The 232,827-nt window shown below is 44.2% G+C and overlaps 10 protein-coding genes across 18 annotated transcripts; 3 read left to right on the plus strand and 7 right to left on the minus strand.

The window, feature by feature from the left end:
- Nucleotides 1–13,029: 13,029 nt before the first annotated feature.
- On the minus strand, nucleotides 13,030–18,760 carry elovl8a (ELOVL fatty acid elongase 8a). The gene is made up of 8 exons (XM_015355361.2): nucleotides 18,519–18,760; nucleotides 17,855–17,922; nucleotides 17,091–17,278; nucleotides 15,438–15,518; nucleotides 15,163–15,219; nucleotides 14,948–15,062; nucleotides 13,791–13,918; nucleotides 13,030–13,307 (listed from the first exon to the last, which is right to left on the minus strand). Exons 2-8 carry the CDS (start codon nucleotides 17,910–17,912, stop codon nucleotides 13,140–13,142), a joined length of 795 nt encoding a protein of 264 aa, XP_015210847.2. The 5' UTR covers nucleotides 17,913–17,922; nucleotides 18,519–18,760; the 3' UTR covers nucleotides 13,030–13,139.
- A 1,148-nt stretch (nucleotides 18,761–19,908) lies between these two features.
- selenop2 (selenoprotein P2) lies at nucleotides 19,909–25,335 on the minus strand. Of its 2 annotated transcripts, none has more exons than XM_069194028.1 (5): nucleotides 25,228–25,335; nucleotides 23,776–24,054; nucleotides 23,027–23,239; nucleotides 22,413–22,524; nucleotides 19,909–21,335 (listed from the first exon to the last, which is right to left on the minus strand). In XM_069194028.1, exons 2-5 carry the CDS (start codon nucleotides 23,988–23,990, stop codon nucleotides 21,039–21,041), a joined length of 837 nt encoding a protein of 278 aa, XP_069050129.1. In that variant the 5' UTR covers nucleotides 23,991–24,054; nucleotides 25,228–25,335; the 3' UTR covers nucleotides 19,909–21,038. The 2 variants fall into 2 exon arrangements, with proteins under 2 accessions (XP_069050129.1, XP_069050128.1); XM_069194027.1 differs by having other exon boundaries at nucleotides 25,168–25,279.
- A 1,581-nt stretch (nucleotides 25,336–26,916) lies between these two features.
- LOC102691489 (adenine DNA glycosylase) lies at nucleotides 26,917–40,345 on the minus strand. Of its 3 annotated transcripts, none has more exons than XM_069194031.1 (16): nucleotides 40,263–40,345; nucleotides 39,717–39,839; nucleotides 39,190–39,311; nucleotides 38,476–38,515; nucleotides 38,298–38,371; nucleotides 37,117–37,158; nucleotides 36,021–36,092; nucleotides 35,382–35,495; nucleotides 35,012–35,109; nucleotides 34,647–34,791; nucleotides 33,486–33,570; nucleotides 30,509–30,688; nucleotides 29,455–29,603; nucleotides 28,675–28,839; nucleotides 28,289–28,339; nucleotides 26,917–27,784 (listed from the first exon to the last, which is right to left on the minus strand). In XM_069194031.1, the coding sequence occupies exons 2-16, from the start codon at nucleotides 39,796–39,798 to the stop codon at nucleotides 27,623–27,625; spliced, it is 1,581 nt and encodes a 526-aa protein (XP_069050132.1). In that variant the 5' UTR covers nucleotides 39,799–39,839; nucleotides 40,263–40,345; the 3' UTR covers nucleotides 26,917–27,622. The 3 variants fall into 3 exon arrangements, with proteins under 3 accessions (XP_069050132.1, XP_069050134.1, XP_069050133.1); XM_069194033.1 differs by having other exon boundaries at nucleotides 40,267–40,327; XM_069194032.1 differs by lacking the exon at nucleotides 40,263–40,345 and adding an exon at nucleotides 40,018–40,248.
- Nucleotides 40,346–40,989: 644 nt separating this feature from the next.
- LOC107078359 (THAP domain-containing protein 2) lies at nucleotides 40,990–44,782 on the minus strand. Of its 2 annotated transcripts, none has more exons than XM_015355273.2 (4): nucleotides 44,373–44,782; nucleotides 44,054–44,204; nucleotides 43,296–43,474; nucleotides 40,990–42,130 (listed from the first exon to the last, which is right to left on the minus strand). In XM_015355273.2, the coding sequence occupies exons 1-4, from the start codon at nucleotides 44,520–44,522 to the stop codon at nucleotides 41,828–41,830; spliced, it is 783 nt and encodes a 260-aa protein (XP_015210759.1). In that variant the 5' UTR covers nucleotides 44,523–44,782; the 3' UTR covers nucleotides 40,990–41,827. The 2 variants fall into 2 exon arrangements, with proteins under 2 accessions (XP_015210759.1, XP_015210758.1); XM_015355272.2 differs by having other exon boundaries at nucleotides 43,296–43,477.
- Nucleotides 44,783–44,934: 152 nt separating this feature from the next.
- On the plus strand, nucleotides 44,935–50,914 carry toe1 (target of EGR1, exonuclease). Its single transcript, XM_015355271.2, has 8 exons — nucleotides 44,935–45,200; nucleotides 45,553–45,697; nucleotides 45,793–45,833; nucleotides 46,089–46,185; nucleotides 47,730–47,888; nucleotides 48,181–48,440; nucleotides 49,117–49,279; nucleotides 49,670–50,914. Exons 2-8 carry the CDS (start codon nucleotides 45,587–45,589, stop codon nucleotides 50,351–50,353), a joined length of 1,515 nt encoding a protein of 504 aa, XP_015210757.1. The 5' UTR covers nucleotides 44,935–45,200; nucleotides 45,553–45,586; the 3' UTR covers nucleotides 50,354–50,914.
- A 582-nt stretch (nucleotides 50,915–51,496) lies between these two features.
- On the minus strand, nucleotides 51,497–87,126 carry tesk2 (testis associated actin remodelling kinase 2). 2 transcript variants are annotated; one of them, XM_069194029.1, is made up of 11 exons: nucleotides 86,435–87,126; nucleotides 78,619–78,966; nucleotides 73,277–73,398; nucleotides 68,880–68,928; nucleotides 60,274–60,420; nucleotides 59,962–60,044; nucleotides 57,479–57,563; nucleotides 57,057–57,140; nucleotides 56,808–56,894; nucleotides 56,586–56,727; nucleotides 51,497–55,113 (listed from the first exon to the last, which is right to left on the minus strand). In XM_069194029.1, the coding sequence occupies exons 2-11, from the start codon at nucleotides 78,844–78,846 to the stop codon at nucleotides 54,143–54,145; spliced, it is 1,998 nt and encodes a 665-aa protein (XP_069050130.1). In that variant the 5' UTR covers nucleotides 78,847–78,966; nucleotides 86,435–87,126; the 3' UTR covers nucleotides 51,497–54,142. The 2 variants fall into 2 exon arrangements, with proteins under 2 accessions (XP_069050130.1, XP_069050131.1); XM_069194030.1 differs by lacking the exons at nucleotides 78,619–78,966; nucleotides 86,435–87,126 and adding an exon at nucleotides 77,231–77,453.
- A 946-nt stretch (nucleotides 87,127–88,072) lies between these two features.
- Nucleotides 88,073–95,583, minus strand: armh1 (armadillo like helical domain containing 1). Of its 3 annotated transcripts, none has more exons than XM_069194037.1 (12): nucleotides 95,359–95,583; nucleotides 94,802–95,062; nucleotides 93,839–93,907; nucleotides 93,069–93,235; nucleotides 92,075–92,271; nucleotides 91,389–91,473; nucleotides 90,921–91,037; nucleotides 89,782–89,851; nucleotides 89,303–89,432; nucleotides 88,959–89,036; nucleotides 88,402–88,483; nucleotides 88,073–88,136 (listed from the first exon to the last, which is right to left on the minus strand). In XM_069194037.1, the coding sequence occupies exons 2-12, from the start codon at nucleotides 95,005–95,007 to the stop codon at nucleotides 88,117–88,119; spliced, it is 1,221 nt and encodes a 406-aa protein (XP_069050138.1). In that variant the 5' UTR covers nucleotides 95,008–95,062; nucleotides 95,359–95,583; the 3' UTR covers nucleotides 88,073–88,116. The 3 variants fall into 3 exon arrangements, with proteins under 3 accessions (XP_069050138.1, XP_069050136.1, XP_069050135.1); XM_069194035.1 differs by having other exon boundaries at nucleotides 89,782–89,854; nucleotides 94,802–95,057; nucleotides 95,359–95,582; XM_069194034.1 differs by having other exon boundaries at nucleotides 89,782–89,854; nucleotides 95,359–95,582.
- Nucleotides 95,584–95,682: 99 nt separating this feature from the next.
- On the plus strand, nucleotides 95,683–98,229 carry tmem53 (transmembrane protein 53). The gene is made up of 3 exons (XM_006634733.3): nucleotides 95,683–95,928; nucleotides 96,480–96,583; nucleotides 97,496–98,229. Exons 1-3 carry the CDS (start codon nucleotides 95,874–95,876, stop codon nucleotides 98,207–98,209), a joined length of 873 nt encoding a protein of 290 aa, XP_006634796.2. The 5' UTR covers nucleotides 95,683–95,873; the 3' UTR covers nucleotides 98,210–98,229.
- A 1,794-nt stretch (nucleotides 98,230–100,023) lies between these two features.
- On the plus strand, nucleotides 100,024–131,223 carry dmap1 (DNA methyltransferase 1 associated protein 1). Of its 2 annotated transcripts, none has more exons than XM_069194038.1 (11): nucleotides 100,024–100,593; nucleotides 102,219–102,340; nucleotides 107,504–107,595; nucleotides 110,597–110,795; nucleotides 112,322–112,480; nucleotides 112,989–113,156; nucleotides 114,648–114,833; nucleotides 118,771–118,842; nucleotides 122,064–122,136; nucleotides 126,766–127,049; nucleotides 130,596–131,223. In XM_069194038.1, the coding sequence occupies exons 2-11, from the start codon at nucleotides 102,242–102,244 to the stop codon at nucleotides 130,653–130,655; spliced, it is 1,392 nt and encodes a 463-aa protein (XP_069050139.1). In that variant the 5' UTR covers nucleotides 100,024–100,593; nucleotides 102,219–102,241; the 3' UTR covers nucleotides 130,656–131,223. The 2 variants fall into 2 exon arrangements, with proteins under 2 accessions (XP_069050139.1, XP_069050140.1); XM_069194039.1 differs by having other exon boundaries at nucleotides 110,600–110,795.
- A 60,715-nt stretch (nucleotides 131,224–191,938) lies between these two features.
- Nucleotides 191,939–218,328, minus strand: LOC107078340 (ERI1 exoribonuclease 3). The gene is given in 5 exon segments (XM_069194425.1): nucleotides 191,939–191,974; nucleotides 204,947–205,063; nucleotides 213,355–213,413; nucleotides 217,571–217,685; nucleotides 218,272–218,328. Coding segments are annotated over 5 exon segments (384 nt in total).
- Between the last annotated feature and the right edge of the window lie 14,499 nt (nucleotides 218,329–232,827).

Genomic DNA, 232,827 nt, shown 5'->3' on the forward strand with positions numbered 1-232,827 from the left:
CTGCAAATAGAGAAGCAGTAGCAATAATCATAGTTATTAATGTTATCACATAAATTAAGGTACCAGAAGAGTGTAGAAATGGATATTCATACATAAACGTCACGTTAACTCTAAGTAAAAATGTGCAGGAGGTGATAGCTTCTGACAGGGCAGCATTTGCAAGACTGTCAGGTGCTTGTCCAATTCTGGTCAATAACCTAGGCAATACTTCTAAGGATTTTGTTTACGGTGTATATGTTCGTGTTAGATGTTAAAGGGGCTTAGATGAGGTCTTGGATTCAATGCTCTTCCTGAAGGAAGCTACTCCAGCCTGTTTCCTGTCCACGCTTTCCACAAGCCGAACGGCCCTGTCCCCACCCCCCGCCCACCCAGCAGCTGGGAGAAACACTGACACATTGCATCTCCTTCTCACTAGATTAGTTCTTCAAGGGTAGCCTAGAAAATCGGCATGCGTATGATTAACACAGCATCGCTAGAAGCAATCATCTCAGATTAGCATAGGAGAACTGCACCCAGAGTGCAAATGAGACACGGTGCTCAGTTTACAGAGGGCAGCTCTGCCAAACCTCCTTCCACGGCTTGTCTACCCAGATCTGGGGCCCCCCGTGTCTGGGCAAGGGGGCTGGAAATGCCTCTCCTGGGGCAAAGGCTGATATTAATGACACTCTCCCACCCCCCACCGCATCCCTGCTTCCCTCCAGAGCCTGAGGAAGCAAGCCTGCGCGCTGGAGATAAGGAGGGGGCGAGAGCCATGTGCTTCCTGCAGCCAGGCACGCTGGGATGGCCTGGAAAGGTCATGGATAATTCCTGATGCCGTAATGACCAGTGGGGCAAGGCAGCGGGGGCAGAGCACGCTCCAGCGGGTCGATGGAATCCGCCACAGCGTCACACGGCAGGCCCTCCGCGGGACAGGGAAACCCGCCTGCGTCCAGGTGGACACGCTGGGGAGACACGGTCTCGGCTGCGCTAATGAGGCCTAGTAATTCGCCCTAAACCGCATCGACCGCCGTGATCCGCTCCAATACAGAAAGGGATATCCTATCTCTGCGAGTGAGGTGCGACCCAAGCAAAACAAACACCGCACATCCAGAGGGTGTGCTTTTAGAGAGAACACATTCCGAGGTTTCAACACTTTACGAGGGTCTGCATTTGACATGCTTCTGGCTCACTATTGTTTGGAAAAAAAGGCACGTCGCATTGGTTTTAGGGCCTCGACCGTTGCGATGTTATTCAGACATAATTCGAATTTTAAGTAGGAATACAATGAGCAGGCTGCAAAGATGCTGATTTGAATAGGCTTTAAGAGAGAATCTGTCAAGCTCCGAGTTGTTTCTGCAGATCCTGTGGGTTTGTTTATCAGCGCCCAATGCTACAGTATATCTGGGGCCGCAGAGTGGCACACAGATCAAAGGCTGTGGCTGTGTGGCCGGCCCCTTGCCTATCAGCACGTGAGGCGGAAGATAGCTACCCAGACAGGAAGCGAAGGCCTGAGATAGAAAAGACTGAGAGGCGAGGAGTCATGTGTCCTCGTTGAGCCCCCCACTCGTCTGGGTGTGAGTGGACTGTTGCACACACGGCCCTACGCAGACTCAGGAGACCGTCGAACATGGGCTGCCCAGCAGCTATCGCCATCTGTGGCATTTTCTCGCTTTTTTGGATGACAGTCGTGTCACAGATCTAAGGGGAAAAAAAAGAGAGGAATCTTTACAAAAAGCCTTTTTGCAGGTATCCCCCCCCCAAAAAAATAAATAAAGATTATAATAAACTTGTAAGCCAAAAATAAACACAAAAATCCTGCTTTAAGGCTGGAAGGAGGAAAGGGAGCTACTTCAAGCTGAGGTTTTTTCTAGATGACTAAAAAAGGAAGAAGGAGCTTCAATTCTTTCAGATTTGGAAACAAAAGATCAAAGGTGCAAATCAGAGCAAAAAGAAATTAAATTCTCATCAGGAGTAAAGAAAACCCTCAGCTTGAAGTAGCTCCCTTTCCTCCCTCCAGCCTTAAAGCAGGATTTTTGTGTTTAATTTTGGCTTACAAACTCCAGTGTCGGAAAGGCAAAACGCAGGGCCTAACAGAGGCGAGATGAAAAAGGAAACTACAGACTCTCCACTACCATTCCCTGGGCTCTCTTTCCCACTGGTCAGGACCGGCCTTTCCTCTCCACGGCCTGCCACTCAGTCACTCACTATCACTCTCCGTGCAGCAGTAACAGGAAGCACACAAAAAGAAGATTAGGAAGACAGATTTTTTTTTTTTGCAGACACATCACAAAAAGGGATTTGCGAGAGTAAATTAACAAGAGTCCTTGATATGCAGATCTGTACCTATTAATCAAAGAAATGAGATTAGAATTTTGAATTGAGATGAAGAAAGGCTCCATTATCTTCAGTGAGTGTCATGTTTAATAACGTGGAACGGCTCCGTAATTCACTTCTATCACAGGCAAGGGACTGACGTAGCCTCTCTGCAGGCCCAGCCTGCAGGGAAAGGTTATTTTAAGCATTAGGTGACCCTAGGGGAGGAGGGGGATGGTGGTAATTCTATGCAACAGAAAAGAGGGAAAGAGAAACAGTCTGTGGCACACTCTTGTCTAAATTTAAAAAGAGCAGAGCCTGAGGTGTCCAGGTGTGAGGGTTTTGATGTTCAGGCTGAGGTTTTGTTATCCTGCAGCATGGAACAGCGACTCCACAGCTCATAGAGAATCATTGTCTATCTCTAACATTTGCCCGCATGGCACTGAGCTAAAGCAAGGACTCCTGTCTCTGCACTGTTTCATTAGGTCAAGAAGCTGGAACTTTCACACAGAGCCTACTTGTCATTACAAGAAAAGAAGAAGTTAAAGTTCACAATGGAACACTCTGCATTTCCCTAATTTCATGAAAGAAGAGAGCTTCTTTCACCACTAGATCTGTTTACCCCCTGTAAATCAAACTGCGAGGGTTCTAGATTATTTCTGTTGTACATGACTCACCCACAGCCTCAAATAAAATAGCATTTCAAAGAAAAAGGTCCCTCCAAAACCTGGATTCGGAAAGCCAGATTTAATTCTATTAACCTTTGAAAATCTTTCTTTGGCAGTTTCCCAGCTTTGAAACTGAAGACATCATTCACAGACAGCACAAGAAAACCAGAGTCACTCTTGCCCTCCGAGACCAAATATCATGCTAGCAAAGATGCTTTATTAATTTAGGGGGACCAGGCAGCCCAGCTTGTGTTAAAGTCATTGTCTCTATGTCATCTGGACTGCACTTGAATGGGGGAAATTAATCTAAATTAAAGGGATGTGAAAAACACTGTGCCAGATTATTCACAATTTCTGTTTTAGATAATGACACGAGAAATCAGTGGAATGCAGTGGTCAGAGAGATTAGTTTCCCAGGGAGAGTGAACAGTTTGGAAGGAAATGTTCAGCTTCATAACATGTCAATGGAGAGAAATTCCTTAAGCACAGTCTCCTCTATGAGAATAAAACATGTGGGAAGTGGTGGGTTTCTGGAAGTCAAGACTGAGACACGAGAAAGTATTACATTAGCGAAGCATCTATACAGTACCTAAGATTAATCTTCAGAGTACCACTGTAACTGTCACACATACAAACACAGTGATTGGATTATGTAACTGGCATATAAATGTGTTAATGCCAGATCTATCTCAACTATATTATATTTTAGTTTATCTCTTTACATCAGATGGTAATGAAACGGCTATCAGCTATAAATAAGTGGATTACCTTAATAAGCTCCTTGCCCACCAATCAGAAGATGCATTACTGACCAATGGGAACAACATGTTCTGTTGTTGTTGCTGCCATTATGAGACCATGCAATGACCTCTTCTGCACAGAAACATAGCACAGATCTCTTCTGAATATTATATCCCCCCCATCTAGCATTGGAGCTGAAACAGCTCAGAGAATCAGGAGCGAGGAGTGTAGAAACAAGAACAATGATACATTTGAAAGCCTTCACATCTCTTGATTTGTCTGTGTTTTGAGAACTCAGCTCAGCCTCCCAGTCTGGCCCCTGGATTTTGTTTCTATTACAGACAGCACCGCTCCTAACAACTGTAACAAAGTCACATTTCCACTCCTTTTCCATTCCATGCACTGGACCCCAGCAGGGAGACATAAAGCACGCTTTAAAAAAGCCTCTTCTACACTAAAAACCAACACACTGAGTCCTGCTTCTGGCTCTTGAGATATGAACTGCGCCCACAGGAAGCCTTTTCCCTCTGCGTCAACAAGGGCGATATCTTTCCTTCACTGCGTACACAACTCGAAGTGTTTATTTGAACAGCCAGAGCGAGGTGAGAGCATGGAGCCCCTCTCTTCCTCGTGCGTGTCCCTCCAACACAGGCCAGAGGGCCCTGCTGGCCTGATGCCAGAGAATCCTCTACTCAATAAAACACACGCCACGTGTTTTCTTGACCTGTGGAAACGGACGTTCCCAACGGCCTGCCAGCCGTACCCGGGTGTGGAACAGAGCCGGCTGCCTCTCCAGGTGGGAGCTGTGGTGGAGGGGAGGACTGGGCTGTAAAGGCCAAGGTGTGTGTGGGTGGGGGCTCTCTCTGGCAGGCCAGCTGCGTGCAGGCTGGAATTGGAACTGACAGGGTAGCTGCTGATGAAAATTTAATCATTTGGGAGACTGTTGCACTGCGGTATAGAGCCTCAGATAAAGGTCTAGACCCAGCATCCTCAAGGAAAAACAGGAAGAGAAGCAGGCAAAGGCTTTAAACTGCAGCAGCTCATCCAGAATACCCAAGGAGGGGGGGTCGAGTGTTTTTTTCCTGGAGTGTCCAGGGATCTGTTTTGCCACTAGGAGATCCTGCCTTTCAGGAACCATTTTGTTTCAAGGGGGGGAGAGAGATGAAAGAACAGAGCAAAATGAAAGGCAAAGGTTACTTGAACCGAGAGAAAAAAACTGTTCGTCCAGGGCTACACACCTTAAAGGAAACTACGTGAACAGCAGGGACCTCACAAAGCTCTTCATTCTGCGTGTCCTTTTCGCCAGAGGAAAAACAAACCCGCTGAAGCAGATAAATCTTATTTAACAGCTCTCAAACCAAGTAACTGTCTTGTCAATAACTTGTCAATATTTACAGACTTCTTCTAAACCAACCTGGGAAGGACAATGCTCGTGCTGATTTGTTTTCAAAAGCAGCTCTGGGTGATTAAAGCACGGTCGTCAACAGATCTTCTGTTGTAAAGACGGGTCTTCACAAACGAGGGGACTTGTCGGCCTGGGGCCGAGGTCAGCCTTCGCAAGCGGAATGATCAATAGATGAGCGACTGGACAGATTTGCGCTAATTTGTGTTGCCTGGGCTTCAGATAAGAGAAATCAGAAAGGTGAGGCCAGGATATGAGTTAGATCCTGCTGGGTCAACGTTCAGGTTACGAACATAATATGGACAGAAGCATGCTGGGTCTGGATCTCCTTTTCCTCATGTGCATATTGGTGTCTTTCTCACATATGATGGCCTGTACATAATGTCTTGTATCGATATTTAGGCATACCAGATGGAGATGTGAGGAGGCGATTCATCGGTTGAATTAAGGAGGGACTTGTGGGATTGTGCAAGGTGACCATTCCTGCAGTTTACACAGCTATGAAGGATGTCAATCCATCACCTCCAGGTCAGCCAGGGAACAGACTGTGAGCCCTGGCATTGCTCCTGCCTTGTGCAAACAATACGCTCCTCCTCAAAACCCCCCAGCACATATCACAGGGTAGCTGTTAGGACATTTGAGGGGATGCTGGGAACCTCATTCTGATTCTAAGTGCTGGTACATTTTTGAAGTTATCCTGTGGCCTGTGGTGTGTGTTATTTACATTCCTACCGTATGTATGAAATGGAGCCAAATGCCATCCCTGCCTGCCATTTTCTTTTTTTATTGCAAAGTTTTGTTGCATTTCCAGGAGAAAACATTTCCTTGTTGAGAAGATGGCGCTGTGATGTGATCGCAGTGCCTCACTGCACTTGAACCCTGTTCTATAACAGTCACTTAGGGAAAAAGTGACTGGGTATACGGATATTTATTGCCTGTAGTGTACATAAATACATGTACCGCGTTTTAACTCTCACTTTGCTGCTGCTGATGTCTTCCTCTCAGGAAGGACAACGCTTTGAATGTCATCAGAAGTCTCAGGCGCCTGGCAAGCTGTCTGCTTTCAGGAAGGGGGGGACGCTCGCTGCATTCAGGTCCTCCAAGCCCCCTCGCCAGCCCTCCCCTCAGCTTCAAAGCCTAGCGTTTCTCCTCCCTGAGGCCCGGCGGCAAGACAGCGTTTCTGAACGAGTGAGGGGAGCTGGCCTCTGGCAGAGGGCTGCTCCACTGCGGGCTGCTCCTCTGCTCCCAGTCACTTGCGTTTGGTAGCGACACAAAAGACTCGGGCAGCACAAATTCCACAGCGGGTAATCCGATTGCTCTAAACCCTGAGCCCCCTTTCACAAATTCTTACGCTCTGCCTTGCTAGGGGTGTTCAGATGTGACACTTTGGGCAGGTTGTTACATCCTATGAGGTAGTGGAGCTTAGGGGGCTCTGTGACAAAAGATCTGTGCCTGTGGCTGGAAGGTTGCTGGTTCAAATCCTACTCCGTTGGGCTCCTGAGCAAGGCCCTTAACTCCAACTGCTCCAGAGGTGCCGTAGAAATGGCTGACCCTGCGCTCTGACCCCAAGCTTCTCTCCCTGTCTGTGTGTCTCATGGAGAGCAAACTGGGGTATGTGAACAGACAAATTCCCGATACAAGAAATCGTATATGGCCAATAAAGCGATCTTATTCTTAAGGGAACACCCTGCACTGACAGGTTGAAGGAGCAGAACCCTTTTAGCCCTAAGCAGAAACGTTTATGAGGGGACCTGATACAAGTATTCAATACCCTCAGAAGCACTGACAAAGTCTGCTCAGTGGATACCTCCAGACTGAACAGTGAAGCACCTCTTTTCCCAAAGGGTAGTAGTCGGTGTCTGAAACAACCTCCCCAGCTGTATTGTTGAAGCTGATATCCTCGTTTCTTTTGAAGAAATGACTGGATGAGATCCTTGGATGAACTACTACCTACCAAATGGGTTAGATGGGCAGAGTGCCCACTTCTCCTCTGTAACCTTTCTTCTCTGTCTTTCACTGCATGCTTGGCAAACCCAATACGCCTGGACATGGGCCACTTTCTTACAGAGAAGAGGACATGGCTGACCTGTGGCTCGGTCAGCTGTGCTTCTGTTCTGTTTGCTGAGCTGACGTTCACCTTAACTGGCTGAAGGCTCAGTCAACCCTCACGTGATCTGAGAACAGTAAGGCGAACCAAACAGAACACACTGAGACTTGTCTGGGTTTCTGTAAATATTTCCTTTTAGCTTTACTTCAAGGTGCACAGGAGGCAATTTATTTTGCTTTTCTTGTGGAAGATCCCACTTCAACTTGTCACCTACTCTATCCACTCCTACACCCCAAGATTAACAGTCACCATTGGGCAAAAGCCAGTCCCCTTGGAGCCCTGACTTTCAAAGATACTTTCCAAAACTCAATCCTGGCCTCCTTGGAAGGCACAGTTCAACTAGAAGATCTCCAGTTAAAAACACTATTAACGCAGGGTTATGGCTGAAACATGTCACTCATTTCCATCGTCATCATTCCTGTAGTTTTTTTCATAAAAAAATGGATTTTTGGAAGAATAATTCCAATGTTTCGAATGCATTACAGTAAAGCTCTACCAGTCGCATTTATTTGGGGGTAATTTGTGGACCTAGAGCTTTAAGAATCTTCTAGACACTAAAATCAGTAATGAAAATAAAACACTGAGAGAATGACTGAAATGTTACACACCTCTCCAGCCACACAGAAGTAAAGGAAAACCATTACAGCCGACTGTTGGATTACGAGTCCCAGAAATTCTGATGACTGAGGGGTTGAGTCCCTCTGGATGAGCGAGGGATTAAAAGGGAGTTCAGATTTTTAACCCCGGGAAAACAAAAACAAGCTTGTTTACAAGCCCGGACTTGAAAAAAAAACAGCCAGGGGAGAGTATTCTCCAGGGGCATCGCTGGACAGCGGACACGTACCCGTGTATGTGTGAAGCCAGGAAGAAACTGAGTTGGAATGTCTCTGCTGGCGTACAAAGAGACGAGGGTATAGAGCCATCAGCCACGGCTCACACTCATCAGCAAGCCCCTTGTCGAAAAAGACCAATCTGGGTGAAGGACTATTATTACAAGCTTGCTCCACAGCAAAGTCCTTACAGACAGTGATTACAACCTTCCAGAGCCAAGATAAAGAGGTTATTCTCCTCCTAAAGGCAAAGTGATTACTAATTACACTCCAAATAAAGGCAGGCTTTCACTGTGACTGGAGGGGGATGAAGGGAGGAATCTGGACCTGGCTGAGGTCTCCTCCACAGAATTGCCATAAAAGCAGCACCTCCTTTTCTAATACTGTCAGTATGTTGGTTTTGACCTGCTCCCTGGACGTCATGCATCTAGCGCTTCATTAAAACCGTATTATACGATAAACCCAGACGCCTTGCACTGATAGTTCAGGCAAATTATCTGGACTTGCAACAGTGCTCCCGTTTGTGCTGACAACTGGGGGGGGGGACCCCGTTTTCCCTTTATTAATCGTTCATGAAAGGGGACACCCCTTGTGTGAGTTATGGAGGGAGAAGCTAAATGTAGTTTCCTCCTTACGTCAAGCGAGGTTCAAAAAGGCTGTCTAGAGTTCCATCAAAACTGCAGCTGTGCACAGACTTCCGCAGAGGAAGCATTGTACCGTGAGACAGATTTATTATTGTGTATTAAAATCAAACAGCCCGGCAGGTGTGAGGCTCGTGGATGTGTGTTGTCGCCTGTGCCTAAAAAAAAAAAGCTCATTATAGGTGATCAAGTATGAAAGTATTGCTTTTGTCTGCCCTTATTGTGGCATATTCAGGAATTGTGTAGAGAAATAATCCTGCTTTTGCAGAACCCTTCGCAACTGACTTCGTGATCTAACACGGAGGGGCTTCTATTTCCTCGTAAACAGCAACAGCTCAGAAAGCTCGAATGTGAAATTAAAGGGTGGGCTCCATCTCGCCTCTCAGAGGGAAAGCGACATTAAACCACTTTTACAAAGGCTCTCAGCCGCAGTTGGCGTTTTGTTCTGCACCAGACCCGTTCAGACGCGGGCGAGTGACGCTCCGCTGACTCGGGTACAAACCAGCCAACTGCGATTTCGTCAATTTCAGTATCCCCAGTGAAGACAACTGTGAGAGCGCACATTGACTGCACTGGATAAAATCCCCCACCCTAGATTTTATAGCACGCACCCCACGGAGATGAGTGTCTGCTTGTCTGCTTGACCTGGCAAACGTTTAAAAACTACGCATCTAGAAATCAGGCAAAACATATCTTGATTAAAATGTATTTCCCACACACAAGGTTCACGTCAGATATATATATATATTATATTGAGCCATTTAGTGACCGTGCAAAGCCTGTCTGTCCTGTACTGCTACTTTGTAGCACCATTCATTTTTCTAAAAGTCGATTGAAAAAGCTTTCCTTCCTAACACAGCAAAAAGGAGATTCGCACAGCTTTTCCGCAGCTGTATTTACCGAATGTGGTTATACAGAAGCTTAGCAGAACATGATCACCTTTCGGCCACGCTCGCAATGGGTCTGGCCACTAGTGGGCGTTTTGGGCTTTAATTATGGATGGCGGCAAATTACCGAGCTGCTGATTTGAAGACACTACTGTACGTTCTGTTCAGATCACGTCATACAGTATGCCAACAGTTTTCCCCAGTATGGTTCTGCTGAAGCTCACAGAAACAGCAGCCTGTAAAAGTTCTGCTTTTCAAATGAGAGCAACAGGAATCCCTCTTTAAGAAAAAAAAAAAATGCCCGTGAGCCTAGGAAAGCAGAGACTTTCTATCCACCGATCCAGGGTACTGTTCTCCCACTTCCACTCACACACCAGGAAGATCCATAATATCTAACAGAGGGCATGTAAAGTTCTCAGGCACTCATTGCTCCATCCCTTAAAGCAGGGGTTCCCAATGCTGGTCCTAGCAAGTATTTATTTTTACTCCAGAGTCTGGCTTTTGATTTTAATGAGGAAATGCAATAGTTAAGGGGCTGCTCCCAGTAGGTTTAAAATCTGAACACAGTCACACAGTTCAAATGAGTCCTGTTATGTCAATCACAAATTCACCTGTGTAACCACTGCCTTAAAGTATCATGAACAGATTCCGTCATTGACGAATCTCATCTTTACTAACCTGGTGCAGATTCGAAGTTGCAGGATTTATTTTAGCTTGGATGCTTTGCTGGAGCAACTGGAACTAGGTTTGGGACTCTGGAGAACTACCGAATTCATAAAAGAGCTTTTCTGGGGTTTGAATCGCAGCATGTAGGTTTCTTAAGGGGTCCCCTGAAAAAAGATTTTGGGGTCATATACCCTCTGAGAATACTGAAAAAGCTGGACAGGCTAAAAATGAAAAAGACTACCATGATAAGAAATCTCCAAGCTTAAATGTCAGTTTCTATGGTTTGTAGAAATCCAGTGTTGCTTGAGCAAAATGTTACATTGCACTTTGCAGGGTTTATACAGATACACACAAAAGATGCTCTCTTATGAATGGCAGTCTAGTGTGTCACTTCTAAAGCAAATCGCTGGAGGGCGCCACTTCCTGCTCTGGACTGCTCCCACCCTGTGACTGCCATTCCCAATTTCCCTACCTGCCTCTGGTAACCGACACCAGCTCAGAGGCCTCCCAGAATGCTCTGCAATCCTTTGGAATTTGAGCCCAGAAAGCAAAAGCTTGCAAAAGTACCAGGAGACCTAAGTTTAAATCCCTTGGTCTGCTGTTTGTCCTCTTGAAGAAATGGGGCAAATCTTACAACGGGGATGAAGAACAGAGACCAATGATTGGGAAGCTGTTAGTAGAAACACTGATGTTTCCTTTCTGACTCCAAAGGTTACCAAAGAGAAGAGCAGGTTTTAATTGTGCAAGTGGCACGACAGTTAACGTCAAAAGCACCAGCTTGCTGTGTCTGAAGCATTGAGGAGTGTGATGCTTTCAAATGAAACGCACAAAGTGGAAACCGGCACAGGCAGGATGCAAGATCTCATGCCTTGCTCCTTTCTGAGACCAGGATGTTACTGCTGCTTTTAAGTAGGCAGCTTAGCCACCAGGAAACCTCAGCCTAGTAGCAGCTCATTTGTGCAGCACAGATATTAAAGTGGATTTAAGAGGCTATTGGAATGGAGGTGAGCAAATTGTGCAGTATAATGCACCCTGATTGAGGCCGCATAGAATTCATCTGTGACTTCTCTGCAACATTCCAATATAATAAAAATGATACCAGGCAGGGAAAGTCATTTATCTGGATGGCCCGCATTTGCTAACGGTATTGCAGCTTCTATTTGTCATTCCTGAGGTCTTTGGTGTGGAGATTTCATGGGATTATAATAAGTAATCTGAAAATCAGGAAAATAGAAAATGCCTTCAGCAATTGTGGAGCAAATGCAGAACTTCTCCCTCTTGGTGACTATTTTTATCATTAGAAAGAGACTTGCCTGAGAAATTGAACTGCCGTAGCGGTGCACGCACAAATTGACCAAGCTGGACAGGCGGCTGCAATGAGAGAGGATGAGAAATCCAGGGAGACATGCGCAGCCTCCATTAATTTTCTACTGCGAGACCCAGGGCCAGAGCCCTGCAGGATCAAATTCACAAAAGGAGCACACCGGACAGCCAGCGTCTGCAATATTCTGGTCAGAGGCACAGTAAAAACAACGTGTTCACACGCTCAGCAAACAGAACAGAGGTCAGGACGCTATTCCTAAAGGGCGAACTTGCTGCAGAGGCACGGAGATGGCTTAGGAACTTGTGAAAGTAGTGTGGTAAAGTAGGGAAACACAGCAAACTACCCCAGATTGGGTGGGTAAGGACAACTAAGAGAGGGAACTACACTGTATAAGAAACCTGGTGCAGCTCTACAGTAAAAAAAAAGCCTTATGGATAGATCAAAATTTCATATCGCCTTTTTTAACTTTGGGTGCTGTGGTCACTAGCTGACGTTCCCTTCAACAGCATGTCGTTAATGCGTCTGAACCCTGTGAAGATCTACTTACCAGGCCACAGAAAACAGACCATTTCCTCTAAGAAATGCCCTGCTCAAGACTGTATCTAGAGTGCGGGTACTGAACAAAAATACAACAGATAGGTCAGGGATCGGCACGAAGATCAGAGGTGTCTCTTGATGTCTGTTCAGCAGCCCGGAGTCCGAGTCCCTATAATTCCCTCCACCACAAAGAAGGTTAAAGTGGGCGTCACCGCCCTCCACTCACCACTGATTGGCTGCAACCAAACCAATAATTTATAAGATAAATGAAGTGTCACCAAGGGAGATTAAATAAATAACTAAAGTGCAGTGTAAAAGCCCCGGCCTGGTTTATTTCAATTACTGGACCTGGCCGAGCGTGGCGGTCTCTCAGCGATTAGTGGGGGTGGGGAGGGCTGTCCTTGAGGGCTGAGAGGAACAGAGCCGTGTAGGTGATGTGGTGAATCTGCCTGCCCCCCCTCCGGGCAAGAACCCCAGGAATATGAAGACCACCCCGAAAACTCAGCCTCTTAATAACAGTTTCTTCTTTGCGTTTACGTAGCGTTTTCCCCTCCCAGAGCACCTTCTATATAGGGAGGAGACCCTCTCCATCCACCACTGTGTCACAGCCCCCACCTGGCCATTCTGCAGCTATTGTGTGCCAGAGGCTGCTCCAGACAGTGTTTGCTTCACCACTTGAATTATGGGGGAAATGTCAACATAGTGTCACGTTATCTTTTGATGACGAAATTGTCAGGACCTTGGTTAATACACCAAGAACAGCAACTCCTACAGCACACTGTCCCTTATTTTATCATTATACTGAGGCATTGGTTTGGAAGCTCTGGTCCAAAGGGAAAAGCTCCACCTACTGGTCCACCAACACCAGTTACAGCGGCAACATTGTTCCCTCTATAAGATCTCCCACCCCAGTACTGACCAAGTCCAACCTTGCTTAGTTTCGCACACCTGATTAGATCAGATACGCAATTTAATTGTACTTCATACAATTGCATTAAATTGCAGGAAGACGTAATTGGTTTCGCAGTTAGCAGCCGACAAGCATCAGGCGTGCTTGCTCTTCTGGGCGAGGTAACTGCGGTAGTAGAAGTTGCTGAAGAGCAAGACGAGGGTGACGCAGTAGACGAACACCACCAGGTTCATGGCATCGGGGAAGTCGCAGTCCGCGAAGAGGTTGTAGGCGGTGTGGGCGATGATTGCAAGGAACTGGAGCTGAAAGCACAGGCAGGCCACCATCACCAGCTGAACTCTCCTCTCCCCACACAGTAATGTGTCTCATCTTGGAAACCTCTGGGGGTCTGACCATTGTTTTTTTATCTTTGTCCTCCTATAAATACTGTAACAACCCCCTGAAGCTAAAACACTACAATAATACAGTGCTTACGCTACTTCATTTTTATAAAAGTTTCCATTATCTACCTACGTCCTACTCAGGACTCTACTTTCTCAGTGCTGGCAAAACATAGCAGCCTGCTCGCCAAGTTTCAGGCATCGGAAAATGGCTGTGAGGGAGTTCCTGCCCAAGGCTCCACAAACCCTGTTAAAAACAAGCGATTCGAAGGGCAGCACTGAGCAGAATCAGGACTAGGTTTCTGGGAAAAAGACAGCTGAGCACTGGCAAAGCAAAAAGACCCACAGACCTCAGTGGCGCGGGCCAAAACTAGGCCGAGGAGAGAGGGACTCGGGGACACTCACCAGCTGCAGGCTAGTGAGGTAGCGCTTCCACCACAGGAATCTCTGCACGCGTGGCCCACAGGCTGCTAGGCCGTAGTACGTGTACATCACAACGTGCACAAATGTGTTGGCCATGCCTATGAAAAACGCTGGGAGCAACAAAACAAGACAAAATGCCAATTACAGAGAAAAGGAAGGCACTTTGAGGCAGTCCGGCTCTAAACTATGTGAAGGTCAGTCATCTCCACGTGGCCCGTGGGGTCACCCAGTCTCACCACACCCAGTTCGGAAGGTGCTGGGGGCAGCTCATGAGTGCTCCGTTTTTCGACGTCCTTGAAAACGCGTACACTGCAATTTCACACGCATGACTCGTGAGCTTAAAGGCATCCCGACACAATATTCTATATTGCCGCTTAAAATAGACGCCTTCAGTTCGGCGTTTTGGAAAAGTAACATACAGCTGCTGACAATAAATAACTTTGAGAATTCCTGACACTATTCATACATCCTTTAACACGGCCGACACTATTATATAAATGACAAGAATGCAGTCGTAATGAACTATAAGAATAGAGGTGAATTACATCTTCATCCAATAACAATGCAATAGGAGGTGGCAAAAGTGCTAATTAATATTAAGACCCATAAGTTATGATGAAGGCTGCCCTTAAATCTCACCCTAACCTGAATGGGTGTTCATTCCTAGATAGAAAGAATTACGGAAATGAATCCTAGTTTGTTCCTGTGCATTCACGCTGCCGGGAGGCGGAACCATCTAGAGCAGAGCTCTCCTGGTCTTGAAGAGCCCCAGTCCAGTTAGTATTACAGGTCCTCTGTTTTTAAACACCTGGGAGCTTTTGATGAATTGAAGCAACTAATCCGTTCAATTAAGAGATCTCCGATCCTCAGGGAAAGAAGGGGTGATCTCTACATGATCTCCGAATTACTTGACACATCGCCTGTTTAGGTGATCAGAATGAAAGTGTTCCATATCTTTAGAAACTGGCAAGTTAACGGTAGCCTACAACACCTGCCAAACAGGGGCACTCCAGGACCAGGGATGGAGATCCTTGAGCTACAGGGACTAATTCTAAAGGGTTCCATCTAGGAGAGAGACAGACAGATACTCTAACCAAGAGCCCAGCTGAATCAGTACCCAAGAAAGCAAGAATACTTACATTGGCCACCAGCCACATACTTGACTCCTGCCCACCAGTTGAAGATCATGGTACCGTGGTGATACACATGCAGGAAGGTGAGCTGGCTGTTCTTCTTTCGCAGTATGAAGAACACCTGAAATCAGGGATTGAGTGTGTGTGTGTGTGTGTTTTTTTAAATGGCACTGAAGATGATTTTATGCAGTGGGGAGTGTCATCAGACCGAGTGACCTTACCGTGTCCAGGAGCTCTATGACTTTGGAAAAAAAGAACCACCAGCATACTCTCGCCATCTGCCAGAGAAAGAGAGTATTCCTTCTGTTTAACTGACCGGTAAGGGACAATTCGCAAAGCTTTGAATAGAAACGTACCCCTTGTGTTCTACGCACCAGAACATCAAAAACATGATGGTCCTAGCCAGCTCTTCTTTGAAGGAATATAAAAGAGGCCCTTGATTAAAGACAGATCTGAAAGTGGTCAGTGTTTCTTTGGTAAATTCAGATGCTATTACCCGCATTCCCAGCACACTGGTGCTGTAGTCCACTGGCTGGCAGAGGTAGCTGTAGCTTGCAAGATAGGAGGAGATGAAAAACTAGAAAAACAAGAACACAGTGAATTCATACAGTTAGACAAACCAAACCCTTTCAGGAACCCTTTGTAAAGTTACCGGAAATAGACGAGTTTTGGGTTTTTTTTTCTGTTACATCATAGTATTCAGTTTCTGTCTCGGGAACTTAACCGTACTCGATTTTATCCCAGCAAGACACGGGCATTCTGCTTTAAAACCTTCTGTTCTGATTGTACTACCTCATTACTCAGGCTCCTTCAGTAAAACCTAGGCATTTAAAGACAAAATATGGTTTGATAAACATCATAAAAACAATACGCGTGCCACCTATTATTATTATACAATCTACCCCAGATAACAGGTAAAACAGAAAGCACATTTCATCTGCTGAAAAAAAAAACAATCTTCTATTACAACGTTGAAGTAAATGTACACAAAGATTCTTTCTTGATAGTACTGAGGTCTCTGAAGCCAGTATACAGTGTATTAAGAAACACAATGAAGTCTGCGAACAAGCATTCAAGATCATTGATCCAGAGATCTCATTTAACAGGATCTTGAAAGAAGTGATGGTTTTGACTTTGAGAAGGTGACTGGGTATCTTGTTCCAGATTCCAGAACTCTTTGTGTAAAGAAGTCCTGAGTTATGTAGTCTTCTCTCTATCTTTATCATAATTGTACACAATCCTGAAGTTTTTCTAGTGCATTATACAGTTTTAATAACCAGCAACATTGATTTATTTAAATTATATACTCTTAACTATATATATATATCTCAACATTACTTCTACATACTCAAACACCTGTCTTTTTCATAAGTCACTTCTTTAAGTTCAGTATTTTAAATTTTAAGCACACCTGAAGAAGGCTCCACAGCCGAAACGTTGCGTTTCTCTCTTCTTTTTTTCAGCATGGAATAAACCTATTACTTGTTCCATTTTTAATTTCATATTTGTGGTTTATATTTACACTACCTGCATGTAACACACTGCACTTGCCTGCATTGAATGTCATCTGCCAGGTGTTTATCCAGTATTGAATTCAACTGTCTTTTTGAATTTCAGAAAAATAATGAATTTGCTGCATGTTAAGTGTTTGCTAATCCTTCTCATTTTATGTCATAACGAGACTAATTTACTCACTATATCACAATCTAGATCTAGGAAGAACAGTGATCCTTATACAGGTACTCACCCCTTATCAGCACACCCTCTTTTCTGTTTGCTAACCCAGTTCAAAATCCAAATACAGACATATTCTTGAGTTGTAGTTTGAGAATTAGAACCTTTAGTGTGGAATTAACTGAATTAATTTAACAAATGTCTTTTTGAGGAAAAAAGCTGTATATCATCTTCCTGCTATGTGTTCATTACCGTTGTCACGTGTTCAAAAAAAGAGCAAGAAGTTAGTTTAGCAAGACTTAACTTTTCTAAGCACTTAAAGCCTATTGTCTAGGTAGGGTATAGTGACAAGCTAAGATTTGGGGCTCAGCATGAGTAAATTGTCAAAGAAATGGTTACTGCAGAAAGCAGACAGACATGATGAGCAGAGAGAAAACTGTCTGCAGCCTGGGGGTCTCTCCATCAGGCATCTTACCTCGTAAAACATGTAAGCAGACAGACACACCATGGAGAAGTTATAGACAATGAGCACGACTCGGAGATCGACTGGCTCTCTGTGCCTCATCAGCCTGGGCCCGGCCCAGATGAGGAAGAGGTAACACAGAAAAATGACCGAGACCGGCACTGGGGAATACACCAACAGCCAGGGGTCCGTCCGCTTATCTGAAAAACACAGGCCGGCAGTTTTCCCCACTGACGCGCACATACAGTTGATTGCTTTAATACATCACCATGCCATTTTGCCCAGCACACTTTAAAAGCCAATAGTTCATCCCCCCAGGCACAGTCTGAATGCCAGACCAAGCTCATCGGGTTTAATACAAACCCAAGAGCTCAGATGCATTTCCTACTACTTACTATAGATTTTTCTAAAAAAAAAATACTACTTGTTTGAATGTGGTTTCCTTTTTTTCTAATTCAGGGTAGATGGCACCCCCTGGTGTACCTGGCATGGGATGGATGAGTGCTGTGTTGTACAGTACAGTAGTTTTTACTCAGAAAGTGAAGGGTCCAGGGAAAAAAATAAAACAGGGACATCTCAGATTTCACCCAACACGCCTCAGAACAGTTCACATTAAAAGCACCACCATGGCCGGAGTAACAACGTTTCAAACCCAGATAGCACCTGAGGGGGAGTGGGCTGGGTGTCACACCGGCAAACTCCGCAGGACTCCTTGCGATTACTGTGCACAAGAAACTCTTCGGTGCGTTTTCAACAGTTCACTATGTCCACCTTACCTCCATTCTCCAAAGCCCAGTCGTAATATCGCTGTATCCTCTGCCAGGCGGAAGCCATTCAGTCCTGTCTATAGGTGAAAAGTGAATTAATCACAGCGCAGGACGGCCAACTGCAGAGGAGATACATTGTGCAGAAAACGCCCCGCCTGCACTCCACTCCTGTGTTTGTTTTTTTGAATTGACAAAAACTTGTCAATATCTTTGTTCACGAAGTTTTACTGTTGGGAAAACACGTAATGTAACTATAGTTTGTTCATTTCGTTCACAAAATGCAAAGACTGGATTAATGACACAAGAAGTTGAAACGCGCGTTCAGATAGTTACTCGTTTTCGGCACAGAGCACGAATCGTTCTACGATTCTACGAGTAGGTATCGAAAAATTCTCCAGCAACAAATGAACTCAAATTGAGGCTACTGCACTCTTTACATGATAATCATATACTGCACGATCAAATTATTTTTTTTCTACGGATTTCCATTAAATCGCAAATATCTTAAAATACAACCAGTATGTGGATCCCCCCCTCTTACCAAGTTCTCTGCGTTATTACATAATTAAAAACACAAGTTTCATGAATGACTTCGATTCTTCTAAGGCAAAACGCTGGTTTTGCCCAAACCATACACATAGGAACTAGCTAGAACGCGAAATTTCCTTCTTACTTGGAGCGATAAAAATTCAACTGCAAGTGCTGTCGTTGACGAATTCGGCAAAGCGAGTGGAGAAAAATCTCAGATCAAGCCACCGGCGTTCTCAACCAGTCCTGTATCAGCCAAGCCTAGCGCATACATGAAGTACAGTACTGGTCTTTGACACAAACGACGCTCTAGTGCCATCTGACGACGGGAGGCGCTAACGTTTTATCATATTATCTTCTCATGTGTCAGACATATGACATTCCCCCACCCGGGCACACATGTTTGACCTGGCGACAGTTTAAAACCACGAAAAACGAACAGCAGAACAGAAAGAGATGGGATGGAACAATCGCTCAGCCCAGACCAGTTAACGCAATCAAAACGTTTATTGTTGCAATACGTTTTTCTTAGTTAAGAACATTTTTTTTCCTTTTTCTGGGAAGGTTCAGCTTCATTTGTAATGTTGTTTTCATAACGTGAAACATCCTTCTGTCAAAACTGTAGTCAGCCCAAACCGTTAGATCTTGTGCGGAGGTATATTGTGGAAAAGTGGTTTAAGTTTTTTTTTTAAAAAAAAAACAGTACATGAGGCCACTCTCTCGCATTTCTAGTGAGCAATGTTAATGATTTAAGACAGTATTCAGTGCACAAACACATATACGGTATATAATGCAAAAGTAACTGCATCCATAGGTAATCTGTGTATGTAACCATAGGAAAATTTCAGTCTAGGAAAACGTGTCCATACAAAAACACTTTATCTTGCACCAGTGACACAGATTACAATACCACTTCATGAAAAATGAAAGAGCTGACCATCCAATGGCACCAGCCAACCAAACAACTCCTTGTTTTCACAGCTGTAATATTAACACAAAGTGGCAGGGCAGCACAGCTATTCTGGGTGCGACTCCCAGCTGGAAACCTTCTGTGTGGAGTCTGCATGCTGTCCTGGCTTTATCTGCATGCTCCAGTTTCCTCCCAAAAAACATGCTGGAAGGGAAGGTAGTGTCTCTATATTGTGCTGGTGTGCCCTGGAACGGATAGGTGTCCTGCTTTGAGCTTTAAAGTTGCAGAAACAGATTGATCAAGGACACTTTTTAGAAGATAACTGCAATGTAACTTTCAGCTTCGATGACCCTAAAAAGCAAGTGTGCAAGCAATACAGAGCTGTAGTGTCAGAATCTTTGTTAGAAAGTTTCGTGTAACAAGAGTCACCCATACTAATCTATTTATCACGACACCTTGAAAAGATGTCTTACAAATAGTATTCCGCCTTTAAGCAAGAATGTGTATCTGTGTGCTTTACCAAAGAAACTTTTTAAGAAGGCACCTGAATTTAAAAATATCCATAGAACTCGAGCAGATCCGTGTACCATTCACCCGATTGAAAAAAATAACCAAAAGCACAAACTCGGGTAAGACATTTATAATGAAGTTAAGAACCAAGATCATTCCTTTTGAAATCAGCCTGACCTTTAGCCCCCAGATTGATGATAATATCAATATGAAACGTGATTTTCGTAAAGCTGTGTAGTTGATTTCCTTCCTCACTTTCTCCTCTGCACATCATCCGTCTGTAGCCACCCCTCTGTGGTTTGAGCTGAAGATTTCATTAAATGCAGTGGAGCAGATAACTGGAAGGGACCAAACAGGTGGGGACAAAAAATCACTAATATCTTGGGACTGAACGAGGGCAAGATCAGGGAGATAGGTCAGCTACAATTTAGAAGACTAACAGGCTTCGGCATCGAACCAGTCAACATGATCCAACTTTGAACTGGAAAGCACTGGCTCAGAATTAAAATCAGATATCTGCAGATCAGTAACTCAAACCCCATCAGTGCAACTTCAGACCCTGGTTTGTGATTCATGAAACATTTTACAACCATCTATTCTTATTAAGCATCATCTGTCAATCATGGAATGTATGCCTGAGAACAACACTACCCAGTTGTTTCCTATGAGACAAACAGACGTAGTAGGTGAATGCTTATGCACCATTTAGAAAAATGACCATGAAGGAAGCATCTGTAACATACAAATGAAAGTTGTGGTGCTATTTGTTGTAATCAGCCCTGGTCTTTAGTTTGCAAAAAAAACCCTTAAATGTTACCTCGATAAAGATCTGACTGATCAGTCACTTTGTGCTGGTGCAGGGCTACACTGTAATTTTGTTACCAGGGATGCATTCAAACATTTATGCAATAATAACCACTAAGCAAGATTCGTACAGCACAAAAGAAGCTTCCGAACAGGCTCTGAAAGAGATCAGCTTGGACTCAAGACAGTAATGAATGCACATGGGATATTCGCTGTTGAATACATATAGAGGCATGCTATTACCAGACTCTTAATTACATGCATTTACAGAAGAACGTGGGTAAGCACTCTTCATAGTATAATGTCAAGAATGCAAATCTCACTGAGCAACGTCTAGCAATACCCTCCACAAATGCACAGCAGGGCACAGAGAGAACAGGCAGTAGCTGTGAAGGTGCACTGCCTTTGAAGTTCCTCCCTTGGTGGGCGGTCACAGCCTGCTCAGTGCTGGTGGAGATCGTGGTGACTGTGGATGCTGTGGGGGGAGTGTGCGTGCTGGCGAGCGGAGAGGGTGCTGTTCTGCGGAGAGGGTGGTCTCTTCCGGCCTTTGTCACGGCAGGGACCGTGTACCAGGCGGTGCCCACTGTGATGGGCCTGGCTGTGGCGTGATGGCTGGGGGCCGTTGCTCTGCTCCCCTTGGTGCTGCTCGTGGTCGTCTAAGCACTCGGCGTCCGTGACGTTCTCTTTTCTCTCAGGAATCTGAGAGGCATTCAGTCCTTGGTTGTCGCTTGAATCCAGCTGCAACGAGAACCATCAAAAACAATGAAGCATGAGAACAAGAGAAAGCATTATCGGAGGGACAGGCCACTGAGCCCATCTGTGCTCATTCCCATCAAATAACACTGTTACTCAATTAGAGCATCAAGCTTTGTGTTGAAAGATCAACATATCCACCTCCACACAGGGCTTTGCAATTGATGCCATAATTCATTTTTCACTTAATAAAAAACGTTTTTTTTTAGTGTTAGCGCGGAAAATTAATTTAATAACCACTTATGGAGACTTATCTCTAACCTAATCCAGCTGAAACAGGGTACAGGGGTGAAACAGGCTACATCCTGGATTGAGAAACTTTAACAAGACAATCAGACACACTACTTAGAAATGCCAAGCAGCCCGAACAGCATGTTATTGGACTAATGGAGGAAACTATAACTCTCATAGAAAACCCATATGAAAATAGGGAGAGTATGCAAACTTGGAACAAATGCATGCAAGGCCTTAGTCAAATTCTCTCTCACATATTGCTGACAAAACAATAGATAAGATTTATGTGTCTTCAGTTCATGCTTGAACCCTGAGCTTTTTGCTCTTTCATGCATCTCAAGTCAGAGCCCCTGTCTAGCTAAAGGGATAAGATTTCTTACTACTACTGCAAAAACAAGCATTAGAAAACATTTTTACAGCAGTTATTGAAAATGTAGGGCAGTGCTTTGAAAGTCCCTTGGTATTTCAAATAACTTGACATAATAAGTAGATCATTTGCAATCAAATATATGTACTACACACTAAAGCAAGCAAGAACTCAATTTAGCAGATTACTGTTTCTTCATCTGTTATTATTGGGTGCTTTCTGAATTTCTAAGTTCAGAGGAGATTTTACATAATATGCTGTAGTGCAATGATAAAACACGCAAAAGGCCTTTTTAGAGAGGGCAGGACACAAATGTTGCACACATTTAATAAGTTACCTATTTTATTTCGAACTCTAGATCAGTCTGCTGATCTGTGCACTTGCCACTTGAACTGTGTGAATCCTGCAGTCATGGCAGTAAAACCACTATCGGTATCCCTGGGCTGCAGCACTGTACTCACTGTGCAGTTCCCACAGATGTCCCTGAGGTAGGTGGCTCTGATTGCAGCCTCAACGTAGGGGTAATGAAGGAAGCTGTACGGCAGGACAATGTGGAAGGTCAAGAGCCCACATCTGTTTAAAAAAAAACAGTAACCACTGTATACAGTCTTTGCATTTTATTTCAGGGAAAAAAAAAAGTCTCATGGTTTCAGATAGCCTGCTGCACCCATGCAGTGTTATACATAAACCAAAGCATTCTTGCAGCACACATTATAGCATGATTACATTTCCTTTAGAAGTCTAGGCTTCTTGTAACATGCTGCATTGTTAGTTTGCAATGATACCAATAGCAAACGTGAGTTACAAAACGACTTATTTGAATAAGCCAGGCTGACACAGCAGCTGCTTTGGGCAGCAGTGGAACAGTGGTTAGAGCTCTGAACCTCTAAATGAAAGGTTGTGGGTTTGAAGCCCAGGTGATGACATTGCTGTTGTGCCTTAGAGCAAAGTTATTTAATAAAGCACCCGTCTGTAAAGATGAGTGTAAATAAATGAATAATCGCCACGTGATGTACACTGACCTAACACCCACTATGGTATCACTGCCCATGACTCCGAGCCCTGAGGGATGTACCTGTCGTATATCAGAAAGTCATCCTTTTCCCCCTCCAGGATCTCCCAGACATCGCTCTGGAAGAGGCCTTGCTGGTAGACGGGGATCCCCTCTGGTGCTCTCCTCTTCAGCTCCCAAAACATGGCTCTGGACACGGGCTCCCTCTCATTCACTATGAGGAACCCAACGTCCGTCATCCCACTGCGGGATAGCCGGGTCCGCAGGTCTCCCAAGCTGGACAGACACAGGACACACAGTGCGTTAGCAGGTATAGCCAACTGGTGTCGGACATGCGCTCACTGCCTAACTCTGGGCTAACTCCACAGGCAAGCCCTTCCAAACAGATTCCATTCCATTCCATTCCATACACCCTGCTCCACAATTGCCATATCGATCCTGCTCGTTAGCAGTTAATCCGGGGGCTGGTCGCAGCAAAATTCTGGAAGAGTGAATTGGAAAGGCTGCACTCAGGAAGGTTGAGTAGCCCTGGTCCTTACCAGTCACGCATCCTGCAGTCTGGAGTACAACCGTGAATAGATTGTGTAACAGCCCTAATTTTGAGAACTCCCCAAAGCAAGACAAACCGAGAGTTGACTTGTGTGGTCTCTTTTCTTAGAGAGGGCTAGTAAACAGCCAACAGAAGGTCACCGAAAATCCCAAAAAGGCCTACATACAAATCCAATCACTTCAGAATTCCTCTAACGTCAAGTTTGCAGACAAGTTCAAAAACGGCTACGCTGTGCACACAGGAGGCCCGCCTTCACTCTTACCGGGAGGCCTGCGTCAGACAGAACTGTCAGCTGGCTTTCAGCAGCGCCACCACCGCCACCCGGCCCTGCAGCTCCTCCATGGGGGCCTGACCGCTGACCTCCCAGCGCGGCGGGGGCTGGCAGAGCCGCGAAGAATTGCGCTCCTGGGCCGCCGCCGCTGCCGCCCCCTGCAGGGCTGGCAGAGCGGTGAGCAGCAGGGCCCAGAGACCCCGCATGTCCCTGCGAGCCGGCTCCGGGACAAGGGTTCGACGTGGCCTGCCGATGGGTGCCCCAGACGCGCTGGAGGGGGACAGAGCCGACGTTGAACAAAGGTTCTCACTTTCACGGCGTTGCGATCACGTGTGCACCGTCATTTCCGCTAAGATATTGAAATACAATGAATCACATTTATATTTATACACAGCTTCCCATCTTAAACGATCCCAAAATATTTTATGGACATAGGATGGCTGCATCGCTGAAGCTCAGCATCCTTTATGAGCCAAGAAGCCTGCCTACAAATCTGGCGGAGAAGTGCTCAAGCCCAGAGTGGAGTCTGACCAACACATGAGGGTTAAAAACCTTCCCTTTTCAAACACTAAGCTGGGATCTTCAAAGACGAAGAAGCCAGGACCTTGGTTTGACTTCTCTACTGAAGGATCACACCACCCACAGCAGCACAGTGTCTGTCCTCCTTTTCCCTGCTTGGGCATTGGCCTGGGAAGTCTGGTCCAGAAGGGCAGAGAGCCACCCAAGCCCCCTTACAGCAGACCGGATTTTCCTTGGAAGTTCTGTACTGGGATGGGAGGCCTCCAAGGAAAACCAGGTTGCGCCTGGAGGTGGTGTTGGTGGACCAGAAGCTGGAGCTGAAGTCCCAAACCGACGTCCCAGTACGGTGATCGGGAACACCGGGCTGTGAGAGGCGCCGACCACAGGGAGAAGTTAAACCAAGTCCCCTGCTGTTCACCCCCTTACAGATCACACTGCACTGATTGGAAATAAAATACAGTTTGTTAAAAGCACTTTTCCCACGTCTGCTTCTGTGCATTAGGTTGCCCCGTGTCACTAGTAGAGTAAAGGCGCCACACAAATTCACACTATAATAAGAATAAGGCAAAAGAGTGTCGTGTCATCTCCTTGAAAGAAACACGACTGGATGGAAACGTTAAAAAACACCACCCCTTAAATGACCTAAACATAACATTTTAAAATGTCACTTTTCGGCTAACTTATCAGCAGTTTCTGAAGCGCTCTCAAGAAAGGTTTAAAACGAACTGAAGTTTTCCATCCGTTAAACAGCAGACGTGCGTAAACTGTTCATCACTGCCAGACATTGTTTCTGAGTAATTTTGACACAAATTGGCAACACCGCGTTTTGACCGACAACGGTAAATTCGTATTTCCATTACATACCAAAAGTAGTTTTAAATCATTTCAACCCGTCTCAGATATAAATATCAAAAACAGCATTACTTGTCGGATTGTGGTCACTCCCACAGATCGGGTGTTTCCTCTGAAGAGGTTTCTGACTTCGATGCTGTTTTTAAACACGAGGGGTCCCCCCCCCGGCCCCACGAATCAGACAGGAGGAGCCGAACCGGACCGCCCCAGGTCAAATAAAATGTTTCTTCACTGCTGGTCAAACAGCACGCACACTTAACTGAAGATAAAGCTCATTCCTTTCCCTCTTTTATGGCACTATTTCTTTGGGGTTTTTTTTGTGGGTTTGTAGGTAGGGTGTTTTTCAGCTAAATCACGAAATGAAAAGGGGTTTCGAAAATGTAAACAAGAAGAACCTCAGGCACAAACTCTAGGCTACATACTATTAGTGAACGACCAGAGAAGCACCCGTGAGGACCTGAACTCCACGTAGTATTATTCCTTGTGGAAGAAGGCGTTTCGTAACGTTAAAAAAGGGTTCAGTTATTAAAAACCACGGCGATAAGCGTTACGTAGCTTACTGGTGGCCCAGATTTAAAAAAAAGTTACATCGTTAACAAATGTGACAACTGCACTTTTATGCAGCAACACGTTTTTTTTTAACTGAAACTTTTTTCAACCCTAACCGGTTTATTTAAAAAGTTATGGTTAGGTTTTCTAGTACATAAAGCCGTGGTTTTCTTAGCAGGTGGGATGACTTGCACGACAGTTGTTAAATTGTGGTCTTTCCTCTGAATAAACAGCGTATGGTTGGATTCTCTTTATATGTCCAACTACAACAATTATTTAATAATGTGCATTATATAATAAGTATTTATCTCCCGTGAACAGGCTTCAAGGCTACTTGCTAGGAAATCTCGATTGCGCAATCAGCACAGGAGTTTAAATACAGGGTTGCATTAATGTACCACTGCAGAACTTATCAAGTTTAATTTTTTCTCGTTGTAGATAAGTAGACGGTTAGGGGTCAGAGAAAGTCGATATTTAGTCTACACCCGAACAATATTTTCCCTTGTTGCACAGCGATTCACTGTCAACAGACGCAGACCAAGAGTCTACATCACTTACTTTACAAGTTTTCTGTACACGATTGTCTCCACCTGTCAAAACCTTTTGACCCCAAACTGAGGTGACGAAGTTAATTGCGCTTTGGCCTTGAGAATCCGGAGCTGTCTCCCGAAAATCTCTACCTTAAGAACTACGTCTGCAAGAAACGAAAAGTAATTTGACAAACAATCTTCCCTGAAACAGCGAATCCTATCCCATAATTCCCCAAACCCGCCATTATCACAACAGCTCTCAATCCTACTGCGGGAAAGAGGAGGTAAATCAACAGCCCAGTACGTGATCTCTAGTCACATCCCGAGGACTGGAGTGGGCTTCTCAATATTTTTGTTGCAAATGTCTTGCCAACTGCTATTGGTAAGGATTGTTTTGGTCATGCCGATAAAGCTTGTTGAATTTGAATTTGCTGTCCACGTGCATTGTGGGTACAGGGAACCTCACAACACTATGGTGCCTCTCAGTCAGGAAGATGGTGTTAGAGAGCGAACCTCCCCAGACTGGCAGCAAGTCTTGAGTATTTCAAAAGTAATATAAAAGAGAAAAAGGCCTTTTAAATTGTCTACTGCCTGAAGTACACCCCTCACCCCCCCAAAAAAAATCCAACATTTCTTTAAATAGCTCTAAAGAAAAACATGTTAATGAACATCAACACCAATATAATCTATTCTTCATTATTTTTTGTTTAAAATAGTTTATAAAAATACACACTTTTAGGAAACATATAAAACATACATATTTGAATCTTACACAGTGGTAAGGTATAGCATGTTACAGTACAGGGCAGTGGGGTAAATCTAAAAGCAGCTGCGAGGAAGTCCCGGCAGGTAGTGATCACTTGCGCACATTTGTTTTAACTGGACATCTGGTCATTATCAGAAAAAAGCAAACAGGGAACCAGAGGATCCCCAAGACGAGAAAGAAAAGCTCTGTTAAAAGACACTACTACAAATAATAGTATAAAATAGTAGATATTTCCTACAGTATATCCTAATATGCTTTCAAGTATCACAATGTTTTAAGTCTAGTCAAGGGGGGTCTCCAAGGAAGAATGATTGGGGACCAATAAACAAAGAGTTTTTAAAATGATCAATAATGTTCCATGTTGCACCCCGTGTGCTGGAAATCTCCGCGCAGCTGGGGAACTGAACGGTTCGGCTCACAGCCCCAGAATTCTTACAGTAATTTTACCCACCATGAGCAAATTACACAAAGGGTGTAGTTTCTCCAGAGAGACAAGATCTCAGATGCACAGCAGGTCTGCATTCAAAAGGGTTTCTTTAGGAGTGTGTTGAGTCCCCCACTTTCCAGCACAAGGCCAGTGTCTGTGCGAGAGAGTGAACAAGGTGTGGTCCCGGAGTTTCGGTCAAGACAGTATGCCCTCAGCCTCCTGCTTAATGGCTGGCTGAAAGAACTTGTGAAGAGACAGCTGCCTGGCTCCATCAGCAGGCTCTTGCGTCCGTAGGGTCTTCTGGGACTTGTGCCTGCTATTGATTATACCATCAGAGCTTCGTTTCCGCTTCCCATCCTTGAAGGAAAGAAAGGCATTTAAGCCACAAATTAAATCATAAACTTTCATTTAAAACGAATGAATCTGATGCTGCAGGATTTTTGACTTGGGTCAAGACCTTTTATCTTATAGCTCTCTTCCAAACCGTCTGCCAAAATCATGGAGATGGGATATCTAGCACCACTTTCAAATATTCAGGTAGCTAGTTGCGTCCGCCTGTGTAGGCCGCAAAAGGAGCAAGCAAAGGTTTATTCCAGGCTGAAAAGAAGAGGCACAACATTTTGGCTGTGGTTCCTTCTTCCGGTGTGAAGGAGGCTTCTGCTTCCCATTTTCAAATATCTTTTGCCGCTTTATAACGAGAAATCTAAAGTTCAGATCAACAAGACACTTGGGGTTAAACTGAATTTAAAAATAAACTACATAAAGAGAAGCCAGCCCTCTTCTTCACAGACATAACCGAACCCCCCGAGCAGGTTAAAACAAAAAAAAAACGCGAAGACTCTGGGTGGGTGAAGATCTTACCTTACAACCCTCCGTCTTCATGCTTTTCATCTTCTCATAAAGCTTCATCACCTGGAAGGAAGAGAGAGACAGACCCAGACATTACAGCGAAACAGAACAAACTCGGACAGCTTTCAGGACAAGGCAACAGAGCCTTAGCTGGGATCATCTCCAAGATGACTGGGATGTTTAAGAAAAATGTGAGAATGCATGTTAGAAACAAGACAAAGCCAATAAAATAAGACAAAGCCAATTAGCCCTTAATCTAACTTTTGGTCCTTAGTAGCGGCTCAATGCCATGTCCTTGCCCTGAAGTGCTTTCAGGGGCACCAGAGCAGAGACTGGCAGCGCCAGCCATCAGGGGCAGGCTCGTCCCTGGCCACACTCCCAGCGAGCCAAGCGCTCACCTTTTTCATGCCAGCAGACACCGCTGCCTCCTGGAAGGCTGTCTCGGTGAGCCAGCGCGCCCGTGAGTCCTCCTGCCCCCCCGCGGGGCTGGAGCCCTGAGGGTCCGGCAGGCGGCCGCTGTACACCACGTAGGTCTGGTGGATGTGAGAGAAGACGTGCACCACCTGCCAAAACAGGAAACCCAGACCTGAGGAGTGGCACAGCCCTGTACGGGAACTGCATCCCTTTTCTTAACGGGGGAAACCAGAACAACACGTCGCGCTGCGTGCAAAAGCAAAGGGCAGGAGATGATCTCCACCCGCAGAACGTGGAGTTGGTCTGCTGGCACCTCTACGAGGGTCTAGAGTGGTTTGAGGAGTACCGGACGGTAATACAGATACGTGGCTAATTCAAAGAGCTGTATTGTAAAAATTATGCATGGATGAACAATTTGATATAAGTATGAACGGAATTCTGGATATCTTTCCTCGCAGGTGGAACTGGGCACCTACATCACCAGTGTCCACAAGGAACATGCCATCCCCACTGAACACTGATTTCAGTGCCAATCTGGTGTGCACTCTCACTCTGCAAAGCGATAGGCTTCCCAAAATCTCTAATTACAAATCCCCAGGCCATACAGTGTTTTTAGTTGGCCAACTAATTTTTTAAGCAGCTTGTACTGTAAGGTACAAGACACACCTATTATTCCACTGCAGCACGTCTTTAATGGTGCTGTACTATCAACACTCACGGGAGAGTTGAAGAAAGGCAGTAAACTCAAACTCTGGAACACCCACCTCGCCTACATGCTGCAAAGCCCCCTGTTTTAAGGAATCTCCCAGGATCTTTTGCACCTGTGCCTGCAGTGCACTCCTCTGCTTTTTTTCAGAGTCATGCGCCTCCTCAAGCAGCATGCTGGGAAATTCCCACATCCCAGCTAGCAGCCCTGTGAAAAGAGATACACAACACACACACGCTTGTCACACTCTCAGTCCACACTGCAAGACAGACTTGGTCACAGAGTGGCTTTAAAAAAAAAACACAGAAAAAATATCTGCAACATGTAACTCCCTTTAGTATTGCTAATTAAAGGTTCAGTGCAAATTAAAGTCTCCAGCCTTTATGTTTAAAGGGGAGCTACAGTCCCAATTTCTCAGACCGGTTATTAAATCTCATTCCCAACATAAATTCATTGACGTTACAGAAATATTTTTACGAATTCTGAATTAAGCACAGAATCGTGAACTTTGTGAAAGTACTGTAAGTCGCCACGCTGTTGCAAACCCCTGGTCTTGTCACGGGCGACAGCGAGAGCTTGTGAGAACCGTGACGTGAGGCAGCCCTTCCTGCTCAGTAGTCACTGTGATGACTGATTTAATGCAATACACTTTAGTGTGCACACTTTACTTTCATTGCAGTTTGAAATGCACTCATCATGAATCTAACCCCAAGATAAAAAAAACCATGTTGTAGTTCCCCTTTGAAATTCGGTTATCTCATACCCAATTTGAAACCTTTTTTGTGGGTTTGTTACAATAAAGCCATCATCTCCAGGCAGCACCAATTCCGTTGTCCTTTCATTGCTAAGGATCCACTCGGTAAAAATAATAAATCAGACAACCAATATCACACAAGCCTCACTGTCGGCAGGCGTCGGCGAGAAGAGAGGAGAGAGATCTAGAAAGCCGGGAAAGTAAAGGAGAAGGTTTTCGGGGAGAGAAGTTGGAACAGAAAAGGCCTCATTTTTCACTGAGGGCTTCAATTATCGCTGTCATACTGAAGGACGTTTTCTGCGTCACCTATCCTGCAGACGTGAGGGCGTACACAGGAGCAGCGGTCTTGGGTGCTGACCTTTGCTCGGTCTCTGTACGAGGAAATACTCTCTCCCTCCTTTGGCACCGTTCCTGTCCAGGACACAGGTGAGGGTGCGCTCCACCCTGGGGGGCTTTTTCTTGGGCTTCCGTGGGAAGTTGGTCACCCCCAGGCTGCTGTCCCAGGATTCACCGGGAGGGATACACAGGGCACAGCCGCCTACAGACGCCGAGACAGAAAAGAACGCTGGCTACAGCAGTGCATGCTGGGAATAATCAACACCAGTTCGCTCCGACCCACGGCAACTGGGAATCTGGACGTGGACAATGAAATCCAAATTGAATTGAGAAATAAATCCCAATGGAGTAGCCATCATGTGACAGTGGGTGTCAAAGAGGTAAAATGTTTTTGAAAAATCAAGTGTATGTTTAAAGGTTTCTTATAAGCTCAACAAATGGGTAACTTCCAACCTGAAAAACACATTAGGACACTAGCTGGGAATGAGGTTTGGCAAGACACTCAAACAGAGGCTGTTGAAAAAACAAACCACTGTTAGAATTAGATAGATAGATAATACTTTATTAATCCCGTAGGGAAATTAATGCGTTACAGCAGTCCAGCCCAAGACAAGCAAAAACAGACATCAGAATAGTTATAAAACAAAAGACAACAAAATAAATAAATAATAAATAAATACATAGGTGTGTGCAAAATGTGATGATCATAGTCACTGTAAAAACAATAAAATATGTGCAAAATGTGCACAGGTTTATACAGACTGATTGTCCAAAAAGTACAATGAAGCAAACATGCTGTCCATAGACGAGCAAATGAAGGGCTAACAGTCCTAGCCTAGGACAGCGTTATACACCCTGACAGCCGCCGGGAGGAAAGACCTGCGGAAACGTTCCCTTGAACACCATAGCTGGAGCAGTCTGTTGCAATATTATAGTATAATATTATACTATATTATAGGAAGATATCAGGAAAGGAAGTTTCATTTGGCTTCAGGCAGCTGTGATCTGGTTAGGTTTGAAGGTTCCCAGACATTTCACAGGGTTAAATTCACCTGGCGATTAACAATCAGGCCCGCTTGTGTTGAGCCAATCAGTTTAAGTCTCATCTTTCCAGCCCAGCCAAGTGTGTACTATGACCAGTAGGGCAAAGAATGAGTTGTTTCACTGGTACGCGGTCCTGACACAGCCAAACAACAGCCGGTACAAACAGTGCAACAACAAACCGAAGTCTGAAGTGCAGCAGAAGGATTGCGTTTCTGTCAATATTTGCGCAAGCTCTCAGATTCCTTTGGGTTTAACATTAGCCCTCCACTTTTATCTCTGCACAAACATGAGCAGGCCACCCTGTCTCCTGCAACAGGAGAGAGAATTGAGGATTAAATTACCTATCTATCCAGTTCCAACCATCAGCTGAAAATTACTGGCAGAATCATTTTTTAAAAGGATCCTTAAATGTAGCTTGGGCACTTTGTGTTTGATGGTTAGTTTCCAACTGTCCATCTCCATTTAAGTGGCAATAAATGGTATTCATTGCTCTCTGAATGTAGGGCGATTTTTCTTAACTTTTTAAACACTGTAAACCTCATACTTCTCCACTTCTGTTAAGATTATTTGTCTAGACAACTCTTTTAACAGACAATGAAAACCATAAAAAATGCACTCTAGGCTAAACTGTCAAATTGCATGACTGAAACATGAACTCATCAGGCTCTGGGGCTGCTAAGCAGAAGCGCTCAAGTCACTCAGTGAAAATGAGTGCACCTTGTTTTGGAAACAGCAGTGCTTTAGTGCATGCAGATGGGAAATAAATATTTTAGGAAGATTTAAAGAGATGCCTCGATCAAGAAAACACACCAAAAATAACGAGCCCCGGTTTTAATCTTGCCCCCTTAATTGATTAATGATCATTTTAATTAGGCATGCGAGTTAAGCTCTGTTTTTAATATATAGTTTTGTGTGGATTCAGAAACTTTATCGTAAGCATTTTAATTATGTTTTTCTTTTCAGTCTTGAACTTTTAACAAAAGCATGAATGCTTTTAAGATTTTTTAATTTTTTAATTATTTATAAATATTATACAACTATTCTTCTTTACTTGGGCTCAATTTATTCCCCATAAAACTGCTTGCAAGGTGAAAGCTCGTGTAATGGAAATTAAATTCCCATTGTTTCCATTGCTATAATCTCTGATTGGTCTAGAACTCCGAAGTATGAAAACAATAAACCAATAACATTCCTGATTCATTATTTGAGTAAAATGCTTAAACTCACTTTTTATCTAATGCTTAAACAATAGATAACATAAGGAAACAATATCACTGCTGCACAATCCCGTACTATATGACCTTAACACACACAAGGCTTTATTGTAAAGAAGTTCACATGTAATGAGAAATAAAAAGTAAATTCCTCATCACAGAAGGTGTGATAAAGAAGAAGCTGGGCAATGCATTATAAGAGCTCTGCTCATAAGAGTGAAAATCTGCTTGATTAACGAGAAAACAGGTAGGACTTAATACATCTCGTATAAATGAATACTTCCCTCGCTGTATGAGCAACTGGTAGACATTTTTGTATATAGAATAGTGCAATCCATCCATCCTCACGATCCCACTTATCTTAGGGAGTGCATGAGGCATCGGTCATAGCAGACAAGGCCCATCCTGAACTCTCGGAGCACAACACCGGACTACTGCTCTTCCCTTGGAAGGTACAGCTGCCAATCACCGTGACAGACTAGATTAGCCAATCCATATCACAAGCACCTAGTGGAAATCCACATTCATGGGAGAGAGTATGTAAACTCCACACAAACATGTCCAAGGATGAAACTGAACCCACTTCCTTGCGGCTGTGAAAACTGAATAAGTTATCCCTGCCATAAATTTAAACACACATCAGGACTGACGTACCATGCATGTTATCAATACATTTCCCCTTTGCTAAGAGAAAAACAGCTTGCTACTATAATAAATCAGTACATTAAAAAATTAACTCACAGCACTCCTCAATATCAGGAGAGCTTTGCTCCACAGCTGGTTTACCCAGAAGCCTCTGTGCGCCCTCCTCCTGTTCGACAGCCACCTACACAGAACAGAGCACACAGTCCCAGAGCTTGATTAGGAAACCTGAGGCTCTAACACAAGGACTGCGTGGGTTTTTTTCAACAATACGTGTATTGTTTTATTAAGGTACAAGATTATGCATGCATAAAACAATAAGATAATTATTATACCCCCTAAACATACTTGCCCCTCCCACCTACAGCCCCAAAGAAAGAAAAGTTATTTTTAAGACATAAAATATATTAGAAACACAGGTACATTGGCATAAGATGCCCACCAAACAAGTTCCAAAAACCTAACGTTAAAAGTTGAATGTCAATTCTATGATGTAGCAAAAACATAAATGTCTAGCAGGAGCCAGCCTGTATGTGTCCACAGTGGAAATGTCATGGTGATCTAAGGGGGACTGATGACATGACATGACAAGTACTTTCTGATCAGAACATCCCCATCGTGTTTCCAGCTGAGGGACCGAATCATCCTGGTGCAAAGCTAACGAACCCAGATGGATACAAGCAAGAATAATCTCAGCTTCTTCACTCGCCAGGTACCAAAGACCAACGTTACCAAAAGACCTTATTCCTGGACCGAGAGAACAAAGGACCCCAGCAGGGGATAAAGTAGCTCACTCTTGTTTTTTTTTACAAGGCGGAATTTTGTGGGTGTGCTGAGCCAGGACAACAGTGCTGTGTGTAGAGATTAAGGGGAGTTTAATGATACAGCACTGCCCCCTAGCAGGACACACAAGTAACACAGGAGAGCAAGCACTTGGAGCTTAATTTCGCCACCATCAGGAGGGTGGCTCCCCAGTCTCTCAGCTTGCAATTTCAAACATTTTTGCGTACACTGTGCTAAAGGAAGTTTAAGAGTAATTAATTTAAAAGGAATCAGCTTATTGACTTTGGATGCATTCCTTTTTTTCGGGCAGGACTCACAACCGAGGAATCACATCTCCCATGAGAACACAACACCCCAGATTGTCTTAGTCTTTACAAAACCGAGAGGACAGCACATTATTTCAGGCTCCTTCAATAACACTGGCAGTGCGCAGCTCTCAGTGCTGTGGAATTAAGGAGGCATGGGGCTTGCACGTACCTTTCTGTGGGCTCTGCAGTGTGATTGGACTGGGCACTGGGAGCACAGCGGGCCTTTTGGGGTACACACTCTTGCACCCAGCTCCATCAACGCCTGGTTAAAATCGCCGGGCCTGTCCGGGTCAACCAAGGTATTGGCCAGGGTCCTGAAACGGACACAGACACATGAAGACGGAACCACAGTGAGCCCCCAGAGACCTTCCTCTATAAGCACCCTGGACGATTCATCTTCAGAATTTCAGGAGCACCACCAATCCAAACGTGACAACTGAGCAGCCGAATCATGGAGATAAAAGCTCATCTATATATAAGGATTTCTCTGATAAAACATGAAAACCTCCCCAACGGTCTCCACGGTAACCTCACCACAGAGCCTCGGTGACGGCCGGGCTGGTGCTGTCTGCTCCGATGGCGCGCAGCCGACAAAACACCCGGACCACGTTCCCGTCGACGGCTCCCGTCACCTTGGAAACAGAAGCAACACCGCGTAGTTGAAGCCCCGGTCAAGATTCGGGCTCACGGTCAGGGCTGAGAGCACCAACTACGAGTGTCCACTTCTTTACTGGAACGCAGACGCCAACTGTGGGGAGCCCAGGGTCTTACTTCACACCTGGCACTAGCAGAGAGCGGGACTGATGTTGCTTCTCGGCCTGCCATCTCTGGCGTGCCCACGGTGCCCTGCGGTGTGGAGAACGCCGCGTGGGCCGAGACTGTAGTTGTGAGCGCAGTGCCGTACCTGGCCCATCGCGATGGAGGCCACAGCCCCCGCAGTGTACCGGCCCACCCCGGGCAACAGCTTCACCAGGTCTTCTGCCGTCTTTGGCATTTGTCCCCCCAGCTCCGACACCACCTGAAACAGACCACAGCTCGGACTGGGACCCTGATAGACACACTGTTCAGCACAACATTAAACATGGGACATCCAAGATCAATCCACATCCTATCTGCTCTACAATCCTAACACACAGCACACCAAGCAACGTGGTGATGAATACTGGCCTATTCCACCCTCTGGTTGCCTTCTCTTTTGCAATAGGGGGCCCCAAACTAGTGGCTGTTGTTTAGGTTTTGTAGCTGAACAAATACAGGGCCCTCTGCTCAGCAAAGGCTCCTGCAGCACAGTAAGACACATCCACTGGCTCAAAGTGAAGCTGGTGATCCCTGGTGTTGCAGTAACGCCAGGACATGCAGAATATCCAGAAGGACTTTTCTTGGAAGGTGATTGCACCTGGGTTTGCTTAATGATCTGAATGTTGTTGTAGATGCGGATGCGTCCAGTCGATTAATTTGGTGGCATGTGCCGCCATTGAACGCCTACAGAAAAAACAGTGCCAACAGTGAATGGCAGTGCACTAAGGTGCACTTCCTAACGCACCTTCTGAGCCCCTTCGTGCAGTCTCTTGCCTCGAGAGTAGTATCCAAGACCAGCCCACATTTCATTCACCTCCTGCACAGACAAAGGAAAACAACTCCCTCAGAGGCCAGAGAGATACGGGAAAAGGCAGGATTTTTTAAAGCAAAAGAAATGCTTGAAAAATGCAAATGGACACACCCATTTTATTCCCACCCCTGTGATGAAAAAAGCATGGTTTTTAAAAGTTTAACTTATTTAAACATTGAATGTTTTCAATCCAGTAAAGAACTCAAACTCCTTGTGGTACCTCTAACTGAACTTTTCTTTGACCGAATACTGGAATGAATCAACTACACATTCGCAAAAGACCAATGCAACCAAGCCTGTCCGCTTCCTCCTATCTGAACACTTTTAATCTCTGTGCTTCTACTTAATGTAATCTCACTTTGCCTCATTACTGTCTAGAACAGCACTGTTTGATATTCTAATACTGAAGATGTTCAAGTAGGTAGTTGCATCAGCCTGAGAAGGCAGCAAAGGAATGAGTGTGACGCCGGAAGAAGGCTCCACAGCCGAAACGTTGTGGGTCTTCTCTTTACAGCATGGAGCAAGCCTTTACTTGTTCCATTGTAATACTGAAGATGCTCCTTTTCTTTTGTACATGATGGAGCCTGCTAGTAGCTTTTACATGCTGAAATGTGACCATCATGCTTGCTTGAGCTCAGAGGCTTCCCCCCCTGTACTTGCCCCCCAAATGGTGAATGTTTACCCAAATTATGAGTGTTTACACTAAACTCCGATGGGAAAGGAAGGTTTGGATTTCCTAGAGTTACATCAAAGACAGGAGCGGGAGGGTGTGGAGAAAGGTATATATAAGCTGTGTAGAGGCATATCCCTTTTGAGCTATCACAGGTACTATAACTATTATGGTCCTTACTGTGGTTCCTTGTAAGCCTACAATAAAGCTTGGCTGGAGGAACCAACACTTCAGGCTCGAATTGCGTGGTTTCTACATATGCTAAGCTCCAGGTTTAAGTTATTAAACTCAACAAACGATTCCAAACTATTTTGTCGTGGAGCACCATCGGGGGGGCCCGCCGGAGTGAAATCACATCACCTCCAGAGTGGCTGCAGCGAGGTCTTGAACTGTGGGCCACCTCTGAAACAGGAAGAGAAAGGAAGTCACAGGACACGGGAAAATGGAAGATCTTCAGTTTTATTCTACGCAGCTGTTATGGGGGCAACAGGCTTTCACCCCCCTCTTCCCATGGAGAGATAACTACCCCGCTAACTACCCCAAACCGGAAAGTTTTACAACCCACTGGAGAGACAGAACACAAGCTTTCAGCACCTTAAATGCATTACTTGTTTAGATTCTGCTCAAGCTACTTTTTGTGAAGGTCCATGAGGGGGTGAGGCACATATTTGGCAATCCTTTGTCTTTCCGTGTTTTGAAAGCAGCAACAAGTGGCCTTGGGCGTCTGTCGATTCTTTCTCATGCAACGCGTAGTGCAGTTCAGTTATTTGACTAGCTTACAGCACCTCCTGCAGCCCCTCAGCTAGTAACACAGCCTAAAAAACAACCACCAAGCTCTGCTGTAGGGTTTCCCTCCCTACTTCTGTAGTGCAAATACAAGTTTGGTGGTTTGAAGCCATTAATAAATTGTGCACCACGAAACATTCCACCAAAAATGCAGGATTGTGTTCTCTTGGTCTACTGTGAAGAAGCTTAAACTGTGTTTGAATTATTATTTTATAGTATGTCTAACTCTTTCAATCCTCTCCCTGTTGCTGGAGCTGACAGAGAGACTGCTTGGGGTGTTTCTTAGCTACTATCAGGTAAATAAGGTCATTTTCTTTAAAACAACTTTTGGATCTTTCCATCTGTGCAGAGCAAAGAATTCTCTTCTGGGAAGAACGTAAATCTCTGCCTTTATAATGATGTCAGAAAGACGTGAAAGTGTTGAACAAAAAGTGAGAGAATGTGCATGTGAATGCAGTAAAGCAAGTTAAGACACCTGATTTGCAAGAAAAACTGCTTATGTTTTTCTTGCAAAGTAGATGTCTTAAATTCAATGTCTTTTTTTCCTGTTTCGTTGTCATGTATTTTGCAAGATGAAAGGATTAACATCCTTTCTGTACATTTCCTTCACTTCACTGGCTGTCCTGCAGTCCCGACACTGCATTGTAGCCCAGTCAATTGATCTTCAACCAGCTGCCTCTCGGACAGCTTTCTGCACAACAGTAAAACCGAGAAACAAGCAAACGCCCCCAAAACAGGAAAACAAACTTCTTTACCTTCATCCACTTAATGTAGTAGTCCATCACTGTTGCAACCTGGGTCTGCTGTAACATGATTTCCGACACCCACACTGGGGAAAAAAAAAGCACATTTTTAACAGGCCACGTATTCTCACGCTAGAGGTAGTTTCCTCCTATTTTCCAGAGGTAACACTCAACACTGAAGTGGACTTACCAGCGTAGGTTCTTTTATTGACATCTGATTCCGTTAGCGCCTGGAGAGGACATGACAGAAGTCAGACCTCTGGAGTGCACAGTACAGACCATTTATTTAATCGCTATCAGAGGTTTTACATTCGAGGTATCAGCTCAGGATTGGCTCCTACCTGCTGCCACTAAAAAGTCCTCAGAAAAAGAGCAGTGAGCATACAGAGTGCATTTTTTTTCCAGTTGCAAAACATGGCAAAGACAGCCATGATTTTGTGGTCACTGTGAAATTCTGGAGTGAGCACCAGCATGGGTGACCAAATTCAAGCCATTACCATTCAATGCAGAGAACGAGCGTTGTGTTTGAAGGTTTTAAGCACTGCCTAACTACACCCTAGTGTCGCAGTTCAGGTGGGGAACTGCGTCAGCATGCGTAGGCTGCAAAGGAACAAGTAAGAGGTTTATTCCATGCAGAAAAAAAAGAGACGCATTTCTTCTTTTTTTCAGCATGGAATAAACCTATTACTTGTTGTTTTACACCCTAGTGTGGCATGGTTACCTTAACGAAGCAGCGCCCACTGTTATATGGTTACTCCAAAGGGGAGTGCTGTACTTACGAGGACAAGAATGGAGAAAACAGAGATGCTATTAACTGCCTGCGTTTGTGAGAGCTTTGCATCTGCGGTGCGTGTACATGTTTAGACGCAGCACAAATACAGCAGTAAAGAGGTCCCGTCCCTACCGCTGTCCTCCAGGGCAGGTCCCTCTTGGTTTGGTCATACCAGGACAGCAGTCGCCCTCGCAGCGAGGTGACGTCACCCGGCTCTTGGAAAGAGTGGGCCGGCGAAGAGAGGAGCGCAGGCTCTGGGCGAAGAGGGGAGAAGTTAGGGAAGACAGGCGGTTAGGAGATCGCAGCAGCCTGACGCACACCGGGTATCTTCAGAAGACTAGACCACGGCTTCATGTGCACTTAACGCTGCTTGCGATTTGCAAAACGAGCTGCTGCTGGACATACGTTAAGAGGAATGTCAAACGACATGGAGGCCGGCGAACGACGTGGTTAAACCTTCCTCACGTATTACGGCTGGGAAATCAGATTACGCGCATTCAGGTCGCATATCCCGCACGAAAGCGTTATTTTGAAGGACATGTAAAATGGAAACGGCAAAAGCGAGCTCAGCCGTCTTCCACGGCCGGGCGTCTTATTAAAGGCCGTCGCCTTCCTTCGTGAGAGCTCGGCGTGGGTATCCTCATCTGCGACTGAGGCACCTTCTTTCAGCGTGGAGACTTCCTGCGTGTCCTCGGTTCTCGCCTTCATCGCACTCCTCGCTGCCGACCTCAGCCTGCGCATCGCATCTGCTGTCACGGATCCGCCTTGTGGAAGAGTGATCCCTTAAAAAAAAAACATTAACCATGTCATACTTTCTTACTTAATGGGAAATCCAGAATTGCACACCCCTGGTTTAAATATTGGGGTTGATTGATCGCAATAACGATAAGCAGAATCAGTATGATCGCTTCGCTCTTCACACTAGATTCCCTCAGATTTTAAGGTTTTGATATAGCCTACCTGATCGCAACGACCTGAGCGTATATGAAGTCTGTGAACAAGTTTTTGTTTGGAAATTTAAAATGACTATTACGTCGTCCCCGCTGCGTCTTCTTTTTCTAACAAACGCGCAGGGAAAAATGAGCAAAAGCAATTCTTGCACGTTCAAAAAAGTTACACACGGAAGACTAACATAGAAATCAATCGATACAGTCCAAGAATAGTATTATATTATTTCTCCAAGTTGCTAACTTTCCTTGGCTTACCTACTGTAGAATTACAACTTCTGTGAACACACACGCTCCCGCCTTCAGCCCTGGGAGAGGCACCGCCCCCGGCGCTGCAACGTCACTCGCTTCCAGTTGGACATTCCTGCAGAGCCACGCCCCCACCCGGACTTGTGGGAAGACTGTGGGTGTGGCTTCAGACAAGCGTCTGCTGGGATTGGGCCGAGCATGAGCAACATGGCGATTTCCAGCGATTGGAAACGCCCCCTGCTTGTTGGCACCGTGAGTGGTGGCGGGTAAATTTGAACTGTATTAGGAAGACCACAGAAGAGAAGCTAATATACACACCGGAAGATCGCTCGCCATGCTTAACTATACATCTGTTAGAAGCTACTTACAATTGTTATTTTGAATTAGTTGGAATTGCGGGGATTAATACCAGAAGTTGTCCAAAGACTAGCTTAAAAAAATACGGCAATATGCTTCTTAATTAGTAACTATTTTATACGGAGCTGGAAAATAAGCCCAGTCTTCTCCCTCGTACAGTGATCACCTTGTTCTCCGTTTTAAAAGCTCATAAAGTTAATTATTTCCATACAGATTAAAGGAATTTTAAAAGCGGGTATAAAAAGAGTTTACTGATCCTAATCTTTGAATATTAGGACAGAAGAAAAGTACACAACAGTATTTTTGATTATGCTGTAAAACGTGGTAAACAGGAAACATTAATATATGAGTCCCAGCTTCCATTAACAGACACATAAAGCACATTTTTAAGGATTTTTATTTTTCAATAAACATCCTTGACTTCCTAATGGCATGCTTACACATCAATGGGAAATCCTACAGTTATACCTTATCCAAATTAAGGTTTAAATTCCCCACTCATCCACAGTACTTCATTCACAAAAAAATAGAACTGCAACAGTTCACGCTGTACAGGTAAAGTCACTGTCCTTGGCATACAATTTGTAGTGACAAGTCATGACTCTCAGATCAAAATCAAGCTCATATGAATCATTAATAACCTAACTGTTTCTCTATGCGATCGTTCTTTGATCATAAGCCCTCCTATGAATAGAAACTGAAGCATTACTTAAAGAAAGGTCATGAAGGTAACTTGAACTCCACAATAAACACATATAAAAATAAGTTAAAAGGCCACGACTGATGATTGAGAATGGCCAATAACAGCCAAGGATACGGTTATTTAAAAGTCAGTTCAATGGAGTTTATAATTGCCCTAGGAAGAACCTATTTTCAAACATAAAAAAGTGTTTCTTTAATTTTAAATTAAGTATGGTTGAAGATAAACCACACACCGAAACAGCCTAAACAAAATGATATAACAATCATTTTAGCAGGACAAAACCCCCCTGGATTTCAGTAGTATCCTATTAATAAGCTTTATAAGCGTAGCATCTTTCTGTCAAGAAGTAATGACCTGCATGGAACATCTTTAAACCGGCGCTCTTCACAGACAATTGCAGGAACGTGTTCAATGTGAAGAGGTTTTTTTTTTTTTGCCCTCTCTCTGTGCTCCTTACGAAGGGGCCAGTCCAGCTCAAAAGTCCAGAGCCGCATGAGAAAACACAGGCGACCTCTCAGAGCCCGATGGCGGCCACTTCCTCCTCCATCGCTGGCGGCCCCATCATCTTGGGCTCTACTCGGTTACACAGAGTCCTGTAGGATGGGAGGGGGTACCCCAGTTCTCGCAGGAATTCGTAGCCCTTCACCCCCACGGCGCCTCGGATCCTCCTGGCGGTCAGCACCGTCTCCTGAGACCACACCGCCCTGCGGGAGCGCTTGGCCAGCGTCAGGGCCCGGATCTGATCGTCGAACAGGAACATCTGCAGACCCTTCTCTATTTTGTTGAGCTTATTCAGTTTTTTCTTCATTTCTTCAGCCTGCGTTACAAAGAAAATGGGTTAGTTTCATTTCTGGCGGTTATTTCCATGATCTCTTCTTGAAAATGCCAGCTGTACAGAAAGCATCACCAGAAAATAAGTGTTAATCATCATTGTTTTATTTTTTGATGTGATAACAATTTGCAGACTGCAGTGTACCAACTCTAAGGCAGTAAAAACACAAGATCAAGCAAGAGACTTTCACTCTCACGCAGGACGGAGCACCTTAGTTGGGCTGTTGACAACAGTTTGATACTGTGCAATTTATTCAACCTGTTAAATCCTAGAAAACAGCAATAAGATTGATAAGATCAGCAGCCAGCAGCCATATCACCCTGCAACTCACAACTGGAAGCCCACTGAAGCTAAGCAGGTCAGTGAGCCTGGTCAGTACCTGGATGGGAGATCTTCTGAGAAAAACAAAGGTCGCTGCTGTAAGAGGTATTAGTGGGACCAGCAGGGGGCGCTCATTCTGCAGTCTGTGTGGGTCCTAATGCCCCAGTATAGTGATAGGGACACTATACTGTAAAAAGGCGCCGTCCTACAGATGAGACGCAAAACTAAGGTCCTGACTCTCTGTGCTCATTAAAAATCCCAGGGCGTCTCTCGAAAAGAGTAGGGATGTAACCCCAGCATCCTGGCCAAAATTCCCCCTGGCCCTTACCAATCATGACCTCCTAATAATCCCCCTCTATGAATTGGCTACATTACTCTGCTCTCCTCCCCACTGAGAGCTGATGTGTGGGGAGCGTTCTGGCGCACTATGGCTGCCGTCGCATCATCCAGGTGGGGCTGCACACTGGTGGTGGTGGAGGGGAGTCCACCACCAGTGGAAAAGAGATATATAAGTGTAAGTGCACACATGCACAATGAGAAGACAAGCAGAGACAAAGCCCAAGGAACAAGCATATTAGTGGCAACAGCGAATACAAGATTGCTATGACTGTAAACTGAAAGCTCTGCCACTGGAGACAGTCACAGAGCTTTCATCATCCTGGTTGATGATGAGCGTGCCCACTCCTCTGTCCACTCTCCTAACTGAAAGCTTCCAGTCTCATCTCCCATTGTAGCACAATGGACACGCTCAGCCACACGCCCCACGGTGAATCAAACCTCATCTATCCACCCCTTTCGTTTCCGCTGGATGGTAACCCCACCTGCTCACCTCTCTCTGCAGCCGCGCCGTGTGCTGCTGCTGCTGCTCCAGCTGTGCCTTGTACTGCTGGCACAGCCTGCAGGCGATCTCCTCCTCGTTCCGCTGGCCGCCGGCCTCGGCCTCGTCTGCCTCGCCGCCTCTGGGCTGCCGCCGGGCGTAGCCGTGGTCCACCAGGGTCTGCTCCTTCTCTGCTGCAGGGACAGCAGACAGGCTCACACCCCTTCCACCCCGGGCCCAGACTGCATCCACCATGGGGTGTGAGTGACTACACGCTAATGAGAAGGAGCGCTGAGTGTGCTGTGGCTTCAAAGCTACATGTTATATACCCCTACACCACACCCACCCAAGTGGGGGACTGTATTTCAGTGGAGGACACAGTGGGTCCCCTCCTAGGCGTTCATGTCTGTGGGGTCCCTTGAGATGAAAAGCACCATATAAGTGCACTTGTTACTTGTAAGTATGAGTAGAGTAAGAGAACAGAAACAAAATCCTAACTCAAGAGGGAGACTTGGGGTATCAACAGGTTTCAGTCCCCCTAAGGCAGAAGTTCAATGTAGGTTTTCCTCGTTCTTTCAAACGAAAGTCCTTCCGCCAACGCCTGCCAAACGTGTCATAGCGCATTTTTATTTCTATACAAGAGCTAAAAGAAGGGCAGTCTCTTAGCACAGCTAAGGAGAAAATAAAAAGGCTAAATAATGGTTTGCATGTAGTGGGCGACCTGTCCAACTCAGATGGTGAATGACTCATGCTGGAGGTGTTTCAAGTACCGGGTTCTGCTTTCAGGGGTGGCAGAGCTGCAGAGATAGGCGAGGGGGGGTCGGGCACGTCAAAGAGAGTGGGGATGGCGTTGGGCTTGAGTTTCCTTCCTCCTGCGGGTGATCTGGCTATCTCTTCAAACTGGCTCTCCTCAAAGTGATCCTGTGCCGGGAGAAAGATATTGCAATAAACCCTACACCTTGAAAATCCAGACCAAACACCTTCCTCAACCTCAACGTGTTATGCAACAGCAGTAAGAGGTGGAAATGATCATCACACACAGCACTCGACAATAATCATAGTTTCGACGTGTTTTAAATTCTCACTTGCCTGACACAGCCTAGAGCACGGAGTCGGTACAAAATCACGTCGACAATTGATGACCCACTTCCTCATTCGCTCTGGATCTTTTGGAAAACGGAAAAGCTGCTTCCCAATCGTTGTAGAGTTGGAGCAGTTTGGAGCCGAGCATCCTCCCATTTTTTTACCTGTACAGAAGTTAAGTGAAGCTCCCAACTCTGGTTTACGGGATAAGTTGCAGGAAATAGAAAATTAACCAAACTGTCCTGAAACTTCTTGATATCAGAGGTGAGACTGGGACACAAATGACCCAAAATACCGTGCAAATGAAAAAGGTTAACGGTAGCAAAGCATTAAAAAAACCTTAACTTAGATTTGAGCCAAAATGGCGACTATGCCTGCAACAGCTATTTTTAGTGACGTCATTTAGCTAGGGTGCCCTTGTTACCGCCTGATTAAATAGACTGCCAAGATACTTAAAAATATGTTGCAGACATTAAAATAGTCGCAAATAATTTAATCAATATGCGTGTTTGAGAAAACCACGAATATTTTTTTTATTTGATTAAACACTACAAATACCAAAACAGTTTGAGCGTTTCTAATCACGTGGGCCAGGAAAGACCCAACCTGTAGGAAAGCGAAATCGAAAGTATTGTGTTCGGCATTGTACAGTTTTAGGAGTAGGATAGGACTGTGGGATTTATGATAGAAGCTGAAATCTTGAATTCATGGCTCTGAGGATTTAAGTGAACTCTTATGGTGTCACTGATTAATAGATCACGGCCTAGCGGACTTTACTCGTGATGCATTTAACATAAAATGGTCGTTAGTAGTCGAACCTGCACCAAAAGCTCGGTAAGTTGCTTAAAATGCACTAATTCCGAAGAGATTCAGGTATTTGTTTGCATCTATGCATCGGAGATATTGATTTATAGTTTCTCCAGAAACACCTCAGCACAGACACCTGGATGCCACCATGTGATGAATTGTCATTGATAAACGCTACATTTTCCAAATAAAAAAAGAGCCTTCTGTTTCTGACCGCATCGTGTGGTGCAGTGCAATTAATCAGGCATGCCGAGTTGTGGAAGAAGTTTCAGTAAATAAGTATTCTGTGCACATCACGTTGCAATATGACAATGTTAAGTGTTAAGGGAGAAAACTTAAATCGAAGAAAATAACCACTCTTGTGATTTCTACTTTTTAGGAGCCGCCCGGTCTGCACACGTGAAGAGGGGATAATGACTTCCTTAACCGTGCCCGTCATCGATGTTCTGAACAATAATTTTAAAGAGCTTTGGCCAGCAATATTGCTGTCTATAAAAACCTCCTCTTTCATCGCCTTGGATACCGTGAGTTCATATCTTTCTAATGCTTAAAAAGTTGGCAGTTGTTAAGATGTAGACAATAGCAAAGCAAATACATATTGAACTTTTTTTTTCTTTAGGAATTGAGCGGTCTCGGATCCAGAAAAGCCTTACTTGCACAGTGAGTTTGCTTTCAGCGTTCTTTGTATCCGTCGTCTTTTTGTTGCAAAATGATGCGCATGTTATTAGTATTTTAAATGACGCGTATTAACCTGAATTACTGAATTACACTATTGCCTGACTAATCCCAGTGCTGTTTCAGTGCGGTGTAGGGTTATACCTGTTCAATCCTTTTAATTAATATAATAATAGTTTGCAAGATGTCGTTTTGAAGTGTCTGATCTGGAAAGTTTTTTTTTTAATGTTGTTTAATAAGATGTATCGAAGACCGCTACAAAGCTATATGCCATGCCGCGCAGACTCGGTCCATTCTGTCCTTGGGGATCGCTTGTTTTAAGAAGCTCCAGGACAAAGTAAGTGTTCAAGGCTCTGTTGTTTTTTCCGGGTGGAGTTCCCGTTCTCCTTGCCTATATATAGATTTTCTCTGGGTACTGTGGTTTCCTCCTATTGATACACTTGTAGGTTAATCGGCTGTTCACAATGATCCACTCCTTAACGAAGGGAACTGCTCCACCTCCTCATTAATCTGCCTAATTTCCATAATTAGTATTAGTTTGGTTCGAGGTCAATATTCAGGGCAACTTTCAAAATCTACAATATCACATAAATGCAAAACCTGAATCAAACCGATACAGTAGGCAAACGTAAATGTACAAATGACAAGCAAGTCCGAACAGTGACTAAAAAAGTGTACTGCAGTTGAGGACTCATTGATCACAATGGAGAAGGAACGTCACCGAGCAGAGAACGGTACTGGGTGGTGGAAAGAGTTCACTACAGCGCAAGAGAGAACCCAGGCGCTGCTCAGACACATGGGGTCATGGGATCTTGTCAGGAGTGGCCACCTCTCGTTTTCTTCCGCTCAAATTCCAGTGTGGTTGCCGCAAAAAAAAAAAAACCCAACACGGCATCCACCTTGTAGAAACACCACGAGACGCGATGAGAAAAAGGCCTGTCTCTGGTTTCAGAAGCGGGGGACATGACCGAAATTCTTTTCGGTATTCGGAGGTGAAGAGCAGTATAGGAGTATCTTCCTGGCTGGCTCAGTTGCCCTCACTCGTGTGTCTGGATTAATGAGTTTTCAGAGTGTGACTGGCACGCCAGTGTCCTCAGATTGGACGAGTCTATGCAATTTAGGAAATGAAAATTGATAACAGCTGAAAGAGTAGTCAAAACACTGTCCTCTGTTCAGTACAGTAGGGACATTCTCAAGGTTTCATAAATAGCCAAATTCACATATAACCAAGTCCACCCCTATACCATTGCATAATGCACAACAGTATATTAGTATGTATGTTTAAAAGACACAAGTAACCCTATCCTTTTGTAATAATTAAATTAATGGCTTTAAATACATTTAAATAACACTGATCAACTGAAAGAAACCACAGTATTCATAAACTTATAGTAATCAGCTAAAATAAAAACCGCAAATCCCTCCCCTGCATCCAGGCTGCACTTTCGCTCTCTGCCTCTGTGATCAGCACACCCCACTGTAGTGAAACGGGCAAAAAACTGGCAGTGAGCCTGCAAAGTCGTGTCCAGCCTGTCGTTCCCCACACTGCTGACACAGAACGTGGAGTGTTCAGTAGAAAAACAAGAGCACGTTGAGATGTGGGTTCTTGGGCAGGGGGCAGGGAGGGGCTCACTCACCAGCTAGATTTGTCTCGCCTTCCTTATCTGTTGCCATGCTGTTTTGAAAGTTGCCCTTCAACAGCCCGATTCTATCCCACTCTGCTCTTCCTCCACCCAAGATGCCATTGGTCAGACCGCATCGCAGATCAGTCCGTTCGCCCACGCCGTGTTCGCAGGTGCTGAGACCCTGATGTAGTTGATTAGGATCGGAACCCGGTCGCCTGCAGGCCTGTCCGCCTCTGAACGTCCCCTGTGCTTCCAGGCCGCCGATACGTACCTGGTGCAGGTGTACAACCTGACCCTGCTGTGCATGGAGGAATACATCATCGAGCCGCAGTCCGTGCAGTTCCTGGTGCAGCACGGGTTCGATTTCAACAAGCAGTACTCCCAGGGCATCCCTTACCACAAGGGAAACGACAAGGTGAGGAATGGAGCCCAGCTCCAGTGTGTCGCCACATTATTCTTTAGACACTTAAAAGCTTTTGATACCCCAAGAGATTTTTTTTTTCCCCCACCCCCGATGGGGCAAAAACAAACAGTTGGAGTCTGAGAGAGCACACGGACACTGAGGCCGGATATTCTCTAGTCTTGATCTCACAGGTCCATGTTAATAACAGGATGGAAGGTTTCTAGTGTTATTTTTCTTTACGTACCTCCCAGATACTGTAACAGGTGAGGTTGTGATCTGTCCCTCTTCCTCCTGGCGCCGGCAGGGAGGGGACGCTCAGGTGCAGACGATCCGGGCTCTTTTCCTGGAGCTGCTCCGAGCCAGGAAGCCCCTGGTGCTGCACAACGGGCTGATCGACATGGTCTTCCTGTACCAGTGCTTCTACGCTCACCTGCCCGACCGCCTGGCCACCTTCATGGCGGACCTGTCCGAGATGTTTCCCGCCGGAGTCTTCGACACCAAGTACGCCTCCGAGTACGAGATGCGCTTCATGGCTTCATACCTGGAGTACGCCTACAAGAAGTGGTGAGTGTCCACTCCGTGTGCTGGACAGAACACACGGGCCTTTGATACACTGGATCTTCCCCAGCTGTAAAGTCCAGTTGTTCAATAGCTGAACGCTAAGCAGGGAGCTGCAGCTGTTTAAAACCCTGAACACAGAGCAGGGAGCTGCAGCTGTTTAAAACCCTGAACACTAGGCAGGGAGCTGCAGCTGTTTAAAACCCTGAACACAGAGCGGGGAGCTGCAGCTGTTTAAAACCCTGAACACAGAGCGGGGAGCTGCAGCTGTTTAAAACCCTGAACGCTAAGCAGGGAGCTGCAGCTGTTTAAAACCCTGAACGCTAAGCAGGGAGCTGCAGCTGTTTAAAACCCTGAACGCTAAGCAGGGAGGTGTAGTTGTTTAAAACCCTGAACAGTAAGCAGGAAGCTCCAGTTGTTCAAAAATGCTTGAAAACAAAACAACTTTATGGAGGAAAAAAAGCCTAGACAACTGTAAAAACAAATAAGACAGAAGCAAGTTCACAATTTAGTGGCCTGAAACCCGCCCAGATGAAATAAAAGATTTGGTGTCAATAAATAGAAAAGACATCCTTAAACCTTCCTCATGGAAAACGTGAATATGGGGAAGAAAAAGAGTTGCATACTTGTCAGCTGGCCTGGATGAAGTCAGTGTTTAAAGTCCTGTCTTTTACTTGCTTAGCAAGCGGGATAATTGCAAGTCGGTTGAAGCTGGAGGCAGTGGCCCCCATCTCTTCCTGGAGTTCTGCAGCTACTCCGGGAGGCTGTGCAGCTACATCGACTTCAGGCCCTGCTCCGAGGGCGGCAGCGAGGAGGGCCCGCTGGACATCTGCCTACGCTTCTCGGTGAGATCACCGCAGTCCTCTCCCGCTGCTGGAGAAGCACGAGGCTGCCAGAAACGGCTGTTCGAGAACATGACCTTACAAGTGAGAGGAGGGCCTTTGGCTCCTAGCCCTTTTGGTAATTAGTAGTTAATGTGAGGATCTCACCTGGCCGGTTCTTGATCGATTTCTCGATCGAACTGTTTCCACGGCGAACAGGGTGCAGAAATCTAACTGCGTGGGTGACATGCCTGAAAAATAAGGAGCGAGACTGAGCTGTTTGAGAGTCAACTCTAAGACTCAATCCTCATCTTCCTTAAGCAACTGCGCTTCAAGACGTATTTATAGTTTCATTGGGACTTTGTCCCACAAGCTTCTCAAAGAAAGGTCACCTCTGTGCCATCTCTCCTACAGGCTTATGGCTGGTGCCCTAACGGCTCGCAGTGCACCATGTCTCACAACACCGACCTGATCATCGAGCAGGACGAAAAGACCAAGGAGGACAAGAAGAGGAAAAAGAAATTCAAAAGGAAGCAGAGAGCAGCTCTGAGGGAAGCCCGAGCCTCCGAGGGAGACGCTGCCCCTCCCAATAAGCAACCTTGCTTGGAGGAACTTGCGGATGTGGCTTTCTCGGCTCCTCCGGGGGACTCGATTCCCTGCGCACCTCGGGGGGAGGAAGCCGAGGGGGAGGATTTAGAAGACGCGCAGATGATGGTGGTGGAGGAGGAGGAAGTGGCGGGACAGGCCGGGAATGGTTCCTCCGAGGCGCAGGCAGCGTCTGGAGACAAGCCTGCAGATGCCAGCGAGAGCGAGGGGAAGGCACCCCAGGGAGAAAAAGAAGAAGGGAAGGGGAAAAAGGTAGAGGGGGGGACTCACCGAGCCGGTTTCGATGCCTTCATGACCGGCTACATTTTCTCCTACATCACCACACTGAAGGGCCGCTCGGACGAGGAGAGCTCAGGAGCTGCTCTTCCCGACTGCCTGAACAAACTCTACCTCAGTGGCAAGTCCGTGCCCTTGCAGATTGTCAAGAGCGCCTTCTCCAAGTCCTCCAGAGCTCACACGCAAAAGATGGAACTTGCCTGGGGCAAGAGCTAATTTTGTAGACATTTGTTGGGGTTTTTTTTATTTTGTTGTCCCACACGGAGCAGGTCCTGATCCAGACTTGGCAAGATGTTCCTTCCTCACCGGGGAAAAAAGTAATTTTGAGTTTCAGCTGCTGTTGAGTTGGAGTGTCTTTGTTTAATAGATAATACTATGAAAGTATTTTCAAAATTCAGTTTGTAACCTCTTGTGCATTGGTTTTCTATTTCCATTAGGTTTTGGGGAGCCTGTCATAGACTGAATCTGCTCGTCATAACCAACAGAGCTGTACAGTGATGTCTAAACATTACTATATTACGGTTTAAAATGTGTAGCAAAATATTTGGTTAAACAGGCTTTATACAATGACTTCTGTTCCCTGGATAAATTACATTAGAAAATATGAAATTACATATATAAAGGAAAGAAATGAGTTTTTAACAGCAAATGAATTTTAATCCAGTGACATCAGGATAGCTTTGTTCTCATTTCTCAGCCACTTTCTGACGGGCCATGTTCATTTGTGAGAAATGTTTGTCCTGTAACACAAACATTAAAAAAAAAAACTTTGGGTTATTGGTTCTTTTTTTCATTGGTCACGTATTGTGAGTACTGTACTGCTCTTCATCCCACTAATCAGAGCAGCTTGCCGAATGAGCCATTTCTAAAGAAAAGAATCAGCATCAGGGTTAACCGTAGTATCCAGCAATATTTAATATTCTCAACAGCAGTAAACAAGCTTGATATTTGTATTCAAGCCATGATGCATGATGGAGACTAAAAATAGCCACTTCCAATTAGATGCCAATTAGTGACACAAGCCCTAGTGAAAAACACTTTCTGTAAATGCAATTAATGTCAGCTTCTGTTAAAGTGGTTGAAATTACTTCCAGATATGAGCACAAATTAAATGTTAAGTCTATTATTTTTCTGGGAAACATCAATTGCTATGAAGCTCAAATAAAATGGGCCAAATACAATACTTTAAAAGAAAGGGAACAGGAGGTAAGCAGACATTCCTCAGAAAGGCAGAAGTCCGAAAATGTCCTTAATTTAGCGTTTAACGCTAATATCATGCTCATATCAGCTTGTCAAAAGGAATGAAAATGAACTTAAGACTATAGCATTAGAAAAATAAAAATGAGAGGAAAGCAAGGGAACAATCAAAAAAAAGGTATTTATTATGACAGCAGAAAACTTTTAAATATCTTACAAAGAAGCTATATTAAGTTTCTTCACAACAGAAGTTGAAATAAGACGTAGCAAAACGTTCATAAATATCAAAATAGATTTCTTTAAAACTCTTTAGTCAAATATCCCATTGCAGTTACTTTATTGCATAGAAATGTAGTGACAAAATTGCATTAAAAAACAAATGCAGAGACAGTTATACATTTATTGTTTCAAGTGCCATTTACATGTTTAAGTATGTAGTAGAGCCTATTTTGTTTTCAGCAGACCTGCTCAGTGGCTGAAGATGTTCGAAGTGTAAGAGTGAAAGGGTCTTGCAGATTTCTGCCACCTGCTCTGCCTGCTCAGCTGGTGTGCAGAAGGGGTTCTAGTGACACATGGCTGGCTGGGGGGGGGGTAGACTTGCCCAAAGGTTAAGACTTTGCAGGCAGACTGCTCAGATGCCAGTAGCAACAGGACCCGTTTTATAAAAGGGAATTACCGAGCCTCCTCAAGGAAGGCAGAAGTTGTTACTCTAATTACATCTTTTGCTTTGTTTGCTTTCTCCTTTTACACGGGGTTGGCTGAGAAGAGTGAGCACTGCACCACACTCTTCCCTGAGACCTCACAGCTGCTCTCGAACCAAACTGCAATGTTCTGAACTGAACAGCACATGACAAGAAAAGAGTGTTTTTCAGTGTGTTCCTGAAGAGGAGGGCTTAAAGGAACCGGATAACTGATTTAAACCGTTCATTAAACACAGTAAGTAATCCGTAACCCCTAAAAACATTCGGAGTGATGGGTTTATGAAATTCTTAACACCGGTCAACAAGTGTGAGCTAATAAATAAGGGTTTCAGAGGAGTACAATATTAAAAGTGGCTTGTAGCGATAGTGTTATTACATTGAGAAGACTCAAAGCAGTGGGACTGAAGTGGATTCCGGTAAGAAAAAGCCCAGCCACATCAGCCCCACACAGCCAGTTTAAAACGCTTTTATACCTTTCATTCAGATCATTAATACTGGACTGGTAAAATGCTAACGCTGCCCACACCTGAACCCTCCTAATGTTGTCCATAGCTTTCATTCATGCCAGCATTCATTCACGATGCCAAGAAACGGAAGTCACCGTTCTGCAGATCTGAGCCTTCCTGTGATCCACCAAGCACCCTGCTGGACAGCCAGGCTGGAAGGTTTTCAGCAAACCTTTAAAAGACCACCTGAAGTAAAAGATCTCATCTGCAGCTACACATGCTTTTTCTTGGTTTATTAATGAAAAAAGAAGCTTCGACTTGGTTTTCAAAGAAAATGGGCCTTTTCTTTCTGTTGCCCCATTTGTTACTCGACATATTGTAAGAGGGTTCCATCTAAGAATATTGTACTTTTCCCTCTGAATAGCCTTTACCTCATCCATGCCTAAGAATCTGGATATATTAAAAAACAGACGCATTAAATACCAAATATACTGTACTTTCTTCCTGCCAAAACAAAGTCACTGAGGAATGTATGTTTTACTAGCTTTCCTTTTTACAAGGACATTTAAGATATAATTTGTCTTGATTTGTATTGGGTACAATAGCGGTTTAAGGTGCAGCTGTTTTATAGGGAAACACGTGAGACAATGCAAGCCTTTTAAAAAGGACAAGAAATGCAGTGTGTGCACGGAAAACAACAAATATATTCCCACGAGAGACACCAGAAAAAAAAAAAGCCAAAATGCTTTTTTTTTAAAAACAAAAGTTCAACGCCTTTTTGAAACTGCTTTTAAAATTTAACTTCAGTCACAGAATAGTTTCTGCTTCTTAAGAAGCCACATTTGCGAACAGATCATTAGATAACTGAAAGTTAGGCAGTTCTCAAAATGACTGACCATTTCAAAGTTGAGCTTCCCGCGAGCTGTATACTGAAAATATGTGATTTCGATCTGGGACGGGTATTTCCCCTCTTGGATGTTAAACCAGCCCTGGTGAGGACCAACACTCAGGGGTGTGGAGTGTAAATACACATGGCTGCTAAATATAAATACTTTGTTCGGCACTTCAAAGGCTGTGGATAGAAAACTCGGTGGTTTCTTTGGGACAACATAATATATACAAATATAATCAGGAGAACATAACCCAGTAACCACATCAAAATCAGCTGTACAAAGGTTCTCTGTAATTCATTGTTCATTGTGTAATCCCATTAAAAGTTTTCTTGTGTGGAACAATTAACGTCTTGTTCCTAAATAAAAACAATTCAATATCAATTGCAAATTCTGCGGGACAGGGAAACTCGACATTAACTGAAGAACAAATTGATTCAATGTGAGGTTTCATCCGCCATGCTAATAAAGGGGATCTACTCTATTATTCCTTAGGTTTTTTTGTACAGTTTCCCTATTCAGGTGGGAGATCATTAGGACCTACAACATCACTGCTAGCATTAAGGGAATGCCCTTTCCAACATCAATTATGAGGACATGAGATTCGTCCAATTGTTTTAGATTAAACAGCACCTAAAACAGAAAAATAATCAGTCTGCGAATCGCTGAGTTAAAAACAGCCATGTTAATCCTAATCGGGAGGGCGTTGGAGCAGTTGCTTTTAAAAGAACCGATTCTTCCACTGGCTTTGTTTGCGGTGGGCGGCGCGGTTTAAATGTCACACTTGGACTGGAGGTCCCGCGGGCCCGAGGCCACGCACGGCGCCAGGACGATGGGGCTGTAGCTCTCCTCGGAGGCGGGGTAGGGCTCCTGCGGGGCGTCGGGCTCCACGGAGATGCTGAGGCTGAAGGAGGACTTGGCCGCGGAGCTGTCCCGCTGCATTTCCTCCTCCTCCTCGGCCTCCTCCTCCTCCTCCTCCTCAGCCTCCATGTCCTCATAGGTGGTGCCGTTCTCCGTGCCCCCGCTGCTGGCCGGCAGGCTCAGCCGCTCCTCGGCCAGGTAGAAGGCCTCGTCCCCCGTGCTCCCCGGGCTGCTGGAGCAGTCCATGGCCTCGCCCCTGTCGGCGGGGGAGGGCGCCGGGCCGGCCAGCTCGTCCCCCTCGCCCTCCCCAGGCCTGGGCCGGTAGGGCGGGATGTCCAGGACGGCGTAGCGCCCCGCCACTGCCCTCTGCCGAGGCTCGGCCTCGCACCTGCAGCCGGCGCCGGTGAGCGCCCAGTCCCGGGGCGGCAGCACGGGCGACACCGGCAACGAGCGGCAGCGGCGGCTCGGCAGCAGGCAGGGATCCTGGCAGTGCTCCGCGGCCCCCGCCCCGCCGGCGACCCCGCCGGGCACGTGGCGGAACTGCGGCTGGGACATGACCAGGCCGCCCTGGGGCGAGTGCAGGTCGAACACCAGCGAGAAGACGGACTTGCTGGGCATGTCGAAGAACTTGACCTTCCCGCCCTTCAGGTCCTCCCGGGCATTGAAAGGGTTAATCTTGCGGCCTCCCGTCCCCGCCCTGCTGGGGGTGTAGTAGGGGTCCTGGACGTTGATCTTGCGGTTCGGCTTGCGCGAGAAGATGTCCGACTGGCTGCGCGACAGCCAGATGTTCCGGCGGGGGCGGGGAGACTTGGGAGGGATCTTGTCGTCCTGCAGCCCAAGCGGGTTCAGCCGTTTGATGCCCTGGCCTTTCTCACCGGGACCTTCAAGGAGGACGAGACCAAGACGTTACTCATTTACCTGCGGCCGCGCCAGACCGAAATCCTCCCCTTGCACATGACAGCACAGGTGGCAGCTGCTGCTGCAGGCCAGATACGTGAAGTCACAGGAAAATGGCTGCCTCCAAACACCAGATGGCGCTATAACCTTTCCTTTCCCAGTTCAAACAGACGGTGTGCTGCCTTCCTTCAGGATTATAACAAGGCTGATATTTACACAAAAAATACAAGTGTACAATAAATAGGTAATTTCTCATCAATTCAGGGCTTCCAGCTTCTGATGTATGTTCTTGCTCAATACTGTGCAGATAAACTGATGCTTTATAGGTTATTTTGAAATTATCTGAAACTTTGGAAAAGGTGTACGCTTACGTTCTAGAAAAGATTTGAGTTGGGGAAAAAAAAGTGACTCCAGCTGTGTGCGCACAAATACACAGGAATCTCGTGGACAGATCTTCAGAATGTTTCTGCTAGGGAGTTAAATACTATTTATGCTACAACAGACAAAAGCATCTTTATATATACCAATGTTTCCAATTCTTCTAATTTTTGTAACTATTGGCTCAAAAAGGTTACTTACACTGTAATATACAAAAAAAAGCAACCTGAAAGATAAATGTACTGAGACTTGCCAAGAGTGGAAAGCACTTCCTTGTCCCGAAACATGACCGATTCAGATTTAATGGATGTTAACTGATAGTGCAGAACATTCTGCTGTAGGGATGTAAAACCCAAGTCATTTCTAGCTCTGCTGATCGAACACAGCTGAGTTGGAGACCTCAGGGTCTTCCTTCCCACTTGGGAACTGTAAAAATCCATACGCAGCTGACAGCTTAGTGTGACAACTTGTGCGTGTAATTTGGAAATTCAGAAATCGGAGTAATTATACATTACTCCGGCAACATTCTGTTATATTTTTTTTAAGCGCATGTAACGCCCCTGGATGCTGCCTTTGACACAGTCGGTGGAAGAATCGATGACCTCGATTCCAAGAGGCAGTGTGACAGAACAGTTTTTGGCCGCATTCCATTTTAGAGGCACGGTATCCTCTCTCCCCCCAGGATGCAACATGTCAGGATTTCCATTTCAGTGCAGTGGTGCTCCAGCAGATAACACTGGGGAGCAGAGGGCTGTACCCCTCCCCAAGCTGCAAAAAGTGGATCACAGATGAAAGTCTACCACTGGACGGCCTGGTGTAGGCAGCTGGCCCAATACTAGAGTTCGAAGAGGGAACAAAATTTCAACTAATAATCAGGTGATGTTTGTTCACTCACAAATAAAAGGAACCACCTTCTTCCTCAAGAGAGGAAAGCACCACTGAGGAGCTATTTTGAGATTGCGATCAGTGTCACACATTTCAGTTGTGTAGGCTTGCATTTTTAAATGCATGAAACAGCACGCAAATGTTCGGCTTGGGTGACTTTTGTTTTTAGTTGTGTTAAGCCTGGCGACTGCACCTTTGACGACAGTCTTTCGGTCAATGCTCTCGGCACTCAAGTGAAGTCTCTCTCGTTCGCATTCCTCAGCCTTCAGGCGAGGCAGGATCTCCTCCAGGACCTTCACGATTTCTGGGAAGGAGGGACGGAGCTTGGGGTCCATCTGGAAGAGACAAGATGGTGAGCATCTTCCTAAGCACAGGAAGGATCAGAGGGGCCCAGTGAATGCCAGGTGATACTTACATTGCAGCAGTTGAAAGCCAGCTGCAGAAAATCAGGGGGGCAGTCTCCAACCATGTGCTGAAAAGCATGGTAGTCCAGCCCAAAGTTCTGCCAGTAACAAAGAAAAGCATGAGTACATCTGTAAAACCTCATATCAAACTTGCTTTCAACAAATCCACCAGCCTGCTTTTCAAGGTCATGCTGGTTCCTCCTGAACTGCTGACTGTTATATACCGTACGCATGTATCCCTGAAAACCCATCAAACTCACCTCTGTGCGTGGCAGATAATCCGGGTCAGCCTGTATCCGAGCTATGACCTCACACAGGATGATGCCATAGGAGAAGACATCCGCCTGGAAATAGTGAGGAACACCGCGTTGGTAACAGTTCAAAAATAAAATGCACTGCAAACTGCACGCCTTTCACCTGGGTAAATGTGTCAACACTAAAACACAGTGGGGAAAAGCTAAGGACAACCATCACTCGAGCCCCAGCCCTTAAATGCCATGCACAGACTGAGACAACCTTGAAACTGGGGTATATGTTATTTGAATACTAATGGGTTACAATTAAATGGTTCATATTTTCATTTGTTGTTTTTTTAAGTACTGCGGCAATCCGTCTCAAAAACCTCCTCAGAACTTTCCTTCAGTCGCGAGGGCAAGGAGACAACAAACTCGTTACAACTCACCTTTTCATCGTAGGGCTCATCTCGAAGGACCTCCGGGGCCATCCAGTATGGGGACCCCACGACGGCCAGCTTCTCCCCGTTTGAGCTACGCAGAGAAATGGAGCTGAAGGATTACACTTCACCGGCACACACAAGTCACTTTACATCCTCAAACGGAAGCAGAGAGGTCCAGGAGTGAAATCCCAGGAACTGTGCCTATACCATTCCAACAGGAATTTCCACTGGACAGTCACTTAAATTGTAATTTAGTTACAATTACAATCAGAAGACAGTGATGCAGCTGAAGGAGACACCTAAAGCTGAAGTACTCGCAGGCCCACATATGAAATATACTTCAAATACCAGATTCTTCTTTGTATTTGAACAAGAGGGTTGTTTTAAAAGAAATTCTGCCAATGGACTTCACAGACGTTTGATCCTGCAGATTCATTCCTTTACAAAATACGTTAGAAGGACCTTTCTCTAAAAAAAGCAGTCTAGGAACTCCATATTGCGCAACGTTCGTGATATTACCTGTTAGAAACATCTCATGCTCTCTACACATTCAGCACCTGCACAAAAGCAGGGAAACATCATTTCTGTTTCAAAAGGGACTTGCAAAACCCCAAAAAGGCAAGTCTTGGATTTTGAACAGTGGTCTGTTACTTCTTGGGTCTAAATACAAAACCACAATACTCTGTATTATTGTGGCTGTTTTTGATCAATCTCATGTGTCCAGAAGTCAGGGAGAGAATGGCTCTCTATTGCTGCCTTTGTATTATTTGCTCTTCCTGGGTTTACTTTTGAACACAATATTCCTCACAGCTCAGACGACCCAGCACTCTGACACAAATACATTTCGTTGTTTCCAGGACTTCCTTCCAAACTTTGCACAGGTTTATGGTTCTTCGTCTAGCGTCATTAAAAATAAATGATGGAAAGCAATTACAAATTTGACAGGATCGACTGTCTGTGGAACCTGCCCCGAGCCAAGACGTGCCAATGCTTATGATTACAGCTGTCAAAATTCAGTGGTCCACACAGTGCTTCTATGTATATATCCCTGCTTCTCCTTGCCAGAGTAAGGCTGCCAATCATTCAACATTCTGATCTGCACACTACAGCAATTTTCCTGTAAATAGACTCAACAGTGCTGTGGTTAGACATCTAAAATCTGATGTCACGGTCCACTTCAGGGCCTGTGGCGAAGATGAGGGCTAGCCTGTTGTTAGGCTTCCTCCTTCCATATGCTCACTTGCAAATATTAATGGGGACGTGAATAATAGCAGAGGAAGGCTCACCACCGCCACTTATGGTTTTGAGATCTCACCCTGGGCAAAGACTTCCCTCTACTTGAAACTTTAAACGCCAGTTAAATTTAGATCAAACGGACACCACAATCGATTGCAGGGCATTTTTATTTAACTTCAAAGCAGAAAAGCTCTAAGTGAAGTGCTTTTTCAGAAGAATGTCAGATGAGTGCCTGCTCGTGAACCCTTTCATTTCTGTTGGATACCAAGGGACCAATCAAAGATTAAAAAAAAATAAAACCTCCATTGCAATTTTGCTATTGATGGCTTTAAAAAGACTTATTGTAGTGTTTTCCATGACTGTGCACATGGATATTCTGGAGCCTGAGGAGGAGGAAAACTGGCAAAGCAAGGGAAACAAAAGGAACTGGCATTTCACAAAAGCAGCATTAACCTAGAAACACAAAGGGTTAGCCTCCATATTCCCAGTGCAAGTGTCTGTACAATCGCTATGAAAGAGTACAATGTCGTTTAGAGTCTTCAAATTTAGCATGCAAAAAAAACACAATAATAATGCAGAACAGAAACACACTGGGCTTCAGCTGAGGTCAGTCAGTCGTTTTTAATACTCTTATGTTGATGTGCTCATGCAATTTTAAGGATGCAAACTATGGGAAAATAATACAGAGTTCAGATAAGTCGATGTGCAGAACTGTAGGACTTCATCAGATGTGCAATAATTGGAATTTGACAAGCCTGCTCCGCTGGGGTGTTCTAACTTAAGTCTTGTTTACAAAAAGGCCTTCTGAAAGCCAAAACCACACTGAGGTCAACTGACTAATCCCAAAAGGGATGTTTTGAATAAAACAGCGAAGAAGGGCTTAACCGCTCATTTTCCCTTCCCCTTTTTGTTTGATGGGCCCACCATTCGTGCACTCAGCAGCTCACCTCTCACACTTGCTGGGCACAGTTTTAGCAAAGGTCAGGGCTGTATCGAGTGGCTAAGGCTCGTAACTGAACACCACCGGGGACATGTGTGCTGCCTCTCGAAGTGGTTATCAGGTTCTGGACCAGGCACGGAAGGGTTTTTACCAATACTTGCATTTTAAGGATAACTCCATGACCTCTCCCTTCCAAATGCGATTAGGCATATCCAGACAGATGCTGTGCTGTCCCGTGGCCTTACAGAAATATTGCTGCAGCGATACAGTAGGTCTAGTTTCTCTCTCCCTAAACGCGCCACATAGAACTCACTTGTGATCGGGGATTTTTTCTGCCAGACCAAAATCTCCAACTATCGCTGTGTAGCCGTTCTCCTCACATTTTATCAGGCAGTTCTGCGGAGAAACACACGAGCGCAACAGATCAGTGAAACAGATTCCGTCCGTTTTACGTCAGTATTAAAATCTTTTGGCAGGATGTTGCCATGGGAAAAAAACAACAATTTGTAGTGATACTTTAAACAATTTGAATTTAAAAAAAAAAGAGAAAGCTTTCAATAAAGGCACAAAAGTTGTCTGTGATACTGTGTGCAGGCCGGATGGCCTCTCCTGCCTTCGCACACACCTTGGAGGTGAGGTCTCTGTGGAAGATGCCCTTGGAGTGCAGGTAACTCAGGCCCATCGCGATCTCGTACGCCATCTTCACTCGCGCCGTCCAGCTCAGGTGCTTTTCGCTATCCAGCAGCTGCTCTAGGTTTCCACCGTTGATGTACTGAAAGAACATTCAGACCAATGAAAGGCCTGAGCACTGTGGTGTCACACTGCAGTGCTCAAGGAACACAAGTATAATTCTCCCAGAGCTCAAACCCAGGACATGTGACGTCCCACCATCCATGCTCAACTGTCACAAGCAGATCATGACAAGGAACAGCCAAAGAACCCTTTTACTCTTTTTACCTTCCAGTGTTGAATCAACATTTGCTTGCTCCACAAGGTCAATACTGGTTTTGCATTTAATTATATATGGGTGGGTATAGTTCTAATATACTTGATTGCTTCTGCTATTTTATTCCTTCCTAATTCCAAAACTGCACACATAAAATGCTCATCTTCAATCAAGAACCCAGCAGGTGCCTGAAATCTTTCAAGTCGCAGAACTACAGCCACCGAAAATGAATTTTTCAGATGTCGAAATGAAATGAAAAGGATTTTGACCACACCAGATTGATTTGCAAAATAACCGATTTTTAATGAACAAAGTGATTAAAAAAACAACAACAGATTAATAACTCCCTTTGTGACTTGCAGAAATCATTCTGATGGTATGTTGTACAAATCAATAAACATGTACATACTAATCCTAAAATGCAAAGCCTGGTCAGTTCAAAGACATTCAAGAACACCACACCACAGTTTGGCAAGAAGATTCCACTTGTTTCTGCCATGTTTTTCTAAACAGACGGAAAGCTATGTTAATTTAACAAACGTTAGGAAATTCCCTGGGATAACACGACAAAACTGGAAATTCTAGAAAAACGTTTAATGCCAGTTTGCCATCCTTCAGCTCTCTCTCCTCTGAGGCCTGATTTGCCCGATTCACACAGCAGTGGAAGCACGTCTGAATTAAGGCTTGTTCTGTCTGAACAGAACAGGTGACTGTGCAAATCCACCCTCTATATGTACCAGTCAGATTAAGAAATGGCTAAATAAACCTAGTGACTGATGTTGTTTTTCGTGAACAACAGGTTATATCACTGTTTTGTTTAGAAATTACTCACTGTTGCTACAGAGGGAATTAAATCAGACTCTTTGGACCTTTGAGCTATTTCCAGTTTATTAGGTGCCCAAGTTACACTTCAGTCTGGGTACTGAACCTCGAGCTGCACTAACCACAAAATACAGGCATCTCTTCCCGATACGAATTGCTGGAATTTCTCTGGCTTATTTGATTGAAGAGCGCATCTCGTCTTGTTTTGTATTCCAAATTTAATAAAGCGCAACGTAAAGCCTATGGATCAAAGCCACACTGGAACGATGAAGGACCTGGCAAAAGTTCTCTTTTAAGTCTTGCGAAATCCCGAAAATAGAAGGAAACAAAGTGTTTCCCCTGTACGTTTTTTTGCAAAGCTGTGCTTTTTGAAGGGTTTATTTTTAATTTCTTTAAAAAAATACTGCTGACGAGCTGGTTTTGTTTCAGAAATCAAATTAAATCATTGAGTTCACAAAGAAAACGGCGGTTTTGCAGAACGTCCTGCTGCTGGGCACATCCTTGCTGATGAGCAAAGTGAGAAAAAGGGAAGTAGGGCTGGAAGCCTTTCTTGGCATGGTCACAGATTCATCAGCAGGAATTCTGTTCTTTAATAATAATAAAAATAATAATAATAATAATAATTTATAATTGCTTACACTTATACAGCGCTTTTCTGGACTCTCCACTCAAAGTGCTTTACAGGTAATGGGGACTCCCTTCCACCACCACCAGTGTGCAACCCCACCAGGATGATGCAACGGCAGCCATAGTGCGCCAGAACGCTCACCGCACATCAGCTAATCTTGAACAGGTTCAAGAAAACACCTAGATGTCACCTAGGCGGAACACCCCAGTCTTCTACGGTAAGATGGCGAAGAAGCAGCCAGATCCTGTCTGTCCCATTGTTTTCTCTTCCAATGCGCGATGCACTAGAATTGTTTGAATCGTCGTTTCAAGGTTTTCAGCAGCGGAGAGGCCGAGATGTGCACGTGGCCAGCTCTCGACCAGTCGACACGCCAAGTCCACCTGATGCTTCTGAACCAGCGCATTGTGTCAAACACAATTGCAGTCAGTAGTGACAGTACCAGCACTATCCTCTTTAGCTTAAGAGTCTTTCATCCCATCTGTCTCCTTTATTCCTTGTGCCACCACAGGCCGCAGAGCACAGAATCATTCCCAGACGCTGAGGAGATTAAAACCAGGGCTGACGAATCTGCAAGACCTTCCTTCCTTCCGGATATCTGCCGACAACATTGATCAGAATATACGCGTGCCAAGAGGATGTGTACTTCTGGTACACAGGGAAATGTGCAGGTGGTGAGGGGGGCACCCAGTCTTCAGCTCGGGATAAGAGACTTCAGAGCGCACTGTGTAGGTGGCCAAGGGCATGGGCCGTCCTGAGTAAAACCAGCTCTTGAGGAACTCTCCTGCATCTGCCGTCTGAGGGAGCTTCTTGGTTAATTAAGAAAAGATTAGAGTAATCCATTGTGGTCACAAATACACAAGTGGAATGGCAATTTAAAATATCCAAACGGAGAGAAACAAGACTGCAAGATTAGAAATAATAAGTAACAGAGAGTTAAGGCAAGACGATGCCTGTAAAATATTGCAAAAACCCTATTTAAATATACAAGCTCTATTTATAACCCTCTTTTATACTTAATCCTCTAGCAAGTGAGCACAATCTCTCCTGAAGTGCTCTAGGTACATCTACCTTAAACCCAGCCAATTAAACTAATAATACAAAGACAAAAGGGAAAAGACTTCAAGCTGTAATGGTAATATATAACATTTGCAGAAAAACAGTGGACCTCAGTATTGAAATACATGGCATTCCTCTGACAATCATACTTAAAAAAAGCTTTTTTTAAAAAAAAAATCAGTCTTAGTTTAAATAGAGATCATGTGATTTCTGGTTCCAAAGAAATAGCTCTCAGCACTTGTGTACCGTGTACAGCACTTGTGTAGCAGGCGTGTACCGCAGGTTTTAGAACTTATTGCAAAATCAGGAGGGTCAGCTACCTGCTGAGAGGTCAAACTCTGACCAAGTCCTCTTTTCTCGTGTTTTAAACAGAGTGAGCACCCTGTGGAAGTCACGGATTAACCAGAAATACTCATTTTGCTAATACTTCTTGCAAAGAGAAAGGCTGACTGAAATGGTCGGGCTTCACACGACGAGCTGCACCTCAGCTGTGCTCATTTCCATAGCGCCAGTCCGCTATCTTTGTATACACAGTCACCGTCGCAGACTTCATGGAGGGAGCTGGGGAGTTGGGAGTCGTAAGATTTTTTTTTAATGACATTGTTGCATGGAAAATAGGATCCACGAGAAAAAAAAATACACATTTGACCTTCAGCGAAACACAGAAATAAAAATAAAATGGCTTCGCTGTTATTGTCATTGGCGATTTCCCCCCACCCATCAGGGCCTTATCTTTAATTCCTTCCGGCGGAGGGGAATTCCAGGAAAGGGCTGGCCCGGGTTGGAGCCAGCACCCTGTCCCATCTCTGCTCCCCCAGCAGGGCCTTCAGGGGAGCAGTGGGGGGCGCAGGGGTCCCTCCCCTACCACTGCGCAGGGACTGGGAGTAAACAGCCGCCCATGCAGACCTCAGCCGCAGGACAAAGAGAGGTAAGAAGCAGGCAAACTGTCTCGGCCTTCCCCCCGCCATCAAAAGTTACAGCTTTGCATTTGTTAATGCAAGTCGGCAATTTTTATTAAACGCTTAAAAAGAATGACCAAATGCCGTGTTTTATGCCATTCGAAATCCGGATGCGCCTGCCGTTTCTTTTGCGTATCGTTCACAAGCGGCGGCTGTGGCGAGGAAGAGGCCTGCCCACCCACTGAGGCCTTCATCCCCCGCCAGGAGTGGCCTCACAGGCCAGCAAGCCAGCAAGGACCCGGGCAGTTTGAAGAGTCACCCTTTTGCCGAGAGAGACTGGTTGATTAATAACTCTGCTTCTGGAGACTGTGCCAAGTGTGCACTCATGATTGAGGAACCCTAGTCACAGCTGGCTAATGACAGGGATTCATCTCGCTTCTTCAGGAATCTGACTGAAGAAGTCAAACACGGTGACTTATTAAAAAAAAAGACGATCTGAATGGTAAGTGGTAGTTTACCATTCTAAGTAGCCAGAAAGAACGTATGTAGAGTGTGGAGTGTACGAATCACTAGGCCTCCTAACATCTTGAGAAGACCTCTGGAAATCTGCCATTTCAAAAAGGCCACTGTAAAGTACTGGAAAAACACTGAAATCTCCATCAGGGCACATGACTGCCTCCACAAACCGTAATTAGAACACAAATAGGCTCAGTTTTAAATCTTCAAACGCAGAAGAAAGGGGATAACAGTCAAGGACTGCCCATGTTCAACAGAAGGCACTAGAACATATTCTTTTTAAGCCCTCATAAGAAAGACAAAACGCTTCACCTGGTACATTAAATTAAACTCCAGGGATTCCCAGAATCACCTCTTCCCCTTTCACTTTGTTTCCTGAAACTAACTTCAGAGTTCCAGAGAATTTTTACCTTTAGAACTCGGTTTTCAGAATCTTTCTTCACAGACCTCCCCCGACAAAGAGCTTTCCGTACCTGCCAGGCAGGGAAAGAAAACAACGACCCACTTTCGCCCCGATCACACTGCTGCACTGCTGATTAAAATGAGATAAAGACACGCTGGTGTCTGGCGACTCGCCATCACTTCACAGGCACCTGGCCCTGCTGGGTGGCCTTTTCTGGGTGCCACAGAGGGCCTAGCAACGATGGCAGACATCCTGGATTATTTAAGCGATGGGCCGAAGCTCAAGACCGAGCGCGAGCCGTTTTTCTCGAGAACGCTATCTGTTGCGCCCCCGGGTGATAACAGATCTTCTGAAGCGCCTTCCTGAGCCGTGTCTGTCTGTGCAGAGAACATTTCAGCTCCCCCACGTCCTGGCGGTCTGGTTTGAGTGGCGATTAAAAAACAAAGCAGGGCGACCTGTATTAATGCAAGCCAAGAGTGGACCCCACACTCTGTCGCGATGGTTAACCCGATTTTACCATCGCAGTCTGCCAAGCCTTCCTCAATATCGTTGACTTGTTCACTGTCGTGTGTTTATTTCAGAGTCTTTCTCAGCAACAAACGTGCTCTCTTCAGGCTCCAGAATACCCACATTTTAGCGCTGGTCTTCAGGGATGTTTCATTGTTCTTTTTCTCAGCTTCCTCTTTTTGTTTCCATTCCATATTTGAGAAGGTGTGTTCAGGGTTAGTCTGTTCCGTCTCTCCCATCACTGAACAACTGACTCATCAATGGCAATCCGTCATGAAGCCTTGCACGGTCTAGCAACACGGCAGTGACCAGGGCAACCACATCAGGAAGAGGACAACTGAAGGCCTCAAATTGCAAATCAGAGCGAATGCAAATCAGCGAACATCAATACGTCTACAGTGAGCAACGCAAAAGCTATTTTACTCTGCAATTTTGACAGTACTTTTGAACAGATCAAAACTTCATCTCAAGTATTAGGATGAAAGTTTTTGTTTTCAGCGCCATTTGGCAAGCCGTGGTTTAATTTAAAGCATTGACATCATGGACTAACTTCAAAACCTCATGTCTCATTTCAGGGCAGATCGCAGCCCCTGCAACAGCCCTGGGATATTTGGTCTGTTCTCATCAGAGCAAGAGCCACCCAAAGTTGTAAAAAAACATAATTTTGCAACACTAATATATGAATAACACAGCGCTTCAGGCTATATATATACTTCCCTTGGAGGCAGGCGGAGACGTTCTAAAATAACAAATAAAAAATAATTAATAAAATAAATCAAGGTAAACCCCCTGCCAAACACATAACAGCGACCCATTGATGTGGTCCAAGTCCTACTAAAAAGTACTTTTTTTAAAACAGCAAGCACTTTGGCAGCTGTATTACAAAACACTAACTTTTTTTGTACTGTATTCCAGCCTCCAACTGAAGATGGAAATGACACGGCAGGTTTCTGAGCAGGTTTACAATCTCAAAGGATTTCAACAGCCAGCTCATTTAACACAGAAGTACTGCTGGCAGAACCTCAGGGTCTATGTCCGTGTACATTCGCACACGTTTCAGTGAAAACTGTTTTGACGTGTTCTTAGCGGTTTTCATGACTTTTGGAACTTGAAAATAAATAATTTCTTGTTTAGAGATACAAGATTTAACCATTTGTTTTTCTGATCAGGTTAGCTCATTCAGATGAATGTGGGCAGTCCTGAAACTCACTAATTATAACTGAACAGTGTTAGAAAAATTAAAAAACAGGGGGATAACTTGACATTTTAATTACTACCTTCTTGAAGAATCAGATAATCTGGTTCAGCAATATGGTTAGGACTATAAAGATGGTGTAATGCACCTACAATAAGTATGCAAAAGGATATGGATTTAAAACAAAGAATGTATGCAAGATGCTGTAATGATAATTCCTATGCTGTTCAGCCCCAAATGAAAAACCGTAAACTATTTAGCCTGTGTTTAAGAACTGCAAAAATGAGAAGATGATCGGGGTATATCTAGCACTAGAATGGACAGCCAATGGACAAGGGCACTTTAGAAACCAAAGCCTGAGTGCTGACAAAAAAAAGCCTGAACATGAAAGCAGATCAATTACTGGCAGCAGCAATTAGCATTGCAGATTAAGGTCCCAGTTAGAACAAAAACCAGGATAACTAGTAGAGTATCATTAAGGACAGGAGGCGTTGCTCTGGCCAGACCTATTAATAGGGCTGAGAAGGATTCTATGTCTTTAGTCAGCAGGATTCCTCTGTGTTGATTTGTGTCCCTCTCCTGCTCTGCGAGAAGCCCATCTTATGTAATCATCAGGGAGGACGGGGCACCTACATGCCTTAAATTTAATACTCAACCATTTGTAACATCTTGGCCCTGTGAGGGTGCTGGGGAACCAGCTCCCGTAGGTGATGAAACGTTCCCCTCGAAAAAGGAGCTCCATTCATCAGCAGAACACAACCATGACTCAGTAGGGCTTGAGGGGTGACTGTCTCTTCCTGGCCCCTAGATCTCTTTTATGAAGCTGATGAACCTTCGAATAATTCCAGCAAAGAGCACACGTTCACAGCAAAAGGCCACCATTTTCAGCTTTTGCCCGGTGAAGAACAAATAAAAAACGTTAACGCCAGAGCTTTAGAAGGTACCCTGCGACACAAGTTTTGCACAGCTCCCGGATGTGGATGTGCCCATAATATCTCAGCAACAAAAGAATCCAGATCCCCGTTGTTGTTTTCTGTACTCTATTCACAGCAATACAGAGATACCAGGCTTAATTGAAAAATACTCCCACAGTTCTGCATGCCAGAGTTGTATTTATTTTTAGCTTGCAATACCACAGAGAATGAGAGGGCCAAAGAGAAAACAGTGTGCAGAGCTCCACTCCTGCCTGCTGAGTATTGATCTCAGATTTGGTAATGCTGTCCATTATCTTGCAGGCCACATTTAATGTAGCCTGCATCTCCTCCGAAGCCAGGCCCTTCATAGTTAATACACATAGCTTTAAGGCCATATCTGCTAAAGCCATAACATTAAAAAGTGCTGGCCCCCAAAGACTAAAAACAATGAGGAAAACTGACCTCAAAATGCCAAGTTTTGGGACAGCGGGTTCCAAAACAATTACGGTACCTTTTCTAAAGTCTAAACCGTCTGTAGAAAATCTAAGACGCAAACCACAAATTAACCATCAGAACGGGAAAGATTATTTCTTTCGGAAGAGCCCACTTTTATTTCCCTCTTCAAAAAACTGGACAGGTTAATGTCAGGATGGCCATTTGTACTCCTGCACTTTCAAACCAATTCATTACACCCTGAGCAAGCACTTCTGCCACATCCACAACCAGCAGCCATATTACCCTGCAACTCACAACTGGCAACCCACTAAAGCTAAGCAGGTGTGAGCCTGGTCAGTACCTGGATGGGAGACCTCCTGGGAAAAACTAAGGTTGCTGCTGGAAGAGGTGTAAGTGGGGCCAGCAGGGGGCGCTCACCCTGAGGTCCATGTGGGTCCTAATGCCCCAGTATAGTGACGGGGACACTATACTGTAAACATCGTAAAACCGAGGTCCTGCCTCTCTGTGGTCATTAAAAGTCCCAGGGTGCTTCTCGAAAAGAGTAGGGGAGTAACCCCGGCATCCTGGCAAAATTTCCCATTGGCCCTTACCAATCATGGCCTCCTTCATTACTCTGCTCTCCTCCCCACTGAGAGCTGGTGTGTGGTGAGCGTTCTGGAGCACTATGGCTGCCGTCGCATCATCCAGGTGGGGCTGCACACTGGTGGTGGTGGAGGGGATCCCCATTACCTGTAAAGCGCTTTGAGTGGAGTGTCCAGAAAAGCGCTATATAAGTGTCAGCAAATATTATTATTACATCCCAACACCTGTCCGCCCCACCACTGATGGGTGTCGAGCCAGCAGGACTGTGCTGCTGCTGAAGGAATGAGCGCAGCTGGGATTCTCTTACCTCAGTCAGTGCATGGAGCTGGCCTTCCTGCACACAGACGCCCATGAACCTAAACAACACAAACAAAAAAAAGACACTGCAATCAGCACAAATAATACAACCTGTCCTTCTATGCTCATTATACCCCATTTTTCACCAAGAGGGCTAAGAAACCAGTATGAGTTTTATTTACCATGGCACTCATGAGATTATTAATACAAGAAGGAAGAAAACATGAACATATTTGGGGCCTAGTCATAGGGATCACTCCTAAAAGAATACCTACAAGGCCTTGGAGAGCTCTTCTTCAAAAGCGTGGTTGTGACAGGTTAGGCTCTTTGACCACAGCAACAGAATGACTCAGGACTCCCCTGGCTACCTCATTTTACCTTCTTGCAAAGACTCTGGTAATTTAAAATAGTTTATTCATCCACTGCATCTCAACCAAATAACTTGTTAATACCTCTTCTGTCAAAGGTCTCTGCTTTTACCTTGCATCTATAAAATAATTACAGCACAGGGTCTAATTGCTATTGCTTAAGAATCTACAGTCCCTTCTATTTATATTCCTCTACTTCTTTTTAAACACTTTTCAGTCGGACTTATGCGATTGTGACTTCCACAGTGTGTAACATTTGTTAAGCAGTGAACTGTACTTCCTTTTTGAGTTGCCAAACACTATAATGGTTCTTGTCACAAAATTGGCAGGCATCTTAACTCGGCATATCACCACTCCCCCAGTGACACATGGTCCCGATCAACAATGGGCTCAAGACCATAATTAACAGACAGCTCTTACACTGCAGATTCCCAATGATAATAAAACGAACGCAGCCATCAGGCAGCCAACAAATGAACAACCTAATTAACAATCCAAATCCAGTCACACCCTGGACAGGGAAATAAGACATGGTCCTTGTTTCAAACCCAAAATACGGATTGCAGAGACAGAAACTACTCCCGTCTCTCAAGTTATGCCAAATAAAATTAGAGCCCCGTGATAGAGGAATGAGTTTATATAGAGTTGCGATCTATTAATATGAAACCATTACTCAAATCAATTTGTACTTGTGAAGCTAGAAAGGTATTGCGATTGCAATGAAAAACATTGTAAAGTTCCAGACTACATAAAAAAAACCTAGGGCATTTAACTTCTTCCAGTGAACCCTGACACAGACAGTTTGATGTGTGTGTTTTACTACGGGCCATAATTCTGGTTCAACAGGAGTACACAGACACTGAACACCAGCTCTCTGGTATACCAACAGCGCTGCACAAGATTTATGGATGGAGTCTGTGTCCATGTGTTTAAATCCAGGGGGCAACAATTTTTGGCCCAGTATACTGACCAGATATTTCCTTTTCTTGTGACACTGAACAAATTAAAGGAGGCTGCCAAGGCCATAACTTTCCCTTCTATGGTCAGAGTCTAACCCCAGGCCTGTCGTTTAGTATATTAAGGGTTAATTACTCCCTGAAGTGCAATCAAGATGTGACTGAGGGGCCCAAGTAAAATCAACACAACTCTTGAAGACAGGCAGGCCTATCCCTGATCCCTGCTCCTCCATGCACCTTCCTTGCCCTTACTCACACATCAGAGAAAAATGCGGTTTTAAAGAGGAGGACTTCAGAGAATTCAGAGTGATTTCATCGCCTCTGCCTCTTTAACCTGGCAGCCAGACACTGTGCAGATGACAGCGCATTAAGCGCAGCACAGCCATAAACCTGAAGCTGCAAGCCTTAGCACAAGGGCCCCACAGTTCTCCTCTTTTAATAACAGACTGATTGGACTATGAACACACTGCTCCTCTCTTACCTCGCCAGGGAACGGCAGTGCAGAGGTCATGCCTGCGCGGCACGAGCTCGTACAACAGAGCAGTGAGTTTACACTGAGCTGCTGCACCGGATGGAAAGAGCTGGACCAGGGCAGGTTTTGGCACTTGCCGTGAACAAAGAGCACAATGGCGTTCTTGTACACAAACTGGGAGAGAGCGAAGGCGGGTCATGAATCACTCCAGCTACAGGTAACGCAACCAGGCCAAAGCTCTCTGGTCCTCAAAAACGGGAAGCTTTATAAGATAAAAATGACTTTAAGCTTTAAAACAGCTTTTTTGGACTGTTTAACGGTACGCTGCTTTCATTTTTCAGCCATGTGTCGGACACGCAGGCCAGACTGCTGCTATGAAAGACACTGAAGAAGTTCTTAAACATCTGGTCCACATTTACTCCGAACCTACAGCACTTCCTTTTCAAGCACAGCAGAGCAGAACAGCACCGAGGGGACGAGTCTGCGGAGTTACGTCTTCCTTCTGCCAGCGCGCTTCTTGAACACAGCTCTCCAAAGAGCTGTACAGCAAAAAATAAATCTCCCAACCTTGGGGTTGTAAGCCATAAAAACATAGCTATGAACGCATTCCTCTTATTTTCAGGTCGACCTTTTAACCCGTTTTCTACAGAAGCATTAAATTAGCGTTTGGAAACGTGGAACGTTTCCTTTAACGGGTGCCTGAGTGGAATCAGTCCCTCTCCCTCTGACCTACTGCCTCCAGCTCTGCCAGGGCACTGTCCTCGTGAATCATTCACTGACAGCACGCTCTTCGCTCACTGCACTGACACTTTATACACGCAGAGACTGCTCATACGCAAGCAGCGACCATCCACTGAGCACATGACGCCTTGTCAAGAGTCATAGGGGGACAACTGAGCCAGGATTTGCACTGCTGTAAAGTTAGAACGCAACACCGGTTACACTCGGAACCATCTTGGTGGCTTTCGTAGCGTGGGTTTAAAAAAAAAAAACAACCTCCAGGTCAATATCAGATGTTGGAAGACTGCCTTCCGTGTTTTATGATATTCCTGCATAACCATTGTAAAAGCATTGAGCCACTTCGCTTCATTCTAGATTTAGAGCTTTGGCGTGTGATGTCAGTCTTATTTTTAGAGAAATGTGGCCTTGTATAAACAAAGGAAACTTACTACGCAGCCGAACAGACTCCAAAGAAAAAAAGATGAAAAAGAGGATTTCAGGCATTAGCTGAGCTTCTACACCACAGCAGGGCCCCTTATGAAACACAGTCAAGAGATTACAGCTAATCTGACACTGGCATTTCTTCACAGCAAAATCCATTGTCCTACAACATCGCAAGAACATAAAACATCACTGAACTATCCTGCACGCCTCTGTCACAAGACAAATTATCCTATAAAAACAATTAAAGTGAAACTGTGAGTGTGCTTCCTGAAAGGCAGCAAACCCCAAAGACTGCAACACAACCTCTGGAGCTCGTTTAAACTCATCTATTGTTAATAGGCCCCTGACCTGTTTTCTCTAATGGGAAAGACAAAGAGGTCAGCAAGCATTATTTCCATTGCAAAAACAGACCGACAAAAGCAATGTGCAATTTCAAATACAGAGCACAAAAAGGACCATGATCTACAAAGGGACTGAGCTGAATATTGAAAACCTGGGACACACAAGGTTCAAAAGTGCACTGATGTTGCAATGAAGCAGGGCATGTCTGCTTGTTTTGTGAACGGGTCATTCTGACAGTTTCTGACAATTTATAGAAACCCTGTAGCCTTTCTTTATTGAATGGTACAGGCAGCATATTACTCCATCTAAAAGAATTATTACCATCCCCAGAAGACTGACTTACTAGTTCACTGTCTTTGCAAAGGGACACAACATTTACGAAAAGTAAATCCCCAAATGATTTTGTGGTTTCTTTCAACGATGCAAAAGCTATTTTTCCTTGTAATCATGAAAATAAATGCAAATAACTAAACTAAACGCAACAATGACAAAAGGACATTTTGAATGCAAAAAAAAACCTCCTTCTAATAACATGAAACTGAAAGTTTTTCTCCTTCAGTAAAAAGAAAATCAACATTCCTCTTCAGCGTCACAGGCGTTTATTATTCACATTCCAAGAAACCTTGCCACAGTAGTTAGCATTGCTGCCACACAGCGCTTTCGGTTCCAGACCTGGGTGGGGTGCTATCTGCGCGAGTCTATATGTTCTCCCTGTGTTGGTGTGTGTAGGTGTTGTTCCTGTGCTGGACAGGTGTCCTGTCCAGGGTGTGTTATCCTGCCTTGCGCCCACTGCTTGCCCGGATAAGCCCCGGCTCTCCTGCGACCCTGTATTGGATAAGTCAGTTCAAAAATGGATGGATAGATGAACTTTCTAGTATTACTGGTGAAGCACTCTCTGGCTTGAGATATTTCATGACGTCTTGCACATCAAGGCGGCACAGCAAGTAGTAAGCAGTGCTGCCTCACAGCGTTGGGGCCCCTGGTTCAAATCCAGACCTGGGGTGCTATCTGTGTGGAGTTTATATGTTAACCTGGTGTTCAACACGGATGATCAACAGCACCACACACAGCAAGGTGCTCCGTTTTCGGGGGCAGTTCAGCATACCTGAGAATGTTGGGGTGCGAGAGTCTGTTCATGAGCTGAACCTCCCTCAGCATGTTCGCCCGGTTGCTGCTCAGCTTGTTCATCTTCAGGGCCATCACCTGGCCAGAGGTTCGGTGTCGCACCTGCAGCACAGACAGAAGCAGCAGCCCTCGTCAGCTCTTCGTTTTAACACGACACATCATCTTACACACTGCTACAGATACAGTCACGAACGAGAGAGGAATTTCTAGCAAGCTGCCCCCCCCACCCAGCTGCAAGTCCAGATTAAAATAGACCGATGGGAAAAAAAAATAAACCTCCTCCAAATTTCCGTGATGATTTTTACTATAGTTTATACCGCTGGGAAAAGGCATCACAACAAAAATCCATGACTGAACACCGCCAAAAGTAAGCCAAAAGGGAAGACATTTGAGTTTTTCTTTTAACAAAAGCAACCACACTGTATGAACCATGCTTGCCAATGTTCCTTGAAGTATATCAACAGTTCTCTAGTACTTAATATTTAAACTTTAATGTTGGACTGTCATGGAGTACTCTTTAATGATGTCATTATAATTTTGCACTTCAAAGAAAATAAGTCCCTTGCCTTTGAACTTCTTACTTAAAACTACAGCAATCAAAATGTTTAGTTTTAGCTGCAATGAGCCATAATAAGTAACATTTTAGAAGGGCTACCATTAGTTTGCTTTGAAAGAGCTACAATCCAACCAGAAAGTATACAAATGGCAGGTGTCTGCCTTAAGTTTAAAAATCACTTTGTGTACTGGAAACACTACTGGTCAATTTTAATTTTCTAAATGGTGGCCACTCACTGTATTTTGAACACCAAAGAACACACATAAAAAGGAATCACGAGTATTTTCATCAAATCCATTAACTGGCCCTGAAAAAGGATCCCCAAAAATTACCCTGTAATCAGGAAACTTCCCCATCTACGTAGTCTCATTACTAAAAATCCAATCTATAAGAAGCGACCAATACAGAACATCCTCCACAGATATGACACTGTGACAGCTGTATGACGGTACTTAGCATCTGAACTACCGAGCAGCATTTAAGATTGAGTGAGGGTGTCATCCTTAATCAAGCTGCTGTGTTTTGCAAAGCAGTTATGTCATTAGTTTATGGTGGGGAGGTATTTGTGAGGGAGACTGTGATTAATCTTTCCCATTTAAAGACTAGACTGATTAAGTGGTGCCTTTAACTCGGAACCTTGCAGTTCTACCTTTCTTTTCTTCATGCAGCTTCTTCTTGAAAGCTCCCCATAACAGAAACGTAGGGACAGAACACCCGAATGCCAAAGATCAATTTCAGCGTACATGCCCACTGGTACCCCCTTCACATGGGTTTTTAAACTGAGGTCAGCGAAGCATCAGCATCGACTCAATCAGACCCGTAGAAATTAAAGCAAGGCTTTTACTGCCGCATTTCGACAGCCTCTTCTCGGAGAAGGAAGGACGACCACAGGAAATACTTGTGTCAGTGTGCAAAAATAAACAGGCGCTGTTACAGTATATCTGCCAGGTTTACTTCCTTCAGCAGAGATGCGGTCCTGCAGAGAAAGGATCGCTGGCACGCTTCGGAGAGAGAGCAAAACAAAACCAGCAAAGCAAACGCGCCTGCCCAGAGCAACGCTTTCAGCCCAGACTACCATGAAGGACGCTGGGCAGGCTAGAGCTGTCTGTCGCAACGCTATCGCACCAAGGCCTCAAATAGATGTGGTTTCTCTCCAGCAATAGCGGCCAACAAGAAGAATCAGGAACCTGCTCACATGCTCATCACATGCAAAACTTAAAACATTCCATGCTATGCAACAGTGGAGATACATTCTTAATGTATCCTCCCTTATAGACCATGAGGTTATTACATTGGATTTCACAATCCTAAATTAACTATAATGTGCCAATGGCAAAAACTCATCATGATGCAGTTTTCCTTCTTATGATTTGTTCCTGTTTTGACAATATCCTCGTAGGAATTCAGCACCCCAATACCACATTGCCCCCAAATATTTTGGGAAGGTGGTTTACATCTGCATATAACTGTTGCAAAAAAGATCTCTCACCCATCTCACCTGTTTGATAGTAGCTTTGTAGCTTACTGATCTAAGAGTCCCACTCAGCTGTTTCTTGACTGAAGCCAAGGTATCTGCTTCAACCACACAGCCAGGAGGCTTGTTTTAGACTCCCTAAAACCCCACAACCCTTTGGGTAAAGAACTGCTTCCTGTTCTCAGTATTAAATACACTTCCATCCAGTTTCCACCTGTGTCCTCTGGCTGTGGTTTAGGCTGCTACCGAGAGATTTAAGGCCACTGTAGGTACTGTTACTTTAGGTAACGGCTCATAGCTGAATAAGCAAGAAGAAACTTGTGCCCCACATCAATTGATATTCACACCGCCCGGTCACAGAATTTACAAGTTAATATTTAGAAGGGATAACGTGACTCTGTAGTTAGAATTTGTCATCTCTGCAGAGGCAGAAGAGAGAGTGTGCAGAGAAACGTTTCAAATATTAACCACCAAAAAGGAGAACTAGTCTGGACCACAGCGCACATGACATGGAGACTGTAAGCAATGCAATGTGAAATGCTGCAGGTGCTTGCTTCTAGTAACTGTTGCAGGTACCTAAACAGAACGAACAAAACACAGACATCCACCTGCTATTAACGCAATTCCTTTTTTTCTCTGTCATCATTGGGCCCCCTGTAGCTAGGAGGCCTCCTGTATGCAACCTGTTACCCGTTTCTGTTGTGGACAGGAGGAAAATGAAATCCCTTAAAACTAAAAAATAAAAGAAATGCAAGGAAAAAGATGTGCAGATGTTAAATATTTGGAAGACCATAGGCTTTTTAGCAAAATGTTAATCAGACTGAAAATGCACATGACTTAAAATATTCACAATTCTACAGGCCTCTGCCAACATGGGAAGTAGCATACTTTGGTTCTCCAGCCCTCCTTCAGTGTCTACAGATACTGGCCAAGACGAAATGGCTTATAACTCTAGTTTTAAAAAGCTTTGTTTTTTCATCATTAGCAAGTGGTTACAGTTGCACTAAATCGTGGTGCTGAAGGCAGTCATTTTTAAGGGAGATAAACCTAAAGGCTGAGAGAATAAATCAAGCGCTATTCTTGCTGTGCTCCCTGGAGCTTTCAGATAAACCTGGTCCAGCTATGCTACATTTTCTGTCAAAAATAAAATAAGCTGCCTTTTCTGCATTTCTAAGGTCCCAAACAGCATCAGGTAAAGACTGAGCAAAGAGAAGGTCACAGGTCTTTCAAGGACCATTTCCTACAGGCAGTCTCTTAGGATTCTCCTGGGGACTCTTTAAATTTGCTTGAACATATGGCTGGTACTTTCTAGTATTCCACTCTAACCATTACCTCTTTCAAACTTCTGGCCACAGAAGGTATACATGTGTTCCTTTCTACACAACAAACTGCACCAATAACAGAGCACACAAAAAAGATTTCAGTGTTACACATCACTAGGCTTGTTCGATACAAACCACTCTGTATTCATACATATGGAAATCACCTATTGTTCAACATGCGCTAAAGAGGGAATTTCCCGCAACACTGTTAGCATGGCTGTTGAGCAATATTTCCTTCGTTTCAACGGCAATACTCTGTCAACTCATAACCGACCAACTCTTGTGATTAAATGATGATTTAAAAAAAAAAAAGCCAATATAAATAGTCGCTGTTTCCTGGCATCTCTTCAACTTGCACACCCGCAGGTGAGGAGTAAAAGCACCCACAGCACACATCTCTGTATTAACCCTTTTTGACCCCACTTCCTTCACAGTACGTAAGCCTTCTCAGCATTTAGCGATGGTCTGAACCCACTAAGAGGCTTCTGCTAGTATTACTGAGATTACTGGGGACCACACTTCAGTTCAAACCCTTTTGACTCAGGCCATCCCACGATGGCAGGGACCAACCCACAGATCTACCTGCCGACAACGAGCACGTTCCTTTTGCAGTGCAGCATGGGAGATCCTGTCTGATCTCTTAAGCTCCGCACGTCACGTCATCCACTGCAGCCAGGACAGAAACAGCAACAAACTGCTTTTACTTGGACCGTGCAAAATTCTGAAATTATCATCTTTGAAGTCAGAAAAGTCACCAGCTCGAGTTCGAGGGAATCCCCCCCGGCCTCCCCTACCATCTTTGCTGACTTCTCAATCTTTAAAAAAAAAAAAAGTACAAGTAGAATTTAGACATTCTGAAAAGCCACGTGACATTACACAAATGTGCCGAAAACAGGCTTTGGCTATTTGCATACGCTTGCCGGGAGCCCAGATACAGCACAAACGTTGCTTAGCAACATGGATTTGTTTATGCTGGTACAGGGGTTCCTATAAAAACTGCTCAAAGCACCCGGACTGTCACCAAAAACAACCTCCGCGCATATCTGAACTGGGCAGCCCTGACTACGTGGTTTGTAAAAACAACGCTGGAAAATGAAAAGAGAGTATGAAGCCTTTTATTATTTCACTCCCAGTCCCATTGGTTGCATAAATCTAGATGTCACCTTTTCCCCTGCAGTGCTCTTTGAAGACCCTTTGAGCCCTGTCAAACTGTAAGAAGATCTTATTTGCCTGGCAGCTAGGCCCACGAAAGAATGAGTCCACAGTTGCCACTACTCAGTCACTGAATGAGCACAAGATCACTCAGGCTTTTAAAGAAGGTATCCTACAACTTTTTTCAAGCTAGCTCCCTTTCTGTATAAAGGTTTTCTCCTTTTAGAAGAAAGGACGTGTGCTTTGAGTTTAAAGTAGGGAAAACGACATTGAACAGCTGCATCAGTCTTACACAGAAGCTCGGGGTCAAAAGCATTCTCGCTCAAAATTATGCAAACTCATCTAGCGCTCCTAAACGTCTGTCAACTGCCGCCACAAAGATATAAAAAGCTGGCATTTTTTCAAAACATTGGCTAAACCTCCCGGCCAAAAAAAAAAAACCCCACCGCAAGCAAACTGCAGGTTGAGGTATGTGGTAAACTGTTTTCCTATTCTTAACTGCTGCAAACAAGCAAAAACGCTTTATTTCATTCAAATTCTCTTCCAGTTTAAAATCATGGAGTCCTCATCAGCGGAAACTCATCGCTCAAGAGCCAAACCTTTTCGTTTTAGGTGTTCAGCTCCAACGGCAAGCTTTACATCTGCCGGGATGCCAGGATAGTGCCCTAGTTCAGTGGCAGGCCAGCCACAAGGGGCAGGCGGGGGCAGGTCAGGGTTCAGGGTTCAGGGTTCAGGGTTCAGGGTTCAGGGTTCAGGGTTCAGGGTTCAGGGTTCAGAACTCCCTCACGTTACACCTCGCTCGACGGGGGGGCGCTGACCTTGTACACCTCGGAGAAGAAGCCGGAGCCGATCTTCTCGCAGAAGAAGTCGTCGAGGCGCGTGAGGCGCGAGAAGGCGCTGATGAGGGCCCGGTACGAGGAGGAGCACACCCGCCCCGCGTGGGAGGCCGGGGGCTCCCCGCCGCCGCCGCTGCCCCCCTCCGGATCCTCGAAGCGATCCGGTCGGGGCGGGAACCCCGCGATGGAGTTCCGCTTGTTCCGATCCATCCCGACCCCTCCGACTCGCGGGACCTACGGCTTCTTCTTCAAGCAGACTTGTGGGACAGCAAGCAGGCAGCGCATCACATTTTCAAGCAAGTGGGTGGGACTCCAATCGCTGTGGCAGACCTGAAAGAGTGAATACATTATTAGCACAAAGCAGCCATCCTTTTCTGTGTGTATACCGAGACAAAAAACCCCAGTATGAACGGTCAATTGGAAAGCCAATTCATTTCATTTCTGATACGGCGCCCCCTTTTTTTCCCCCCAAAACGGTCAATCTGAAGCTTCAGGACAATACGGGAATAAAAAAAAACAACAACAATGCGAATAGGGGATAATGAGTTCTTGAAGCGAAACAGGTTATTTTTTCTTCTTTAAACATACAACATAAATAAAGCTTTCAACGGCTGGCCAGATCTTGTCCTTGTGCATTCTGGTCATGGAAGACCGGTTTTGTTAATACATCACTACCTATCGGCTGTCGGTTTCAGAAATGGGCTTCATTTGGCACAGGACGCGCAATTATAAAAAATGAATGGAGGTTTAGGCGTGAAACGGTTCATAATGGACTCGGCCCACAGTTGCAATCTTAAGAATATTTGCCAAGAACAAAGCAAGCCTGCTGTATTCTGTTACCGCAAAGCTAAACCAATAACTCGGCAAACTCTATCCCTTTTTAGAATGATCTGCATTATAAATGAGCACTCTGGGCTTTTTCAAACCAATCAACCACCGTGACCCCAGTCTGTTCAGCTTCCCATTGAAGCATCTCTGCTTGTTACCTTGCATGAACCTCTCAGTTTACCCCCACAGTAAACTATGGACAATGAAAAGGACAACCATGGGCAATGAAAAGGTCACAGCCAAGCAGTCATCAGCTAGGCTCTGGACAGCTTACCTACAAAGTTTTTTATAGAAATATTATTACATCCTTCCTTTCCTTGTTCATTCTCAATACTACCTTTTTTTCCCCAAAAAAATTTTTCATCTCTTGTTGGTTCCTGAACAATTATCTGGCTGCCTGAAAAGCACAGACCTGAGAAATTAAGTCCTGGTTAATTCATAACTGTTCCTAAAAACCCAACCCTGAAAATATTCTCTAAATGTTTTTGGACCGTCCGGGCTGAATGAAACTTTGTGGTTCGTGTTCTGCTTAGTATGCAGCCCAAGAAGCTGAAGAAGCCATAGCTTAAGGCAAACGACATATCCATAATGGAACCAATTAGTTTCATTTGTATACTATTAACGATATCAGTAACAACAGTAGAGCAGAAAGTGGGCTAACATTTATAATGCACAACATGTATCATCAGCAGCCTGCTTATCCTAGTGAAGGCTGTCGTGGAAGGCACAGGGTGCAAAGCTGTAGACCCCCCTGGTCAAAAAGCTATTGCATGAGTTGCCAGAGCCAGACAGAAACGGACATTTAAGAACAGACAACGCAACAGTCTGCAGGAAACCAGACAGCCTGGTGAAATACAATGTGCATGCACACTCCACAAAGACAGATGCCTGGGCTCAGAATCAAACTCTGCGTGATAACAGTACTGACTGTGAGCTGAAGTACATTCAAATTATTTAAAAAACCTCACATTATCTGAATGTTTGCGAGGTCTCTCTGTACCTCAGAAGCTACACTCCATTATCCGATCAGGAAGTTTCAGATCTGGAGCTGAATCCTTAAATGGATATCTTGCATAGGACTGTTTTTAATGTTGCAGTTGTGCAAAGAACACCTACTTCTCCCAACAATAAAAATCTTTGCTATAGCTGAGATTTTCAGAAACAACAGGAAAAAACAGCCAGGGGGATGTGTGTCCTTAAGAAGTTCTGAATAGGTCCTGCCTAGAAGCTGTAAACATTTTTTTTTAATTGCACCTATCCTGAATAGGCAAGCCCTTTAAACAAAAGACTGGAGGAAACCACAATGTTAATCTTTAATAATTAAGTAAATAGTCCACAATAGTTTTAAAGTCAAACACGGATATCTGCAACAACCGCAGAAGATTCCAGAGACTGTAGAGAAAATGCAAGAGACTGAAAAAAATAACAGATTCTACTACTAGAAATCTACTAACTTTTTAAAATTCTTCTTCATCTTTGGGCCTTGTGAATAAACTTCCCCCAAAAAATTATTCCAAGTGTCCAACGCTTTTCCTAACTATACACAACTTTCCAAAACAGTGACTAAACTACCACACCGCCTTACAGAATTGAACCCAGACATGAATCTGTTACAATAATAATCAGCAATACTGCTGATCCAGTTAAGATTGGAAGCACAGCAACTAACTTACAAAGGGGGGAAAAGTCATCAAGCTTAGTTAACCAGTACTATTATTCATACCCAGCATTCTAATCATACAAAAAAAGACTGGCACCACTAAATATGCAATGCTCGCAAAATTCTTTGAAATAGCATTCACAACAAAGCAATTTCAAAATCACAAGAAAGAATGCTGCATGCATAAAGATGGATGATATTAAAACTATGCTGAGCTTCTAAACTTTAGACCATGTTAAATCATTTCTTCAGAAGTGGTATATTTAATAATTAAGCTAATGTGTACATAATGGAGTATCAATAAGTTCCCACCTTGGAGACAGCATTCACCATACTGTTAATTATCACACATAAGGGCCACTCCATGCTTGAGCTGTATGCTGAATAATTGCAGCAGAGCAAAGAAAACACAGCCATCTTAAAACCGGTTACCAAAAACAAAGCATTTTAATCCCAAACCCAAAGTAAAATAAAATGAGAACAAAAATTAAGCAGAATGATTGCCCCCAAGGACAATTCTTAATTATTTTCAGTATAAATAGGCTGGTATTAAAACTCAAGTGTTTATCCAATAGCTGGGATTTTATACTAAACAAAAGGGTAAATCAAAAATGAAAGAGGTTCAGATTAAAAAATCCTCACAATGCATGAACTCTGTGTAGGGAAAAAAGCCCATTCTCCCCTCATTAAAACCTTCTCTTTTATTCCAAGTGATAATTTGGCCACTATGTCCGAGATGACTGTGTCTAGGACCTCAACCACCAAGGCAGACACAAAAAGATGTGGACAGAATGTGGTTAATGCCCATAGCAGCCATCCTAAGACTTACTGGTGGACATCAGTGGTGAGAGAAACTCAAGTGGAAGATGAGAGGCCTTCTGAGCAATGCTCATATATTGGTCTCACAAAGCGCAATCTCAGGAGGACTTTGGATAAGGAATAGAATTGACTACTGCAATGTCTCAAAGATGCTCTAAAAAATCTTAGGAGTTGTTGGCAAGACATTGTCAGGGCTGTTCTTGGCAAGGGTGGTGATATGCCAACCTCAATGGAGGAAATCACCAATCACGATCTGGAAAGAGCACGGAGGAACTCCTTAAGCCAGTGGAAACTCTCTCCTTACCGGAGGCAATGGGGTGTTGTGGATAACGCATGTCTTCAATGCTGAGTGGAGACAGGGACACCACCCCTAGTTCAGCATCCTGGGGAAGGGGTGAAGAGGCTCCCATTTTTAAGAAAGGGAAGCAAATGGTGAAGATCAACTACAGCGGTACCACGCTTCTCAGCCTCCCCAGCACAGCCTATGCCAGAGAGATGAAGAGGAAACATCTGTCATTGGTAGCTGGCTGCAGGATTGGGGTGCCACTAGCAGTGTTGCAGGCGCTGTGTCAGTTATGGTGGTGCAGTAGGAGCAGAGCCGATTTAGAGGGCGATTTATGTCCCCACCCTCATTGATGGCCATGAACTCTAGGCAATGACTAAACGGACAAGACAGGAAGCGTAAGTTGAGGAAATGAAGTATCTCGACACAGCTGTCGGGCCGGCCCTACACGGCACGCCGAGGAGCTCGGCTATCCCAAGACAGCCTCAAAAGAGAGAGGAAACACCGCCAGATCGAGAGAAGCCAGCGGAGATTGTTCGGGCACCTGATGCCCCATGGGAGGCTTCTTTAAAGAACTACTGGATGGAGACCTTGAGGTCAATCCAGGGCACACTGGAGGGACCTTTTGGCTAGTCTGGGAAAGCTCAGGAATCCAGGATAGGGGGGTTAGGAATCTGATGGGGAGGTTAAAAAAATTAGATGGCCTACATGCCTACATGACTTGCTGCTGCTGGGACGCAAGGGAAAGTGGAGTGAAATTAAAGGATGGAGGGAAGGATCTTGACTGCATCCAGACAAGATGAAAGATTGCAGTTTTTTATATTCACACGAGCTCTTGACTTTGGGCCCATCTAACCCTTTCAGCTACAAGCAGGTAACTGATCAGAGCATCTCATGCAGTCATTTATGAAAAGAAGCATGATATCATCAAAAGAGATCATGTTCCACAGCTCTTCAGGATGCTGGTCATGTCTGTTAACATTAATTTTACCACCGAAGATGACACTTAATCCCAACTTCAGATTCGGATCATCACAGCGGGTAAATGCAAGATACTGATCATAAGCATCTGTGGCAAGTAAGGAGCACATTAAGATTACAAAGTAACCAGCAGCATTTGGATGCAACACATTTCTAAGTGAAAAAAATTATATCAATATTGATACTTCTCTGCAAAGTCTATAATAATTTAAACAGCAGTATGTTTCAGAACTAAGAAGCCTTTAATTATTGCAAAACCTCTCAAAGCTGTAAGCACTGCACTATAAGTCTCTTTTAATCAGATTTTTGCACAATCAGTTTAGTACACAGTGAGGATTAAAATAACTGCATGCCTCCAATTCCAGAGATTACTGATAATGAAAGAACACGTATGCTTCTGCACCAAGTGCCTCTGCAGCTTCTGATTACTCGTGCGGAGTGTCTTTGCCATTTCAAACATACACAAAGATCATCTTCTGCCACATGAACACATGACCACACAGGGAAAAGTCACACCTCGGTTTAAAACGTCTACGAAAAACTCAAGTCATCTAGTTTTCGCACACGTCTTTATTACACATTTATACGAATAAGGAGCATTTCTCCAACATCGCTTGTAGACGCTCACAATTTTTTTTTAAAAAAGTGACCAAAGGAAGGCTGTCCTTTTCCCTGGTGTTCCACTGGGAAAAAAAAATCAGAAGTGTGACGTAATTAAATATTCTGATGTTTTCAAAGTAAAACTCGGCAGCATATTTTGTTTTCCTGACCTACATTATGGCACAATGGTGGCCTATCGCTTCGCATCACTAGAAGGCTGGGTCTGACACTGTTTGCGGAAACCTCTATATTCTGAAGCCCAGGCGTCTCCAGGGAGAATGTGAGCTGCATGAATGAGGCTGTAAAAACAAATGGAAATAGTGCATCCTTGATGGGCGATGAATTCAATGCGCAGCATTCTTATCACTGAACCACATGCCTCAGCTCAATAAAGCCACGCGGGCTCGTTCTGTATACAGATGAGAGCTCGATAGTCACCTTTAGAATAATGGTCAAAGAGCTTTTCTTTTTTTTTTTATTTTGGGGGCGTCTACGCATAGCTAAAACGGAGAGGTACCTTAGCAGATGTGAAACAGCATCCTTGCGCAAAGGCAGAATATGCGTTTTGAGATACCACGCTCGGGAAAGACTATGGAAAGGGTGACGTAACACCAAAAATCCACCCACGACCAAGAAATTCCACAGTCCTCCTTACAGGGTGCTGTGCAGACCGAGCCACAATGAAACCAAGCAGCACTACCGGAAACAGGATTAATACACTAATAGGTCTCTTTACAGGAAGACTATGCGAGTCAGTAAAGGAGAAGTGCGCTTGCTTATCAATATTTATCAGAGCGCTGCTAATCGCCAGAACCACTAACCACGACCTGGCGAGTCTACTGCAGTTTTACAAGCTAGCAGCAGCTGACTACAGCTGACACTGGGGTGCCAGTTTCAAATGATCCCACCGACTCACTAATCAGGGGGAAAAACTCCCTATTGAGAAAATATATGTTCAATTTAATTTAATTTGTGCTCAGGTTCTTTCATTTAATGCATTGCACGCCACAGACAGCAAAGACTTGGTAATTAAGCACATAACAACGTCCATATACTATTCAAGGACAAAGCGCTTCTGATCAGTACAGGTCAAGACGGCCAGACGGTTATGAACATTATGTATTGGATGCTTAACAGGTACTTTTTTAGGATTTAAACTGCAAGCACAAATTTGTACAAAACAATTACTGACCATGGAAAACTCCCCAAAATTAACCTCAGGGAGATGCGAGAGGTTAACATCCAGAGTCTAAAAAAAAATCTAAATGTTTTCAACCTTTTTTTATTGTGCGGAGCTTGAAATTAATTCCCAGGGTCAGTGCTAGCAGGCTAATATCCACTACTCATAAGCGAGCCCCACAGTACAAGATCACCACTAGATCCTATAACTTCCAACTTCTTCGCCAGAACATCGGTATTTTACAACACAAACGAGCTAATTAGTTGAATACGAAACGCTTTTAACTATATGCTAGTGTCAAAGACAAAACTTAAAACTGGCAATGACGTTTAAAAAAAACACATCGACTTTCAAAATAATTTCATACAAAATGATCGCGCTTTTACACACGAAATATCCCCTGGTTTCTGTTTTAGACATGTAAAAGCGGGCACAGCGCTGTAAATCTGTATTGCATGGTTCAGAAATCCCTACAACAGCACACAGCCGAGATTATGAGCAGCAGCAGCAGCAACACTGCAAACTGCGTAACACTGCAAACTAGCCGTCTGACACAAAAGCATGTGCTTACAAAGTTGCCTTGTCGGTAAAATCAGAAGAAAAAGAAATCAAAGAAACATCACAGCCATTCTCTTGTGCAAGAAGAGTCGTTACTGAAAGAATCGTGCTCGTTTAAAGGGGTATTTTTTCAATAAGGAGAAAACACTGCAGGGTGCAATCGCCTTTTGCTGCCACCTCACCGCACTCTCCTGAAAGGGTTAATATAACACATTATTCACTTAAAATAACAGCGCTGTTAACAGCCTCAGCGACACTGTGTAACCACTATCTCCCCACACCAACCAGGAGGACAAACCTCGCACACAAAGCGTGATGCATTTATTAGTGGGCTTTGACTTCACTGGTTTCCACGGCGTGATAATTTTATTAGTTTACAGCGACCGAAGTCTCTCCGCGCAGCATCACCACTAACGACTAAAATTGGTGTCTTTTAATGTTTATACGAGGAAAACGCCCGACTAAATAGACAACGTGTTTTTTTTTCCTCCTTCATCGCTTGCACGAGTGCAAATGAGTCCTTTGGCTGCATCTTCAAAGCGTCGTTCACGTGTTACCGAGCATTTTCATAGTCGAAACCCGTTCTACTGCTGCTGAATTGTTTTCGGATCCAATTTTTTTTACTTGGAAAGTTATTTTGTTTTCGCCGATTTACGGTACACGGATCTTAGCAGCCTGCGATCTTGAAATAGCTACAGAGCACAGCGCTTTTCCGAATCGGTCATAATTAGCTCCTCATAATAACAACAACAACAATAATAAAAATACAAAGAATGGGCACCAAGTAACTGTTGGTGCTCGTGGAGCAGTGAAAACAGTGCATCAATAAAACACTATCCCCGGGCTACAGACGGGGAAAACGCAAGAGTGAGCCGGTCCTGTCTCGTACCTTGGATGTTCATGCAGTTGCACTAAGTACAGAGGCCTTGGGGGTCGGGCCTCATTTCAGTCCCGTGTCACAACACCAACGCAGAGCCTGTCGACCCTCGCCATGCAAGCCGCTTCTTCGCGGACTGCTCCTCGGGGAGGAAGACGCAAACCGAGAGAGAGAAGCGGCGACGTGAAGTGCAGGGAAAGGAGGGGGTCTTTCCCCAATAATCCTGACAGCGCAGTGCGAACTGCGCGGACCCGTCGGCAAAACCGCTTCTCCTCTGTCTTTGGCCAGAGGAGGACCTCACGTCGAGCTCTGAAAACAATCCCTCCTGGAGTTATTTGTGGGTTTTTTTGTCCCCCCCCTCCCCCGCGTTTATTTATTTTCTCGTTTAAACTACGTCTGGCGGATCACTCAAGTTCCTCCCGTTTTCTGCGTGACGCCTCTCAGGTGCCTCTGCGCCTCTCCGCAAAAGCGTTGCGAGCTCCCACTTCCAAGGCTGCCTTGTCGTAGTAAAAAAACCCCGTCTGGCTGAACACCCTTCCTGCTTCTGCCCTCTCAGTCTGGTGTGTGCCTGAATTTTTGAAACATTGCTTCGTCCGACTCCAGTTACAGCACTTCTTTTCGCCTCTCCCCGAAGACCAAGCTCGGAAACCTGACCCGTCCCGTGGGCCCGGTGATGGACGGGCCGCTTCGCCAATGGGCAAGCCAGCTGCCCGTGGGAGGCGGGATCATGGCTGAGTGACAGCAATGGGAACCAATGAAGAGACGGACAGCTGCGCTGGTCGCGGGGGCACAAGCCAATGCGGCGCGTCCTTTGCTCTGTGGCGTCGTCTAAGCGAAGGGCTGGGGAGGATGGAATCATCATTTTTCTCCTTTGCTTGGAAATATCACTCAGCTTTCAAAAGTTGTAGAATTGTCATTTTTTTTGCACGACTACCATGTTGAGGAAAAAAAAACACTACAGGGCTAATTTTAACTGATTTTTATACAAGAACCACCGGGACGCAGAAAACAAATAGTCCACATACACATGCTTTGTATCGCACGTCTCACTAAAGATGTTGTCCTGAGCAGTGTATTCAGTTTTTCCCGCAAAACAACTCATTAGGTGGCTTACAGTTGTGCTTAAGTTGTTGTATTTGAAGAAACGCACAGCAAGTATGTGTTACAGAAACGGCAGGAAAGATAAACACTGCAGGGAGAACAATGTTCGTGTGTAAAAATGTCACATAAACTTAATTTATTGATCTAAGGTTTTTCCACTGTACCGGGTAAAGATTCATCAGGGACCAGCCGTTTTATCATAAAAAGAAGTTCATCCAACATGTTAAGATCGCAAAAGTGAATAAAGCAAGGCGTTCACTGAACCATAACATGCCATGAAAGGAAAAATATATTTAAATTGATGGGACGCTGCATCAAATATGATACTTTAGCGCCTTCTACGGGAAAAATAAAGGCAAAGCTTTTATGTACGTCAAGTGTAGATCGGTTTACACGTACAATATTTCCTTTTACATGTTTATATATTAGTTATATATTAAATCTTCGCTATATTTATAAAATGAACTGGCGCTCGTTGTTGTGTGATTGTCATTCCTTTATTTTCAAAGGTATTTTATCTGGAAAGTAAGTTATGCACCAACAACTGAATGAAGCTTTAACATCCACAATTCTGGTTTATTTAAAACAAACAATTATTCAGGGTCTTCGGAAACTAAAAGAGAAAAGAGGTAACATAATGTTAGTAAAACAAAACAGATTAAAATCAAAGCACTTTAAGTATAGATACATACTTTCAATAAATACAAACACCAGAGAGAGGCAGTAAAAAGCCAACAAAGCCTATGCTCTTTTTATGGTATTTGTAATGCATTTGTAATGCCTCCTGGTATATGTACTAAAGTAATTCACTTCTCATTTAGTTAAAGCTAATGGTTTATTTTTTTAAGTCAGTTTTCCCCATAAACAGGCATACTCACCTCCAGAGATATGAACTTTGTTAGATGACAAAATATCTGCTTGAATTTCATCCATCTTCATATATAGAACCTCTGGATTTTCCTAAGATTTACATAAGCATAATACCACTTTACGTTTTGGCACATTCTCTGCAACTCATTTCAATTTAATTAAAATAAAAAATTAAAGGTGGGCTTGAAGAGAACACCCTTTCAGAGGTATACTGGAAAACAAATTCACAAATCTTTGTGAAGATCATACATTTCACAGATGTGTTAAATTATCTCAGTATGGGAAAACCTGGTCTAACAGAGACATATTCGACTTAGTTTATATTATGGAATTTGTCAGGATGTGGTGAAATATTACCATTTAGAAAGCACTTCAGAGACTGCTCTTGCGGTTCTGTCAAAAAGGCTGTCACACATAGCTGCTGAGAAGCCTAATTCATACAACTATCAGTATCACACAATTTAGGGACAATTTACAATCCATCACAATTCTGTAAAAATGCTCAAACCAATATGAATGCGTACGCTCATATATGACCAAGAAAAATATAAGAAAACCAACTTACTAAAAACAGTCCAAACAGGGTGTCTCCCATTGCTTTATGTACATGTTCCTCCACAACAGGATAGGTACGGACAAACCACTGCAGAATAAATGAGAAGGTCATTGATTGCAATATCACGGTTACTATGTAGACACTGTAATACTAATAGATACTACTGTAGTATCTAAAGAAACAGGTAAAAGTTCATTCCGTGCTGCAAGGTAAAGAAAAGAAACACTACATTTCAGCTGTGGTGCCTTCTTCAGGCGTTTCAGGGTCAGTGGCTACTTGTGCGCTGGCCCTCTTTCAGGCTCAAGCCGGTGGCGTGTGTGTCTGAGCCATGTGCTTGCAGGGCGAGTGCTGACCTCCAGGGCGAGGCTGGCCTGGCGCTGGCTGTCGGCGTGGCGCTGGTTGCCCACGGCACACAGCAGGTGAGGCACCACTCCGAGGGCGAGCAGCTCCCCTGACAGGGCCGGGCCGGCCTGTGCCAGTGTCCTGCGGGGCAACATGCCAGTTTCAGAGAGCAGATATTACACAATGAGTTCAAGTGCAGAAAAACAACACCTATTCCACTGCTTGTGTACACCACTACCACTCTTTCACACAAACATGCTTCCCTGAAATGGTAACATTTGCTAGAACATCATCTAAATGCGATATGTTTTTAGCATCTTCCTATAATACATTACGCATTAATTAGTAGTTATAGAGTACAATAAGGCTTAACCAGTAACTTATTCCTGTTAATGAAGTTGAGCTATGAGTGCAATAGGCAGAATTAATGATGATGGCGGTTCAATTATTCCATTTAGAAAAAAAAACGCTTTGTCACATTTTAACTTACCTTATAGCTTTAGCTGCAGCAGCTTGCTGAACAAACACTGGCAAGGACTCCGGCAAACTTGTCATTTCTGCTGCTGGCAAAATGAGCAACAGTTTCTTTCTCATTTTGTGTCCTGAGTCTTTATGGTTTAGTATCACTGATTAAATTATATTAAATTAGTATCACTGATTAAATACCACTAAATAAATTGATAAAACATGTACGCTTCACGATACACAATATCCCCTAATGTGCTTTTATACCCCTGTCAAAACATAGCTGGGAATAGGTTCTACTTTCCTTCTCTTCTTCCTTTTTCATACACACATCTTATCACATCTTATAACTTCAAGTAGACTACAATACAGTCAGCAGTCCAACAACCCAAAAATATTATTGGTAATTGCACAGTTTTGGTGTTACTTACAAAGCAAAATAAATAAAACTGAATTAATCTAATGCTTTCAAATATCACAAAACATGTTTGGCAGCTTGATTACATTATGCTCTTTTATTTGCATAAATGGCATAAAAATGGTTGTGTTTTGCATTAACACTGGGGAAAAAAGTCTGTTTTAGAGGATCTGATAGGCCTAGCTATATACGTAGCTTCTAGGAACTCTACCAATGAATACTCCTGAAAATGGGTTATTAAGAATCAAATATGTCAAAAACACATGAGACAGCTTTCAAATTAAAAGAGACAACATGATTATCAAGTCAGAAACTGGTGTGCACATGCAGGGAATTTTATGAAAACCAGTCTATTTCTGGAAGGCAGCACGTACAGTCAGACCAGCTGTCTCTCAGTAGGTGACCAAACTCTGTGGTTACAGCAACCTGGGAACCCTGCTCTTACAGCTGGCCTCCCTGTATGACCACACACAGAATATTCCATAAACAAGGAGGGAGGTTCAGAGAAATGCGTGGTTTTACTGACATCTGGTGGTTGTAAACACAACTTTACCACCTTATCATTAGCACTTATTTCCTGTAGTCATGTACAATTAGAAGACTGTATAAGCTTTGTGCATCAACATGTTAATAGAAACTACAATGCTCGTGCCAAGAATCAGAGGCTTTAAACTTGTTTGATGAAAATCAGTCATTAATATTAGTGTTTACTCATAACAGTCAAAACATAGACCTTATTAAATTACCATTCAGGATCTTCGGTGTTTGGATTCCTTCTTTTGCTGGTTTCAGCAAAGCAACCAAACCTTTCAGAAGAGCTGGTCTGACATCATAGTGTACCAGATCTTGGATCAGCTCAATAGCTGAAACACAGAACTTCCATCACTACTCACAGTACTACTACTCACAGAGAAAGGATATATGAGGCATTAATACTCACGTTTTGAACAATAATTTTTCATCAGTTTAAAAGCGTATTGGTATTTAGCTTTATTAAGTGCATTATGACAAGCTTTATAACTTGAATTATAAATTCCAAATATAAAAACACAATTTCTTTTTGGAAAGTATTATACTCGCTTTCTCTGTGTAACAAATTACTGTACAATAACATCATATAGTTGTTGATTTACCAGGATGATTCTAGAATAATTTAATATTCTGTTTATTTTCTCTTTGAGGATTGCCGGTAAATCTTACTGCTTAATACTTACCCTCATACTGGACTTCAAGATGCAAGGATCTCAATAAATTCAACAAAGGTTCTACAATGCTTGGATGTGCTACCTTCACAATTTCCTAGAAGAAACAAGTGAAGACTGAAAGGCTTGAGTGCAAAATGCTCCTGAAAGTAATATATTTGTATTTTTCATTCTCTTAATTATTTAAATCAAATGATACAACCTAACTATTCACAAATCTTGCTCCCCTTAATTTTGCCACTTTAACAAAATCTAAGAAAAGAACGAAAAGACCAAAGAGGGCATGATTAACATGACAGTATAACAACAATACTCCTAAATTATGTGATTTCTATCCAATTTGAAAAGGGAATTAATCAACTGGTGAACATAAATGGGCATATTTAAAGAATGTTCCTATAATCAGATTGACTCAAATGAAAGGTTTGCCGAACAATTGTCTTTAGTGCCCACACAGACAGGATACGGGAAGCAATAATACAGGCAGCAGCTGCTCCTACACAGCACTGATGACAATAGCAAATGTGACTGAAATGTTTGCATTGGCCCTTCTTTCGCACCATGTAGTTTTGCGGACGGCGTATAATGAACAAAACAAAATACATTTCAGCATCTTTTTGGAGCTGAGGTGCTGTGCGCTCTCTCCAGTCGCACAGCCTGCCCCACCAGAGTCTGACTCAGAGCAGCTGCTCTGGTACCTGCACAATGCGGACTGTCTGGAGGGCGAGCTGCTGTGCTTTGGGTGAGGTGCAAGGCAGTAGTGCAATCAGGCCCTTGTACACCTGCTTTTGGTACTTCGGGTTACCCTGGGCCAGGGACTCCAGCAGGCAGTTGGCCTTCTCCTGAGTGTCCTCTGCCTTGGATTTTGCCAGGCACTCAGCTATGGCACGCACACCTTTAATAACCAAAAGACATTTCAAAACCTCGCTTGACTTCTCGTGAGCCTAAAAATCCTGATATTGTGATAGTGAACTCCTTGTTTTGTTCTCATTGAACACAACATCCCCCAAACTGCTTGAGTTTGGTCTCCAGCAATGTACACACTGCTAACTCTTTTTAGCCCCATACAAGTGAAGTGCAAGGAGAAATAATCTCATGGCAGATTGGCAATATTTATTTTTATATTATAGATTCATCCCTGGTTCTGTTGAGCCTGACTCCAGCAGCTTCTACAGGCAGGCCAGACTATTGAATCATCTGTTTATAAAGAAATGCCAAGGAACAACTAAATTTTGATCAACTTAGTAACAATACATTTTAACAGAATATATTAATACCCTTCAGTACCCAGAGTTCCCTCTGATGATTAAGTTACTTGGTTTATTAATCACTAACGTCCGAGTGTTCAGAAACTTTTGTTAAAGGTGATTTAAGGTGATGTATTAGGCTAACTGGATTGAGACTATCAAGTGCCAGAGTTGGCAATCATTCTTTCAATAACTATACAAACCCAGTATAACCTCGTCACACTCTCACACGTGCTTGTATTTTAGGCTATGGGATCAAAATTCTCCCTCGCACCTGACATGCATAATTGATGAAAATGAGTTCTGTAGTTTTCCCCCTGTATTCTAGCCAAAATGAATACAATATGGTATGTTTCAGGTATATATGGATAGAAGGTATGCAAGTCAATCAATTTTTGTTGACGATATGTCCACTTATCTCTGCTAAACTGAAAACTCTACACACCATAGCTCTCACAGATGAGCTCTTTGTACTTCCTCCCAGCACTCGCAATAATCTGAAGCAGATTAAGAGCCTCGGCTTTGTCCTCTTCCTTTATCTGTGTTTGCCCCAGGATCTCGAGGAGAGTCAAAACACCCCCTACTTCCAAAAATTCGATCAGGTAACGATGACTGTGAGGGGCAAGAATAGACATAAAGGGAGAAGAAAAAAAAAAGGAAAGGAAAAGGGGAAAAAACAACACATTGTAAACATTTAATTTTTAAAGAAATTTAAATTCTTCCCTTTTACAATAAATACAAAAACGTGTTGGGGAGGATACCGAGCAGCTCAATGGGTAAGGATGTTTGCCCAAATGCAGACTGAGTTTTACGATCAAGGGTTCGAGTCCAGGTGATATCATGTCACTAGCAGAGTGTGACTGAGATTCCCCAAAAGCGTGTTGCACAATTGGCTGGGAGCCGCTGAGGGTAGATGGCCAGGGACCTTTGTGACCGAGTAACCCCTGCAGCCTCCTGTGAAGGACGCGCCTCTCCTCCAATCAACACTGTAATTCTTTCAAGGGGGAGGCGGTTCAAGTGATGTTTTAAAAGATGATTGGCTTGAAAGTGGGCGGGTCATAGGAGCCTGCCTGTATTTCAGCATTTTTCCCCATGTGCGGCTCTAGGGTTTGTAGTTGCCACCCAAGACATGAAAAAAAATACTCTTACTACTGACTATGGGCAGGTTTAACTAAAATGCTTGGTGATTCTAAAATTAATAAAATAAATGCTTACTTTCCAGTTGCAGAGAGGAATACGCCAATAGCCTTTAACTGCAAACGTAAATATGTGCCAATCATGTATCTGTGAAAATTCAGGTTAATGCAGGGGCAATAAATAGTTTTTTTCATCCTTTGCCATCTTTTATTTCCAGTTTGAGATATCCAGCGCGCTGCAACTTTCTATATACTTGCTCAGGTATTTTTAGCCTCTAACAGAGAATACAATGAAAGAATCTGAATTTCATCAGAATGAAGAGGGAAACACGCACCAGACGGGCACAAATCAATATCTATGTGGAAGTGAGATTTAAACCTACGAACGGGAGGCACTACTTTACCCAAAGAGTTATGGGAGTGTGGAACAAGTAAGCTGCTCAGCCACGTTGTTGAAGCCAATACCCTTTTTTTTCTTCCCAGAAACAGCTGGATGAGATCCTCCAGTCAGGATAGGAGGCGTGTCTTTACACAAAGGATTGTGGGAGTATGGAACAAGCTGCCAGGCCATGTTGTTGAAAGCTGTGCTCTAGCTTCTTTCCAAAAATGGCTGGATGAAACCCTTGGATCCATTAACTATTAAAGCTTTATGGACTGAATTGCTGCCACCTTTTGCTGGGAACTTTTTTAATGCCACTGTTGCCTTACATAAGGCCTTACATAAGGCAACAGTGGCATGTTTGGGCAGAGTGGTGGCTCTGTGGCTAAGGATCTACACCTATGGCGTGAAGGTTGCTGGTTCAAATCCCACAGCCGGCAGAGGAATCCTACTCTGTTGGGCTCCTGAGCAAGGCCCTGAACCCCAACTGCTCCAGGGGTGCTGTACAATGGCAGACCCTGCGCTCTGACCCCAGGCTGCTCTCCCTGTCGGTGTGTCTCATGGAGAGCAAGCTGGGGTATGTGAAAAGATCATTCCTAATGCAAGAAATCATAAAGGGTCGATAAAGTGATGTCATTACTATTATAAAGAGCTAAAGGATACGTCAGCCTCATCCAAGCAGTCAGTCTGGCCAGGAAGAGACTAGCAGCCTGGGCAAACTCCAGTTCCAGCTCAGGGCTGGTCTTCCCTGCATTCTCGTTCAAGAAGCTGATAAGCAGGAGTTTCCGGACGTCCTTGTTGCCCTGGTCCCACTCCCGCAGGAATTCCACCACCTTGCTGAGTGCTGTCTGCGCTTTGCTGGAGCTCATCTTAAATTTTCAGCGGACAGCCACTGTGCCAGGGCGCTCAATCCGTCGTACTGCACTGATACAAGAGGAAGATAAGAGTAGCTGACACAAAACGTGCCTTAACTGAAGCGAAAGGCTCTTAAAAGAAATGTTGCTCTGTTAAGGAATAAGAGATTTTGCGGCCTCAAATATATTATATTGCAAACATATATACAGCTAAGTTTCCGTTTTCAAGGAACGGCCTTTAATTTCAGTTTTGACTTCAGACTGAAAGAAATACCTTTTAAACGTTATACAGTATACTGTAATTCCTACCAATGTCCGACAAAAGTGTAATTGGGTAACAATTTTACTTTTAACGTTATACTTTACCTAACTTCCTGAGACTGCAAAAGGCAAAATTAAGGAACCGAGGAAAATACTTTGTCAATCGGGTTACACGCAAAACAGCCAGTCCTCAAATTAATTCAACATTTTCTGGAAAGACTCCACCTCTTCTTTGATTGACATGTTTCGAGCAAATACCCAGCAAGAGCGTCGTGCTGTAACCAATATCAAGCGTGAAGCTGACAAAAAAAAAGGCACGGCGTCTCTGCGATCTGTTTGTGAAATACACGGTTGCCAGGAGAAGCTTGCAGTTGCTACGCAGTGACGTCACAGCCAACCGCCACCTGCGCATGTGATTGGCTGATCCGAGTTTCCGGCGACAGTGTAAAAAAAAAACCGGGGGGTGGTTTTGTAACGTTTTGCAGTGTAAACACTGGGATCATACGTTTGTGACGAGAAGTTGGGGGGTCTTGTTGACAAGCAGATTAAAGATAATAGTTTGTATAGTATCAGTACTGCTAAATAAGTAACAATAGACGAGGGGGTTAAACGGTGACAGCATGGGAGATGTCGGCTTAGATTATAACATTGTTTTCCCCGAGCCGCACGTTTCAGGTGAGTAGGAGTCGGTCAATAACATTGAAACGCAGAAGTGATGTATTTAGTAGTCCTTCCTCCCGTCTGTAGCTAACAAGGATTGTTGCTGACACCGTTTTCCCGAATGAAGTGTACCGTGACGATATCATTGACGTTGTGTCGAACAGCCGTTGGTCAGTGGCTGCAGACAGTGTTTGATCGGGACATGTACACATAGCAGGCCTCTACAAAACCAGAGCGCCGCCCTGAGCGAAGAGCGAGTAAATTATACAACAAATAACGCTGTAACACTGAATCGCAGATGGACCACCGACCCTCCTCTCAATATCCAGAATATTCAAATAGAAATTAATTTTGTAGTCTTATTTCCAGGTTAATAGAAACAGAGTTGTTTTGGGTATTTCAGACTACCTTAACCTAACAAAGTTTAGTCTTTAAAATAAACTACATAAAAGAAGTAAATGGAACAAATCAGAAAAGCCAATCGCTTTCCGTAAACTGTCGTCAGAAGTCAGTCTGCTTTTAGTTTGTTTTATATTTTATGTGCTTTAACTGCTTTCTTCCTCTAGAAAAACACTGGTATGGGCAGAAGGAGCCAGTCGTGATCTTGCTGGGCTGGGCAGGTTGCAATGATAAACACCTAGCAAAATACAGCTCCATTTATAATGAACAGGTCAGTGCTGGAAAAGAAAGACGACAATAATATGAGAGGAGTTTATTGCCAAAAATACTGTGCAAGTATGTTAGAAGTCTTATTTGCCACCAATCTCTCAGGACATACACAGTACAGCAGACACCACACAATGTAGACAGTATATTATAGCAATGTACATAATACATCACGACAGTGTGTACAGTCACCATAAACACCCAGAACATTAAATACATGGTAGTGAACAATAAATATGTGGCAGCAAATAAAAAATACATTGGAGTTCAAGTCAAAAGTGCATAGTGCAGAGGTGCATTGAGTTCTGACGCATTGCACAGTTAGCTGTTAAGGATGCGCACTGCAGTAAGATAGAAGCTGTTCTTAAGCCTAGTGGTCTGTGCTTTAACAGTGCGGTACCGCTGGCCAGAGCGCAGTGGGAGGACAGTTTGTGGCTGGGATGGTTGGGATCCTGTAGCCTGAATGATGGATTGGGCTGTACTGCAGCCGCGGATGGTGCGAATCAGTTGATGTTAAATCACGTCCTATAAATCCTCTGTACCATTGCTACACCCCTTTGCAGAGCATCTTCGTCACCCATGGTAGTATTGCTGTACCATACAGGACACTTTCTGTGGTGCTGTGGTAAAAGTTCATGAGTAGCTGCTTCCCCATACTGCATTTGTTCAGGCTGTAGAAGGTGGAGATGCTGTTGTGCCTTTTTCAGACTGGCTACAGTGATGTGAGACCAAGCCAAGTTTGTGGAGATCTGCTGAGACCGAGGAACCTGAAGCAGATGACAGTTTCCACGGTTGTGCCCTTAGTGCTGACCTTAGTGTGACTCCCTGTGGGTGTCCTTAAGTCCAGACCTGCGGGGCGTCTCCTTACCGCCAGGTGGTTCATCCTCCTAACCCTTTCCCGTTTTCACCATTTCAGGGTTGCATCACGATACGCTACACTGCGCCGTGGAAAGCTGTGTTCTTCTCTGAGCTTTTCGGCAGCAAGGAGCTCTCCTCCACCGCTCGGAAGCTCCTGGACCTGCTGTTCGATTACGAGGTGGAGAAGAGCCCCATTCTCTTCCACGTGTTCAGCAACGGGGGGTTCATGCTGTACCGCTACATCGTGGAGCTCTTGCACAGCCACAGCCAGCTGTGCACCCTGAGGGTGGTGGGCACGGTTGTGGACAGCGCCCCAGGGAACCGGAACCTGACGGGCTCTCTCCGGGCCCTGCAGGCCACCCTGGGGCCGCGGACCAACGTGGTGGTCCGGTGCGCGCTCCTGGTGCTGTTCGCCTGCGCCGTGGTGGTGCTGCGGATCGTGCTGTACCCCCTGACCAGGCACATCCACAGGAGCCACTACGACGCCATGCTGGAGGACCCCTCGGGCTGGCCGCAGCTCTTCCTGTACTCCCGGGCCGACGCGGTCATCGCCCCCGGAGACGTGGAGGCCATGGCCCGGGCGCGGCGGCGGCGGGGGGGTGTCCGGGCGGAGAGCGTCGACTTCGCCACCTCGGGCCACGTGTGCCACTTCCGCGCCTTCCCGGAGGAGTACTCCGGCCGGTGCCTGGCGTTCCTGCGCAGCTGCCTGCGGAGCGAGGAGGAAGCCCCCGGGAAGAGGCGTCCCGCCGTCCCCGCCGACACCTCCTCCTGAGGGGAAACGCCGTTTTTGTTTTTTAAAAACAAAGGAAATCCAATCATAGGCCTTGGGAAAAATGAGCTACTGTGGGGAGGGGGAAATGCCTGGCATGAAGTTTTACATTTCAGTGTACTAGCGTAGAATGCTGCTTCAGCAGGACGGTCCAAAGACGCAGAAAATAGAAATAAGCTGTTCGGGGGAAAAAATGTCGAACGTCAGTGTTCAACAGACGATTCCTGAAGGAATTCAGTTCTGTGGAAGTCGGCACATTACAGGCTGTGCTTGAGCAATATTCGCAAGAACACAATTCTCAGGTACAGGGGAATACCGCAGCCTTAAATAAAAGGCTCGCCTCTCTAGTTTTAATACTTTTAGCTGTGGTGTAGGAAAAATGCTCGTGCAGCACCCGAAATATTTTCGCCAGGCGAGATTCCTGTGCCTTCCCCGTGCCATCTTTCCCAAACAAACGTATCGATGTGCACTTTGTTCACAAACTGAAGGTCTGAGTTTTTATTTAGGCAGACATTTTTAAAGGAGACTTTTGTACAGACATACCAAAGACCTTATCGACTGTGAAGTGTTTGGAATTTAGCCAGTCCGAGAGTGTAGCGTTCTAGTGTCTCGCTACAACATTTCGTGTGACAGGATTGTTTTCATCTATAGATGCACATAAGATACGTGAAGGTTGCGTCTTCTTTCCTCTTCTCTGACATTCATAGGCTGTCACCCTCAACCACGAGGGGTAGCCTAGTATATAAATTAGTTTAAGAGTGTTCCGAATCCTTAAAATAGGTGAAGTTCATGGTAGACAACAAATGAGTTGAGATTAAATAATACCCTGTTAATGCAGTTGTTTCTCATATTTCCCTTAGAAAATGGGCAGTTGTGTAATAGCCATATCTGCTGCAGTATTTTAAATAGAAAGGCTCCTTCTTCACATTTGTATAAAAAAATCCAGAGCTTTAGTTTGAAGTCTATACAAAATTAATAATGTATGAGAGGCAATTCACTTTTTTTTAATGTGAGATTTACACTGTTAAAAATATTAATCCTTTTTTGATAATACACATAAAAGGAAAAAGAATGTATCATCAGGAAAAATAAGTTTTCTGTTATTGAATTTGTGGAAAATCATATTGTTAATGTATATCAATATAGACAAAAGTTCTCAGTACTTTGCTTGTAATTTGGACCAATATAAAAAATAAGAAACAATACCATGCTGTAAGCTACTTGATTCTGTCTTGTTACTGTGTTGATGTTCATATATTGTAAGATTGCTTCCAGTGTGTCTGCATGTGAGTATACTGGTTTGCTTTTCCATATGACATTTCTAATGTGTTCACATTGTTTGTGATTTTGACATTTGTGCCTTTGTGCTTAATGCTGTATTGTTAACTAATTGCACACCAGAAATGTTTGCCTTACAAATTGAATTAAAGTTTTTTTAAAAAAAAAATCTAGAGCTTGTTTAGTATCACAGAAAAATGATCTAATGAAATTCTCACATTTAAAGTGACTTTCTTTCCTGCCAACTATGACAGTCATTACATTATATGTTACAAATGTGCAGAAACTAAGTACAATACTTGATTTGTGAATTTGTTTATATTTACACTAATATTGTAAGCTATAAAATATGCCTTTTGTCACAAGTTCATGGACTGCTTAAAATATTGTTAATATTTAAAATAAACTATAGAATATCACCATAAAAACTAGCTACACAATTTATAATAACAGTAATATTCAAATTGATTTCAGAAACTCAAAGCACCATTCAATGCCACCTGTAATACAAACACATATTGTAACGCAATATAATGTAGTACAAATAGATCTTTAAATAGGTTTAAAAAATGTTGACACTATACAGTCCCTAAAGGAGTGTGGTAATGAGTTCCAGAGATACTGCATACGAGACAGCTGTATCACCCATTCTGTGAAACAGTCTTCGGCAGAGCAAATCTCATATTAAGGACTGGACTGTACTTAGTAGTTCAGGTGGGTAGCTGCGTTAGCATGTGTAGGCTGCAAAGGAACAAGTAATAGGTTTATTTCATGCTGAAAAGAGAAGAAAGAAAGCACAACGTTTCGCCGTGGAGCCTTCTTCAGGTGTGAGAAAGACAGGGCAGTAAGTCTAGATCAGAACAGAATTTCTTAGAATCCACCATCACTATTCAACATTCCTCGCTATTAGGAAGTGTCGCCACCCGATGCATTCTGGGAACTGTAGTCCAGTGTTTAAACAACTACGACAACCAGAATTCAACTGGTACTCGTTGCTTTTAAGGGAGAATAAAGGTTGTAACAAGCGAAACATAATAATTGCGTTTTGGGAGAATTTTTCCTTTTTTTTTTGTAAAGGAAAGGAGTCGTGCTGTTTACACACCAAAAAGGTAAATTCTCTGTTTATGATCTGTAAACGGTACATTTCATATCGTGTTTTTTATTTTAATCGTTTTCTGTAGAGGCCTACAAATGTTTGAATCCCCGGTCTTTTCTATAGGTCTTGCCTGGTCCCCGAGCCCTTATTTTAAAACGGGGTTTTGCTTTTTTCTTATCCGAGTGATTCTGCGTATTGTAAGAAATGTCTTACGTTTAGGTTGTACGTACAATTAATCTGAAGGAAAAATAATGTTTTGAACACCGTTCATTTGGTTTCTGCCGTAGTGGACGTTTTTAGTCGAGGATGGACTTTTAAAACATCAGTGCTCATATGATCCCCATTTTAACCAAAAACAAAGTGAACGATTACCATAGACATTGTTGCTGTTAACTTCAGTAATATTGTAAATGGAACTAGCAAGCTAAAAGATACAGTGCAAGTGCTGTCTGACCAAATTCACTGTTGGGTTATATACTGTTAGGATTTGCTGATCTCAAACTATCAGTCACATTGTTTCAATACATTTAAAAAAATATTCTTCGACGTTACTCCGCGAATACAAGTCTCAATACCATTTGTTGATACCAAGTGTGAATGTAATGGATTTGTCTCTTAAAGAGATCCTAATGTGGAAACCTTTTCATTACCCCTGAAAGGCAATAGTTGTTTAGTAAGTGGCCATCTTCCAATATAACCCAACACGTCCAGTACTTTAGCCACTAATTCTTAATTAATTGCTGATATACTTATTTGTATATTTGTAAGAGGGTTCAGGATATTCCAATACCTTATTATAGCAACCCAGTCCTTGAAATCATAACCTGGATAAAATACCTGAACATTCTTCTGCCAGCAAGATTATCATGGGTTATCCTGCGTGGTGACACACTCTCTGGCAGGTTGAGCTGGTGTTGTCCTGAGGGGGAACCTTGCTTGGTATACTCTACATGTGCGCTTGTGCATTTCTGTCCAGTGCACCCGATACCAGTACATGTGTTGGTGCATGTACTTCATTATCCAGCAGCAATATCACCCTGCAACTCGCAACTGGCAGCCCACTGAAACTCAGCAGGTGTGAGCCTGGTCAGTACCTGGATGGGAGACCTCCGGGGAAAAACTAAGGTTGCTGCTGGAAGAGGTGTTAGTGGGGCCAGCAGGGGGCGCTCACCCTGCGGTCCATGTGGGTCCTAATGTCCCAGTGTAGTGACGGGGACACTATACTGTAGACAGGCGCCGTCCTTCAGATGAGACGTAAAACCGAGGTCCTGACTCTCTGTGGTTATTAAAAATCCCAGGGTGCTTCTCGAAAAGAGTAACCCCGGCGTCCTGGCCAAATTTCCCATTGGCCCTTACCAATCATGGCCTCCTAATAATCCCCATCTATGAATTGGCTACATTACTCTGCTCTCCTCCCCACTGATCGCTGATGTGTGGTGAGCGTTCTGGCGCACTATGGCTGCCGTCGCATCATCCAGGTGGGGCTACACATTGTTGGTGGTGGAGGGGAGTCCCCATTACCTGTAAAGCGCTTTGAGTGGAGTGTCCAGAAATTATTATTATTACTTGTCCGTCTCGTGATGTTGAAATAGATGCATGTGTAGTCTGAAGAAGTATCCTCTCCTGTACTATCCTCAGGTTGAGATCCAGCTCTGTTGAGGATGGCGACGGGTGCAGATGTCCGGGATATCCTGGAGCTGGGTGGTGGGGACACGGACACGGGGACGATCAGTAAGAAGGACATCATTAATTCAGACAAGGTGAGGCATGTCTTTAGCTTGCTCCGTGCTCCGGTTCAAGATGGGTGTTGACAAACCTCTTCTGGTGCCAAGAGCTGCCGGAGTTGGAAAAGGAAAATTCGGCTCCAGATGTCTCCTGTGCTGGATACCTGATTGGAAATGTGATCTACGATGCGCCAGTGGTCACACTGCGCTGAAGGAGACTTGGACCCCCCTATAAATGGGCTGCCCTGACAAGTAGTTGAAACGCCGTAGTGATGCAAATGAACAAGTAATAGGTTTATTTCAACGCTGAAGAGAACAAACCCAACGTTCTGGCTGTGAAGCCTTCTTCAGGTGTGAAGACAAGTAGTGCTGCCCAGTACGGCATGCTCTTCCTCTTCCAGGCTTTCAGAATCTTCTGTCTGGTCTCGGTTGGTTCAGTGAGATAACCTGAATGCGTCCGTTATCTTTCTGAAAGCAAAGGACTTTGAAAGTCCTTGCAAGACCTGAACGTGTTCTTCAGAAGAGCTTAATGAGGCTTGGACAAGAATTAAATCATTGCATTCTTTTGCGGGTTTTAGAAGTTGACTGGGGTTGCTTCTTTATTTCCTTCGAATTAGTTATTTTACTCCAGGGAGTATTCATTGAGTAAATGAATAAGCGTGTTGAAATGAATAATGTCGGTCAGTAACTCCCAGATTCAGTCCGGATGTACAGAATATGTAATGCACTTATCTGCTCATCTAGAAAAGGTCTGTAGTGTTGTAGGTATATGACATTTTTACACTATTTATGTTTGCAGCAGAAAATCGAGTACGTCACACTTGCCACATCTAGTAGAGACTGTGATGAGCAACACTTGAAACATCCGTACAATCATTTTCAAACCACTCCATCCAGTTCGGGGTCATTTGAAAGCCTGAACCAGTTCAGGCAAGCGATGGGCCCAAGGCAGGTTACACCCTGGGCGCCTGTCCATCGCAGCACTTGAAACTTTTGAAAGATAAACTTACGGCCAGAAATGATTTGCAGTGTTTCCATAAAAATCTGTTTGAGTTATGACAACCGACTAGAAAGGAGAAATTGCTTCTGTGACTTGTTCTACAAGTTCAAGTTCAAGTTTACTGTCATTACACTCATATACATGGGATATGGTATAACGAAATGGTATTTAGCTAGCTCTCGGACATAAGTAGTACAAAGAAAAAAAAACACAACAACAACAATATAATTGTGTAGCAAAAGAAAGACAGAGACAGCAGGCAGTGTGCAAAAAACAACAACAATAGGCAATGTGCAAAAAACAACAACAGGCAATGTGCAAAACAACAAAAAGGTAACAGGTTATGTGCAAAAATATGCATCAACAGAATAAAATAAAGGGATAGAAATGATGGGGAGTGAACTTTGACATGTATGGTAGAGGTAGATTTTCAATGTGTGTTTGGGTTTTTGGTAAGAAAGAAAGGAAGAAGGCACTGTGAGGTTCAGATCATAGGTGAGAGGTGAGGTGAGAGTGAGAGAGACTGGGAGTTTAACAGTTTGATAGTGCGGGGGTAAAAACTGTCTCTGAGTCTGAATGCTCCAGCACCGTTTTCCAGATGGTAGCAGATCATAAAGTCTGTAGCTGATAGTACAATAGCACTATCAAAGTTTTATTCTAAAACACTCATGGCCAGCACAGATTCTTGGCCACTAGCGCTGTTGCCTGATACTGTAGCTCTCAAGCACAGGACTTGGTCCTGAACTGGGCCACCTTCTCTGTGGAGTCTAGCGTGCTCTCTCGTGCTCACGCGCAACACGAGCAGTCATGTGTTCTTAGTCCCTTGCTCCAGAGTGCTGTGATCCTCACCAGGACAAGAAGCTTTCAGATAAAGGCCGGATGGATGGCACATTCTCATCTTTGTAGCTTTGTGTAAACACTAGCTTGTAAACAATTCTGGAAACACAGTAATAACAGCTGTGCTTATTCATAATATCAACTGGCTGTATACAGTGCCTTGCGAAAGTATTCGGCCCCCTTGAACTTTTCAACCTTTTGCCACATTTCAGGCTTCAAACATAAAGATATACATTTTTTATTTTATGTGAAGAATCACCAACAAGTGGGACACAATTGTGAAGTGGAACGAAATCTATTGGATTTTTGAAACTTTTTTAACTAATAAAAAAATGAAAAGTGGGGCGTGCAAAATTATTCGGCCCCTTTACTTTCAGTGCAGCAAACTCACTCCAGAAGTTCAGCGAGGATCTCTGAATGATCCAATGTTGTCCTAAATGACTGATGGTGATAAATAGAATCCACCTGTGTGTAATCAAGTCTCTGTATAAATGCACCTGCTCTGTGATAGTCTCAAGGTTCTGTTGAAAGCGCAGAGAGCATCATGAAGACCAAGGAACACACCAGGCAGGTCCGTAATACTGTTGTGGAGAAGTTTAAAGCCGGATTTGGATACAAAAAGATTTCCCAAGCTTCAAACATCCCAAGGAGCACTGTGCAAGCGATCATCTTGAAATGGAAGGAGTATCAGACCACTGCAAATCTACCAAGACCTGGCCGTCCCTCTAAACTTTCAGCTCAGACAAGGAGAAGACTGATCAGAGATGCAGCCAAGAGGCCCATGATCACTCTGGATGAACTGCAGAGAACTACAGCTGAGGTGGGAGAGTCTGTCCATAGGACAACAATCAGTCTTACACTGCACAAATCTGGCCTTTATGGAAGAGTGGCAAGAAGAAAGCCATTTCTCAAAGATATCCATAAAAAGTCTCGTCTAAAGTTTGCCACAAGCCACCTGGGAGACACCCCAAACATGTGGAAGAAGGTGCTCTGGTCAGATGAAACCAAAATCGAACTTTTTGGCCACAATGCAAAACGATATGTTTGGCGTAAAAGCAACACAGCTCATCACCCTCAACACACCATCCCCACTGTCAAACATGGTGGTGGCAGCATCATGGTTTGGGCCTGCTTTTCTTCAGCAGGGACAGGGAAGATGGTTAAAATTGAGGGGAAGATGGATGCAGCCAAATACAGGACCATTCTGGATGAAAACCTGTTGGAGTCTGCAAAAGACCTGAAACTGGGACGGAGATTTATCTTCCAACAAGACAATGATCCCAAACATACAGCAAAATCTACAAAGGAATGGTTCACAAATAAACGTATCCAGGTGTTTGAATGGCCAAGTCAAAGTCCAGACCTGAATCCAATCGAGAATCTGTGGAAAGAGCTGAAAACTGCTGTTCACAAACGCTCTCCATCCAACCTCACTGAGCTCGAGCTGTTTTGCAAGGAAGAATGGGCAAGAATTTCAGTCTCTCGATGTGCAAAACTGATAGAGACATACCCCAAGCGACTTGCAGCTGTAATCGCAGCAAAAGGTGGCTCTACAAAGTATTAACGCAAGGGGGCCGAATAATTTTGCACGCCCCACTTTTCATTTTTTTATTAGTTAAAAAAGTTTCAAAAATCCAATAGATTTCGTTCCACTTCACAATTGTGTCCCACTTGTTGGTGATTCTTCACATAAAATAAAAAATTTATATCTTTATGTTTGAAGCCTGAAATGTGGCAAAAGGTTGAAAAGTTCAAGGGGGCCGAATACTTTCGCAAGGCACTGTATTTTTTTTTCCAGTGTTTGGTAGTCATTTTGCATCCTTTAAAACAATTTACAATGAGTTGTCAAAGCAGATTTGAGACAGGGGCCAAGGGTAATTAATCCCTGCACTGCGCTGACGGCCACTAAAGTAATTTTGTAACAGTGAAAGATGGACTTCTTACTTTTGTGTGCTAGCAAAGAGGACCTTTTCTATTACTCACAGCATTGATAGAATAATCTGTACTGTAAATAACAGTTTCTGCTTGTCTCAAGCAGACGGTTCACCTCTAGACAGACAAATCCGGCCCTTGCCTGCTCCCAGAGACAACCATTGTGTGGGTAGCAGGGCTTTAGATTGGTAGGAGCTTGAAAGGAATGATGCTTAGAGAGCGTCTCGGAGAGTCACATTTGACATTTGGGAGCAGATCATTGCCATTTGTGTCTCCACAAAGGCTCAGTGTGGTACTTCATATATCATTTTAGTGAGAGCCTTTTGCAAAGAAGAAAAAAAACAGTCTACAAATTCGTGCAGACAGCTGAACATGACTTATTGTCGTGCACATCCTGCTCCTATTGTTTTTCCTGTTGAGTTGCCAGGCTGTCATTTTGAGTTACATTAGAATAGGTTGCTGCCACTACACAGGTCATCACAGGTAACCCAGGCAGCTGGTATCCAGGATCCTGTAACAGGGAGGACTGTGTGGCTGTAAAAATAAAAGTGGATACAGATTATATGGAAACCCGTTCTACTTGGATTCTTTTATTTTCCCTATTTTTTTTTTTGGTCTTTACTTTCATGAAGTTCATTACATGGTACTTTACAGAAGGCTTAATGTACTGGACTGCAAAATGTGTCCCAAAAGACTGTAATCGTAGCGGATGAGCTGCTCAAGGCAGATGAAGAATATTAAAGTTCTGCCTCTTCAAGTCTTTCCTATCAATTACTTACTAAAGCATTTATAAACTATTTTAACTACCTATCTAAGACATGTCAAAACTCTAGATCTCTTAATCAGTACTCATTTAGTTTATAAATTTAGTGGCGTGCTTAGGGACACAGGCAGTGTAAATTTCTTTTGAGTGAGGAAGGTTTTGTCGTAGTTTGTGTTCCAAACAGAGATGTCTGTTACTGCAATAATTTGATCCTGTGACAATTGTTGCATTTGGTTTTACTCCTGATGACCATTTTTGCACATTTGTTGTTGCTACCCTTATGCTTAAATAATTGATTAGATTTTTCTTTTCAGAATAAGATCATTCTACAACTGCAGAATCCTTTTTTACTTTGGAAATGCCCTTTTAAATAATGCCAGTCTCGCTGCTGAAATCTTAAAGATGAGGAATCCAGACCAGAACTGCATCCAGAATAGTCTCTGTCGTGTTTTTGGTAGTTTTATTGATAGCTCTCTATAAAAACTTTGAAGATAAAGATGATTGTCTGAAATCCATGTCATCACTAAATGGCCAACAATTAGAGTGTCTGGCTCAACAAGCTTTTAAATTTGAGGTGTTGTGGTTGATAGTCGCATTGTTTCTTTTCTTCTGTATCTCTAACCAGAAACATGTCATTTTTGGATGTTTTGTTTTTTTTCCTCTTTAGAAAAAGTCAAAGAAATCAACTGAAACTCTGACGTTTAAAAGGCCAGAGGGGATGCACAGAGAGGTCTACGCGCTGCTGTATTCAGATAAAAAGTATGGATATTCCTCTTTTGGTTTCTGCTATATTGAAACGCTGAAAAGAAACGAAGGAGTACATTTGTAAAGTTTGGGGTTATATTTTCGATGTGCATTTATGGTGCCTTGCAAAAGTCAGAGAGCAGGAGGTGCTTCTTTACACAAAGGGTTGTGGGTGTGTGGAACGAGGCAAAAAAAAGTCCAGTGGTCACAGCTGGAGATCTTCAGTGTCTGTGGAACTTGGGTCCCCATGTCACCTAATCAACATCTAGACAGGACATCCATGCCGAAAGGCTATTTAGAAGTGTTGCCGGAAGAAGGCCCTTACTGACGACAAGAACCATTGTTTTCTCATGCATGTTACCTCTGCTTTAAGGGAGCAGGATTTCATTTCAGATTTAATTTTGTTTTATTTTTTTTAAAAGGGGATCCAATAATTTTGACGCATTTTTGAGTAAAAAAAACCTATTATTCATTTAAAAAAGGTTTGTTTTCAAATATTTGTGTTACAGTAAAAGCCTATAGTTTTCTCATTTTTGGTGAGCATAACATATAGCTCATTATCTGTGCTGTTTCTTATATACAGCTTTTTTTTGTTTGTCTTTATCCTGGGTGCCATTAATTCTTGAGCACGCTGTATATGACCTTATTTAGCGGGTGAAGCTGATCACGCCAGACTGGCTGTTCCTTTTGCTGCTCTGGGTGTTTTTGAGTCCTCATCTTTATTTAAGCGTATTTTAATTTTGAGATTCATGAGGATATCGGGTCCAGGGTGCCTTTTGTTGGCCAGTTAAGCCCTGGATCTCAAAATTCCCTGTTCAAGGGGGTAAGAAGCCGTCTGACTTATGTAACCATTACTGTGGTTAAAAACTAGGCAGGAGATGAATATAGAAATACTCCCTGTAGTACACACACATGCAAGCAACTGCAATGTTTCCTTTCATTTGGGAAACTGCAGGGAAGGTGCTGACATTAAAAGCCCGAGCTGCTTTCAGAAAGGGTCTAGGTGTGTAACACCTCCTGCTGTGAACGGCTTCGAAATAAACTGCGGGGAACATTCTCCAGCAACATGTCTTCCTTTTTATTTCCTAGCGATGACAGGGAAATTGCTCAGTAGCACTGAAAACAAAGCAGGTTACTGAAGCTACCGAAATGGTTTGAATCTGAATAACAAAACCACCCAGGAAGCCTGAATTTTGTCTCTTCGTCCTCTCTAGGTGCTTGCATCTTCCACAGAAATTGCTGCTGCCTCTCTGCTAACTTTTTGCGAAACTGTCTTAAGCTTATTTAACTTTAGTTTGTGTCTTGATTTCCTCTACTGCTTCATCTTTGTTTTTTTTTTTCTCATGTTGATTCGTTATACGTCTGTCACCTTGTGCCGTATTTCATAGGCTCTGTGGCTTGGGGCATGAGGGCAAAGGGGGACTGGGGTCAGTAATTGACAGGGTTTCTGACTTGACTTGTGTATGAAGATTAAATAAAAGCATGTTAAGAAGACAGGGGTGTGAAATGTGTATGAACATGAAATAAGATAGATAATACTTTATTAATCCCCTAGGGAAATTGATGTGTTACAGCAGTCCAGCCCAAGACAAGCAAAAACAGACATCAGAATAGTTATAAAACAAAAGACAACAAAATAAATAAAGAAATAAATACATAGGTGTGTGCAAAATGTGATGATCATAATCACTGTAAAAACAATAAAATATGTGCATAGGTTTATACAGACTGATTGTCGAAAAAAGTACAATGGAGCAAACATGCTGTCCATAGACGAGCAAATGAAGGGCTAGCAGTCCTAGCCTAGGACAGCGTTATACACCCTGACAGCCGCCGGGAGGAAAAGACCTGCGGAAACGTTCCCTTGAACACCGTAGCTGGAGCAGTCTGTTGCTAAATGTGCTCCGCTGCCCAGTAACAGCCCCATGAAGCGGATGAGAGGTGTTGTTCATGATGGCTGTGAGCTTGGTCAGCATTCTCCTCTCAGCCACCACCTCCATGGGGTCAAGGCTCATCCCCAGTACAGTGCCAGCCTTCTTGATGAGTTTATTCAGCCTATTTGCATCTTTTGTCATGATGCTGCTGCCCCAGCACACCACAGCGTAGAAGATGGCCGCCGCCACCACTGGTTCATAAAGCCCGTGTAGCAGTGTTCCACACACACCAAAGGACCAGAAGATGGGGGGGTGGGGGGTGTGAAAAGTGTGGAAAGATGAGGGCGTGTTCAGAAGACGGGGGGTGGGGGGTGTGGAAAGATGAGGGTGTGTTCAGAAGACGGGGGGTGGGGGGTGTGGAAAGATGAGGGCGTGTTTAGAAGACGGGGGGCGGGGGGTGTGAAAAGATGAGGGTGTGTTCAGAAGACGGGGGGCGGGGGGTGTGGAAAGATGAGGGCGTGTTCAGAAGACGTGAGATGGGGGGGTGAAAAGATGAGGGTGTGTTCAGAAGACGGGGGGTGGGGGGTGTGAAAAGATGAGGGCGTGTTCAGAAGACGGGTGTGGAAAGATGAGGGCGTGTTCAGGAGACGGGGGGTGGGGTGTGTGGAAAGATGAGGGCGTGTTCAGGAGACGGGGGGTCGGGGGTGTGGAAAGATGAGGGCGTGTTCAGAAGACGGGGGGTGGGGGGTGTGAAAAGATGAGGGTGTGTTCAGAAGACAGGGGTGTGGAAAGATGAGGACGTGTTCAGGAGATGGGGGTGTGAAAAGTGGAAAGATGAGGGCGTGTTCAGGAGACGGGGGGTGGGGGGTGTGGAAAGATGAGGGCGTGTTCAGGAGACGGGGGGTGGGGGGTGTGGAAAGATGAGGGCGTGTTCAGGAGACGGGGGGTGGGGTGTGGTGTGTGGAAAGATGAGGGCGTGTTCAGGAGACGGGGGTGTGTGAAAAGTGTGGACCGATGAGGGCGTGTTCAGAAGACGGAGGGTGGGGGGTGTGGAAAGATGAGGGCGTGTTCAGGAGACGGGGGTGTGTGAAAAGTGTGGACCGATGAGGGCGTGTTCAGAAATGGTCTTGTCCGTCTGTCAGCAGGGATGCTCCTCCCTTGCTGCCCAGCGATACGGCGCAGGGCTACCGCACGGTCAAGGCCAAGCTGGGCTGTAAGAAGGTGCGGCCGTGGAAGTGGATGCCCTTTACGAACCCCGCCAGGAGGGACGGGGCTATATTCTACCACTGGAGGCGCATGGCGGAGGAGGGCAAGGACTACCCCTTCGCCCGCTTCAACAAGGTTAGTGAAGCGCCACCGGCAGAGGTTTCCGTGGCGATGAGAGTTGGGTTTGCTCTAGTCTCGGTGAGCTGGAATGTAATGGCAGCCGTGGCTGGCGGGCCTGGTGATGTTTTGGATGCCTTGTTGCCTTGTTCGAGCCCAGGGACCAGCTAGCTGACTACATCTTCAAGATGCTCGGCTCTGCAAGGCTCCCAAGCTTGTTTGCACTGTTTGTTTTTTTTCTCATCACCCATTTTGTTCATGGCACCTTTCAGTGGGAGGTGTGAAATGAAAGTGCACAGGCTGGGCTTTCTGTAAGGAAGCTGGATGCTTCTGGGCGGATATGTAGTCCAATGGCATGATTGTGGTATGCAGTATGGAGTTTTTGTACTAGCGTGATGCAAAAACGTCTGATTTTGCCACAGTGCTCTAAACTAGGTATGTTTTATGGAATAAAATTGTTGAAATCATTTGGTCTCTCACCATTCTAAAGATGCACTGTATTGCACATTGTACGCCAGCCATAATATATCGGCAACTATTCCCAAATTTAAAAAAAATATAAGCTTATACTGACAGGGCTGAAAATGTGTTTTGTTTCACAATAATATCTTGTTACTAAACTATTACCCATCAACAGTGTAGGATATAAGTTATAACAATTTACTCCTGTTAACCAGCCTTCTTCTTTAGCTCACCCAAACCGTATTAAGAGTTCTTGAAAGCAAACCCCCTAAAATTGATAGTTAACTATGTGTGGTCCATAGATAGTCTCATTTTTAAGTGTCAACTGCTGGGCAGCAACCAGGTATGAAAATATCATTTCTTGAACCCATCTTTTACCTTCACCAGTCAGACAGACGGAGGCAGATATCAGTGTTGTCGCTTTGAATAATCAGTACGTTGCTTTTCCCGTCGGCAGTTTGACATTTTACGGCGCAACGTAGAGCATGACTCTTTAAATAGAGTATAAAACTCGAGGTTGTGGATTGTAATCGTATGTTACGGTAGGGACATAAAACCATACAACGACCAAGGGTTTCTCCGATGTGCTGCACACATTTAGGGAATTTGTGAAATGCCAGGTTTCACAATCTTAATGTAAGACGTAGAAAATGTCTCTGTCTGATGGAGGAGGATGTACAGTATGGCTCTTTACTTTCTTGGTGGGGCCAATGGAGGAGAACACAAGCTTACGTTCTGAGCAAGTGGCATTTTGTGAACTGCTGCCTAGCTTGTGCTTGTTAAATATAAGAAAAGTCCATTTTTTCCCCCCCTTAAAATGACACCTTGCATTAGAGGCTTTGAAAAACACTGCCAGGCGGTGTCCAGTATAAAAACAAGTTAAGTCCACTTAAGTGTTTTGTGTTGTGCCTGCTGCTCTTGTCACTGTTTCACTTCATAGGAATAGCCAGTGTGTCTTTGTAAGTGTTTTTCTGTCTGAGCATCGGATATTTAAGTTGTTAGTGTCCGTTTAACAGAGAACGGGAATGTAATGGCCCCTCATTGGCAGCTACTGGAGTAAAACGTGTTGTTCCTGCGTTCAGACTGTGCAGGTGCCCGTGTACTCCGAGCAAGAGTATCAGATGTACCTTCACGATGACGGGTGGACCAAGACGGAGACCGATCACCTCTTTGACCTCTGCAAGCGCTTTGATCTGCGGTTCATCGTCATCCACGACCGCTACGACCACCAGCAGTTCAGGGTGAGCCGTGGGGGAGAGCTGGCGTCATTTGCCACCCCCAAAAACAAAATTCCAGGTGCATCAATGAGTGCGCCAAGTAAACGGACTGAGTTTTGAAGATTGGGATCGGAGTGCATTTGCGTTTCCCAAGAAAAAGTGGACAATGAAAATTGAGAGGGATCAAAGAAATCCAGAAAGAAAAGCATGTCAGTCTCCTTTGTTTTCCCCCTCAGGAATAGGCCATGGCACCAGGCAGATGAGATGGGTTAATCTAATGGGGTGTAGTAGGTAATTCAGTGACGTTTTTGAATCATTTTGTGCCAATGTTTTCAAGGCGTGTTGTTTAATTCAAGAGAATTTTGAATGGATTCTTGTAGCCTGCCTTCTTCTTTTAACCCATTTCAAGCTAATTTAGCAGATTATTAGGTGTCATCTTTATAAACGAAGGTTAAATGCACCGACAGCCATGTGTCCAATTGGCTGCCTGGCCTTCCTGGTGGACAAACTCGGCTGTTCCCTCGGGTTTCAGAAGCGCTCCGTGGAGGACTTGAAGGAGCGCTACTACAACATCTGCGCCAAGCTGACCAAGGTCCGGGCCCCCTCTGGGACCGATCCGAAGATCTACGTGTTTGACGCGGGACACGAGCGGCGCAGGAAGGACCAGCTGGAGAGGCTGTACAACCGCACGCCGGAGCAGGTGAGCCCCTGTAGTGTGAAGGTTGAGCCTGTTTCTGAATGTGGTTTTCCAGCTGTACCCAGTTTATTCCCCTAGGTGGCGCCATGTGCTCACACAGACGGCTGTGAGCCCCTTGCAGTGATGCCTGTGTTCATTTCGCCCATACTGCTGACAGCTCAGTCCCTGGACTGGGAATTAGCCCGGTGCTGAGGAGGTAGTATTCTGAGGTCATTGTCTGGCTGGAGGAAGGGGTCATCTTTCTCTAAGCCTGCTAGAAAAAAAGCCCAGCAATATCCAATCAGCAGAACCTTTAACGACAAAAGGCATTTCTTCTTCTAAAATTGGTAGAATTCTTTCTCCTTCTCCGACTTTGGCTTTTTTTTTTTTGCTATGCAGTGAAGGAAAACTGCTACCTCCGTCTTTAGCATGCATTGCTTGTTCCTTGTTTCCCTTCTGTGGTCCTCCAGTTGTGTATTTTGGTAAAAAGGGGAGTATTTGAATTTGTACCACTTCTTTGGCTCTGGTTGTGATTCCCTCAGTGTGGAGATCTCGTGGTTTTTCACAGGCCCGTGTGCACCCTGGGATAGACTGGAGACCTGTCCCATGTCAGGTCCCTGCCTTGGACACCAGCATCTCCAGTTCAGCTTTCTGGTTGCACTTTACCCCCTGTGGAATGTCTTTTAAATAGCCCAACGTGTTCTTCATCTTGACACCAGGATTAAAATAGTTTATCAAATAAATTAATTGGTTATAGAAAGAAATACCAGATTTGACTGATCAGTTGGTATTTGCCTCCCCTTTAGTCAGGTGTAGATTGCTCAGCTAATGTCAGTTTTAGCCTTAAAAGTAAGCTGACCAAAAATGAAGCTTGTGCGCCCTTTATCTGAGGAACTCGCCTTATCCCATGCAGACTGTAGTCCCATGAGTATTCTTGGTTTCTGCACTCACTGGACAGACAGTTCTGCGCTCTTAAACGGACCCTGTCCTGGAGCAGAACAGTGGTTTGCATTGCTGCCTCGCAGCTTGGGTTCAGTCCCCGAGGTGCTGTCTGCGTGGAGTTTGCGCGTTCTCCCTGTGTTCGTGTGGGTTTTCTCCGGGTGCTCCGGTTTCCTCCCTTTCCATTCACGATGCCCAAACCCCCCACCACTGCTCCTGGTTTCGCAGCCAGTAATATTGAAGTGGAGCATCCATCGAAGTAGCATCAACAGAAAACATGACCGGGTCATCATTTATTGGAGCAAAGTCATCCACTTCTGAAGCCAGCTCCTGACCCAAAGGTTTAGTTGCCTTTTGACACCAAATATTTGAGGCTGTGATTGTGTGTGCACTAATTTTATCAAGAAAGGAAGGCCTAGTTCTGTGATACTTTTTGTTTTACTTTTTCAGTTTTTTTCTATATGTTTTACATGGCTGAATTTCCAGATTCGTTTTCCACCTGTTTTTTATAGCCAGCCTTTTCTTTCACTGGGATGTGCCCTGACCCCTGCTGCTGTGTCCTTGTCTGGCCTGCAGGTGGCAGAAGAGGAGTATCTAATCCAGGAGCTGCGGAAGATCGAGACCAGGAAGAAGGAGAGGGAGAAGAAAGCCCAAGACCTGCAGAAACTCATCACGGCAGCCGACACCACCACTGAGATGAGGCGTGCAGAGCGCAAAGCCACCAAGAAGAAACTTCCTCAGAAACGAGAAACTGAGAAACCGGTGAGGTGCTTTTCGCTTCTCTGTGCCGCTCTCCCAGGTGCAGGTGGCAGTTTTCTTACTAAAGACCTTGGCACGGCTGTGCCAAGCCTTCTAGCGACACCGTGCCCCAAGCAGGGCTAGGTTGAAATGAGCCCGTAGTTAAATGATCAGCATTGATACCTTCATTAATGAGCAGTGATTTAAATGCAGTCATAGCTGTCGATATTCAGTTCACTTTTTGATTGTGTAGAGCATAGCAATGTTTTGACATACATTTAGAAGTACATATCTAGCTATTAATATACCTAATGATACTGCATTCCCATGTTCCAGTATCATTCCAGTCTTCAGTGACACCTGATTACCTTGGTAAGTCAGTCTGTGGTTTGAGGGAGCTTTGTCCTTCAATGCACAACCAGATTTAACCTGCACAAAGTTAAAATACGGAAGAACAGCAGAGTTTGAATATGCTGCACTGACCTTCCCAATTGCCGGACTTTTAACCTCATTGAAACGTTTTCTGATAAACGTGACTGAAATGTTCAAAAGAATTGTGCAGTCTGCACAAATAGCTGATGCAGCTCCTGAGGTTGTGTGACCAAGTGCCTAGAGTCCCTGCAGCTGTAATGACTTTTAATAGTTGCATGAACGTGAGCAGATCCTATCCTTTCGTGCATTTTGAGAAAGTTGGAGAAACATGCACATAAGCCCATAGTTTGTGCTGTTTCTTTATTTTGTATTTCAAGAGGATTGCAGGTGTTTCCATTGTTTGAACCCACTAAGGCTGTAATTGTAACTGTTTCCACCCAGTTTCCTCTAGTGACATCTGCTGGTCTATGAAGAGTTGAACACTGTGAAAGCAGTTTCTGCAAAGGCTATTTCGAGCTTTGATTTGCATTGCAGATGTACCCACTTCTAATTTCATTAATGGGGATTTAAGCGCCATATATGTTTTTATGGTTAAACAGAATAAAATAACCGATCGCTAATGAAATAAGCAGATGATATTATGAAAGCCTTCCCGCCCACTGCCCAGAATGGTTGAAGGTAATGGTTTATTAATAGCGAGAACTCCCAGCAAGCTTTCCTGGGAAACTGCTAGTAACGGGAGGGGGTAGAATCTGGAACGGGAAGCGATTAAGTCAGCTCTCCTGCACAGAGAGCCCTCAGTTTTTTATCTGGTGCTTGATGCTGCTCAGTTTTCAAGAGTGCACTTCTTGACGACTACGCGGGCGATTGTTAATGACTGTAGCACAAACTGCAGGCAGCGGAGTTTCTCCGTTTGCCTCCACGTTTTTCTTTGGCTAAAAAATTCATGCCCACCCCTGGCTTCAGTGAGTCGGAGGACCTCAGGATGACCCTTCCGGAATGATTCCTCTCCTAATGGTTGACATCCGGTTTGGGAAGCGAACAACTCCACGCGGATCATGTAGTCAGAATTGCACACAAGGGCAGATTTGACCGGTCCGTTTTAAACGTGATGAGTAACTTTTTTTAAAAAAAAAGTTTTTAATGGAATGAGCACGATGCATTAGCTGTTGAACAATATTCAACTAATTTTTCAGTTGTTTTTTTTAATTAAATACACTTAGTTTATATAAACATTTAGACAATACCGCGTTATAAGGGAAAGAACACTGTAAAAGTACACATTCTAGTTTGCACATCTTTAGAGAAGAGGGCTAGTGGCAGCTCTTTCTCTTTTGAGATCACAGAGTTAATGCTTTCAAAACGACTAATATATTTTGATTCTTTTTCTTTTTAGTGCGTTCTCTTTTTTTGCAATATTATAAACAGACTAGTTATCATTCACGTCAGCGATTCCTTTGGTTTTTGTGATGTCCGCATAGGACTTTTCATGTAAACGCTTGCTAACACATCATGCAGAATTCTCTAAACTGATGCATAATGGTGTTTTACGTTTGACGCTACATTGTAGTAAAATATTAACAGATGTCTGCATTATCCTGTCTCTGGAGGTTTTGGAGCAGTTCACACTGAAATATGAACCAAACCAATGTGTAAAGAACACAAATTGCAGAACGGGACTTGAAGTTGTTTCAGCTGAAGGAAATGGTTATTTAAATGCTGATCCGTCCTTTATGGACACTTACCAAAAGTGATTTTCACTTCTCTCGCAAGGAGTTATGAGTGGGTCAGAATTTAGGAAATGCATACTCCACCGATTGGCTCTATTAAAGTGATGGAAAGTAATTAAATTGCACTGCCCCCAACACAGGGTTTAGGTAATGCATGTACAGGGAACAGATTTTCCCTCTCCAGTGTCAAACTGCATTGTAAACACCGGCACAGCAAGGAGATTTCGGTATTAAATGTAAACTGCAGAGTCTAGTTGCCCTCGTTACAGACGGAGTCCTTCCATCACCTCCAAGCTTATTTTTGGGCCTTTGTTTTTTTAGCCTTGACTGTCTGGGCTCTGTAAATGTAGATGTCTGTGTCAGGAAACAGATTGTTATCCTTTATTTACGCACCCTTCACATCCTTAATTTCTTTCCCCTTATGCCTGGCGCAGAGTACAGTGTACTGCGAGCTTGATTTAACTGTTCCTTCACGAAGATGTTGGTGGGGTATGTTACAGATGACTATGTACTGGAAGCCTTTGGATGCACAGTGTTTAAGAAGTGATACTCCAGGTTCTTAATTGTCCTGCACACAGTTCTACATCTGTAAGCATCAGGGGTTTTCTGCAACCTTTGCATTCAGACGCCCAGCGTGCTTTCTGGGAAGGATCTGTTATTATATGATCTTTTTAACACCAGATTGAAAACCAAAGCCCTTTCCGCTTTGCAGACATGAAAGGCTTCTGCTGAGTTTTACCAAAGAATAGCAGGACTAATCAATGCACGGTGTCTTGGTTTGCATCAAAAGTACATAAACCCCCCAACTCACCGTCCATGGGGAGGGGGGGAAAAACCCCCTTCAGCATGCGAACAGAACGTCTTGGGGGAGGGGGGTAGGGGAAGGTTCAAAAGAACCGCCCTTTATAAATATCTTCAAATGAATATCTCCATCCCAGCTGAGGCGTCACATCGGCAAACGGTCGGATTCTGACAAGTGATACAAATTAGCAGGACGGTACAATGTACAAAACAAACTACATGTCACAGCTACAGCAGTGTGATGTCTGTATACCCACACCATTTTAGATTAAGTGTTTAATCTAGCTGGGAGCCAAGGAACAGTAGCTTTGCATCAAGAGTGGTGTTCTGAAAGGAAGCCCGTTCTAATGAGGGGCTATGTGCTGGGGTACCTGTCAGCTTGAGGTTCAGTAAAGCGCATTCATACGTGGAGCTGTGCAGCAAAGAGAGGAACTGGCTTTTGATACAGGCAGGTGCGTCATTCTTTGGCAACTTTCAAAAAAAATGTTTTTTTGCCTCTGATGGAAATGTGGGCACTTGTACTGAAAACACGCTTCCCAGACTCCTACTTAACACCCTGTATTGAAAGAATACAAGCGTCTTTATGTGACAAGTGCCAACCACTCACCTGGCTCATTATTTCAAAAAAAGAAATCTGTAAGTTCAAACCACTCAGGGGCTGCTTTTCAGCTTTTTTTTTTCCGGCTTTGTGTTAAATTACACAGGGAGATTATTTGCAGTACAAGCATTACAGGTCAATTGGTTTTGATTTGATCATTTTTTTCCGTTCCCCTTTGTGACTTTGAAATTGTGCACAGCGCAGTAGCGGGCACCCTGTTTCTCAGTCCCTCTTTGATGGGAACAGAAGGAGACTCAGCTCTCCTCCTTTACCACGCGCTAACCTTTATAGGTACGGGCGTAAGGCCTCTGTAGGCAGTCGTTGAGACACAGCTGACAGCGCACTCTTAACAAATGACTGGCTTTAAGGTTTTCTCCAAGAGTAGGAGTGTCTAAAGGAAGTGGGGTTTGGTCCTTCCTGCTTGTGGTCTGACTTCTTCTGCCTTCTTCTGCCATCACAGGCTGTTCCTGAGACTGCTGGCATCAAGTTCCCAGACTTCAAATCCGCAGGTGTCACGCTTAGAAGTCAAAGGGTAAGTGTGTCTTTCAATCTTTTGTTGCATCTTCTCATCTTTTTTTTTTTTTGTTTTGTTCTTCCGGCGACCTGGGATAGGCACGCCATGATGGCGTCATTCACAAACTCGGGAGTCCTCTTTTGGTGTCGTTCCACTCTCCACTCATCCCACTCTGTCCACAGCTGTGCTCAGACAGATGTCTGCGGCTTGGGGGGGGGTGCCTGTTAAATGTGACACCACCCGGGCTTGAACCCGGGATCACCGAGCTTTGCTCTTGAAAGCCTGTGCTGACTAAGCTGCTTGCGAAGCCCGAGATGTGTAGTTGTTATTGATGGACACCTCCCCCGATGTGCACTATGTGAAGTGGTAAATAACCCACCGGCAGCCTTTCCAGATCTTGGAAGCTAAGCAAGGCTGAGCCTGGTTGCCACTGGGTTTAGTGGTGCAGCGTTCCAGTGTGTTGACTGGGCACACAGTACTCTTGAAGGTGCCATCTTCCAGAGTAGTCATTAAAGTGCTGGTTACTCGTGGTTGTTAAAAGATCACTTGGCATTGTGTGCAAGCACAGAGGTGCTGAATTCCCCTTCAGGTTGGCACAAGGTAGCCTCCCCAAATCTCTCCTTGAATTTAATCAGTGAAGCAATTTCTCATTCCTCCATGTACTCTGCTGGGCAGTGGGGCTGCTGGTGCAGAATGCCTGCCATACGTCAGCCAGGTGGGGCTGCAGTTCAGTGGAGGATGAATTGGGTCTCCACCTCCACTGTATGTGAAGAGCTTTGGCGGTCCTTAGGGCTTAAAGGCACTTTAAATGCCAGCAATTAAATTAACCTCCAACCATGTTCAGCTGAGAGACTGTGATGTTGGATTCCATCACTCGCAGTCAACAAGATGAACCATTTTTAAGCATGGACATCTCCCTGATGTAGAAACTGAACCACCTAAATCATGCCAAGTGTTGGCCAAATTTGGTGTTTTATGTAAGAAATTGCTAACATTTCTAAATGTATTTTCAAAATTGTAATGATGTTAAAAATACTTTTTAAGATGCTTTTAAATGGAACTGGATGCTTTAATCTCATCTTGGGGACACTTTAATTCACAATGAACTTTGATCTCTATATGAATATAGATTTAGTAAGTATTGCATTATATTAAATGGTGTACGTTTATACTAAGGTACACAATTATGATTTTTTCGAGTGCATGCATTGTTAATTTGGGACTGCTTTTTTGCCAGCAGTTCTGGAGCAGAATCAATATTTAAATAGTTAAATATTTTGGAAGGATTGTGGGTTGCTTGCCGATGCAATCACTTACAGGCAAAACCAGACAGCTGTGAGTTTTTTCTGTTTTAAAGCACAGTAAACACAATAATGTGAAGTATTGTAAGAAGAAGCAATATCTGGTGAATATTGATTCCTGCTTTGACCAATGCTGATATTTCTCAAAAAAACGATTAATCTTAATTGATTATTTTGACTATATTCATCGGCATCGAATAAAAATATAAATTATGTCCAGAAATATGAGTTATTCCAGTAGTATTATTGCAAATGAAAACCACTTGGTTTGATTGAATGATTGAACTAGATGGCTATGCACAGCTGGAACAAAGAGTCAAAAAGAGTCAAAAACTGAATTCAATGACCTGCTTGCCTTCTTTAAACTGTAGATATTTTATGTACAATGGTGATGAAAATATTAATGGTTGTGTAGAATTAACGCAGTTGGTATAGTACTTGCACCTAAGTGTAAGATATTTTCCTTTCTTTTTATAGAATATTTTATAATATTCAAATAGAATATTGTATAATTCATTGTACAGGCAATCCCCTTTTTTTTACCTTCTGTGACTTTGAATCTGACCCGAATGGGTTAACCATATTCCAACGATCACATATCCCACATCTCTAAAGAGGATAAAATGATCTGGTCTTTGCTTTGAAAACAAAGGAAAATCATGAAATAATTGCTTGATGCTTAAGACGCGGGAGTGTGTTTTACTTTGCTCTCATTAGTAAAATGTTATGATTTATGCAGCTGCCGCTAGACTAATATCTTTAAAATTTAGCCAAGAAAGCCGATTTATCTTTAAGACTGATGAGAGGAGATTGCTCTCTATGCAAAACGCATTAAAGCTAAATGAGGAGTCTATTACTCAAATATGGCTGATAATCCGTTAGCTAGACTCCACTAACTAAAAAGATTTGGACGTGTCACTGCAGTGACAACCTCGTCTCTGAAGTGCATTACACAGGAATTAACTTTGATAACTTAAGTGTTTTGTTCCTCCATTTTCTGACATTCTGCTAATTTTAAGACTGGGTTTTTCACCAAATTAATTTACATTTGTTTTCAATTCAGCTTTTATTGCCCTCTGCCTGCCTGCCTGCCTGGCTCATTCGCATGCACTCTGCACGTGCACACAAGGGGGATGTGAAAAGCATATTTGTTGCCTGTAGTGTCTGCTTTTTGTAAAGTAACCCAGTTAAGATTCTTAAAGTCTTGCATGGTATCTATATGTTTTCTGTAATCCAGTGCTGATTCATCAGCTTGATTTAATAATATTAAAAACTGCTGGTGAATTTATAACTTTAGATTTTGAATGGCATCCAGTAATGTTTGAATTTGTTCACCTGCCTAGGAATGGTAATGCAGTAAAAGAAGCATTTACCATTCTCTTTAAGGCATTGATAGTTATTGGTCTAATCACTTGTTTCTCAGCATGAAAATATCAAGTAATTAAAAATGGAGGATTTATCCTCAATAGAGTAAGAATGACTTAGTGACACAGGATTTTGGCACTGATCCCGAGTATGCCTTGAGTGTGAATCTCTTTTAATCATAGAATAGCTCATTGCATGTTTTGCTCTTCAGAAAAGAAAGAGAAACAGGGTAGCAGTAATAGGAATACCGCTGTAAATATTGTCTAGGTCCACCAAAGAGTCGTTTTCATGATTTGTCTTCATACCTCTCTTGTTGAAATCTACTGAGGTAAGACTGTTTTCACCTCATAAATAACCTGGTATAAAAAGACAGGAGTTTCCATTATGCAGTCCTGCTATGCTTCATTAAAACCCATATTTGACATTTTTAATTTAAGGAAAAAAATTTAAAACCCTGTTCAAATGTGCCTAAAATGAAACCAAGTCACCTTTTTGCAGTGCACCTTGAGAGAGATTTGTTCATTCACTGTGGTGCTGGATCTATAATGATTTTCTGTTGGTGTGTGCCGGCAGATGAAACTCCCCAGCTCTGTGGGACAGAAGAAGATTAAAGCCATCGAGCAGATCCTCACAGAACAGGGAGTGGGTGAGTACAGACAGGCAGAGGCTGCAAGACAGACAGGCCCGGCGGCTTTGTTGTGGAAATTTTGTGAACCTTTTCTCCTGTGCCGTTTCCCTGCTCCGGCGCAGAACACAGAGATATGACTGGGGCGAGGTTCAAAGAGGCACTCAGCGCTTTGATTCCAAACCTGTGAAGTCACCCCCAGTGCGAGAACTGGGAGATTGTTTAACCTGACCACTGCTTCCCAGCACCAGGCACTGCATTGCGTGTTCTAAATTCTTTTCATTTAACGCTTTGCACTTTCTTTTTATGGAAATTATCCCCGCTCTTGTATGTTGCACACAAATTGAGTTGGTTGCCTCTAAGTGGGTCATTTTTTTTGCAATACTGTGCTTTCCGCCTGAAGTTATTCACAAGCTGCTTCTGTTGGTGTCGAACATCAGAATTAGAAAATGGAGTGTCCTAGAGAAGCCTCTGTCATTGTAAGTGTGTTATGATCAGGTCCATGGGTTGCAAAGGTTTTTCAGTGTTTCATTTACTAGAAGGCCAAACAGTGACATGGATTTTTTTTTGTGTTTGATCTTAAAAATGAGTTGTGCGAAGGGAGTTTGACACTAGAGCTTTCTTCAAAGGTCAAATTTGGGATTGTTTTGCACTCTTGCATTATTCCCTTAAGATGAAAGATTCACAGTTTTTTTCGCTGCATGAAGAGGACTTTCTGATGCATAATGAAAATGCAACAATCCGTTTTACATCAGTTTTTTGATGTGAGTAGTAGTATTCCCTTGGATACTAAAATACTGTCCTCAGGTCATGTGGTTTCAGTTAAACTCCAGATGCTCAGTGTTTGACTTGAGTCAGAATAGCCTTTCAAAAGGACACGAGCGAGGTTCATGCAAGAACAGCAGAAGGTATGACTGTGCTCCTCTTGAGTGCTGAAGATCAGCTGGATGCTTTTGGCATGGCTGAAAGGGGCCTGTCTGTGAGAGAAGCTGCCAGGAGAGAGAGGTGTTGTGTTCCACAATCGGACAACGCATCCAGGGAGCGCATGAAGTCTGCTCCGGAGCAGTGCCGCTGCAGCAGTTCAGAAGTGGCGTGTCCACCTGATCCGTCTGCAGCCCCTTCCAGACCGTGGTTGTTTCAGCTCCAGAACTTCCAAGAAGAGCCAACCAGAAGACTGAGTGCTGCTCTCCGCCTGTCTGTAAATGATCTGCGTGCTCAGCGGCCTTTCAAGGGCCACTTGGATTCACGGCGTGGAGAAAACTGCTGGCAGAGAGAAAAGGGGAGAGCTTGATTCTCTTAACGACAACCCTGGACAGACGCTACCCAGGACGGCATGCAATGTGTGTGTTCTTGAAGCCGTCCTGCGAGGGCGATGCAAAGGTGCTGATATTAAAGGACGTCTCACAACAGCGCCACGGGTGCAGATTGAAGGCAGCCTTTGTGCTCGGCGATACCCTGGTTGAGTCCCTGGCGCCGGCAGTTTTTCTTTCCGTTCCTGCCTGCCAATCAATGTGTTGATTTTGCAGTGGGCCCAGGGCGGGGCTACGGCGGCATGACTTCAGGAAAACGATGTCAAGGTTTTGCCGGGACTGTTTATTCTCCTGGAACATCTGTGGGACCAGCCGGTCAGTCCCATCAGCATTGACAGCCATGAGCAGCCATCTGGCTGCAGCTGAACAGGAAGAGAAGCAGAGCAGCCCACTGCAGCCTCTCCAGGGCCTGATCAGGTCTGCGTCAGAATAGCCGGCGTTGCGTTGATACTCGGGGAGGTCACGCCTGGTCTAGCTCGTGGTAATTGTTCTCATTTGGAAAGTAGTCACTTTTCATGCTGTAAATTTACCGCGACTCTTTGATTTGTGTGTTTTTTACATATGTAAAATATTTGATTAAACCCACCAGGCCTTAGCGTTGGTTTTGATTGTGCAGCATACCGGTGTTTCATGTCTCCAGCAGGATCTTCAACTTCTTTCTTTTAGTGTAGTTGAGTGCCAGTTCTGCTTTGTTGACAAGGTGTAGCAAAGAATCAGGAGTGCCTGTAGCTCCGTGTGTCTCTAGTCGCTGCTCAGACAGAAGTGCGCATGGTTTCGGTGAGCTAGAGCAGGGAGGACCACCTGGATCTGCACATGCTCAGCTGCAGATGCATGACCCCTGCTATGCAGATCTTATTCTGAAGAACCACTATTGCTAATTAATGGACTAAAAGTAATATCTGGATTGAATTAAACATGAATGCATGAATTAAACATAGGTGTTTCATAGTGTATAAACAGAGAGCAAAACACTTGAAATCCTGTGATCGAGCTTGCCATTTAAAGGTAATACATTACACAGCACACTTCACTTAACCCTACCCTCTGAGTAATTTGCTACCTGTATAGCTGCCAGTAGTGTTACCCTCTGTAGTGTACACTGAGCAAGATTGCTTCAGCAGACAAAAGGTAATTTGCACTAATGAAGCCTCATTCCTTCCATTACACTAAATCATCTTGTTCTGGCATTGCTGGCTGCCAGTGTGCTTCTTAAGCTGGAATGCCATTTAAATAATAGAAACGTGAGCTCAAAAAAATCCTGTAATTTTAATGTATAGTCTATAAACTGTTTACCTAACCTCTGAAGATGCATAATTCTCTGTCTTAATTCTGGCTTGTTACCAACTTGTCAGAATTCACTGTCCGATCCCAAAGTACTCCGCTCTGGAACTGTTTGCTTAGCAGTTTTTAATGATGTTGAGTATTCATCCCTTGAGACTGAATTTTGACTTTTGGTTCCTTAAAAGTATAAGCTTCTGCCCCTTTTCAGCTTCCTAAATCTCCAGAAAGAGATGTCGCATCAGAACCATTTTTCATTTCATACACCATTGCTTCTCCATGATTATCTTATTTAAAGATACTTCTAAATACATTTGTTTACAGCTAATAGGATCTATTGTACATAATCATTTGGATTATAGTTCTCAGGAATTTTAGGACTCTACTCCCTCTTGGTTAAAAGTCTAAGAAAATAAGATTGTTCCAATTTGCTGCCTTTGAAGGAGCCCACAGATCCCATCTGCTGTGCATCGTCTTATCAAGTTGTTCCGGGAATGCGGTTGTCCTGCAGGGATATGAACCTCTTCTTCCCCACTGCTTACTCCTTTATGTACGCAAGACTTTGGCCATCAGCCCCTCCAGAGACAATGGACAGGCTAGCGGTTTTGTTCATGGGAAGTCACTGACACTCTGTTACATGATGCAATTGCAAAAACCCCCGTCTGAAAATGCTTTTGAGTTAGCAGATCGTGAGCTCGTGGTTTGCGCGCGTGGCCCCACTGTTCCGCTTCTTCCAGCCCGCCTCATCGTCAGGCCCCGTTTCTCGGCTCGTCCCGGTGTCTGATTAATTAACACCATCCCTCTGAGGTCTGTTGTTTCTTTCTTTTTTTTTTTTTAAACAAAAAAGGGGACAAGCAGTGGCGTTTAGATAAAGAAGCGGACAGCTTTGTTTCTAAATGATTGTATTCCTGTGCAGCAGAAAAGCTCATCAGCACAGCAAGACCCCTCCAGGGGCCCGGCGCATGTACATCATCAATTAAATCCAATACAAATGCAAAACCGAGGCGCGAGAGGCAGGGAACAAGCCTCGGTAAGAGAGGCTACATCTCTGCAAATCAGATTTGTGCCCAGAGAGCCAGGCTTTGATTTGCCTCAAAGTCTGCAAGATGGAAATGCATAATGGTCACTGATCACTGCAGGGTAGACTTTTTGTCAAAGCAGCAGGCCTTCAACAGGTTTTATTTCTTTTAAATTATTCTTCTTATTAGTTTAAGAAACGGTTCACGTTGGAGAGGTGCTTCTGCGCAGGGGATTTTTTTGCAGCTTTTGGCTCGTTCGTTTTGCTTCTCCGCGATTCAGCGTTTAATTAAATACATGGCCAATGAAAAGCACGTCTCACTTGTTGTCGAAGGACGTCGTCTCCATGTCTTGCCCGTATTTGTCAAATCTGTGTATGTACTGCAAATATCTTCAGCATGTTTTTTTCTCCTTGAAGCATTCTGAGCTGTATCTTATTTGTTTTGTCCTGTGTTCTCTGGGCAGGCTTCAAAAAAATAACTAGTTTATTCCCTATCATTACGTGATGAAAAAACCTTTAAGCACCACACACTTTTTAGAATTGTATCCCACTCGCAATTGTTTTTTTGACAGAAGACAGTATTTTTCTAGCACACTATGGTACGCAGTCATGGTTGCCTGTGGGTTTTATGGAAGTGTTTTTACATTTTACTTTTGTATTTACACAAGGAATTCCTTAAGATGCAGCAGTGGTATAGATTTGTGCATGTATAATTGGTATAAGCTTTTACGTCTTACTGGAAATCTTTGTCATGAGCTACAAAGAATAATTCAGGAGCAAAAATATTTGAACTAAAATTATATTTAGAATACTGTTAAGGTTCTTCATTAATAGTTATATTAGGGTTATTTGATTAAATATATATAGAACCAAACTGAAATTCAAAGTGGATTAGCTGAAATCAAGCAACTACAGAGGCAGCAGGGATATTTTTTTGGACAGTTGCTTTAATCCAGTTATTGGATGTTAGACTCCCGCCACCTCCTTTACCTCTTCCTGCTCTCTCAGGCTCCTGACTGCTCTCCCTGTGCTCCTTCCCTGCAGATCTCAACCCCATGCCGACGGAGGAGATAGTGCAGATGTTCAACGAGCTGCGCAGCGACCTGGTGCTGGTGTACGAGCTGAAGCAGGCGCACGCCAACTGCGAATACGAGCAGCAGATGCTGAGGCATCGCTACGAGGCGCTGCTCAAGGCGGGCGGGGCCAGCACTCCCCTGGGGGAGGGGCTTGGGGCTGATGGACAGCCTGGGGGCGGGGCCGAGGACACCAAAGGGGACAGCAAAGATCAAATTATTGACGTGGTGGGAGCGCCACTCACCCCCAATTCCGTGAGTATCCCAAGGCCGTCTCTCCGATTACATTCCCGAAGGATGAGGTTTCGTTGTGCACACACAAAACAAACTCGCCCTAAAGCATGGCGAAGCCTGCAGCTCGGATCCGTTAGAGCAAATGGCCAGGGTGACTTGATCAAGAGAGTTGTGGATCTTGCTGGTGAATTTAACACGTCGGCGTGGAGATATTAGACTGTAAAGTAGGACAGCACTGCCTGAGTGGTGGCTGGTTTTGTAGCCGGTGAAGCCCAGTGCAAATATTGTAAAATAGCCCCTGTCTGGATAGGAAGAGGCTTAAATTAGAACTAGGCCAACAGTTTTAAAACTATTGTTGAATGCTATTAAAATGACCAGTTGCCTAGAACGTGGGTAATCAGGTTTCTTTGTGAATCGCCACTGAAGCAACAATCTCATTAATCTGTGATTAATGAGGGTAGGCGTCTTACCAGGAAGGTTTTTTTTTTTCAAACCTTGCTGTAGCTTCAACCGAGGCAATGTTTGCTATTGGTTCAGGATTACAAGAACATATGGGAAAGGTATTCCTTTAGAACGGTGTTCATTTATCTTTCATTGTTCTTGGAAATGCTTTGAAACATTTTTTTCTAATATGTCTCCAATGGAAAATGGATTAGTGTTTTCTCGTTCAGACCTCTTACACAGTCTTAATTATGGCATGGAGAACATTTTCAGATTTGTTGTGGATTAATGTGCGTGGGTTTAGAGGTGCCTCAGTTCTATGGTAACAGTGGAGTACAGTGTGTGGTGAGGCACTTAAGAGATTCCTTTTTCCAGTGACAGCAATATGAAGGACAAAATGGATTAGACTTTCACCCAGCCTTTCATAACAGGCCTTTTTATGTGCCAGTCATAAACTTCCTTTAATTTTACACCAACCGTAAAAAGAGGTTTTATATAAATACATTTTATTTACTTTTTTTTTTGGCAATGTTTCAGTCATTTATTGAGGCACAGGATGCTCTTGCAAAAGTACTGTTTTGCTGTTGTCTTCTGCTACAGTGGTGTGGTGCTTTGAAGTGGGTGGGTTAAATAAGGCTGTCAAACAAAAAGATCTTTCTTATACGTTAGTCCTGCCAAGGGTTCAATAAGGTTCTAGGAGTGTGAAAGCATGTTGTGTTAAAACTAGGACTGTTCTGATTAAAAGGTTAATCAAGACAATTAGTAGAATAAGCTGTTGATCTGAGATTTTTTGAAACCTCATCTCTGGATGACACAGTGTTAAGTTCACCAGAAGCCAAGAGACGCCAGCTATCACACCCTGTTTTCACAAAGCCCATCACGTTAACATCTGAAGACAAAATTGAGAGTTACAAGCCCTCGAACGGAGAGTGGTAGGTTGCTCAGCGGTAGTTTTGGGTTTAAATTAGAGATGCTGTAGAATTCCAAGATGTCAAGGTGGAGTGCCGATAAAATTGAAGCAATATTCCCTGAAAACGCACAAAGCATTGCTTTGGCCATAAGTAACACTGCGAACCTTCTCCATGCTGTGCACACTTTTCAGCTCAGCATCACGATAAGCTTTTGCAAACCCCTTCATTTGTCAACCGTTTTACGGTTTTATAGATAGGTGCCATAAAATCCTCATTTCTACTTCAATAGAAATAGGTGTGATTACTAAATTGTACTTAATTATCATGCAATGCCTACATAATTTAAAAAGCCTGTGTGCTTTCTTAGGCGATTGTCTAATTCCTAATAATTCCTAGTGTTGATGAAAGTGTTCTGTATGACAGCTTGTTTTAGACCTTTACAATTCCTAAAAATCTGATCAATTTATGCTTGCAACTCAAGCCTGTAAATGAATTAATGCTTCCCAAATTGCAAATAAGAAAACCAGGATTCGCACTGAATGTTCTATGTATTAGCAACTCCTATTGCTCACAGTATTCCTTTATACAGTAAAAAAAAAACTGGTAAACAATCTCCTTCGGTTTTAAAGTGGTTTCCCAGGTGTCTGGCTGCCTCACTCAGGTTGTTGTGTTGCTCATTTCCGCTTTCCGGAAGTGTGGAATTTTCTCCTCCAGGGATTTTTAGATGCCCATCCGGTTGGTGCTGCCTCGTGACCGGGCTGCTGCGTCTTCCCAGAAGCGTTACTCATCGTGCTGCTGGCCGTGCATTTCCAGACAGTTTCCATCTTGAGCACTTTTTGTGTTCACACTTCCCTTTGAGCCTTGGAATTCTGCTAGGTGGAATGGGAACATCTCCCAATCCTGCTACTTTTTTTGCATAATCAAATTTTTTACAGCTTTGTTACTAGCAACGTTGGTCAATTATAGCGCTAATATTTGCCACAAAAAAAATCTTTTTTTAGAAATCTTTTTTAAGGTATACGTGCCCAGTTTGGAGTCGCCCGATGTGGTGTTTTTCATGTCTCAACAAAGACCACTGGAGCTGCACACAAGGGAGAGTGAGGATTTGTTGTTAGGCTCCTGTGACCTGCCCGCGTTTGAGCCACTCTGCCTTTAACACGTGACAGGAATGCTTGGGGAGTCCTAGGCTCATTGGCTACATTCAAACTTGCAATGCCTAACGAAAAACAAGTCCGATTTTATTCTGTTAAACATTTACTGTGATCTCTATCCAGAAGTATTTTGTTTCTGCTCATTTAAAATCAGGGGAATTTTAATGATCCACGTGGAGCCTTACACTGGGGCTTTGCCATTTTCATTTCAATAAATCAATAGTTTATGTTGTTGTGTTTATGCAATATTATCCAATAATGCTGAAATGTGTAACACTTGTATCTTCTAGCTATTCTGTACCTGCTCAGTAAATAGGCCTATAAAAAGTCATATCGTTTTTATTCCTACACACTGTATACTAAGAGCACATTAGTACATCCCCAGTTATGCTTCTGAAATTTTCTTCTGAAGCACGTTTACTCCAGACAAGCCACAAGGTTTCATCAAGTCTCTTCCTCTGATGAATTAACTATTAACAGTGTAGCAATGCCTCTTGACACCCAAGGAGTTAAGCTGAGTCTTTGTATGGGTGACATATGTGAATGAAACATAATAAAGGTAATTTACTGCAAGGCAAATTCCATAGCTAAAGGGTTCCGATGTTAAATACCGCCCTGACCTTTACTGGCTGATTACATAAAGACGACACAATTAGATTAGTCCAGGGAGAGAAAGGTCAAGCGCATTCACGGTTGTGGCCGTTTTGGTCTACCTGGAAATCTGAACACCCTCCTCCACCTTGAGTGAAAGAGAAGAGCTGTTTAGCTTTTCTTTTTTCTCCTGCGCCCCCCCTTTCAGGTTCAACACCCAGAGGCCAACATTCAGCGCGCACTTGATCTGCACTTTCTCCTGATGTCCTTGTGATTTTCCCACTGTACCCTTCTGTAGGGCAGTGACTCTTCCTACCAAAATATCCCTTGGATTTCACGATCATTCCTATGAAACCAGATTGTTTTGTAGACGCCACGGTTTCAAAAGGGCAGTGCGCAATTTCTAGGCTTGCAGTATTGTTTGGAACCAACAAAGCCCACACTGATGTTTTTCTCCGCTTTTTGTCTTCCAGCGGAAGCGAAGGGAATCAGCCTCAAGCTCTTCCTCCATTAAGAAAGCCAAGAAACTCTGATGCAGATTGTTTTTGTACATTTAACAAGGAGAAAGGAACTTGCAGAACTACACGGGGACTGGTCAGCCTCAAACCAGGAATAGCAGATTTGCAGAGCCTTTCAGCTCCGCTGGGATTCACATTCATCATTGCACAGACAACCTGCTGGGTCCAGACTGACCATATCTTTGCTGCCAGAGCCACTGGCCCCAACTCAAAACACACACACTCCACTTCCTGTATCTGTCTGTCACACTGCAACCAGACTGCACCAGCACATGGACTTTGACTGACATTCCATTCCATTATTGTTTTTCCTGCTTGCTAGACAAAATGAACCTGGATGAACCAGAGACAATGCATCGCTTGCCAATGTGAAAGTCCACTTTGAAGTTGCAGTGAAGGCAGATGTATTAAGATGTGTACCTGCACATGGGCTGTTAGTCTCTGCGGGGTGCCTGCTTCTAAATTGTACTTCAGTGGACGTTAAATGTTACAGGCATTTTGAGATGCTGTTTCCCAGAGGGGAATAGAAATTTAAAAATCATGCCATTTACCCGTTTTGAATTAAAATTGGAGTGCGTTTGAATTCCTGATTGAGCTTCCTCTGTGTCAAAATGGGTCTATTCCCTGTAAACCAAAATGTTATTAATCTCCATGCTTAAAAAGGTTTCCTCCATTTGTGTACTTAATGTCATGAACACCTTGTTGTGCTTATTGTGGAGGTTGAATGCAATGCCAGAGGTCATCTTCACCTTGCATCCTTCTTTATTTTGATTTATTTATTTAGTTGAGCTGAGCTCAACTATTTCATTGGTATCATCTATAAACGTTCACGTATTACTATTTTGACAATCTGTTAAACCTAGGGAGCAATCACAAATCTGCAAAATTTCCTTCAGTTGTACGCCATGGACAACACTGTGCGCATGAAGATTTCTAGGTTTTTCCTAGGTTTGCTTGTTGTGGTCAAGCCAGATGTCCGTGTGTTTTCAGGTTCTGGAGGTTCTTTAAGCGTGAGCAAATGAGATGTCGGGAAGCTCCTTCTCCTACGTCCTGCGTGTCCCTGCCGCTGTCTGTCTGTCCCTGTGGGAGCCCAGAGTGCAGTGTGAAAATCACTTTGCAACAGAAAGCAAATGAAAATGGCGTTTAAAAAAAGGCAGGAATTAGGGTTTACCGAGCCTAATATCTCAGGTTAATTGGGTGGAAGGTGTCTCGCGCTAACTGGGTTTATCCCTGCAGAGTCTGTCACCTGGGGTTAAAACGACAGCGAGAGAGAGGGGAGAGGCGAGGGCAGTTTGTCATCTCCCCACAGCGGCTGATGCTCGGGCTGTCGGGGCTTTTACAGCCTGCAGCCATTAAGGCCCTGACATGGTTAATGCTGATTGCGCGGTGCACCGCGAGGGGCCTGACACTAACGGCGCGGTGAGTGACGGAGATGATGTTAACGAGCTCTGTGAATTACTTCGTTTGGGGGGCCCTTGTTTACAGCGCGGCGGCGGCGGCGGCGCGCGAGGCAGCACTAAACCCGCCCCGGCGATAAAACATCGCGGGGGCATTATCGTTAACACTGGAGGGTGGGGGGGAAGAGTGTCAGCCAGTGAGTAATTGAGCGGTGGGTAACTCTTTAGATACTGCCACTGTCATTGGGCTGGGTGCTGAGTCCCCAGTATATATATATATTTTTTCTTTTTTTTTACTATTTGAATCTCGCATTGTGCGGCAAATCCAGAATGAGAGAGGAAGCTGTGCACTTCCAGTGACCGTGCAGTGATGCTTAAAAGTATGACCACACTGGGGCTTCTCCGACTTTTTGTGTCTCTTAATTTTCAAGTAGTGAGGTGGCTGTCACCCAGGTTGCTGCTGCACTCCAGGGTGTGCTTGAAGCGGGCCTCTTCCCACACGGAAAGAGCTCGGCATGACCAGCAGTATGTAAATACCAGGAATGATTAAAATGGCCAGTTCTCATTTTGTGTGAGGGCCTCGTCTGTGACCTGGGCCTAGGATTTATCAGACCAGTTCGCAGACCAGTACGGCTTTTACAGAACTAATTAGCAGATGCATAGCATCTGACATAAGCCACATTTAAAAATTCAGTAAATTAAGCAATGAAGCCAGTCCTGCTGGTGGAATGAATACTGCCGTAGCTCTGTTGGAGTGATCCAAGCACATTATTCCCTCTTAAGTAAGTTTAATCAAAAAAGTACATCAAGAGCCCCTTTTTTTTCTAGAATGACTGCAGCAAGAGGATAATACGTCTTGTCACTGTTTGTACTTTAATTATAGAGAATCTTTTTCTAAGAGGTTTAAATTTGTTGAAAGCAATGAGGGGAAAGTGTGTAGTTTTTTTTTTCTCTTCTCCTGCTCAGGATTCTACCTATCATCCAAAGACATTATGTCTTGGTTGATTAACTCCTTGCATTTTGAATGGTGCTTTGCCTCCCACAGAACAGCATCCATTAAAGTGACGTCACTATGTGACAACAGCAGATCAGGTGGGTCAGACTTTGCTTAGCCAATTGAATTAAGGGGTAGCTCCCTAGGTAGGTCAGATGGTGCAGGCCCAGAATGGAATTTAAACAGGACACCAGGGTCATGTTCGTAAGAGTAGGGACACCGTCATTGTATCTTTAATGATCAAATACTCAGGACCTTATTCCCGTACCTCATCCGCAAGGTGGTATGTAGCGCAGGACAGTGTGCCCAGTGACCATTATGGGGGTATTGGTAGGAAATCCTGGTCTAGGTGAAAGAGACCGCCACCTACTGGTCCACCACCATCACAGCAGCAAACGATTTTACTTAAGGGTCTCCTATCTCAGTGCTGATCTAGCCCACCTTTCCTTAGCTTCTGAGATCTGGGGCTGCAAGGTGGTGATGCTGCTGAGTGAATCTGTGTCTCGAAATTGTGTTTGTAAGGGAAAGCTTCATGATGGACTGGCATCACGCCCAGGGTGTCGTGCCACCTTGCTCCCCATGTTCGAGGTTAGCGTGACCCCCCCAAACTAGTAATAAACGTCTTTCTCATAATGGATGTAGCACAGCAGAGTAAACACTTTTTTCCCCAACTTTGGCTACCGTATTTTATTCACTGCATTTTAGAAAAACTCTGGAGCTCTCCTGTAAATAGGTTCTTCATAATGACAACTTAGACCAAGAAGCATTAACTGTTGACAGTGCACATGATGCATCACAGTAATGGGGCAAATGCGTCTGTCAGTTCTGTTGTCGGCATCATAAAGGGACGGCGAATGAGGCAGGCTTACAGTAAGGCTTCATTAAAATGCTAAGCAGGCCTTTTCCAATTTGTATTCGCTCCGGCCACTGCAAAGTGACCAGTCTCTTGAAAATTTCTAATTGCAAGTCAATTATGTCATTGAGCCCATTTTGAAATTCATTTGTATGCAAATTTGGTGTGCACTCTTTCTCAACAACATACAGTATGTACACTATGTGATCAAAACTGGCTTGGCTCATTTTTTGCTCATTTCCTTCTCAGAGTGGTTCCAGTTGGCCTGGGTACTGGGGCAGTGCTGCACTGGTGGTTCAGCTCTGGCCAGGGTGTTGGCTCGTTATAAATGCAATTAACGGGGGACAGTTTTCTAACGAGAACCCTAATGTGGTTTAATTTGGAATTGCGATCGGTGGGAAGAGGCTTGTGGTTTTCTGGGAGACCCAAACTGTTATAATAATAATTGCTTACACTTATATAGTGCTTTTCTGGACACTCCACTCAAAGCACTTTACAGGTAATGGGGATCCCCTCCATCACCACCAGCTTGCAGCCCCACCTGGACAATGCAACAGCAGCCATAGTGCGCCACTATGTTTACCACACACCAGCTATTACTGGGCAGGAGAGCAGAGTGATGAAACCAGTTTATACATGAGGATTATTAGGAGGCCGTGACTGGGAAAGGCCAGGGGGAGCTTTAGCCAGGACACTGAGGGAACACCCCTGGTCTTTTGCTCTTTTCAAGAAACGCCCTGGGATAATAGTCATGAAGATGAGTACGGATTTATTCACTGAGGGCTACAGGAAAGAAAAACACAACTGCTAATAATTATTGCTAACACTTATATAGCGCTTTTCTGGATACTCCACTCAAAGTGCTTTACAGGTAATGGGGATCCCCTCCACCACCACCTATGTGCAGTACCCACCTTGATGATGCAACGGCAGCCACAGTGCGCCAGAACGCTCCCCACACACCAGCTCTCAGTGGGGAGGAGAGCCGAGAGATGAAGCCAGTTCAAAGATGGGGATTATTAGGAGGCCATGATTGGTAAAGGCCAATGGGAAATGCATTATAATTAACTCACCTACTGTGCTCAGGTTCAGTTGTGATATCCCTTCTCATGTTATCAAAACTATCAGCGAATACGTTGATGGGTGTCTTAAGTGAAAATGGACATGTTTTTAGTGATGAAGCTATTTAAAGATGGAGTGCGTAGGTGAAACCAGACTTCTAATGAATGGAATTCATTGCATACTGCAAGATCAGTAAGAAAACATGCTGCTTTTACGATTCTCTTTACGGAATCCTAATCTTTTTATTCTCCTGGCGATTAACTGAGATGGGTAGTTTGCCATTAAATATTCCAAAAAGCCTCATCTATAATGGCTTTAGCAAAGCCATTTAGTAAATACCAGTAGTACAAGAGGAAGACAAAAGTGTCTCAATCAAAAAGAGAGAAGTCGACTGGCCTCAATTTTCTCACATCTCGTACATCTTAGCCTGAATAAACCTTGAGGAAAAGCAGACTGTTAAACAAATTGCTGCTGTAAGTGGTAATTTTAAATCTACCTTTACTTTTGAAACTTAATTTACGTTTGAATCACAAGAATAATATATGATAACTCATTTAAGTAGACAGATCGTAACAGTTCACGGGCTTGAATGGAGATGGCACTGAAATTCAACATTTGTAAGTGGAAAAACTGAAATGACCGCACTAGGCCACCAAAGCACTCCTCCCAAATATGATTGATCCCCAGAAATTCCTATCTGGAAATCTGTCAGCTAAACCTGAAGTTATGCAATTTTTTTCTTCTATCAAACTGAATACCTTTATGTCCACTGCGAGAGAGATTTCTGGAAGGACAATGTATCCACCGAAGGGATTTGGGGAATGCTGTGCTTAAAGGACAGGAGGGTGAGGGCAAAAACTTGAAACATCTTTTCAGCCGAGTCTCAGTGAGGAACAGTCCCGAGGAACTGAACTTCCAGGCCGATGTTTTCCCAGTGAGGAACCCAGCTGCCCAGGACGCTGTTCCAAGCCATTGTCTGAGGCTCCGAGCTCTATGTCTGGCTGTCTGGGCAAGTGATGACACCGCGGTCTTCTTTCCTTCATCTCTGCTGCAAGGTCACCTGAAGCAGAGCCAAAACAAGCAGAGCGTGGCAGTGTGACAGCTCGAGAAGCAGTCTCCAGGCTGCCTGCTCCTCTGGCCTGGGCCCATACCGGACGAAGGCTGTTTTCTACACTGCGACCTCCGCCACAGCTGTGGGGTCAAGGGACCGGTCGGGCGGCTGAGTCATCGTGACTGGTGACGGTCCCTCCATTTTCGAAAGCCTCGTTTACTGCGTTCCTTTCTCGAGGTTCGGCGAGCCAGTCACAGCAACAGCTATGATAGTAACAGCTCGCTGCTTGCTAAGATCAAAGAGTCAAGAAAATGAAAGGCCTTTTCAAACGGTATATAGCAAACTCAGTTGTTTTTAACGGACTTGGTTGGAAATATGTTTGAAAAATGCCAGATCATTTATTTTCTGTTTCCCCAAAATGAAACACTAAAGTCTTGCCGCCCCTCCTCCCTTCCTCCTCTCTCAGTCTCTCTCAGTTCTCTCGCTCATGTTTAATTTGCTGTGGGATGGTAGAAATGTGTACTTGGAATGTGCACTGCAGATCTAGGCTGTGTACAGGCGTTTGATAGAAGTGGCCAAATAAATGAAAGTGTGAGAGGAGTATTTATCTGGTTCGGTACCGAGGGAATCCCAACTGTTAAACGCCTCTGGTGCCAAAATACCATTGGGGCACATGAGGGAAAAAAGCCATCATCTACATCCAGTGAGCTCAGTATGTAACAGCTCAGTCCTGCTGCTGATAGGAAATCATGCCTTTTCAGCCCTTCAATGTTGGGTTACAAGTGTCTTGTGCATTTAAAACCGAGAATAAATATCTTCTTAATCAAAGAGGTGCACCACGGAGGACTGCTTCCATGACGATCCAGTTTAAGCCTGAATTGGATAGCTCTGCTCGGCATCAGTTCCAAGTTACGTGAGAAACACAAGTTTCTCCTCATAAACCCGGCTTTGGAGCAGCATCGGAAAACTGAGTTAGTCATTAAACTCTCCAGCCAGCCACGAGTGCCCTTCAAGAGGATCTTTCACAAGGGGCTTCACCCCTATTGCACCCACCATGCAACCTCCCCCTGCCTCATCCCTCCGAAGACCATGTTCTGCTTAAAGACACAAGCCAGAGCCAGCCAGGGAGAGGGATACAGATCGCAAAGCTTGTTTTCCTTCCATCGGGTCCTTAATGATTATCAAGCTCCATTTTATTAGCGCCCAGCACAGCGCAGCTAAAGGAGCAGGGTTGTAAATTAGCTGTCAGCTCCGGCATCAATAACAGAGAAAATCCACTGACATTGTGAAGTCTGCCACCCATCAGCAGTTAATGAATGGATGAAGTTAAGACACTTTTTAGTAAATTCATTACTGTATTGGACTTGACAGGGCAGATTAATAATTGGTTTGTCAGATTTTTTTCCCCAGATGATTAATACGCCTATTGATTAGGGCCCCGTAAGTGTGGAGATAAATATGGAGAAAAATGCATGCACAAGCACTAGGATACAAAAATCCAATGGCCACAAAAAGAGCTACCAGTGGTCAAAGAATACTGCACCCAAGTTAATCAACTGGATTAGCAGCACTTCAGATACAGCAGTTAAAGGCAACTATTGCTGTTTCAAGCCTAGGCTTCAAACCTCTCTTTTCCCATTGGCTCTATCTAGATCAGTTTCTTCATGCAACAATTTCTCTGTTGACCACAGTGAGTGTGTGGCCACATCCAGCATTGTACCAATATCACTCCCTGCTATGTGTTATGATCAAACACTACGGCGTGCTTGCAAATCCACCTGCTTAGACGGACGCCATCTGCACCCAGGTTCCATGAAAGTCACAAATCCCAGCCAGGTGAGTCATGTTCCTTCTGGTTTTTACTTCTCCATGAAGTGTAGAAAGTAATACTGGCAATGCATGGTTGTGAGCTTACTGGAAGCTTAATTTTGACTTCCTGTTAGTAAGTAAAGGAAGTTAAAGTCCCGTGCTCGTCCTGGTTTCTGTAGTGTTAAACATGTGAGAGAGCCTATGAAGTCTCTCTGGATGGGACACCGATCCATCACCAACAATGCAGGTCCCTACTTATACAGTGGGGCAGACTGTAGTAACTGCAGCAGGGACTTAAACCCACAACCCACAGGTTACAAGACCAGAGAGTTACCCACTATGCTAGCCTTTCATTGAGAAGCTGCTGCCTTCCCCTTTGCGAATCCTTGAGACACTCTGTCACCACTGTGTGTCCAGCCAGCTTCAACTCATTTGCTTCTCAATGAAAGGCTAAACTGAAGGACAGCTGCAAGAGTAACCCAGAAAATCACCCAATGTCTACCAGCCAGAAGATGCTTGCCTGTATCTCTGTCTCCGGGTCAGGATGTGGCCACACTCTTCCTCCTCGTCAGACTGGCACTCCACATGTGTCTCGATGAAAACGCCAACCAGGACACAGGCCGCGAAAGCACAGCGACGTCCTGGTTCACCGGAATGAAAGCGCATCTCTGTAGCTCTTTGCTACAAAGCCAGTGTCTCATAATAGATGCAGTCTTCTTCCGGAAGAGGGGATGTTGTGAGAATCTTGGTGCCGTCTTAGTCCAGAAGATTTTAAAGGAAGTCGAGTAGAAGGTACAAAGGATGATCCCAGTGGTTGAAATGTAAATTTAGCCAAACGCAACTTGCCAAGGCCTCACGGGCAGAGACGGGCCCTTCTCTGTGTGTGCTTCTCTGTGCCTCTCTCCTTTTGTCTCTCACTCTCTCTGGGGTTCCAATCAATCGGGTCGTTTTGCATGCCTTTTTTTAGCCCGCCCAAACTGTGGTGAACAAGGCAGCGGAGAATCAGAAGTTTGTTTTGCGGGGGGAGAGCCGAGCAGAGGGAGGCTATTAAGATCGTTATGCTACAGCAGTAGTCACCCCCGAGCTGGGGAGGGAGAGACACGCAGATCAAACGCTACAACCAGCTGAACACGGACTTGGAGAAAGAAATGTCACAGCTGCTGTGTGGGCCATTAAAACGTCTTCTCGCAAGGTCCCCCTTCAGGGAAAACGTCTGGTTTCCCACTTAAAAGCCCTAAGCCCGTTCAAAGAATAAATCCTCTTTTTTGGAAAATACCGTGGAATCAGAAGACAACTTGAAATACTTGCTTTCTGGACATAAAAGAGGGGGGAGCGGGGTTTTGATAAGGCGTCACGTCAGGTAGTGAAATGAAGCGCTCAGCACTGTCCCAGACTTGACTAGTAGGCTGCAGAAATTGAAAGAAGATCCGTTTTTTTACATTTCTTTAAGGGGAGTTCTAGCCCTTTTCTAACGAGCCCGAAATGGAAAACCTTTTTTTTTTTTTTCCGGCGTGATCTGCACGGCTACAGAGAGAAAATATCAGCGGCTTCAATGTCAGCTCAGAGGATCGAGCAACACATCTTCGGAGTGAATAGAGTTCTCTCCCCAGAGAAGCAGACAGAGGCTGTTGGACAGGTGTCCATTTTTTCTCCTGGTTTGAGTGTCTGTTCCCTGCACCTGAGTTTCCAGGTTAGCAGTCATGGATAAACAGGCAGCCTATAGAAGTTCCAGAAAACTGGAATAAGACAATCACAGGCATAAAAGCGGTGCAAAGGGAACTGGCCTGATAAAGGATAAAAGACCACAGGTAGGCTTTAGACAGACAGCGTGCATTGTGTTCTTATACAAAGTCTCCTCCATGATGCTGGGCAATGCTCCTGCTGTCATGTGCAGGAGGAAATGGAATAAGAAATCAGCTCTAATCAAAGCGGATTCAGTGAGGCAGGTAGGTTACTTGTGGAGTTGAAATCCTGTCTGGCTTGTTTAAGGCTCGTTTTAATTAAAACCTCTGCGATTCTCCCTCAGGAGAGCTGCCTCACTGTCCTCCACTCCCGCCCTTCAGAGCCGCCTTTTAACGTTATATCCAAAACCGCGAAGGGGTGTCATTTCTGCCGCTGAAGCAATCTTGAAACGGTGTCGGAGAGGTTACACACGGGCAGTAGGCCACTCAGCCTCCAAGCACTTCCAAACTGCAGACAAACCGTGAAGGCTAGAATGTGTTTCCTGGCGGGGGGGGAAATCTCCATAAATTAAAAAAACAACAACAACAACAAAAAATGAACTTTTGCAAATCACTTGACATCAAAAAGGAGCCGCTAAAATATTATTCTGTGGGGCGCAATGACAAGCGCATGAAATGTAGAAGGGTGTATTTTTTTTTTTTCCCCACCAGAGCTGAGGGCTGTGTTCTGTTGGAAGACAGAAAAAAAAAGGTGGAAAACACAGGTAAAATTGATTCCTGGTGTCTATATTTCATGTTGAAAATTGGCTCGTAAATCCAGAGGTTTGATCTATGGGGGCCGTCGACTTAAGAAAAAACCTTAGTAAATGTGTAATTTCTCCCTTGACAGAACACAGGCGAAAGGCGATCTTTCTTATTCCCCCTCTCTCTCTCTCTCTTTCACTCTCTATCTCTTTCTTTTCTCTCACCCGTTCTGTGGACAGCTTCGTTCTTGTCGGATTACTGAGCCGCCCCCCCCTCTTCTCTCCCTTCCTTTTCATGCTCCTTGATGTCTCCATTTCATTACTGCACATCCATTTATCAACCTGTTACTAAAAGGGTGACTTTGTTCATACACACTTTTGGGGAGGTGTGTGCATGTTTGTGTGTGTGTGTGTGTCTGGTGGGGGGGTGACAGGGGATTTTGGTTGTTGGGGGGGGGCTTCCTTTATCTCTTTAACTTTTTTGCACTACTGTATTTATCTGGGTGGGAGGAAGGAGGTGGTGGGGGACAGCTGTGGTCCATACGAAGACAGGATCAAAGGGAGAGAAAAAAAATCGCAGCATCGCTATTAATAAAAAAAAAAGAAAGTCAAAATAAATGGGGCGGCCAAGGGAGCAATGCATCGCTACTGATGTGTGAATGATAAAGATGCCCCAACATCTATCTACAGCTACTGGAGAGGGAAAAAAAAGAGGGAAGAAATGGGAGAGTGTTTTATAATCAAGAGGTGGCGATAATAATGTGAAATTAGTTCTCTCTATCAAAGGCTGGGTAGGAAGGCCTTTTAATCATGGTCTAAAGGGTGCGAATGCTGTTTATCATAATTGAACTGTATCTGGGCTAATTGTAGCCATCTTTCACTGTCCCAGAGCCGCCCAGTGAGTGATGCGGGTTGTTGGAGCGAGGGCTTGATTGAACGGAGATAAAGTTAAGACAGAGGATGTCTCTGCTGGGAGGTAGAAAGAGACAGGTACTAAGTGATACAGAGGGGCTTTTCGATCTTTCTACTAAATGGTATGGATTCCTCTTTAGTCCAATCTTGGCCCCAGCCGGTCAGTGGGGCTTCTCTGCCTCTCTCTCTCTCCTCTCTCCTGGCGGGTCAGAGGCTTTTTTTTTGGAACCTACCACAACCCCTTACTCTTGTAAAGGAGCCTCTGGGACAGTTTGTGCCGGGAAATTAACAAAACAAATCCATCAGGAGTTTAAAAGGGGTTTGGAATTGCTTAAAGAAAACCCAGTATTCAAAAATCTGCAGAATATTCCAAAGGCCGACCTCAAGCTCCACTTCCACTTCAGGAAAAATGGGAACACGTTCCTGAACACTCCCAGCTCTGATTGCATCCATATATTTGAACTGGCTTCACTCTCTGACTCTAAATGGAGATAATTGTCATTAATAAGAAAACTAATGCCTGGCAGCTGCCTGGGATGTAATGTCAGAACACATTTGAGGCTGGGTGATATCCCATATGAAACTGTTTATTCATCACGAGAGCTAAAGGAAAAAAATAGACAATTCAACAACGATTTCTAATGGTACAGCATTTTTTATCTGAATATTCAGAACAGTTTTGTTACCAGCTCTATTTGCATTTTTTAGAAAACCAAAATACTGTTAACTTTTGTCATACAGGGCACCAAAATCTTTAGCCTCACCTACAAAACTCTGTTCTGGGTTTTGAATTAAATAGCGCCCTTAATTCTGAGAAAGATTTGTTTCCATTCCATTTAGTCGCTGAAGTAACATAAAGTACCAGCACGTTTTGTCAATGCCTAAAATGATAGAAAATGACAGAAAAAATGTATTTACTTAAAATTCAAATATGCTGTACATATATTTTTTGTCTGTGTTTGGAAAAGTGTCTTTATAAGAAGAAAAAAATGAAAGCTATGTCTATAAAGCTCTCTAATCTATAAAAAAACATACTACTTCTTTGTGTGGGAATAACTATGCATACTAGTAATGTGAAGATTTTCACAGGAAAACTAGTACCACCATCTACCAGCTTCGTGAAAAACCCTGACATCTTTCCAGTACAAACCAGTAGACAATTCTTCGTCCTCTCTAAGACAAAATAAAAAATGCTCATCGGTCTTAGAATTCTTACATTCAAGGCAGATCCATCCTGATTTGTGTGCTTTGTGGACTAAGAAGAAACACACTGCCTGCTGTCTCCACCTGCTCGTACAAGGCTCTCTCGGCAGTAAAGATGGCTGTCCGACAGTCAGGGAAATGGCATCATTGTCCCCTCGGATGTTTTGTTCCGGTGGCCTGGCTGTCCGCGGCGGTCAGCGTAATTGAGTGTGCGGCGCGCGCGCCGGTCCCCAGCTTCTCCGGGAGATCCGCCAGCAGCTCTCTGTGGCGAGGAAGGGCTCGGCACTGCCACTACTGAGCCGCGGCAGCAGGGCTGTAATATCTTAATGAAGAAGAATAGTCTGGCGGGCCTGTTTCTGAAAGAGAAGCACGAGGCCCTACCAGCCCTGTCACCAGAGCCCGGTCCCTGCTCTTCTGAAGCCCACAGCCTCCCGCTTGCTCTGTCTTCCTTTCCCCCTTTGCCCTGTAATCAGCCCGGTCTTCCTCTTTCCCGGCTGCAAATATAGGTCACCTAGAAGGAAGAAACTTTTAATTAAACTTAAAGCTTCCTGAGCCGCTGGGGACCCTGCAGCAGAGCATCGGGAGGTTAGTTGAATTCCTGGACCCGGTGCTGCTGCATGCCTCCCTCCAGCAGGCCCCTGCACAGGTAAGAGAGGCGAGCAATTTGTGGAAATTTCAGCTAATGGACTAGGTTACGTCCCCAATATCTAGGGATGGATTGAAGAGCACCCCCCACCCACGGCGCAGCCTCCTTCCAGAGCCCGGTATCTCCGCAGTGATGCCCTCTGGAGACTCATGCTGCCAATGACGCACTCTGTGGGGCCACTGCCTGAGACGCCATTTCAAAGCCAGGCTCTCGGTTCCCCCTTCAAGAAGACGCGTCGGGTTGTCTCGTCCGGCATCGATGTCCCTCGTCTTCCGCGACTCTGAAAGCTTTCGTCGAAGCTCCCCGAAGCCAAGAGCTGAGCTCTCCGTCCTTCGTCCTTCTTTCACCTGTAAAGTGATGCCCGGAGATGAATCCAAATGTTTTTCAAACAGGGCGCACAGAGTGGTTTTTGAAACGCAGTGGCTTGCTGCTTGTACGACAGCACTGTGTGCCGGTGATACAGTGAGCCTTGGTTTGCTGTGTCGGCACCACAGACTCTTGCTTGAGGTAGATCTTGTTTCAGAAACACTCTAGAAAAGGCCCATAACGTCAGGAGCTGCCCTGTGAATAAGGTGTCAAAGAAGAGAAGCAACTGATCTCTGGGCCACATAATGTACAGCAGCTCAGTGGCAAAACATAACATTATCCACACTTTAAGCACAAGCCTAATCAGGTTTCATCACCGAAACCATCACTGACAGAAAATTAAAAACAAAACACAATCCCATTAAATAGGTTGTAAAGTCTGCTGTCTGTAGCAGATAAAGCACCTTGGCAAAGCGCACATCATCTCTGTTGAGACTGAACAGGCATCCCAACCCATTGCAGCCTGTTTTCAACCATGGCTTCCAGCAGCACAATCTATTTGAATACTGAGGGACAGAGGCTTTTGAGAAGGGTGGGGGTTGTCTCATTCTACAGCAGTGCAGTGATCCCTGTTCTATAGGCTGCTGCAAAAAAAAAGCTCACAACAACATCAACAACAAAAAAACTTCACGCGTCTTAATCACCAACAGAATCCAAGACTGTAACTCTGGAAAGGACGGTGCCGTGTCAGGACTAGAGAATGACCTTCAACACGCTTAAAAGTACTGGGGAGCAGCTCTGGGTGTCTGGACACTGTGTTCCAGCCTGTACCACAACAAGGACAGGCATGATGTCATTGCTCTCCGAGACAGAAAGCGTTCTTTATGTTCTTCCTCCACACACTCTAATCCCGAGCCTCGGTTTATAAACACACGGCACCGTATGAGGATGGCTAAACTGACCGAATCTTCCCTTGTGCTCAGCTCTTCTACAGTAGGATGCATGCTCTTCCTTTCAAGCAACATGAACGGTAGTTTTGAAGGAAATCTAGACAGGTTGTGTATACTCAATAAAAAGATGAAAGACGCATATCAAATCGGTCATTTACGTACACATGATTGGTAAAAACCATACAGCTATTTATATTCAATGGGGGAATTTTTATTTAGAAGTGAAAAACCAGATTACGGTTTCCTTTTCATGGGGTCTTACAAAACACAAAATAAGCCGCCCTGGCAGGCTGCATCACCACAAAGCTAGGAGAGAAAGCATTGCTGAAAAACTAAACTTCGGTCTCCAGTTTCTCTCTGGGGAAATAGGACCCTGAACATTAACATTTAGTCATTCTTCTCGGAAGGCTTTTTGTTTGCAAAATTAGATGAAAACAGAATCAATTATTGATATTGATTGTATGCAAATTTATTTTGCTATGGATGAGGACTTCTGCTAAACAAGTTATTATTATGAATAGCAGTAGTAATAATTATTAGCAGAGCACAAGCATATCATTCTAAACTAATTTGAAAAAGCATGTAAAGAAAAAGAAACAGATGAAGAGCAATTTAAAGATACTGATCTCGTTATGAATCCCCTTTTGGGGGAAACCATTTATTTGCCTGTTGAAGATAAAAAATTACTTCCAAGAACTTGGACCATTTGAAATCTTTAAATTGCTCAAGAGAGGGAAAAAAACTCAGAAGCATAGGGTAAAATTGAGGAGCACGGCTCTCGAAGAGGTACCTGTGGAATATCTGTAATTGATCTGGGCTAGGGTGGCATGGTTATGCAGTGGTTAACATCGCTGCCTTGCAGTGCTGGGGCCCTGGGCTCAGCTCAGGACCTGGGGTGCTGTCTGTGTGGAATTTGTATGTTTTTCCCGCTCTCCCCTGTGGGTCTCCTCTGGGTGCTCGAAGTATCTGCCCTGGTATGAGTGTGTATGTGTTTGTAATGTCTGCGTGTCTCCCGTCCAAGGTGTACCCTGCATTGCACCCATCGCTTGCTGGGATAGGCTCTGTCTCCCCCAGGACCCTGGATTGGAAGAGGCAGTTAGAAAATGGATGGATGAGCCTGGCTAAGAAAAGGAACAGCCTCTAAGAAGCAAAGTCAATACGTTTGTTTTCTCCTGACACCTAAGAGAGGCAAAAAGGGTTAAAGGACCTGCTGTTCGAACTCTGCGGGGGAGAGGGGTCTGGTCTTTCTGTTGCCTTTGTGTAACCCTTCCAGCCAAAGGAGACAGTGAAAAGTTACATCACTTTCTTGAAAGCTGTACACAGGCAGAGCTCATCGCTGCAGTCTGTGTAGATGGATTGAGACAATCCCTGCATGACATCAACAACCCTATTAAATACGCTCCATAAAGAGCTCCATGTCTTGTCAGGGGTTGCTGTCATAACTCACTTTATAACATTGATTTTAATCATCTGAAATGTAAACACGCGTATTATCATTATCAATACAGAAAATAACTTCTTAATATGCAATTACAGGGCTGCATTGATTTTTCAATGTAATCATCCCCAATTGATTTAATAACGCCGTTACAGGCTGGCTCATGGGATATTGGAAACATAGGTTTCATAAATTTCAGAGATAATCTAAATTGTTTTTTTATACTAAAAGAAAAAAAAAAGGAGGCATTGGACAATATCAGTTTGTGGGGATTATTATCAGCAGAAAGTCCAGTAAATCAAGCTGTCTGCACTTGTCATAAGGCTCTTGTGTAGTGGCTGCTGAAGCCCTCTCGGTGTTCAGGGAGGGTCTGATCAGCAGGCAAGGGCTTGTTAATGCACCTCACGGGCGCAGTGAGCAACACAGAGGAGTGTCAGGTGTGTGCAGTGAGGAGACTGATCCACAGCTGCCTGTGGCTTGACCTCTTTGCCTCCTTGTGTCGTCTCTATGAATCAAGATAGGTTATGCCAGGACTTTGTACTGCTACCAAACGAACCAGACACAACATAATATTTTAGCTGTGACTGGTGCAGCCCATTAAAAAAGGCAAAAGCCTCAGAGTAGAGGCGAGAGTCCTGCAGGGACTCACTAGAACAGCCCTGGGGCAGAAAAGTATGACTAATCTAGCCAGCCGAGAGAATTAAATCTCCACACCCGAGTACAGAGTCTTCACAGCTGACAGTAACATGGATCTCCTCGGTCTAAACGAAAGCTGACTCTGGAAAGGGAGGGGGGATTCATGACGCACGGGCGCGACCCGCCAGAATTCTGCATGACGCGCACATGCACTGCAGCAAGGAAAGCAGAGGGAGCACGAAAGGGACAGTATCGTGTATATTTCCCTTTGTTGTCCCCTTCCCCATGTCAAGCTGGGCAGAGATCGGCCTGGCCAAAAGGTGCTTGTAGAGTTTTTAGGATGCAGAACGATACAGAATTCATAGGACAGGCAGTCATACCTTTGCTAACACGGGCCTAGATCCGGTCTTTCTTGAGCCAGCCTGCCTGAGAAATTCTCTTCTGAACACTTCGGCGCAGTCAGAGGTAAGCCAATCCTAACAACCAAGACGCAGAGGAAGTGCAGGGGACCATTAGAGCAGCACGAGACTCGCCCTGGAGGGGCTTCTGGGAAAGAGCCACATGTCCTCAGTTTTCTAAATGCCAGCGTGGGCTCTCGCCGAGGTATTTTCAAGAGCAACACCACCGAATGTAATCCAGGACAGAGCCCGGAGCTCGGAGAGGGCGTTCCGTTGGGAGACTCCACAGTGAGAAGCAATCACGGATGAGAAGCCTCTCTCCTTGTCCGCTGTTACACTGACAAATTTAAGTCTCAGAGAGATCAGGCAACGGAGAGGGAGGCTTACATTACATTTTTTGTAATGCTATTACCAGAGAGAAGTATCTGTATCCAACTATTTCCTACTACCCCTACCATATAGTGTAATTATGACTGTAATCGGCATTACGTTGAACTTCCCCAACACTACAGGCCTGAAAGATTAACTAATATCTTCTTTGTGCAGTGAATTAAGACACTATTTTTTACTCATAGGGATACTGGCCTCCTTCTTGATTGTGTGATTAAAATACTAAACCACAACCAAAATAAACCAATACACGTGAAGAGAAACGATTTTGAATGTTGCTAGTGACGCCCGTCCTCCGGTCAGCATGAAATCGAGCCCTCGTCGACGGAGGGCATGAAGGGACAGAAAGATGTAAGCCCACTGCCTGGGACACCAGGATGTGTTCCTCACTTTCACCAGAGGACACAGCAGCTCCTCCTGAGAACTCCTGATGTCATTTCCGGATGCATTCCTCTCGTCAAGCTGACATGCTAAAGAGATTGATTTTCCTCTACTTGACTGGGTTATCAGATTACGCTGCTGTCCAACACAAACACAGTGCTTTGCATTCAATAGGGCCCTAATGAGAGCAAACAACCTTATGAAGAACTATGGATTTTCACTGTATGAAACAGAAACCTCATATTAAAATGAGAAGACGGAAGAGTCATACATAATTAATAACCATCAATCCTCATACTCCTGCAATATTGTACTTGTCCACTTTTGTAATTGCTACTGGTGGGCTTACAGGGTGGCGCTGAGATTACTGGCTAGTCACCTGTCAAAGTGCGTCTGGATAACCAATACCTATCGGTCCAGTCTGGGCAGCAGTTCAATAGCCTCAGTGGCTGAGCAGTGCAAGGTTATGACAGCTACACTGCACTGGTAGTTTTTCTCTGTTGCTTCAAAGCCGTGATCCACTAAATGGATCAAAACATCGGCTAATTTATTTTACCAGACTCATAATTGACTTGGCATTAAAACCCACCCAAGAGGTGTCTGAGAAAAAAAAAAACTGCATTCTGCACTGTAGGTACTGAGAAATATCCAACACACTGTATCACAGTCAGAGACTCACTGTGCCAAAACTGTGTGACAGGCAATAAGCTAGACACCCTAGTCTGTCATTTATCGCTGACCTTAAATGGGTGATCTCTACCAAGTGGAGCTCTCGTGTTTTTTAAATGAATGAAACTCCACTGACAATGTTTGCATGATTTGCAAATAAACACATTGAGGTAACGAAAAAATATCATGAACCGTAGTTCATCTGCTGCATTACGGCATTAAAACACGACACATAAAAGAACATTAGATCACAAATGAGAAGAGATTCTCATCGCAATGTTTCTTGTTCCAGGGTGTCGGCTTCGACAACATGATTGGATGGCTTGTTCACACATCCTTTCTGGGCACAGAAGTGTGTCCCGTTCTCAGATTTAAATGCATTTCCACAGAACAGAAGCAGAAATGAGCGTGCAGCTTCATGACAGCCCTTGCACTACTTTCCTGGGGTAATGCTGCACTTGTGCTCGTGAGAACACAGCAGCTCACATTTTACACACGAGTCCCCGTGCGATGTGGACAGCACCACGAAGACCCACTGACCCCACACTCATTCTGCAGAGCCGGAGGGTCACTTGGGAGGAAAGCTGCGGTCTAAAAAAAGGCACACAAATCCCCCAAAACACAATCCCAAGGATAAGAGGTAGGATCCATACCTGGGGGGCTGTAAACATCTGAGCAAGACTGAGATGGCAGCTAACAGCCCTTATAAAGGATGACCTTGGCTGACATGGGCCACAGCTCTGCTGGCTGGAAACAGACAACACTCACTTCACAGCCAGCCCCGGCTTCCTGCTGGGGGAATGGATAGTGTACTTTACAGCCACGTAGCCCTCCCTTATTGCTGCTTTCGCATCACAGCACATTAGAGCCCACAGCACACATTGCTGTAATGCAATTCCAGTGTTCAAAGCCACTGACCATTTCCAGCAGAAGCAGACCAAAGGGAAATACGACATAGTCAAAGACAGTGATTGCATTCATCACAAGTGCGTGCGACAGACCGAAACGAAATAAATAAACTGATTTCTGATGTTGATTAGATTTTGTTCAATTGTAACAGTCATTGAACAGAAAGCAAGGATTACAAGTGAAAATTTCTGCTTAAAAGGCGGCAGCGATTAAATTATCGAGACCACACTTCATTAACTTTTTTCCTGGTGCTCACTACGTATTGCGGTCACTGACTCGCTTCTCCTGTAAAATCATCGGGCGCCTCACTTGTGTGGCATCCTGATGGCAGGCCTAGCCTGACCAGGCATCTCCACCCTCTTTCTCCGAAGGGAGAGCAGGGAGACCCAGGCTGAGTCCCGGGCCTGCAGGGGCCTGCGCACACCTGCGCAGACATGCGCAGACATGCGCAGACATGCGCACACATACGCAGACGCGCGCAGTAGCCAGGCAGCTGGGAGCGAGCCAGAGTCCTGCCTGCACAGGGGAGATGGTCCATTATCTCCCAGCTGACACACTCGGGCTAGCTCTGGCTGCTACCTATCGATCCATCAGGAATCATAGAGCCATCAAAGCAGTGAGGCCGCTGTAAATGTGTTCATTTGCGGAGAGAGGCGAGGCACCTGCGCTCTGAGAGGAGGAGGGGGTGAAGACGAATCGCTCGGGAGCCCCAGCCCAGCAGGTCCATATTTAAACTGTCCCTGTGTTTTATAGCCCAGGACATGAACCAGCGGCTGAGCGCCTGGGGGCCATATATCAGTGTTAAAATGGCAGATTACTGTTAATGAATAATATTTGTGTTCACTGTGTATGTCGGACAGAAGGAATAACCATACAAAAACACTTCCCTTCCTGTGCACTTCATCTCTCTGCTTCCCTCCCCCCCCCGAAGTCCTGCCACCCTCCTCGCCCCACCCACAAACTGCTATCCCTCTCCTATTTTCTCCTCCAGCACTCCTTACATTTATTTGAAAAGGAAATTTAATTTCGTTCAGGGCTTTTAGCTGTACTTAATACCCAAGTGACTGCTGTGCCTTCGAAGGCCAGTTGTGTCTGCAAGTTGGCAGTCTAGTCCCAGTATGTCCTTTGAAAGGAAAACTCCCAAACTCCGGATTTGTGTCTCCACGAAGGTTAGGATTACTGCCTCCCAGCCCTGGGGCCCTGGGCTCAGTTCCTGGGGTGCTGTCTGTGTGGAGTTTGCATGTTCTCCTCGTGTTTGTGTGGGTTTCCTCCGGGTACTCCAACTTCCTCCCACAGTCCAAAGACATGCTGGCAGGTTCATTGGCTTCTGGGAAAATGGACCCTGGTGTGAGTCTGTGTCTGTGTGTGTCCTGTGATGGACTGGTGTCCTGTCCAGGTTGTGTGACTGTGTGTCTGTGTCTGTGTGTGTCCTGTGATGGACTGGTGTCCTGTCCAGGTTGTGTCATGCTCGTTGCTTGCTGGGTTAGGCTCTGGCTCTGCACTGATCCTGAACTGGGTACAGCAGTTAGGAAAGGGATTAATAAAATTACTGCTCACCAAATGAAATAAAATTTCAACTTTTCCAGGAGGTACTGATTTCCATATAAGCATTCATTCTATTCATAAATCCTCATTTTAATGCAAAATCGCATCTAAGAAATTTATTTTGTTACCATATTTATTACTAATTTTTTGGTCTGACAGTTTCCGAAGCAGTGAAATAAACAACACCATGATGCACCACATAAGTTAAACACCATTTGTAATTATACGGTTCTTCAGGATATTGTTCACAACAAATTCATGCTTAGAGATGCTCTGCACCCTAGTTTATGATAAAGAAGACATCACAAATAATATGCGTGTACTCTGAAATTCATACTGGGCGCCCCTTAATTAAAGGTATTTCATCTGCTCAAAAGCTAAAATTTAGAAGCTCGAAATATAGAGCTCAAAATAAAAATGCAAGATACAGTCATTTGAAGCAGCAGCCAAACTCCAAGCCCTGCACCAGCCTCGCATAGTTTGCCACCAGCTCGTGGTCAGCAGAGGGCGCCAATCTCAGTAAGAAAAAAGCAGAGGGTCCTGGGCACCTACCTGGCTTCCCATCAACCCCATATTCCCATGCCACCCCTCCAGGGCGCTCTTTAATGTGTCCTAGTGCCTGTGAGCTCCGACTCGCCAAATCCATAGGAAGTGACAAAGCGTGCAGACAATATGAAGAGTAAGTTACATTATTATCCCAAATTGCATTAAGGATACTTAAAGCTAATTTCCCCGTGAAAAAGAAAATTAGTTTATTATTGACTACTCTGTGTTAGCGTGCTGGGATTCCCTGTGGTTAGAAATTGAGCTGTCGTCATCATGAAGATTAAGGCCAGGTCAAACTTTCTGCCTCATTAGTCCTGACTAAACTACCTCATGGTGCAGGCAGGGCTGACGCCTTGATTATATAAGAAGAGGCCCACAGGACAGGTGAGGAAGGAGACTCAGGGCCTGTCACCAGTTCACAGCCATACGTGGGCCAGGCTTGAAGCGACACCTTCAACCTGCTGACCACCAGATGTCACCCACCAGTAAGCAAATCACCCATGGAAAAACAAAGACATCTGAAATGGGAAGTTATTTACAGCACAAGCAGTCTATTCCTAATCCAGGCAATGCACGACACTGTCAAAAAGAATTCAATTCTCGGCGTGTAAATGTGTTTCATCTACATTAGACCGCAACAGAAAGTTTCCCACTAAATATCAAAGGATCAGGGAAGGACACAGGGTATTAACAAACCTGCACTGAGCCACACCATGTATTTTTAAAGCTAGAAAAATTAAACATCGTGTGCTTTCTACACTTCCAATAGATAAACCGCATCAGAGTCAAGGGGAGTCTAAGACAGCTCCTCTGTCCACTGGCAGAAGTGCTTTTTCCACTTCTGGAATATGTGCATAGCTCTATCCTTCCCTCCTATGGAATGTCCACCCTGCTGCAGTCCTGAATGACAATGTGAGCAATATTTAATTCTGACTGACATCACAGTTGGTTTACAAGTGCCCCTGCATTCGGCGGTGACCTTCCAGGAAACTGGATTACTTCAGCTCAAAGGAACTTCCTGGTAACAATGCCTTAATAAAAAGCAAAAGCATAAATCAGGAGACAGACGACCACAAACATCCTCTAATGTTACTGAAAAATGCACAGAAAAAAAAAAAACGATATTGTCTTTTCATCACCTTTGCTATGTTACTTCCATCAGAGAGAGAGAGAGCAATTATAGACAGGATTTCGCTCAGTGTGGTCCCAGTCAACCTGGGAGTGTTCCTACAGTGTGTGGATGATATGAGAGTGTGGGAAGGAGTCCCAGCTGACACTGACCTACTGGCCGATGTAGTGGTCTCCAGCTCTGATTGCAAAAACAGGACAGGACCACCTGCAAGGCTTTCACCAAATACACAACAGCAGCTCACACCCAGTACTAGATAGGACCAACGGAGCACTGCCTGAGCAAAAGTGAGAGACGGCAACACATTTTCCACGTCTTTTAAACTTCAAGAAGAAAATGCACATGTAAATGAGACTGGGTTGTGCAGGCACGCACTTTATCGACTGATCATTCAGGAGAGGTCCGTGTGTTCTAGCAGAATTCTCCAGTAAGAAAATGAGCTTCCGAAACCTGCTTGGCTTCCTCTGACGATATTCCACTCCTCCATCCTGGAGTTCCCTGTCCAGGCTGCCACCTGTGAATCAGTGCCTGACAGAATGAGAGTCTGATCTGGCTCGGCAGGCAGGATACATCTGCCTGATTAGCAGCTGATTAGTAATAGGGGACTCTCCTGCGCTATTGACAGAAAGCAGCGAGCACCTGCTTCCTTTGGAATGTGCTGTTGTTTTTGAGTCTTTCTTCAGGGCAGAGGAAAGGTGGTTTCCTCTCATCATGAATCCCTACTGGCTACAGGATCAGTACTGTACATCCCAGTAAATTTTAATACAGTTAGAACTTGCCTTAAGGTTCCAGTGTCTGTTCTGTTGAGGTAAAACAATAATGTTGTATTTCTAGGGTACTACCCTACTATAGGTTCACATACTGCACACACAATAAAAACAGAACAGGAACTCTTGACCAAGAACTGCTTAAACCTTCTGTATATATTACTTATTTCTGTGTGAAGACATATAACTGCATATACAGGCTGCAGTTACAGGCTTCATCTCTCCTGGCCCAAATTCCATACTCAAAATGATTAATAATGGATAGTTTCCTCACTGAGGAAACATTCATCCTGCAGCCTTGCTGGAAACAATATGAACAGTTTTTACACATCGTCCTACTTCCCAAACAAAGATCAGAGGCTGTGATCAATTTGATCAGTTTGTGATCAAACCCTGTTTCTGATTTCCTTCGTAAAGCAGAATATGTTAGTGGTCCTATTCTTTGTCTCAATCCACAGGGGGTCAGGGGCTGGTTAGTGAGGTGCACTTCTTGGCCCTGCAGTACAGAAGATTGTTAAAGTCATGTGTTTCTGATCAAGTCCCAATAAGATCATTCCACAGCAACCCAAAGGCAGACAGGACTCTTAATGTCTGCTGTAGCAATTCAGTATTATGGTATAAGACAGAAATGCACATTTCAACCACTTTCATGAGAGGACAATCAATGTTAAAACAGAGGAGCAGCTAAACATCGGGAAGGGTTATTATAAACTCGAGAGGTGTGAGCAGGAGTAACCAAATCTTGTGCAGAATTATCCCACCCCTTTGAACGAACGCAGCTTTTCTCACTTGAAGGTTTTGTTAAAACATGAGCCTTATGAGTCTCTAAAATGAGGCAAACCCTGGAACAGGTGAGTTTTTCCGATGTTGTTACTGTATATGCTGTACTCCTTAATGTACTCTGGTTGAAGTGAGATACATTTCACGAAACCTCTGTTGTTCTGTTCTAAGGCACGTTGAAGGTTCGTTCTGTAGAGAAACCGGTGACTATGATGTTCTGACTGATGTTGCCCTTTGGGTTCTGACACACCTTTTCTGGGCTTAATTAGAACTCTACTTAAAAAAACAAATAATCACTATAGCTACCATTGGTACTATATATATATAGTAATACATACTATAGCTGCCAAGGTACTAAAAAAATAGTTTGCTTTTTAATTAGCTTTCCTTCTGAAGGAAAGACGTACAGGACCTGCCTTGCCTGTATGAGTCAGTCCACTTCTCAGGGAGTGAGATTTGGATTGATCGGACAGTTAGCAAATGCTTGTGAGAATCACCCTTTCACAGCAGCATCTGTCAAGCTTTCCACTGTCCAAACCTTCACACAGTTCCTGCTCACATAAAAAGTATTTTGCCTTTGCCATTCTGCCTTTAACTGGCAATAGCAACATATATGTGGGTTATATTAAGTCCATAAAGAAAACGATTTCAAAACTATGACCTCTTTTTAACAATTTATAAATCCCTCTCTTAGGTTGTTTACATTTCTGAATTTGTGATTTTTTTTAAAAAAAAGTATCTTTCCTCCTCTTACCTGGTAGTATCTTTTATTTCTCGGGCACAGTATTTCTTTTTTCTCACATTCATTGCCCTTCAGTAATTCATAAGCACCTTATTTAAGGGACGGATTACTAGTTTCTTTCGAAACTCCCCAAACACAATCTTGAACGGATTGAACAGTAAGTGGTGTGTTTGCCTGTTCCTGGGGTATTAAAGAGAAATTTGTGTTTGAGAGTGATAAGCTGGTTTCCAGAGAGCAAAAGATCCCTGCCGATGGCAGACAAAGCTTCATTTGACCCCTTCTCCCCTTCAGATCCTTAAACTTCATGGCTTACTGGAGTATCCCTGCCAGGCAGCAGTGATACAGGCTGTGCAATCACATATCTACCATTGTCTGTTTTAATACAGAGTCCCACAGCATGTACTGGAACAATAAGAGATAGCATGCAGATGAAACAGCAAGGCTGGAGTCGTGTCTTGGCTGGCTGTGGGCAGGGAAATGATGACCTCCGGACAGGTTTCCCTGACAGAATCCCTTCGACCAGGGCAGGCAGAGAACTTCCACCAGCCAGATCTCCTCCTGGTCTTTGTGAAAAACTTTCTCGCTAAGTACTGGAGGGGCAATCAAGCCTTTCCCTGCACTGATGGCCACTTTCATCTTTATTAGTCGAACATTTCTCCCAAGCAATGTGAATACTTTCAAATAATTAGTGTGTTTTACGTAATAATGAAATTATGGAAATAGAGAACACTTATTCAAACAAGTCCGCATTACCATATTTTTAAATATTTGACTTAATTATGCTTAGGAATTAGAGAGATAAGAGCCGGAGACTTTTAAAAAAGCCTCATAAAGTCCTTATTAAGAGGGGCCGAGATGGACCTAATGATGTGTTTGGAAATTAAGGCAATCAAACATTTAATGCAAAGGCCTCCTGTAGGCAAAAAGCATCGAAATGAGTCAATTAGACATCCATTATCCCCGGCTCTAGCATACAAGTGGGGGCTGATCTGCATAAAGTGTTTGTCAAGAAAGCTGTCCAGTTAAAAAGAGCTAATAAAATACTAAACTAGTTAACAACCAGGGCCACAACAAAGTGCAATATGTTTGAGGTTGGGGGGTAGTGGTCTTTAAATCAGGAAATAATTTAGCAATATCTGCATAAGGTTGCATCATAAATCAAAATAATTGAGTTAACATGTAAAACAGAATATCTCAATATTCCCTTAAATTAGGCATGTGCATATTAAAACTCAGATGAGTTAGGATGAGCAGAAGGGGATAATACGAACCAACTGGGGCTCTCTTTACCTACAAAAAAAAACTTGAAATGATTCGTTAGAGCATGAATAACTAACTTAACAATTTACAGCAGCGCTTGTCCTTTAATTTTCCCTCTGTGTGCACTGACTGCTATTTTAAAGAAAATGAATGGCGGAATGAAATAAATGAATAAACACCAGGCATTAAAAGGAGGGTGAAACAGTTAACCAGCTCTATTTTCATCCCAGAAAACGGTTCAGTAAGGTGTGAATAACTACGGTAATTTACTAATTTAGCAGTCAGGGACTGGGAGGTATCCCGAGCTAATCTGATTTATTTATTTGGCCTTTCGAGACTGTGCATCGCACACCTTGCTTCAGCCCCATGCAAATTGCTCTAGGTGTATAGGTGGACAGGGCTTGCACGGCACAGGCTGCATTATTATTCGTCTGCCATTTGCAAATGGTTATTAATTGCAGCCCAGAGCAGGGAGCGCGCTCAGACTGGCAGAGTGGTGGGGCAGTTGGCCTGGCCAGTCTCATCAGGCGCACTCACACATAGCTCTTCATCAACGCTCTCTGCCTTCTGACGGTCAGGCCTGCACAGACAATTACAGCCCCCTGATTGGTATCAGATAGGGAGGGAATTTTTACAAATTAGGGGATAAATAGAATTTTCCACATGCCGAATGGCAGGGGCAGAGGAGCGGTAATGAAAAACTATACATCACAATCAGGCGGACAATCCTATTCATACGGCAATGCATTATGCTCACTATTCATAATAATGGGGAAATGACAGAGAGACGCCGCGCTCGGCGGGAATGGAAAAATGGAGTTCACACCATTCCACTGTCTTTACAGGTGCTTTTTGTGGGGGTTAAAGAGGGGGTTCACCATTGTACAGTGCAAAGATTTCAGCTACACCATAGTAATGCTGTGATAATGTTTTGTTTTTTAAAAAAACAAAACAAAAGGCAATACTAACCAGGACTTTTTCCTAAATTATGATTCTATTATCCTTTTGTTGGCTTACATATGACATAGAAGCCTTTGCCGGAACAGTAATAACTGTTCTCAGTGCAGTGCCTTGTGGTCACTCCCGAACAACCCTGATCGCTTTCCATTTTCCATAAAAAAGTACTTATTAAAAAAGGGATTGTGTCTTTAAAAGAACCCCTTAATATAAAGGGCAACTCTGTGTTTTTCCTCTTTCTGTCTTCATTGCAATGTGCTGAAAGGATTTTTAAAACACGAACACGGAATCCAGCATTCTGTAAATTAAAGTTTAATTTCTGTACGTGCCCGATTATTCTTTAATTAGACACGTAATTAATTTGGATACATTTAATTGTATCCAAAAGAACTAAAAGAACCAAGACAATAATGAAGAATACCTGTTCTTCTGGACTGTTCACAGTTCTTCATCTACTAAAAGTATTGATAATCTTTACAATATAGAATGTTTTTATGTTCCTGCGGTAGTATATTTTATTGAAGACTGTGACTTGCAGCCCCTACCATCTTCATTGCTAGAGCATTTCTGCAGGTAGAAAGCCTGCAATAGGCAAGAAATGAGAGACCACAGCTTTTTTCCATCATTTTATTTTGGGAACAGCAACTAGAGCCTTACCTATCAATCTTCTAGTGTAACTGCTGTGCTGACAATTGCGAAATGTACATCAACGCTGAGGCATTTGACCGTTTCCTACTGTATGAATCCTCAAGAAAAACGAGGGGGGTGATATCTTTTATTACACCTACCGCACAACAGATGAGGTACAAGAGCACTTAGGTCCACACAGCAACCCTTCTACACACTGATAAGTCAGACAGGGTGACCAGTCTGGATTCACACAGCCACTTTCAGGAGCAGAGCTGGGTTACCAGTCTAGATTCACTCTCCTAATTTCAGGAGCAGAGCTGGGTGACCAGTCTGGATTCACACTCCTAATTTCAGGAGCAGAGCTGGGTGACCAGTCTGGATTCACACTCCTAATTTCAGGAGCAGAGCTGGGTGACCGGTCTGGATTCACACTCCTAATTTCAGGAGCAGAGCTGGGTGACCAGTCTGGATTCACACTCCTAATTTCAGGAGCAGAGCTGGGTGATCACTACAGTTTTACCCTGTCGAACAGAGCTGATAGTGAAAGGATTTGTGCTGCCACTGTCCTTCTAAAACATTGGAGAGATATGTTAACTTCTCTTTGTCTAGTTGGCCAACTAGGATCACAGTTAGCAGGAATAACAGTCAATGAAGAGTTTTTGTCTTCTTGTGAGATCACGGAATTGCCCAGCTGAAATTGTATGTCTGATTCAGGTTTGCCAGATCCAGGTTCTTCACATCAGCACCCTTGAGATACCACTTATATTCTACACTGGCTACACAGAGAATCACTTGCCGGGACTATCGCTGCAGTGGTCAGAGAGCTTGTCCCGTATGAACAGAGTCTCTGCTATAGCTCAGCACCGCTGGGACGAGACCTGTGCATAATGAGTTTGCTTAATTAAATATACATTAAAAATAATCCTCTCTTTTCCCCAAGGCAACACGAGGACAGGGGTGTTCTTAGAAACCAGCCAGTGAGATCAAAGGCTATCATGTACAGTAGAAATATCTCCTCTTTCCTCGACTCAGCGTGGCAACAGGGCCTGCTTGTAAACGACAATGCATGATTAAAGCACTTCCCTGCAGAATTATAAATATCTTCACTAGACCAGACTACCCCAGCCAGGGGAACGAGCTTCATTAGGAAAGAGCATTCATTGCTAAACGGCTAACCAATATAATAATCTTCACAACAGATAAAAACAAGCTGGCTAACGACTCTTTGGGGACCTGCAGACTTCTTAAGACAGCAGCTCTCTCCTTAAAGAGTTCCTGGTGCCCTGTCACAAGTCCTCTGAGTGCCGCCACAGAGTGTGGCTTCATTAGTTCTGCTGTACAAGGATTAACAAGAGCTCTGACATTTGGTGGTTTGCAAGAAATAAGTCTATAAAAACAGAAAATGAGTACAGAGGTGCTGTTGGTGGGGATAACGCACACGCACCACACAAGGAGGACCTCAAATCTTTTTTCATTCCTCGCATGTTTCATTTCAGCTCATTAAATATGTATATCTCATTGCACACCTTCTTTGAATATTGAGTCCTATTTACTGACAATAAATTCCTTGCAGCGACAGGGCCAATATATTCATCTGGAGATGAGAAGGACTCATTAACTAGCCAGCCTCGTAGGAGAAAAAAAAATCCCCCCCCCCACCGACGAGGGGAGCAGACCTCCTGCGTGTTCTGATCTGCCAACCTGCAAGCCAATCTGGAGGTAAATGTGCAGCTGGGAAAAACAGGCAATGTCACCTAATGTCAAACTCCAATCAAGTTATCAAAGGACGGCTGCTCCCGTCTGTTCACTTCGGCTGCTCTGCAAACCAACCTCCTACCTCCCAGAGTTTAATTTACCTCTGAGCCGCCGCTGAGCGGGTGGCAATAGTGGGGATCAGTCCCCACGAGAATAGCCCACCCACATTTTTTTCAATTCCTGCCGCAGGTGTCTCTCTAGGGATTTATTCATCAGCTCCAGTCTTTGGCTCAAAATGCCTCCCTGCCACATGCTTCCTTGCTACACTGTCTGTTCGCCAGAGCAGGAAGGCAGCGCACTGGCCAAGTGGTGGGAGCTTTCAAATCGGAAGGCGGGCCGGGCTACCTGTTGGTTTCGAGGCGACAGGAAATATACTTAGCTGGTGAGCAAAACCAGTTACCCGTCTGCAGAAAAGCTGGCAGCTAATATTGCAATACACTTGAGCAATGCAAGAGCTAGCTCCGCCGATGAAAAGGCAGCTTGCAAATCGGAGGGCTAGCTGTAAAGGTAAATGCGAAAAGGAGCGGCATTGACAGTGAGCCAGTTCTTCCCAGCGCTAAGTGAAAAACAGTTCGCCAGCTGCAGCAGCACTGTGTGCAGAGACCCGTTAAATTGTTGGCTTCAGGATCTGGCGTTCATAAGAAGCATGAAAGGAGATCAAATAACGCAAAAGGTAACCCTTGTAATTGAACCTTTGTAGCTCCTTACAAAGTGGATTGTGCCTCTCTTCAAGCCTGCTTGTCTCCCTTTGTTCTCCGAGACCCCGAGATCAATCACTTTGTATGAAGTTTAAAGGAACTCCGGTAGGCTGGTGCTCACTCACACACACACACACACCCACCCACCCACCACGGAGATGCACACACGCGCGGGGGAGAAGCACAGCGGCGCAGCAAGGTGACGAGCAGCCAGGCGAAACGGCGATCGATGGCGGGAACAGGGATCAGCGAGGGAGAGAAAAAAACCAATCGCCTATCAGATTGGAACTGACTTCTCCTTGTATCTTTAGCGGGCCTGCTACAATAGATTGGCTGAGAAATCCGATGGCATGATGAGACAAAAAAAAAAGAAAAAAAAAGAGATTGCTAATACTCTCCAGCCTGGGTGTTTTAATCTGTGACAGCAAGGGGATTTGGTGAAAACCATTATCACGTACTCCCTGTCTCTGATAAGGCCCCCCTAATCTGTTTGCTGGAGGTATTGAACAAATGCATTTGTGAAACAAGAGGAGGGAGGGTGTCGGGGCTGCAAGGAGAGGTGGGAGTCGAAAAACGAGATTGAAAGACTCTTAGAAAACTTCACATGAGCCACCACACAGAGACCTGATAAAGAACCGGTGTCATGGGTGACTGGTGTCTGGGCAGTGGTCACCGGACATGTCCCAACAGCACCAGGCATTTAAAAAGACACTGGCCATCCAACAGCACAGGAGAGAAGAACCAAACTTGACAAAAATGCCCAAGTGGGAAAATATTCCCCACAACCAGACTGGTAGATCAGTGTGAACCAAGTTGGACAAGGTGGGAAAAAAAAGAGTCTAAGAACATTTTGAAAAATGGGCAGGTGGCAACAGAATTTGGAAAAGACATCTGTGGAGAAGCATCACTGACAAGTGAAAGCTCCTGAAGAAACGAGCTGTCAAGCACATTCCAGCAGTGAACTGCAACCCATGCTCGATTTCATTAGCAGAGGAAGAAATACACAAGGCGCAAGATTTGCAATGTAGAGGTGAATGCGTTACCAGGGCTTGGTTCAACACAGATCGCTAACTGCAAGGTTTGCAATTCCAAGCAGAAAAGTTTTAAAGGTCATCGCTCCATGAAGATTGAATTTTGTTTTAGGCCCTAAAAACATCGACTGTGACTTACAATATCCCGGCGTGCAGTACACACGCAACCACAAAAACAACCTGAACACCGGCTTCAAAGACACCCCAGGGCTTGGGGGCAGGGGCAGGGGGAGAAGCTATCCGTGTGCAGGGTTCTGCGACCACGGCCCCTTTCCACCCGACAGCCAGAGAACTTTGGCCTGACTCAGTGACCATGTAACTATCCTGCCACCAGAGAGATTTACTCAGCTCCATCCAGGGCTACACGCCAGATCAGTGATCAGCCCACTCCATTCCCCTCTCCCCCTTCACCCCCCTTTGCCTTCCCAATTGAGTCTCCCATTTGTCACACTGAATTCTTTTAGCCCCCGGCTACTAGTTAACCTGCACTCAGAGACCCTTCTGTGAAATGCTAAAGATTGCAGAACCGTAAAAGAGGAGCGACATACTGTGCAATATGTCAAACAGAAGGACATTTTCACTCTTTCTCTCTCCCTCCCTCTCTCTGCTGCACACAATAGAGGCCCTAGGGCATCATCCACCTCCATCCAATCTCTAACCCTCATTCTCATGTTTCCAATTCCAGGACCTGGGATTATGATTTTTTTATTATTTATTTTATTTTATCGCCAAATTATTACAGTACTGATAAGATGGAGATGATGATGTACCGGTGAGCAGGTCCTTGACCCTGCTGTTGTATCCAAGCGCCCCCCCCTCCACCGGTACTTGTCTCTAACCCCCCTCTCCTCCACCCCACTGTCCAGCCAATGGCAAGTGTCTGACACAGACAGCTGAGACGCGCTGCATTTTTAGTTAAATGTCAGTGGAGGTGAAAGGAAGGCCTAGGGCACAGAATTCTTTCCTGGCTGCCTCAATTCCGAGTGACAGTGAGCGTTGTGTCAATATTAAAGGTCTGGTCAGCTAGATGGTCCTTAATTGGGGACTGCAGGGGGTTATTCCTGTTGGTAGCCCACCTTCCTGTATCTCTGGGCTCTTCAGAAGGGCATGCTCATCCCAGCTGGCACAGGGGTCTAACACACTCAGCTCTGCTCATTTCCACGGTCTTTGAAACCAGCCTGCTTTCACATCCAGTTTTGATGTAAAAAAACGAGAGGATGTCACCTTTTGTTTCCAAGCATTTTGACATAAACGTGACACCGTACCTGTGTAATTGTGTAAATGTTCTGCCCTCTGTTTGAGGCTGCTTAATGTACTTAATCTGGCCTTTTGATACACTTTAAATCGAAGTGTTTCAGAGAGAGGTGCCTGCTGTTCGGGGGAAGACGAGCCGCGTTGTGCGAGTGTTAGAGACGCAGAGGGAGACGGGTGTGATGGGGTTTACTGTCCCCCTGAGCTGACACTGGTCAAGCTGGTACTCAGACCAACCTACTGCAGGCTCCAGACCCCGCGATTGAGCCATTAGATCACACTGCAGATGATTTTTAACACAGCCGACAGATATTTGCGCAAGACAGGCTTTGGTCAAAAACAGGCAGAGCTCCATGCCGGGTGACATCAATGGCTCCACAGGCTGAAGAATTCAAGCGCTGCTGTCACACAGCCCCAAGGCCATGATGTCACGAATGCTCGTCGAATTGGAAAGAAGCGAAATCGTTTACGTGAAAAGTGGCAACGTTTTTTTTTAAAAAAGCAAAATTATTGTCACCACTACTGGTATTTTAAAATGGCCAGACTAACATTTTTCAGTGTTCTGGTTTTAAAAAACGTTTTTGTTTTTAATAACAACTTGAACTCCCATTCAATTTCAATTCAATAGAAAAACGGAATCCTGCGATTTCCTGGTTTTCCTGAAAACTCCTGGAATTCTCTGGTTTTGTTGTCCAGATTTTAGGCCTTCCAGGTGCATCACCAGAATGACTCATAATTCCAGACCAGATTTCCTCTGGAATTAACTCAATCACTCAGGTTAACTGTAAACGTGACAGTAAAAACACATTTAAATTTGGTCTTCTTGTGACAGCTTTCTCATAAATGCCAACAGCACTTATAACGCTCCTTCGCTGTTTGCTTGGCACCTACATTGAGCTGCAGCAGTGTAATTCATCCAAAAAAACTTTTTTTTATCATTTTTAAAACTGTGTGATATGATCCATTATTGTGCCATAACAGTGCTTTCTTGCTACTGTATATGCATAGTGAAATCCTCTAACAAGCTACAAGGAAGATAGTTTCCAGACAGAAATGACTTTGCAGAAACTCCCTCATCCAGAAAAAAAACCCCGAGTTGAACTCCCACCTAAGGAGCACCGAATACTGTATAACAGGGGTACATGGACCTCTTTCACTGAGGGTGCCATCACAAACCCGCACAGCTCCTTTCGCACGGACACGGCTAAAATACAGCCGGTGGCTCTTTAAATCGCAGTGTGGCAAGAGGAGTCGTGTGATCAGCGTGGCCAGGCCTGATGGATAGCTGCGCTCCGGCTCCTGCGTGGCACTAGTGCCACACCGACTCCCCTCACCCCCACCCCTGTAAATATTTCATCAGGGACAATCCGATAAGAAAGAAAGAAATAAAGGCGCGCATAAATAAAAATCTCCACATGCACTCTACAGGGTTACTTTCCTAATCCCTATTAATTTCAACAGCGCCTGGGCAGCCATACAGTCAGGCGATTCATTATTTAGCAGCTTTTGTTTATGAATAGCTAACAGGTAGAGAGGACTTCGCTGGGGCCTGCCTGCAACCAGGCCGTAAATCACAGGGTGGTGTTGGGGGGGGGGGTCTTGCTTGGAAGATGTTGTCGATTAACCCCCCCCCATCTCGTCTGCCTTTAATTAATAATGAGGACAAATATTTGTTGTTCCCGCAAAACCGGAGGAAAAGGCTGCAAAGCCCCCGGAGGTAAAATTAAAAACGCGCGTCCTCAACCCGCCCGCTCTGCCTCGCTCCTCGACACTTACTAACTTCTGCCGTTGGAGCTGAAAAATAGGCAGGGGTGGGGTTGGAAAAAAAAAAACAACAACTCGGGGGGACGAAAACAAGGGAAACAGCGGATCCTTATTTATCACTTCCCGCAGAGAAGATTTACTGGAGTCATTTTTTAAAGGGAAAAGTACACAGAACAAACCCTGGCTGTTTAACATAGTCTGTTATAAATAATCTCTCACAGTATACATTTGTCACGACGACACATCCCTTTATTGAGTTACACTTGTAGCATGTTGTGTTTTTTTTCCCTCTTTTCTTGCTAAAACTGGAGTGCCGGTCTATCTCTCCACCGCTGTGTGAAGTGCGGGCTTGAGAGGAGCTGTCATCTCGCTCCGTGTTGTTTTGTGTGCACGGGGAAAACGCGAGCCAAGTTGGGGAAGACACAAAGGTAATGTGTAAACTTAACATCTGAGCGGGCTGAAGTTGAAAACAAACGAAAAGAGAAAGCAAAAGAGCTGCAGAACCTTGAATCCCCTTGAATTCGTGTGAGGCGTGCTTACCGAGAGCGGCGGCTCCATTCAAAACTTTGAAAGGCAGCTGCTCTGAAAGTTTTCCCCCGTTCCTTCCATTAAAAAGCGAGCTATTTATGGTTGAGAGAGCTATACCTTGTTCTTTCGTGGGTTATAAAGGGTTGTAAGCCGAACACAAGACAGCCGCTTGTGGTTCGGCGCTCCGCCGGGACTGAATCCAGTACAGCCAGCGGTGAGGAGGTGTCGCTGTCCAAGGTACTGACTGATCCAGCAGCCTAGTCATGCACCATATTTGTGTTTTCTCATCGGCCCGTGAGAAAATAACGTCGTCATCGAAACACACCAGGGGAGTTTAACACAACAGTGCTAAAAGCGGTGTGAATTTCGGTGACAACCGATACCGCAGCCCTAAGGAGGGGGGCTGCTTTCTAATCAACGACTTCAGTATTTCAATATGTCGAGGAACCAAGAAGATATTAGCATGTTGCCTTTCTAAAAGCTGCATCGCTTGCCATTGCTTCCCACCCCAGTGAAGGCCTCTCCTGTTCTTCTGCCATTGGACCTTACAGCGGCGTGGTTCGCCAACGCTTTTACTATGAGCTCTTCCGCGCGGTTATTTACTGTACGGGTCTGTTCTCTGAGCTCATTTGGATGCCTTAATTCTTCTCCTCCAGAATGCATTACCCGTAATTGTGTAGCATGAATCAACGCGTGTGTGTGTCGCGCGTGATGCGTTCCCCCCCTAGGATATGCACACACACACACAAAAATCCGATCTTCTCCGTGTAAGTGTGTTTATTTTGTTCAATTTTTCTTGTCTGATAAACAAACCCAGACTGAACAAATAAGTGCCGGTGATGAATAAATAAAGTGATGTAAGTAATGGATAGAAGTGGTGGTTGTGGTGGTGGGGGGATGCCGGGGCAGCCTGAGAAGGAATGTGTCTCTGGGTGGGCTGCCACTGTGCCCGTTCCCTGGGTGTCTCTAGGCGTCGTGTTCATCATCATGTCGGGCCGGTGAATTGATACATCCATCAGCCCGCTCCGCTCGTAGATCACGGAGCTGTGATGAACAATGCGGATTGCTCAGTCGAGCGCTGCCTCGCTCGCTCGCTTACTCCCAGGAAGAAAAGAAGGAATATGGAAGTATCACAGTATTAAAACAACAACAACAACAACAACAACAACCGGATTTCTGCTCAGAGTTACTTCCTTAATTCTCAGTCGTGTTTTTTTTTTTTACACGTCGCTTCAGTGCAAGAGACCAGCTGCATCAAGGTACTTCAGTCCCGCAATCTCTGGATTTCAAATTGTCTGGATGTCAAATTTTGACAAGCCCCTAACGCTTTAAGACATAATAGAACTACTCTCCGATCTACCGCAATTCATCACCTCTAACAGAAAGAGGCCACGACCTCCCCTGCGCTGTTTTTTTTTTTCCTGGAGTAGCCTGCAAAGTGCTATTAAACACACTTCTTCTAAACCGGCCACTGCGGGGTCTGGGCCATTCTCTCGACACTCCTGGGAGGGCTAGCACCAGTGGAACAAATTTATACAGCTGACAGGTTGCTGTTCAACACACTGATTTTTTTTTTTGTACTGTGGCGATGCATGCCGTACCGTACGCCCTCTTTCTGACACAAGACTTTTTTCTGAAAGGAGCGGGCGAATGGCGGGTTTGCCGGAGCTAACACCCCGACACCCGCCGGGGCAGTGTGAGCCGAGACCCCGGCGCCCTCGCCCTCCTCTGAACATGAACGCACCAGTGAACCCAGCTCCCGAGCCACTGCGCTGGCTAATTCACTATCGATTTCTGGACATCTTGCAATTTTCCTTTTTCTTTTTAGGGACTGTGTATCTGCCATGGTCGAGTTCATCCACTCTCTCCAAGCTGGTGCGGGGGGGGGGGCGGGCGGATGGAGCCATCTGGGCCCAACAACCACACTCACGCTTGTAAGCAAGTTAATGAACAGTTGGAGGAGACTTTAGCGCCGGTTTGACGACGAAGACGATATTTTCGTCTGGAAAAAAAAAACACCCGTTGTTTTTCTGCTTCTGTGAGACAGCGTGCTTGATGTGAAAGATAACCGATTTGGTGCCTTTGCAGGAACCAGAGGGACTTCGCTGGCGAGGCTTCAGTCACATGTGGCGATGCGCTCCCTGCAGGATTCAGCCAGAGTCCATGTGGTGCAGAAACTACGCGACCACCAGGAAGTATTGGACGTGTACGTGTCAGCGCCCGCGGTGGGACACCTGTACGGACCCAGCCGCACGCCCGGCCAGCAGGGGCTGGCTTGTCAACTATCCCGCCTGCGCCTGCGCGGAGGCCTCAGATAACTTCGTTTTATGCCGAGTAAAATAAAGCAAAACACAATAAAATGGAAATAAAAATAAAATACAAAAAAACCTGCGAGACATAAAGCCCCGTTGTGCAAGGGAATGAATAATATTCAAGGAAAGGTAATCATTTCTATAAATGGGAGGCATTTTAAAGAGTCACACGAAGGAATGGAGATTTACATTTTCAGAGGTAGCTATTTACAGCTCCCCGACAGAGAACACAATAGATCTCTCCCGCGTTTCTCTCCTGCAGCAATTCACTTTATAAAAATAAATATAGAAAAATAAAAATAAATTACTGCAATGAATAAAAACATAAGTTGGCAATGAAGGAACTGTTCTCAACAGAAACGCAACATAGAAAAGTGCATATGAAATAGTGGTGCCTCTCTCTGCTCTGCCTGTTTTTAGGGGATGAAATAACTCATCCCAAGGCTCTCGTGATATTCAAAACATAATAAAGGTTACTTGCTGAATAGCCACAAAAGGCCAATTTAAAATTCACAGTGCACTTTCCCTGGAAGCAAAATAAGATTACCTGTATTCTAGGGGTGGTGAGTGAGCAAAACTCAAGTGATACACACAAACGACACAGTGGTCGTTCAACACACACTGAAGCGCTGAATTCTGAGGTCCCTGAAGAACGTGCAGACGCCAGAGTTTAAATACATACATCCCTGACAAGAATTGATCTTTACAAGAACAGTATGTCAAAACCCCTTGAGATTTCCTCTTAGTACTGTATTAAACAGGACTGTACTGAGAGCAGCTGTAAGCCAATATAGAAGACACATTTTATGACATGCTTGCAAAACGTCACACAGCTGTCTAATCTGCACAGTTATTCAGGACGGTGACTTGCACAAATTCTGAATTCGTGATGAAGGAGTTCTTCCATATGTCATGAAGTTAAGCATATTTGCACAAAGACATCACAAGCTCCAGAGAGACAAAATTGTTAAATGATGATAAAGATGTCTCCCCTCTCCTCCCCCACCCCCACCCCCACCGAACATTTTTGTTCAGCAGGTGTTAGGCTTTTTAATAAAGGGACTTACAACTCTGAAAACAGGAACAAAACGGGAGCTCTTGGAATCATAAGCAAATGTTGGCACGCCATTCACATGACTGTAAAACGTTTTATTTCACACTGTATGATGCGTGTTCGGGAAATTAAATGTGTCCGCTGTTATCAAGAAAAGCTCCCTGTGCTTGTGGTTCTCAGTCATTTCAGGAACTGGTCTCTACGGCACTAGAAAAGAATATTTCCCAGCTTTGTGTCTCCATCTCTCTAGTCTCTTGGCTGTTTGTTGTGGTTTAAACCCCCCCCCCAGCCAGGAGACAGGCACCTGAGCATCTGACAGCTTCATCCCAGTCAGGAGACACCCTGCACACTGCTGTCACTCTACTCATTAGAGAATCCCAGCCCCTGTTTAGCCAGTAATTAAACATTACAGCTCATTCACAATTGCAGCGCCCACACAGGGAGGTAACTAATTACTTAAGAAATGAGATAACATTTGTCTCCCTGCTTGTCTACTGCTCTGTCATGCATGGGTGCGCTTCTGCGAGGAGGACACATTTCAGGCGGCCATGTGGAGCCCAGCTGCTTTTGGTGCCCCTAAATTCCACCTCCCGATCCGGACTCATCGCGTCTTACAATTCTCACAGGATTCGTTTTTATTCTGCATTCGGCACGCATCTCAAACGTCCAGGTGATTTGACCGCCAAACCTGTAAAGGAACGCAGCAGAAGAGCGACTGGATCACAGCCTTGCCGAAGAGAATAATTCACGTCGAGGAAGTAGAAAAATATTTCATTGTTAATGCAGCTGGTCGCAAGCACCCGGCATTATTTTCTTAAAAGGGGTGAGAAAACCTGGCCTTTCTCTTCTTGGTCATGTTTGCACCACATTTCCTCAGGGTTTACACACCACCAAAGCTCACACTGTCACTGCGGCACTGAATAATTTAACTTCGGCACATGTGTAAAATAACCCAGTGAGCAAAACATAGACTCGCACCTTAGCAATTAGACAGGTAATGTATTCACAATAATTAAGGAAATTGCCCTGGACAGATCTCTAACCAACGAAAAACAACATGCTCCAATTAACACCCCCTTAATGTGAGCTGTCAACCTCAGCCCTTCTACCCAGCTCGGAGCTTAGAACTGAGAAATCAAAGAGTTAGAAGGTGCACTCTCCCTGGACATAATTGGGCTGACCTCTGACCCACACCTTAAATCAGCCTCATTTTCCTGTCGCTTCGAAATGCAGGGAACACTCCCCTGCGCTAACTAGCTCCAGCCGTCAACGTCTCATTAGAAAAAAAACACAAGAAAAGATTTTTTTTTCTTAAATCCAGCCGGATCTGTCACTGGAGTCAACTTTGGTCCGGCGCAACTAAAATGAACAATTTCAAAACAAAACACAATGTACAGTAGTGAGATACATAACACAGCTAAAAGAAAACATTGCCTATCACACCCCAAACACGGCTGAAAAGTTGACTATTTGGGATGAATTATTCAATGACAGCGGTAAAACAGGAACAGGGACAGAAGGTCAAAGGGTTTGGTGTGTTTCTTCCTGATTGCCCTATTGTCAGCAGTGGGGAGTAGTGGTTAGGGCTCTGGACTCATAACTGGAATGTTGTGGGCTTACATCCAAGGTGAGACTCTGCTGATGCACTCTTGAGGAACGTTCTTCACTCAGATTGCATCAGTAAAGTTGTAGAAGTGCATACAGATGTAAGTTGCTTTAGATAAAAAAACACCAGACAAATTCTTAATAATGAAGCAAGAGCTGTATCATCCACTTAGAACGAGGAAGGAAGAAGTGCAGATTCTGCATTTCCTTGTGCCTTGGTGCACTGTGTGGTCTTTCTGCCTGTTGGAACTTAGTTACGACCTTTCTTCCCATCAAACACAGCCCAGATTTAAATTTCCAGTGAGAGTGATCTCAAACTTTACTTTGGTATCCCCTGTCCAATTTTATTTGGGCCCAAAACTGAATGAGATTGAAAATATAAACCTAAAGGAACATAAAAAATAATTGCATGGAAGATGACAAAGCAACTCATTGTTGGAGTATACATATATAAGGTATATAAGTATATAAGGATATATAAGTATTTAGGTAGGTTTAAACACCAAAGGCCCAAACACAGATAAACTACCACCAGATGAGCACACAATGTATGTTTCCTGATGATATTGACATTTTTACTTGCATTTTTCAAGAAAAATGTTTTTCTTTTGCAGTGATACCAATAACATAGCTGTACAACAGGGAGCAGAATTTTATCACTACTGCAGGGACATGGCAGAATTAGCAGAAATAAATTATTCCAGGGCCGCCGAAGTTATCCAAAGCATAATAGAGATATCGCTGCAGGAAATGTAGAAGAAGCGATGTAAAAGTGCTTCATCAACTCAAATGGCATTGCAGAAGGCATGTTAATGAGTTAGACCTACTTTACCAGGCACTCCTTGCTAAAGTAGCTCTCCAAGGCTCAGCTCGGTTTCTACACTCTAGGAAATTACCCTAAATGGGTTCAGCCACTTACACAGCAGAAGAGACTTGTGTTAGCCTCTATGGGGGATCACTCTTGTCTTCAGCCACACTGCAGACGAGGTATTTCCACACAGTAAGGGCTGGAGTGCACTGTCTGCTCAGATCACAGGAGCTCCTGAGTGTCTGAGTCTTCAGCACCAACGCTCAGAAGCTGCACTCAGCTCCCGTTCTTAACTCCAGAATCAGCCCGAGCTGACCAAGGGGGATACCGAGAAAACCTCCCGGGTAGAGGCCTTAGTTCGTTTTCAGGAACCAGGAACTCCTACTTGGATCATTTGTTATTTATATTCCTGGGCGTCTCGCCTGGTAAACAGGCTTAGTGCCTGGGGATCACAGGTTCATATCCTGTCAATCAAAGACCAAGCTTATGCTTCTTGACAAGATGCTCCAGTTGCTGGCAAACTTTGAAGTCTGTCTGTTCCTCAGTTGGAACTAGAGGATGGAAAACCACCCTAAAGCAGAAAAGATCTTTGTCTCTTCTTTACAAACGGGAGACCCCTTGTCTTCCTCCTGTCTACGTTAATTGTGGTGCAGGTGAGACTATCCAGCATCTCAATTTGTGTTGACTTAGGAGTTAGTTAGCTGCTGGTTAGCCAGGTCATGTATTTTTGTCTAATCCTGCCACAGAACTCAGCTGCAGACACCATGTGGTTTTGGAGACATCTTGATGATACCAAAGTTATTCTTTTAAGGTTTCTGGTTGTTGGGTGTGATGTCTGTTCCTAAAGCACATTTCTGACCTCACATTTGAGTAATTTAAACATTTGGGATATTTAAAAATCTGCAGTTATTGTTTGCAGCTATGTTATTAATAGAATGAATACTCTTTTTACATTTTTTTAAAAATGTGAAAATAATGATGCATGCCTGTATTTTGATTGCTAAATCAACTTTTAGTCACAGTCGATCGCTTTTCTCAAGACATAGGGAGGATAATGGACATTTATACATAAATAATTATTTTTCCCTTCTTCTTCAATGTTGAATTGTTTAGGGTTTTCGTGAAGCTTGAGGAACATCACTACAACTGTGTCACGGTTTCAGAATTTCCTTAAAATTAAAGGGCAGCTATAATAAGAAAAATCCTGTTTTCCTGTTAACACCCTCTCCTAACTAATGGGCACCGATGGGAGTCTATGTAACTCTGAACCAGTCCTTATGCGCATCACCTGCTGGCCGGAGAAACGGAGAACAGCTGAGACCGACACACAAACCGCGTTGCTTTAAGCAAAGACTAAGCCGCGTAAAATTCAGGAGGATATTACAATGAGTAAATCACCGGGCTTTCATTTAATCCACACTTCCACACAGACAGGCACCATAACGGAAAACAGAGGAAAATGACTTTAAATAAATGCTTTAACTCGTGCGGTCAGATGCGATCCGGCTGTGAGGGCATCGGCAGCATCAGTTCATCACAGCTTAGAAAAAGCGCGGAGCTGGATGAAGGGGGCTAATTCACACTCCGAAAGCCCCCCTGCTTTTTCAAATCATCTTTAAACTTTCACCCCAGCTTTCATCCCAGGGTGGAAGACCTGAGGGATGTGTGGTCTTCAAAAGGACAGAGCAATAAAAAGGCCTCCCCTCTACTAACTATCAACCATATTCTTCTCATTAGAAATACCATCTCTGCCATTTGTTTCCGACTCAAGTTAACAGTTTTTTTTTTAATTTGCGCTTTCCATTATTCTGTTATTACCCAAGCCTTTATCTTCTTTTTTTTTTCCAGCGACTTTGTTTCTAACCTTGAACCGGCCTGTCGGTCTGCTAATGACTTGCGTGTATTGACGAAGAAGGCGGGAGCGGGGGGTTACAGGACACACGTACAAATTAAAAAAAGAGAGAGAGAGAGTGCGAGAGAGAGAGTCAAATAGAAAACCTTTAAAAGGGGTTCAATTATCTCCCATCTCTAGCCTTTCTCCTCTTAATCCTTATGCAGAAGCACAAATGAATCCAAGTACATCATCTTATCTTGCTTGTCTATCAGAGCGCTCTCTCTCTCTCTCGCCTTGCACGCAGGGACACACAGACAGACCTACGTGTGCGCACATGGACGCTCAAACAGACAGACACACACACACACAAGCCATTATCCCAACCGGTCATGTCTTTGGGCAGAAAAGTCATTTGCATAATGACGCTAGCACAAGCGCGCACTACGGATCAAGCAGGGTCAGTCCGGGAACAGCTATTCCTGCGAGTGTTAATTCGACCCATGGTGATCTCGCCTCTGATTTCCTTGTCATTATGTCGGCTGCGCTTTTGATGGGAGACAGGAGAGTACAGTGCGCCGGGGGGGTTGAGTTGAGTCGGTACATGCAGATGTCTTTAACTAAAAAACTAATCCGAGGACACTACCATCGGGTCACGACACCGAGATATCCTAATTATCTTATTCTTATGAAGTTCCGCACAGTGAGGCGGCGACTCCGGGAGTTGGCGTGCCGCGTGTAGACACCGCACTGCGAGGAATCGAGGCGAGGACAGTGAGACCCGGGCCCTGCATGGCTTCCATACAGATCGCCCCGTCCGTGCTGGCAGATTAACAAATTACGTTTCAGGGCGAGGTGAACTCGCCGATTCCAGCCAGAGAGGCGTGGACACAACATCGTGAGACGCTCGCAACGCAACAGTACACACCTTCACGCTACAAATCTCTGCACCGCCACTTCTGGGCTTCAGGCCGCCGACAGCGGCCACCATACTGTCAAAACTGGGGCTGCTTATTCTTTCTTTTTTAGAAATGGCGTCCAACCCTCCACTTACTGTACCTGAAGCTCCTGAGTCTCGAAGCATGGGATTTCTTTCTGTTCCCAGCTTCCTGCTCACGAGTGGACAGACATTTCGATTCAAGTGGGGGGGCTCTTCTGGGGCTACCTAGAGCTTCCAAGGAGAAAAAAACGAGGGGAACAGGGAAAGGGGGGCGGCTCTTCCCAGAAGTCCCCATCACGTGTCCCCGTGAACTCCTGCCCTGAGACAAAGCGAGTGGCACTTCCAGGAGAGGAGGGAGACGAAGAGGCGGCCGCTGTGTTGAATTCCCTGCCTGCCGTGGCCCCTGTCTTTCTGCAGCAGTGACACTGCTCCGCCGGGTAATTGGAACTGTGTCACTAAGTAAAGGCGCTCTGACTGGGATTGCTGACGGACGCGATTTCCTCCTCGGCCCCTGACCCCCTGTGAGAGTGGCACCAGTGAGAGGGTGTGGGGGGGGTCCCCTCGACAGCACCCGGCGGAGAGCCTGTTCCAAACCCTCGAAGGTCCTCCACCCCCCAGCCTGAGCCCGTTCCAGGTGACGACGTCCCCCTTCTGGGACTCGGTAATGGGGCCTGGATGGACTCGTGAAGTGGCTTAAAAGCCACTTGCCCTGGGATTTCACACCGGGGAGAGAAGGGGCCAGGCAGTGAGGGGAGGGGGCTGAGCCGTGCCGGGCGACGTCTGAGGAGTATTCAATTACGGACGCAGCACTCGAGGTGTTTCAAATTTCCCCCTGTACATAATGAGGCCTGTGTCTGAAGGGCCTCAAGCAATTGAGCAAATAACTTTCTGAGCTCTGATATACAATCAGTACAACAGTTTGTCTCAGTCTCTTTCTGTGGAACCGTTGTTTAACGCATGACACACGGCACAGCATGTTCTATACAATACGGCTACATAGCGGCAATTTGAAGCTGCACTTGGGATGTATTTCTTGTGATATTATTTCAGATGTATATATTTGAATTGAGATTTGCCAGTTGTTTCGTGTTACATGGCCTCCCCAGCTGGAATAGCCAGTCGTGAGGTTTTTCTTGTCCGGGCTCGTGGCTGCACACAGGAGAGGATGAGGGAGTTGGGGGGGGGCACGTCTCTGGCCTTCGGGACCGCTCGTCTTTTAGCTCGTCACCGGCAGCGCAGCTCCGTCCCGCAGGGGCCTGCTGGGAGAGAGGCACCTCACTGACATCACCTCCAGCCCGTAAATCGGCAAGAGCCGAGAGTGTGCTGGCCCCCCTCCCCCCTGCTGCCAACGCCCCCCTTGGCATCACTCGTCCAATCGGGCGTCGGGTGAGCCGCTCGAGATCATTTTTATTTAACGTTTAAAGCGATGGCCCTTCACCAAACTCTGCCCAAGATCGGGAAAGCAAACTGTCCGGTTATACGGACTTTATGACCGGAGTGCGAAGCAGAGCAGGATCCGACGCAATTCTTTTGCTCAACGGTTGTTTTATTTCCGTCCAGAGCGGGCTGGAGCATCGGCAGTGTGATTTTTTACTTCCGGGTGAAGGAGGAGCTTCTGTATAGGGGGCGTCCGGGGATTGGTAAGGCAGACTTGGCCTCCTTCTGCTTCCCAACAATGACTGCTCAAGCAGAGGTCATGCCTGCTGGTTGGACCGCAGTGGGGCGGGAGATTGGTCAGCTCTACTGGAGTTAGAGGCTGCCGGAAGAAGGGATGAGATTTTATAAGGTATCGCCAACGAGTTACCTAGACAAGAGGGTGCCTCTGAGCTTTTTTCTATTTTTAAACGGAAAGAAAGATGCCTGAAACCATTGTCCCCCCCCGCCTCCTTCCCTCTCTCTGCCTCTCGTTTGCTCCCTCTCTCCCGTGACACCACTCCAGCAACTAATTAGAATTCTGTCACTAAGTAAATGCGTTGTGACCGGCGGGGTGACAGGCGTGCCATCCTGCCACAGGTCCCGAAGACAATCAACATCAACCACTCGGCACGGCAGCCACCCTTTTAACAGGAGTGGGCTTCTCTTCGCACTGACCTGACACTCATTTAAATTACACAGAGCGAGACAGGCCAACCACAGCTGTGGAATAATGCACTGACTGACTGACTGACTGACTGACTTGCGGTCCCCCCTAACTCCTCTCCTCTTACTTTTCTTTTTCAATTAAAAAGAGATGGGGGGGGGAGGGGGGGAGTCGTGGCCTATTTTCTTCATTCAGATTCCATTTTTCAATCCGCCGGTAGACGGAAAGGCCCGGTTATCTTTTTGTCCCTAACCGAAAACAAATCTCTCCCTGCTTTGCATGTTAAAGCTTTCGAGTCAATCCTGAACGTTAGATAATCCCCCTGCATTACGTGTTTTTACTCTAACATTGCTGTCTACAAGAACACTTGCTTGTTTTACGATTGGGGATTTACTGGAGGGCTCACCAAAGCTCTATGATGTATTGAGGAAAGACTGCCCTTCAGCCTTTCATGGCTTATAGGAGAATTGGCCTAGGTATGTGTGTGTGCCCTGCGTTAGACTGGCGTCCTGTCCAGGGTGTATCTTGCCTTGCACCCATTGCCTGCTGGGATAGGCTTTGAATTCCTCCTTGACCCTGTATCAGATAAAGCGGTTGGAAAACAGATGGACAAGGATCTGTAGGATCTGCCGGGGAACCAGCGTCACCATATTGGTCCACAGCAACTACTGGTCCACCAACACCAACCTCTTTTCCTAGGAGGCCTCCTATCCCAGCGCTGACCAAACCCAGCCTTGCTGTGCTTCTGAAATATAATGAGTTCAGGCTACAAGACAGAAAATGTGCTGCCTAATGAATCCATTCATTTTGCATTACACAGATTTTAAGCTTTCTCTCGTGTTTTTTTATACTGTGTTACACTGATCACTTACTCCTGTCTGGAACATCAAAGCCTGCGCACTAGGTATCCTATAAACCTACAAGCTGGCTGTGTAGACCTTGGATATAAATCCAAGACAAGACTCAGCGCTCCTGGTACTGGAGTGGAGGAAGAGATTCTGAGATGAGAGGTGTCTTGTTTGAGGAGGCTGGTTGGCATGAGCAGGGTCAGCAGGGCACAGTGCCTGCGCCCTGGCAGATGCTGCCACCCCACTCCACGCCTGTGGCAGCCCATGTGCCTCCTAATCCAGGCTGACATTGGATTAAGCTGCCCTTGCCACTGCTCACCAGTGACCAGAGGGAAAGCATCAGCCCTGTCCCCTGATCTGACATGGCAATGAATTCATGTGTGCAAACAGCCTGTGCATGCTGACATGATGAGCTTCCAATTAATGCCGCAATCAGGGAGAAAGCCTTGCTCCTGGGGCGTGTGCTTTTCCTAAACGCTCGGCTTTAGAGCTGGAAAAAGAACAGCGCGCCAGGCCAGATCAGAAGACCCCAGGATCATACCCCCGACGCAATTCCAACTTTAAAAACCCGAGATCCTGCCTGGGAATGTAGGAGATGTTATACACAGGCATGAGTGAAAGACAGCTGGAAAGGCTAGGGGGCAGAGTCCTGGTATTAGTGACCACAGAGTCCAGCTGCAAAATGAGTGACACCGAGTAGGGCTGACTGCTCTCTGGACACTGGGCTGCAGTCTGGGACAACACACCTCAAGGCCAAGTCTGAGGTAGTCCCTCACAGCCTCTGAAGGTCAATGGCAATCAGTTGGAAGCCACAGCAGATAAAATACACAGTGTTACAAATACTGACTGCAAGGCACTGAGCTTGAAATGCTTCATGAAGTATCTACAGGCCAGCGGGCTGGACCGTTGGAAACGTTTTGATAAAGTAAAGTAAGTGCAAAAGTTACCCACTTAGCCTTTTCGTGACTTGGTTATGGAAGTTTTTTTTTTTTAAGGCAGAAACTCATTCTTTAACAGCGCTCATTCTCACACAGCTATTTTGGGGGGATTTTTTTTTTGCTTGATTTTAAATCAATTTTTTCTTGCGGCATCGCTGTGATTCAGATGCGAAAAAGCGAGACCTATTTAGGAAAGCTAAAATGTCTGAGGTAAACATTCAGCCAAGGAGGTCAGAACATTAAGCTTTGAAAACACCCCATTTTTTCTCAGATATTTCTACAATACGTAGAAAATGTTTGTCTCTGTCTGTCCCTCCCCTCCCCTCTCAGTGGTATTAGTAGCTGTAGGTAAAGATAAATAACTCAGATATGTGGTCTGATGGGGAGCAGGACAATATACGAACAGGCTGTTCTGTTTAAAATATTCATTAATGTAGCACAGGACTGGAGAAGCTAATTTACCCCCTTCTGTGTGCTTAGAGTAATTAAAAGAGATGATCAATAGTCCACCTCAGCCTGATAAACACTGCCTTCTGGACAAAATATAAAGAAGGGAACAAATAAACAGGAAAGACAGGGCCTGGGGCGAAGTGATGGCAGCGCCCCATCACAAACACCCCCACGTCAGCACAGCCAAAGAGGTCCGGCCTCTCCGTTCAGTCAGCCGCTGAGCTAGCGAGCACTTGAAGCAGAAAGGAATCATTGTTTCACTCTTACCCACTACATGTTACCGTATAAGGTTTACTTTAGCCATCTTACCCTGCAACGCCCAACTGGTAACCCACTGAAGCTCAGTAGGTGTGAGCCTGGCTAGTACCTGGATGGGAGACCTCCTGGGAAAAGCTCAGGTTGCTGCTGGAAGAGGTGTTAGTGGGGCCAGCAGGGGGCGCTCACCCTGCCGTCTGTGTGGGTCCTAATGCCCCAGTATAGCGATATAATATTTTATTAAGCTAGGTGTCTACACATATAAATCATGCATCTTACACAAAATTTTGTAAACTACATAATTCCTCTATTTTATCACACTTAACATCCAACCTCCCATTCAGAAATAACCAGTTCCTATCCTTGTGGTCTATTTAATAAACGGACAGCTTGCGATGTCGAAGAGGTCGGGTACGTATTTTGAAAGGCCTTCTAAGTTTCGAAGTTTCCTTGTCTTGTTGCTTTGTATTCTGAAAGAATCACATTACCGCACTTAAAAGTGCACCCGTCTCGCGGATAAAACACGACTCCATCAATATTGTGAAGAAATCCATAGTTCAGGAATAGCTAACTAATTAAAGGTGGTTTTAAATAATTTATCTCCTTAACTTGTATTGATTTGACAGTTTCGCGGTAAGAGAGTAGTGCTGTAAAATTAAACATCTTTAAACAGACACTATCCTACTGCTCCCCTTATACAATTACATACATACCAAATCATTAGGAGACTACGGATTAGCACCGTTTTCCTTCTTAACCCACCATTTGTCATCCGCGCTGGCTGTAGTAGTTCTACAGTAGCTGTAGTTCCTCTGGAGGGACTGCAGACCTGGCTGAAGGTTCGCTTGGTGATAACAAATACAATGCATGCACGGCACATCACTGGCAAAAACGTTAACAAACCAACTCCAAGGAATCTAGCACTTCTTAGCAGATTTTGCAGGGTTTGCATTTTCAGGACAAAACTCTCCGTATTCAGTCATTTTAACCCCAGAAACCTTGGGCAGAGCAGAAAACACATGGAAGCTCTCTGTTAATGAGAGAGATGGAGTGGATTGAAAGCAAGAGCCTGCACACAGGTGCGGCTCATGTGTTAATTAAGTAAATAACATTCCAGCATGCTTAGGGTCATCTATAAAAATGCTGGACAGGCCTGGTTGCCTGTAATACTGGTTGGCATGGTTCAGAACCTTTCACCCATTGAAAGAGGGGGGTGATGGGATGTGTTTGGTAGGTGCTTCTGTGACTGAAACAGCTCAACCTGATGATGTTTCATAAGCAAGGCTGTCTAAGGTGATGTCAGCACAGAACTCATCAGTGCATTCATTCCAAGTGCAAAGCAAAACATGAGAGCAACTGCAGATCGTTTAACTGCAAATTGCAATCTACAAAAATTAGGTGCAAGCTGCCTATTTGTGGGGTGTGTTTTTGTAGTGGTTTGCGTGCACTCTTCCCCTCAGAAGGTAAGGACAATGCTAATCGCTTCTTCATGATACGGAGTAATCATCTTCACCTTGTGTGGCAGCATTTCTCTTCTCTGCAGGAAGGCGTGTCTTCCAGGATAACAATGCCCCCATCCACAGAGCAAGTGTGGTCACCCACTAGTTTGATGTACATGGCACTGATGTTGTCCATATGTGATGTCCTCTTCAGGCACTAGATCTGAACTCGGTGGAGCTTTTATTTATTCTGGAACAGTGCCCAAGATTGTTTTCTACCTCCATCAACAAGGCATAAGTTAATTGACAATTGACTTTCTTGTAGAAGAATGCTGCCAACTCTCTTTTTCAGAATTTACTGGACGCATGCAAAGACCCAGTGCCGTATTAAATGTCTTCACATTGGTTTTTCCTTCCTTGTCCACTATCTGTTGATCAGACCAGCACAGCAGCTGGTCATATGTTTGAGGTTTGTGCAGTCCTGCAGATCTGTCATCCCCTCTGAACTAGATCTAGTGGCTCTGTGATTAAGACATTGAGTTCTCAATGTTATTATACAGAGCAGTTTGTCTCAATTATTACGGTAATGAGTTTCAAATGAGTTCATTGTATTGAATGTATTGGTATATGCCTTTTACAGCAGATTGGCAATGTAACAAGGACCTCAGAGGACATTTTGATAAACGTAACTGGACAGAAACTACCAATCATACTTATGAACAGCACAACGGGGTCTTCTAAAAACAAGTAGCCACACTGGTACATTGGTTTGGAAATTCTGGAAAAGCGCCACCCACTGGTCTACCAACACCACTTACCTCCCCTTAGTCTTATACACGCAAGGTTCAGTGACATCCAACATAGATTTTAATTGGAAATTTCTAATATGTTGCTTGGAAATACAGGCCTGGATTCGAACAATAAGCAAAGCCTACAAGAACATAAAAAATAAGGGAAAATTCCTTTACTGGCGATCAGCAACAGAAACTCCTCCTGGATAAAACAAGAGAAATTCTTCCAAGAAATACATAGTTGAGATTTCTCTTACATTCCCCATAGATTATGGCAAGACTGCTTCAAAGTGTTTCAATCTGTATGCCACTCGTCTGGCAAATACAAGAACTGATAAATGAAACATAAAGGGAAGAAAGAACGTTGGAGATGAACTGTGCTCACATTTTTGTCTGGTGTCAAACACACTCGCAGCTAATCTGTCAGTTGTGTGAACAGCTTATAACAGCAGTTATAACGCTGGATTCAACAGACGTTAAAAGGCCCTGTCTGACAGAAGGTTTCTTTCTCCACCATATTGTGATTTTTTTTTCCCCCAGGCAGCTCTGCATTATCACCCGAGGGACAGAGATTTTGCAGAGACTGCAAGGGTTTGGGAAAAGGCTTGTTCAAGCCAGGTGTGCAGAGGCGGGCTCCTGTCCTGACAGACTGGACCTGTGATGGCCATGAGCAACTGTGGCGCTCCATAGGTCAGTTCAGCACCCCACATCTACTGCAGCTCTGACAGTAATAAGCACAAGTACATATTAACAAGCACGCCGGTGCCCATCTGCATGTGTCTCAGAAGTGTGAGGGATAAATGAGCAGTTAAGATGTCCCGTGGATTATCAGTCACTGGACAGGGCTGTCACTTGACTGGGAACAGAGGGGGAAAAAATGATTCCTTAATAGAATTCGGGGAATGATAATGGCAGCTCAAACACCCCACTCCCTGTGTACCCCCCCTCTCCCCCCCGATCACTGCTGAGCACCCACATCACAGCACATTCTGTCCTCACAGCAGGGAAAAAAAAACCACATTCACTCACGCCCTCTGGGCTGGCAGGTACTCAGAATACGAATGATCTGGGCTTCTTGTACTGTTTGATCATTGTACGGTTACAATTGCATCGAAATAAAGTATCAGTATCACTGCTCAAAGAAAAATGTTTAATAGAAGTATGACGTAACCTTAGGCACAAAAGTTTGCTCATTAAATAATTTTCATTGACTTCAGTTGTGTTAAAAAGTCACATGTACTATAACACCTTTTTGGAACGTAAGGAGAAAAGCTCTTTCCTCTCGAAGTGCTTCAGGAATGCAGTACGATTGTGCTTGAGGGACTGTACCACTGCCAGAAAGCTGGGGGGTGGGGGTGGGGAGTGATGTAGTGCACACTTTTCGATCCTGCAGTGTAACTCCCCCTGTGTCACAGATTCAGAACTTCCAAAATGGCGGTCAGCCTGCTCTTTGGCAAGATCATCATGACAATGTAATGGCAGTGCCTCTAACTCCTACTGGACTCTGACCCCAATCATTTCAATGTCCGATATCCCCAAAATACCTGAAACTGACTTTGTCCTACCTATAAGATGATGACAATTAATCATGGAACAGAAAACTTGTAGCTGTAACTGTAAAGTTTCACTTTCTTGTCAACCAACAGCTTTAGAGACACAGGACAACCTTGGTCCAGTTGTTACCATGCTAATGTCAATACAGCACAATTTTGATGAGCCAGTAATAAGGAGGAAGAAAGGTTAAACCTCTTGGCCAGGTGACAATTTCCAGTTTTAAAATATAAAATATTGCAGAGCCTGATATTAAAGGTCTGCTGTTAAAGGTACCTGGTTGTCATGGGAAACTAGATTTAGGAATGACAAGCCAGAATCCTCTGCAGTAATCAGATTGTGTGGGCATAGAAGTTATTTTAAATTCACAATTTTAAATTCATCATTATAAATATACACCACTTAATTTAGGCCAGCCAGACCATTTAGTAGGTCAAGCTCAAGTGTCTGAAATTTAACGAGAACAACATTTTTTAAAAACATGTCTGTCTTCTAAGAAGTCCTACTCAGAGCTGATTCAAAAATCAAAGAAACATTTTAACATCTGTGTTAATCAGTGTATCACGTCCCCAACAGTGATATACTGTTTAAACAAGTTACAGTTCCCTTTAGTGTAGCCAAATGTTTTAGAAATGTTTCAGACCGTTGAAATAATCACGAAACCTCACCTTGGCTCTGCATTAGCCTCTGAAGATATGTATAAAACATTTTTCGCAAAAACCAGGGATTTTTTTTTCTTTTCGCAACTGAAATGCAAAGCACAACACCACCCGATAGTTTACAGCTGCTGTCTATTCTGAGGGGGAAAAAAAAAGTTACAGTAAAGGACAGAGGAGATCCGGACGTATATGGCAATGAAACACCTGTAAAAAAAGAGAGAGAGAGCAGGAGCTATCAATCTCAAACGAAGCAGAAGTGCCGTGTGGAGAGACAACCTCTACATTTAATTTATGATCCACACGTCTTATTTTCAGGTCCTGAAGGAAGGCATGTTGTGGTGCCGTGAACTGAACAGGAAAACCAACAGGCAAGATGTTTTTCAGACCCTGAATGTTCCAAATGTCCCCTGCTGAATTCTTTATATAAATACACAGAACAGCAGTGTGACGACACACTTATCTCTTGTACTTGAACAACTTTGAACTGTGGGAGAGTAATCTGATGAAGGTGGCCTCAACACCAGAGGATGTGGATTTCCTGATTAACTCTATCTGCTGAGAACATCCATCAGCCCTGTGGCTCCAGGGCTCCTTCATCTCCAGGATCTCATCTCAGCTCATCTGCAAGCGTTTCATTAGGTGACAGATCTTCACCTGTTCACCAGGAACCCACGAGGGGCACTCTGGAGGTGTCACGGAGCACGGGCCCCTTTCCGTATCCAAATCGGATTGATTCCTAAAGGAAATAAGTACATAACGAGAGGGAGGAAAATGAGAACAGAATGAAACAAACTTCCGAAAGCCTTATCTCTCCGTTACACAGCAATCTTTAGAAGGAACACGCGAGGAGCAGAGAGGGAAATGAATACCAAAAACTAGAACAAAGGCGAAGGGCACTAACTAGAACACACAAACAGCCCTTGCGATTGGCCAAACCTGCCACACGGAGCAGGTTGCTCTTGCATTCAAATCCTATATTCTGCAGAGCTGGGATCATTAAAAAAAAAATCTCTGGAGTTCTGACAGTCTGATCCTCTGCTTGTAACCAGGCAGGTCTCCCTTGTAAACAAATATCTTCATAAATCTGTTTCTTTTATTCAAGTTATTTGTATGAATATCATTGCTTTTAATTATAACAGCTATAATTCTAATAATAGAGTATTCAAATTGGCACAATACTTTGCGGGTTCAAATCCATCCTTTACAACACATCGTTTATGAAAAGTATAAAAAATACAGTGTCAATAACATGGTAGTAAGTTACCCTCGCTTAAGATTATTAATTAGATATTCATCATTTATGATTACTTTATCACTGGTTACTTCCCTGTTAACTCATATTTCTGTGAGGCACTTAGAGTGTGATTTGTGCTTCCTAAAATAAAGTGGGACCAAGATGTGATTTTGTCATGTTTTTAAACAATCTGTGTGGCTACGTCTTTGTGAACCTTATATGTATTTTCTCCAGAGCACAATGGCAAGCTCAGGGAGGGAGAGCTCATGGGATTGGGAATTTGCCCCTGCTCTCCCCAAACACATCTTCAAAAGGGTGGGGCGGTGTCTGTCGGTGTGAGAAATCCTGAACCGGGAAACAGAAAATCTGATGGAAAACCCGGCCATAAATAAGGATCTCGATTTTCTCCAAGCTAGACTGGTCAAACCTTGGGAATGCATTCGAATTTAAGTATCTTTGTCTGGCTCGAGCTGCACTGCCTGTTCAATATTCAGAGAGTTACGCTAATATCGAAGGTACAGCACTCCAGGCATGGAGGACTCCAGCAGAATAAGAATTGGCTGACCTATGCCACTTGAGAAAGGATTGCTTCACAATGACTGTTGCCTAGCATTGATTATGCCAACTGTGTTTACTGTGGCACTCCGAAGTCTCATCTAAACAAGTCGTGCGGCCTCTGTGTCTGTCGTTGGCAGTTTGGTGTGATGTCTCCTTATGCGGCTCACCTTTGTTTGACAGGAATTAGACACATCCGAAAGCTGACTGGCCGCTCTTGTCCAATGGAGAAGCTTGACAGCATTTATAATGGCTTTGAACCATTATTCGCTATGAAGGGCTGGGGGGGGACAAAACTGTTTCCTTTCTGTAAGCTACAGAGCAGCAGTCAACACATTCCAGTTCTGTATTTGCTATGTTCATGAGATAGCTCGGGTCTTTAAACCTCGACCCTGACATCCACCTGTAGAAACTGAAAATGTTCGTACACGATGTGTACCTGCCTAATTCTCTTGTAAGGCTGAATACAAAATAAAGCTCTTCTATTAACATGATATTTCTCTGTCAAAAGGTCTTTAATTACTAAGAATGCTAAATTGCCTGGAACACTGACATGGAGAAGTTAATATGAAAACGTGGTTCATAATCACATAAAGACACACTTGCATTCCTTTCTATCCATCAAATAACGCCTATAATCAACAGCAGTCTTCCTGTTTTCGTTGAGATCTGAACTTGTGGAAGTGCATTCAAGAGTATTCAAGGCAACCAGCATTTCTGGACAGATCCCAAATTATTATTCTTGCACGTTTGAGACCCTGTTCCATTACTTAATCTTCCGGGGTGAAACTCAAATAGTGCCAAAGCAAAGTATCGATCTTGGCCCGTTTGTCCAGGTAAGAATCGTGAAACTGTAAGAATCACAGTGCAAGGATGTCTTTTACTAGTCCAGTGACAGCATGTCGTCTGTATTAAATGCTTAGAAAGACTGTACTCGACAGCTCAGTCCACTGGCTTAAGAAATATCAGAGTAAAATAATAGAGTTGTGGACTGTTCTCAGGGTAGGGTCACTTTGCTTTTCTTGCCTTCTCTACTTTGAGGGCACAGTGCTTCTCTCCACAACGGATCTTTGTGTGCAGGTCCAGTTGTAGTGAATATAGTACTCAGACAAAGTCCTGGATTAGCTTTAACCCACCTGACAATCACACGCCAGCTATCTAGATATTGACAAGTCCATTTTTTAACAAAGACGTGCTCGTTCTGCCTAATGGACACCTGCTATCAAGTACAGCGTTTGTCATTTGTGAAATTTCTAGGTGGGGCGAAGTTTGGATTTATCACTCAGACTCAGTCCTAAAGTGAAATCTGCATGAACAAATGTCTCTTATACAGTCAAATTAATATAGCAGGCTCATGAGTCTGGTCATCCTGGCTGTTTAAAAAAAACACAGCCAGTTCAGCCAGTTGTTATAGAGGGTTTAAAGGGGCCTTATTTTCAGTTCCACTTATTTGCCACATTTGTGTTTTCCTTTGAATGAATTCTCAAAGGAAGGAAATAACACATTTTGCACAACTGAAAAAAAGCATTCCCCAAGGTTATAACAATATAATCAACTTTCATGTGTCTGTAATACAATGTACAAAGAAACTGAAATAAAAATGCACTGCATTCCATGTTACTGACAGATCCTACAAATACAGGATGCATTCTAGATAAGCATTCACAGAATCACAAAAAATAAAAACACACACACATAGCAGCAATGCCATCTGAGATCTTGTGCACAAGTGTGAGCAACCATATTCTCAAATACCCTCCGCTAACTGACATAACACTTTGCTTCGTTCACTATGGTCATGGAGGGAGACTTCAACTCACCTGAATCTAAGGCTCGCATTTTTATTTCCACCAGCCAACGTATATTCATGTCACTGCCCACGGATCAGATTTCAAATCAGATACCAGATCACATCAGATTATTATTATTCTATTCCATATCGCATTCAGAAGACGCTACAGTCTGATTCAAGCACTGACAAACATCCCTAAAAGGTACACACTGAATGGTCAGTCGGAGCGTCTTCTGTAAACTATCACTGGGTCTATATTGGAAGGAATTCGGTCTGAATGGGACAAAGGAGGTTTTGGGGAAAAATGCAGAGAAAATGGCACAGGATTTTTCTTTTTTAACCCATTACACCAGCAGAGCAGTTACACAATTCACACGATTTCCTGAAACTTATATTGATATCGATGATGTCATTTGCCGGATTAATTAAATTCCCGTACTGTCCAATTTCATTCTGTACATGCAGTTCAAAGGTGTAACGTTGACAAGGCTGTGTCGCCCGGGCGGCAGTGAGCCCTACCACACCGCACGCAGATCCCAGTTCACTAGCAGACTGCGGTCTGTCTCTATTACCGTCTCGTCACCGCCGAAGTGCGAAGCGGCGCGGGCAGCCCCGATACAATGGATCAGCTCGGAGACGGGGAGCGACGAAGCCGAAGAGACGTTAAGAAAACGTGATAAATGGCGACTCGCGCCTCTCGCAGCCGCACAGCTGGGCCGTGTCGTCTCACGGCAGCCGTTTGGCTGACAGGAGCCCCCTGTCACTTCGCTTTAGGACGGTGCCCCTCTCTTCTGTCAAAGGGACGCCGCGCCAGATCACTTCATGAAGGCAGACCGCCGCCACGCCGCTGCCAGCCCAGGCGAGGGAGAAAAACACAGGGTCTGACGTGGAATGGGGTGAAACTGCCAGACCGATTTTCCCTTTTTATTTTGCTCCCTGTCAAACGCCGAGAGGCCATCGGTTATAGATTTTTTAAAAAAAGGGCCCTTTTCTAATTGTTTCAGGAAGTGCTGTACATACTGTGTGCATGAGAGTGCTCTGGTCAAGACAAACTGTATAGTGACAATGACTCTCTCCAGCTGGGCTTCTGTAGCAAGGATGGACGGCCAGTTTGCAAAGGTCACTCATAAAGGATGCACACTAACGGGACAGCTACTGTATGAGGACAATTAGCTGGGTATCTCCAGACATCATCGGCCATTAACTGTGACCAGGAGACTGGTTAGTGTAGGCTGCTCTGGTCCCTATAGAGTGGGCACAGCAGTTAACCCGCAAAATCACGTGGATGATTTGGGGTACACAGAGGGCCCAGAGAAGGGACCTGCCCAAACATGTCACCTATTTAAGCCGTTAGTTGCTATTGGATAATGGGCGGTCTAAACTTTTATTGGGAACAGGATGTAATTATATACTTTATGGTAGCAATAACACTTCCAGAAGTTTCAACACAGTGTTCACTTGAGGACAGCTGCTTCCTTACCCAGAGGAGAAAAAAAAAGAAATATGAGTAACATCCTCTAATGTGCACAAAGCAGTAGGCTTAGGAGGAGTCGGATTAAAGGAAAAACCAACTCTTGAGTGAAACATGTTAGATGACCTTTGGAGCGAGTCTAAAGCTCTCTCCCAAGGGCAGGCATTGTTACTGGGGCCGGTCTGTGTTCCCGCAGCAGAAAGCCAGCAGTGAGATGACCAATGTCACTGTTCGCGCCTCCAGAGCCAAAACTCCCCCTCAGTCTTCTCCTTCACTTCTCCTGACAGTCCCGGGACTTCTCACACAGCACAGCCTTTTAACCCCTCTGTAACCCCAGCCCAGATACCCCGAAATATGTACCTACCTAATGCTGTTCGCTTGTAAGGCTGCATAAAACAGATTGCTCTCTTATTAACAGGATTTTTCTCCATCAAAAGGCCTTTAATTACGAAGAATGCTAAATTGCCCAGCACAATGACATGGAGAAGTTAATATAAAAACAAAGAGCAAAATCACATAAAGACACACTTGCATTCCTTTCTATCCATCAAATAACGCCTATAAGCAACAGCAGCCTTTCTGTTTTCGTTGAGATCTGAACTTGTGGAAGTGCATTCAAGAGTATTCAAGGCAACCAGCATTTCTGGACAGATCCCAAATTATTATTCTTGCACGTTTGAGACCCCGTTCCATTACTTAATCTTCCGGGGTGAAACTCAAATAGTGCCAAAGCAAAGTATTGATCTTGGCCCGTTTGTCCAGGTAAGAATCGTGAAACTGTAAGAATCACAGTGCAAGGATGTCTTTTACTAGTCCAGTGACAGCATGTCGTCTGTATTAAATGCTTAGAAAGACTGTACTCGCCAGCTGCGTCCACTGGCTTAAGAAATATCAGAGTAAAATAAACAATTTCAGACATTTTAAGCAAGTAGAGGAACATGGGTGTCAACTTTAGTTTTTTTTTAAATAAAATGATCAAGTACATTGTTTTCCAATAAGCACATCTGGGTACACTAGACAGGCAAATGAAGAGGGAGTGAATAAGATGGCGACACGAGGAATGGAGTCACCTGGCCCTCCTAGTTTTGAAGGTCAAGGAAAGCCTCATGCATATTCATGGGGAGACACGCGGGATCGATGGGTTTTAATTGTTTTTCCTGGGTCCTGGGAGGAAGTGCCAGGAGCTATTGATCTGCTGGAGATGAGGCCACTTACACATCAACCTGAGAGGCCGTCGCCCGGCGGTGCGCAGGCTGGGGAAATGTGACAAGACAAGGTGCCGACACAAAACACAGCATCAGTGTCAATCAGGGCAATGCTGCTCGCAAGCCCGGCCTGCTTAAACACTCCACCGAGGCACCGCAGCCCAGTGCTCTGCTGTAGCTCCCCGTCCGTCTCACAGCGGAGCAAGAAGAGAGGCGAAACGATGAAGTAAACTAGAGCTCATAATCCAGAGTTTAAGCTTTGGACCTGTGACTAGTGTGCATGTGACCTCGTGCGACAGGCAATTGTTCTTCTGAGTGTTTCAGACTGTCGTGACGTCGCGACATGTTTTGACCTGTTCCTATAGGATTTGAGAAGGGCTTCCCCAGCGTCTTTAGAAGCATTCACGTAACGTGAATAGGGGACTTTTTGTCCGTGCAGGGAAATTGACAAACACAACATGCAAACACCCTCACTTGATTTACAAGGCAAATGCCGCCAAAACAGTCTGTTTTGCCACACTTCAGAGTTATGCTGAGAAATGACCGGCTTGAAAACCCTTGTGGGTCATACTGGAGGTTAGTGTTGGACATGAAGTTCTCAGATGAGCACCTGAAGGGCAGTTTAGTATGCAGCTTGTGTCTCTCCTCCGCTGTGCTACCCTGCTGATGTCAGTGGGGCGGGACGAGGTGTTGTGTTATGCGTTGCTATGGCAATAGTTTACATCAGCAGATCCATAACATAGTTAACTGGTTTGTGGAGAAACTCTTTAAATGACGTTTTGCAGTGCACATTTTACAACACCGGGTGTTCATGTGAACCTGTGGACCTCTTATGTGAACATGTTTATAGCCATCTTCTATGTGGTTGTAATCCATTACACTCCATTACAGTTACAAGTTACCTGCGCAAGGAATTACTTTGGAACTGAATAATAAGATGGGGGGAAATTACTTTAAAGGGGTAATGAACATGCAGAACGATACCTACCAAGTTCAAAGTTCACTGGCCAGTCATTGAAGAAGAGCAGTTGGCGGTACAGGGCATGATTCATAGCAGGTCCAGAAAGATTCATTATAACATGTGAAGTACATGTCTGAAGTAGATGTTAGCAGGATGACACCTGCCAAGACTCACGTCAATAGGCGTTGCTTTCCTATGATGGCAGTCGTTTGAAACTGGAGAACACAATGGCAGTCAGATGGCGACTGTAGCACCTGCAGGAGCCACGTTTCACTGTATGTTGGCTGTACAGCCACTGGAAGGACACGTTCCACGTTCCGAGTTTGGATTTAAGTGGTCAGGCAGTGCTGGCAGACGTCTGCGTTTGCCAGACTTGATGATACATGGTGTACATAAAAATTATGCCACCAAATCAGAAGCTGCTCTGTCTCTTCACGAAGACAGACAAGTTTCAATTCAATCGGTAGAGCTGGTCCCAAGACACAGGCAGTTTGAGGTGAGAGATCGTAACAGCAAGCATGCAGTCGTCTTGGTACTGTATATACAGGAACTACATTGTGTCAGATGTGTGCAAACAGTTTTCAAATGGCAGCAGGTGGTTTATTGAAACAGGGCAGTAGGTGTATACAGGATGGTGGTTCTTTGTCTGAACTACATTTCCCAGGAAGCGGTGGGGCAAATGACCCTTCCTCCTTGTGCACCTGACCAATTAAAGAAAAATAATTGGTTGGGTGAAATTTAAAAACCAGGAAGAGGTGACTTCCAGTGTTGGTGTGTATCTGATGATTGGAAAAGATGTGAGGTCTTCTGATAGGCTATCACCAAAGGGAGAGAGAGAAAGATTTGTCTATCCAGCTGATCGACAGAGGAACTTGTGAGTTTTGGGAAATGCTGAGTTACACGTTTTGCTAGTAAGTAGCACAGCTGCCTAGCTGTTTATAGCGTGGGACATTGGAAGTTGTTTAGTAAGAGCTCAAAAAGACAGCTACGGTGGTAGTCCTTTAAAAGATCCCTATTATGACTGCCCAAATGTGCCACAATTCAGTATCTACAATGAATAGAAAGAAATGTCAGTCTGAGAACCATCTTTAATTACATAGGATCCCAGTCATTGTGTTACTGGTATTATAATTATATATAAAATCAGGTTACAATGGTTTTTGAGCAGGTTCTGTTTCGATGACAAATTGTATTTCTCAGGTGTAGATCTGTGCAGATGTAAACCTTAAATGTTTATGAATGATTGAATAATTCAAGTTACAGTTCAAGTGTTTTTGAAAAAGAAGATTTTGAACTGGTTTTCTAATAAGAGGCATCTTGGTTGACACCAAACGTTGTGTCCAACATTTAATGTCTTATCCGTCCCGGTATTCCCAACCACTATGAAAGTCCTCTTTTGCCTGGTCATCAAATATCAAAAATCAGATTAAATAAACCCATAGGATTGCAGTAGGCTTCCCCCACTTGGACTCCTAATACATTTGAACAAAAACTGTCTGAGAAAATGACTCATAATAAGAGGAAATTTGTTGCGAATAAAGGAAAACGGTGCCTATTAAGTGCCCATTGAAAGTGAGCATCAGGTGCTCTGTGGGAGAGGGATATTCTTAGGAGTCATGTGAACTGTACAGCAAAGAAGCAGAAAACAAATTCTCAGCAGATGTGGGTTCCCATGTCAGACAGGACAGCGGCCATGTTTCCTGTTTGGACAAAGGGCCTGGCTGTTAAACTAAACTGGCAGCTCATGCCAGCTCACTGCCAGCAGTGCCTGGTCAACAACAAAGAGTGAAGCCAGGAAAACTCTCCTGTTGCCTGACCTGGATCCTGGACAAGTCAAAGTCAAATGCACAAATCCAATGTTTGGTTCTTAGGTGACGCGTCTATGCTTCGAAAAACAAACACTGCTCATTTCATCAAGGCGATTGGTTTTGGGCTTTTACCTGTGGAGGTCTGGATTCCGTTTCAGCTTAGGTCAGAAGCGAAATTATCCTTTTTTTTGGGTGGTTGTTGTCAGACACATTAATGGGGAGCTATGTGAGGAAAAAATGCCACTGCTATAGCTTTGCAGCTGTCGCAAAAACATATCCCCCACATAACATAAAATATTCTTTATATTACAACGCGCCTTTATCTCATTCCGATGGCATCAATCCGCACAAAACCGGCCGCCAACAAGCCACAGTTTAATGTTTCCTTCTCCATTCTCTCACTGTTTCTTTTCCTTTCCCCTTGCCTTCTTCGCTAAGAAAAGGGATAATCAGCGTTTACTCAAGCAAGGCAAAAAAACATTTAAGTGAAGTGGGGAAAGGAGATTGCAGGAACTACTGAAGAATAACATCGGGCTGCTTTTGCTGTCAAATCACACAAGATTTTCGGTAATAGATTCTCCTCCAGACACTCAATTCGATTCAAAGGAGATCCTCCTTTATCCCAGTGCATCAAATATTTAAACACTCGTATTAGCCGCGGTGTCATCTCCTCACTGGGAGCTTATAGCACCAATCTCTTCAGAGTTTTTTTTTTCTGTTCTCTTTCCCTTTCCTGTTACAATATCCACAATGTTATCTCCCAGAACCTCCATATACCCTCTTATCATTTTATTTTCAATACTTAAAACGGTATTAGTTTTTTTTTCTTCCCCTGCCTCTTTTCTTTCTCTCGTTCTTTTTTGTCAGTCGCCGGGCTTTTCAATTTTAAGAGGCACGGCTTAGAGATTGCGCAGGGAAGGCATTGGGAGAGCGGGCTGGAGGAGGGAGAGAGGGAGAGGGAGAGAGAGGGAGGCAGAGAGAGAGAGAGAGAGAAAAGCCCAGGCAACAGTGGAGCGTTTGACTGATGCCTTTCAACAGGAGCAGTCTAGCTTGTCAAATCGCCGGCTGCAAAATGAATTGGCATATCTATTCAGCCTGCTGTGAGATGTCATGCAACACAGTTTCATATTCCTAGATAAGGCACGATAAAGCAATTGCCAGAGTGACACCGAGTGTGGCTTTCACTGGTAATATTCTGTCTGCTTGCTGCGGATCAGGACAAGTGGAGATTCTCTCAGGATGAAGGGCTTAGGCTGGCTGGCAAGAAAGGGGGTCTAAGGCGAACCTCCGAGGAGGAGGAGGAGGAGGGGGGACGGCGGTGGTGATGGGGGGTGCCTTCGGAGGCCAAAACTCTTTCCCTCTTTCCATCATGAAGTTTTGAGGTCGCGGAAGAGGTCGGCGGGGTGTGAGAGTTCGCCACGCACTGCCCCTGTCTCCCCCTTCTGCACTGTTAATCCGCTCAGAAATGACGGCGAGGTCCTGCAAGACTCCTTCTCGGACACCTTCCTCCTGAAGGAACACCTTTCCTGGGAGTGAGGGGGGATACCGCACGGCCTCCTTGAAGGATACTGGGGTTTTTCTCAAGAGAACAATTGAGCTCTGCTTGTACAGGCCTCAAAGGTACTTTTGTGCGATGCTCTGCTTTTCGATTCTGCTTTTAAGATCTTCTTCTCTTTCTGTCTTCACACCACAACTGGGCAGCAGAAGTACCCAGACAGCCTTCCCTTCTCCTGCATAACACCCCCCTTGTACCCCGAGGTCTTCAATTTGTACTGCTTCTGCAGGGTTTGTCCTTTCAATGTTGTTTGCTTGCTGAAGTGGTTTGTAATACCGCTGGAACATCACTTTAGCTCCTCCAAACTCGGGCCTGTTCCACTCCCTCTCTGATCATCCAGCCAGCCCACCCCTCCCAGTTCAAACAGAAAGCCTGCTTCAGGCCTGACAGCTACATAAGGCATATGTGTTTTAATTTAGAATGGAGCTCTTTCAATGCACCTTATTCAACGTAAGATATCAGTGATTTCCTCCAGCATTTCTGAAGCATATTAACGATTTCACAATGTGCAGTAGCCAGAGTGCCATGGAAATGCAGTGCTGGAATTAAGTTCGCGAAAGCAAACCGAGAGTTAGCCTTTTGCAGCTGTTGGAGAGTGTGAGTTCAGTATCACTGCAGTTGTTCAGCATAGGTATGTGATCATTCATCTGCCCAATGACACAGATGGCTCAGGACATTCTGTCGAGTGTGTTAGCTCATAATTGGCAGTGCTTATGAGACCTCCTATAGCAGCTCGGAACAAACCTCCACTTTATTACACAAACTGCCAAGATTACTCTATTGTGCTGTGGATTTTGTGCTGTAAATAAACTGGCAGAATGTGAACGTGTCAGGAAAAGCTGTAACACAAGTCTAGCCTGTAGCCTGGAGGGACAGCTTGTTTTCATTTCTAAATTCCTAAATAGGATTCCAGGCGTAGGCCTCACCACAGCCTCTGTGAAGCCTGTTTGTTTACACCTGCTTAGAAAGCATCTGCTGCTCATCACCGCAGCCCTGTCTTCACTGTCCTATCACTCTGTCCTCGTAATGAGCTTCTCTCTCCTTTGCCTGCTCTCTGGCTCCTTCCTTTTCCTCCCCTCTCCAGCTTATAATCTGTTTACCCACCATCTTTTCCCCGCTGCGGCAGGTCTCTCCGCCTTTGCTGCTTTTGCCCAGGTTTGTCGTCGGCCTCCTCCGTCTGACCCTTCTCCTTCCTCCCTTTCTCCCTTCACCCCCAATTTCTGCGCCCTCCTCTCTACTTCACCCGCTCTCTCTCCTTCTCCTCAGCCCTCTCTCTTTCCCTGCTGCCAGCCTCTCTCTCCCTTTCCCCTCTGCTCTGTTCTGACTTTGCCCCATTAGTTTAGTGACCAGTGGGCTGTGACAGTCTCCAGTAATGGTGTTCCCATATGAATCGGGGACTTTTTCCATTAGCGCTTCTAATATTCTGACACCTAACACAGCCCGCTATTACATTCATACACTGATCACCGGCTGGAAATTACATCGCCGCGACCAGCAGAATGGAGGAAACTGTGGCGGTATAATCAGACCGCGCCATGCACTGTCACTCCTGTCACAAACACAAGCTGCGGCAGGCGTTCACATGGGGCTGTACTCCTCGGTGTGTGTGTGTGCTGCACGCCAAATACATAAAGACATACAGCACACGATGGCTTGCACACGACGTTGCAGGAGTGTGCGTGAGAGTGCGGAATATGGGGGTGGAAAGGGCTATCTGTAGCTCTTTCAGGAAGATCAGGGAGAAAGACAAGGACTGTCTCCAATTAAATTGCGCTGGTGGGGCCCAAGTGTAGCCCTTCTTTTAAAAAAAAAGTACAGGTTGATTAGAAATAACATATTTAGGGTGGGCATCGCTCCGCTCCATCGGGATGAGAAACGGTTTTGTTTTTCAAAGAAGGTACTGTAGGTGAAAAGAGCACTCCGGTTTATGTGTGTCATCATCACACTGTGGGACCTGAGTAGCAAGCAGCTAATTTCTTCACTTGTCCTTCTCAATGTCACTGTGACATTTTCCCACTGAACTACGGGAAGGATCTCCCTATTTTATTAAAGACTAAAATAACTGCTTTTTCTAAGTGGATAGATCCTGCCCAGAGTGATCTAAATCCACAGAGACAGAAGGTGTAGTTAAATGTCCTTAACCAACTGCCACAACTTTATATTTTACTGTACATCTAGAGATAAAAATGTGTTAGCAAGGAGAGGCGTTATGCCAAACACATTCACAGGCATAAAATTAAATATTCAGCGTATTAAATAACTTAGGTACAGTCACTTTAATGAAATAACTAGTTCTGAAGACAACTATTTCATTCTGACTAATTGTAAGAAGAATCATAAAATAGTTTCAGAAACCTAAAGGGAAAACTGTGCTTCAGCTACTTAAAAATAAAGTGTTGAAGTGTTAGCCCAGCTAAGGAACCCAGCTATGCCCTTCCCAGTATAGATAAATTAACACTTCTGCTCTGACGTAGTAGGTGAGGACACTATCTGTCTGAAAGATTGTAATTATTACAACATCAGTCCTGAAGCAAAACATGTTAGCAAGGAATGAACAGTGAAGCAGAAACCAGTGGCTATATGTGGAAGTTTAAATGTACGTGTATTTAAAACTGATAACTAAAGGAATGTACCTGGATGGGACACTCCTGGGAAAGCTAAGGCTGCTGCTGGAAAAGGTGTTAGTGGGACCAGTAGGGGGCGCTCATCCTGCGGTCTGTGTGGGTCCTGATGCCTATGTATAGTGATGAGGATACAATACTGTGAAAAAAGAGGCCGTCCTTCAGATGAGATTGAAAACCGAGAAGCTGACCCTCTGTGGTCATTAACAATCCCAGGGCGTTTCTCAAGAAGAGTTGGTCTGTTACCCTGGTGTCCTGGCCAAATTTCCCAGTGGCCTTCAAATAATCCCCATCTCTGAACTGGCTTCTGTTCTCTTTCCCACTGAGAGCTGGTGTGCCGTCACAGTGTGGGGCTGCACACTGGTGGTGGTGGTGGTGGAGGGGAGTCCCCATTACCTGTAAAGCGCTTTGAGTGGAGTGTCCAGAAAGGTGCTATATAAGTGTATGGAATCACTATTATTACCAATACCAATAATCCCAATGACCAATAATAAGACAGTTAGATAGGCTTCACAGCCGAAACGTTGTGTTTTCTCTCTTCAGCGTGGAATAAACCTCTTACTTGTTCCTTGGCAGACTACGCGTGCTGACCCAGCTCCCCACCTGAACTTCTACAGTTAGATAGCCTCCTCTCATTAGTAGCCTTTCTCGTGTTCTTGCAGAGGCGGATCAGATGGTGTAAAGGAAGTACAAGAGCCACACAGCGGCTGAAAGGAAGCTGTGCGTTCCCTGGCCAGCCCTCAGCAGTAGCTCTGGGGCACAGGAGAAGGGGAGAGGAAGAGTGCAACTCCTCTCCGAGTCACAACGAACACCGCTGCCTGTTACTGAGAGCACTAGCAGGCACCTCTGCCTCTTGTTATTTCCCTGTAATTTCCTGCTGCTGATTATTTTTAGTCCTCTGCTTTTCCCCCCAGAGGGGTCTCTGATTGAATGAAACATGACCCTCAGCTCTAATAAGTGTATTTCAATTACATCTGTCATGGGGTAATAATATAATGATATATCGGGTGATATGAAATCTATGCTAATCATGTTGCATTATTATTGCTTTATGTTACAGCAGGAGAGAATGTACAGAGGGCAGGTTTGGGTTTCAAATTTTGTTTCAAACTGAGAATGTCGATTGCAACAACTTAAAATGTTAATCGGATAGACTAACAGTATTTTGTAGTTTGACAGCTGAAGTTGTGCACACTGTCCCTTTTATATTTCATCACTTTTAATTTTCGTGTCATTTTAATTCGTCTTTGTGTTACACAAAAGACATGCCTTTTGATTCTTTGCAAGCGGGCAGAAATGCGTAATATTTCACAACTGTGTACAGGGTTTAGTTGAGTTCCGAAGCTGAAGAGATATAAGAAAGGCAAAAACAAATTAATTAATTATTATCTGTGGCGTAATTTGTAACAGAAATAGAAGTTGGGACACGTGTTTCAAGTGACGGGACCACAACCGTGCGGACCAATGCAGCAGAGGAGCTCGGTGATGCGTCTGTGCAGGGATCGTGTTTCCTCGCAGAAACGCCACTGCTCGCCTGCAGGAGCGCAGCTACTGCCCGGTCCGCGCCAGGGTGCCGTCTCCTTCCTGCGACGGCAGCTTTAAGTCGCTGATAACAGACATAAAATGAAGTGGTCTGGGAGGGTACCCTGTGTTTGAGTATTTTAAAATGGAAGTAAAGGGCGAAATGCAAAAATATGAAAGCGGTGCGGACAGTATTTTCATTTAATTTGTTTAATCTTTTTTCATAACTTGAATTGATGTAGTAGTATGTACCCCTGACGATATTTTTGTTTTGAATTGTTCTATGTACTCTTGTTTGTATTGTAATGTTTGTTCTTTTGTTAAGCATAAATAAAAATTACAAAAAAAAAACCCTTTAAGTCGCTGGCTGGCTGGCGTTGTTCTCGTTTCAGAGCCTTGCGCGACTCTGTCAGGACCGTGCGTTCAACACAACCGTTCAGGAAACCGTTGTGTTGAAATGTGTAAAATATCATCATTTTGCACCTGGAAATATCATTTATCAAAGATCTTTATGGTTGCGATGGACTCCAGACCCTTCTGCCGCAATGTCAGTTCAGGAAAACACAAAAGTAGATAATCCCTTTGAAGTATTCGGTAATAACCTATTAATAATAACAACATGGCACGTTTTATTTAATTTAATTGTGTTCATTGAATCTCGACTACTCTGCAGTTCAATTTAACAATTCATTTACTGATGAATACTTTATATTCTGAAGACTGGGAGATATAGGGAAGTAGTTCACAAGGATAGGCTCTGTACTGCTGCTCCAACTTTCCCTCTTTGGAACTTTTTTCAGACACAATCCTTGGACTCCACTTGTGGAAAAAGGCTGTGATCACAACAGCATTAGAGGCAGCAGATGATTGGCTCAACACCAAGCGTCAGATGTCAGAGAGCATGATGGGAAGTGGAGTTCTTGTTTGGTATTCATTCATTATTTTTACAATATTGGTGACCTTTGCTGAACGGCTCTACTGCAGTTAATTTTTTTTTAATTCTAAGAGAAACCATCCATAACTCGCAGATTTTTTAAAATTGTTTGGCAAAAACTGTGTAACTTTTGAATCTAACGGTTGTGGTCCCGAAGATGAATTTTGATTGGGAAAGAGTTTTTCTGCCATAAGGCGAGAATTTCATGGAATTTCACTGCTGTCCTAAGTGATAGTTAGCCCTCAAAAAAACGCAGCTAAACTGATCAGCCTCTACTGTATAACCAAGGCCGAATGTTTCAACAAAATAAGAGTTTGTGTCAGAAGAGAAGTATCGTCATGAAAGTTGTATTCTAAATATTTAGAACGCTTGTCTAGAACGAAAAAGTGACATAGGTATAGCAGATGCAACAGGAGAAACCTAGTGACTGACTATGAGGACTTTTTGCTCCTCGGTTTAAATATCACAGCCCTGTTCTGATGCAAGCACAATGAAAAATATTCTGTCTTCAAATGAGTCTTTCTAAATGATCCGAGGAGTAATGGAGACGCTGGAAATGAAGAAAGGGAGCAGGAAGGCTCCCCGTTAAGCAGGACGGAAAGAGAGGGAAGAGACCAAGCAGAAAATGAAAGAGAGAGAGAGATAAATGGAAATGGCAAGCAGAGAATAAGACAAAGAACAAGGTGAGCAGAGGGCTTGTCACAGTAGGACGAGGCCGGAAGGAATAAACTGCATGAGAGAAGAAGAACTCGGCAGATTGGATTGGTAGGGAAGAGAAAACAATCAGTTAAAAGCAGATTTATTAGCATCCATATTGTTTCGCCGTGTTCTCAGTGCGCCCAGTAAAGTGGGGACCCTCACCTCGCAGTCCGTACACCAGCCACCTCCTTTCCCTCAGTACCCAGACACACCTGGCCGGGCCCCTGGGGTTCGAACACAGGCAACCGGCGAAATAGGGCCATTTTAAAAGCTGCTGCAGCAAGAAACCAGCCTTTTCTGTTGCAAAAGTTAAAAGAAAACGCAACGTACGCTGTTGGCCGACAGAAAACCTGTCTTGCGACGGCGGCGATAAGTCAGACCTGCACCTGACTGGGCTGCGTCCCGGAAGCAAGGGGGAGCCTTTAAGACCATGGAGGAGACGTCTGGGGGGGGTAGATGGGAGGCTGGGGGGAGGGAACAGTTGTGGGGGAAGTCGGCGGAGTCAGCCGAGGGCGAGCGGCGGAGATCAGGTGTGCGCCGGCCCCCGTGCTCCCCTCGTCTGCGTGCAGACGTGGCGCAGGGTGAGGGCGTGCGGGGGTGCTGGTGGGAAGGCAGCCCCAGCAGCCTGCCAGCCAGCGCCAGTCACTTCGCACTGCTCCCCATTCATCAAGGCGGCACAGGCCACTGGCCAAGCGAGGCCTGCTATCATTACACCTCTCACAATGCGATCCATACCACTAACCCTGCCTTCATTCGCCAGGATTAATAATATCTCTTTCAACCTTCACACTGTGATAAATAGGCAAGAGGAGAACAAAAGGAGTGAGAGAGAGAGAGAGGGGGAGAGGGGGGAAAGTGAGAGTTTGAGAGACACACAGCCGCAGAACTTTCAGAAGACAAACCAGGGCCTTGAACACAACAGTCAGGGGGAAAGGCAATGGTTTCTTTTTGATTTGTTCTCATTAAGGCCTAATCCAAGGAGGACAGCAAAAAAAAACAAAACAAATAATTGCCACATTGAACTTGAAATCTGAGATCCAGTTGTCATGATAGATGGAGGATATAAACTCCTCATGGTGGCACAGTGGTTAGCATCCTCAACCTTGTAGAGCTGGGGCTCTGGGTTCTTCCTGGGCAGCTGTCTGTGTGGAGTTTGTGTGTTCTCCCCATGTTGGCCTGTAGGATTTCCTCCAGGTGCTCTGGTTTCCTCCAAAGACATACTGATAGGATAATTAGATCCTGGGAAAACTGGCTGTGGTGTGAGTGTCTGTGTGTTTGTGTCAGTGTGTACCCTGTGATGGACTGGTGTCCTGCCCAGCTGTATCTTGCCTTGTGGCTGCTGTTTGCTGAGTCAGGCACAGGCTCCTCTGTGGCCCTCTATTGAATAAAGAGGCTAGAAAATGAATGGCTGGATCCCTTACAAAGGGGGCAATACATTTATGATTAAGTCCCCTTTTCAATCAGCTACCGCCGATTCCGGTCCTTGGGTCAAACTCAAAGAAACAGAGAACAACCCTGGGCTTTGTTTCTTCTTCAATATGTCACCTCTGCAGAAGTTGCGATCTGTTTTCCTGCCGTGGGCTAGCTAACAAGTCATCCGTCCTCTCTGGCTGAAACCTGCTGTTACTTCGGTCAAGCAAAAACCCGCAAGGCAAGACGGTCCGTTCTGCAGTCCTGGGATCCAAACTCTGCCAGTAGCGCTTGCGGCCGAGGGCTTCTGTGAAGACGCAAGTCTGCTGCTAAAGCCGTCTAAGAAGCTTATCGTGCAACACAGACCCCTGCCTGTCTGAGGTGGTAAAGTAACAAAACAAATAGAACAGAAAGCACACAAAGAGAAAGGGACAACATAGAGAACAAAAGGACATCAGGAACTGATGAAAGTTCGTTAAAGAACACAGCAGTGCCTTTGGCCCACTTTGCTTCAATTCCTGCTTTCCTTTCTCCCCCTGCTTGATTTAAGAGATCTTCTCCCAGCTTTGACAGTAAGGTATTTCTATCCTCCAGATTATAACTCACTCGCTGTGATTATTCAACTCCAAAGCCCTGGCCCCAACTGCATTTAGCCCAAACATAATATCCTTCATGCATACATTATCCATCTCCCTTATTATCTGGAATCATTTCGGAATTAAATTTCAGCCCTCTAATATTGGCTCGGAGAGCCGGCTGCTTTATAGGGTAGTCAAAGGTTAAAATACCAATCAAAATAACCCCGCCGATGCAGCCAGACATTTTAATATTCCGAAAGCTGGTAATTGTAAAAGGACGTAATATTTTTTTTTTTTCCCCGCTGATTACCCCAAAGGCAACACATGTTAACATGGCAGGGGAAGAAAGGGAGAGGGCAGGGAGGTTCGGACGTTGGGGATCATTACCTGCTGGGAAGGATTGGGGGGTGCAGCAAGGTGGGTCAAGCTAAGACTCTGACAATTCAATTACTTCTCCTTCCCTCTTCCTCCTCACCACCTGAGACCCAATATTGGTCTTCTTCGCCCCAGATCACAGCTGCAGGAAGGTGGGGGGACAAAAAAATTCCATTACAGAGATGTGGAACTGGCGGAGTGCTCTTGCTCATGGTGCCTCAGTTCTTCAGAAATCCTCCTCCTTTTGTCTGAGATTCAAGGTGACAAAGAAAGATTCTTCAAGCACTTCTAGTTACGTTACCCAGTGAGCTCCTTTTACTAGAATACAACTCTTTTGGTTCAGATTTATTTAGCATTGAACATAGGGTTGACACAGTGGTGTGGTGGCTAGTGCTTCTGCCTCATGGCTTTCGGGTCCTAGAATCAAATCTGCTCTGGGCTCCTTCTGTGTGGAGTTTGCACGTTCCATCCTGCGTGACATTTCCCCAGACATCCCAGAAAGATGCTGCCTGGTTTAATCTGATATTCCTAAATCGTTCCTGCATGTGTGCTCCCCCTTGTGCCCTCTGCTTCCCGGACAGGCTCTGGGCTTCCACAACCTTTCCCAGGAATAAGCAGCTTTCCGAAGTCTGACGTGAAAGGAGACGACATTCATAAACAGACGACACTAGAGGTGATTAAAGAAAAATCCACCCCAATATGATAACGATTGAACCACTTATGCATTTATTTAGGTTAAAAGATGGTTCAATACATTCAATTAAAGAGCAGTTACTTCGAATTACGCCAGCTTCCTTGAGGAATATGTAGCAGTATATGTAGCAGAATGTGATGTGGACGAATTCCAAATCTCTATAGATAAAAAATATTAAAATTGTGCTACAAAGACTATTCTGGCATTTGATTAGAAAACATAAGATTCGAAATCTGAGTGGGAATCTGACAGGCTTTCAGCCAGTGATGGGCGCACTGGTATGAATTGAATCGCACACTCATGCAGAGAACACCACAGGCATGCACGTCCTCACACCCCACTGCGGGTCCCAGCAAGGCCATTTCGAACAAGAACTCCGTACCGCTCTGTCAGGTGTGGCCACACATGGAAAACAGGTCTGACCAGGGAGGTTCAGCCTGCAGCTCCTCAGTCCACAACTATATATAATTGTGCTACAACAAGCTCCTTCGTTATTCGTTATTGTTAACTAAAAGGACTAATACAGCAATGAAAGAGCTGGTTGAGTATCCCTGAGTTAGACTTAAAGAATTGTTAATAAAGGGATTGTTTTATTTGATTGGTCATTAGGATTGGAAAACATCACTGTAACCTACTGTATGTGTCACAGCATTGCATCCTCAGAAAAATCCTTTTAAAAGGAGACAAATGAGACGAGACAGCACTTTGCTGTTGAAGTTCTTTTTTTTCAAATGGGAAACAACGTAAGTGCACTCTCAGCCCTCTGTTCTGTCATCCATTTAATTACAGCTTTGGTTAATTACCCACACCATTAGTTTATTGGTTTTATGTATTTGTTGACTATTAGGTTTAAAGTCAAAGTTAAAGTCCATCCAGGAGATATTTAATTACTCTAATAACCACAACCACAGCTGCAGCTCAGCCACTTGTTACTCTCTCTCAGTCCAGCCCCAGGGGAGAGCAGCCTGTCCTGTGTGCTAAATGTCCCGGAATTCCTCACGCAGGAGAAGGCAAGTGCATTTGAGGATATGATTCCACACTCACCACTTAAGAACCGTAATGTCCATGAAATAGCATCCTTTCCAACCATTTTATCCAACACAGAGTTGTGGGGGAGCCCCAGCCTATCCCAGCAAGCAACAGGAGAGGAAGGCCTTGTGATTAAGTACACTTGACACAACATAACATATCATACCATACCACCCCATCAAGGATAGAAAGCAATTAGCACATAAAACTTGTCATTGAATTAGTCTGATGAAGGCATCAATAATAATAATAATAATAATAATAATAATAATAATAATAATAATAATAATAATAATAATAATAATAATAATAACATCAATAGCTCTTCTCAGTGGGGAGGAGAGCAGAGTGATGAAGCCAGTTCGGAGAGGGGGGTTATTAGGAGGCCATGACTGGAAAAGGCCAGGGGGAAACCTGGACAGGACAACAGGATAAAAGTTGTTACAAAGCACTTGTTGATAGGAAAAACAACAAGAGCCATGGGTTATGAAATGTTTGCACTATAATGTTCCATTCAACTAGTTGAAAGTTATGAGGGATCTCTGACCATTACATGTTTTGAATGAGTAATATCAATATTGTGCGAACAGAAAGATCCCAGAATAGACTATAATGCTGGACTCTATATTACGATACAGCAAATACCAAACTCTATCATCAGACACATATCTGCAACTATATAGGTCTATTAGATACAAAAAAGACATTGTGTGCTGTGCTTGCAGTGAGGTTCTTCAACACGCATGTATACAGTACATGCTGTGACCTTTGGGCACCTGCTTATTCTTAACCCACCAGCGTGGAGGTGTTACTCACAGTGACTTTCTCATCAGGTGGATTGTCCTTCCCCACAGAGGTGGGGATCGGCAGAGTGTTAATATATCAATGCTGTAAAAGCTAAATTGGCTCATGGTCAGCTCCAGGTGAGAATCAAACCAGCTCGTGTTAAATTACAAAAGCATGAAGGGGCTCAGCGCCCTGCAGGGGACAGAGATAATGTTCCTTTACATATGGCGTTACCAGCCAAGATTCAAGTCTCAGCAGCCGTGAAGGAAATGCGGGGTTTTGCCATCCGTCAGCAGAGCAAGAGCCTGAAACACTCTGCTGCAGCTGTTCACACCAGGGAGGGGCCTGTTCAGACTAGGTTGCTGCTGTAAGTGGTGTTGGTGGTCCAGTAGGTGGTGCTCTTCCCCATAAGCCAAACCAGTGCCCCAGAATCTTGACCAGGGACGATTTCATAGCCCTTTCTGTAAGAGAAGGGGCATTAACACCGGTATTCTGGCTGCATTCTATTCAGCTTCCACAATCTGGCCTCCCTGAAGTTCTCCTTTAATTCAATTGATGAAGCAGTTTTGGACTCTTCTCCTTGACATGCTGAGCGCTGGGGCTGCTGGAGCATCAGGGTGGAGGAAATGGGTCCCCTGCTATGCATGAAGCACTTCGGGATTCAGGGTCTGCCTGACTCAAATGCCTGCACTAAATGTAATTAATCATTATCATTATAATTATCCCTGAAATCTGCTGTTTTTATCATTGGCTTTTGTAGAGCAGAACATCTTCGGCACCACAAAAACTGTATCCCCAGTTACAGGATATTTGTTACTGGATTGAATTTTGGCTTTAATTGTCATTCTTCATATTAAACTAACAGCTTCTTTTCTGAGCCCTGATCTGTGCTTTCGCCACTAAGCTGAAGAAGAATAAATATTAGATCTCTTAATGTCAAACAGGTGCCTGATGTCTCACTCAGAGTTCTGAGAGTGTTTCAGTTTACCCATATGGAAACCCAAAAGGCTATATCCGAAGCTAACATTTGGGAGAATTAGCCTAGTTTGCTACAGATATCTACTGTGCTTCCACAGCATGCTTTCAAACAGGATACACAGACTCTGCCCAGTGTCAGCACTGTATACTGACAGAAATACTCTGTATCGCTGCAGAATAATGCTGTTTACCTGTTACAAAGGACGAAGAACAGATTACCGTATGTTTTCACCAGGCCAGGAGGTATGGAACAATGTTTAATGAGAACACTTTCCCAGGACAGGACTGTGAGAGGTGGATTTGCACCTTTAGGCGTTAATATTTGTGCAGTGACAAATTGGACAGGTACGCTGTCAGTGTCTGCTGAAACAGCCTCCTAATGCCTCAGGATGACCTCAGAGAACCTACAAGCAGCCATCTGTGTGTCCCTTTACACTTCATTCTGCAAGTGCTCTCTCTCCAGATAAGCAAGTGTCAAGTGTCTTATCAGTCAAGGTAGCGCCTGCTATCTAGCAAGGACACAAAGGGAAGATCCTTACAAAAAGGAGGGAAAAAAAATAGAACGAGAGATTTGTGTCCAGAACTGATTGGGGAGCGGGCAAAGGGTTGAAAAAAGAAAGAGAAAGACGTAAAAAAAAAATAACTCATTTCAATGCAAATAGGATCGGGCTATTAATGTGCCGCGGAAAACAGCGTTCGTCTTTTTTGTTGCCGCTAACAAAAGTACCTTTTTGAGATTAATCCACTGCTTGAAGTAATCAGGAGCCCGCACTCCTAAGTGCTGGCATTGTCCTGGCAGCCAAAGAGGAAAGGAATAATGCAGGTTGATTCTATTACCGCCACACTCAACAATACAAAACCCCGTGTTTTATTAAGCGGCTTTCAGAGCCTGTGTCAACGGGAAGGACTGTGTGGTGAAGAGATTAGGGCCCTTCCACTCAATTCGCCTTCGCTCTGTGGAGCCAGGCACCTCACCTTAAACCTGAGAGAAAGCCACGCGCACTGCTTTCGCCATTGAACCCCCCGCCGGGCTATTTAAAACCTCATTGTCCAGCCATCGTGCTCAATTTTACCCAACGATCCAATTTCCCTGCATTCACTCGCGCGCTGCAGTGTTGCAGTGCACTGGACTTTCGTCTGCATGCAGAGAATGTATGCAGGTGTCGTGACTTTCTTTGCCAATGGGGCACTCTTCTGTTGCTTTTAAAGCAAAAAAAAAAATTTCTGGCAAAAACTAACACCCGCCGCCAGCAACATCAGAGGGCAGCTGCGAAAACAACACGGGAAACAGGGAAAGCTTTGGGGCAGCAGGTAATCAGAAACAAAGACAGGCTCTCAGGAAGGAGGCGTTCTTCGTTGCCCGGGGAACGGAGAGGACCTGAAAACCACAGTGATGTACGAGGGGCTGTGGCCGCAGATAGGCAGGATCAATCCATTACTCCACTCACTGATAACCACTCTTAAAACCATCTACCTCCAGATTAGTGCGCTGATGACTATTTAAAGAGGCTGATAAAAACAGGCCGTTTGCAACTAACAGGTTTCATTCCCCGATAAAGCCACATTCCTCACATGGTTTGTGTTGTGTGGAAGTCACACCTGATTTGAAGCTGAAGAACAGAGCAACGTCAATGATCTACAGCACAATTTGTACCGCTGCCTATTTACATGCAGAATACTAGTTCATGCCCTCCGGCTATTGTGCTGTGTTAAAGAAATATAGGAACAGATTATCTAATTGTCATACCAAACCTTCACATAAGAATACAAGAAGGCTTTCAAATAAGAGGAGGCCCATTTAGCTCATTTTACTCATTTAGTACTTAGTAGCTAATCGATTAAAGGACTCCTCTAGTGGTGTATCAAAAGAAGCCTGTAGTTTCGGATTCAACAAAATGTCTTAAGTGTAACGTTGACCACACATTCAGCCCATCTCTAGAAAACAAGAGAAGACAAAAGAGAGTGCAAGATTTCAAAAACGAAAATTTAAGGGAAAAAAAAACATGGACGCTTTGCCCATGACCTCCAGTCACTCCGCTGATAAGAACAGTTCTACAATTAGAGGAAAATGTCACCAGAAAGATATAAAGACCTTGTTGTGTCAACTACCTGTTGATAACTCAGACTGTGCAGATAGCCCTCTGTGACCTGTTTTATCAGACAGAGTTGGCACTGAAGGACGCAGCAAAGGCTGAGAGGAGAACAGGGGTAAAAATGTTAAACCCTGTGAGTTCTTATTTCTTATTTCTCATTCTTTTTTTCTGCTCTTATTTCCCTGTGTGTGAGGCCAGATTAATGAAAGTTAAGAAGCCCATTTGGCACACACCCTGGAGTAATTTTTAATTCTCATCAATTATCACCCAGAGTGAAGTTCTTTACATATCCTTCCCAGTCGAATTCCTATTTGTCAGCTGCTGTTCCTGATGCCAATTTCCCTGCGTAACCTTGAGTCAAGTTAGATGGAGATACAAATGACTAAAACATTGTAGCCATACTTAATTTTGAAACTGGCTGTATTTTGCTTTCAAAGTCATGCTGGCTTCTGTGGTGTGAACTGTGGCATCATGTCAGGGGCAGAAAAGGAATCTTAAACACATTATTCATTAATGATTTATATAGGGGTGGACAGAAAAAAAACTTGTAAAGATCTCAAGATCTGCAACTTGACATAAAGGAAAAATGTTTATTACGGGATGTTACTAATACTTAGCAAAAACAGTAGACCCTGAGCATCTTCCTCTTCTGATTTAAAGTGTGCCTTTGAAAACACAGTTCTTTTTGTAGAAGAAAAGTAATAAAGAACTAAAGACTTGATAATCGGTACTCTAAAATTTGTAATACCTTTTTCCAAAAGCACGTATTGTCTGCGTTCTTTGGCTTTACCTTATTATAATTGACTTGCTTAAATGCAGTCTCCTTTTGTGACCATTCATCAAATTTCCGTCCATTTAAAGAAAAGATTAATCATCATTTATTAATATGAGCCCAAGTAAACGGAACAGAATTTATAAGAGAGGAGGGAGGAAACTTCTGCAATGTCAAAACAGACCATAAAATTTCCTATTCAGAGAGAACAAGGTGAAAACAGGAAGACCCCTGTCAGGCCATAACACTGAGAAACACAAGACAGGAAGCTGGCAAAGACAGTGAGGACCTGCTCCTTTTGAAAACATATTCAAATCATCAAAAGAAATTTATCACTTAGAACTGCAATTGTCAGCAAAGTTATTGTAACTGAAAAGTTGTCAGGAAAATGACAGCACATTTTTGTAGCAATAGCACTGATGATTTATTCATATGAAATAGATACATTCATTAACTAATTCATTCAGTGAAATATTAATATTTGTCCTCAAGAGGGCTGACAAATAGAGGCTCTACTATAAGTCAGTAGGCCACCTACTGGAAGGAGACCACCCTTGGAATCACTACAAGTTGTATATTTTTGACACGGGCTTTGCACCAGGTTGCAAAATTCCTCATGGAATCCTGTCTAATTCCTCTCCTAGTAAAAATCTTTGCTGGTTCATTCATCTCTGAGCCCTAGATGTCTGTTGTCGCAACTCATCACACCAAAGTACAACGGGCTCAAGTCTGATGAACAGGACATCCACAGCATCACTGTAAGGATATTGTTGTGACTAGAGTAGCACACAGGAAGGACAGCAGGTTGAGGTCCCAGGACATTTAGCAGTGTAGCTCCACGCACTCGGGCCACCATCAGCCACTACAAGTGGAGATCTGGAGTGACTAGACACTCCTGCCCACGGCCTCCCCATCCAGAATGATGCTCTCTCAGATCATGGCCACTTATTTGAAACCCTTATTGTCATTGTTTCATTACCATCACCTTTCCTGGTTAGATAGTGCTGGCTGTGGACACCTATCAACCTTGGACACTATATAGCCTCCTTAATACCATAGTCACAAAGGCATTGTTCTCTTAATACACAGGGCACATTTGTTTCTTTTATGTATTTTTTCTTGATTCTCAGCAAGCTTGACTTTTATAATTACCTCATCACCAGTGCCCAATCAGCTCTCTCACTTAACAGTTGAGAGATTATTGATATTGATTAAATGCTACAAGCATTTAGCAACTATCTAAAATCCATATACTGTACTTTATTTTGTTAAAAACATGTTGCACATGCATAGATAAGGGTGTTGAATTTATTTCAATGATCAGTATATCATGATAATAGCATTAGTGCTTTATACAGTATATATGATTGGGTTAGCCTATCTATAAGTTAACAAATTCCACACTATGCAAAACTTACTATGTTCCCAGTAAAGATGGACGTACTTTAATAGTGGGATGTTTTAACTATGCAGTAAGATAGAGCAGCATTTATCTTTATTTTGTAATTCAATAATCATTTCTACTCATGGATGATATCTGCAATGGTCACACTTTAGATTGTTGTAAAAACAATTGTAAGTTGTAAAAATAAAAGCTTACTAGACATTCTATCAATCATCAATTCACTATAAACTGAGGGGTATGTAACTGATTATAACCTCATTAGTAACATGTTAATAGACTGTTTATAGGCAGTTATAACTAGGAACTAAGCTCGAGTGGAACAGATATTCAACTATTCTGCAGTGCTGGTGTTAGGCTATGGATGGTATAAACATAACTGTGTATCTATAGATCCTTAGTTAGTTAGACCCTTATTGATAAAACCTAAAAGTGTTATCTCTGCAATTTTACCATAACACTCCTAGTTTATTATATTGGCCATCTTAAAAAAACAACACTTGCATATTTTTCATGGGGACTTCAAGAGCAGTCAATTAGAGACTCCAGTATGAGCAGTATTACATCCTACAATGCGCATCATGATATGCATTATATCACAACACAAGCTTATTACTATTCCTGGAAGCAGCAGCTGAGCCCTTATTGCTGGTTTTCCAGCTTCAGGAATACAAAAAAAAAACTAAATAAAGATGAAAAAAGGCAGCTGCGTGGACAGTGAAGGAGAACCAGCAGGCATGGAGCTGTGCCTTTCTGCAGTCAGAGCTCTCCAGGGCCCTGGCCAATTCCTATGAAAATGTAAGTGTGTTCCAGTTAATTGGCTGACCCCTGAGGTCAAGCAAGTGACTCTCTCGCTCATCTATAAATATTGTATGAGCTTGTCAAAGTTGTACTGTCACCCTGTCATCCAATCCCATCCAGCAGCCAGCTAGACACCCGCCCTGAGCACAGCAGCTCAGAACCCACAGCACACATGGTGTTGAGGCACAACCCCACCACACACAGCCACACAATCAGCTTTCTCCAGACTGCAGGATGTTGCAGCACGGCTGCTCAGTCAGTTATCACCAGTCCTCTGCATTCTTTTTCTTCGGATCTTTCTTTTAAAGCAGTAGAATGACATATTACGACCCGCTGGGTTATCTGAAAACCCATTTCCATTTTTTTTTGTGTATTGTGATGCATAGTGATTTTTTTTATTCAAAACACGAATAGTTTGCATGATATGGTATTGGCAGGACTCCCGTGCCACTAAGAGAGATGCAAACTCTGCCGTTAATGTCCCTGCTTTGATGCTGTGGACATTCAGCCTTGTTTGAAATGCCAATGAGGCAGTCCAAATTTTAGGGTCCCCCAACTTCCTTTTTGGTAGCACCAGTAAACGTGCTGCTCCACGGAGGTACAAGTGTCTCCGTGTCTCTCGAGCTCCTATTGCACACTTTCAGCAGTAAGGCTTTTTCCACTTGTGTCTATCTAAGCACAGTCAGCCTCTACAATTCGCTCACACTATGGGAAACTAATGGGCTGGGTGCTCTGAAATGTCACTGTCAGTTTAACCTTTGGATGTCTACTGAAGCAAGGTTAGAAGGTGAGGTTGTCTTTCCCCCACACTTTTCCACCCTGGACCTACAGCACGGATTTCTCATGTCTGGGGGCGCACCCCAGTTGAGGGGCTGATGACAGGGCATGTCTCTTAACAGAAGGAGATGGAGCCAGGTGTCACTTTCCTGTGTTTGTGTCTGCGTCTCCGCAGGCAGGCCCTGGTTGCCTCTCTCCCTCTCCCTCTCTCTCTCCTTATTTCTCTCTCTCTCCTCTCTCTGTTGCAAGCGCTGGGGAGATGGCAAGACCCATGCTAATCACTGGTGACACATCATTGAGGAGAGCAGGCTGTTTGCAGTCAGCAGTGCGTTTTGTTAATAATTATTTTAAGAGTGTCACGTCACTGTCATCCTCTCCGCTAACAAAGAGACAGGCTGCCTGCAGGGGAGGAGAGACGCTGCCAGAGAAGGGAGCTCTCTGCCTGTCACTAAACCTCACTGTTAGCCACTTTGCTGCTAAGCATTTCAGCATGGGCAGGGGGGCTAGGAGCAGCATGAGCAGCATGTAGGAGCTTGGGTTTTTCTCTCTCTTTCAAAACAAGGGTGACTTTTTATTTCTGTGGAGGACACTCCTTAGAGTACAGCTGGCAAAGTGATATAATTTATTTACAGCAATACTGCACATACTTTGCATTTTTCTGCTCCCCAACAAATAAACTGCAAACTTCATGCTACTCAAGGAGAAGGATCAATATTAGGAAGTCTCTCAGATTCTTTCATTCTTTCCTTTCAAAACAGGATTGAAGGTCATTAATAAAACAGCCCCAGTAATGTCTGTTTCAGTCCACAGCACATAGCGTCTGCACCGCCTGTCTCTGCCGTATTAACCCCTTTCTGAACCTGCAGAGATAATATATGCATTAGGGCTGCACTACAATTGTAATGCAGATTTTACAATTCTGATTTTTTTTCCCGAGCATCAACGTTGATTTCTATGGGCAAAGGCGTACCAACAATGACAGCCGTGTGAAGATGTCACTGAACACAGTGAAAATCTACTAGATTAAGGATCATGCCGTGGGACAGAGGGGGCAAAGACAGAAGGAAATGTTTCCTGAGTCTGGAACTCCCTAGTGAACAGAGGGCGATGCCACCAAAGTGGAGCTACTGTACCTCACTCTTATACTATGTAGCTTGGCAGCCATTTGCCAATCTGCTGCACATTTTCGGGAGTCACAGTGTGATCACACACCATAACATTAATTGTGCAAAATAAAATAAATAAACCATATATGGCAACAGGTGGCTCCGTGTGTCACGGCTCTTGACAGAAAGCACAAGGCTTAATGGAACTCAACATCTGTACCTTCAATAATGCTGTCATTTAATACATCTTTTTATATAATGAAATATATCTGATTGTTGCATTAGGTTCACAACAATATAGGGCTGCACAAATTTAAAATAGCCCCTCTGAATTAACATAATCTATAATACAATGTTCTCTGTGGACCTGCTGACTCAAAATCAGCAGTTCTCACAATTGCACAATGTATGATATTGCAGGCTATACTTCAAGTCTATCTGGTGAAGCTGAAAACAGTTGTATTAATCTTATTTTTCTGAATTTTAATTGAATTTAAATAAGTATTTACCACTATCCTACATTTCTTCATTTATATTCTCCGTGTTATATGAGAAATGTAACATTGGTTTGTACGGTACATTTACCTTAGCGCGGCAAAAATGTTTTGAATTCTTACTGTGTGTACCTGTGCTGAAAGTTATGTAATTTTCATTTAAAACAAACCATAGTCCAGCACACTACAGGCACACAGAAACTTGAACTCAGCCACAGAGATATGGGATAAATAACTACAAAGAGCAGGAAAGTGGATTTTTTTCTCTTTTTAGGGGGAAAGATATCAGGGCTGGAGGGAGGAAGCAATCAATGATTTAAACAATAATGCAGCCCTCTGTATTCCCTGTCACACTCCTGATTTCTGCCTGCTTTAGGGACTGTCACACACTGTCACCACCAGACAGCTCATCTCCTGCGCGCTGCTACTCCATCTTGCTGCTGTCTGGGCCTCCCTCCCGCATGCTGCACACTCTCTAACTGCAGTTACACACTCCCTTTCTCCACGTTAATACACTGTCTCCTACCTCCTCTCTCCCCCGCCTAACTGCTGAACAAGACTTCACTCTTCATGTACTCCCTGTGACTCGCAGTACTCTCCCTCTCAGCGCTCGCTTGTCTTTCAGGTCTGGGCCCTGTGAATCCTCACGGATGCTTGCGCTCTGCTACACGCGGGCGTGTGTAATTAAACCGAAGAATGCTTACACACACCAGCGCTTGAGAGTATGGCGGTGGTGCCTAGAGATTTCAGTATTTTCAGCTGCAACGGCAAGACGCTATTGAGCAAAGATGAGTTTTTTTTTTAGAGAGCCTTTATCTGGGGACCATTTAGTTCACCCAACAGACCTATAAAAAGAGTTGAAACCAGGCAGTACTGTACAATAGCAGGGGGTCTTGTGAGATGCGTGCCACAAAGCTCAGAGGAGGCAGGCCCCCTTGAGAGCCCACTTTCCACAGGTCCACACTAGGATTGAACAGCCCTTTCCCTGAAATCTGTTCACCCACCATCTGATAAATCGCCAACATAAAGGAAAAGAAGCATCATCCAAACGTAACACATGGAACTTACCTGTCATCTTACCAATAACCTTAATCTTCGGCATTTTCTTCATCATCATTTTGATTAATCGTGAGGGGATTTTGCACATAAACGGGAATTGTTCTAGAGGGCAGCAGGAGATGGAAAATGACAACTCGGCCAGCTGAGATCTCGCAATGTGTGCTATAAAGGCAATGGGTAACTCACATGCCTGTTTAAAAAGCACAAATTAAATCTACAGCTGTGTGTTGTTTTTCAAAATTAGCCAAGCGCTTTCAAATGTGGCTGTTCGTGATGGGTACAAACGTGATTAGTCATCCCAGATTGGCTCACTTAGTAGTACGGTCACCAAAACTTCAAATACATTTAAATAATGACACCATGAAATGCCAACTAGCTGTCAGTGACAGGCCAAGATCTGGTCAACACTAGGGACAGTACAAATGTCATGCTGGATTTCCTGTCAGGCCTCCCACCCCCCAACAGATACAGCTAAAAATAATCAATAGTTCAATAAACTCTTCCATGTGTCAAGGCAGCGCTAGACAATGTTATTCCAATGAAGCAGTAATCACAGCACCATCACTCAAGACATAGCACTCTGGGCAGTGGACCTGAGGTCAAAGGGCAGGAGGTAGAGGTCACATCATACCTGCAGGGTTTGCTGCACTGTGTTCTCACCATCCACCATGTCCCACATGATCCCTGTGAACCGTTTCAATCAAACACAAACAGCAAGAGGGAAGCTCATTGAACTGTATTAAATTAAGAACAAGGTGATTTGGTCTCAGGTTACAGCTCTCAGTCCAGCCGGTGTTACATGCTGTGCTTGTGGATGTTGGTGCAAAGGCACATCCTTTGCTTTCTATGTGCAGAAGGCAAAGACCAGGCTCCACACCAATGCATTCCTGTAGCTCAAGAGGTGCTGATATAAACACACATTACCCTTTTGGAGTAAGGAAGTCACTGAATTAAATTAGAGATTAGTAAAACATGGTGGATTTGTGATGGTACTGACTGCAACACAACTCGTCACCTATACTTTTATGTGGCATCAAAAGCACAGGATTTGCAAAGCTTGAAGCAAGAATCTCAGTACAATCCAAAGTGCCTTTATCCTCTAACTGCTGCAGCTGCCCCATCAGCCCAAAAGGGGTCGCTAATGACTGTGCACTATATGCATATGACATGGCACCCTTGCTCTCAAAGAGATTAAAACCAGCAATTAAACTCTAATTATGTTTAATGACTCTCTGGAACTTCATGTACTAATTTAGTTTTCAGTTTGCACAGAAAATGAGTTCTCCTCCCCCTTTAATAAGATGATATACCTGTTAGGAAGAAATTCCTATTTCAGGGAGTTAATCTACCTTAAGGTGCTTGTGTTATTTACTTTTTTTAATTTTAGCAGGTCTAATTAGCAACTGAGGGAGAATGTTAAAGGACTGTGTTAATAATGTCTGGCACAGTTTTACACATGTGGAAAGCTAATATTAAACTACGATTTAATTTACCAAGGCCAATACATTTACAGACTTTGCTATTGCTTTTTTAAACAGTATACTGTATAAGGAAGACTCAAAACTAACAGCTCCTGTAAGCACAGCCAGTCCTGCATTAATTTCACTGCCTGTTTTTTGAGTGGTTTACATCAACCAACGCTGTGTGAAACTCCAGGAGTGGTGATTTCCAGTGGATGATAACAGCTAACTGAAGTCTGACTTTAAAGATGTCCAAAATGTTGTACGGATTTTTAAAAGAACTTCCTAGGTGCACTTCTGACAACCCATTTTTTACCCAAGATTCAACTGTGATAGTTTGGAAACTCAAATTACAGTAAGTTGAAGCATTCTTTCACTACAGATAGACATTCCCTCTATGATACTTGGTTTAATTCTTCTTTCAGCACGGAATTAAAGCATTTAGTTAGAGCCCCGTTATCCAGCAGACACCACAGAATGCAGTTACCTTCAGAAACATATTCTTTCAGATCAACATGGATAGCCTTAGTTTTAATTGTTTTCGTTTTCTATTTAGATCTTTGCTATACATTCCCAAATGAGGAAATGAAAATCCTTGCTCAGACACAGTTTTATTTCTGAATACACATTCCTTTAGGTACCTACATTTTATAAACAGAGAACAGAAGTGGAATCTATGTGGAAGTGCAGGAAACATTTCTTTACTTAGGGCATTGTGGAAGAATGGAAAAGATAGCTTTTCATGTTTGTTGAAGCTGATATTCTGGCTTCTTTCATGAAACAGCTGGATGAGATTCTTGAATCTCAATGAACAACTTACCGAATGGGCTTGTTGGTCTTAACAATGTATTTTTGTTCTTATGTTCTTAGAGTTCTCTTACACAGTCAGATTGCAACTAGCAAGACCTGTTGCGATTAATAATTTGCATTCAGATCCAAAGGCTGATTAGTTTCTTTCCTCTCAGAAGAAGGACATCAGCATTCATCCAATCTACGATACCTGCACTAGGTGTTTGTAAATGTTAATCAACATCTGCCCCAGAAGTGATCCATCTGGCATTTCTATGGTGAAGAGGTAACTTTCATCCACATATATTGTTACAACAACAATAACAAAACTACCCAGGAAAGCTCTTGCAGGCTGCAGTGTTGAGAACTGTGATTATCTGTGGCTTCACCATGATGAAAAAAATAATACAAGTAATACGAGTAATTGAGAAAACACTGCACTTTGATCTGTCGTTAAATTTCCTATATACGTTCATTAAACGCCAGCCCCAAACCCCAGTTGATCTTATGTGACAGTTACTGTTTTTCCATTTTGCTCATTAATATAGGCTATAGGCTAAGCTCTTCTTTAACATGAAAGAAAACATAAAGATCTTCCCGCGCTTTCAGAGGCTGCAGTGCCCTGCATATCTCAGGTCTGGACCAGCGCATCCCTGGTTTAAAAAACTGCCAAGATGAAAAGCAAATTCCCAGCCTCCTCCGACGATCACATTTTGCCATCCTGAATGGCCACTAATAACTTCTGTGTCAACATCAAGGCCTTTTCTCTTCTTCAGCCCGTCTTATCTGGACACCATCACTGAGAGCACAATGGCAGGGTGCTGATAAGAGCTGTGCTGTGACACTGGACAGGCAGATAATCACAGTCTGCTTTCAGACCTCAACAATGGAGCCTAATAAACCCGGCCATTGAAAATGACAGAGCCCAGGAACAGGCTGAGGGCCGCTTCATTTCCATATTTGGGTATTTGTCCATTTCATAATACCGCCGATCTACAGTCCCGGACCAACCCTGAAGCACTCAGCTGATTCCTTCCACAATGAGCTGAAACCTGGAATGGTGTTGCTCTGGTGTCTGTTGATAACCTTTTCCACAAAGGTTGCTCTGAAGTCAAGAATAATAGCTGCTTTTCCGGTTTGCTTTTATCACTCAGTGATTTTACTAATTGTATGATTTTTTTTTCCGATTTTTTTTCTGGGAAAAATGAACACGGATTTAGTTGAAACAATAGGACAAATCTAATTTTTAAAAGAACAGTGTGGACATGTAACCAGTTCATATTTTGTCTCAAGTATTAAATGTATTGAATGCTGTCCAGTCTATTGTTTAATAATTGTCCCTTCCTACAGTGTAAGAGCAGGCTTTTAGTCCCTGCAACATTGGGATCATGGTGAGATGCTATTGTATGAGTTCTCTAAGATCTGTGTGCAAGGTCACACAAAGCACTTTGACACTGGCAGACTGCAGATTCAGACTGTCAGCGTGGTTGGCCAGAGGCAACTGACAAGCGATCTACCAAAGTGCAACGACATCAGGTTGACAGTCTTGATGTGGAGCTTCTTGAATGAGCTCTGCTCTCTTTCTCTCTTTCCTCTTCCAGCCTCCATCGATCGTGTCTCTACAGAGGTGCACGAAACTCTCTTTTAAGGATAGGATGTCAGGAAGCGTTTTTTCAGGACCCTATGCAGACGGCCCAATCCGGAGGGGAGTGAGTGAGACAAACACGGGGAAAAAAAGAACTAGGATCGAAGCTGGAAGAACAGAGGGGCGTGTCCAAGGTGCGCCGGTGCTCGGGGGGGGCATGGTCCAGGCAAACAAGTCTGAAGGGTGTTCATAGGGAAATCCATGTGAAGGCAGATGTCCAGAACCGGGTGGTCCATCCGTGACGAAGACGAGACAGAGTTAAAAGCCGGAGCGGGATCTGGCGAAGGGTCTGGGGAATGGGGCCGGGCGCTCCCAGCCCGAGACCCAGATGGTCAGGACGCCGTTGCGAAGCCTGTGCAGTCGAGCCTCTCCTGGACTCGCTGGTGGGCGGGCTTCCGGTCATCCATCTTCCAAAGCTGAGCCTGGATTGGTAGGAGCGTCTGGCTTCTAAAGGGGAGACTGGAACAGGAGGCAGGTGCAGGAAATCAGAGGTAAACTAGGAAGGGCTGGAGCGTCCTTAAGAGGAGGGGTTTACGATCGTGACATAGGAGGCAATTCAAGAATAGATTGGGAAAATAAATCCAATCAGATTGTGACAGAAGTGTCACGGTTGGAATTTCAGAGGGGGGTGCAACAATATTTTGGTTCTTGCTGGCAGGGCAGGAGTGAGAACATGCTTAGTTGGTCGTGAGCAGCACACAGCAGGAACATGGCAGAAATTTAGTTCTCCTTTCCCCAGGGGACTGACACGGGAAGATGCAAGAAGAAGAAACCTTTACAGATGCTCAATTTTGCCAGTCAGTCATATCTTTCCCACAAGACAACAAAAAGCCCCAAGACCTCTCCAGAGACCAGAAAGATCCTGACGTCTCCTGTCTCAACAGAATGATAGATCACAGGCAGCAGGAAAGACAGACTGCACACCACTGAAGTACTTAAACATGGATCTCTCACCTGCATGCACAAGGGGTAGATGTGTGGGTGACAGACAGGCTATACATAGGTGTGAAATATGGATTTGATCTCCATGGTCTTTTCATTGAGCTTTAAAACTGGAAATTCAATTATCTCCAAAGGCAGGGCAAAAATCCGATCACAACATTAATTTTTCTCATTAACAGCTAACAGATGAACACAGTGCTAATACTTATACTCAAAAGAATAGTATCCAAATCCATTGGTCTATGTTCAACACAAACTGAATATTCATTTGGAGCTGCTTATTATGTGAGCTGTAATTAAAACTCGAGGATTTTCTCACACTTCATATTCTTTAACACGTGAACAGAAAGAGGAAAAAGGAAGAGGGAAGGTTCAACTAGGGGGATATTTCTTGGCGTTTATTTAAAGGAGACCTGCATATGAAAAAAACAAATAACTTTTTGCATTTGTTTTATAATAATTTCAGAATAAATCAAATTTCTGTATACAGTGCCCTCCGGATTTATTCATTCCCCCCAGTGAAATATGAATTTTGTCGATTAAAATGTATGCTTTGCTAGAAGGTCCAGTGGCCGCCTGGTCTGAGCCTCCTGGCGGAGACACAGGAGTTTGGCTAAAATGTCCCGGTACATGTTGAAGATGATGATTTCCACAATCCTGACAAGGCCACTGGGGACCAAGCAGCTCAAAATAATAACAGTCCCCCACTTACCTGCCACAATGGGCACGAGTGACTTTTCGTGAGCTTCACCTTTTTCACTCTGAACATAGCTGTAATCAGCAGGCCCAGCCTGTGGTTTACTCAGACATAGCTTGGCCAATTCGAGTTGCCTCTTTTTGTGGGTTGCCTTCTCCATAGACACCTGGACATAAACAAACCTGTTTGTGATGGAGGACTGTGGATATTCAATTGCTTCACAGCCCATGGGGGCAAGATATGCTTGTGTCCTCTTCTTGGTATGGTTGACACTATGCCCGAAGCCTTAACTTTCCTACAGAGCAGGAAATTGAGCTTTTTGTGGATTCATTTAAGTTCATCTTCCAACAGCTTGACCATTGGCAATCTTCAGAGAGCCCTCTGACCTTAACCATGATGATGCATGCTATGTCTTCTGTGTGTTACCTCCTTTTATATCCCAGGGAAACAGGAGGCCTTTGAAGTTCTCTACAGAGATCCATAGGCTTTTACTGTTCTCCAAAGAACAGAATGTTACTGTAGATTTGTCACTGCTGAATTTTGTTTAAAGGTATACAGAGAGGTGTGAATGAATGTGACGCATGAGTTTTTTGTATTTTGGTTTATTATTCACTGTGAATGTGACTTTGCTGTGTGCAATGCAATAATGACTGGAGTATAATGGTTGTAGAATTTATTGAACAAGACACTGTATTCAAAATGGAAGTCATTCTGTTCTAGGTTTTCAGTTTTTAATATGTCTGGAGGAAATTAGACATTACATTTACTGGGAGAACACACACATCCCTTCTGAGATGAGACTTCAAAAACACTACATAAAAGACTTTCCTGCGGGATTCCCACGGAGAAAAAGTGCATTTATGCCAATATAAGAGTATTTTCAGTATTTTCAACCGTAAGAAAAATGCAACTGTACCTTGGGTGGTCACTCGAGTGGATCTTTGCAAATTGAAAAAATATATAAAGAAAAAGAAAAACATTGAGAACAAAACAAAAGACATTATCCCAACTAAGCTCGAGAGGTGATACATCAAAACTAAAAGCAGGAATGAAAATGTTCTGTTCTCGGTTCGTTGCACATCACGTGTAACAACTCCCAAAAACACTCCGAACGCCAGGTCGAACATTATTGTGTACAATATGAACGCAGGACAATTCCAATCTCATTCGTGTTTAAAAGGCCAATATTTCTTCATTGCTCTATATTTTAGCATGAACCCTAAATTACGCAGATCACAGCGGTTATGCAAATGACACCGTTAAGGCATTGTCAGAGTGAGAGGACTGGGCATCATTGCCATTTCATTTTGCAGAAAGCAAGCGCAACTAAGCAGCGTCATTCTTTATTTCGTGTTTTTTTTTTGTTCAGTCGAAATCTTAACGAGCAATTTTTATAAATTTTTAATACCTTGTGAGAAATTACTTTAACGCGTCTCGGATCGTTTATCGACATTGGGGATAAAAAATAATAGAATAAGATCTGCGCCTTGCTTGGCTTTATCTCTCAACTGATGTCGAGTATAGCTAATAACATAATTACAAATATTATTTTACGCGGACAACTCGTAATAGATATAGTACATCGCAAATTAACATATTTTATCATATTAAGCTACGCTGTAGACTAGAATTGTTTAAACCTTTAAAAGATTTAATGACTGGGGATGGAGCGGCATTCTAATAATATAACCGAGCAACAGTTTCAGTCCTGCGCTCGATATATCGTGCACTACCGTTCATGTACACAAATATAACTCAGATTGCATTCTTCTTTGTACTTCAGCACAACGTGAGGCAATTCCTGAGATAACTGTTACAAAGTAGACACCGTAAAATAAAAAGAGGAAAAACTAATTTCAGTTTAAGACCAAACATGGCAGGGCCTATAATAATAATAATAATAATAATAATAATAATAATAATAATAATATTATTGTTGTTGTTGTTGTTGTTGTTGTTGTTGTTGTTGTTGTTGTTGTTGTTGTTATTATGTTTATTATTATGTGGTGGAAGATAAATTAAACATCCTAGCAGCCCATATAGGCAATGTGTCATTTTCAGCGGCAACTAAAAAAACATACAGTGGGCATCACATCAGATCATCTTCAGGGTTGCTCGCTGCCTTGTAATTGTGATGTTGACCAATGTTTATCGCTCGAGGTGGTAATTTATTCCCGGAACCAGCAACTACAGCACAAACAGGAAAAAAAAAGGCCCCTCACGCCATAACCTGGAAATAACTTCGACGCCGTTAACACTTCACTCTCCAGGGGATCAAAACGGATCTCAGCAGTGTTGATGAAAAAAAATGCAAGGGCAGAAGCACGGTAGGGTCTTAGGGAGCTGTCCAAAATACTATCCATAGATGAGGGCGCATTGCTCCCTGGTATTCATTTCTCAGCTTCCCACTTCAAAAACAGCCCATCCGATGTCTTATCCAATGCGCATTCCGGCGGGGGAGTGCAGATTTCCAAGGGGGTAATAAATTGGAGACGACACCGGAATCTGTTGAATCTGCCCGCTGTGGAGACGGTAGCTGTTTTGGGTAATGACCTTCTCTGGTCGATGTTTTAGAGACAAATGTATCAAACGTGTCTGGAGGTTAAGCGGTTAGAGGCAGCCCAACGTCTCAGTTTATAAACTAAGAAGTTCTGCGCTAAGATGGCAGCTGATAATTCAAATTTAAAGTGATAGGAGAAGATCGGGATGTCGTGTCGGATAAAGTTTCCTTTTAGAAACTTGGGGGGGAGAACTATCCCAAGACCTTGTTTGGCCTTCTTATGCAATGAAATATGAAGTGGCTTGAATTACGATCCAGAGTTTGACAGTTTACACACACACACACAGAAGCGTGAAAAAAAGGCGAAAAGGAGGAAGTTCGTTCTTTAAACAAACAGCCCTGATTTTGATTTACACCAGGGGCTGTTCCTTTAATAATTTATGGCTAGATGAATTTATTGCCCTGCCTGGGCTAGCTGCAAAATTCGAATTGCCAAATAATTAGATTTTAGTGCAGCGCTTATAAATTATCCTGTGATTTGTCTGGACCTGTTTGTCAGTTGCCTTGTGCTTCGGGTCATCTGTGGCATTTGCCTGTTTGTTTCTTAATTGCTGAGTTACACTTAGACAGATGAGTCTTGATGCCTGATGTTTCGGAAGGGTTTAGATTATCTGTGCCGAGCGAGGAGAGGCCTTTGTAATAGAAATACAAACTGTTTAATAAAAAGAAAAACATTTTCAAATTACTTCTAGCTTGAGCACGTGTGAATTCCTCTAAAGCAACTTGGAATTCAATTTTTATTGTTTTCTACTGACTATGCTATGTCCCAGAGCGCTGGCAATTACCAAATTCGACCATAAAAGACTTCTGTTAAAAACATAAAGAGCACATGAAGGAACATCTGTTGAGGACATTTTCTTCAACTCAGCTGTGGTGAGAGGCTTCCAACCTGAAAATTCTGACTGGCGGAGAAAAGACTCTGCCGTGTTAGGGATAAGAGGACACATGTTTCTGAGGTACAGGAGAATAAGGACTCCAGCACAGACAGGTGCTGAGGTTCAGTCCCAGCCTTCACACCAGCATCCTGAGATCTGAGCTGGAACTTGACAAGACTTCTAAGATTGTAACTTCATTCAGTCGTTGAGGAATTCAATTCCTCTTGAGATTGCGGGCTTTTCATATATATTGATCTATTCGTATATCATTTATATTTTCACTTAAAACACACACAAAAAGCTGCGTTTTACGAGCTCTCGCATTTATTCAAACTTACACACAGAAAATTGTCCTACAGAATTTTCCGTGTCCTACCGAAAATTGAAAATCGCATTCAGTACCAACACAGAAGAAAACTCCTTGCTTGGGATGTACTGTGTTATTCCGCAGTAATTGAGGCTTATGCAATACAGTGTGGATCTCGGATAATACAACAGTGGATAAATAATATTGTATATATGTATTAAGGACCTACAACATTTTAAAATTCTAAAAAAAACAACTTTTTCAAACAAACCTAAAATGAATATGCTGCAGATTGAATTAACACATATAGGCAAGACATGAAAGGTGCTGGTAAGCCATTACAGCACACAGAACATAAACAGCAGACAGGCCAACAGGGAATAAAACACAACATCCTGGACCGGTCTAAATCAGGAAGACAGATTTACAGACAGGCTGGCAATGATGCTGTTGCTCTCCTGCCAGTCTGGCGGTCTATCTTTCTTTTTCTTCCCTCTGTTCTCTCGCTGTCCTTTCTGTAATTTAAGCACTATGCATTTTAAATATCCATGAGAACCAGGATTCAGGAAATAAATAACACGCCCGCTGGCTCCAGCCAGAGGTGGGATTTCTTTGCGTTAAGGTTCAGTGCACATCAGCAGCAACTGGATCTGTTTTAAAGGCATGGCAGAGAACAGGGTCCCACTGCTCTTGGTTTCACAGGGCAAACCTAAAGAAACACAGACTGAAGTATGGAACCTGGATGGAAATCTTTCAGCCCCTTGTCTAAAGGGTAAACCCAGCTCTTCTGGGTTTTTACAGAAAGTGACCTTCCAAAATTCCACTGTTGTATTAGCAAAATGGCGATAGCTGTCATTGTCCCGCCTTGCCTGATTACAGCAAAGTCTTGCTGTCCTGATAAACAAGCAAGAATCTTTCAGAGCCCTGCTCTCTACACACTCTCCCCCTTCGTGTAGGCCAGTTTTGTCCATTTAAATGCACAGTGATAGGAGGTGCCTGCAGCTACGGTGCTCAGAACATAATTAGAAGAAGGACAAAGAGGAAATGACACGTTGAAGTCTGAAGACCGTTGCAGTTCAGGCCCGCATTACAAGGGCATCATGGCAGTAACCCTTCAGCTGCCTTGGCCAGGAGGTGCCTGCTGTCATCAAGCACGATCCAGGGGACAGCCCTCATGAGCCTATCAGCTGTGTGCACTGTTTAATGTGAAAGCAGCATTTCCACCTTCTGGCCTGGTCCTTCTCTGATCTCAGAAGCTAATGAATGTGGGACAGTACTGGGATGGGAGGCCTCTAAGAACACACAGGCTGCTGGTGTGAATTGTGTTCATGGACCAGTAGGTGGCACTCTTCCTTCTGATCACAATTCCAAACCTGTGTCCCAGTATGGTAACCAGGGACTGTTAAGGGAGTTGCTATCCTGTCAAGAGAGGTCCTGAATACTTGTTACTAAAAAATCCATGGCACTATTCATAAGTGTTCAGAAGAGTAAGAGTGTTAACTCTGGTGCCCTGGATAAAGGTCCTTTTTATTTCGGTTTATGAAGAAATTTCTCCCTTTGCAGCATGATCTGTTGAGTAGTGAAGCATAGACTAGCAGCTGGCCAGGTGGATGCTGCACTTCAGTGGTGGATAAAGTGGGGTCCCTGATTTCTGCAAATGTATTGGGAATCCCTTGAGCTGAAAATGGATAAATAACAGCAATTTCTCAAATTGATTTGCCTATTGCAGCACCAGAACTCTTTCTGCTTTGAAGGGGAAACGTATTTACAGCCATCAGCTGTGACAGTGTGCATCGGTCCTGTTCATATGTGTTCATGTCTTACTGTGGGCACGCTCGTGGTGGATGGTATGTGTCAATTTTGAACGCGGGCCAACCACATTCCTCGATCGCTTAAGGCTCTTTAAGGACAGAGTGTTAAGAGCACAACTCCAAGCTGCAGTGTAACTTCAAGGAGGGACGTGAAAAAAAAAAAGACGGACAAAAAAATGAACAGAGAATAACTCAGCTGGTTCACAGCTGCTGCTTTCTGACACTTTACAAAACAGCTCGGAAAGGAGGACCGAGAGGGCTAAATTGGCAGCAAGGGCTCTCGAAGACTGTGCCAGCTGCCAGATTAGAAAGGTCATGCTTACGGATCAGAAACAGGTTCATTAGTTGTGCTGCAAATTCCGAAACTGGCTGCCCAGAAAATCCAGGAATTGCGCTGTGGAAGGCTGTTTGTTACAGTTAGCCACAGGTATGGCAGTTTGGGCTCTCTGCTTGGAGCGTGGGATGTAAGAACAGGTGGAGGTTTGGGATTTTAATTGTGTGAGCTGTGGGTAAAGCATGGCCAAGGTATCCTCTCAACATGTTGCTTTTGAGAGTGCAGGACTCAGGAATGTCATTGAGCAACAGTACATCATTTATTTGATCATTGTTCAATCCATTTCCTCCAGAGCATCCCCTATCACTTAATATGCTGCCTACAGTGGATCTGTTACGGTCATTTCTACATGATCTGCTCCTTTTAAAGGAAGCCTTTAGTTTATGATAAAATACCTGCTGGTTAACAGGTGCTTTGAAATAGGTAAGGAAAAAGTGATATTTGTTAAGGTCAAAGGAAAGTCTGCCAAGGATATGGTGCTTAGACTGGTTGGCTGGAACAGGAAGGGTCTGGCTTCTGCTTTTTAGAAGCTGAGGAGGAATGTAGAGAGCACTGCAGCAGAAAGGTTTCTTTCTTTAAGGATATAGCTGTGCAGCAGCACCTCAAAGTGAGCCACTGAATAAAACAGCCTAATTAAGGGAATACACACTTTCAACTTTCGCCTAAAAGGAGGATGGTTACAAACCTTGGTCCTGGAGGAACACTGTGCCTTTTGCTCCAGACAATTTGCTTTCGGCTTTATATTTGGAGCATATTTGTAAATGTGCTTTCAGCTCTTAAAAGATCAAATGGGATTGCTAGTTGGTACAAGCCCTGTATCAATTTTAGAGTTTCAGAACTGCCTTCATCTGTGGCCTTAAATGTAACCAATTGGACCTCTGCAGAAGCTTAAAATGCTCATTGTGGACAGTTCGATTCAGTGTCATTCCTACCTGTGTCTGACCATCACCAACTGGTCAACTAGTAAGAGCTCTTTCTATGCAAGCAAGCAAAGTGAGCATAACATTCTGTGTGCTGAAGCTGCTGGAAACAGTACGTTTGAACAGAGTGTATTTCAATACAGAACTCACCGAAGAAACAAGTTTGCATAAAAGTCTAAACAAGAAAGCAGATCAATAAAGTCGTCAATCAGCTCTCATCTGGAATGAAACCCAGCAGAAATGTTCCTCAAAGATCAGGGTTTGAAAAATTAAGTATTTTGTGAAAGTACAGAAGCTGTTATGCATTGCAAGCCAGCCATTGAGTTGATTTTGATCTAAAATCAATTAAAGCTGGGCAAAAAGGTGTTTCTTCACACAACAGCTATTCCGATGTCTTCAGATCTCCTTATATGCTATGGATGTGGTGCCATTCTTCTAAAATAAATGCACTATTTAACAAAAAAAAACATTTTACAGCAGTACAGCATTTACAACCAGTGCTGGACAGAATAATAATAATAATAATAATTGCTTACACTTATATAGCGCTTTTCTGGACACTCCACTCAAAGCACTTTACAGGTAATGGGGACTCCCCTCCACCACCACCAATGTGCAGCATCCACCTGGATGATGCGACGGCAGCCATAGTGCGCCAGAACGCTCACCACACATCAGCTATCAGTGGGGAGGAGAGCAGAGTAATGTAGCCAATTCATAGAAGGGGATTATTAGGAGGCCATGATTGGTAAGGGCCAATTGGAAATTTGGCCAGGATGCCGGGGTTACACCCCTACTCTTTTCGAGAAGCGCCCTGGGATTTTTAATGACCACAGAGAGTCAGGACCTCGGTTTTACATCTCATCCGAAAGACGGCGCCTGTTTACAGTATAGTGTCCCCATCACTATACTGGGGCATTAGGACCCACATGGACCACAGGGTGAGCACCCCCTGCTGGCCCCACTAACACCTCTTCAGAAGAATGTTCAATTTCATATTCAGTTGTCCTTTCACTGTTTTTCACTGTTCACTATCACACAAGAATTAGGAAGAAAGGGGTGTGAATGTTAACTTTTCCTTTAGTTCACCAACAAATCAAACTGTGGTTTTCAAAAGAATGGTAAAAGAACAAATATACTCACGTTTCAACTAGAAGCTTCTTACTAATGTTGATTGACAGCTGGCAGGAGCCAAACAAAAGCATCATTGAATAAGTTTTAGCCAATGAGAAGAGTCTTTCTAAGTGTCTGTAACCATCAAGTTAGTTGTGAATCACTCAGTGTAATTGTGGAGAATGTAGTTTTCAATTGCCATAGGATGCACATGCAAATTATATGAAAATACAGAAGTTGCTGAACAAATACACAAAGTAAATCAGATATTTATAAGCATCATGCTGTCCATGCAAAACCATACATGCACGCTTGTAAGTAATAACGTGATAACGTAAAGTTATAGCACATCTAAATGTTAAGGGTCTTCTGTCAAATTCTGTCCTCAGTATTGTTTCATCACTTTGGTGCCATCATCACCACCTTACAGATTCCACTGGGTTTGCTTTTTTTTTTTTGAAAGCACCACCACTCTGTGAAAACTGATTGGCCCACACGGAGACAGTGAAAGCATATGGACACTAACCACCAGATTCTTCAATAGCTTCTACCCACAAGCAGTGTGAGTGGCCAACACATTTGGCTGTGTCCCTCGGACCACACCTACACCGTCTACCTCATTGTAATTTTATTGATTGCAATTGTTTACATGCCTGCATTGTTTCCATTCGAACTGTTTACTTGTTCATTGTCTACTGTTTGTTTGTATATTGTCTTGATGCACTGTCTGCACCTTTTGTTTTCCACTTTTTTTTAACAATCGAGAGACTTTCTGTAATCAAGAATTCCATTGGACCTGTGCATGTACCGGCTACATAAAGTTCAAGTTCAGGTTGAAAGCCCCTTGTGCTTTTTAATAACTTTTTTTCTTATTTTTTTGTCTTTGACAGCTGAAAGAGCGTCTCAGTGATGTTCTAGGTCTCTAGGCATAAAAGATGGCCTTTTATGACTTCTGTGTTTTCTGTTTACCTGTGACTCTTCTTCACACACCAGTATTCAGGCCTAGGTTGTCACGATTATAGTCCCCTCTCCTTAAGGGTGCTCCAGCCCTTTCACTTGAGACTTTATTCTGTGCACCTGATTCCTATTCCCAGCCCACCTTAAAAGCCAGGCGCTGACGCTCATCCGGGCTCTGCATCTGGTTTCCGTGCCGTGCGAGTCCGGGACCTGGAAGCGCCCGGTCCCGGTCCCGGTCCCGGTCCCGTTCCCGGTCCCGTTCCCTGTCCCCTGTCCGCCGGTTCCGACCCGGTTTCTGGTTTTAATTCCTAGTTTTCATGGATCTCCTGGTTTTGGACTTACCCTTGTGTTTTGGATACCCTCTAAGGATTATTCTTTTGGATTGTTTGCCTCGGCCACACCTCCCCCGTGCACCAGCGCACTTTGGACACGTCCCCCGTATTCCTGCATGACGTTTTCCCAGTGTTTCCCCACTTCTTCGGATTGTGTCGTCCGCATAGGGTCCGGAAAGAACTGTTCGTTACATAAGTGCCTGTGATTAGAACCATTACACGGTACCTTCAAAAGGCGGAAGAGGGCTTTGGCCCCTACAACTGTTCATAAACACCCCACAGATTCCCTCATCCTCTGCTTTTCATGTCCTTTGCGCCATTCCTGCACTTCTTCGTCTGGGGCTGACCCAGGTGCGACAAAACTTTTTGCAAAACTGCACTTTAGAAATGCTACGTTAAACAACTGGCTACAAACAAGTGGCTGTTTAGAAACAGCAGGTCTACAGGGACCCTCAGTAGATGAAGCTCGGTCTGCACGGCAGCTTTCTCCGGTGCCCCCCATCTGGAATTGAGTACATGTGGGACCTGGTTTTAGTGTCATTTGAAGGCATCTGTATTGAGGAGCATACAGCTGGCCAGCTGCTCTTCACAGACACATTCCTCCCTATTTGCATTGGTTTTCATCACAGGCTGCCTCTCGCTATGCTGTCTGCTCTGTGCTCTGTGCCTGTACACCGACAGACAGAGGAAACGCCACTTCCAGTAAGACTGGCCTGCCGGAGTGTTTGTATTGAGATTAAGATGAGAACTACTGTAAACTTAATTTCTCTACAAAAGCAGTACCGGCTTAGACGGATATCTTGCTGGGTTAAAGCTCCTTTAATGTAGTGTGCCCTCTAAAGTGGACTATTATGGAAGGCAGGTGGAGAAAAGGCTGACAATAATGAGTGAATATCCACGCTGTCTCACTCAGACACACTCATTAGTTTCCTTTCCCTCTTCCTCACACGCCGTGCTTCAGAACACTGGTCTCCCTTTTACTCTTCCTTGTTTCTTCTTCAGTCTCTCTCTCTTTCTTCCTGGTGCTTTTACTTCCAAAATGCATTTTGGATTAATTAGTAATGTCACAGTATGTGGTAAAAAAAATAACAGCAACCCTGACCCACACTTCCCAGTGAAAGCAGCAGTTTATTAATAACCAGTAGTTCCAACATAGTATTATTGAAGATGATCTGTGTGTCTAGATGAGTGCAAATTAATCTCTCTGGCCATTTTAAAAAATGCAGTTTTATTAATTGCTTGCTAAACAGCATGCTGAACCTAAGCAATTAGGACAAGGAAATGCAACCTAATCAACATTTCAAGTCGTAATCATTATTTTATTTGGCTAACATTTTATCCAAAGCAACTAACCTTTTGCACTGCTACATCCATGATTTGAACCCACAATGGGTCAAAAACTCCTAATATTGTGCCATAAAGTCAATTTATTGTTTATTTCTGTGGAAAAGTTAATATTTTACACTATTCCAATGGATCAGTCTTGAGGTCTGCTTTCACTATAGGATTTCTGAGCATTTAACTGCCTGAAAGGTAATTTGACACTCCAATATCCAGATAAATAATTTCTTGATGGTAGCCGACAAACAGGACTTTGCAAAAGATAATGGGATTGCAATAGATAATGTAAGTCATCCCTCACAAAAAATACAGAGTGAAAAGAAAAGATCTGAGATGTAAGGACAAAAAAATATTTTGGACAAAAAAGATGAGATTGCGGATGCTGGTGTCTAGTAAGTGTGATGAGATCACCTGCCCTTGGAAATTAGTTCAGGACCTCCTCAAGCTTCCAGTCCATGACATTCAGAATGAATGAAACATGGTCCACTACTCCTTGTACAGTGGGTATAAGCATACAGTATGTTACACATGAGCCTCATAAATTCATTTTATTCATCTTCAGTTATCCTTACACTTTGGCCAATAAAATATTTTATGTGCCACTGGTTATGTATTGCCCACAACAAACCTCTCCTTGCTAAGAGAGATAAATGGAAGTTATGAATTGGAGAATATTTCCTTTTCAGTGCTGGGCTAGGAGAAATTATTACAGCATTCACCTCTTTCACACTGTGGCTGTGTTTGTGCCGCTGAGAACAGTAATCCTTAATCTACTGCAACTGATTCCATTCTGTCAAAACTCCCTCTCTATGGTATTTTTTTACTATGTAGATAAAATTGTTGGATATGGTCCTCCTGGTGTAAATATAGTATGGCACTTACTGTATCTTACAGAGCTGTTCAAACTATTTTAAAGAGTTCACTCACGTCATAAAAGTTCTGAATAATCATTGCTTGTGAGTTGGTTAGTTATTATGCCTAATTAAATGCAAATTACTTTAGACTCTGTACATCATAAAAGTCTGATAGACTATATCTGTCACTCTGCAACAAAGCAACAGTGACTACTGTTACTACTAAATAACTAGTAAACACACACTGATCATCATTGAAATTACTGCACCACATCTTATCAGTATTAAGGAGACAATAAGTGACAGAATGATAACAAATGACCTTTGGTTTATTATCTACATATTTGTTGTGAGAATTCCTTGCTGTTTGGATACCAAATTGATTTTATGAAACACAGGACAGGTTTACAGCTGCTTCTTTTCCTTTATGACTCTTATTTTTAAATAATCCATAAATCAGAAACACTTATTCAGAAGATTCATAAGGAAATCATATTTTACAGTGTAAAGCTTTATTTTTCTTATTTTATAGGCTAGAAATCGATATGCATCAATTGTACATGTACTGTATATATATGCATATTGCTGCGCTCACTGAAAATGATACTTTTGAACGATGGCAGAATTATTACCTGCTGTTGTAGCCTGATCCCATCTCATCAAGCGTTAAACCAGGCCAGGCCTGGCCTCTACTGGAATGGTACTGGAGTGGGAAATCTCTATAGGGGGGTCCCAGTGTGATGGTCTGGGCAGGAGTACATAGTTGCTACAGAACTCAGCTTCCATGACTGATGGCGACCTGCCTGTGGGCTCATCCTAGCAAGACAACATTCCAGCAGGCCAGCACACATCATCCCCTGTGTAAAACATTTCTTGTGAGATGAGAATGTGACAGTTACTGTGTGCCATGAGAGCTCTACTCACCAGATTTCAGTGGAGTATCAAACCCTAACCCTATCTCTAACCCTTACCCTGCTCACCAGATTTCAGTGGAGTATCAAACCCTAACCCTATCTCTAACCCTTACCCTGCTCACCAGATTTCAGTGGAGTATCAAACCCTAACCCTATCTCTAACCCTTACCCTACTCACCAGATTTCAGTGGAGTATCAAACCCTAACCCTATCTCTAACCCTTACCCTACTCACCAGATTTCAGTGGAGTATCAAACCCCAACCCCAACTCTAACCCTTACCCTACTCACCAGATTTCAGTGGAGTATCAAACCCTAACCCTATCTCTAACCCTTACCCTGCTCACCAGATTTCAGTGGAGTATCAAACCCTAACCCTATCTCTAACCCTTACCCTACTCACCAGATTTCAGTGGAGTATCAAACCCCAACCCCAACTCTAACCCTTACCCTACTCACCAGATTTCAGTGGAGTATCAAACCCTAACCCTATCTCTTACCCTTACCCTGCTCACCAGATTTCAGTGGAGTATCAAACCCTAACCCCAACTCTAACCCTTACCCTACTCACCAGATTTCAGCCCAGTCTCAAACCCTAAATCAAATTCTAACCCTAACCTTATTTCCCAGATTTCAGCTCAGGCTCAAACCCTTACCCTACCTTTAACCCTTACCCTACTCACTACATTTGAGCAAAGTCTCAAACCTTTACCTTAACTCTACCTCGACCCATACTCACCAGATTTGATCGTTGTCCAGTCAATCTGAAAGGAAAGAGATGAGACAGCATCTGCAACTGGGTGCAAAGCATGCACAGCAAATATGCAGCTGTTATTGCATCAAACAGTGAACACAAATACTACTACTCTGTTCACAGTAGACACCCTTTTGAGTAACCCCGTTGATATGAGCACAGCAGAAGGAATTTACCTGCATCATGTCTGATCAATAAAATGTCAGTGCCCCCGCTGCAAAAACGAGTGACCTACAGTAGCTTTGAGTCAGAATAAATGTTTGTGAATGTGTTGTAGTCATATGTTATAAGTTTCTTTTGATGTTCAATTTATGTTACAAAACAGAATTGTTGTTTTTTTTTGTAGGAGAGGGTGATAAATGTTTGGATACCTGCGTTATTATCAAGCTTGTGTTTACAACTGTAGATTGGAATAAACAAGAAGCACTCCTAAACAGTCAATCATTTGGGAGTGTTCCAAAATGCATGTGTTTGGATTCAGGCATTGAAACACATTGCCAAAGGATATAAACTCTGTTTTGCATTTAACAACAAATCCTGTTTACTTGGTTTGTTTATTGTAGGGAAAACATTTAAACAACCTCTAACTGGTATTAATTGGCTAACAACGTTGTGTTTTTTTTTTGTTTAACAGCCTCACATTAGAAATCGAAGCCAGTAGAGCAATCATCATCTAAGGGATGGAAATTGCATGTCACATTAGATTAACACGGAAAAGCTTCTGGACTTGCTAAGGGGAAACAGAAATTGTTTTAATGAAACATTGGAAGTTTTACTTTGAACTTTAATAAAAATTAATTATTTGTTCCATATATCTGAGTCCGTTTGCATACACCACATGACACTGAAAAATGGCTTAGCAAAACCAATATGTCTGATTTTTATAATGATCATATTTGAGCTCTTCATTAGTGTAAGTACAGTTGTACACCTTGTACAATTAATACTGGTCAGCTTTCAGCCAAATGGCGTAATCTTGCTGTCATGGAAATGCCCTTGTAATGACAAATACAGGTATCCTAAACACCCTCAAACCATCCACCAGAGCCTGTCCTTGAAGAGCAGGGTGCAAATAAAGGCAACTCCCTGGAAGGAACACCAGGGCATCACAGAGCACAGACTCTGCACAGACAAGTTAAGGGGAACTGGGAGCACCTAGGGAGATCCCAGAAAGCCCAGGACCCAGTCCCTGTGCTACCACCCTAACTCTCATGTTGAAATCAACTGAGCACTTCATTGCACTGCAGAACACAGATAGATTCACAAACAGCATAAAAGGTCCAGGCCTAAAAATCACCAATTTAAAAGAGCAGGGAAACATTAAAAGTGAAATATATAATGCCGTGTGCAGTATTGTGGGTTGTTTTCTTTTTAGAAAAAAAAATAAACTAAAACATCTGCATGGCATTGCCGTTAGACTGATTTATAATGAACAATCGCAAACCTTACTCAAGGGCCTTGCTATCATCACAAACAAAACATATTAATTTGATTTTAATG

Source organism: Lepisosteus oculatus, chromosome 9, assembly GCF_040954835.1.
Source record: "Lepisosteus oculatus isolate fLepOcu1 chromosome 9, fLepOcu1.hap2, whole genome shotgun sequence".
Lineage (NCBI taxonomy): Eukaryota > Metazoa > Chordata > Actinopteri > Semionotiformes > Lepisosteidae > Lepisosteus > Lepisosteus oculatus.

What these genes read in the sequence shown, in the direction of transcription:
- elovl8a (XM_015355361.2), bottom strand. Translation starts at nt 17,912, where the DNA reads ATGGCTTCCGCCTGGCAGAGGATACAGCGATATTACGACTGGGCTTTG. An exon ending in CTGGGCTTTGGAGAATGGAG is followed by an intron (nt 17,279 to 17,854) that starts GTAAGGTGGACA and finishes TGTGTTTTTCAG; the next exon opens with ATAAGCGGACGGACCCCTGG. An exon ending in ACCTCACTAGCCTGCAGCTG is followed by an intron (nt 13,308 to 13,790) that starts GTGAGTGTCCCC and finishes CTGTGCTTTCAG; the next exon opens with CTCCAGTTCCTTGCAATCAT.
- toe1 (XM_015355271.2), top strand. Translation starts at nt 45,587, where the DNA reads ATGACTTCCTTAACCGTGCCCGTCATCGATGTTCTGAACAATAATTTT. An exon ending in ACCACAAGGGAAACGACAAG is followed by an intron (nt 47,889 to 48,180) that starts GTGAGGAATGGA and finishes TGGCGCCGGCAG; the next exon opens with GGAGGGGACGCTCAGGTGCA. An exon ending in ACATCTGCCTACGCTTCTCG is followed by an intron (nt 49,280 to 49,669) that starts GTGAGATCACCG and finishes TCTCTCCTACAG; the next exon opens with GCTTATGGCTGGTGCCCTAA.
- dmap1 (XM_069194038.1), top strand. Translation starts at nt 102,242, where the DNA reads ATGGCGACGGGTGCAGATGTCCGGGATATCCTGGAGCTGGGTGGTGGG. An exon ending in CTGCTGTATTCAGATAAAAA is followed by an intron (nt 107,596 to 110,596) that starts GTATGGATATTC and finishes TCCGTCTGTCAG; the next exon opens with CAGGGATGCTCCTCCCTTGC. An exon ending in TCACGCTTAGAAGTCAAAGG is followed by an intron (nt 118,843 to 122,063) that starts GTAAGTGTGTCT and finishes GTGTGCCGGCAG; the next exon opens with ATGAAACTCCCCAGCTCTGT.
- LOC102691489 (XM_069194031.1), bottom strand. Translation starts at nt 39,798, where the DNA reads ATGCGCAGGCTGAGGTCGGCAGCGAGGAGTGCGATGAAGGCGAGAACC. An exon ending in ACCTGCCCTGGAGGACAGCG is followed by an intron (nt 38,516 to 39,189) that starts GTAGGGACGGGA and finishes TGTCCTCTCCAG; the next exon opens with GCGCTAACGGAATCAGATGT. An exon ending in ACTGCAGAGCCCACAGAAAG is followed by an intron (nt 33,571 to 34,646) that starts GTACGTGCAAGC and finishes TGTTCTGTGTAG; the next exon opens with GTGGCTGTCGAACAGGAGGA.
- tmem53 (XM_006634733.3), top strand. Translation starts at nt 95,874, where the DNA reads ATGGGAGATGTCGGCTTAGATTATAACATTGTTTTCCCCGAGCCGCAC. An exon ending in CCCCGAGCCGCACGTTTCAG is followed by an intron (nt 95,929 to 96,479) that starts GTGAGTAGGAGT and finishes TTCTTCCTCTAG; the next exon opens with AAAAACACTGGTATGGGCAG. An exon ending in GCTCCATTTATAATGAACAG is followed by an intron (nt 96,584 to 97,495) that starts GTCAGTGCTGGA and finishes TCACCATTTCAG; the next exon opens with GGTTGCATCACGATACGCTA.
- armh1 (XM_069194035.1), bottom strand. Translation starts at nt 95,007, where the DNA reads ATGAGCTCCAGCAAAGCGCAGACAGCACTCAGCAAGGTGGTGGAATTC. An exon ending in GCTGCAGCTAAAGCTATAAG is followed by an intron (nt 89,433 to 89,781) that starts GTAAGTTAAAAT and finishes GTTGCCCCGCAG; the next exon opens with GACACTGGCACAGGCCGGCC. An exon ending in CAAAGTTCATATCTCTGGAG is followed by an intron (nt 88,137 to 88,401) that starts GTGAGTATGCCT and finishes TTTCTCTTTTAG; the next exon opens with TTTCCGAAGACCCTGAATAA.
- LOC107078359 (XM_015355272.2), bottom strand. Translation starts at nt 44,522, where the DNA reads ATGGGAGGATGCTCGGCTCCAAACTGCTCCAACTCTACAACGATTGGG. An exon ending in CGTGCTCTAGGCTGTGTCAG is followed by an intron (nt 44,205 to 44,372) that starts GCAAGTGAGAAT and finishes CTCCCGGCACAG; the next exon opens with GATCACTTTGAGGAGAGCCA. An exon ending in CGGCGCGGCTGCAGAGAGAG is followed by an intron (nt 42,131 to 43,295) that starts GTGAGCAGGTGG and finishes TTTGTAACGCAG; the next exon opens with GCTGAAGAAATGAAGAAAAA.
- tesk2 (XM_069194029.1), bottom strand. Translation starts at nt 78,846, where the DNA reads ATGGATCGGAACAAGCGGAACTCCATCGCGGGGTTCCCGCCCCGACCG. An exon ending in AGCTCCATGCACTGACTGAG is followed by an intron (nt 60,421 to 68,879) that starts GTAAGAGAATCC and finishes ATGTTCTTTCAG; the next exon opens with TACATCAACGGTGGAAACCT. An exon ending in TGGCTTTCAACTGCTGCAAT is followed by an intron (nt 56,728 to 56,807) that starts GTAAGTATCACC and finishes TGTCTCTTCCAG; the next exon opens with ATGGACCCCAAGCTCCGTCC.